This window comes from Polypterus senegalus, chromosome 3 (assembly GCF_016835505.1).
Source record: "Polypterus senegalus isolate Bchr_013 chromosome 3, ASM1683550v1, whole genome shotgun sequence".
Classification (NCBI taxonomy): Eukaryota; Metazoa; Chordata; class Cladistia; order Polypteriformes; family Polypteridae; genus Polypterus; species Polypterus senegalus.
Window position 1 is genome coordinate 263623881 of NC_053156.1, and position 288358 is coordinate 263912238.

General features: G+C 38.1%; 2 protein-coding genes and 2 long non-coding RNA genes across 5 annotated transcripts; 2 read left to right on the forward strand and 2 right to left on the reverse strand.

The window, feature by feature from the left end:
* Nucleotides 1–58878: 58878 nt before the first annotated feature.
* LOC120526117 (sorting nexin-9-like) lies at nucleotides 58879–196000 on the reverse strand. 2 transcript variants are annotated; one of them, XM_039749051.1, is made up of 19 exons: nucleotides 195747–196000; nucleotides 141875–141961; nucleotides 131071–131145; nucleotides 126689–126790; nucleotides 122867–122941; nucleotides 118698–118863; nucleotides 102015–102147; nucleotides 100214–100298; nucleotides 98725–98850; nucleotides 92342–92459; nucleotides 91137–91267; nucleotides 87851–87954; nucleotides 86333–86436; nucleotides 85139–85216; nucleotides 82123–82199; nucleotides 77140–77229; nucleotides 72157–72271; nucleotides 64571–64662; nucleotides 58879–62581 (listed from the first exon to the last, which is right to left on the reverse strand). In XM_039749051.1, the coding sequence occupies exons 1-19, from the start codon at nucleotides 195756–195758 to the stop codon at nucleotides 62534–62536; spliced, it is 1818 nt and encodes a 605-aa protein (XP_039604985.1). In that variant the 5' UTR covers nucleotides 195759–196000; the 3' UTR covers nucleotides 58879–62533. The 2 variants fall into 2 exon arrangements, with proteins under 2 accessions (XP_039604985.1, XP_039604986.1); XM_039749052.1 differs by lacking the exon at nucleotides 122867–122941 and having other exon boundaries at nucleotides 195747–195996.
* Nucleotides 160545–161280, forward strand: LOC120526119. The gene is made up of 3 exons (XR_005633078.1): nucleotides 160545–160605; nucleotides 160958–161023; nucleotides 161114–161280. It is a non-coding gene; the product is annotated as an uncharacterized LOC120526119 (long non-coding RNA).
* Nucleotides 196001–196031: 31 nt separating the features above from the next.
* Nucleotides 196032–227478, forward strand: LOC120526120. Its single transcript, XR_005633079.1, has 4 exons — nucleotides 196032–196101; nucleotides 205228–205322; nucleotides 221867–221964; nucleotides 227401–227478. It is a non-coding gene; the product is annotated as an uncharacterized LOC120526120 (long non-coding RNA).
* LOC120526118 (cystatin-like) lies at nucleotides 226821–241534 on the reverse strand. The gene is made up of 3 exons (XM_039749053.1): nucleotides 241321–241534; nucleotides 230791–230907; nucleotides 226821–227462 (listed from the first exon to the last, which is right to left on the reverse strand). The coding sequence occupies exons 1-3, from the start codon at nucleotides 241519–241521 to the stop codon at nucleotides 227379–227381; spliced, it is 402 nt and encodes a 133-aa protein (XP_039604987.1). The 5' UTR covers nucleotides 241522–241534; the 3' UTR covers nucleotides 226821–227378.
* Between the last annotated feature and the right edge of the window lie 46824 nt (nucleotides 241535–288358).

Genomic DNA, 288358 nt, shown 5'->3' on the forward strand with positions numbered 1-288358 from the left:
AGGTTTTTTTTAAATAACTGTTGTTATCCTCTTTATCATCGTTTTTTTTAACTTGGGAATATTTTAATTGTAACAATACAGTAATGATTTCAATCCTCAAGAACTGTCCTTTACTAATAAAGGTTTATTTTTGTATTTATGATGTATTGTTTTTGAAGTAGAAAAAATATAACAATCAATTTTGGTAGAAAATCATCCATTGAAATGAAATGTCCTCAGCCGTACTGAAGACTTGTGTTCTGCTTTTCTGCACCAGTCTGTCGTCTTGAAGGCATTAATGAGGTCAGTAGTGCTTGTTTTCTGGTTCCCTTTAAAGAGGTGGCCTAGAGGAGCCGGACAGTCGCTCGTGTTGCCTGTCGCTGCTTGTCATTGTTCACCTGGATTCTCTCTGTGCGCAGTTTGTGTATTCTCTTTGTGTTCACTTGGGTGTCTCCTGTATTCCCTAATAATAAAGATGTTCACGTTATCGTGATTGATGTGATTATGCAGTGGTCACCAGTGCTGCCATTGCTGCCAGGACGGTCTCTGTAACCTAACAACCCAAGTGTAACAGGGTTCAGAAACAGAATGATTTCTGTCCATCCATCCATTAGCCAACACAGGGTCACGGGGGTCTGCTGAAGCCAATCCCAGCCAACACAGGGTGCAAGGCAGGAAACAAACCCCGGGCAGAGCGCCAGCCCACCGCAGGGCACACACACACCCACTGGGGACAATTTAGGATTGCCAATGCACCTAACCTGCATGTCTTTGGACTGTGGGAGGAAACCCACGCAGACACGGGGAGAACATGCAAACTCCATGCAGGGTGGACCCAGGAAGCGAACCACCATGACGTCCATGATTACTATAGAAGTTTCCAAAAACAAATGCCTTCACATGAAGTAAAGGAGAATTATTTCTAGTATTTTACAGTTTTGTTTATGTTCTGGTATTCTGCTTACTGAAAATCAAATCAATACAATTTCTCACATGCAATTATAGACACAGTACAATGTGTAGTGAAATGCTTAGTTACTAAAGTCTCGGGCTGTGCATTAAAGAAAAATCATTATATTAAATGACAGCAATAGTATGCATTACATTAAAAAATGTAATAAATATATAAACATTGACTATATATTGAAACACTCAGGTCTGTGCCTGGTCCCTCACAGCAATCTGATTGGTCAGTTTGGCTTTGTTGACGCAATTGAAATAGGAAGTACTAGAGTGAGTAGTAAATGTGAAGGAGGCACGCTGAGAGTCGTCTTCAAAGACAGCAGGTGCAAAAATGGACAGGAGGCCAGCAAGGTGCCACCACACGATAGAGTCTGAGCAGCAGGCTTTATGAGAAGGTGCTCGCGAGTGCTGGACAAGAGAGGGTCAGACACATGAGAATACAGAGGAAAGCTGCTGAATGTACATGTAGGGCAAGGGATATGAAATATTATTTAATATATTCTGTTACTAACAGGTAACGTGACTAGTAAATAAATAACTTGATGGTTTAAATAACTTAATATAAGAATATTAACAATAGTGAATCGAGAAGCCCTAGGTGCTGTCCTCCTTTATGACACAAATGGACTGTGGACTGAAGCTCCTCCTCAGTCTCTCTGAACTGGTCTTCTGCCAGTGCATTTCCCTGACCACAGCACAGAAAGAAGCCATTTTTGGGATGGCTGGTACCTCTCACCCCAGGTTTGACATCACTTGGAATAGATGTCATGATAGTTAGGGAGTGCAATAGATAATAAACCTAGTGATACATTCAGCTGACCGCAGCCCTCTCTGAGGAGCCTTGTGGTCCTGCTACATGATGTTTCTAAACCAGGCAGGAATATTTCCTATCAAGATCCTTTTGATAATGGAATTGTAGAACTTCTTTAGTACCTGGGAGGGCAGCTTAAAATCCTTGTGGCATCTGATGTGGTAAAGACGGGTCACTGTTCCTTCAACAAAGGGGTCAATGTGCTTAGACCAGGTCAGGTCCTCTACGATTTGGACACTGGGGTGTCTGAAACTGTCCACCCTCTCCACTTGAGTACTGTTAATTCTGAGGGGCCTGTAGTGCCTCTGCTGTTTTCTCCTAAAGTCCACAATCAATTCTTAACCATTCTACAAATAAATTAAATGACCAGAAAATTGACTCATGATCCCGATAGATGACATGCAAAGCTCTTTAGGCTTCTTTCCTGGTCTTTTCCCTTTATCTGGTATGACATTCTATATTACAAGGCATTAAACCTTCACAATTAAGCCAAACATCCTGATTATGATGCTGCAAACTGCACTAACGCCATCAGTTATCAAATAATGTAGCAGAAATATTTAAACAGCTAAAATTATAACATGTGGACCTGGTGCTGTCATAAATGTTGTAATCTTAATTTGATATACTGAAAGATTTCAGATGTCTTCTGCATTTTTAAATTTGCAAATTACTGTTTTTACATGCAAACCCATTGTTGTTGACAGACTGTTAGTGCTTTACTCTGCATTAAGAAAAATATCCAGACAAGTTTTAAGATCTTTGTTGTCACAAGTGTTTTTTTTTTCTTTTCTACTATCAAACAGACTATCTAGTGTACTCTGACAGATCCAGAAGAGCCCCCCAAATGGAAATGTGAATATAATGCTTACCTTTCTGGATAAAGAATGCCACCTCTGCTTCCGTGACCAACTAATCTGCAATTACAATCAAAAAAACATTTTGGGAAGTGCCAAACTACAAAAATCAGCTCGCTTGTTCTTACTCACCATGTGCAGTGCAATGAGGGTTTATCTTCTCAAAGCCTTAGTTTCACTTTTTGTATGGAACTGCCATCTTACATGTGGAAATGACACAGACTCACAGGTGAACAGCCTGCGCATCAACAGTGGGCTCATCCAGTGTGGAGAGTACAGCAACCAGGTGCTTCCCAATGGGAAATGTCGCATCGTGGCCACTTTGCCACAACTTGATGAACAGCGGTGTCCAGATATGTTCCGATGTACAGATGAAGTTTCCTACTGGCTACATGAAAACGAAGAAAGAAAACAGCAGATACTAGACCTGAAAGAAACGATATCTGAGCTGCAAGAAGAACTTCGAAATCACCGACATAGGATCAAAGTCCTTGAACTTCAGGTAGGTTCTCTGCACTCTATTATAGCGACATTTTCAGATATAATATGGTCTTATCCTTATCCATTGTATTTTGGACATCTATATCTGTACCCAGGCTGCACTTCGCCTTTTGAAGTTGTTTTCCTCATGCTAAATAAATGGAGCTGATTGACTACCATATCCTCAGGTTTCTGTTAAGTTTATTACACCTTTTAGACTTCTGTAATGTAACTCTTGAACTGTTAGTATTTTGCAAGACTTATCAGCACTTCCTAAATTAGTTTAAGCATTTTCTTTAGGAGATGACGACAGCCTTTATCAAAAACAAAGCTTGTTAGCACTGCTTCAACAGTTCAGTCGTTCTCATTACACATCTCGGATAACTCCAAAGCCATACTCCAGCCATCTTACTATTAATGAAGAGACTTAATGCTACCATCTTTAAGAAACTCCTCACGGTGTGTGACTGTCCTGCACCCACTGCAGCCTTAACAATGTCACAGTCTCACAGCCTCTTCTGAGCTGAGCCCCCTAAGTAGTGCCCACCTCACACATAAGTATTTATGTTGAAGAGACGTGAGCATTTTATCAGCCCCACATTAATTATCGCTCTGATTGAAGTTCTCTCTCTTTTAACCTTTAATGTCCCTTTTTTTCTCTAAGTGGCTAACCTTCCATCCATCCATCCATCAATTTTCTTTCACTTATCTGGGTCTAGGTCATAGATATTACTTTCATTGCTTTCATTCGCCACTGTCCTGCCAAGTCACAATAGGTGGGGGTTCAAGTAGGTGACATGTTTTAATCCATTGTTCTTCATTATTAAAATGTGTCAGAATTTTATGTGGGTGTATTAAAATAATAATTGCAATAAGATTATATTGATGCATAAAATGTTGCATTTGTTTGATTTTTACAAAAGATGTACATTCTATCCACGTTCCCTTGTGGCAGCCATGAGCAGTGATTACTGAATCTGTGAACGTTTCTCAGCACACTGAGCCAACTTTGTTTTATATACTGTATTAGGGGGCCTCACCCCAGCTCGCTTCGCTCATCAAGCACCTGCACTACACACTGTTGTCAAGGGGGGGGCCTGAATGCACCCCAACAACACGCAGTCGCTCCTCCGAAACCACTCTTAAATGGTGATACGATGGGAATCAAATACAGTTTTTTTTACCTCCTCTTTGCTCGATCAGCTGCTGGCTTGCTGCTGCTGCCATGCCACATGATCTGCATCTCGTGTGGCGCTTCAAATGTTTAAAAGTATGTACGGCAGCTGTCCTTTTGTCTCACTGCCTTGTCTCTCTTCTCCCCTAGACATTCTCAAACACTATTCCATCTCTTTTCTCTGTTCCGTTATTTCACCGAGTAATAAATTCCGTTTGCTTGCACTAATGTGATCTTTACTCTCATTTTTTTGAGACTTTCAAATTTTAGTACCTTCATTATTTCTAACCTGCTCTGCATGTGTATTGCACCCACATTTTTTAATTCTTTATGACGTTCTACTTTGTCATCTACTCTTTTTCTTTTTCCGGCCCCGGGAGTGGTTAAATCTCTTGGCACAAAGTCTCGTCTCGCAGTCCATGAAAGTGTCTTTCTGAGAAGGTCACATCTTGTCTCTCTGAACAAGTCTCGTCTCATCCCAAGTTTTTTTATATAATAGAGAGATGTATTGCGCATTATGTTTACAGAACTGGAATTACAAAATCAGTGAATAATTCACTTCAATTAAAAATTAATTAAATTGCACATTCTTAACACAGAACTGATTGACAGGAATACACAAACAAACTTTATTGTGCCTTACATATACAGTTTCAATTACTAGAAGGAATGGTTACATACAAACTTATAACACATACAGCATGTTGCTCCTCAGTAGTGATTTGAACGAATCCTGCTGAATTTGCTTCACCATTGCATTTTATTGAGGTTAACCTTCTGCCTGCTTCTTTTGTTGCTTGAGGCCCGATGGTGCACAGCTCATGTCACATTTTTGGCCACAATAACTGGTCCAGAATAGCTGGCAGATGCTTCCCTAGCCTTTAGGTACAATTAACAGACCATTACAGTCCTCTCAAAACTAGTTCGGTTCCTGTTTTCTGTTGACTTCGGTGCATTTCACAGAGTTTGGTGAAGTTCCCAAATATCTTCCGTGATCTATCGGGACTCTGCTGGATTCTCGTTTCACTAATCATTCATTTCTACATTGTCACCAGTCAAACATTTGCATTGCGTATAAAAGGCTCTGTTGGGAAACCCAGCGAAGGTATTTTTTTCCTTTAAGCTATGGCCCCTCTTGCTTCATTCTGGGTGCGTCGGGATGTGAGCTACATCTCCAGTCTCACTAATTCTTTTAATCTTATGTAACTGTAGTTTCTGTTACACTGCCAAGTGAAAGGGGGCTGGGATGAAAATCATTGTCACCAAATCTGACTGAATACAACATTGTGCTACTGTCAGGGTTTTTTTTTTAACCTGGCTTGTATTTATATTCTGTTTTCTTGTTGTTTGTGTTATTTTTTAATTATTATTATTCTTTTTTATGTAATTTCTGTGATGTCTCCTTATTACTAAATATGTACTGTGGTGTATGGCCGGTCATTTATCCCGGCCAATACCCCCAAGTCACCAGGTGGAGCCCTCTCTGCAGTATGGAGGTTCCCCGAAGACCAGCAGGGCATTATTGACATTGCAGTTTTTATACACAGCCCTGCTGGATGCCATGGGAGCCACTAGGAGACACTGCAGGGAGGAACGATGGTTATTTGCCTTACGTCCCGGAAGTACGTCCGAGTCACATGGACAAGGAGAATGACGTGCTTCCGGGGTGAAGAAAAGGACTTTTGATCTGACCCGGAAGTGATAGAAGATCACATGGACTGGGGATTGGAACACTTGCAGGTCAGGGACTATAAAAGGATTGTGAGAGCTCCCAGATGGTGAGCTGAGCTGGGTGGTAGGAGGGCAACACGTCTGGGAGTGGTGGATTGTATTTGTATCGGAGAATTGTTTATGAGTATAGTGGAGGAGAGGGTGCTTTGTACACTGTGGCTTATGAATAAAGTCATATTTTGGACTTTTATCCAGTGTCTGGCGTATGGTACAAGGGTTCAAGGGAGTGATATTGCCCCCTATCTGTCACAGTACGTACTCTGTCTTTAAATATTCATCCATTCTCTGTACTTTGTAGAGGCACAGCCACCCTGACGTTAGTCTTGCAGGGCCAGACATGATTTTCAAACAAGAACACACACCAGGGGACCCGTTCACGAGGGTGTAGTGAAAAGCAGAGAAATCCTGCGCTGCAAAGACTACACCTACACGACTTCTTTCTGAATCACCTACCCTCCATTTCACCAGTCTGTGCTTTTTAAACTGCCATCAAGGATGTTTCAGGGAGAGAGCAAAAGATACTGAACAAAAGATTTGACACGGAGAGAAAATAAAAAGCTAAAATTCCTGTTATCTGTTCAGGAGGTCAGTAGCACAAGGTAACTAAAGCTTAATGATGAACTTCCACGTTGTAATGAGCGCTGCAACTATAGAGGCAGACACAGACATGTAGACCACCACACCTAATGGGCGCCACACGCTTGAGATGAGCCTCTGTCCGCTGCAATATACAGTATTTCTGTCATTTCAACTATTGCATTGTAGCGGTCAGAAGCCGCTAAGATTCACACCGTCGTGCGTGACGGTGATTTATTTTATTTTAATCGAGGATTACCAGGGACAACCCCAGCCTTGGCACGATACACACACACTACAGAGACAACAAAGAAAACACGCTGGGAACTTAAACAATAAAAAAAGTATAATGAAATTAAATTAACTAATTGAAACAACAATACCTCCCCTGATCCCTTCGGCGATAATACATTTAACAAATAAACACGACAAACACGCAGTAAAGTCCGTGTATGAAATAATCAGCGGTGAAGTTATGTCCAGTGATTTGAATGAAGCGAGGGAAATGGAAAAACACAGTCCTACCGGTAGTTGCTGAAGTAAGTTGACAGATGAATGGTTCAGGAGCGCTCCTTCTTCCGTGAAAGCCAATGAATCCAGACAACGTCCTCAGTAACAGTAAACAGGTAGACAAATGATTCCAGACCCCAACAACAATACAATCCAGGACACGAAGATGTATAGCAGAAAAATGGCAGGCAGTTCAACTGATATTACAAACACCAAACAAACAAGAACAAACTTTTTTCTTCTCTTCGACCCCAGCCCTCCTTTTAAACCCCTCTGGCCACCTTTGACCCCAACAGCCCCTGCAAGGACTGCTGGGAGATGCATTTCTAACTAATGGTAGCACTGCTACAGCATTACTTACTCTCTTCTAACATAATACACTACTGTGGCTGTCCGTTTGTCTGTCTAGGATTTTAAATCACCTGTAGCTCACAAACGGTTTGACCTATTGACCTGAAATTTGGTACACATATACTACGTGATGTCTACTGTCTGCTTTCAGGGTGATGATTTTTATTACGCTTTTTATTTTTATTTTATTTTATTGTAGAATCAACTCTCGGCAGTAGGGCGACCGTGCGGTGCATGCATACGGGCGCCATTCTCATTGCTATCAGCTTCACCGTCACTTCCCCTACCTCTTCATATTTTAAATCATTCTTGAGGCAGATTGAATACTTAAGTGCCAGCTTAAGTGAAAAATTAAGAAAAACGTACTAAGTAATTGCAACACAAAAACTGACTTAATCAGTTTTAATGTGAAAAGATGGCGATGGAAGAAAAGAAGAAGCGGGCCGCTAGGGTGGGGAAAAGAAGAGCAGCTCACGAAACAGCAAGCGCATCAACTTTTGAACAAATGAATGGTAAACGTACAGAGAAAGAGTATGAAAACTATGAATGCTCAAGTCAAGTGTATTCAGTGCATGTTACTGGTATGACTGGTATAAGAACATCAAACAGGGTTTAGATACGCATTGTGGTCTGTGGACATGCAACACGTTAAGGCGCAGCAGCTATTTTGTCATAGAACATTTACATTTCCAATTAAGACGGTAATGTTAAATTTCTTCAGTTATTCATTTAGATGTGCAGTCAGAAGGTAGATGCTATACAACCTTCTCCTTGATTTTACTGGTGTTGTTAGGCAGATTTGTTGATTTGTCGGGTGTTTTGAGGGCTGAAATTTACATCTCCTTTAGCTCTTTGTTATCAGCCCTCTTAATGGCAGTTTTTTTGACAGAGTGTAATACACCATTTACTTAAAATGTATATTTTGCAGTTCATATTTTCATGAAGGTAGCTGCCAATTCTTTCAAACTTGCATAGACTCCAACACTATCGTTGAACTGCTGAAGATCAGAGAGTGTGCACACAGCAACGGTGTCAACATATTGTTCATGTCTATGATTTGTCCATTGATGCCGTTAAATGCCAATGTATAATCTCATGATAATCTCTTCAGAAATGTTTTTCCCTTGCATCAGGTTATGTTTATTTTTAAAATGTGTAATGCCTTCTCTGCACATGCAACACACATTGATATATCTAATAAGGTATTTTAGGAGACTTTTCAACTGCAAATGGTTCATCATAAACAGAAGCTTGCTGTCTGTCAGACAAAGTTAATGAGAGCAACTCTAATTCTTGTACTGTACTTCAAAATCACTGCCCCTACTTTGAGCGCTGCCTTTGTACAGTAAGGGCATTTGATTGGTTTAGAAATGTGACACTCAGTGAGCCATCAAATTGTTCCCACCCAGTTTTAAGCAAAATTCACTCATGGTTGTTTCCAAACATACATATTGTACGTTGTCACAAAAACAACCAAGAGACATCAAAAAGGTCTGGGGCAGCCACCCGTATAATATGCCCTGGCTGCAAAATGGGTAAAATATTGTGAGATGTTCACAGGTTAGAGTCCGAAAAAGAACTGATGGTATGGAAGCAAGATGGCAGCTTTAAAGGCCAGTACAGCAAGTGACATCATTGGGACCTGAACTGGAAGTGATGTTATCTTGATCAGAAGTGATGTCATCAATAGGACCGGACCCGGAAGTGCCATCTTTGGGGCCAGAAATGACATCTCCAATGGCACCAGTACCAGAAGTGATGTTATTAATGGCACCGGTACCAGAAGTGATGTCATCGATGGCGCCGGAACCTATTGAGAGAGAGAATTAGTGCAGCTCGTCACCCCTGCTCTGGTGTGGTACTACTGTTATTCAGGCCCTCTAGCTGCCTCCTAATCGCACGTGTGTGGCAACATCTGGATTTGGTGATTCCTACCTCTGGCTTTATATTGAAATCAGGGAGAGGATTCTGAGTTTGTATTGTTCTTTGTTTTATTTACTGGTTTTTACAGCCTTTTGATCCATTGATTGGATTTCTGACATTGGGTTGTGTATTGGGTCATGCCTGCTTTGAACTGCCATTTTTAGGCAAATGATTTTTGCCCTTTTGTGCCTTTTTTCTTATTTTTTTGATTTTTGTTAATAAATCCATAAATAATAAAGATTCTTGTTTTGGATTGCCTCTAAATGCCAGAGTTTTATAGTTTTCTCTCCCTTTGATAACATTTTTGATATAGTTTTGAACATTTGAAGTAGGAATGAAACAAATACTGCCAATATGAAAGGTGGCATTGCATCTTATATTGTATAGTATTGTGACATAACTGAAATAAAACAATGTTGTAATATTGAAAATGTAATTCATTGAAGGTACACAATTCAAAAATTGGATAGAAAAACAAGAACTAAGGTATAACTTGCCAAACTGAAAATGCAGATTAGATATTGAAAGACACGGTTTACAAAAGAATCTACTTTCCCCATGGACTAAGAAAATGTATGCATTACGCAGTTAAATCACGTGTAATCTATGAACCAGACAGATCTGCAAAATCTGCATCTCTGGTTTGGTAAACTCATAATGATTCCTGAAGTGAATGAAGTCAGGCAGCAGATGTAAATAGTACTGTCCCTTTCTAGTGGGAACTAAATATGTAAGACTGTCACTATTAATAACGGGGCACTTTTTTCTTTTGCTGTGTAGGCCGCTAAAAACTTTGGGGGCTAAATTTACAGTATACCCACTTCTCCAGACACCACTACACCACTGCGTGTATATCATGTAACTTAAATGTGTGATCAGTAGAACTTCTAAAACACAAACCTCTGCAACAAGACCCTTCTCCCAGATTTCCTTGAAAGCACCAAATACCACAGAGTGTCAGGACTGGCTGGCCTCTTCAACACACTTTTGTGAGCCTAAACCTCACTGCTCTCTAGCAGCTTAGGGAACATTTACAATATTAATAGAACCCATTAGCATTCATAGTTCTAATCAAGAAAATTCACCAACGTGTTTTTCACAGTGAATATGCTCTATTCGCCAGTGACCTTATTCAATGAATATATTTTTCTGGAATTCAGCCAGCTTAGATGAACATGTTTTTCCTAGCACCCATGATGCTTTGTGAGGTCAGTGTGACCAGAGAGCTGTAGAAGCCATGACTTTTGTTGATCTGCTTAAGGCATGTGTGATGTCATTAGCTGACCATAATGAGAATATTGTGAGTACAGATAAATAATAGTAATCCCCGTAGGCAGTGCCACATGGCTAATTGCTTACTGTCTTTGAATGCTGGGGCGCCAAACCAGTCATCCCCATTTAATATGCTGCAGTCACAAAAATGAAACAAAAGGGGCAACTATGGGCACCAGTATAAGTAATAGAACAAAATGGCGAGGCAAAGTACACTGTTTCTCTGGTAAACTTTGCTTTGAGGAGCTCCACTCTGTGGTGGAGTTGGTTCAGAACTGACCACCTGTTTCTGGCAGTTGCGGGGTTTAAAAGTGGAAGCCTGGCAGGGGTGGAGTCAATTGACCTCACTGGGTGTCTTCTCAATGATGCGGAAGAAAAAGAAGAGAAGGTCAGTGTGAGGACCCCCTCTCTACCCAGGGTGGTAGTTGTTTCCTTAGGAGGCATTAGCTCTCTGGAAATGTGTTCTTTTGAAATTGCGGCATGTTAAGTAACTGAAAAATATAGAAATATGACTGACTCTGTCAAGGTGTGGGAGTCTTGATCTACGCAGTCTGCCATCTTTCGTCACCACACTGAAAGGATTTTCTGGACAGATGACATAATCTTCCGCCCGACAGCTTCAAAGCGTTTGATTGCTTGTTCCACGTACTTATACTGTCTTCTCCACATGCAGGGCCCTCTCTGGTCTCCAAACAAGGAAAGTAAAGAATTCAGTTTCATCTCAGGAATAGTACAATGCTTACACTGCTGTTTGTCCCAATCTCCAAACTGCTAGGCTAATGGTTTCTAAATACAGCCTAGCCCCTGTGTACCATACTTGGTCTCCCTGTATGAATGAATCCATAACAGTGTGCATAGAGACAGTGACATTAAACTTAATATTATAACAAACTGGTGATTATAACAGTAGTACCTGCTTCAGATGGGCCCAGAGGGTGATCCACAGATGTGCATGTGCGACAATGTATAATTAGCTATGTGCTGCACCTACCACCCAAAACAAACCTCTACAAGGCTATCTTTTTTCCCTTTTTCTCAAGTCAGAATGAGACCCAGTGAAATAATAGCAATAATTCTTCATGGAAGGAAAAGTACAATGTATATGCACAGATATCCATCCATCCATTATCCAACCCGCTACATCTTAACGACAGGGTCACGGGGGTCTGCTGGACCCAATCCCAGCCAACACAGGGCGCAAGGCAGGAAACAAACCCCGGGCAGGGTGCCAGCCTACCGCATATGCACAGATATATCAGAAATAAAAAAGGCATTGCAGCTGTGCCTGGAGCTGCGACTTTAAACAATGGCAGAGCCAGTCCCACACTGCTATCCTCTACCTAAACATTCAGTTTTAGAGAAGAGTACTCAGCTCTAATGTATGTTCTGAGATTTTAAATTAGATTAGATAAACATTTTTAATCCCAAATCAAATTTCACATGCTTAGAGCAACATCATCATAAAAACAAGGATGCAGACTCACAGGACAAATAATATAGAGAATCAATCAATCATTATGTAAAAATAAATAAATGTACATTGTTCAGATATTTCAAAATAAACTTACTGAGAGCATTGGGAGGAAGCATTGAATTGCCTGATAGCAGGGGGAAGAAAAGACCCCGAGGGGCACTTCTTAGCACACCGTGGTGGAATGAGCCTGTGGCTAAAAGTGCTCCAAAAGAACACCTCCTGGAGGGGATTTTTCTTGATGGCATTACATTTTGCCACACTTTCTTTTCCACAACAGCTTGCACTGTGTCTTAGGTTTGCCTCGTAACGTAGCAGGCTTTCCTGGTATTCAGGCATTGTGCTGCTTTTGTGCTCAGGTTGCTTCCCAGGAGACCACACTGGCTACCATGGACTAATAGAACATTTCCAGCAGCTTTGCTGCACACACAAAAAGACTAGACTGAGTACAGTCTGCTCTAGCCTTTTATGTGATGTCACACCAGTCCTGTTTGTTGTTTATATGGACTCTAGGTGACTGTGGTGACTGGTCTCAGATGCTTTTTGGCAAATCGGGAGTCTACCAACAGCTCTTTTGTCTTGCTGATGTTGAGTTGCAGGTTGTTGTTCCTGCAGCACAAGACAAAGTCCTCCACAACCTTTCTGCATTCTGACTCATCTCCAATATTAATGCAGCCTGTAATGGATGAGTCATCTGAAAAATTTGTGGATGACAAGTGCTGGAAGTACAGTAGTATTGTACTGGAAGTCTGTTGTGTAGACGGTGAACAGGAAGGGAGACAGGGAACTTCCCTGAGGTGCTCCAGTATTACACACCACCATACTGTATATGACACACAGTCCATCACATCAGCCTTACAAACTGCTGTCTGTTGGTCAGGTAGTCCATGATCCAGGAAATTGTGGGGGCATCAAGATGCCAAGCTTTTCTCCCTGTCAATGAGGAAGAATGGTGTTAAAAGCACTGGAAAAGTCAAAGAACATGATCCTCACTGTGAGGAGAGGCTCAGTGGAGCATACAGATGAGAGCTTCATCCACACCTAGCTATGTCTGATAAGCAAACTGGAAAGGATCCAGGTGTTCTGAAACCAGGGGCCATAGCTGTTTTAGGACCAGCCTCTCAAAGTTCTTCATGAAGTCCTTGGGATCACTGGATAGCCCTTTCTTTGACTCTGGGGCCACACAAGATGTTTTCCACAGCTAGAGAACCTTCTGCAAATGCAGGGAAAGGGAGAACAGGTGTTGTAAGACCCCACAGAGCTGGCAAGCACAGGTTTTCAGTCCGATTCTGTCCAGCCCTGAAGCCTTATTTATGTAGAGTTTTACTAACTCTGTCCTCACTTCATCAGCAGAGACACAAAGTACAGAGAGTGCACCGTACATATATATGTATGATTACTGTACCAATAACTTTCTTTATACAGAATAGGCTGGAAAATCACGGGTGTAAGACCAAACTACAAAACTATCAATAATGAAAACGCAGAAGATCACCTCAGACTCTTGGCACATTCTGAACACTGCATTTTAACACTTCCATCAGGCCAGCATTTCTGGGTTCATCTGAGTAGATTAAAAAAATATTGCCATACTTACATATTGATTTCCATAAAGACCTATAATAGTGGGAAAAAGACATTCATGGCCTGTTGGGTTTAATTCAGCATTTCTCTACCTTTAAGTATTTGCGACCCGAGTTTTCATAACAGTTTTAATTGTGCCCCCTTAACATTTTTTTTAAACCCTAATAAAATGTATTCCTATATTTTTTGCTACAGATACACCTCTACATGTTTTAGTAAACCTACTTAACTTTCATCGACATTCTAACTCTATATTTATTTTCTAGTATCAGAATGTAGTTTAAGTTAATTTGTTTTGGTTTCAATAGATGTATTTTTCATATTTTCGATTCTTGTTTTCTTTTTTTCACATCTTCGCGCCCCCTTTTTTGTTACTTCACACCTCACATGTTGAGAAACGCCAGTTTAATTATAAGCTGGATACTGGTGCTCATGGAATTTATATGTTGTTGTGTTTTTAATTATAGTTCTGTTATATTTAAGATAGATAGATAGATAGATAGATAGATAGATAATTGTCTGTTTAGCCTTGTATCTCAAATTAATGCACATACATGTCATATTCATTCTGGAATATTTATTTTATGATGGCCTCCACTGTATACATTCAGAGTTTTTACATTTATCTGTTATATAAAGGTTTGATTGGTGACAACCTAGAAATGAAAGATTAGTGATGAGCAAAGCCTGCAGAGTTTGCTTTGATGCGAGTTTGCCAGGCGTAGCTCTGTAGGAATGAAGGAGCCCCAGTAGTGCTTCTCGTCACACTTCTTTGAATAATTGACAATTGATAAAACTGTTACCTGATCATATCTAGCATTAAATATCTATAGTAAACAGAATTGTGCTACTTGGACATAACTTGCTATTGTCAAAATATTTTCTCGTACTGTGGTGAACTGGATTGTGTGCTTAGTCTTGATGTATTTTTGATCAGTCGCTTTATTTTTTATCATTACAGATTGAAGAGAAGAATGGGCAGAACTCATCTCTGGAGCACAGGTTTCATGAGCTGGAGCAGCGTTACAATGAAGCCAACACTCTCCTGCACATTCACGGCTCTCTGATTTATGACGTGCAAGCACAAATGCACAATTTATCAGTCCTAGTTGAAAAAGTGCGTCGGAACCCTGGGTGTATGATCAATATTGTCAGAAGTGCCCGTCTCAACATCCAAGAAGCGCTGCACCCAGGTAAACCCTGTTTCTTTTTCATTGTAATATTCTTGATTTATTTTTATTTCTGAAGGCAAATTTATACGATTTTTGAATGTTCTGGCAAGTTTTAACATCTCAGTGTTGTTAATCTGTATTGTCAGTATTTAGTCACATTACCTGATCAGCCAACTCTGACCACAGCATTTGCTAAAGTATTTCTGTAATGGCTGATTATGTAGGCACACAGAAAGGCAACCTTATGGGACGTCCTGTTGTGTTACATGGGCTTTCCTTATTTCTTGGACTTTTGCATTCTGATGCTTCCCTCTTTGCCATGTTTGGCTGTGGTTGGTAATGAAAATTGTTTTGACTTTTCTGCTGCTTTTTTGGGTTGTGAGTTCATAATACGCTGGGAGCAGAACAGCTGTGCTGCTCAGAAAAGGCTGCATGGAAAATTAAAATCCAAACACCTCAGGTTTCCACAACTTGTCTTCACACTTCTTTTGTTAACAACCACAAAATGAAATATTTCTGGTTTACTTGCATGTGTTTTAATAAGTCATATTCTAATTTTATACCTACATGTTTAATTGATCTGATTTCCTTAACTACATCTGAGTTATGGTTCCATGACTGTCATTGATATTTACTCAGGGGGCTTAAAGATAGCTTCTGATATTATAATGCTGGGACTGCAAAGACATACAATTTCATGTCATTTAATAACTAACAATTCAGCTTGCCTTAGAAATTGAAATAATGACAAGTGGCTTTCTTCCAACCTCAACAGTACCAACAGTAAAACCTTGATTACTGATCAGAGGATGGGGCCTAGGCCGTGACAGATAAGAGAAAAGATGGATAACAGAACAGCTACTTTAAAAATGACATACTGTAGATTAGCAAATGGTCATATTTATTTACAAAACAAAATATAATATAGTATTAACAAAATTAATTCATACAATATTGTAATGACCTGCGTAATAAGCAAATACAACTCAGAGGTACTTGAGTTTTCTACGTTTTTACTTGGAGTAGAAGCTGGAGTAACAAATGGTGCCCTGTCTTATACTCCATCGTCTGAGTTACAGAGCACACCTCCAAAACAATAAAATAAAGCTTTCTCTACCAATCAGTTTATCTCCTGTTCCTTTTTTCTCTATATTGTAAACACTCTGGTGCCTTCAACCAAAACACAATGGTGTGTAAACAAGAAGCCGTAAAGCCAGTTTTACAACAAACTGAAGCTGAACCCTTGGTTAAATCAAGCGATAGTGATGACAATGTAAATTGGCCATCAGATGCATACATGGATAGTAAAACTGATGAGAATGAAAGTAGCGCCAGACATGGAAGGGCGGGGCTTAATGATGGCAGGAGTGGAAGCAACGTCAGAAGTCTTCCAGACTATTCTCCTCCATTCTAAAGGGAACAAAAATTGTGTTAGTGGCGATGTTTCGCCAAAACCCTTCCCCATATTACTAATCAAAACCACACCCGTGAGACACTCCTGATGCTCATGTCTGAGACACCACTTATACACCATACGATATGAGAAAATAAGGAGAATGAACGCCGTTATCAGTTACCGACAAGTAATCTTAAAATACAACATTTTGATAAACTTACAATTTTTAAAAGCAGTATATAGATTAGCCACTTAATATGTATGAAACTCTTTTGATTCATACTTAACTCTCATTTTTTGTGTTATTATTTTATAATTTTAAAAAAACAACTCTTGTGTGAAAATACTGCCCTAACAAAAATGCCTCACCCCAATTGCCAGCCTTACGTATGATTGGGCCATATTGGACTGGTGCCACATCTAGGGTCAGTCATTGGCTTGTTCTCAGTCCTGTCAGACTTGAATCAGATTAAGTGGATTCAAAAATGGGTTAATAATTGAATGCTAGACATGTGTAAACGTTTTATTCATTAAGTAGGGTCGGCTCATTCATCATTGTGTGGATTAACTGGTTAGAACATTGAACAGTTCCTCATTTAATTTTTTTTCATCAAATAATCAATTTATACATTTAACAGTAAAATTAAGCTTCATAACATTTTTGGATATTTCAGAGTTGCTAGGTGATTAGCAGTGTAGCTTTACTTGGGTTTCTGTCTCAGCCAGCATGGCATTTGGACATTGTATCTTTGCTCGTATGGGTTTACCTCTCATATTTGTCAGATGCATATATTAAATTGATTGGTGGCTCTGAATTGTTCTGGTATGAGTGAGTGTGAGAATGGGTTTCCACCTTGCACCAAATTCTGAAAGGATATGCATTGGCATCCCACAATGTTCAGCAGACCTAGAATAATCTTCTTTAAAGTAAACCAGGTATGCCATTTTACAACTGGACAAACTGTGACATTGAGTGGATGATGGACACCTGACACACTCCATGCAGTTGTTCATAGATTAGGAGAGATCGGCAGATGTCAGACAGAGAGCCTCCTGCCAAAGATAAAGACGACTGATCTTATCCGATTTTAATCTGGTTAAATACAGTATGTCTTAAAGGGAACAAACCACCATCTACAAGTGAGCTGATTAGCCAGGGCGGATCTGCAAGTCCCTCTTTGCTCTTGGTCAGAGAATTCAGAAAGATTTCTATTAGTAGAAATTCCAACCTGAAAGCTTACACTTCTTGGTCTATTTTCTATGCTGGGACCATTAGATAAACTGAATTATGAGATTTATTTCAGTAAGAAAGACAGAATGGTAAATAAGCATATAGAATAGCCATCTCGCAATTCGTTGACCTGACTTGTTTCTTTGGCAAATTTGCCTGCTGTATGATGGGCTTGTATTATCATAATATTTCCCTCCCCTTATCCTTTACCTAGGGGTAAGTGTACTCGTCAAGTTTGTTAACGGGTTGGTCTACTGTTGCACTTTAAAATTAACACACGCATACATAGATATACGCATACACATAGAAACTCAACAGTGTCCTGTGAATGACACACACACAGCTGGTTAACCTTTAACACTTTAAACCACACAAGTGTCTTGAATAACACAACCTGTCACACTCTCAGCACTTCAAAAGACTTACTTATTATCGGCACAAACAACATGCAATGTTTTAAATATATCTCAGACCTAAATATTACTTTTGGTGCCCAAGAAAAACATACAAAGGTTCAGCATCCTTGACTATAGACCATTTATCAGCCAAGAATGCCTTACTTTATGTACTGTTCCCTACTATTGGGTGGAGCTTTCAACCGCAGCCTTAATAAACCTCGCAGCACAGAGGTAATGGCAAACCTCCGGCTGAACCAGGTGCACAAAGAAATCTACTTTATTACTAATCACTCTAGACATTAAGACCAAGCATAGAAAGTTAAAAGCAGCATGGGGCACAGCAAGGGGTAGGACTCCCTCTTTCAGGCAGTGTCTGTTTGATCCGGACGTGCTTCCTTCAGACTATGCCCTGGAACCAGAAGTACTCCCGGGTCCGACATAAAAGCGAGCCATCCAGTCAGAGTTGGGAGCCAGGAGGCAAAGCTCACCTGGAGGAAGAAGAGGAGGAGTGTTTATTGAAAGGCTGTGGATTGGTTGGAAAAAGAGCTATTTTGTGAAAATTAAAGCTTTTATTTTACACCTGGGACTGTTTAGAGTAGTCTGTCTGGGGTTTTGGGGTTCAGTGATGCTCCATTGGCTTTTATTGTACATATTATGTTTGATAGAATTTTAGTACATAAGAACTTGTTTAAAATAAAGCACATGCAACAAGCCTACAAATGACACAAAATTCAACTATAAGAAAATCTAAGAATGAGGCCAAACAAATCACACTACTACAGATGACCACTGGAGACGGGACTGCGTCCTTAAATTGTGAGAAGATGAGTCAGTGACATTTACTTTTTCACAAAACAGCTAATGATTTAGTTAATATTTTATCTTTTTTTTTTTGCACTTAAATATTTGTAGCTGCCTTTATTCAAAAAAGAGTTAAAGGGAAATAAAAGGCACATGCATAATAAATGAAAGTGAGTGAGTCTTTATTATTTCATTAAATAATCTTTGTATGAAAATTACAAATTTAAATCTGGTCAGACTCTCGCTTATCTTCGTGTTCTGACGAACGTCATGGAAGCTTATGAAAGTCAGAATAAAATTCAATGATATAACCATTAACGTCATGAATATTCCCTCAGAATAAGAGCAACAAATTTTAATTCATATTTAAGATTCAGCAGAGATTTTGGTTTAAATGTATTAAATCCTGCAAATTTAAAAAATATGCTGAGAAATCAAAATAAAGAAATAATTTAGAAAGAAATCATCAAAGTCTGTAAAAGTTTGTATATAGCTAGGTGAGTTTCCTGCGGTGGGCTGGCGCCCTGCCCGGGGTTTGTTTCCTGCCTTGCACCCTGTGTTGGCTGGGATTGGCTCCAGCAGACCCCTGTGACCCTGTGGTTAGGATATAATGGGTTTGATAATGGATGGATGGATGGATGGATAGGTGAGTTTCCTACCATTGCATAAATACAGTAATTACAAGAAGTTATATTTTACAGTACAACATATACTTGATATTTCCATCTGGTGCAAAGAACCCCAAATTCCATTAAATAACTCTTGTGACAATAATGCCTCACCCAAGGCAGCTCTGCGCCATGGCAAAAAAAGTGAGTGAAATACCTAAATTGAAGAAAAAGTAAAAATACAATGACCAAGAGTCAATGGAACGCTTGCTAACCCCTCGCATTGCCATCATGGCCTGTGCAGTTGCGTTCCTCTGTCATCAGAGCACCTGATCACTTAACCCAAGTCGCCACTGCCATTCCCAGGAAGGACACGGCCTACAGTTAAGTCAAAAAACTTACTTACGGCATGAAGTAGCTGTTTGCTAAAGCTCAAATTTGTGGCTCCAAAAACAAAGCTGTGCGCAAAGAACAAACAAACAAATGGAGATTGTGCGTTATAGATATACAGGCGTTAACTTACCTCGACATTCTCGTCGTAAGCAGCAGAAATCAAGTGGAGGTTGTGTAATTGTCTCATTCTGTGGGTCCATGCTGTCATTGCTGTTTTCCACTTGAATTTTAAACTGTGTCTTGATGGAAAACGACAGATCACAAAGGTTAGAAATATATCCGTGTCCCCAGGGCATTTCAAGCTTTTGAAAGTCGTGTGTTCCTGAAAGAGTCACTCTTGCCAAATTAGTGTAAAACTGAGAGGATCGAAAGTGAACTCTCATTATCAATTAGAGAAGATAATGTGGAATGTGCCTGGCATCTCAGTTTCACCCTCCAGCTAGGATTTACAAATAAAGCTCACAAATTGATAAAAACCCGCTGAGCTCTCCTACTGAATTTAGAAAAAGAAGCTTATAATAGGTAGACAGTGTCACACACATGTGTTTAGGGGGCAGCCAAAGGGCTCAATCGAGCGTGAAAGAGATTAGAGTACTAATACCTTTTCTCTTTCTTCACCAGAAAGACAGAAGAACAACAATGAGGAAATACCTTGATTCTATGACAACACGCCACTTTCAGCCTCCCATAACGACTTCACTTCTACCTCCCTCTGCCTAAGACGTACCTTTCAGTCCCGTATTAATCACCTAACTTCCAGCTCCCAAGGATGACGTCATCGCCATCCCCCGATGAAGACCTCATCTCCGTCCACATCAATTCATATCACTTCCATTTCCTCTGATTGTATTTCCTTTTTATTGTAGATGAAAGCACCCAAGCAACTGGAATATTTTGTCATAAGTCTATTTGATATTTGCTGCATGACCTGGCATCAGTCGTTTACGATTACTCTCGGCTCCAGCATTATAAGGGGAATTTCTCCAGCTCTTAATCCTTGTTCTCTGTATTTTGATTTCTTCACAACAGGTTATTACTTTTCAGTTACAGGGATACCAATAACCAGCTGGCTTTATCCTAACTGCTAAGTTACAATGACTAGTTCTTGGATCCAAAGTATGAGTACTTACGCTTGATTGAAGTGTATAAAATTATGAAGGGAATTAGAACAGTGGATTAAGACTGTTATTTTAAAATGAATTCATCAAGAACACGGGGACACAGCTGGACATTTGTTAAGGGTAAATTTCACACAAACATTAGGAAGTTTTTCTTTCCTAATGAGAGAACCATAGACACATGGAATAAGCTACCAAGTACTGTAGTGTGGTAGACAATAAGATTTTATGGACTTTCAAAACTCGACTTGATGTTTTTTTAGAAGAATTAAGTGGACAGAACTGGTGAGTTTTGTTGGGCTGAATGGCCTGTTTTTGTCAAGATTGTTCTAATGTTCTAACGTACTAATGTAAACTAAATTAGTGTCATTATTTGGGTAAACCACCAGCTTTACTGCATGTCTTTGCTTTATTATAGAAGTTCAGCGTGTCCGAAACTGCCCAATTGACTGTGCATCCATTTATTACAACGGGGTGCGGCGGTCTGGCATCTACACAATCGTACCCTCCATGGGTGGGGTGCCTGTTGAAGTCTACTGCGATATGGACACTGAGAGTAAGGCATTGCATTTTTACAACATTTATAACAACATTTACAGAAACTCAATTTTTAATCAGAATACCATTATGGAGTAATGCCTGTAATTTTATTTTACGTCTTTGTTTTAAAAAATGGGCAAAGCAGGGTACTGCATATGAAGTGGGGTATTTTGATAGTGACTAAAAGAAAATTGCTGTAAGTTGCATAATTTTTTTTTAATGATTCAAAGAATTTTTGGACCCCCTTGTATATAATATTATTAGTTAGATAGACCGATAGCAGAAAAAAGGGTAAAGATACAACATTTCAGCTGTATACCTTCTTTCCTTTTCAGCCTCGAAATAACCTTTTTTCCCCTCTGCAGATGCGGACTGACGCAGCCCTACACTAACTCCAAATATATGTTCAGTTTTAAATTTTATATTTGATACTTTCTTAAGTCTCTGTACACTTGAATTTGCAAAGGTTTATTCTGTGTAAGACATGTTTTAATAATTCAACCTCATAAGGTGAATTTCTTCAAATTGTATCCTTCCTGTGAGTCCTTAAACTTTGATCAATTCAATATAAATGAAGATCAGAGCTGTAATGTAACCACTGACCCTTTTATCTACATGCCAGGTGGAGGCTGGACAGTAATTCAGCGACGGCAGGATGGTTCTGTAAATTTCAACCGCAGCTGGAAAGAATACAAAGAAGGTTTTGGGGATCTAAACACTGAATTCTGGATGGGAAACGAGCACATCCACGACATTTCAACTCAAGGCGACTACACTCTCCGCATTGACCTGGAGGACTGGAGCAGCAAGCACAAACACGCTTCGTACGAAACCTTCAGGTACTCTGATCCGGATTTTACTGCCATAAGAAGACTAATAACAGTATGTGTCATCATATTTGGTGAGTTTGTAGTTTAAATAGATGCAGCATGAGTGAGTGTGGCCTGCCTCGGACTGGTGCCCCAGTCATTCATTTGCTGTTGTTTTATTGGTAGCTCAGAATAGGCTAACACAGTTGAAGGAAACCTCAGTGAGCCTTCATAATTTAAAACAAGTATAACCAGTGAAGCACAAGCCACGGGGGGGTCTGTCTTTACACCAAGTGAGGGTCTACTTAGTCAAGACTCCTGATGAGCTCTTCGTCTATCCTGTGCTTCTATGTCCATTATGCTCCTGGTTGTTCCTTTTATAGTAGGCCAACCTCTCATCATACCAGTATACCAGAAATTTTTTTTTTTCACCATTATTTAGTGCTATTATAAATTCTGTAGGGTATATTAATAATAACTGACATTAATGAATAATAATATACATGGAACATGAATTTCAGTCCTGTGCCCAGTTATTGTCGGTGTGAAATTTGCACGTTCACTTCAGGTTTGTGTGTTTTTTTTCTCTACGGTCCTCTACAGTTTTCCTCACACATTTCCACAGCCGTGCAAGTTAACCTAACTGACAACTTCAAAATGGCTCAAAGTCTGGAAAATTAAACAAGTGGGCCCTGCAATGGTCTAACACCTCATCCAGTGTCGATTTCTGCTTTACATCCAATGCTGTCAGTAAATAGCCTTTAGCTCCCATGATTCTGAATTTGATTACAAAGATTTGAAATTTTGTCTGATATTATTGCACAAATGTATGGTATTAAACATCAACATCATTTCTATTGTCTGTTTTGAAAATCACCCCAAATATTTGTAACTTTTTTTCAAAACTTAGACCTGCTGGCTTATTTTGTCCTATACATTATTGTATTATTGTGGAATTAGTGGAAGTTAAAAGTTCATTATGGGTTGGCCTACTCTTATCACAAACACACAGATACCCTGTCTACTTAAACACGGATTATAAGTGATGCCTGCTCAGCCAGTCTCTCCTCAGGACCCACACAGGGATGCAGTAGCTTTTGAGCAACACATGGATGTCCCCAGATAGAACTAATGGTTACTTTAGTCCCCAGTAAAAACCTAAACTCATAAAGGCTCCGGGATATAACAGAGACTTAAAGGCTGACGCACCTTCATCCCCGAAAATAATCGAGATACATGAAAGCTAATATACCGTAATAATAATTCATTACATTTATATAGCATTTTTCTTAAAGCGCTACCACACAGAGAGGACCTGGGATGCACACCTATGATCTCTTTTCTGTAAGGCATTAGTGCAATCTGCACCTCCTGTGTAATAATAATAATAATAATAATAATAATAATAATAATAATAATAGGTTTTATTTATGTAGCACCTTTCATACACTCAAGGACAATTTACAATTCAATAAACACATTAACAAGACTGTACAAGTAAATGAATAATACTCATTGAAAAGATGTGTTTTTAACAAAAGTTTGAAATTAATTGTGGCAGTAGGGGGCGCTAGTGCTCCCTTGAACCCTCAGGTACAAATCCAGACACCAGGTAAAAGTCCAAGACTCTTTATTTTGGTTCACAGTGCACCAAGCACCTTCCACACTACTCATAAACTCGCTAATTCCCACACAGTACACTAATCACTCCTACACGCCCAGACACTTTGCTCCTCTCCCTCCCAGCTCAGCTCAGTGTCTGGACTGAGGCATCGTCCTTTTGTAGCCCCTGACCCGGAGGTGTTCCTGTCCCATCAGTCCACAGTTCCTTATTCCTTTCGGGTCAGGGCAATCAGTCCTTTTCTTCAACCCGGGAGCACGTCGTTCCTTCCCGTCACATGACCGTGACGTACTCCCGGGTCATATGGCACAAAGAGCCCATAAGCCCCCCCACAGCGACTCCTGGTGGCCCCCAAGGTATCCAGCAGGGCTGTGAATAAACACTGCAAAGTCCATAAGGCCCTGCTGGACCTCGGGGGCACGATCCTGCTGTCGGGAGAGCTCCTCCTGGCGGCCTGGGGGTGAAGACCGGCATGGGAAGCCGGCAGTCCTCCACATAATAATAGATTTTACCTCGCGAAGGCTGAGAGGAAGAGCATTCGAAATTTCAGGGGCTGTCACACTGAAAGCTCTACCACCCATAGTTACTAACCTGTATTTACGTACAGTGAGTAAATTAGCGTCCGATGACCTTAATGCACGGGCAGGAGTGTAAGGAAGCAGCAGCTCAGATAATGAGGGGCTAACCTATGAAGGGTTTTAAAGGTGAGAAGAATAATTTTATATTTGATTCTTGAAGAAACTGGTAGCCAATGCAAATCATAGAGGACAGGAGTGATGTGAGCAGATTGTTTAGTGTGTGTAAGTAAACGAGCAGCAGAATTCTGAACATACTGTAATCTATTGATATATTTATTTGGTAGGCCATAAAACAAAGCATTGAAATAGTCCAGACGAGTAGCGATGAAAGCGTGAATGAGTGTTTCAGTATCTTTCACACTGAGGAAAGAATGCAGATGAGCAATGTTATGGAAATGAAATAAAAACTGTCTGTACTATTGAGCTAATGTGTGGTTGAAAAGTAAGAAGCTAATCAAAGATGACACCCAAATTATAGACTGATGCTGAGGGTTCAACCAGGATACCATCGACATCAAGTTTTAGCCCACGAAGGGTAGAGAGGACAGATTTGGTACCAACTAATAAGATTTCTGTTTTATCAGGATTGTAAAAAATTATCTGTCATCTAAAGATTGATTTCCCGAATGCAGTCAGTCAGCGCAACAGGTGAAGATGTTGCAGTTGCTTCAACACTTACATAAAGTTGTGTGTCATTGGCATAGCAGTGGAAGCTTAAACCATACAGACGAATAATCTCACAACATGGAAGCATATAGATGTTGAAGAGGATTAGACTGAGAACTGACCCTTGAGGGATACCTTGTGTGAGTGAAGTAGTGGCTGATTTGTATTCCCTAATGAAGACGTAATGCTAACGATCGCTGAGGTATGATGTGAACCAAGAAAGAGCAGCACCAGAGATACCAATAGCTGAAAGTCGGGACAGTAAAATGTTATGGTTAACTGTATCAAACACTGCACTTAAGTCAAGGAGAACTAGAACAGCGGCCATCCCAGAATTTGCCGTTATAAGCAAGTCATTGAAGTTGCTAATGTCACTTTCCAACCAACAATGTTTTACTCCCAAATATCTCCCCTCAGCCTGCTAACCCTGTGGGAAAGTAACTGGAAAATAAATGTGATACTCCCATGTCTGGTTTTCCCTATCTAGGATTATAATATGAGTTACACATTTGATCACAGTGAAAGAACAATTTAAAGTAAATGCTACCTAACCTCTCTCTCTACCAAATATTAACAATGTATGTGTAAACCCACTGGAATTATGATAAAGTCAATTAAAAGTGAAATAATATTTACTTACTTTGCTAATCACAAAGTAGATGTCTTAAATGACTTTCCAAATTTATTATAGTTTGTTAGTATAAAATCTGTGGAAGGGTTATAAAGTGAGTCTTAAAGGAATTCACCCTAAGTGTATGCAAACGTCTGACTTTAGATGTAAAACGGCAAAGTGCAGTAAAAGACCTCCCCACATCAGGTGTCCAGAGACTACTTTACTACTTCAGTCACTCAAAATATGCTAGCAAAGAATAGAAATTTAAAAGTAAAGCAGCATTTATTAAAATACAATAGTAACAAATGAATTAAGCTGAAATAAATTATAGGAAACAATGAATAATAGTAAAATCTGGATTTAAAGCCCTTTGTGATATTATGTGTTTTTTATATGTCTATTTTGGTTCCATTAGGGTTTTTTCTTATCAGGATCCTGTTTGTGAAGTTTAATCTCTGTTTTTATTTGGTTTGACAAAGTTTTACTTTTATCCCATCTTGTTTTGCTTTGCTAACACAATGTGTGGTGGATGTGTTACTTGATCGCCATCATTGCTGTAATTACGTCAAGGTAGTGATGGTGTAAATGTGGTGGTGGTTTCAGTATTCACTATCCCTCGGTGGATAAACAGCATTCTTGAAATCTTTAGTATTGTTACCCTTATCACTAAGCAGGCCCTAACACTACGTTTGGTTGTGACTTTGCTTTTGGTTTTGAGTCTCAGTTCTTGTCTCTTTCTTCTGTTCCTGGTTGACAGTTATTATCGATCTCTCTGTTTAGACCTCTGCCTGTTCTTTCTACGTTTTCATCTCCTGGTCACATTGGTTGCTCACGATAATCCTTGGCCACTCTGATGTTCCTTAACACCCTTGCTGTAGAGTCACAAAACCTACTGGTAAGTAGTAGCAAAGAAAACACCATTGTCAGAGGAGAAGCTATTTTGGGAGGCTTTTAGATTCAACAATTGAGTTGAAGCATGGATGGCATCTTAGATGTTTAGATAGATGGATTCTCTGTGTCCCTCTGATGACTCTGTTGTCATTTCTCATTTCTTAGACGGGCTGTTTTGTACCTCGGAGTTCTGTACTTTGTGTTGTTACACACAGATAATTGGTTTGCTACTCTAGTGATGGGCGGCTCTGCCTAAAAGCTTTTATCACAAAAGTATGTGAAGAACACTTTATCACAATTATACCTGCATTTTTATCACTCTTTAATTTAATATTGTTTTTTATCAGTATGCTGCTGCTGGAGTATGTGAATTTCCCCTTGGGATTAATAAAGTATCTATCTATCTATCTGGTTAAGGGTGCTTTATCTGCACTTTCCTTGGAGCTCCCTTCGGTACTCCCAAGTCTGATCTTTTTTATCTAAGACTAGCCCGCAGCTTCACCTGCATATTAGTGAAACAGGACAGTGAGCAGCTCAGGTCCAGCCCAGCTCTCTACTCCTGACGTCACTCTTCCCACTTCCCTTGGCCTCTGTCTCGGATTAGAGTGAATATATCGCTCCTGCAAGCAAACTATGCTTCTTAGCGCAATGAAAGAAGTCACAAAATCAACCGGAATGTTCAAGCAAATTATAGAAAAAAAAAGATCTAAATCTGTTCTCTCGTTTGCTAACTAAGGTTACGCCCCGAGGCAGACTAAATCCGTTAAGCAGTTCTCTTGTGCAAGGCGTACAGAAATACAAATGGGTCTAAAAAACTAAATTTTTAAAACCGTTTCTTAGCGAGCACCTATGGGTCAAAGGTAACCTACAGTCCTCATTGTTCGGGAGATTTTGTGATGAGTGAGTCAGTGGTATTTGGCTTTTATATACAGTAATCCCTCCTCGTAATCCCTCCTCGATCGCGGGGGTTGCGTTCCAGAACCCCCCGCGATAGGTGAAAATCCGCGATGTAGAGACCATATGTTTGTATGGTTATTTTTATATATTTTAAGCCCTTAGAAACTCTCCCACACTGTTTGTAAATATTCTCCGCACAGTTATACAGTAAACCCTCGTTTATAGCGGTCGATCCGCTCCAGACAGATAAATGGATTTCCAAGAAGTAGGATTCTTTATTTATAAATCTAATATTTTCGCAGTTAGAGCATTGAAAACCTGTTTACGACCTTCTAAATAAGTTTTTTAACATTATTAGAGCTCTCTAGACATGAAGTAACACCCTTTAGTCAAAAGTTTAAACTGTGCTCCATGACAAGACAGAGATGACAGTTCTTTCTCACAATTAAAAGAATGCAAACATATCTTCCTCTTCAAGGTTCGCCGTCAGGAGCAGAGAATGTCAGAGAGAGAGAAAAGTAAACAATCAAAAATCAATAGGGCTGTTGCGCTTTTAAGTATGCAAGCACCGAGATAAAGCGGCGCAATGAAGGGATCAATGTGAAGGTAGCCTTTCAGCATTTTTTTACAGGCTTGTCGGTATCTTCTAAGCAAACAGCCCCTCTGCTCACACCCCCTCTGTCAGGAGCAGATAATGGGGCCAATCATATGCCGCCCTGATGGTATTGCATGATGGTAAGTATCTGCCTGTATTTCTCAGAGAGAGTGAGAGACAGAGAAAAGCAAACAATGAAAAATCAATACGGACTGTAAGCGCTTTTAAGCACCGCGCGGGAAGCATATCGTATATCATTGAGGAGCTTTAGTTAATACGTAATACGTGCTCTGATTGGGTAGCTTCTCAGCCATCCGCCAATAGCGTCCCTTGTATGAAATCACCCCGCGATAGGTGAAAATCTGCGATGTAGAGACCATATGTTTGTATGGTTATTTTTATATATTTTAAGTGGAAACTCTCCCACACTGTTTATAAATATTCTCCGCACAGTTATACAGTAAACCCTCGTTTATAGCGGTTGATCCACTCCAGACAGATAAATGGATTTCCAAGAAGTAGGATTCTTTATTTATAAATCTAATATTTTCGCAGTTAGAGCATTGAAAACCTGTTTACAACCTTCTAAATACGTTTTTTAACATCATTAGAGCCCTCTAGACATGAAGTAACACCCTTTAGTCAAAAGTTTAAACTGTGCTCCATGACAAGACAGAGATGACAGTTCTTTCTCACAATTAAAAGAATGCAGACATATCTTCCTCTTCAAGGTTCACCTCTCTGACTTTGTCTCCCATCCTTCAAATTTAGTAAAAACAAAGATGTACTGTTTCTATTTTTAAATAAACCAATTGCTAGTAGTCTACTGATGACAACCCCTGCTTTTTTCACTAACTGACTACATGCCAAGTGGTAATGGAAACTGAACATGGACAAACAGCAAAGAACTGGTCATAAACACAAAAGTACGGTTCTTAGACTAATTTGAGTAATGCAGCAGGGCCGTCTTACCAGCATCATAGAACCCCGGGCAAAGTTGTGATAGCAGAACAGAAACAGAAACATACAAAGGCATCAGAAAAATTGTGGGACCCCAGCCAGTGCCCATCGTGCCCATACGTTAAGACGGCCCTGCTGTACAATCAGTAACAGGGGCAAATGTGTAGTCGATGTAGGGTTTGTGGAGCCAATTAAAAGAATGAAGCAGATGAATTTTAAAACACCGGAAAACGTTTTTCACTAAGGTGTCTATAAAGTGGTTAAAGAGTGCAACATGCTGAACAAATTCAAACGTGGCAAAGAAGGTAAATGACAAGCTACGCTGATCAATGAACTTCATGTTCAACTTCATGTTTTTAGAAAACTGCTGCCTGTTCTCTTCCTTCAGTCAAACTCACAGTGAGAGTGGACAGGTTAAAGTATTTCTTGAAGAGCAATGTCTACATGCCTGTGTGAATTAGTGCCTTCATAAGGTACTGTGAAGGTCTTCATCTGAAGATTAAAGGTTAGCAACCTGCTCTTTGGACAGACACATTTTACTACACTACTTCATTCCACTGGCCTGTTCTGTAACTGCTCATGGCATATTAAATGATTTGTGTTTACTATTTAATACAATGAAGTCCTGTAATGTCATTCAGTCTTGAATATCACAGCACCAGAAAGTATCACAATGTTGCCTGCTGATTAGCCATGCAAATAAAAATTAGTTCACTGTGTACATGTAACAATGCTACTATTAGTTATCATAAATCATAAATTTACTTATAAAGCAAACAACGTATTGTATTAGTAAGAACATAAGAAATTTGACAAATGAGAGGAGAGCATACAGTCCACCAATCTCATTTATTTAGCTAATACAGTAGCTATGCTGCCTCAATATCACTCTCAGATCCTTCTTAAAGGTTGTGAAGGTTTCTGCTTCAACTACATACTACATGTCTTGGTAGTTTGTTTCAGATTCCCACAGCACTTTGTGTAAAGAAGTCCTTCCTGGCTTCAGTCCTAAATTACTCTTAATGTCTACTGGTGTCTTCTTGTAAGTGATTCGCTGTTAACTTGAAAGAATTTTAAATACCTGGATTAGGTCCCCATGCAGCCTTCTCTTCAATTCTTGATGAGTCTGTCAGAGTTGGACATGTCCTTAAGTCCTGGGACGCACTTGGTATTGTTCTTCTCTGCGGAGCTCCAAGTGCTGCTATGTCTTTCTTGTACTGTGAAGAGAACTCACCAGTGCATTATACAGTCTAAGCCAGGGGTCCTCAATCACAGTCCTGGAGGGCCACAGTGACTCTTCCAGGCATCTAATATAACTGTTAACTGAGGGAGCAGACACGACCACCAACGAAATGTTGGGGCACCAGCCAGGTCGCCCCTTTTAATAACTAATAAGTCCCACAAAATAAACAGGAACTCGATGGCGCAAACAGAAATAAAAAGGCAGTATTGGCTGGTAAGGCTCTGTGCACTGGTTGCAACGTCGGGTTGAATCTCCATCTGGTGGTCTACAAACCGGATTCCAAAAAAGTTGGGACACTATACAAATCGTGAATAAAAACTGAATGCAATGATGTGGAGGTGCCAACTTCTAATATTTTATTCAGAATAGAACATAAATCACGGAACAAAAGTTTAAACTGAGAAAATGTATCATTTTAAGGGAAAAATATGTTGATTCAGAATTTCATGGTGTCAACAAATTCCAAAAAAGTTGGGACAAGGCCATTTTCACCACTGTGTGGCATCTCCCCTTCTTCTTACAACACTCAACAGACGTCTGGGGACCAAGGAGACCAGTTTCTCAAGTTTAGAAAAAGGAATGCTCTCCCATTCTTGTCTAATACAGGCCTCTAACTGTTCAATCGTCTTGGGCCTTCTTTGTCGCACCTTCCTCTTTATGATGTGCCAAATGTTCTCTATAGGTGAAAGATCTGGACTGCAGACTGGCCATTTCAGTACCCGGATCCTTCTCCTACGCAGCCATGATGTTGTGATTGATGCAAAATGTGGTCTGGAATTATCTTGTTGAAAAATGCAGGGTCTTCCCTGAAAGAGATGATGTCTGGATGGGAGCATATGTTGTTCTAGAACCTGAATATATTTTTCTGCATTGATGGTGCCTTTCCAGACGCACTCATACAACCCCATACCATCAGAGATGCAGGCTTCTGAACTGAGCATTGATAACAACTTGGGTTGTCCTTGTCCTCTTTGGTCCGGATGACATGGCGTCCCAGATTTCCAAAAAGAACTTAGAATCGTGACTCGTCTGACCACAGAACAGTCTTCCATTTTGCCGCACTCCATTTTAAATGATCCCTGGCCCAGTGACAACGCCTGAGCTTGTGGATCTTGCTTAGAAATGGCTTCTTCTTTGCACTGTAGAGTTTCAGCTGGCAACGGCGGATGGCACGGGGATTGTGTTCACTGACAATGGTTTCTGGAAGTATTCCTGAGCCCATTCTGTGATTTCCTTTACAGTAGCATTCCTGTTTGTGGTGCAGTGTCGTTTAAGGGCCCGGAGATCACGGGCATCCAGTATGGTTTTACGGCCTTGACCCTTACGCACAGAGATTGTTCCAGATTCTCTGAATCTTCGGATGATGTTATGCACAGTTGATGATGATAGATGCAAAGTCTTTGCAATTTTTCGCTGGGTAACACCTTTCTGATATTGCTCCACTATCTTTCTGCGCAACATTGTGGGAATTGGTGATCCTCTACCAATCTTGGCATCTGAGAGACAACGCCACTCTGAGAAGATCTTTTTATACCCAATCAAGTTGCCAATTGACCTAATTAGTGTTAACTGGTCTTCCAGCTCTTCGTTATGCTCAAATTTACTTTTTCCAGCCTCTTATTGCTACTTGTCCCAACTTTTTTGGGATTTGTTGACACCGTGAAATTTTGAATCAACATATTTTTCCTTTAAAATGATACATTTACTTGGATTAAACGTTTGATCTGTCATCTACGTTCTATTACAAATAAAATATTGACATTTGCCATCTCCACATCATTGCATTCAGTTTTTATTCACAATTTGTTTAGTGTCCCAACTTTTTTGGAATCCGGTTTGTACTCTTCCTGGAATGAGACAACCCCTGCCAGGAGCGTCTTGGTTTTAAAGTCTCTGGACTGGAAAGGGTGGAGTCAGTTACCCTTACTGGGTGGTTTCTGTGAGCTGTGGGTGGAAAAAGAGGCCATACCATCAGTGAGAGTGCCCCCCAGTGTCCCGGAATGGTAGTGCTTACCTCTGATGTACCTGGAAGGTGATCCTCTGATGTGCATGTGTGACATTATAAAACTGGATGTGCTGCCTTGGATCAGTAAAGACCATCAGGTGGGATTAGGGAATTGTGAAGTCACAATAATTTTATTAGCTCTATCAGAGAATGAAAACTGAAACCAATATTTAAAGAATGCCACAAAATGAGATGCTAGAAACTTGAGCACATGTCTGAGTAATTTGACTGATGGTCATTTGCTTCCTTTTGAAGTACAAACTACGTGGTGGACAGTTGCTAATAAACAGCAATGTAAGTGAAGCTGAGCTAACATTTCTTGTTGTTTGTTGTATTTGCAGCATTGAAGATGAAGCAAACCAGTATCGGCTCCACGTGACAGGCTTCCGTGGGACTGTAGAAGACTCCTTCAGCTGGTATCACAACAAGCACAGTTTCAGCACACCAGATACTGGAAACATCTGTGCAGAGATATCTCATGGAGGTTGGTGGTTTCATCAGTGCTTCTTCACAAATCTCAATGGAGTTTATTACAAGGTATGGAAAATGCAAACATCTGTAAATGTGTGGGCACAGGCATATTTCATATGCTTATTCTTAAGTTATTATTTAATAGAGACAATGCAGTTTCGTGTAATTACAGTTCAACAGTCAGGGCTTGGAGCTGATGTTCTGTATTTATAGATTATAACTACTGCTAATTTCCAGTGTGTGTTCCTCATTAGGCTTTTTATATACAGTCAGTCAGTCATTGTCCAACCCGCTATATCCTAACACGGGGTCACAGACAACAAAGTTAAAAAACTACAAATGAATATATTTCTGATTTGATTTCTGCTAACAATTACTCTGTAAGTGTATCTCTGAGAGGACTGTGAGAGATACAAATATCTGTCATGGTTTACTTAAAGTAGAATTGATTGTACAACTTCCATGATGTTCCATTTATAAGCAATTTATTTGGGATTTTGTTACTGCTGAATGTAGAAAACCTTAATAGTTTGAAAGCAGACATCCTGACACATTCTTTTCACATCTTAATTATCAAAGGGAGAGTCCAGTTTTCACTTTGTCTGTGAGTTGAATCTGAACTGACAGTTAAAAGTTTAATGGCGGGATTAGAAGACAGGAGAGACCCAAAACTGAAGCCGCGGTCATAACTGAGAATCAAACTGATTAATAAGTGAATCAAAAACTGAAAGTCTTTAGCTAGAAATAAGGTCAAGAGTCATACATTTTATAGATTTTATTGCAATCACAAATGATCTGGAAATGCATGTGCTGTCCCTGATACAGTTGCACAACAGACTGTATACACTGCGCATTCCTGGGTCATTCTGGGATTGATTGTCACGGCAACAAGAGATGCACCAATGCAAATATGGCAGCGCCCATTGGTAAACAAAATGGCATTATGAAATAGACGTTAAAAATATACAACTTTAAAATACACACTCCCAAAAATACACCACTATTAGAATCAGACTCCATGATGTAAAAAACTCCCATATAAATCTTTGAAAAACACCTCTAAAAAGATACAAAAATGTATTTAAAAAACACAAATCATAAAAGTCTGTCACAGGCAGAGTTCTGCCTTCCCCTGTTTGCTATTATATTCCTGTAACCAGAAAGGACAGTCCATGCTTCTCCTCGTTGGCCTTCTTAAAGCCTGTTCATCGCAGGAGCAAGCAAGTACAGAATAAGGATAATATTAAGAAGGACTACCATGATTTGTTTTCGATCTTATGTTTGTAAAAATTGAGTTATCTGTATGGAGTTATGATTATAATAAAATCAATATTAAAAAAAAAACACCATATAAACTGGAGTCCACAAGACAAATATGACTTTGTCAATGATGAAAATGAGCGGGTGACCCCATTCATCCAGAATTCATTCTGAGTGGGACTTTTACGCTTCATTATAATTCTCTACTACAATGTTGGTAATGTCAGTATTAGAATGAACGATTCTATCTTCTGCCATTGATAACAATGCTCATAACACTTTAAAGTTTTTTTTTTCCTTTTTTACTTTTGAAGATTTGAAAAACATTATTATTAATTAAGTTGAGATTTCCTAATTACTTTTTCCCTAACCAGTGTGAGGAAGTACGGAAGCATTTCTCATATGAAACTCCGGCCTGTTTTGCGGTGTCATCAATCAGCCATCTACCAAACAGTAACAAAACTGTCCACCTGCTTACGTAAAACTTCAAACTGTCACACTCCTACACTTGCCTTCCTTATGCCAGTCTCATGTGACTCGCCTAGGTGCTCCCACACTCCGTCTTCTCGTATCTTAAAGACGATAGCCCAACATTCCTCCATTTCCGGTGCCATCTTTCTTTTTTACCGATTGCGCTAGTCTACAGTAAGCCAGTGCTGTTATTCAGGCTCCCCAATCAACTGACATGCCGGTCCCTTTTTCCAGCGTAACCACCCCCTTTCAATAAAAGACAGATCAATATGAAACAGGTAGTACAAAGAATAGAAGAAGATGATCACATCACAGCAAGACAAACTCAACAAAATATATTACTAAAAAAGGAAAAAGAACACGACATTAGGACCTGTGACACTCAGCCAAGGCTAAACATTAAGCTGATGTCATATTCCATGTGTTCATTTTGTTGGATTTGTCAGACTTGCTGACTGCTTTTCATGATTTCATCGCCAAACCATATCAATTTAAATGACTGAAAATTGCTGAGAATGTCTACTGATTGTATGCCAACCTTCCAGCGTAGTCGTGTGTCCCTTTTTCTGACAGCCAGTAGTGTGCTGCCTGACAGAGCTGATGTTGTACGAAGGGTTAACAGGTACCGCGAGTTCAGCTACAATCTTGGCACTATTTTTTTTTTTTACATTCTATCATGTTACATAAAACGCAAGACATCAGACAGATGAGTCTCTCTTCTGTTTGCAAGGTCCAAAACACCTGTGTTCTTCATTCCTCATCACTGCATTCCATGCATTGTAATTCTGGTTCAGCATTCATTGGTTGTCAGCTCCAATGCACACAAAAACCGACCCTACAACTAAAGGAAAGTTTTGATTTTGTTGGGACGAGTCATGGACTGGTTGGAGTGAATTGCTGGGCATGTCACACTTGACGACAGCCTTCACTGGAGTGTGCCGACAACTGACTCCGACTTGTTAAGATTTTGTAAGACTAGCACTGAAAATTGCTCATACATTTGTTGCACTGCTTTTGCAATGGTGTTATTTTATCAGCTTCATGTTTATTTTATTGTTAGTTTTCATCTGAGTTGTGGATGAAGTTGTTTTTTGTACCACTTTATATCTGTTGCAGTGTTGATTATACATTATTTTTAATACAACATAAATTGCTTCCCTGTAACTTTACAAAATGATAATCTACTCTCTATATGTAAAATCCTAAGCCTAAAAGTGTAACGATTTTATGCAACGATTTTATGTGACATTTTTATGTCACACTTTAAATTGGGCTTACTTTAAAACCTACATATATATGTTTGGTATCATTCTTTTCAGAATTTATCAAACTTTAATGTGATGTTATTCGATTTTCAGATTCTTATTCCATTTTTAAATTATAAACTAAAATATCAAGAACTCACGTCCCGCGAGACGAGACTTTGTGCCATGAGATTTAACCACGCCCCGGGCCAGAAATAAAAGACAAAGAGTAGATGACAAATACAGCTGCTCTACAGGCTTTTAAATGTTCAAAGCACCGCACAAGATGCAGATCACGCGGCACGGCAGCAGCAGTTGATCGAGCAAAGAGGAGGCAAAAAAACTGTATTTGTTTCCCATTGTATCACCGTTTAAGAGGGGGTTTAAGAGGAGCGACCGCGTCTCCTAGGTGTGCGTTCAGCCCCCCTCTTCACAACGTGGGCGGCAGAGACGTGAAGTGGCTGGTGCGTAGAGCAGGCCAGGGGGGTTGGCAAGTGAAGCGAGCGGGGGTAAGCCCCCTAGTGTAAACAATAAAATATTTATTTAGGCAGACTGTTCCCATACCCACTATTGACTGCTTCTGTGGTGTTCTCCTTCTACATACAATGTGCATCTGCTATTGTGATGATTTTGCTAGTGGCAGACTACACTTATAAAAGATTTCTACAGGTAAACATTTTGAACACAAGCTTATTGTTTTCTTTACACTTTACAAAACATGATTTTATTTTTCCCAATAATGTGTTATAACTTATGATGCACTAGATAGGTAAAGTGATATTTCTAGAGTGAGTGGTGAGTCTTCCTGGTCTCACAGTTAGGTCTCCTTGACTAGGTTGGTACCCAGGCCCACCACCTTTGCAGTTTCTGTCCTAAGTCCCTTATCTGTCAGTTCTCTAACCCAATTGTTCTAATTAATTAATGTTTCACATTAAAAAGTCTTTTTCTGTTCATCAGATCTAATGTTGTAGAGCAGTGTTTTTCAACCAGTGTGCTGTGGTACAGTGGTGAGCTGTGAGAGCTACCCAGGTGTGCAGTGGAAATAAAAGTGCAGCGCAACCTGAGAGGGACAAGCTCTGCAGGTAGTCGAGACCTGTGTGAGGAGCACAACATCACATGGAGAAGCTTGCATAAAAGAAGCTCTGTGATTGTGATGTTGCAGACGCAGCACTTTGAGCAGGCTGCTAGAGTCCACCTGCCATCGGTGTGCGGTCACCAGCGAGCCTCACAGTGAATAAGACAGGCTTAGCAATGTTTATTTATTTGTAATATGCAGTGTCTATAAAAAGCATTCACCTCTGTTCACATTTTATTGTTTTACAATTTTGTTTCCCAACCTCTTTTCTTTGGTGGCACACTTTTTGCAACCAAAAACATCCCAAGGCACATCACTGTCTTATTAACCACAAAGATGCACAGTATACAGTATATCTCATACACATGCTCAACTGCCTGAGGGGGCAGACTACTGGAATAGCCGGTAAAAAAGCATTCACAGACAAGGCACTTAAGTGAGCAGTTTGGTGGCACCTCCTTGCTGCTTTGTCCCTTTACCCACCACCCTCTCTGCCTCAGAAGCAATCTGTATGCCCACTATCCACTGGTCCTGTGAGACTTGCTGGCGACTGCACACCCAGGGCAGATGGACTCTGGCAGCCTAGAGACATGTCTGATGTGCTCAAAAACGATCACGAGCTGCTTTTATGATAGCTTTTCCAGGTAGTCCTGTCCTCCTCAGACAGGTCTTGACCACCCAAGGAAGTTGTCCCTCTCAAGTTCTGACACAAGTGAGCTACACAATTATTTCCACAGCACATATGGGTAGCTCTCATGGCCTACTATTGTGCCACGGCACACTAGCTGAAAAACATTCAACTAGATGACTACGGCTACTTTTGTGCTGATTGCGTTTTTCAAGAAGATGTTTTAGATCTCGTATCCCGGTCGTTGTTCATAATGCTTTGCTACCAATACTATGAAACAGTAAACAGGGAAAGCAAAAAGAGGCATTACGTATGCCACATCCAGTTAACCAAATTCCATTTGTCATAACAAGAACGGAAAAAACTCTCCGTAAGCTTGTGCTCGATCACTTGCCTCCTGCTGAATTCGTAAAACAAGTTGGTCCAGTCCACATTCTTTTATTTCCTTGTTTCCTTCAAGTGAATGATTTATGAAAGAGTGTTTCAATAAAGAAATAACCAAATTTTCCTTGATTTCTGAAGCTCCGCTTAAAGTCATGCTCGCTCACTTGTACTTACATAAAGTTAAAGGCAGGTTTGGACTATGAACCGTGGTCATGAAAATGAAATAGTACATGGACAACTGTCCAATCACATTAGATTAAAAAAACCTAAAAAGCCAACAATTAAAGGGCAGCCTCTGGTCACCTGCTTCCAAAAAGATCAAGGACTTACATACATCCTCATTTGGCTGGTATCCTTCACTCATGAAATACAGGTATAGGTATTCACATAGAAATGAAACAATTACAAGTTGGTACACCCCAGCATCCCGCGTTACAAACTGCCACTGGCCTACTCTTAATCTTCTTTTGCTTAACTGAAAAGGCTCAGCTCTTTCAATCTTTCCTCATAACTTGTCCCCTGCAGCTGTCCTGGATTCAGTCTAGTTGCTCTTTTCCGGACCTTTTCTAGCACTGCTGTGTACATATTGTAGCCTGCAGACCAAAATTGCACACAGTACTGCAGAGGAGGCCTCACCAGTGCGTAATAAAGCTTAAGCATAATCTTCTTTGTCTTGTACGCCATAGATCGTGCTATATAAAATAACATTCTGTTAGCCTTCTTAATGGCTTCTGAATACTGTCTGCAGTTGACAGTGTTGAGTCCACTATGACTCCTGAGTCATTCTCATAAGGTGTACTTTCGATTTTCAGATCTCCCATTGTGTATTCAAACCTAACAATTTTACCTGCTATCTGTAATACTAGAATAGAAATCTGCCCAAGACTGTATGCTGTCCAAGTCCCTCTAGCTTGGTGTCATCTGCAAACTTAATCAGCTTGTTATTTACAGTATATTCCTATCCATCTTATATGTATATACTAAAAATAGCAGCGGCCCTGGCACTGACCACACAGAGATACCATTCTCAATGTCACCAAATACATTGTCAGCCTGTCCTTCCTTATATAATTCTGCATTCAAAAGTATGGAGCAACACTGTAATGTTAAATATTTGTATTGTTGTTTAGTATTTGTACATTGTATCATTTGATTGAAGTTTCAGGTTTATTGATTCCCAGTTCAGTAAAAGTAAAAAGACAATTTTGACCTTTCAGGGAGGATGGTACTCTTCAAAAAGCAAAAACCACCTAGGACCTGACGGAATTGTCTGGTACAGCTGGAAAGACTCTGATTATTACTCTCTGAAGAAAGTTTCCATGATGATCCGACCTCGTACCTTTCGGCCAAGGTTGTCCCCTTAAAATGGAGTGAATATTTATTTCAGGAACTTTTTCCTCTAGAAGAAAACCTCCTCAGCTGAATTGAAAAAACCAAGCTGCTCTCATTTGATTGGACATGATGCTTGCCAAGTCAACATTTTGCTTTACATAAAATCTGTGATTGTTTATGTGTGTATCTTTAAAAAATATTTGCCTTTAAGCCTTGTTGTACTTGGTTTCACTATGTAGCTTAGCTGAATTCATGAGATCTCGGAGCCAGAGTATGAATCCTGTCATGGACAGTTACTGTGAGGATGTGCATGTCTTCACTATGTCCACATGACTTTTCCTCTGGGAGCTCCCAAAGATGAGTGTGTGTGTGCACTGCAATGGACTCCCTTTCCATTCAGGATGGGTTTTAGCCTTTTCTTTGATACTTTACATGACCCAATAACGGAAAAGGTAGGTTGAAAAATAAGAACATACAATGTTTGTCAAATTAGAGACTTGTCAAATGATCAAGCTTGTTATTTAATAGCAAAACTGTTCTAACAGATGGACGAAGAGGTTGGCAAGGGGCATCCGGTGACCTTTTGCAGCAACAACTGATTGAATAACAAATGCATTCTTTAACGGCCCTCATGCACCAGAATCAGAGAGCACCATTTCCTTAAGCTGTAGCCATTCATAATATTCTCATAAAGATCAGTCAATTAGTCATGTAAAATGGTGTACAATTATAAACCTTTGAGATAAGGCACAGTTACTTTTTATTAAGAGATTTGGTGCTACTTTATTTAAGAGTTTGTGAGAAAAGTAATATTTAAGGTCTTTGCATTGCATCTTCTGTCTTCACTTGTTTTTTTGCTGTCTTGTACAAGAATTTTGCTCATATTTTACCACGTTTCATTGCTATGTTTTGATTTCAAAATAATAAAAATAATCATACATTTTCTTTACTTGTATTTTTGCAAATGCTAACATAAACATTGTATATACAGTGCATCTGGAAAGTATTCACAGCGCATCACTTTTTCCACATTTTGTTATGTTACAGCCTTATTCCAAAATGGATTAAATTAATTTTTTCCTCATAATGACAAAGTGAAAAATGTTTACTTGAGGTTTTTGCAAATTTATTAAAAATAAAAAAACTGAGAAAGCACATGTACATAAGTATTCACAGCCTTTGCTCAATACTTTGTCGATGCACCTTTGGCAGCAATTACAGCCTCAAGTCTTTTTGAATATGATGCCACAAGCTTGGCACACCTATCCTTGGCCAGTTTCACCCATTCCTCTTTGCAGCACCTCTCAAGCTCCATCAGGTTGGATGGGAAGCGTCGGTGCACAGCCATTTTAAGATCTCTCCAGAGATGTTCAATGGGATTCAAGTCTGGGGTTTGGCTGGGCCACTCAAGGACATTCACAGAGTTGTCCTGAAGCCACTTCTTTGATATCTTGGCTGTGTGTTTAGGGCCGTTGTCCTGCTGAAAGATGAACTGTCGCCCCAGTCTGAGGTCAAGAGCGCTCTGGAGCAGGTTTTCATCCAGGATGTCTCTGTACATTGCTGCAGTCATCTTTCCCTTTATCCTGACTAGTCTCCCAGTTCCTGCCGCTGGAAAACATCCCCACAACATGATGCTGCCACCACCATGCTTCACTGTAGGGATGGTATTGGCCTGGTGATGAGCGGTGCCTGGTTTCCTCCAAACTTGACGCCTGGCCTTCACACCAAAGAGTTCAATCTTTGTCTCATCAGACCAGAGAATTTTGTTTCTCATGGTCTAAGAGTCCTTGAGGTGCCTTCTGGCAAACTCCAAGCGGGCTGCCATGTGCCTTTTACGAAGGAGTGGCTTCTGTCTGGCCACTTTACCATACAGGCCTGATTGGTGGATTGCTGCAGAGAAGGTTGTCCTTCTGGAAGGTTCTCCTCTCTCCACAGAGGACCTCTGACAGAGTGACCTTCGGGTTCTAGGTCACCTCCCTGACTAAGGCCCTTCTCCCCCGATCGCGCCGTTTAGATGGCCGGCCAGCTCTAGGAAGAGTCCTGGGGCCTCATGTATGACGCCGTGCGTAGAACTCCCACTATAACATGGTGTAAGCACAAAAGCCGAAATGTGCTTACGCACAGAAAAATCCAGATGCAGGAATCTCTGCGTACTCCAACTTCCACGTTCTTCCACTACATAAATCCCGGTCAGCGTGAAAAGTAACGCTCGTGCACGCGCTTTTATGTAACGCCCCAACTCCTCCCAGAATTATGTCTCTTTGAATATGCAAATCAATATAAATCGCCCTTAAGCTCAGCCTTCTGTGAAAAGACAATGGGAAAAGCACGAGGGAAAAAAATAAGAATTTCAGCGAATACCAAGTGGAGGCAAAGGAAAAAAATACTATTTGTTGATTTAAACAGTGGTATAATCAACAAAAAGAAGTTGATTGAGTGACATAGCGTGTTGGAGAAACTTGAAAGCTCACGTTCACAAAATTTCCACTTTAATCATGTAGTTTATTTTGTCATTAAAGTAGAACATAAACTTCATCTTAAAATCATTTAATTAACCAGTTTCTCAAATCACATCGTAATTAAAGTAGCATGTTAAATGCGTTGTTTTGTATGTGATCTTCTATGTGCTCTGTGTGTGTGAATCACTACTTGCTTCTTAAACCGGCTCTCTTCCTCCGACAGGACACAGAATCAATTACATTCATGATATTACAACTCTCTGAATAACTAAAATACTGAGATGTATACGTGATATCATTTTCATAATGATAGGAGTTAAAGCACGTTATTAAACATGAGGTTCACGGTAGCGCAGTGATTGTGCGCAACCTTCAATGAAATTATTCATTACAGCAGTACTCAGGGGCGGATCCGTTGCAGACACTGCATAGCCGCCTCGTGCTCATGACACAAGCATTTAACTTTTGCCAAAATTTGTCGCCGCATTCTTAGCTGTGTTGTTATTTTCTCTTTCTGTTTTGTATTCAATATATATTGGCGTAGCCGCCACTGCAGTCCTTGCTTTTCTTTCTCTAAGTAACTGATCGCCACACAATCAGCTCTGTAATAGAAGTTAAGCCATCTGTAAGCTTAGAGCGCCGATTCTTCAAAACGTTTAAGGAACATTGAAATATCTTCGTAGTACATGTTTAATTATTCTATCCTTCACGACAGTCCCAGTAAAGAATATAGATTATTTAAATGAAGTTAAAGTTTTATCTGTATAATATAATAAACATATTTTACTGCATTTCATCTGAAAAATTATATCGTCATCATATGTAAATACGCGCTTTATAAAGTGGCGCAGGTTGTGTAATATTATAACTGTAGTGCAAGTTTACAGTGGGGTGATTGTACTTATAAGTACCAACAGTTCTACAAAAAGCACTTGATTAAGTGCGTTTAAAGTTCTTGGGATGAAACTGTTTCTGAACCGCAAGGTCCGTACAGGAAAGGCTTTGAAACGTTTTGCTGTGGCTGAGGTAGCGTGTGCTTGAAGCTGTATACCGATAATTCTCTTTCCGATCAGCTGCTGAGCTGTGATTCCCTACTCAGATACAGTGATTCTATCTATCAGATATAGATACTCAGAGTGGTGCAATGAGAGGAATATGGAAAAAGATGATCCGCTGTGGCAACTCCTAACGGGAGCAGCTGAAAGAAGAAAAAGGTGCAGTTAGAGTAACAACGCAAAAGCAGTTATGGTATTTGTAATACTATGGCTATTCCCTGGATCATTATATTGTTACAAGTTAATTACAATCAGATGCATTACACTAATAAACAATATGCAGTTAGTTTCAGTGTATTTATAAAGCCGTGTCGGGAAAATAAAGAGTAACCACACAGGAACAGTACCACTGCTTTGACGCTGGGTGCCAGCAATCTGCAAAACCGAGCGGAGAACTTGCGTACGACAAGGTATGAGGTACCGTGGAAAAGTGCGTGGCTTTACGCCAAGTGTAGGTTTTATACATCGCGATTTGAACATGGAAAAGTTCTTACGCAACATTTCTGTGCGTACGCACCGTTTATACATGAGGCCCCTGGTGGTTTCGAACTTCTTCCAATTATGGATGATGGAGGCCACTGTGCTCATTAGGACCTTCAAAGCAGTCGAAATTTTTCTGTAACTTTCCCCAGATTTGTGCCTCGAAACAATCCTGTCTCAGAGGTCTACAGACAATTCCTTTGACTTTATGCTTGGTTTGTGCTCTGACATGAACTGTCAACTCTTGGACCTTATATAGACAGGTGTGTGCCTTTCCAAATCATGTCCAATCAACTGAATTTACCACAGGTGGACTCCAATTAAGCTGCAGAAACATCTCAAGGATGATCAGGGGAAACAGGATGCACCTGAGCTCAATTTTGAGCTTCATGGCAAAGGCTGTGAATACTTAAGTACATGTGCTTTCTCAATTTTTTTATTTTTAATAAATTTGCAAAAATCTCAAGTAAACTTTTTTCACGTTGTCATTATGGGGTGTTGTGTGTAGAATTCTGAGAAAAAAAAGAATTTTAATCCATTTTGGAATAAGGCTGTAACATAACAAAATGTGGAAAAAGTGATGCGCTGTGAATACTTTCCGGATGCACTGTATATATTTGTAGCTAGAGATTTACAAAGGGAGAAAATTAGCCAAATATTTCAAAACAGTTTTTCATTCCTACGCTTCCAACAACCTACCAGGTGTCATCATTAGAGGAAAATTATTAGACATACAGGAATCAAAGGCAATATGTAGCAGGTGAAATGGAGGTTGTAAAGGGGGATTTGATTTGGTGATGGTCACAGTCTTTTTTTATTTGGATGTTCTTCTTTTTAAGCCTGCATATGCTGGGTTCAAGTCCCGGTGTCCGTTAATGGCATATATACAGTGGGTACCGAAAGTATTCAATTTTCAATTTTTCACTCTTTGTTATATTGCAGCCATTTGCTAAAATCATTTAAATTATTTTTTTCCCTCATTAATGTACATACAGTACCCCATATTGAAAGACAAAAAAGAATTTTTGAAATTGTTGCAGATTTATTAAAAAAGAAAAACTGAAATATCACATGGTCCTAAGTATTCAGACCCTTTGCTCAGTATTTAGTAGAAGTACCCTTTTGAGCTAATACAGCCATGAGTCTTCTTGGGAAAGATGTAACAAGTTTTCACACCTGGATTTGGGGATCCTCTGCCATTCCTCCTTGCAGATCCTCTCCAGTTCTGTCAGGTTGGGTGGTAAATGTTGGTGGACAGCCATTTTTAGGTCTCTCCAGAGATGCTCAATTGGGTTTAAGTCAGGGCTCTGGCTGGGCCATTCAAAAACAGTCACAGAGTTGTTGTGAAGCCACTCCTTATTTTAGCTGTGTGCTTAGGGTCATTGTCTTGTTGGAAGGTAAACCTTCAGCCCAGTCTGAGGTCCTTAGCACTCTGGAGAAGGTTTCTGTCCAGGATATCCCTGTACTTGGCCGCATTAATCTTTCCCTTGATTGCAACCAGTCGTCCTGTCCCTGCAGCTGAAAAACACCCCCACAGCATGATGTTGCCACCACCATGCTTCACTGTGGGGACTGTATTGGACAAGTGATGAGCAGTGCCTGGTTGTCTCCACACATACCGCTTAGAATTAAGGCCAAAAAGTTCTATCTTGGTCTCATCAGACCAGAGAATCTTATTTCTCACCATCTCAGAGTCCTTCAGGTGTCTTTTAGCAAACTCCATGCGGGCTGTCATGTGTCTTGCACTGAGGAGAGGCTTCCGACAGGCCACTCTGCCATAAAGCCCTGACTGGTGGAGGGCTGCAGTGATGGTTGACTTTCTACAACTTTCTCCCATCTCCTGACTGCATCTCTGGAGCTCAGCCAAAATGATCTTTGGGTTCTTCTTTACCTCTCTCACCAAAGCTCTTCTCCCCCAGTAGCTCAGCTTGGCTGGACGGCCAGCTCTAGGAAGGGTTCTGGTCGTCCCAAACGTCTTCCATTTAAGGATTATGGAGGCCACTGTGCTCTTGGGAACCTTAAGTGCAGCAGAAATTTTTTGTAACCTTGGCCAGATCTGTGCCTTGCCACAATTCTGTCTTAGCTCTTCAGGCAGTTCCTTTGACCTCATGATTCTCATTTGCTCTGACATGCATTGTGAGCTGTAAGGTCTTATATAGACAGGTGTGTGGCTTTCCTAATCAAGTCCAATCAGTATAATCAAACACAGCTGGACTCAAATGAAGGTGATCTCAAGGATCATCGGAAGAAATGGAAAGCACCCGAGTTAAATATATGAGTGTCACAGCAAAGGGTCTGAATACTTAGGACCATGTGATATTTCAGTTGTTCTTTTTTAATAAATCTGCAACAATTTCAAAAATTATTTTTTTTGTCTGTCAATATGGGGTGCTGTGTGTACATTAATGAGGGAAAAATAATTTAAATGATTTTAGCAAATGGCTGCAATATAACAAAGAGTGAAAAATTGAAGGGGGTCTGAATACTTTCCGTACTCACTGTGTGTATGTATATATATATATATATATATATATATATATATATATATATATATATATATATACACACATATATATATATTTATACTAATAAAAGGCAAAGCCCTCACTGACTGACTGACTGATCACTAATTCTCCAACTTCCCGTGTAGGTAGAAGGCTGAAATTTGGCAGGCTCATTCCTTACAGCTTCCTTACAAAAGTTGGGCAGGTTTCATTTCGAAATTCTACACGTAATGGTCATAACTGGAACCTATTTTTCTCCATATAATGTAATGGAGTTGAGCTCGATGGCCGCGGAGTTTTGTGTGACATCATCACTTCTCCCACGTAATCACGTGAACTTACTGTCAACGCAATACGTAGAAAACAAGGAAGAGCTCCAAAAAGCGCTGAAGAAAACATGCATTATACAATTGAGAAGTCAGCGAAACAATAAGAAGCGACCGAGTCACACATACAACCGTATTCATGAGTACAGCTACTTCAGAAACAAAGCACGGTGTAAACCTAAAGTTTAAATTAAGTTCATAGACAGGCTGCTGCTGGCGTTTGTCATGCCCACGGCTAATGCAGGATACAAGTTTAATGAGAGAACGCAGGATATAAACGAGAGTTTTGATCACTTTGTAACTAAGTTAAAATTACTGGTGAAGGGCTCCGCAGCTAATGCAGTCTTGAGGAACCAACTTTGTGACTCTGCCACCAAATACTCACAGAAAAATCCACAAGTTAATACACACGCTGTCTCTACAGTTTCTCCACACTCTAAATCCTCCAGGCACTACTTACAAAAGGTTACATTGACAATCGTGTTACGTTATATTTAAAATGTTTCCTTTTCTTAGCACAAGCGCAGCTGAGAAGCTTCGGTGCATGTGCTCTGTAAAAAATATCGCATTTAATCACACTTTGCATTCCAAGCAAAGGGGAACTTCTGGCAATGCATGATTTCCTGGTACACCGATTACATTGATGTACACATCAGAGCTACAAAAATGTAACAGTCGGAAGAAAGCTCATTGCTACGACTGACTGTAGGAAAATTTAATTTCAAAAGACTACCCGACGGAAGCCTTGATAAAAGCGTGGTTTTGTGCACATACCTGTATATATATGTGGATGTATATGTGTATATATACTGTATATATGTGTGTATATGTATATATATGTTATGTTATCCATCCATCCATTTTCTAACCCGCTGAATCCGAACACAGGGTCACGGGGGTCTGCTGGAGCCAATCCCAGCCAACACAGGGCACAAGGCAGGAACCAATCCTGGGCAGGGTGCCAACCCACCGCAGGACACACACAAACACACCCACACACCAAGCACACACTAGGGCCAATTTAGAATCGCCAATCCACCTAACCTGCATGTCTTTGATTGTGGGAGGAAACCGAGCGCCGAGGAAACCCACGCAGACACGGGAGAACATGCAAACTCCACGCAGGGAGGACCCGGAAGCGAACACGGTCTCCTAACTCAGGCAGCAGCGCTACCACTGCGCCACCGCGCGCCCTTGTTATGTTATGTTATATATATATATATATATATATATATATATATATATATAAAAATATATGACAGCAACACTCATGACAATGTCAATCATGTTACATTATTATTAAAATGTTTCCTTTTGTTTTTCATTACTTCTTTAACACACTACTTCTCCGTGAAGCATATGGCGTATTGTGAAGCCATAACACGCACAACCTTGAGGCGGATGGGCTACAACAGCAGAAGACCCCACCGGGTAGCACTCATCTCCACTACAAATAGGAAAAAGAGGCTACAATTTGCACGAGCTCACCAAAATTGGACAGTTGAAGACTGGAAAAATGTTGCCTGGTCTGATGAGTCTTGATTTCTGTTGAGACATTCAAATGGTAGAGTCAGAATTTGGCGGAAACAGAATGAGAACATGGATCCATTATGCCTTGTTACCACTGTGCAGGCTGGTGGTGGTGGTGTAATGGTGTGGGGGATGTTTTCTTGGCACACTTTAGGCCCCTTAGTGCCAATTGGGCATCGTTTAAATGCCACGGGCTACCGGAGCATTGTTTCTGACCATGTCCATCCCTTCATGACCACCGTGTACCCATCCTCAGATAGGTACTTCCAGCAGGATAATGCACCATGTCAAAAAGCTCAAATCATTTCAAATTGGTTTCTTGAACATGACAATGAGTTCACTGTACTAAAATGGCCTCCACAGTCACCAGATCTCAACCCAATAGAGCATCTTTGGGATGTGGTGTAAGGGGAGCTTCGTGCCCTGGATGTGCATCTCACAAATTTCCATCAACTGCAAGATGCTATCCTATCAATATGGGCCAACATTTCTAAAGAATGCTTTCAAGCACCTTGTTGAATCAATGCCATGTAGAATTAAGGCAGTTCTGAAGGCGAAAGGGGGTAAAACACCGTATTAGTATGGTGTTCCTAATAATCCTTTAGGTGAGTGTATATATATATATATATATATATATATATATAGTGAACGCTGGCCTGGACACAGACAGACGGACAACATAGTTTCATCCAACACACTGTTTATTTACAATTATTTACGATGTTTTGTGCTCACGTGCACCCCCAGTGCCTCTTGCACCGATTCCCCCAAAGTCAAGGGCTCAGAGTCCTTGTGCCTTTCCTCTGGCCACCTCCTGTCCTCTCTCCAGCTCTGCCAACTACCTCCCGACATCCACCAATGACTGGAGGGAGGCGGCCCCTTTTATGGGAACCCGGATGGGCTCCAGCTGCTTCCCGCACTCCTCCGCAGACACGCCCTTGTGTGGCGGAAGTGCCGGCTGCGCACCCGGAAGCCGTCCGGGTGTCCTCTGTCGTCTTCCCCTCGGCACTTCCTGGTGTGGCGGAAGTGCCGGGCTTCCGGGATAAACCGGCATCGGGGTGCCGCCTGGCGGTGGCCACGGGTCCCTACAGGGCTGGGCTTCCAAACCCCCTACCTGAGGCCCCCAACATACCCAGGAAGGACGCCCCCTCGCGGTCTGGAGGAGGCACAAGCCCTCCTCTCGTCCTCCAGGGCGTCCCGGCTAGGCTCCAGCCCGCCGCCACTATATATATATATATATATATATATATATATATATATATATATATATATATATATATATATATATATATATATACACACACACACACATACACATACATACATACATATATATATATATATCTATACTAATAAAAGGCAAAGCCCTCACTCACTCACTCACTCACTCACTGACTCATCACTAATTCTCCAACTTCCCATCTGGGTGGAAGGCTGAAATTTGGCAGGTTCATTCCTTACAGCTTCCTTACAAAAGTTGGGCAGGTTTTATATCGAAATTCTACGCGTAATGGTCATAACTGGAAGCAGTTTTTCTCCATTTACTGTAATGGACATGAGCTTCAACGCCGTGGGGAGTTTCGTGTGACATCATCACGCCTCCCACGTAATCACGCAGTACATAGAAAACCAGGAAGACCTCAAAAAGCGCCAAGAAAACATGCATTATATAATTGAGAAGGCAGCTAAACAATAAGAAGCGAAGCGAAAGTGACATATACAACCATATTCATGAGTTCTGCTACTGAAACAAAGCACGATGTAAACCTACACTTTAAATTAAGTTCATAGACAGGCTGCGCTGGCGCTTGTAATTTAGTGCCTGCCCATATAAGGCCGTCCGTCAGCTGCAATCCAATAGCAAACTGCCACGGGTAAATATTCACTGGTGAAGGACTGTGCTTATGGAGAGGAAGATGAGATGGTCAGGGTGGTGTTTGGCACAAACTCAGCGAAACTGCGAGAGAAACTTTTAAGTGCCGGGTCTTAGCTGACATTACACGAGATGGCACCAGCACAGCTGGGAACCTTCGATGCAAGAACACCAAGCGGCTCACGTGAACTGACGCAGTGCACAGACAAAAAGCAACAGTTCCAAAGAGTGCTGAACAAAAAACAAATTACACAATTGAGAAGGCAGCAAAAAAATATGAAGCGTCTGATACATAGAATCATATTCATAAGTGCAGCTACTGCGGAAACAAAGCGCACGGTGGAAAAAGTGAATGTCACGCTAAAGGAAGACAGTGTAAAAAAAAAACCTGTGCATGCAGTGTGTCACATCTTAGATAAAGAGGAAGACGAGCTGTTTATTGATGCATTAAGAAACTAATCGATGAATGAAACCTCTTATCTTTAAAACGATTGACAAACACGGAATGTAACTTGAACACAACACATCGTACAAATACGACCCTGATTGAAACAAATAATGATAATCAAATCCTTGATGACAGCAACACTCATAACACTCACAAAACAATTACTGTATATTGACAATCATGTTACGTTATTTTTAAAATGTTCCCTTTTCTTTTTCATAACTTCTACTTCTCCACTGCGATACGCGGGTATATATATAAATGTATATATATACCCCGATCTACAGTACATACTGTCGCATAGATAAGCCACACACTGTGGCTCAATTGTAGAGTCTTCGCCTCTAATGCCGACATTCGAGGTTCGATTCGAGAGGGATGCACTAAGTATGTACGCAGCGCTACCCGATTCATTTTACCTTCGCATCTCCTTGATTTGGGACGTATGAAAAATATTCGGTTAACGCAGAATCATGTTACATTATTTTTAAAATGTTTCCCTTTATTAGCACAAGCACAGCTGAGAAGCTTCGATGCATGTACTCCATAACGCGTTAAAAATAACGATTTAATCACGCTTTCAATTCCAAGCAAGCGGGAACTTTTGTCAATGCATGATTTCCTGGTACATCCATTACACTGATGCACACATCACAGCTACAAAAATGTTAGAGTCGGAATAAAGCGCGTTCCTACGACTGATCATTTCGACTTCCCAAGAGAAGCCTTGATAAAAGCATGGTTTTGTGCACACTGAAAAGCAAGCAAAATTAGATGCATTACAGAAAGCGGACTTTGTGGCTCTTACTGGGGATCATTGGACTTCCGTGACCGTTAGTAATTCTAATTACATCTAAAATGTTCAATGATCACACTGTTTTAGCCTAATGTACAAAATAATTTTGGCTAAGGTTACTCAGAGTTTAAAGATTAAGTTGGTCAAATTACCTTTTATGTTTCTGACTTATTTTTTTAAGAAGAAAAACTGCACTTTATGTTGAAATTTTGGTTATTATTATTTAAAGACAATACTATTCTGAAAATCTACTTAAAGCACTTAAACTACCACTTTATTTTTAAGTCTGCCCAATTTTAACCAGGGATGATATTTTGTTTCTGTTTTGAATTCAAATGCAGTTTAAAGGCTTTTTTCAGAAATTAAAACAGCTTCAGTTTACAATATTCATGTACATGTCTATTATTTGATTCTGTCGCCCACTAAAACACTTTTAAATTAAAAAAAAAAAACATTTGCGATTTGGGGCAAATTTACGTGTGTGATTACATACGATTAATCAAGATTAATTCTTACACAGCCTCTAATTAATTGGATTAATTTTTTTAATCGAGTCCCACCCCTAATATATATAATGTGGATATATATATGTAGATTTGTATATATATATATGTGTATATACAGTATATATGTAGATATGTATATGTGTATATACAGTATGTATATATATGTGTGTGTATATACAGTATGTGTATATATGTATATGTATATATATATGTATGTGTGTATATGTATATATATATATAACTGTGTATATATATGTTGTCACAAAACGAGACAAAGACAGAAAAAGGTTTGGGGCAGCCACCCATGTAATTAGGTATCCTGGCTGCAAAGTCGTTTTCTTTTTCCAAATACCAGCACTGAAGTGCTTACAACAGAGTCCAAAACAAGACTGTCAGAGAAGGGAAAAGGGAAGGCTTTTAAAGGGGGAGGCAGGAAGTGAGGTCATAAGGATTGGGCACGTGTTCATCTTTCATTGGATTAGTCCCGGATGTGACATCAGGGGGGCCGGAGCTGGCAAGGTCTGTCTCCATTGGCTCGGTCCCAGAAGTGACGTCCAGAGAGACAGGTGGAACCTCCCGGGTTAGGTCTACAGGGAAGTGAGAAAGAGAGTTAGTGCACTCTGCCACATCCCGGCATGGCTCAGAACTGCCTTCACTCAAGCCCTTTAGCTGCCTCCCATGCGCGCGTGTGACAAGGCCCCCCTCAGCCCAGACCCGTCGGGTCGGGCGACCTAACCGAGAGGTCGTGAACCCGAGAGAGCATCAGCGTTGGCATGGAGAGCACCCCGACGATGAACGAGCGAAAACTTGTACGGCTGCAGGTCAAGAAACCACCGGGTGACCCGCGGATTCGACTCCTTGTGCAGGGCCATCCACTGTAGAGGTGCATGGTCCGTGACAAGGGTGAACTCACGGCCCAACAGGTAGTACCTCAGCTGAGTGATCGCCCATTTAATCGCCAGAGCCTCCCTCTCCACCGCGCATACCTGGTCTCCCGGTCCAACAGTTTCCGGCTCAGGAACATGACGGGTGTTCACACCATCGACACTTTGGCTCAGCACGGCTCCCAGGCCTGTGTCCGGAGCGTCCGTCTGGAGGATGAAAGGCAAAGAAAAGTTAGGTGCCATCAAAATAGGTGCGGACGTAAGGGCCTTCTTCAAGTCACCAAATGCAGTGTCTGTTTTGCAGTCCATACCACAATGTTCGGGCCCTCTTCTTTGTTAAATCAGTCAAGGCGCGCTTCTCCAAAACCGGGTACAAACCGGCGGTAGTACCCGCTAACCCGAAAGGCTTGGACCTGCCGCTTGGTTCATGGACGGGCCATTTCAGAATGGCATCAATTTTGGAGCACTGTGGCCTTACGGTACCCGACCCACCAGGTAGCCTAAATATTTGGCCTCGCTTAATCCAAAGAAACATTTCTTGGGATTAATCCGAGCCCGCCTCACCAAGTGTCCGTAATACCGCTTGGACATGCTGTAGGTGTTCCTTCCATGTGCTGGAATAGATGACCACGCCATCTAGGTAGGCAGCACTGTATGAGTTATGAGGCGAAGCACTTTGTCCACCAGACGCTGAAAGGTTGCTGGAGCCCCGTGTAACCCAAATGGAAGGACACGATACTGCCAGTGTCCGCTAGGGGTACTAAACGCGTTTTTCCTTCGAGTCCGTTAAAGGAACCTGCCAGTACCCTTTGTCATGTCAAGTGTGGTCAGGTATTGAGCCTGTCCAAGCCTCTCGAGGAGGTCGCCCACGTGGCATTGGATAGGCATCAAATTGGGAGACTTGGTTAAGCGACGGAAGTCATTGCAGAACCTCCAACTCCGCCAGGCTTACCGACGAGCACAATGGGGCTGGACCAGGGACTATAACTTTCCTCAATTACACCTAGTTCCAGCATGCGCTTGATCTCAAGCTCCACTTCAGCCTTTTTTGCCTCGGGAAGACGGTACGGCGTTCTCGGACAACAACCCCGGGCTCTGTCACAATGTTGTGCTCAATCAGAGAGGTCCTTCCGGGTTCTCACTGACTACCTCTCGAACGGTCCGGATAACTGTTTCCAGCTCCTGCCGTTGTCTGGGTCTCAAGTCCGTGCCAAAGTTAAGGTCGTGTGTGTGCGAAGAGTGGCGGGCTGGCGGAGGAGGGATCGGGTCCCTGTCCTTCCACGGTTTCAGCAGGTTCACATGATAAACCGCTCCTTTGGCCGGCATTGGGTTGACTCACCAAATAGTCGACCAGTCCCTTCCTCTCCTTAACTTCGTAGGGGCCCTGCCAGTGGGCAAGCAACTTAGAGTGGGAGGTAGGCACTAGGACCATGACCCGATCTCCCGGGTGGAACTCCCAAAGAGACGTGCCGCGGTTGTAGTAGCGAACCTGTGCTGCTTGAGCCTCCTCCATGTGACTTTTAAGGACAGGCGAATCTTTCCAAATCTATCGCGTAACTCGCGATATACTCCAGTATGTTAGTGGTGGGAAGAGCCTCTTCTTCCCAGCCTTCTTTCAAAATATCCAATATGCCCCGAGGTTGTCCCCATACAGTAGTTCAAAGGGGAGAACCCGTGGAGGCTTGTGGGACTTCCGATAGGCAAAAAGGACGAGGGGGAGGAGCTGATCCCAGTTCCTTCCATCCTCGCTGACCACCTTACGCAGCATTTGCTTGAGAGTTTGATTAAACCTCTCTACTCATCCGGGTTTGAGGATGATACACCGAGGTTTTAAATGCTTTATTTTCAGTAATCTGGCAGTCTCCTTGAACGTCTCCGTGGTGAAGGGGGTCCCCTGGTCTGTCAAGACTTCTTTGGGGATCCCCACGCGAATACCCCTAGTAATTCCCGTGCGATGGCTTTAGAGGTAGCTGAGCGCAACGGAACAGCTTCGGGGTATCGTGTAGCATAATCCACGAGGACTAAAATGTACTTGTGTCCTCGGCTGAGGGCTCTAGAGGTCCCACCAGGTCGACCCCGATTCTGTGGAAGGGAACGTCAATCAATGGAATAGGAACAAGAGGAGCACGGTCCCTCCTAGGAATCTGTCGCAGTTGACACTCCGGGCAGGAAGCGCCAAAGCGGCGAACCTCCTCATTAATTCCTGGCCAGTAAAACCGGGCTTGATCCGCTCCAGAGTTTTTCGGTGCCCAGGTGGCCACCTAGGAGGTGGGCGTGTGCTAGCTCGCAGACCTGCCGCGGAAGGTACGCGGCACTAGCAGCAGCCTCGTCTCCTGCCCGTCATGCATTGCTACACGGTAAAGGAGGTCATTATCTAGCACAAAGTAGGGGCCCTGTGGCATCGACTGACTAGTGCGCTGGCCATTGACAAGGACCACTGCATTTTTTACAAACTTCAGGGAGTCGTCATTCCATTGCTCCCTTTGAAAGAAGCCGGCGCTTTTAAATTGAAACCGCAACACGGAGAGAGGGTCAGCGCCGACCTCAATGGGCGTGGTTTCCTCCCGCTCCGCCGTGGCGTTGGTGGATGACGTGTCAGCCTGCGACGGCCCGGGAGTTGCCACGTCACCCAGGACGGCTGCTTCATCTCTCTGCCGGCTGATTACACGGCGTGGAGGCAGCTTGAGACGGTTCATCTCCGTCCATAACGAGGCCCAACTTAACCCGGAGTGGTATGTGTCTCACGCTTTTAATTTCAGACCAGTCCCGCCCTAGTATCACCGGGTGTGGAGGATCAGGAAGGATTGCCACGGTTACTTTCTGGACTGACCTCCGTAGCTAATGACACAGCGGCGGTCCTGTACCAGCGGGTTTCCCGTGGACACAGGTTATACTGGTCTTGAATTTTAGCCATTGTCGCGGTAGCACAAAGCGGCGGGCAACAATGGAAATGTTGCTGCCGGTCGAGCAGAGCGGAAGTTTTAAACCCGTTAACGATCACCACGCCTGTATGCGGGACCGCCAACGGGTTTGTCAGAGCACACCAAGCCCTCCTCCCCTCCACCTGCATTCCTCCTCGCCTCCAAGCGGTTTTGCGTGCCAGCGCGCGCCGCGACCCGATACAAGCTCCGGGTGTACAGGGAGGGGCTAGGTCTTGGGACATACCCGGCTGAGTTTGACAGAAGGACGGTTCTGCTCTCCCAGAGTGTGAGGCCGCCCTCTGTGTTTCCAGCAGCTCTATGAGCCCTGACATGTTCAGAACTGCACGCCCCAGACCGGCTGGGTGAAGCCCTGGGGAGTGCTTTCAGGAGCAGATAGCACGCTACCTGCTCAATTACCTGGTAGGGCTTGTTTTCCAAGGGCCGTAGCCACTGCCATACCTTTGCCCATAAGGACCAGGCTTGTTTACTGGTCGGCCTCTCAGGGTCCAACCTCCACTTTGTTATTTTACTCACCTGCCAGTCTGGGGCACCCCTAGGTGGTAAATGGGGCTGTGGTTTCACTGGGGGGCAGGCACTCTCCCCCAAGAGAGCATACTGAGTCCCTCTCGTCTCCCCCTCCAGGGCAGCCCAATTCGGTGAGCCCCACCCGCACACTCCCTGGCCTCTCTAGATGGCCTAGTTCTGCGTGCTGGGAGCGGAGCCCGCACCGGTCTCGCCAACCACGGGCACCCTCCCGCCTGAATACTCGGCCCGCACGCGCTCCCACCTGGGTGTTTTGCAGGTCCTGTCCCCTTCTCTTCTGGGACTTCTCCATCCTGCCGGCTACGCCACTGTCACAAAACGAGACAAAGACAGAAAAAGGTTTGGGGCAGCCACCCATGTAATTAGGTATCCTGGCTGCAAAGTCGTTTTCTTTTCAAATACCAGCACTGAAGTGCTTACAACAGAGTCCAAAACAAGACTGTCAGAGAAGGGAAAAGGGAAGGCTTTTAAAGGGGGAGGCAGGAAGTGAGGTCATGAGGATTGGGCACGTGTTCATCTTTCATTGGTTTAGTCCCGGATGTGACATCAGGGGGGCCGGAGCTGGCAAGGTCTGTCTCCATTGGCTCGGTCCCAGAAGTGACGTCCAGAGAGACAGGTGGAACCTCCCGGTTAGGTCTACAGGGAAGTGAGAAAGAGAGTTAGTGCACTCTGCCACATCCCGGCATGGCTCAGAACTGCCTTCACTCAAGCCCTTTAGCTGCCTCCCATGCGCACGTGTGTGACAATGTGTATAGATGTGTGTATATATATATATATATATATATGTTTATATATGTGTCTGTGTGTGTATATATATATACATATATATATGCCAGCAACACTCATGACAATGACAAAACAATTACATTGTCAATCATGTTACGTTATTATTAAAATGTTTCCTTTTCTTTTTACTTCTTAAACTGCCAATCGCAGGTATTTTGCTATATATATATATATATATATATATATATATATATATATATATATATACAGATATATACAAATATATATATATATATATAAATAGATAGATATGACAACAACACTCATATCAATGACAAAACAATTACATTAACAATCATCTTACGTTATTTTTAAAATGTTTGCTTTTCTTTTTCATAACTTATTTAACACACTACTTCTCCGCTGCGAAGCGCGGGTATTTTGCTAGTATATATATATACATATGTAGACTCAAACCAATTATGACAGCAGCAATCCAAGCTGTGAGAAAACAGTAAAAAGGATGTCGTGGTACATTGTACGCTGCCACCAAATACACAAAACAATTACTTTGACAATCATGTTATGTTATTTTTAAAATGATTCCTTTTCTTTTTCATAACTTCTTTAACACACGACTTCACTGCGAAGCGTGGGTATTTTGCTATATATACTGCGACTGTTACGCCTTTGCCTCTTTGCTTCGTGATCACACTGTAATGTGTCCTCTCTTGCAGCAGCAGGTTTAGTTGCGTTTCGTTTCGGCATTGTTCCGTAAGGTCTCCTCCGTACAAGTGCACATGGGTATCTGAAGACGGAAAGGCATAGTGGGCATAGTGAAACACATGAATTGGTGACCAGGGGAACCATCTGACTCAGACGCGGGGCTCGAAATACTCAAGTGCACGTTATTTATAATAAATTTTTTTTTGTTGTTATGAACTTCCCCAAAAGAGTTGATCCCTGTAAATAGTTAATAGTATATCAACAATATAATCTGTTGTAGTACGGGCGTTAATTAGCGTCACACCTCATTACATGCATACACCACGTGTTTGGCTGTAACGCCAGAAGCGCGGTGGATGCAGTAAGGGTAGGTTGTGGTTTCTGTTTCTTTCGTGATTTTTTAATTTCATTTCATTTATTATTTAATTGGCAGAGGGGAGAAGACGTTAATGTGATGCTCTGTCTATTTCTTTACTTCTCTTTTGAAAAGATTTTTGGGAACAGGAAAAATAAAAGCAAAGGGGAAAGAATGGAGGGGGGCAAGCACGAATTCTGAGAAGGGACGGACTGGGGCTTTTCTACGGGGCGGCTATACAGCCAAAAGGAACGCGGACCCGGACATGGACACCGCGCTGGCCTTTTATTATATAGATATATATATATATATATACACTGTAAATTTACATTTTATTCCATTTATTGCATTTCCTAGGAAGTTTGTTTATTATATAAACTATTTATGGCACTGTTGAATGCACTGAATAATGGGTACTAACAACTCAAACATGAATTCTGAGATTCCCATGTTAATGTATAAGGCCTTCTGTCTAGGGCTATTCCTGGTGGTCCTGCATATTAAGTTTTCATCGTTCATATAAAGTCACAGGAATAGCCTGTCCTTCCCATTATCCCAACTGGAGTCCATAAATAACATGTTGCCTGATAATGCATTGGACAACATTTAACCAGTCTAATTATTGTCCCCCATTGCCGAGACATTGAGACACACACACTAGTAATCTCTGGGGTGCTCAACAATCTTCATATGCCTATTGCCCCAACAGTAATTTCAACATAGTTAACTTTTCACTGCTCAAACTTAATTTTACATTGTCAAATCACTGTAAGGTTCTCTGTTTGTCTGGTAGTTCTGTTTTGGTCAAAGTATTGTCCACTATTTGCTTTACTCCTCCATTAGTCACAGCAAATTCTTCAATTAAGCAAATTAACTATATATTCAGTTTTTTTTATATTAAGAAATGCAACAGTTTTTCTTTCCTCTTATGAGTCCTGTCATAATTTCACTCAATGCTCAGGAAAGACAAAGAAAGAAAATTGCAGAAATTAAACTCCAACTGGGGCCATGAATTAATTTAGTCTTTTATAAATCTCACAGTTAACAACAGAGATATTCTGTTGGCATGAAGCACTTTAGCATCAAGAAGCACCAGCTGAGCTGCTGTCTGCACTAGTGTGATACGTCCTGCCAGTTTACCAGGCATGACACAGCAAGCACCTTGTGACTGAGCTTCATAAAATCAAGATCAGAGCACAAGTTGACAGTAATATCTGTATAAACTAAGAAGAGCTATATTTGTTTTGGGGATGCTTTTTGTATTATGACTTCTTACTGGATGGAGCTGTGAATCTTTAACACCTAACCTCTACTCCAGAATCAAAAGGACACTTGGGAGGAATAAGTTGTAATAGTGCTGTATCTGGAGATATGATGTTCTCATGGCCACAGACAAGAGATATTTCTTGTTGATAGGATTAAACATGAAATGGAATTGGCAGACTGAATTATCTGCAATACTTTTTTCCCCAAAAGTGTTAGCTTTTAAAAAGATTTACCAACCCCTTAAATATCTCCAATAATTTAGAAAAAAAACGTGTAGCATATACTTCATTCTTCAAATCATTATTTAAACACTACAGTGGGTTATTACTACTGAAAAATAAAATCTAAAGACATTCAAACAGTGTAACACTAACTATCAAAAACAACAAGTAACAACATTTTAAGCTTAACTTGAATTTATTTAAGAAAACCTAGACCCAAGGCTCCCATGTCTAGATTCAACACCCACACGTTGGTAAGGTTTTTTATTTAGCAGAAGACCACCCAACAAAATACCAATATGCATGTATAATTTATGTATAGTTTTTAACAACATGTATGTACACAATGCTACTTATTAAATTACGACAGTTGTTCTCTCTTTAACATTAAATCATTCTAACTGCATTACTAATTTCTTTTTTCAATTGACAGACACATATCATCATCTTTGAGCACATAATTCTTTTCATAAATAGGTCAGCTATATGAATGTTCTTCCTTCACAATAACACATAAACACCTTAACCAAATTATAACATGTTCTAGGCTTATCAAAATTTGCATACATATGTAAAATATAAATTTACCTAATACTTTGAAATGATCATATATTAATGATAGCATGGTGCATACAGAAAGCCTCCCAAGGTAATTTCCTATGAATCTGAAGTATAAGAACATTTTATTATCTAAAAAAAAAAAAAAGCATAAAAAAAATTAAATATTTTGACCACATCTTTCAAAGTACATGTAAACTACATAGACAGAATGCATATATAGAAAAGAATTGGGCAGATAAATCTTTGGCATAATTTATTACATTTTCCCTAACTTTGCTAAGATTGTGTTAGTAAACAGATACAACAACAAAGAAGTAAGAAATTCAGTTGCTTTATTATTTAAATATGGAAGATAATGAAATATGCTGTAAAATATTATACATTATACAAATACTCAACAAGTGTAAGTTTAAAAATACACTTTTTTCAAAATGCAAGAAATTTTGTTTTTAAGTACTTAACTTCTTGCAGTCTTGCATTACATGTAGCATCAAAGAAATAAGAGGCAAAGGTGATAAGAGATCTGTATTTGTATTTGTTTATCAGTCATATTTTTGAATTGGGTTTCAGCATTCCCCTGAGAGACCCATCAGTATAAAAAAACAAATAGTCCTGAACTGGTTCAATCGTCATTGTAGTGTTCATAAGTATATCCACAGAGACTGTTTACATTGGATCAGAAAAATAAATGAATATAAAACAGGAAGCTTTTTGAATTTAGAATAAAGATGATTTGGCTTCCTTCATTTTTCGCATGACATTATAAATAATAATATAAATATGAATGTCATACTGTATGTGAGATTTGACACATACCTAACATTAGACACACTCTGTATGCAACACTAAAATCCAGCCATTTCCAAATTTCCGACTTTGTGGACAACACAGAAAGAAGAAGAAGATACAGCTCCTTGTCTGAAATAAGCATTATTTAACATGCCATATTGTGCACGGTGTAAATTGTGTTGCCTCTAAAGATATGTTTGTTCAAGAAAATCATTTTGACATTCGGCATTAGTTACAACTGCACTATTAACATGTTTTTTTATATTTAGAATGCAATGCAGACAACAGCATGACACATGCATTAAATAATTAAAAATAACTGAATTCCTTCACTTCATACCTCACTACTAAGCAATGGAATGATAAGCTGGGTCTGATTTTAACTTCCTGAAGAGTAAAATCAGGCTTTTATTTTTCACGTTCCTTTAGGTTAAAGCCACAAATGTAAAAAAAAACGTATCTTTTAAGCAGGACTGACGTCAAAAGCAAATGCCACATTTTTCACTCATACTTCCACAGTTTACTTTCTTGAATGTTCCCGACACCTATTTATTCATTATTTATGAGTACTGTATTTTATACTTCAAGAAGGTAAAATCCTATTGCTTTACTAATGTCAGATCATCTTGCCAGTAAATACGATACACATATTCCCTGCTATAGTATAGTCAAAGAGGTGCAAAAATTTGTTAGCTTATGCTGCTCACAAAAAATTTTTTTGTTACTTTTTTGCATGCAGATGTAACTTATTCAGCTCTAAGTTCTGTAATATGTGAAGATATTGCTCCTTCATGCCCCTGTTAATAAAGACTTGTTTAAAAATCACTTTAACACCAGATATGATTTTCTGTCACCTAATGTCAGTTACAATCATTTTTCAAAGGATAAACTTTTAGCAAGCTGTTTCAATCAAGACAAAAAACATTCTATTAAGCAAACTTGTTTACAAAAAGAGACTGCATAGTCTTTGCTATCAAACTAGAGGCCCCAAGCAAATGGAGGGCAAATCTTATACATCAGATAAAAAATGGGACACTTTGGAACCTTATGCCCATCTCTCATGAGGTGGCAGTGCAACTTGATATGGGCAATTAAAATAAACTTTTCCTTATTGTACTAACTGAACAAATTTTATTGTGGGTAGAGTATTTTAAAAACTCCAAAAAGTACAAAATATTACTTCTGTGTTATGCTAATTACTTTTAATTACTTTAAAAATAGCTACTGCAGCTGAGATGACTGTCCAGAAAATACTTGACACTTTGAATTTTAGAGATTAATAACAAAATGTGTAGCACAGTTACATTTTATTGCTTTTTGTGTGCCATAAATGTTATACATTAAGACATAACAAAATTGTAACTTTGTGGGAGTCCATGCAACACTGATTTTCCAAGAAGAAGTATGGCCTTGGTATACTTTGATTATTTAATAAATAGATCATGTATTGATTACCTTTGTAATACAACAGCAATATGCTAGAAATAAGATTAATGCTTTAATTTTAAAATTAGGAAAGTTTATAGATTTTACATTCAAGTATACCCTCCTGTGAAAGAAAATTGTTTAATAAGGTAGATAATCTGTATAATTTAAAGCTTTTATCATGGTTGAAGTCTCATAAAAATCATAAACAGAAATATTAGATGTAAAGGGAGTGTCACAGGTCAGCTTAAATTATAAAATAATCAGGAAATGGGCAGCAAATGCTTTTAATATACCCTTTCAATAAGCAGTTTTGGTTGACATGGGTGGATAGTTTAAATGTAATTTTTGTTCAGCCTTTGTCATGTAGAAAATTACCTGGATGATACTGAACTTTGTGAATCTGAAACTGCAAATCCTTTAAAATACCACTGAAATGATAAAATATAGTAGCTTTAGCTCCAGGCATTTTTTTCTTTTTCTATTGTACAAAATATTAAGCATTATGCAAATACTGTAAAAATATTAAAAACTCAGGCAGCATTTATATATATCAATAGTGATTCAGAGAATGTGATCTCATCTTTTCCTGATATTATTAAGCATTCAGTGTAATTCTTCTTTCAAATTTAACATCTAAATGATTAGATCAAAAACCAATTGCTTTATATCAGTAAGAAAATTATCACATACAGGAGTTTTTGGATTAAGGCATACCATTACTGACTTGCAATTCACTGTATTAAAAATAGATATAACATTATGATAGAAAAATCCAATGAAAAATATGTTCAAATATCTTCTCTGTTGAAAGTGTTACAGCCTAATGCTAAGTATAATGTACACAGTTTTTTACCAGCATTTATAAGCAAAAGCTTTCCAATGATTGCTAGAAGATGAGGAACCAATCAGAAATTGCCACAATGTCAGTACATCTAACTTATTGATGAATCTTATTTAATCTTAAATCACTGAAGAAACCATTTGTTTGTGCACATGGATGAAATAACAAGCAATAAATCCCTCCAAGGCTCTTTCCTCATTGCAGGATGTTTCTCTACATAGTAGTAAATTGGCCGAGGGCCTGCCTCAGCTTCTCAGCAATCTAGAAAGGAAGAGAAAAACAATAAGCTTCCATGTAATGACAGACTGAACTAAAACTCTTTATCATGTATTCTCTATACTTTCACTGAGTGGCTGTGGGTGTCCAACCAGAGATTCATCAGAGTGATGCTGCCTTGCAATGTGCTGAGGAGCACTAGCCTTCCCTGTCATCTGTTGCAATATTTAATTATAACACTTGCTAAACGTCAATATGTGTATTGCCAAAGATTTTAAAATGGCCCCTGCAGACAATCCAGTTAGGTATTTCTTTAAAATATGAGGATAATACAAAACAAATACTTACAAATCACAATCCATACTGATGCATGCTTACTATAAAGCAAAAAAGGTAAATGGAACACTTTCTAAAATTATACACTCTTTGATAAGAACATATGGAAATAGGGAATTTAGGAGCCTAATCCTTTTCAGTTACAGATGTGGCTGAGAAAATAAAACATGAAGTTAAATATATTAATTAACTAAAATCCCTTAAGTGGTTTATTACTTTTCTGAAAAAAAAACATAAAATAAAATAGAGCAAAATAAATGTGGCTACAGGTTTTGGTTCCAACCCTGTTTCTAAATTAGCAAATAATGCTTGCCAATAACAGATTTTATTAAATTTCATGGCTTGTTCCTGTTTTAACTCTGTCATGTCAGGTGTTTCTTATATTGTAGACATTTTTCTTTTGTAAGGATATCACCCAAATGTTTTGGAGCCTAAACAAGTGAATAATTTTCAGTCCTTCACTTTTTCTTCTTCAGTTCTCTTTTAAGTACCCAAATAGTGCACACACAGAATACATACAAGTGTAAATGGAAACAAGTTAGATGGAAAATTGCTGGTTCCTTTGCCATTTGCATCTTATTGCTAATAAGGAGCCATTAAAAACCGTGAAAGCTGCTTAAAACTAAAATAAGCAATTAAGTGTTCAAAATCTTATCAAGCGAGAAAACTAAAATAAAGCAGAAAAATGGCACTTTAGCAATAAGCGCTTTAGCCATAACTGACATCTCATTAGGCAATTGAGTTGAAACAAAAACTTGCAGGCACTATAGCTGTACCGATATTGCTCAGCACTGCACTATAAAACTGTGGAAAGCAGGATGGATGAAAGGAAAGAACAACCATTGAAAAAGGACAGTAAACATCTTCACACACACACACACACACACACACATACTCACACACATTCAATGAAGCAGCCATAAAAATATGCAAACACAGCAAGAATGTGCAAACCCAACAGACTGTAACTAGGCCAAAATTACTACTCAGGTCCTTAGAGTTTTAGGAAGCAATGTTTTCTGCATTTCTAGTGATTGTGAAGAGTTTGATTTATGAAATATATTAAAGACTCCTGATGTTAAAAACAGTTGGCAAGGAGCAATAGCCTTACAGTAACACACTTGGCTTTCAATAGTAAAGTAGGTGAGTTTAGACCATATAATTTGCAATCACTGTATATAGGGGTTAAACTATGCTGGCCCCTAAACTATCATAACATATTTTAGCAGTGTGAGTAATTACAACACATGTCTATAAAATAGAAACATTACACTCATTCTCACTGCTTTACACTTTCATTTCATTAAAGAAGCCATCTGTATTTAACATCCATTAGCCAAATAAATTATTAATCTATAATAATCCTACCATTAGTCGAATACGTTTTAGCACTTGACCAAAATAAGCACTATTTGAAAATGATTGTAAATCTAAAGTCATGTTTTGTTTCTAACAGTTGCTATATAAAGTATTATTTACATTTTCATCTGCCTGCTGTTTTTTGTTAATTTGTTACAGAAACACAAGAAAATATTAAGTTAAAGTTAAAATTACATACTGAGAAATTAGCAAACACAGAAATTACTAAAACACATAAAACATAAATTTTATTTTTATTGTGTAGTAAAAGGATTGATTAAATATAAATCTTGATTTTAAAATAAAAAAAAACAAGTCTGTAAAATGAAGTATACTCACCATTTCATAAAATTTAACCTGCTGCTCCAAATAGAGCTGCATCACTCTGTTATAGTCATAAATGCGATTACTGTGGAAGTGATTCATCTCCGCTAAAATTGAAACAAGAGGTTAAGATAATGCTTCTTATAATTTTTCATTCTCAAATAAATGTTAATAATAAGCATGCATACTGGAAAATGTCCATCCATCCATTACCCAACCCGCTATATCCTAACTACAGGGTCACGGAGGTCTGCAGGAGCCAATCCCAGCCAACACAGGGCGCAAGGCAGGAAACAAACCCCAGGTAGGGCGTCAGCCCACCGCAGTACTGGAAAATGTTGGTTGATAAAATGGATTACAAAATGTATTAATAAGGAAATACACATTCTTTACAACATAGTATTGAATTTTATTTTAAATATAAATTATGTTTAATTATAAAATATGCTGATAGCAGCATTTTCAGTGAAGGGAAAAAAAAGAATAAATGAACTTGGCTAATATTGATACTTAAAAAGAAACATAATTAAGAAGTAACTTCAGGGATATAATAAATATGATGAATTAATAATAACAGTATTACTCACATTAGACTGGGCAATGAAATTATGTTCTATTTGGCAAGATATTCATTATTGATTAGTTTAACTTTCACATAATTATAACAATGAAAACCAAGAAATAAAAAGTTAGTAAACTCTTATGAATTTAAATTAAACAGCTAAGCTTTTAAAAGTCCACAGATGGAAATGTATGTGTAAAGAATTTAGAAAATGTTATTTTTTAGGTTTTTTTTTGTTAATATCTTTATTGATTTTAATTAGACACAGATAACATTCTATACAGTCAAGTCAAATTTAACAAATCAAAGTAAAATTCAACACCCACCCAAGTGAAATAGAAGGAAGCCAGCAATCAAAGCTACTCTATAAAATGAACAGGAAAAGCAGGGTGTTCTTTTCCCTGAGATGGAGGCTTATTTTAAAATGTTATTGATTAGGTCCTGCCATATTTTAAAAGGTTTTGAACACATCCCCTAAGTGAGTAGTACAGAACATCATGTTACCCATTGACTGTGTGGGGTCGGATTCTTCCAGTTGAGCAAGATAAGTGTACATACTAGTAGTGCAGTAAAGGAAATTACAGTTTTTTTTGTATTTCTCCACTTTAAAGCCGTCTGGGAGTACACCAAATGCAGCTGTTAATGGGTTAGAAGTGATTGTGACACCAAAGCTGTCTGAAAGGCATGCAAAGATTTTTGTCCAAAATGTTGTTAATTTGGTGCATGCCCAGAACATGTGGCCCCAGTGAGGCTGGAGCTAGATTATAATGTTCACAGATTGAACCTTGCCCTGGAAACATTTTGGACAATTTTAAACAAGATAAATATGCTTGATATAGAACTTGAGTGTATTCTGTATATGGCTGCCTTCCACTTCTTTTCTGAAATATTAAGTGACAGATTCTTTCCCCAATGAACTCTAGGGTCTTTGTAAGGAAGAGACTTTAAAATATTTTTATAAATTATAGAGAAGTTATTTGAGTCTTCAAGACTGATCAATAATTCTTCTATAATAGAACAAGGTGGAAGGTGAGGAACATTGGGCTGGTTCTGTTTAGCAAAGTTTCTAGCTTGAAAATAGTGGAGTAATTCATGTGAAATTGCATTTGAAGTGTAATTGTTCGTAGGATGCAAAGACATTATCTATGTACAAGTCTCTAAGTATTTCATTCCTGGACATTTTCCAAACATTGATTGGATGTGTTTGAGAAGATACAAAAAGGTGGTTGTTATGTAGAGGTGCAATAGATAAAAGCTTTTGTCTTAAAGTGCTTCCTACATTGGCTCCATATTCTGAGAGAATGAAGGGTAATTGGATTTTTAGTGTAATGACAGTAGTATGTATTAAATGAAGCACAGAGCAGGGAATATAAAGGAATACTGCAGGATTGTATTTCTACTGCAGACCAGGCTTGTGGATATTCATTAATTTGTGTCAATATCCAGGACTTTATAGCTTGTATATTTGCTGCCCAGTGATAAAATTGAAAGTTAGGTAGTGCCATGACCCCTTCTGCTTTAGGTTGATGTAGAGCTGCCCTTTGGATGTGTGGATGTTTTGAATTCCAAATAAATGAAGTTATGATTGAGTCTAATTTCTTAATAAAAATACAATAGAAAAGCTTGAGGGAGATCCAATTGTCCTTCCTGTCTTGGATTCAAGGACACTACTTCTGCCTTTTCTTACCTCTCCTAAAACCAACAATCAAAACTACAGTGTCTGGCACTACAATTCATGGTTGCTAACAACTGAGCTTTGTCAAACTTATTCTTTTCTATTTCACACTTCACTGTACAAAGGACATGTGATTTCACCTGCATTTTCTTGTCCAGGACATCACCTCAGCTAGAGTTGTCCATTCATCCTAGTGCCATAGTGTCAACGAATGTCAAACAAAACCATTAAAGTATTTAGTTTTTCTGTTGAGATGGATATGGGGAGACTAAGGGTTTGGTTGGTAGTTGACCCCTAAATATTACAGGATACCTATTCACCTAGATGTACCGTCTTGCCAAATACCAGCTTCTGAACTAAACAGGTGTCACACACGTATGCATGGGAGGCAACTAAAGGGTTTGAGTGAAGGCAGTTCTGAGGCATGCCGAGATGTGGCAGAGTGCACTGACTCTTTGTCTCCCTTTCCTGTAGACCATCCCCGGGAGATTCCACCTGGCTCTCTTGACGTCACTTCCTGGACCAAACCAATGGAAGTAGACCTTACCAGCTCCGGCCCCTCTGATGTCACGTCCGGGTGTGATCCAATGATTGAAGACCACGTGCCTGATCCTTATGACATCACTTCCTGTCTTCCCCTTTAAAAGTCTGCCCCTTTTCCCTCAGTTCTGTATTGGACTCGGTTTTGAGCACAACAGTGCTACCATTTAAAAAAGACGAATTGCAGCCAGGATACCACATTATACGGGTGGCTGCCCCAAACCTTGATATGTCTCATTGTGTGATTTGTGACACTGGCGTAGCCGGCAGGATGGAGAAGTCCCAGAGGAGAAGGGGACAGGACCTGCATTATACCCAGGTGGGATCGTACCGGGGCCGAGTTTTCAGGCGGGGAGGGTGTCCCGTGGTTCGGCGAGACCCGGTATGGGCTCCGCTCCCGGCACGCTTAACCAGGCAACCTAGAGAGGCCAGGGAGTGTGCGGGAGGGGCTCACAGAGGTGGGCTGCTTTAGAGGGGGGAGATAAAAGGGGCTTACTATGCTCTCTTAAAGGAGAGTGCCCGCCTTCCTGTGAAACCAGAGCCCCAAGTACCACCTAGGGGTGCCCCAGACTGGCAGGTGGAAAAAGTAAAGAAGTGGAGGTTGGACCCAGAGCGGCCGACCCTCAAACAAGCCTGGTCCTTCTGGGCACTGGTAGGACAATGGCTACAGCCGTTTCAGAACAAGCCCTACCACATAATAGAGCAGGTAACTTGCTATCTGCTCCTGAAAGCGCTTTACCATGGCTTCACCCAGCCGGTCTGGGGCAAGCAGTTTACGAACATGACAGCTTCTGGAGACAAAGAGGGCGGCCTCACACTCTGGGGAAGCAGAACTGTCCCTTTGTCGAACTCGGCTGGAGTACGTCCCAAGGCCCAGCCCCTCCCTGTACAACCCGGAGCCTGTATTCGCGTCCCCGGAGCTGTGGGCACGCGAACCACTTGGAGGCAAGGAGGAATGCAGGCAGAGGGCGAGGAGGGGTTGGTATGCTCTGGCTAATCTGTTGGCGGTCCCACATACTGGCGTGGTGATCGTCAACGGACACAAGACCACAGCCTTATTTGATTATTGTTGCCCGCCGATTTGTGCTACCACAACAATGGTTGAAATTTAAGGCTGGTATAACCTGTGTCCACAGGGAAACCTGCTGGTACAGGACTGCCGCTTGTGTCATCAGCTACGGAGGATCAGTTCAGAAAGTAACCATGGCAATCCTTAATGATCCTCCACACCCGGTGATACTAGGGCGGGACTGGCCTAATATCAAAAGCGGTGAGACACCTACCACTCCCGGGGTTAACTTGGGCCTAGTCATGGACGGAGATGACCTGTCTCAAGCTGTCTCCACGCTGTGTAATCAGCCGGCAGAGAGAGACGAAGCAGCCATCCTTGGTGACGTGGCAACTCCCGGGCCATCACGTGCTGACACGTCATCCACCAGAGCCGCGGTGGAGTGGGAGGAAACTACGCCCATTGAGGTCGGTGCAGACCCTCTCTCCCTTTTGCGGTTCCAATTTAGAGAGACGCCGGCCTCCTTTAAAAGGGAGCAGTGGAGTGACGATTCCCTGAAATTTGCAAAAAATGAAGTGGTCCTTGTCAATGGCCAGTGCACTAATCAGTCGATGCCACAGGGCCCCTACTTTGTATTAGACAACGACCTTCTTTATCGTGTAGCAATGCATGATGGGCAGGAGAGAAAGCTGCTGCTAATTCCGCGTACCTTCCGGCGGCAGGTCTGCGAGCTAGCACATGCCCACCTCCTAGGTGGCCACGTGGGCACAGAGAAAACTCTGGAGCGGATCAAGCTCCGTTTCTACTGGCCGGGAATCAATGAGGAGGTTCGTCACTTTTGCGCTTCCTGCCCGGAGTGTCAACTGCAACAAATTCCTAGAAGGGACTGTGCTCCTCTTGTTCCTATATCCTTAATTGACATTCCCTTCCACAGAATTGGGGACGATTTGGTCGGACCCCTAGAGCCCTCAGCCCGAGGACACAAGTACATTTTAATCCTCGTGGATTATGCTACAAGATACCCCGAAGCTGTTCCGTTGCGCTCATCTACCTCAAAAGCCATCGCACGGGAATTACTAGGGGTCTTTTCGCGCGTGGGTACCCCCAAGGAAGTCTTGACAGACCAGGGGACACCTTTTACCTTGGAGACATTCAAGGAGACTGCCAAGTTACTGAAAATAAAGCATTTAAAGACTGCGGTGTATCATCCTCAAAACGACGGGTTAGTGGAGATTTTTAATCAGACTCTCAAACAAATGCTGCGTAAGGTGGTCAGCGAGGATGGAAGGAACTGGGATCAGCTCCTCCCCCTCGTCCTTTTTGCCTATTGGGAAGAACCACAAGCCTCCACAGGGTTCTCCCCTTTTAAATTACTGTATGGGTGACAACCTCGGGGCATATTAGATATTCTAAGAGAAGGATGGGAGGAAGAGGCTCTTCCCTCTACAAACATATTATAGTATATCGTGCAGTTACGCAATAGATTTGGAAAGATTCGGCTTCTCCTTAAAAGTCACATGGAAGAGGCTCAAGCAGCACAGGCCCGTAACTACAACCGCGGCACGATCTTTTCGGGAGTTCCACCCGGGAGATCGAGTCATGGTCCTAGTGCCTACCTCCCCCATTGGCAAGGCCCCTACGAAGTTAAGGAGAGGAAGGGACTGGTTGACTATTTGGTGAGTCAACCCAATTGTCGGCCGAAGGAGTGGGTTTATCATGTGAACCTGCTGAAACCGTGGAAGGACAGGGACCCTGATCCCTCCTCCGGCTAGCCCTGCTCACTCTTCGCTCACACACACAGCCTTAACTTCGGTGCGGACTTAAGTCCCAGACATCGGCAGGAGCTGGAAACAGTTATCCAGGCCGTTCGGGAGGTAGTCAGTGAAAACCCCGGAAGGACCTCTCTGGTTGAGCACAACATTGTGACAGAGCCCGGGGTTATTGTCTGAGAATGCCCGTATCGTCTTCCCGAGGCAAAAAGGGCTGAAGTGGAGCTTGACATCAAGCGCATACTGGAACTAGGTGTGACTGAGGAAAATTATAGTCCCTGGTCCAGCCCCATTGTGCTCGTCGGTAAGCCTGACGGGAGTTGGAGGTTCTGCAATGACTTCCGTCGGCTTAATCAAGTCTCCAAATTTGATGCCTATCCAATGCCACAAGTGGACGACCTCCTCGAGAGGCTTGGACAGGCTCGATATTTGACCACACTGGACATGACAAAAGGGTACTGGCAGATTCCTTTAACGGACTCCGCGAAGGAGAAAACCGCGTTTAGTACCCCTAGTGGACACTGGCAGTATCGTGTCCTTCCATTTGGGTTACATGGGGCTCCAGCAACCTTCCAGCGTCTGGTGGACAAAGTGCTCTGGCCTCACAACTTATACAGTGCTGGCTACCTGGATGACGTGGTCATCTATTCCAGCACATGCAGGGAACACCTACAGCATGTCCGAGCGGTATTGCGGACATTTGGTGAGGCCGGGCTCCGAATTAATCCCAAGAAATGCTTCTTTGGATTAAAAGAGGCCAAATATTTAGGCTACATGGTGGGTCGGGGTACCGTATGGCCACAGTGCTCCAAAGTTGATGCCATTTTGAAATGGCCTCGTCCGCGAACCAAGCGGCAGGTCCAAGCCTTTCTAGGGTTAGCCGGGTACTACCACCGGTTTGTGCCCCGGTTCTCAGAGAGCGCCGCCCTTGACTGATTTAACAAAGAAGAGGGCCCCGAACATTGTGGTATGGACTGAGAAGACAGGAGCTGCATTTGGTGACTTAAAGCAGGCCCTTACGTCCGCACCTGTTTTGATGGCACCTAACTTTTCTTTGCCTTTCATCCTCCAGACGGACGCTTCGGACACAGGCCTGGGCGCCATGCTGAGCCAAAGTGTCGATGGTGTGGAACACCCCATCATGTTCCTGAGCCGGAAACTGTTGGACCGGGAAACCAGGTATGCAGCGGTGGAGAGGGAGGCTTTGGCGATTACATGGGTGATTACTCAGCTTAGGTGCTACCTGTTGGGCCAAGAATTCACCCTTGTCATGGACCATACACCTCTACAGTGGATGGCCCTGCACAAGAAGTCGAATCCGCGGGTCACCCAGTGGTTTCTTGACCTACGTATTAGTTTTCGCTCGTTCATCGCCGAGGCGCTCTCCATGCCAATGCTGATGCTCTTTCTCGGGTTCACGACCTCTCGGTTAGGGTCGCCCGACCCGATGGGTCTAAGCTAAGGGGGGTTTTACCTTGTCACACACATGCGCATGGGAGGCAGCTAAAGGGCTCGAGTGAAGGCAGTTCTGAGGCATGCCGGGATGTGGCAGAGTGCACTGACTCTTTGTCTCCCTTTCCTGTAGACCATCCCCGGGAGATTCCACCTGACTCTCTTGACGTCACTTCCGGGACCGAACCAATGGAAGTAGACCTTACCAGCTCCGGCACCTCTGATGTCACGTCCGGGTGTGATCCAATGATTTAAGACCACGTGCCTGATCCTTATGACCTCACTTTCTGTCTTCCCCTTTAAAAGCCTGCCCCTTTTCCCTTTTCCCTCAGTTCTGTATTGGACTCGGTTTTGAGCACAACAGTGCTACCATTTAAAAAAGACGATTTGCAGCTAGGATACGGGTTTATACGGGTGGCTGCCCCAAACCTTAATATGTCTCATTGTGTGATTTGTGACACAGGAAATAGTGATTTGTTGATGAGTGAGTGAGTGAAAAAGACAGTCACCTTTGCAATATATATTTATAGCTATATTGCTCTAAATCATTCTTTGCACACAAAAACAAAACACAAGCTCAACTGAAATGAGTACCTTGTAGAGCATAGGACATTGTGCTCAAACGTTTAGCCATGGCCATCTTCTCTTGCTGGGTTATTTTATTTGCAGCAATCAGTTTATCACCTTCTTTTACTTTTTCAATTGCAGCCTGTTGGCAAGATAAATGGATGAATTAAATGTGAGGTAAAATGTACATAAATAGCATTTATGACATTACATAAAATACCTTCAAAATTTAAGATTACATTTCACAGTGCTCTGTAGTGTAAATTACACAAATGCATTCATATAACTGTATAGCTACTTTGACAACACACAGGATATGGGGCTTCATAGCAATAAAAGTACCCGCACTTACTAACCCTATGAAACGCAAGTCAACATTTCAACATTAGAGGGTACAATCATTTAATAAAATTACTTGAAATCACTTCAAGTAAAATAAATTGTTGTGTACAGAAAACGGTGAAATTCTTACTTATGGCCTGGCCAACATGCAACATGTCACCAGAACTATTTGTTCTCAGTGTCCGGTCATGGTACTAAAATCCCTGAAAACTTTATCCTTGAGCCTTGGAATAGAGTCTCTTTGTAGATGGTACTGCTTCAAAATGCACCCTGCACGTAAGTATATTAGAAGGCCCAAAGAGGGTCTGGAAGATCTGTGACATGCATTTATTAATACTTATTAGCCCTAATGGGTTATTTCCTCTATAATCTGTATACTCTGGAATTTTGCTTTCCTTTCCTCCATTCATAGTTTGCCTTAGCTTAGTAAATGTATTCTGAAGTAGAATGGGTAATTTCAGTTGCTTTAAACTTGGGGGCACCATACCATGCTGTGTATTTCATGTATGTTAGTGTCACTGCTGAAATTAAGAACAGGCCCCCAATTAAGAAAAAAAAACAGTCAAAGGTTTTCCTGTGATTGGAAATCGACTGTTGGTCAAGTGGAGGAGGGAAAACGAAAGGATGACACAATGACATTCACTCAAGAATATAATGAAGAAAGCTGTTAGGAAACAATGACAAGATTGGAATTTTTGAGGACAGTGAGCATTAACCACTAGATTTACTTCGAAACTAAATCACTTTCACCTCCAGCTACTGGTCCCTGAATGATCCTGCAGGTTCTGTGGCTGGAGAAGACAGAGAGGTCTGCAACTGAAAGACTATAGTCAGAGCCTTCTTAAATAATCTGAAATGTTAATAGCTAATCATCCGCATGAGGTACTGAACAAGACTGGATCATATCTCTCGAGTGATCTGGAGAACAAAGTTTTAATGCTTTAGGAGACAGTAGACCCTTTGAAATTTTAATCTTTCCTGTTATTTACCACTTATTTCTGCTTATAAAATACTTCCTGAATGGAAGCGACAGTGAACAAGCAAAAAGCTGCTTAAAGAAGGTGTACTTTTATTGCTGTGTAAAAGCCCAGAAGAAAAAGGAGGAGGGCTGAGGCGTGGGACCAGCAATCCCACCCTCGTAAAACATATAACTGTTACAGAAACAGCAAGAGTTATCCAGGAAACAAACACAGAGCATAGGCACGAAGATGCTGGCACATCTTCATTCATGATGGTCATATATGAAAGCCAAAAGGAAGTTCCAGGCCTGATGAGCGCGGCCAATGATACTAAAATTACGACGGAATGTTTGCACATTCAATCAAACAAGGAAACTGACGCAACTATTGTGTGAGTGAGATAAATATCACATCAATGTGCTTGAAGTCAGTGAAATGGGTTGGCTGGGCAGCAACAAATTGGTCAGTGAAAATAAAACTGTTTTATACTCAGGTCATGAGGAGAAATGCATCCAAGGAGTAGGAATGGTGTTAAGAGCAGCTGTGGCCAAATCACTGGTCGGCTGAAACCCTATCAGCAGTTGTATCATCACTGCCAGATTCCGTTCCAGACATGCCAAGACCATATGCACCAACTGAGGATGTGGCAGAAAAAGACAAGAACGCTTTCTACGACCAATTACAAGAAGTGTTCAACAAAATACCTATCCACAATGTCAAACTACTTATTGGCAATATGAATGCACAAACTGATACCTGTAGAACAGGTGTCGAGCATGTGATAGGCCCACATGGGTCCGCCAAATGCATAACCGACAAATGGTGAACGGCTGTTGTTTTTTTGCAACATAAATAACCTATGTGTTAGCAACACATACTTTGCGCATAAGACAATATGGTGCTCGCCAGATGGTAACGTGAATAATGAAATTGACTATATTTGTATCAAAAGGCAATGGAGATATGGAGAGCAGATATATACTCAGATCACCAGCTACTTGTGAGCCAACTTTGCCTCAGATTCCGGCAAAAATGCAACCGGTAACCAAAAAGGCCATTCGCTGAACAGAAGCTAAAGGACAGATCCATTGCCGCCAATTTTCAAATAGAGTTTTTAAACTGTTTCCAGGCACTGCAACATGATGAGTCATGCGGCGTTGAACAACAATGGACAGCGTTCAGAGCAGTAGTTACTGAGATCGCCGAGATGACTCTGGGTCGTGAGAGAGACACTTGGGCACTGATAGACAAGCGGAAAATGTTAAAACACAGACGGAACAAAGCAAAAATCAACTCCGTTAAAACGTCAGCAAATGCCGAGAACACTGACTTAGACCAGCAAGTTAAGCGCAGTTGTGGCATGGACAACAGAGCATGGATTGAGAAAAAAGCCTTGAAGCACAGGATGCAGCTGACAAAAATGACACAAGAACGTTGTATCGTATTGTTCGAGAACTGAAAGGTGCATCAAAAGTAAAACAGGAGAAGTCCTAACCAGCCAAGCCAAACAAGATGCCAGATGGATGGAACACTTCAAAGAAGTCTTGAACCAACTGAACCCATCTGCAACCTATACTTTTCCTGCAGACAAGGATGTAGCTGAACTTGATGTCAACCTTGGCAAAAATGAAATAACTAAAGTTGAAAAGGCACTCAAAGCACTAAAGAATAATAAAGCCCCTCGAATTGATTCTATCAATGCCAAACTTCTGAAATATGGGGGCAACTGTATGACGAAGCAATTGACGGCCTTACTAAATAAGTGTTGGCAGAACAAGGGTGTTCTATACAACTGGAGGAATGGGGTCAATGTCAAACAATTGGTGAGGCATCACACTGTTATCAGTGCCTGGAAAGGTGTTTACCATCGTGCTACTGCGCCGCCTGCAGGGCATGGTAGACCAGACCTTGAGAGAAGAAAAGGCAGGATTCAGACACGGCTGCTCAGGTTGTGATCAAATTTTTATTCTTCGCAATGTCACTGAGCAGTGCTTTGAATTTCAGTATCCATTCGGCATAAATTTAGTTGATTTTAAGAAGGTGTTCGACAGCGTACGCCGACAATCATTACGGGACAGTTCATACAGCGTACCCAATCAATGTACTGACATCTTCAAAAACCTTTACCTAAATTCTCAATGCTGTGTGAGAACAGATACCAGCATTACAGACTTCTTTGACATTGCAACAGGAGTAAGACAAGGATGCATTCTATCACCTTTCTTGTTCCTGTTGGCCATTGATTATGTCATGCAACAAGCAATGGATGGCATCGAGGCTGGCATCCCATAAACACCCTGCGGCATCTAACAGACCTCGACTTTGCCAATGACATTGCTTTGCTGGCATCATCACAACATCCACAGGACATGACATCAAACCTATATACGGAGGCCGCAAAGGTGGGTCTGGTTATCAACAGAGACAAAACAAAAGTGATGGCAATCAACAACACAGTGGACAGTATGCAGGTTCTGCTGGACCATCAACCAGTTGAATAGGTGGAGACGTTTCTCTAGGCAGTGTCTTTTGTAGGGATGGTGCTGTAGATGCGGATGTCGATCACAGAATTGGGAATCAAGGGCCATCACGTTGAACACTAAAGTATGACTGTACCAAGCTATCACTATCCCAATGGCAATCTACACCAGTGAAACCTGGAAAGTTACAAATCAAATCACCAGGAAGCTAAATGTCTTCCATCATAAATGCCTACGGCGAATTCTGGGTATCACCTATCGTGATTTCATCATAAATGAGAAAGTACAAAGAAGAAGCGGGGTTGCTGCTTTAAGCAATATTGTGACAAATTGTTGAATGCAGCTTGCAGGCCACGTATTCCGGTTGCCAGAAGACACACACGCCAGCATTTCTATGAAATGGATACCACCAGGTGGAAAACGGAAGAGAGGCCGGCCTCATATGACTTGATGTCGAACCCTTCAAGAGATTCTTGTTAAACTTGATGTCAGTCTTGAAGAGGCCAAAATAATTGCCAACGATAGAGACAACCGGAGATCACTTTCAGCCCAATGCGCCGTAGGGTGCAGGAGGACCTAAGTCTAAGTAAGTAGGCAGTCTTGCCTTTCTACTGAAATGCTTCTTCCATCTTCTTGATATTGTGTGGCTGGGATTGAACCTTGCCTCCTATTAGGAGTTTCATGACTAATGTAACCTTCCCCCTATTAGCTATGGGCCTGATATATACACAATTAAAAGCTGAAACTGTATTCTTTGACAGCAGTTAAAACTTTTAATAGTGTGTTACATTTTCACTTTTGTCCAAAGAAAAAAATACCAATTTTCAAATGATTTCAGTTAACACTTAACCAGAAGAAATTCTTGGGCACACAGTTCTTATGTGTGTTATTATTCTTACATTTAGCATTATTTTGAAGCAAATGAGACTGAAAAATTCAACGAATGGGGGTGTTATATTTTGTGTCTGTCAGATACATTTAGCAGAATAGCTTTTCTAACCAGTTATATCATTTAGGAGCCTAGCTAAAATAATGCATCTTTTAAGCAGTACTATTTGTAAATATGTCTGTGTCTAACATCAATGTTTTGCCTCTATAAAAAAGGGGAAAGGGAGACTACTATTCAAAGAATTTCAAGAGAAAAAGTAAAAACTATAGACATAATAGCTCCAGATACTGTTTTTTTTAGGAATGTAAAAATACTTTTGAATGCCAAAATACATAAATACCTTGTGGACTCCAATTGTATCAGGAAAGCAGCCCAAGAGTCCTTTATACTCATTGTTGGTTTCCATTAAAAAGTGCAGATCTTTTTTGGGCTGTAAAGCAGATAAATAAATGGTAAATACATATTGAAAAATATTCTGCCAATTCTGAAAGAAAGTAGCATATAGTGTTGTTTATATTAAACAAAACTGAAAACCTTTCCTAAATTCACAGATTATGTCCACTTCAGTTCTTCAAAATAAAAAAAAAAATCAACATGTTTAGAATTAACTGCAATAAAGTCATGATACAACCCATAAAAAGCAAAAAACATGTTTATTCCAATAATTATTTATTTTGTAATTATTATCACTAGTGTGGATTCTGAATGAAAAATACTGTGATTCTGTAACAAAAATTTGCGGGAGTTATATTTCTAGAGTACCTGCAAACTGTGAAAAAGCGCAACTCTTGGATGTTTAAAAAATGCCTTTTAAATGCCTATTTTTATAGTTTAAACCCTAAATACAGTATGCCCCCAAAACACTTTAATTTTGTTGCAAACTCAGCTTACATTAATACATTACCTAAAAAATTACCTTAATACGTTACCTGAAAACAGAATGTAAAGGTAAACCCGTATACTATACAGTAGTGTACTGCTATGTCTCCCGCGATGCTAGAATGTGAAATACCGATGTTACCGCTATAAGTACTGTAATTCATGCAAGCGCGTTTTCTTTGCTATAAGTAGAGTAAATACATAATAATTTAATTTAATTAAGATACAGAAAAATGTACAGGTACTCACCAATAATGAATGATATTGATGATGATGATGAAGTAGCTGTGCAGTATGATGCAGAGGATTTAAAACTCCTCGGGCACTTCAGGAGGAGTCGTATCGTTGGATGGGTCATCTTCTGGTGGGGTTTCATGATGGCTTTCTTTATAGGTTTCAGGAACATTGTGATGGGAAGTTGCTACATTGTCTCCTGTAGCGAACTGCTGGTACAATTTCTGTGCTTTCTCACGAATGATGTTACCATCCAAGGGGATGTTGAAGTCGGTGATCCACAATGCCAAGGCAGATTCCATCCTAACGATATTTTTATTCCTTGCAGTCATTACCTTTTTGGCACTATCACAGAAACTTACAGATACGGTACTCCAGATCGCTGCTTCGTTCTTGTTTATGTAGCATACGGTGCTTTCATTAATGCCATAGTGGCATGCTACTGCAGCATAACTTTTTAGTTCCGGGAGCAAATCCAGTAGTTCATCCTTCTCCTGGTGTGTTTTAAACTTCTTCTGGTGCTTAGGCTCAGTGCCAGAAGCCTTAGAAGGTGCAGGGCATTTCGGAGACATCTTGTGCATTTAAGAATAACAAAATGAATACAATAACAAGATGAAAAACACGAGGACACTCAGCTGGAGATGCGTCACAGGGCAGCAGTCAATCAGCAGCAAGGACAAATGAATAACGCTCTCAGATTGGCTACCTTCACCATCCCAAACCATGTTTCCCTCAGCGGAGGTAAACTCACTCACCTTGAGACGCGTCACAGGGCAGCAATCAATCAGCAGCAAGGAGAAATGAATAACGCTCTCGGATTGTTACTTTCACCATCCCAAACCGCGTTTCCTTTAGCAGTGGTAAACCCACTCAGCTGGAGACGCGTCACAGGGCAGCAGTCAATCAGCAGCCAGGAGAAATGAATAATGGTCTCGGATTGGCTACTTTCACCATCCCAAACTGCGTTTGCCTCACTGGTTGCTTCCTGTTCTCTCTACAGCAAAGTATTGTTACAAAAAAAGCCATAAAAAATTGCGGAGGATATTTGCGTTTTCCGCTAATTAGTTAGGTTCTAAGGAAAAATCCTTGAACGACTGTGTCCGCGACTTCGTAGTAGCATATACTGGTCCTGTCAGTGTGCAAGACAGGGTACAGCACATAGCATTTACAGATAAATACTCAAATTCAAAGCTAAAGTTACAAGTAAAAGAAAACCTTTTGCTATTCAACTCTCCACATACAAATCTGACGATTGTTTTGATCTAAATTATAACAGTACGGCAATCTATTTCCAGATAACAGAAGGAAAAATGAAAACCATTATCAAATTATGTAATAGCTACCTACCACCTACACACTATCCTATCTCAAATAATGCATACAGGCTTGACTGTTTTATACTTTATATTTTTATTGTAAAATTGTGGTAATTCATGTGTTCATTCTCATTAGCAATCATTAGCTTTGGAAATTCATCCATTAATAACAAACAAACTGAATGCACAAATGTTTGTCATTTTCTTTAAGTCAGTTTATTGTAAAACTAAGGCAATGCTTTAAGCAAATGAACAAAAACTAAAAGTTAAATCATAAAATAATTTTTAACTAAAATATCTTAAGGAGCTATGGTCACCAAAAACACACACGCAAGTTATAATGTTTTCATGAAGACAAAGCATTACAAGAGAAATTTACATTGTAAAGATTCAACAACTTGGCTATCTTCTATTCTCATATCAACTACTCCAATGTGTGTGCAAGTCTTTTTCATGTTCATTGAGAAACTATAGTAATCACTATTAGCAGTGAAGGAGACATGACCCTCTTCAGAAAAATAAGCAGAAGGCGATTTTTGCATGTCAGTTTGGCTTATTGTATTTTTCAAATTTAAATTTTTCTGTTAAAAATGTGTCAGAGCAATGTGGAAAAAATGCAAATGCACTGGCATTGCCTAAATGAAACGGTGTAAATCTCTGTAAAAAATTATTATGAACGTTAAGCAATCTGAATGTAAGATAGCACCCAGCAGGCCAAAGATGACTTGCTCATACCAACAAGGTCAACCAGAACAGGTAGTGAATACAGAGCTGTCTTCTGGAAACTACAACCCCAATTCCAAAAACAGTAGGGATGTTGTGTAAAATGTAAATAAAAACAGAATGCAATGATGTGCAAATCTCACAAACCCATATTTTATCCACAATGGAGCACAGAAAACATTAAATGTTGAAAGTGAGAAAATGTACCATTTTAAGAAAAGAATAAGCTCATTTTAAATTTGATAGCAGCAAAACATCCCAAAAAAGTAGGGACAGGTCCATGTTTGCTACTCTGTAGCATGCCCTCTTCTTTTAACAACAGTCCGTAAATGAATGGGAACTGAGACCAGTTGCTGGAGTTTTGGGAGAGCAATAATGTCCCATTCTTGTCTCATATAGGATTCTAGCTGCTCAACAGTCCTTGTTCTTCATCATATTTTTGTTTCTTGATGCACCAAATGTTTTCAGTTAGTGAAAGATCTGGACTTCAGGCAGGCCTGTTCAGTACCCCCATGCTCTTGTAATAGATACAGTATGCGGTTTAGCATTGTCTTGCTGAAATATGCAAGGCCTTCCCTGAAAAAAATGTTGTCTGGATGGGAGCATATGTTAAAAATGTCTATCTATACCTTTCAGCATTGATGGTGCCTTTTCAGATGTGCAAGCTGCCAATTCCATAGGCACTAATGCACCCCCATACCACCAGAGATGCAGCCTTTTAAACTGAGCTCTGATAACAAGCTGGCTGATCCCTCTCCTCTTTACTGTCCATGTTTTCCAAAAAGAATTTCAAATTTCGATTCGTTTGACCCCAGAAAGGTTTTCTACTTTGCCTCAGTTTATGTCAAATAAGCTTTGGCCCAGAGAACTTGGCAGCGTTTCTGGATTGTGTTCACATATAGCTTCTTCTATGCATGATAGAGCTTTAACCTGCATTTGTGGATGGCAGGTTGAACTCTATTCACAGACAATGATTTCTGGAAGTGTTCCTGAGTCAAGAAGTGAATTCCATAACAGAATCAGGCCTGTTTATAATGCAGTGTCACCTGACGGCCTGAGGAATTATGGGCATCCAATATTGATTTTTGGCCTTGTTTGTTGCATACAGAGATTTCTCTAGATTTTCGTAATCTTTTGATGATATTATGTAACGCAGATGATAAGATTTTCAAAGTCTTTTTTATGTGAAGGAACATTATTACATATTTTACGTTATATTACAATATATTACAAATTTACGTTGTGGAACATTATTCTGAAATTGTTCCACGATTTGTAGACACAATTTTTGCAGATTGGTAAACCTCTGCCCATCTTTAGTTCTGAAAGACTCCGTCTATCTAAAATGCTCTTTTTATACCCAATCATGTCACTGCCCTGTTACCAACTAACCGAATTAGTTGCCAAATGTTCCTTCTGCTATTTCTTTTTATTACAACTTACTTTTACAGACTTTTGTTGCCCCAGTCCCAACTTTTTTTATGTGTGTTGCTGCCATCAAATTCAAAATGAGCTAATATTTTTCATGAAATAGTAAAATGTCTCATTCAACATTTGATATATTTTTATGTTCTATTGTGAATAAAATATGGGTTTATGAGATTTGCAAATCGTTGCATTGTTTTTATTTAAATTTTACACAGTGTAACACCATTTTTGGAATGGGGTTATATAAGTGAATATTGTACATGTGCACAGCTGTGTAGCATGTGCATAAAAGTACAGAACTGTCCAGAAAAGTACAAAAATCAGTCAAACACAAAATAAATATAGCCGCTTTTATATTCTCAAATTAGAAGACATTAGGCTTGCTTCATTTTTAAAGGTCATACAGGAAGTATTCTGATCAGCAAAATTATGGTAAAAATGAAAAACCCAAAAAGTGCTCCATATCAACAGATCTGTATACAGCTGAATTTTCACAAATCCCAATTTTATAAATTACACATAACGTGCTTTTAAGAACATGTGGTTCCAAATATGTGTAGAGAAAGTGACATACTTTTTAAAACCGATCTTAGCATTTTTACCTTTAATACTAGTTCAACGTATGCATTTTTATTAGGTTTATTTATGATTTTACTGTAATTTACACAAAATCCCTACATTGACTGATAAGAAATGTAGAACTCAAAAGAAATATTTGCTTTTAACAAGCATAAAACACTTACCTGTTCAGCAACTAAACCTGCTATTTCCTCATATGTTTTCCCAGCATATGTTAAGGCATCTGTTAATGTGGCTTCGCCTTCAAAAGAAATCATTAAAACAAATTAAAAAGTCACATATTTATTTAAGAAGTTCTAATAAAATCAAATATTAGATATCATAATTAATTTTTCAGTATGTTGCTCATTTTATATTTATGCAAGGATATTTTATAAACACTTCTGTAACATTTAATACATATTTACGATTGTACAGAAATGGATAGCATCTATAACTTAACTTACCTGGCGATGACAAAAACTGACTTATAACTTAATTAATTTAGTGATGACAAAAAATTTTGTTAAAGTATCATGATATAGCCCACATTAAAAGTGTGACCAGAGCCCAGACAGATATTTGGCTGAGTTAAAGATCCATGAGGAATAAGAAAAAGATCTTCTTATTAAGATATGTAAGATAGTCATAACGGGATTCTGAGGCATGTGTCATTATGCACATTTGATTGGCTATCTTGCCCTTATAATGAATGACTTTGATCAGAGTGTTTGATTTTTTAAGTACCTCCATATTTCTTCCATTCTCAAGCTACAAACTAACTCTGTAACTATTAGTCCTGTTGTGTCCCTCCATTTCCAGGTTATATATGAATTGAAACAGGTTCTGTGGTATACACTTGCCTGTAATTATAATGTCCTGTAAATTCAGTTCACCCTGATTTGTTTGAGGAACATAATTAAACACTTAATATAGCAGTCTACAGTTTGAAAAACTAAAGATTTTCCACTCCAGGATAGGGACTGGAGACTGAATTGAATGGAACGCCACCACCCTGGTATGTGTGTGAGACTGCAGAATTGCTGAAGGATGACAGACTTGAAAGATTAGCATATATATCAGATGGCTAGTCTAGACTATATTGCAACAAACATGTAAATCTTAATATTAAAACTGGTGATAACAAATACACAAATGGGTAGCATAGTGTTACTAATTCATGATCAGCGAGGAGTTTAACTTCTCACATGAACAGAGTAAGAACCGATACCAAGTCTGCAGCAGGTCCAGACAAATCCAGAGTAAGGGTGTCTGCATAGACCCTTGCCAATGAAGAAAATGTTTCCAATGATAGGCTTCATAGTTTGGGGAGTTACAGCATATGCCAGTATATCCCATCACAATAAACTGAATATCCATGGAGTATTCTTGCTTGTTATTGCCCTCAAATTCCTAAACCAAAATAATCATTTTCCACAATGACAATGCATGGCTACACACTGTTACTAGACAACCTATGTGAAACATTGCTGCTACTAAGGGATTTTGCCAGGTACCATACAAATATAGGACACTGGTGTAAGACACCTTGATTTTACCTCTGGCTTAGCCAAAAGGAGGGCTGCCACAAACAATTATTTTGTAAACAATTAATCAATCAACTATTCTATTGATTAACTGCTTAGTCTAACAACTAATTTTGACCAAATAATTCAAGTAGGCATATGAACGTATGCTGTATTTTATACAGAGACGTTTAAAACATCAAGATAATAATGTTTGCAAAGTATAAATCACACAAACTGAAATGGTATTGATGGAGAATGGCAACCTGAATCTCTTGAAGAGAAGACCGAGTTAAAACCAATAGAAGACAGAGTTAAAACCAATATGCTAGACTTTTTCAGTCGCAAAGCATTAAATAATTATATGTTAAAATTTTGAGAAGCAGTTACATTTTGGACTGTGAACTTTGGCAATACAATTTACTGTATGTTTGGTTACAATGTTTTTTGATTCAATTAGCCTCACATGTTGTTATTAAATGTCGTCAGTAGCTATACATCACCACCTGCTGTAGCCACCTTCAGTTTGTATTACTCATCAGATAAAAAGTAAGCCTGTAAATACCTGCTGATGAATAAACTGAACTGGCAACACAACTGATTTTTCTCCCACTGTGTTTATGTGCTTCAAAAAAGTAAATTGTAGTTGTGGTAATGTTGCAGTATTCACAAGGTCCACCTTTAGCACATTAAATTAAATACTTCATTTTTGTTGCTGTCCTATTTACAAGTAATACTTTACACAGAGTGAACAGGGAAAAGATAGAGTATTTTCAAATGGTAATTTAATTTACTCTAATGGCTGAGTTATACTGTATTTGCATGTATTTACTTAGTAGATGTTTTTATTTAATGGCTATTTTATGAGTTTACCTCTTTACTCTCCACAGTTTTGGGCATCCTCTGGGGTGTGAGAAACATTCTTATGTAAAAAGTTAATTTATTTTTAAATGTAATTCAATTAAAACAATTACACAAAAGAATAGGTTCTACTTTTTTCAAATTACGTCCACTATGCGTCATACAGATTATGTGATCAAAGTAAAATCACAGACAAAGTACCCATCTCTCCATCACCCTTCTATTCTTTACAGGGTTGTGGAGACCCTGTGCGTATCTTGCAAGACTGAGCTCAAGGCAAACATCAGTCTTTGCACAGGATGTCAATAAAGGTAATTCAAGTCATTAAGTCTGGAAGTACATAAAACATTATTGAGTCAACAACACGGTTAAAAACACAACTCCACATTAGAGTTATCAAGACTGGTCTACTGAGCAATGACGTCTGAAGGATATAGTATTCTAACTCGCTGTCTTTCCTTTTCTTTAATTTTTTTTCTTTTGATGTACTTTATTAATTCCATGACTTTTGCAGGGCAGAGTGCAGGATCAACCATTGAACAGTGCCTCTAGAGCAATTTTCAGATTAAGGGCCTTGCTCAATGGCCCAACAGAGAAGGAGCCCTTCAGGCAGTAACTGGATTTGAAGCAGAAAAATTCAGCCTTGAAAGGATTAGTCACTGTAAAATTCCACTTCATAAAATTGCTTCATGGGAGTCTAAACCTTTGCCTTCTGTCTACAATGCATACACATGCTGCTGGACAGTTACTACCAATTTTATACTCATTATTGAAATGTGAATAATAATAAACAAGACAATTTTAATTATTTTACCCTGGTAACCGCTGGTTGAAAAGACTGTTGAAAGATTCTGTAGTGCTTTTCCAATCTTCTGATATTCTTTAGGAAGGGCTGCAAAATAAATAAATAGAATACTATATGCTGTTGTAAACCTTTTAGAAAGCAGTAGTGATACAAGGAAAATGTCATCCCCTAAACCATATCACATTGGTAAATTAATGACAGAGGATGAAATGCTTAATTTAGAATTATCAATTCACATCAGACTTGTTTAATTCAGTTCAAAGTGGAAGAGATGAGAGACTATCCTGGCACTTTTAGACACAAAGCAGGACCAGGATGATTTGCAAGCCCCTCACAGGGCACACTTATGTGCACTACCCATAGGGGATAGATTTAGAGATGCCAAGCAATTGGACATGCCCATGTTTGGCATGTGCAGGGAAAAACAGAGTATCTTGAGCAAATGCTTATCAGGACATTTTTGTAGTACTAATATTGTCTTATGTACAGAGTATAGTAAATTCTTTATTACACAAGAAAGATTGAAAGATTACTCCCATCTCCTTGGTATCTTAGTTGCATCTCTGATTAATTCCTTCCTTGCCCGGAGGCCTATTGGATGGCCTTCTCTTGTCATGTTTGTAGTGGTGCCATAGTCTTTCCATTTTCTTATGATGGACATATTGGTGCTCCATGGAATATTCAAAGCTGAGATATGTTTTTATAAAACAACCTTGAACTATACTTCTCCACAATTTGTCTCTGACATGTTTGGACTCATACTTGGCCTTTAGTCTTACCCATTTTTCTTATCAAATACACACAAAAATGATCTCTTTGTATAATTTAAATAATCTTGTTTGCACAAAAAGTCTGACAATTTTACCAGTATAGCAGTAAATTAACCAGATCATTTTAAGTTTGTAATCATAGATAGTATTCTGAAAAGCCAAGGAATATCCAATTCAATATAATTCTTGCAAAGAACAATAAATCTGAAGAGTCAAGTATTTTACATATTAAATACAACTACAATTGGGAAATTAACATAAAATAATACACGTGAAACAAATTCTAAAACACCAACAAATATACAACACATACATGCATATATGCAGTTTTTTTATTCCTATATTTTTTCTTTTTTCCTTCTATTAATACTAGATTCGATCATTAAAACAGTAATGAAAAAATGCCTCAAATGGCAGCAGTTAAACAGCTTACCACTAGTACATCTCTTCCAGTGTTCTTGGCCCACATTAAGTAGATCTTTCACTCCATCATCCATTGATTTTGTAAATCGACTGAATAATTCACATTTCTGTTCCCTAGAATATAAACAATCCCTCTTAAGTACTTATATAATTACATATCACATTTTCAAGTTAAACAACATGTTGAAAATTCAAGATGGTGAAAGATGGTCTACTTAATCAAAACTGTATATTCCTCTTATCCACAGTTATCATGACTTACTCTAATAAATCAACCTAACCTAACATGTATTTAGCATGTAGGAGTACCCAGAAATATGTGGAGAATGCCCAATCTGAGACAACAATGTGTGAACTCCATACAAAATGTGTCATGTTGTGTTTGATAGGTAAACATTCATAACAAAATTTAGAAATGATTACCATTTAATACATGCTAACATCTAAAATAGACTAATAAATTGAAAACTGTATTCCGGCTGTAAAGGGAATTGTAAGTTGACTGAAGAGAAGTGTGTAGTGGTAGAAACTATAAAGGTCTGGACATTTGGGGGGGATGTACAGAGTTTCACTGAAAGAATAAAAGTACAGATTTGAAAGAAAGTATGGTTATGGGGTGAGGTGCTTTATGAATATGAAAGGCAAACGATTAATATTAAATTTTTATTGTATAGAAATTTGTTTGTATTTTTTCTACTGTTAGTATTTTCACAAATATTTACTGCTCAGAAACATTTCTTGGGTGGCTTAAGACCTTTTTATAGTACTGTACATAATGAACATATCAATAATAGTATGTGGAAGAGAATGAGAGAAAGTGTGAGACTATATATAAGATGCAGAAAACTGGTGGAATAGGTGAAAGAGTCCAATCCTTAAGAATGTCTTAAGACCATGGAAAGCTGACAAAAAAAATTTGGTAATGCAACCTGGCACTTCAAATACACTTGGTGAAATATAATTAAATCTGCTTTTATGTTTGTTTACATAAGAATTCCTAAACAATATTATTACTGTAGCAAACCTTAGATGGTGTTTGTGAATCTGATCATTGACTTTGTGGAGTTTGCAAGTTCTTCTCGGTACTATATCTGCGGGTAAGCCTAAAGCTGTACAGGTTAGACAAACTAGAGACTGTAAACTGGCCCAATATGTGAGTGTGTCTGTAAATTTAGCCTTCAATGGCTTAGTGTCCTTTGTTCCTTCATTTGACCCAGCGCTACCTGGGATACATTTTGCCTTCCTGAAATGTTAAAAATTGAATGAAGAGGGATGTAAAGGGACAGATGTAAGGATATTTGGAAACAAAACTTATTATTTTAGTAATTAATGCTCAGGTATAATGGATTGTCAGAAAGTAACATGGCATAGTGGACTGGCGACATTACCTGCTCAAGCATTAAAAATTAATACCATTTAGGATATTTTCCTGACCTTAGGGAAAAGTTTAATTATTTGAGGTAAAATAATTATATAAAGCACATTATTTTAAACAATATTTTTGAAAAGCAGGAAAAAATATACATACACTTCAATTGGATCCAGGTCTACAGCTTCAGGTTCGATTGTAGAAAATATCATAACTCCAACAGTTTCATCTTTTTCTGCTTTTCTTTTCCCCGTTTTCCAGTCCTTTATGAAAATAAACATTCAGATATATGCTTAATATGCGAAGACAGTCTTTGGCTTGATCTGAGTAATAAGACTTGCAAGTCTATCAATAAATATTGTGGCAGTATAATAATAATAATAATAATAATAATAATAATAATAATTTCTGCAAAAGCTCAACCCTACATTCATGTAGACCCGACCAAGCAAGTATAGCAGTTCAGCTCTGCTTGCGGCTCTCAGGCTCTGACAAATAATTAAAACAAAGGTGAGCAAAACAACAAAAACATCACACCACATGGTATTTTATGAAACATCATTTGAAGAAAACTAACGAAAACTACAAATGAAGAATGATTAATATAACAAAAATCTTAGCAAATAAATCAATTATAATATATGTAGAAAATTACATTAGGAATAGGAAACTTAATATCTACTACAGAAAAAAAAAAACATTTAGTACACCCCAGCATCATCTTAGGTTGTTCTTAATCAGGGAAAATAGACTACATCAGCAGGCATAACAAGGCAGCTATGTACCTGAACTAGAAAATCTACATAGGTAATAATAAACAATAAATAATACTTACAATTTTGTATTTTTACAAAAACAGCTTTAAAGAGTTTGTGTAAACTGAAATAGCTTGAATTATCTTGGTATTCACAAATTATTGTGGCAATGATATAATTATGTTTTCACTTTTGCTTTTTGTTTAGATTTAAAGCAGCATTGATTTTTTAGTTATGGGACCAAAAAAATGTTAGCACACGTACACGGATAATGAATCAAGCAGCCCATAATTATCATATATGCTTTATAAATAATAAACTATGTCAGGATTATTGCAGCCAACATTAATAATTACAAAAAAATATATCCTCCTAAGGACAGCACTCATCAGAACATGTGTGCAATCCACGAAGTGACACCTTCATCTCTGGCACCTCAAGATAAAAATTTTGTTTAGCGTTATGGGATGAAAAATAAGGTAATGTATTTTAAGAGAGTAATAATAATAATAATTATAACATTTCTCCATAGTGGTGCAAACATGTACTTCCCTTTAATATAAAAATAAATCCCTAAATTTCCATTCATTTTTTAAATCTGCTTATTCCATTTAAGTGTTACAGGAAACATTGAATATATATAGAGTTAGACAGAAAGCAACCCTGGATAGGTCACCAGTCTGTTGCAAAGCATACTCATGCATAAATCAACACACTCTCTTACTGGGTTGCAAATCAATCAAATATACATGTCTGCTAAATGTTGGATGAAATCAAAACCAGTAATTGAAATGAGGTCTTTGAAGGAGTAATCAATGTGCTTTACGGTTTTGGTTAGAAATGTAGAGTACTGTATAAACAATCGCTAAAGAAATTTCTGACAAGATAGGCTGTGTCACTTACTGTTTACTAAATATTTTTACATTAAGCTACACTGTTAAATAAATGTTATTTCTTTATGACTTCTTTTCAAAGGTATATCAGTAAGTTACATACTTCTGGCAGAGTGGGAAAAAGAGCACAATATGTACAACAGCTGCAGCAAATTGATGACTATGCATTCTTTGACTATTCTCACATTAAAATGCCCACTGTGATTATTGGTTTATGCTAAAAAAAAGGCTGTTAAGCATAAATACAGTATGATACATGATGGTACTACATTTAAAACAATAGATGAAAGGCATGAACATCATATCCAGTTTGGATATTTGACTGTTATGAGGTGACAGTCTAAGCACAGACTTTGATGAATTATTATTTGTGACTTTTGTACTTCTCTCTGCTCTTTGCTGCCAGGTAACAACTGTTCATGCTTAGTAGTTTTCAAATATTTAAAAAGGTTAATGACTATTTTGGGTCTTTTTCCTTAAGTCAACTTTTTGTGTTTTATTCTAGCCTCACTTTACCTGTGTTAATCTTTTCATATACTCTGTTATTGTATCTTTACCTCACTTTAAAAAACAGCCAAAAGCATCTGTCTTATTTTATTGGGCCAGATGAGCCCAACTTTGTAGCATGCTGATAGCATAACTATTGAGCAAAGATAGGAATTCTAGTTACAAAGTTGGAGGCGTAAGACTGCACAAGCTGACAGTATTCTTTTACTTTGGAAGAAGGAGCTGTAAATGAAGGAAGGGTGGAACCAGATTAATACTTTAGAGTGACTTGAGTTCACAGATGAAATAGGTACAAGAAGAGGGGCCAAAGAGCGGTTGTAGACAGTTAGAACTTTAACATTAATACATCAAATTGCTGCATGCCAAGCAATGGCCAAAATTAATTATGAACACTGAGAATTTAGTTTTGATTCAGATTGTGAGAAATGTTCGCAACATTTTTCATAAATGTTGGTTGTACTGATTCTCCTGACAATAAAGATTTAATGGGGTGTTACATTTTTTTAAAGATTTGTTTAGCCCTGTGTTAGAGCTTAAGTCTAATTGCTCCTAGCACACATGTACCTTTTGGCCCTGTGGAGCTCCCAAAGGGCAAGGTCCCCAAACAGTACTAGCTTCTTCTTCTTTTGGGTAACAACAAACATCATCCCACCTTACCCTAGAAAGGTATTTCTGATGCAACCTGCATTTTCTGTGGAATTGTTGGCTTACTTAAACCCCTAGGGTTTGTCTGTCTCCCTCTCTTACTTGCAGTCTGTTAGTGTTCCAGCTTGATACACTCCTTTTTAAAAAATCTCTTCAACTTCTTCCCAGGCAGCTAAAACTTCTTTCACATTTTGGCAGCCATAAAAGGGATACCATTATAACAGAGAGGTCCATTAAACTTTAGCAGTTCTTATTTTACCAAACTCGCATGTTGTGGTGCTCTGTAATGAATAATGTGTCTCTCCTCCTTCTTTAGCTTTCTGACTGATCCTATTTGTGCTGCTTCTTGCCCTTTGCCACTTTGCCTTTTGCCACTATTGAATTTATTAAAAGCATGTAATGTTCCATACAATCAAGTAAAACTTAACAAAACTACAAAACTGTACAGGTTATTTTGATGCAAAGATTATAATAAACATTTTTACTGTTAAGTGTTTTTTATATTTCCTGAGATTAGTTACTTATTTCTTTCTCTGCCATCTGCTTAATTATAATTTTAAACTTTAAAATCTTGAATACAATATTTAACAAAAACAAAAAAATTGATCATACAAGGCAATAATGTTATGCATCTTACTTTCCTACCTTCTCATCACGGTAACTGAGAAACAGCTGAAAAACCTCACTGTTAGAAATAACAGGATGTCTGCACATCCTAGTCATCCAGCCTTGTAGCCTCTCCATACGCATCTTAATAAATTCTTCTTCAAAACGTCCTGTAGAGCAACAGGATATTCATACGTAAGTCTTAGTTATCTGCAGTGATGTGCCCATGGTTCACGCCACAAAGTTGGCAAATTTTAAATACCTGGTTTAAGCACTATTTTATGACTAAAGGATACAGGAAGCAAACCTAAAACCTAATAAAAACAGTGTTACTTTTTAACTGCCATGTATCAATAGAATACTGTGTATTCAGAAAGTATTCAGACCCTTAAACTCTTTTGTAAATTGTGTTGTGTTGCCTAATGATAAAGTAGTTTAAAGTCATTTTTTGAACATCAAGCAACACTCAATTTCTGAAAATGTGGTTAAGGTGCATCCCTTTCTATTGATTATTGTTGAGATGTTTCTATACATTGTTTGGAGTCTGCTTGAGGTAAATTCATTTGATTGCACATGGAAGGGCATAAACCAGTCTCAAAGCAAGGTACTTATGTTAGTTTGCTAATACTATGCATCATAACTTGATTATGAATCACTTGTAAATTACGAGTATTGGACTTGAGATGACAATGCAGGGGCTTTCTTAGTGTGCGTTTTTTGTATTGCACACTGTTCTTTTCTATTTTCTTATGATTCTTGTATAAGATTATGTATGTAGAACTAGCTCTTTAACCTTCTCAGATAGGGTGTTGTTAAATAATGCAATTGGCACCATCAATGTAAATGCCAGGGTGAGGAAAACGTATTCTGATCAAAAAAAAAGAGATTGAAAAATGATCGATAAGGCCAATATATTATTCTTGTTTAAATAATTACTGAAACATTGAAGCTTTTGAATAAAATTCTCTATGTACTATAATCTCTCATAAACAATGAGACAAATTGATTACCAATAAATATTTCAATAAGTGAGGTTAGAACCTATTAAATTATATACAGCATTTAAAATAAACTTCATTGTGCTTATAATAAAAATACTTGATGGATCTTTCCCATTATTACTTGTCCAACAGCTTATATGGAAAAAGTTCATGTGCAAATTAAAATGGGCAATGAAGAGTACATATACTAGCATTTAAATAGACATTTTTAAAACAAATGGCAATTTTATTTTATGACCTCACCTGTGACTTGCTTGTCTGGCAATGACGGAATAGGAACTGCTGACCCATATTTGTCCAGTAGCCGCTCATATAACCAATCAAAGTGCTTATATCGATGATTAACCGGCCTATTGGTTGTCTGTAAAAGAAATTATTCACGTACTACAACTATTCACAGCCTTTCAAATATATTAATATAAAAAGAAAAATTGCATGCTGCTTTTCTTACTTGTATTACAGTTCTACCATTTTAAATAAATGTAGTAATTTATTAAAAAACATAAAACACCTAAAGTATCATGCACTAATTAGAAATTAATTTCATTGAGGAAATACTGTCAGCAACATTGACGATCACATTAATATATATTTGCACAATCCCTTAACTTTTTATTGGGAATAGAGTCACATGATCATTTAACACTCTTACATGGCCTGGCTTTATAATGCTTAACAAATGTGAAGCAAGTATTAATCCTCACAGAAGCATATAAATCATGCAATATAATAAGTCACTCAACTTAAAATTTAACTATAAAATACAATGGTATTTAAAAAAACACTCACTAATACTACACTAATCTAGTTGCTAAAAACATCTTTTCACTTAACAATTCTACAAAACAGAAGTAAAATGTCATCTAAGCATGTGATTATGTGTAAATGAAAAAGGGAGAAAGAAAAACATTTGAACACTTCAAGAATTACATGCAACTTTATCACTATGTCACCTATGATCTGATGAAGTGATTGTATTTAATACCAGCCATATGTCTAAAACTAACAATTGTATTTAAACATGCCATTTATACTTTAAAATGTTTTCAGTTTGTGGTATAATAACATGGAAAGAAGCTTTAACATATCAAAAAAATTAAATGGGCAAAAATACTTTTCTCTGGAATACTTACTAACACAGTATATTGCATTTGTCATATTTGGAATTAACTCTGCATTATAATGAATGACATTTATCAAAATTAAAAAATTCTGCATTAACTTTACAGTATCTAATTAATATTCTTGAGTGTATTCTTTTTAATAAGTCCTAGCTGATTGCATTTTATTAACTTTTTTTATAAATAATATTATAAAATATAAACTCTACTTTCTGAGGAAAAGACATACAAATACCACTATATAGTGGAATATCAATCTTCACTGGGCAGTTTGTATAAAGGGTAACTGACATTTTACCCTGAGTAGAACTATAGGCTTATATTCCAATGCAAGGCTGGAATTGGAGCTGGCAATAAAATGACTGTTTAACATTTATTTACTCACCATCACATTTAAAATTTTTATTTTATTTATTTTCTCCAGCCTTTGGAGTTTTTTTTTTTTGATTTTTCTGTCCACCCTGGCCATCGGACCTTACTTATTCTATGTTAATTAATGTTGACTTATGTTTATTTTTTATTGTGTCTTCTATTTTTCTATTCATTTTGTAAAGCACTTTGAGCTGCATTTTTTTGTATGAATATGTGCTATATAAATTGTCACGCTTGGGTCACAGATTTGCACAGAGACACAGAAGGTCGTAGAAAAAAAGAAGGATTTTTATTCAGACACCGCAAACACATGAGCTTAAACGTGCTCCATGACAAGTCAGATATAACAGTTCCGCTAGGAGCAGAGAGAGATAAAAGCAAACAATCAATTCCCAAACTGACAGGCGCTGCGCAAGGCTTATAAGTTGGCAGAGTACCGCGCGAGGCTTGTATTACGCGTTATAGTGCAAGGATAAGGAGCAATGTGTAGTCAGTGTTTCAGGGTTTGTGGTTTTCCCAGGGACGTCTGTCTCTATTTGGGGTGCGATCAGCCCTCCAGCTCACACCCTCCCCCTCAGCTTTATTCACATTCCTGTGAATCAAGCGACTCTCTGTACTAGGTTCATTTAGTCGTGATAACACGTCTGCGTTGACGTGTTCAGAACCTGGTCGGTGCTTTACTGTGAAACTGTAAGGTTGTAAACCCAGAAACCATCTCATTAGACGAGTTTGTATCTTTCTGTCGGTACAACCACTGGAGTGGAGCATGATCAGTTACCAAAGTGAAGTTTCGTCCCCACAAGTAATAGCGAAGTGCTTCCACAGCCCACTTAATTGCCAAGCATTCTTTCTCAATTGTAGAATAATTGCGTTCCCTAGGAAGTAATTTCCTACTCAAATATGTGATTGGATGTTCTTCTCCATCAAAATTTGTGACAGGACTGCCCACACCAAATGCACTTGCGTCTGTTTGCAAGATAAAATCTTTTGTGAAATCCGGGTTCCTTAGAACCGGGTAAGAAGACAATGCTTTTTTTAAATCGTTGAAAGAACGTTTGCAATTTTCTGTCCACAGGACAGGTCGGTTTTTCTGCCTCTAGTAAGTTCTGTAAGAGGAGCAGCTCTATGTGCAAAATTTGGAATGAATTTTCTGTAGTAACCAGCGAGTCCCAGAAAGGCGCGTACTTGTTTCTGTGTCTCAGGTCTCGGGTAAACAAGCATTTCTTCTATTTTCCTTAATTGTGGCCTAAGTAAACCCTTGCCCATAGAATAGCCTAAGTAATGAGTCTCGGACATGCCTAGTTTACATTTCTTAGGGTTAGCAGTAAGGCCAGCCTGTCTCAAGCTTTCAAGAACGGCTTGAAGCCGCTCTAAGTGTGTTTTCCAATCATTGCTAAAAATCACGACATCGTCAAGGTATGCCCCAGCATATTCAGAGTGAGGACGTAGGATCTGATCCATCATACGCTGAAAAGTTAGAGGTGCCCGTGAAGACCAAACGGGAGTCTTGTAAATTCATAGAGTCCGTCAGGAGTCGCAAATGCCGTTTTCTCACAACTGCTAGCCTCTAAAGGCACCTGCCAATAGCCTTTCGTGAGATCTAGCGTGGAGATATAGCTCGCCTGACCCAGTTTTTCCAACAGTTCATCGACACGGGGCATGGGATAAGCATCAATTTAGAGACCTTATTCAAGCGTCTGAAATCGATACAGAACCGAACCGAACCGTCTTGCTTTGGGACTAATACGACTGGGCTGCACCAGTCACTTTTACTTTCACGAATTACACCCAGTGTCAGCATCTTTTTTACCTCTTCAAGACAATATTTCGCTTCCGTATCCGAACGGCCGCATCTGTCTGCGAACATCAGGTGCAGTGGTAATTTTATGTTTTGTAATGTTAGTCTTGCCTGGTAAATCTGAAAAGACATCAGTGTTCCGTTCTATCAAAGATAACAGTTCTGTCTTTTGCGTGTCAGTAAGATCGTTACCAATGGTAACATCGGACTGAGAAACAGCAGCCAAGGAAGTGTTAACCTCTTGTCGGTCGTGCCATTCCTTCAAGAGGTTAATGTGTAAAATCTGGAATGGTTTTGCCGCCGGTATTCTAACCTTGTAATTTACGGACTCATACGCTCCTCAATAATGGCGGGCCCTGCCATTTAGCTAAGAATTTGTGTGGATCCGAGGGAACCAGTACCAAAACACGATCGCCAGGTTTGAACTCACGGAGCTTGCTGCCTATCGTAAAGACGCTTCTGAGTTTCCTGTTCTCGTTGTTGGTGTTCCACAGCAATAGAGGAAAGCATAGAAATTCTGTCTTGCAACGAAATTAGTCGATCTGCAAAGCTTGGACCCTTAGCTGCTCTCTCGTTTCCTATCCATTCCTCACGCACCACATCCAGGATGCCTCGCGGCCCCTGCCGAATAACAACTCGAAGGGACTCAAGCCAGTGGACGCCTGTGGTGATTCTCGCACGCGCACAAAACAAACGGTAGGACAGTGTTCCATGTTGTGGGATCATTATGAGCAACTCGCCTGATCATCTGTTTCAATGTTTTGTTAAATCGCCGGTTAAACCATTCGTTTGAGGATGGTAAACAGTAGTACTCAATTTCTTAATAGCAAAGCTGTCACACAATTGTTTCATCACGAGAAGTGAAAGGTGTGCCCTGATCAGTTAAGATTTCTCTAGGGATACCAATACGAGTAAAAGTTTCACATAGTGCTTTGGCTACAGCCGAAGAGTTGGCCTTTTCAGCGATCATTTCTGGATATCGTGTCGCATAATCAACCAACACCAGCAAATATTGGTACCCATCCTTAGTCTTAGGTAATGGTCCCACAATATCTAATCCCACACGCTGAAAGGGAACTTCCAATATGGGCATAGGACAAAGGGGAGCCCGAGGAGGCTTATAAGCAGAGACGATCTGGCAGTCTGGACATGAAGTACAAAATCGTTCAACATCTTTTCCCATATTAAGCCAATAAAATCGTTTTGATAACCGGTCTCTAGTTTTGTCGGCACCGAGGTGCCCCCCCAAGATGTGTGAATGTGCCAGATGCAAAACAGTTTCCCTATGTGCTTCAGGTACCACCAGTTGTTCAATAAATTCCCTCCAAATGATCTGAGATCACTCTGAAAAGGCAACCGTCCTTTTCTATAAAGTGTGGGTTTTCACACCCCGAATTACGCTCTTGGTAATAAGAGTCATTAGCAGGGCGAGCCTGTTTAAATGCATATTCTAATGAGCTATCAGTATGCTGCAAACGCACAAAATCTGATTGTTCGTTAACACTCGGTTTGTGTTCGAGGCGTTTGCAATCTGGGAAGATGTAGAAGGAGCAGCCCATTCTGGAAGATTGTCGGGGGTGACCTCCTCCGTCTCGCTGGAGAGATCGGGTTCAATATCTAAGTTGGGCTCTAGATTTTCCCCGGCCGCTACCAGTTCTTCGTCTTGGATCTTCTCCCCCCCCACCAAGTTCATTAGTGGACTGGACTACTGGTCCCTTACATTTATTAATCAGTTTCGGAAAAAGGGCATTTCTCCGTCCTATGAGTAATGGCCAAGGGCACGAGTCAAACGGCAGACCAAACCTTAAAGTGGCCCCTATAAGTTAAAGGAAGAAGTAAAGTCTGATAATCTTTAACATCACCATGTACACAGCGTATTTTTACAGTCTCACAGTCTCTAAGGCATTGTTCATTAAGACAGTCTCGTCTCACAATACAAAGGTCACTTCCGAATCTAACAATGCTGAGATTTCTCTGTCCCCAATTTCACCGGGATCAACAAGCCATCTTTTCCATCCGGATATGTAATAGTTGAGCAACAAATCTCGGCCAGTCCAATCTCCATTGAATGAGCTGGAGACAAGCGACAATCTCTTGCCAAATGGCCGAGCTGATCACATCGGAAACATCTACGGTCGGCTCCGTTTCCGAAATATCCTCTGACGTCCACGTCGACGTGCTCTGTAGCCTCCACGGTCTGTCGACCGCTGTTGCCGCTGTCTCCCCAGAAACAGGCGTCCCATCTACGACTGGATTTCCCGGGGTCCTACCTGACCCCATTAGATTTTCAGGTCCTGCAGCTTGTCGATCGAAGCGACGAGAATGTCCTGGACATTCGTTCACAGGTTGCGAAGCAGCACGAAATCCACCGCTCTTTCTCCAAGTGGACTGTGAACCCTCTAATCGTCTGGACATAATCGTTAATGATTTAATATCATGGCGTAGAAATTCATCTCGAAGAACTTCAGGTATGCCGGCCAGTAATATATTCACGACAACTGTTTCCATCACGTCTCCTTCAAACCAACAGTGCACTTTATGTATCAAGTCTTGAATTTGCTCACGGATTGGGTCATCCATGTTTAGTTTCCAGTCTTTAAGTGCAAATGTTTTAGACTTCTGAAATAAGTCTTCGGCGGCATCCATCTGTGCAACCACTCCTGGTACCACTTGTCACGCTTGGGTCACAGATTTGCACAGAGACACAGAAGGTCGTAGAAAAAAAGAAGGATTTTTATTCAGACACCGCAAACACATGAGCTTAAACGTGCTCCATGACAAGTCAGATATAACAGTTCCGCTAGGAGCAGAGAGAGATAAAAGCAAACAATCAATTCCCAAACTGACAGGCGCTGCGCAAGGCTTATAAGTCGGCGGAGTACCGCGAGGCTTGTATTACGCGTTATAGTGCAAGGATAAGGAGCAATGTGTAGTCAGTGTTTCAGGGTTTGTGGTTTTCCCAGGGGCGTCTGTCTCTATTTGGGGTGCGATCAGCCCTCCAGCTCACAAAATAAATGTTGATTGATTGATTGATTTAAAAATTAAAATCATATCTCCTTAATGTTTTTGTTTAAACTAACATAAGGTATCTTCTGCATTTAGAGTCTTAAAGGTAATACATTAATCATAGTAAAATGAGAATAAACATGCTCTGAGAACTGTTTGCCAAGTTGGATCTGAATTAACAGTTAAACAGAAGAAAATCTGTCTCATAGACAGTAACAAGCATAGCATAAAACACGATACATGAGCTCCATTTTATTTCTGTACTAGTGTAATAGTCATTTTTTAATAAAATTAAATGTTCTTGATGAAGATATATAATATATACTTACACTTGGAGTCACTTGATATTCAATGTAGCTTTTAAGACCATACATTTTAGAACCCTTTTTAGGGTCTGCTACAATACAGTCCAGCTGAGATTCAGGATAAGACCACAATGGACCAACTTCTCCAACCTGCAATTAAATATTTTGTTCAATGTGATATAAATCTTTACACACATATACAGTATGCACAGTATATACTACTTGCATGCTGATACTACTTGAATAGGGAGAAGATTTTTTTATTTTTATTGAGCAATAAAAATGTGACATTAGCAATATGGCATCATAAAATACCAGCAGATGCTCTAACAGAAACATATATTTCGAAAAAATATATGACCAATACAAGCAACATGTTTAACACCGATGTGTAGTTTTTCTTTAAGTGTGTATGGTATAAAAGCTCAGACATTACTACCAAGTCTAAAAAAATATGAATGTTTCTTTTTTAATCATAAAAATATATAAAGGAGGAAGAGACTCTAAATTTTTCACTCTGATTCACCTTCTAAGCTAGCTTTAGTTTGCATCTAAAAAAATACCAAATTTATAAAAAATACCAGTGCTGGAGGACAGTAAATTGTATACTATTGTTTTCTTTCTATTGAATCCTCTAAGTAACTCTCCAATTAATAAATTATGATATTGTATTAAATCATTTAGTTTAATTTAATAAGAAAAACACATAATAGATTAATAATGGTTCTTATAGATAAAGCTCACTTGTGCTTTAGAGGCTATATTGTTCAATAGTGGGGTAAAACCTTTCACTTCTTAAGAACATCTAACTGTTGAGTGTGGTTTACATTATCCACCAACACTTTTTCATGTCTATATGTTCCAAATAACAGGTTATTCACACATCATCATGATGCAAATGATAACAAGTTATATGCCTGTTTTGTTTTTTTATAATAATTTAATTGCTTGATAATTCACTTTGTGATTGTACTAGAAGAACTGCAAATGTCTGTGCATATTTCTAAGTTCTTCTTCTAAAATACAGAATTTAGGAATGAATAATCTTTTTATTAGTCATATAATAACACTATATGTATCAACTGTAGTTACAATCTATAGAATATTTTAAGCAATTGTCTATAGAGATGTAGCTGTTACCATTGTGTGATAAGATTTATAGTCATTCATCATCTTTTTTAACTATTATTCTTGCTTTTAATCTGTATTTTAGCACAAGATACAAATAATAATAATAAGCTAGGAAAACAGAAACTCTAATTGATCATTCAATTCTTCATGGCTGGACATCTATTCTCTCACATTGATTACCTGGCGAATATACGTTTTCCAGAGAACTGAATAGTTTTTAAATAGTTGATGTTTGGTTAAAAAAGTCTACAAAGGATTCAAAAGGAATATGAAACTAGTTCTTTTCATACTGTTACGAATGTTAAAAAGCAAGATGCAATCAACTAAATTATAACATAAAAAGTAGTTAGTGTGGTAAATAAAATTAATAACATTGTCTTACATAGATCGTTATTTTTTCTTTTGGTTTTGTTAACTGTTTTGCCAGAAGATATAGTTCAGGTCCAGATTTTGAAAATCCAGGAAGTCTGTAAAAATGCATAATTAAAGCAAAGCCAATGAATACAAAAATTAAATAAAAATAGGAATTGATGTTCAAGTACTCATATTACGATTGATAATGAACATATATAGTTAATGTATTACAATTCTAAATAGCTTTCCGGAATGCATGACTTTTCATATACTTTTCTCACCCTGAAAGCTCAATGCAACTTTTGTTTTTAGTTCTGTACTACTTTATGGAATGTAAGGTCACAAATAAGGAATGTAAAACTTATAAACCAAAACAGCACATTAAAACAAAAAAGTAATCTAGCAAAGCATCAACCCATAAAATATGACACTCAGTCAGACAGTATAAATCTTAACTTCCTTATACAACTAAACCTTAGCTTACATTTCATCCAGCACACAACTCTCAGACCACTTTGAACACAACTTAGAACATCTGTTGTTCTTTGGCTCAGAAGTACTAAGCAGGCTAAACCGATACAATTTACAGGCCTTATTTCTGAATTTATGGTGAGAAAACTAAATTTGAAGCATGGACTATATCAACCTATTTTGTAAAGCCAATAAAGAGGCTGAAAATCCTGATACGTTTTTGTGATAGCTTACTGTTTGGAATGTAACAGTGAATCCTTGCATTTGGTCCATGGACAGCTAAGTTACATGCTACCCAAGATGATAATGGTGGAGGAAAAATAAAGATAGTAGGTATGAATAAAATGGAATGAACAATGGAAAAATATAAATGACAAAAGTGTGGTTAAGCAGGTGAGCTAAGTAATAATTTAATTACTTTCCTTCTACAAGTGAGCCTTCTTCAGGTATAATGGGTTACAGTAAATCAAACAAAAACTATTTTACAGGAGGAACCCACTCAATAAAATCATTTATAGGGCTTTTTCAAGTTTCAGAATTACAGGAGCTGTTAAAAGCAACTGAAATGTTACTGGCTCCCAGTAAGTACACAGTGTTAAGAACCATTCAAAGGAGACAGGTGTGACTTTTATATGAATACTTTTAAAACAAATATTAATGAAGTACAGTACGTGGATCATATGTGGTTGTCTATCTCATCTGTTGAAGAAGTGCACATATTTTCAAGTAAAGACAACATTTTAAGTATGACATTTTACTCCCTCGTGTGGCTATAAAGTATATTGTCATACAATTTGAAGCAAAACAATAATGAGCCAACTTTTTGTCTTGTGTATTCTCTAAATGAACCTAATGTATATTATACCAATGAACCTAGTGATTTTCCTTTAAAACATCCTTTTACTTCACCAATACTTTTTCAGAATTATTACTCACCTCTGGAATAATAGTTAGTTGCTGCAGGGAGCTATATATACAATGATGACACAAATCACCCTTCATACTCTTATTTTCTACCACTAATCAAAGATATGGTATTTTCTAAGCTGGAAACAGTACTAAATTCTCCAATATTACAAATACACAATGATTACTTTGTGGCATGTGTATCTTTAATAAATCAAAAAAGCAGTGTATTGTTTTCCTACAAGACAGAAGCATCTATTAAAAAGATTATAAACAAATGATACACACGTAAATAGTTGTGGAACTAAATACTGTATAAAATGCTTTTGCATATGTTTTGAAGATGTTTTAAAATTGAATTCCTTTATAACTCCAAAACTAAGGAGATTTTTAAAGAGATGAAATTCTGTGCATATACACTTTGTGACAAATGTCACATCTGTATGGCTTACTTGTTGAGAGCCATTTTCATTGAGGATGCTCCCCGATTAATACCACCAGCATCTCCTGACTCAGGGTCAACACTTGCTCCAGAAGGCTTACTGTCATACCAGTCATCATCCCATTCATCATCATCAGCAGCCCCTAAAAGGATCACAATATAAGGTATTCTTTCAAAACTTGAAGATTAAATACACAATAACAACCAAAGCATTTTTTCAATGAAAAAAAAAATTAAAACATTTCCTTTTTCCTATATTAAAAATGTATAATTACTATCATGAAAAGATTAAATATACAGTCATATGAAAAGGTTTGGGAACCCCTCTTAATTCTTTGGATTTTTGTTTTCATTGGCTGAGCTTTCAAAGTACCAACTTCCTTTTAATATATGACATGCCTTAAGGAAACAGTAGAATTTCAGCAGTGACATTAAGTTTATTGTATTAATAGAAAATATGCAAATGCATCATAACAAAATTAGATAGGCGCATAAATTCGGGCACCCCAACAGAGATAATGCATCAATACTTAGTTGAGCCTCCTTTTGCAAATATAACAGCCTCTAGACGCCTCCTATAGCCTTTGATGAGTGTCTGGATTCTGGATGGAGGTATTTTTGACCATTCTTCCATGCAAAATCTGTCCAGTTCAGTTAAATTTGATGGCTGCCGAGCATGGACAGCCTGCTTCAAATCATCCCCACAGTCAGGGGACTGTGACGGCCATTCCAGAACATTGTACTTCTCCCTCTGCATGAATGCCTTTGTACAGTTATGCTTGAAAGTTAGTGAACCCTTTAGAATTTTCTATATTTCTGCATAAATATGACCTAAAACATCATCATATTTTTATCATCAGATTTTCATTCAAGTCCTAAAAGTAAATAAAGAGAAACCAGTTAAACAAATGAGACAAAAATATTATACTTGGTCATTTATTTATTAAGGAAAATGATTGAATATTACATATTTGTGAGTGGCAAAAGTATGTGAACCTTTTCTTTCAGTATCTGGTGTGAGCCCTCAAACCCCCAAACCCCCCAATTTGCAGCAATAACTGCAATTAAACATTTTCCGGTAACTTTTGATCATTCCTGCACGCCGGCTTGGAGGAATTTTAGCCCATTCCTCCATACAGAACAGCTTCAACTCTGGGATGTTGGTGGGTTTCCTCACATTAACTGCTCGCTTCAGGTCCTTCCACAACATTTCAATTAGATTAAGGTCAGGACTTTGACTTGGCCATTCCAAAATATTAACTTTATTCTTTAACCATTCTTTGGTAGAACGACTTGTGTGCTTGGGGTTGTTGTCTTGCTGCATGACCCACCTTCTCTTGAGATTCAGTTCATGGACAGATGTCCTGATATTTTCCTTTAGAATTCTCTGATATAATACAGCATTCATTGTTCCATCAATGAAGGCAAGCCATCCTGGCCCAGATGCAGCAAAACAGGCCCAAACCATGATACTACCACCACCATGTTTCACAGATGGGATAAGGTTCTTATGCTGGAATGCAGTGTTTTCCTTTCTCCAAACATAACGCTTTTCATTTAAACCAAAAAGTTCTATTTTGGTCTCATTCGTCCACAAAACATTCTTCAAATAGCCTTCTGGTTTGTCCATGTGATCTTTAGCAAACTGCAGACGAGCAGCAATGTTTTTTTTTGGAGAGCAGTGGCTTTCTCCTTGCAACCCTGGCATGCACACCATTGTTGTTCAGTGTTCTCCTGATGGTGGACTCATGAACATGAACATTAGCCAATGTGACAGAGGCCTTTAGTTGCTTAGAAGTTACCCTGGGGTCCTTTGTGACCTCGCCGACTACTACACACCTTGCTCTTGGAGTGATCTTTGTTGGTCGACCACTCCTGGGGAGGGTAATAATGGTCTTGAATTTCCTTCATTTGTACACAATCTGTCTGACTGTGGATTGGTCGAATCCAAACTCTTTAGAGATGGTTTTGTAACCTTTTCCAGCCTGATGAGCATCAACAACTCTTTTTCTGAGGTCCTTAGAAATCTGTTTTGTTTGTGCCATGATACTCTTCCACAAACATGTGTTGTGAATAGCAGACTTTCATAGATCCCTGTTCTTTAAATAACACAGGGTGCCCACTCACACCTGATTGTAATCCCATTAATTGAAAACACCTGACTCTAATTTCACCTTCAAACTAACTGCTTATCCTAGAGGTTCACATGCTTTTGCCACTCACAAATATGTAATATTCGATTGCTTTTCTCAATAAATAAATGACCAAGTATAATATTTTTGTCTCATTTGTTTAACTGGTTTCTTTTTATTTACTTTTAGGACTTAATTGAAAATCTGATGATGTTTTATGTCATATTTATGCAGAAATATAGAAAATTCTAAAGGGTTCACAAACTTTCAAGCACAACTGTAGATTTTGCATTGTGTTTTGGGTCATTGTCTTGTTGGAATATCCAACCCTTGTATAACTTCAACTTTGTGACTGATGCTTGAACATTATATTGAAGAATTTGTTGATACTGAGTTGAATTCATCTGACCATTGACTTTAACAAGGGCCCCAGTCCCTGAACTAGCAACACAGCCCCACAGCATGATGGAACCTCCACCAAATTTGACAGGCGGTAGCAGGTGTTTTTCTTGGAATTCTTCCGCCATGCAAAACACTTTTTGTTATGACTAAATAACTCAATTTTTGTCTCATCAGTCCAAAGCCCTTTGTTCCAAAATGAATCTGGCTTGTGTAAATAAGTGTTTGCATACAACAAGTGACTCTGTTTGTGGCATGAGTGCAGAAAGGGCTTCTTACTCATCAACCTGCCATACAGATGTTCTTTGTACAAATTGAGCTGAATTGTAGAACGATGTACAGATACACCATCTGCAGCAAGATGTTCTTGCAGTTCTTTGGAGGTTATCTGTGGATTGTCTGTAACCATTCTCACAATCCTGCACATATGCCGCTCCTGTATTTTTCTTGGCCTGCCAGACCTGGGTTTAAAAGCAACTGTGCCTGTGGCCTTCCATTTTCTGATTAGATTCCTTAAAGTTGAAACTGACAGTTTAAACCTCTGAGGTAGCTTTTTGTAGCCCCCTAAACCAAAATACTGAACAATCTTTGTTTTCAGATCTTTTGAGAGTTGCTTTGAGGATCCCATGCTATCACTCTTCAGAGGAGAGTCAAAGGTAAGCACAACTTGCAATTGACCACCTTAAATACCTTTTCTCATGATTGGACATACCTGTCTATGAAATTCAAGGCTTAACGAGCTGATTCAACCAATTTGGTGTTGCAAGCAATCAGTATTGAGCAGTTTCATGCATTCAAATCAGCAACATTAAAAGGGGACCCACAGCCAGCTTTTCACATTTGATTTAATTTCATACAACTAAATACTGCTTCACAACGGCATGGTGGTAGCGCTGCTGCCTCGCAGTTAGGAGACCTGGGTTCTCCCTGCGTGGAGTTTGCATGTTCTTCCCGTGGCTGTGTGGGTTTCATCCAGGTGCTCCAGTTTCCTCCCACAGTCCAAAGACATGCAGGTTAGGTGCATTGGTGATCCTAAATTTTCCCTATTGTGTGCTTGGTGTGTGTGTGTGTGTGCCCTGCGGTGGGCTGGCGCCTTGCCCAGGGATTTGTTCCTGCCTTGCGCCCTGTGTTGGCTGGGATTGGCTCCAGCAGACCCCTGTGACCCTGTGTTAGGATATAGCGGGCTGGATAATGGATGGATAAATACTGTTTCACTAAAAATCTTTGTTCGGAAAACACCACAGTACTCAGATGTTCCTAGGAAATGAAAGACATACCACTGTTATCTTTTTTCTTGAAAGTAGAGTCAATTATTATGCAGGCTGAGAGGGGTTCCCAAACCTTTTCATATGACTGTAAATGACAGACTTGTGCTCATGCATACTAATTGTTACTTTAAAAAGTAATACCATAAAAAATCATTTCATTCATCAATCAAATAGTACTGAACCTCCTACACAGAAAACAAAAGTAACTATAGCTGGTCAATAAAAAAATGTAAAAAAATATAAAGTTTTGGAAAACAATTGAAAAAAGTAATAATATATTTAAATTTAATCAGATTATTATTTTACCATGCAAGGTTTCTTTAATATGTCTTTTTATTTTACTGATTATTAAATGGCATATAAAAAACAGAGGATTCAGCCAAACAACCTCCCAATCAAGAAATGATAACTGTAGTACTTAAAAAACTAAAGAAAATAAGTAATAGATAAACATTTGCTTGCTTTGTTAAAAAGCACAAATACAGTGAATTCACATCACTTCATTTTCAGCCACTTTACTGCATTGTATATTTAATTTTAAATAAATAAATCTGCCATTTCTGAACATCAATCTGCACTCAATAACTCATAATGAAAATAGTTCTCATTCATATATATAAGTAATCAGACCTTTAATTCAGTACTATGAAGAAGCCTCTTTGGTAGCACTTACAGCTTATAGAGTTCTTGGATAAGTTTCTACAAGTTTTGCATACGTGTATTTGGGAAGTTTCTCATTCTTCCTGGTAGATTCTCTCAGGTCTTATTAGATTGGGGGTGGGTTGGGGTGTGGGGACATCTGTAAACTGTCATCTTCAAAGATCTCCACTATGGAGTTTAAGTCTGGGCTTTAGCTGGACCACAAAAGGACAGTCATAGACTTATCCCAAAGTCACTCCATATATAAGCACTATATACTTCTGGTCACTGATGTACTGACAGGTGGTCATATGCACCCTAGCTCTGGTTTTTATCAACGATCACTCTGTATTGGGCTGAAATCACCTTTCCCTTAATTCTGACCAGTCTCCCTGTCCCTGCTGCTGAAAAAAATCCCCAATAGCATGATGCTGCCACCATCAAGGAAAGGTATCAGGCAGGTGATAAGTTGTACATAAACTCCCCCAGAAACAATGCTTGGACTTCTGCACAGAGGATCTTTTAGAGTGATCATAGGATTCACCTCCCTTTCCAAGGCCCTTCTTGCCTGGATACAGAGTTGGGCTGAAATGGCAAGATATGCAGTGTGAATCAAGGGACTTTGCATACACAGGTGTGTGCCTTTCTAAACTATAGCCAATAAATTCATTTTGCCACAGGTGGACTTTAAAATCAAACTGTAAATAGATCTCAAGGATAAAGCAAACAGGATGCATCTGACCACAGCAAAACGAGAGATTTCAGTTTCGATTTTCAAACATTTGCAACCTTTCTGAAAACAAAACTGTTTTCACTTTGTCATGATGGGTTAATAAGTGTAAACTGATGGGTGAAAATAGCAAATTTATCTTAATATTTTTAAGAATAAATAATATGTTTATTTTGATTTAAAGTGTGCAGAAGGTAAAGGGGTCTGAATACTTTCGGAATCCACAGTAGATTTGAGGTGGCTAAAATAGTATTCATAGAAAATAGATTAGAACTGAAATGATGTCAAATTTTTTATTTTTTGTATTATTCTTAGCTATTGCTTGTGGAGGGTCTATGATTAATTGTACTTAATATTACTTAAATGTTAAATTTCTGAAAGAATAACCGGATATAGAATTGAAATTTGTGTTGAAGTGTAAAATGAAAGCTGTTGACTGCAATGGATAGCAGGTCAGTAGCCTCCTTAGCGTTATGTTTACCCCTGTAAAACTGTGCCAAAAAATATATTTCTTCAAAGCATGCAAATACCAAAACGTCAACATAAATACAGTAGGAAAGGTATGTCTAATGTCCTACTGGTATAGATTTAGCACTCGCCTTTCGTGTGATCATTTCTGAAGCAGTCGCCAATGGAAAGCCCAACATAGCAACTGGGACATTAGGAGCAGGTTTGTTTGCACACTTTACATATAATATTTTTTTGTTGCTTGCACATGAGTGGGTAAAATGTCAGTGCCTGGTTCACATGAGCAAAAGGCCCCTGTGTTGTTGTGGACTACTATTGTGTAAGGCTTGATAACTTCCAGATTACACAGATATTGACAGTTGCTGCATTGTAAACCTTGCTTAGGGAGCTAACGTTTTTCTGGTTCTTCATAATCATTTTACTTTTTGTCATGTACCACAGTAAACCTTCAGGCGAACAAATTCACTGGGCATATCACAGCAGTTCGGCCATATTGTTCCATATGCATCAGTTTCACTATTCATGTCAAAGTTTGATAACTAATTTACATTGTCATCACCACTGCTTGTTTCATCTAAAGGTTCAGTTTTAGTTTGCTCTAAAACTGACTTTACAGCTTCTTGTTTACATGTCATTATGTTTGAAGGCTCTGGCCCACTCATGTATATTGATGAGTTGCCAGAGGGTTGCAAAATGCATAGAAATTCTCATTTTTTTGTTGAATAATGTTATTTCACCAACAAGATGGCAGCAGAAAACTGTTCAGACTGTTATTCAGGCTTAAAACTTCATATCTCATCAAAACAAATTAAATTAAATAGGATTTGGGATTAATTTATATAGAATTACGAACCTGACAGACAATTGTGGGTTAAAGGCAAAAAGGTTAAAGCAGTTTACCAATATATTGTTGTGTCAGAAAAATATTGAATTATTATAATAAGTAAATAACGCACCTGTGAGGTTGGTTTAGGGTTTGTAAGAAGTACATGTTTATTCCTTGAACACATAACAACTTAAATAGCTCCTGTTTTCTTTGAGTCATTTATAGAGAGAATGATAGTTTACTTTTTTCCTAGTATTTTTTACAAAGTTTATTTAAGTAACCATATATGACTGCAAGCAGCAGGAAACGTTAGTTGGTGTTATATAAGTTTGAGCAAACAGCTGACATTATTTTGATTTCCTGTCCGTACACTTGACTCTGTTGAAGTTTTAATATCTTATAATGGGGATCTGTTTTTCTGACAGGAGCAAAGACTTTCTGCAGAAACAGAAGACCAGGAGTGGAGTTGGATGAGGTCTTATTTCAGCTACTAGAGTTACTGGTCAAATATATGAGGTGAAAGACATTCATATTTACATTTACTATGTCATATGTAAAACAAAGTTTTGCATTTTCAAGTAGTCAAATGGAGAACCAAAAACGAGCAATATTAGAGGTATGTTCAGGGTTACGCCTTGACTCCATCCCCTGCAATTAGATATGGGAGTAGTCTGATTGGATCGAATTCTAGCTCCTAGATTTTGTGGTGCTGCATTGAAGGAAACTTCTGAGGAGCAGATATCATAGGAGTAATAAAGGAAAATATAAAAAATGTAAAATGTACAAGTTGAAATACCCCCTCTTAAAGTAAATTTAAAACAGTAATGCAGAATTAAAAGTCACTCACAATGTAACTATTATTAAACAGACAATTTCAACTAAATTGCTCTGTTTAGAGCTAATTATTTTATGCAGACACACACATAGACAGACTGACATGCCCAATGATGACAGCAGTTGCTTTCTGCATTATAAACAAATGCACCTAAAAGGCTTTAAACATACAGCATGTAGTAAGTGTGAAAAACCAAAAGAGATTGAGGCACTACAGAAATATATTTGCTCGGGCACAAATCTCAATGATTTAATAGCTTCATTCATGTAGTTGAGATAATTTTGATAAAAAGGTTATAAAAAGACTACTACCGATAACAGTTTAATGAAAATTTTCTAAAACTTGCTTGCTTTATTGCTGATGTTTTGTTGAAGAAAAGCTACAGACAATAATAATATATCTAGGTCCATTAACAAAGGACCTCATGTGATCACGGTTCCAAAAAATATGATAAAGCTTGTATTTAATAAAGCTTGTTTTTAATATTTTACTTGCTCAATTATTAATGGAATACATTATGGAAATACAACAGGTTTTATTTTTTGATCAGTAATGCACAGTTTATAGTAACATAGTGGCAAAGTGGTAGGCACTGTAGCCTCACAAATCCAGCATCTTGGGTTTGAAACACATGCCTGATTGCTGTATGTGTGGATTCTGCACAGTCTTTATATATCTGTTTGGGGTTTTCTTTTGGCACTTATTTTGTTCTCTCCAATTCCCAAATATATGTGTGCTAGCCTATTTGGTAGGGATTTTTCCTGTCTTGCACCTGGTGCTGCTGGGATAGGAACAAACATGCCATAACCCCTAGCAGGTCTGAGAATATCATATTTGGTAATAGAAGAATATACAATGGAATCTCAGGTCACAAACGTCTCGGACCACGTACAAATCGGGTTACAACCAAAAAGTTCGCCAAACTTTTGCATCTGTTCACGACCACACACTCGGGTAAAGGAAAGGCCAGTTTCCCTTCCGGTTTGTACCCGCCGATGATTTCCGCACGTGTTCAGTCTCTCCCTGTGCATTCGCTGTGAACTCTTTGTGCATGCCGGTGATTTACGCACATGTACAGTCTCTCCCTGTACAGCACATTGTTCTCGGTCAGACATGCATCGTGCAGAGGGACTTTGTGGTATAGTGGGTCCACAGCTCACGTCAAGAGGCCAGTTTTAAATAAATAATCGCCAATTACATCTGCCACGTCTTCTTCATAAACAGAAGCGCGAGGCGGCTAAAGGGAGGAAAAAGAAAAGAAAGACGGAGGTTGCAGAGTGAGGAAGTAAGCAGGAAGCAGTGTGGAAAGAACCGGTGCGAGCGAGCGCGTGCTCACAGGCAGGCAGCTGGACAGTGCGCCCCAGTAGGGGTGTCTGACTGACACTCGGTGGGGAAGAAGGGAGCGGTCGCTCCAGCTGAGAGATCAAGGAGCTGGAGTGACCAGAAGAAGGACGGCTGGCTGCGTAAGGCCAAGAAGGCAGCAGGGGTCACCAGTTAAAGAATGCACTGGGCTTGTTTTTAGAGACTGCTTCTAGCATTGTTTTAACCACGTTGTATTTAATGTTTAAAGAGACTGCTTCCAGCATTGTTTTAACCTCGTTGTATTTAATGAAGACTTTTTTCTATTGGGTTTTAACCTCCACTTCACTTCTGTTTTTATGGGATTATTTATTTATTGAAGAATTCTTAAAGCACTGCACTTTATTTCATTTGGACTTTGTTTTTTATTGTTTTGTTGATTTTAATAAAAGCACTTGGCACTTTTTGCACCATCCCCTTGATCCATTGTACAGTAGTGCCTCACTGTCATGCTCATCGGTAACATTACCGACGGTGACGGGTTTAAGGGCTCCCGGAAGTGAGATGGGAGCATGCAGCGAACCCGCATTGTCACAGACTTTACCTCAAAACTGTAATCTCCTCTCCACCCAGTTCCTCCTCACTTCCTTCATGCCAGAACTCGACTCATACAAGGTTAGTTTTCTTGGTTGTTTATGGTTAGTTTTTGTATAAATTAAGGATTTTTCCCTGTGCTTAAAAAAATGTTTACAGCGATCGGTTCGTAAGGCTATGCGTGAACTCCTGCAAGGTTAGTTTTCTTGGTTGTTTATGGTTAGTTTTTGTATAAATTACGGATTTTTCAAATGTTAATGTCTTCCCTGTGCTTAAAACTCATGAAAAAAGTGTTTACAGCGAGCGGTTCGTAAGGCTATAGTGTGAACTCTTGCAATGTTAGCTTTCTCTGTTCAAGGTTTTGTCAGTGTTATTCAATGTTTTTACATTTAGTTTATTATTACACTGTGCATTCTATGGTATAATTAACTATTTATGTGTTTAAAAATCTTTAAAACAAATATATTTACATACAGTTCATACGGTCCGGAACGGATTCATTGTATTTACATAAATCCTATGGGGGAAATTACTTTGGGTCAGAACCAAATCGGGTTGCGACCAGAGTTTTGGAATGATTTACGGTCATGACCCGAGGTTCCACTGTATGTTCTTATTGTTGAAACCAAAGAAGAAAAAAAAAACAGTATACAAGGACTGTTAAATGTTAGTAAAAAAAAAAAGCTGCTGCCAACTTTTATAAGGATCGGTGTACAATCATCATAAATCACACTGAAGAACTGTAAAATAACTGTAAGATAACAGATAATTATTCAATGGCTTCTCTTCAGCTGTAATTATATCATATATTGTATTACAAACTGTGCTTGTATACATTATACTGTATATATACACTGATTAGTCACAGCATTTAAACTAAAACCACTGACAGGTGAAGTTAATAACATTGATTATCCCATTACAGTGGCACCTGTGAAAAGGTGGGATATACTAGGCAGCAAGTCAATAGTCAGTTCTTGAAGGTGATATGTTGGAAGCAGGAAAAAAAGGCAAGCATTAAGATCTGAGCGACTCCTACAAGGACTAAGTTGTGATAGCTAGAGGACATGGTCAGAGCATATCCAAAACGGTAGGTCTTGTGGGGTGTTCCCAAAATGCATTTGTTACTATCTACCAAAACTAAAAAAACCAAAGATGGACAACCAGTGAGCAAGCAAAGGGTCATGGGTGCCCAAGGCTCATTAATGTGCATGAGAAGCAGAGGCTACTCAGTCTGGTCTGATCCCACTGAAGAGCTACTGTAGCACACACTGCTTTAAAATATTTTGCCTGACATGTGAGAAAGGTGTCAGAACATACAGTACATTGCAGCTTGCCACAGACTGGTCAGAGTGCTGACCCCTGTCCACTGCTAAAAGCACCTATAATGGGCACATGAGCATCAGAACTGGACCATAGTGTAGCTGCAGAAGGTGGCCTGGTCTGATGAATCACGTTTTCTTTAATATCATGTGGATGACTGGGTATGTGTGCATCATTTTGCCTATGTTAGAGATGGGAATAAGACGCACCATAGGAAGAAGGCAAGCAAGCGGAGGAAGTGTGATGCTCTGGGCAATGTTCTGCTGGGAAATCTTTGGTCCTGGCATTCATGTAGATGTTACTTTGACACATACAACTTACCTAAAAATTCTTGCAGATGACTTACACCCCCCTTCAAGGCAATAGTATTCACTGATGGCAGTGCCCTTTTTCAGCAGGATAATGCACCTTGCAACACTGCACAAATAGTTCAGGAATAGATTGAGGAATATGACAAAGAATTCAAGGTGATGACTTGGTCTCCAAATTCTCCAGATCTCAATCCAATTGAGCATCTGTGGGATGTGTTTTAAAAACAAGTCTGATCTATTTAACACCCTCGTAACTTACCTGACTTGAAGGATCTGCTCCTAACGTCTTGGTGCCAGATACCACAGGGCACCTTCAGAGGTGTTGTGGAGCCTATGCTTCCTTGGGTCATAGATGTTTTTGCAGCAAAAGGTGAACTTACACAGTATTAGGCAGGTGGTTTTAATGTTGATAGTCATCGGCAAAGCAAGTTAAATATATCCTTTCTTTTGTACCCAGCTGCATTGTAGCCTTTCTTAAAACACAGAATGAGTGATTTAGGTAATTTGTTCCAGATTTCCACAACTCTCTATATAAAGACATACTCTCTGAATGCACTTCCCTTTACACTACAGAACATTTTGACAATAACTGTATTTACTGAGGAACAGTGCATGAAGTGACACGCTTACATAAGTATATGTTACTTCCATGATGTCTTCGGTGAGACAATCGTGGTCATGTTATGTCTCCAAATGCCATTGCATAAACAAGAAAGCACAACGTAAGCAAAAATCCATTTTGTCCAATTAAACAAAAATATAAAATAAACAAGGGCAGCACAGTTAGTGCTGCTCCCTTGCAGTAAGGAAACCAGAGTTTATGTCTTAGGGTCACCCTGTGTGGAGTTTGCATGTTCTCCCATTGTCTCTGTGTGTTTCCTCCCATGGTCCAAAGACATGCAGGTTGATCAGCATCAATAATTTGGTCCTAGTGTGTATGTGGTGTATGAGTGAGTGTGTTCACTCTCCAATAAACTGGTATAATGTCCTGGGATTGTTCCTGCATTGTGCTCTATGTTTTCTAGAATAAGTTCCAGCTCCCAGAGTCCCTGCTAAGGATTTCATGGTGTTAGAAAATGGTATGGCATAAAATAAATCACAGAAACGGAACTGGCATTTGAAAATAACATAAAATGCACAAAAACATGCATATAATAATATGTTAATATAACAATATATTCCTTTCATAGTATTTATGCACAATAACCAATGTTTTCTAGGTCTTATAGAATAATTCTATATCATTCTTATAGAACAATTCTGGAAATAAATTATTATACAGTCTAACCTTTTCAACTCAGGTGGTTTTATTGTCATACAAACCATACACAGTACTGCAGCACAGAGCATTACAAAATCAAGTTTCCCAGGATCACGATGCAACATATATATGTAAGCACAGGACAAGTACAAGACGAGTAAAGTATATTATAGTATATATAAATAAATAAATTATAGTAATACATTGAAATAGGTACTGATAAATAAATAAATAATAACAACTAATAAGAAAAATAAGAATAGTAATAAATGTACTGCATATAAATAAACTATGAGAAGCAGATCTATGGTGAGGCGGGCAGCACAAAAGTTCACATTATGGACAGCGAAGGGGTAGAGTCTGTTTAAGAACACTGTCAGAACTTTTTTGGATGCTATAAAATCTTCTGCCAGGTGGGAAGTGGGACAAAGAAACAGTGGGAGGGGTGGGAGCACTTGTTCACAATGCTGCAGGGTTTGTGGATGCAATGCTTGATAATGATGTCCTCAATGAAGGTTTAAGAGATCCCAATGCTGTGTGCACTATCCATTTTAGGAACTTGCGGTCAGAGACACTACAGTTCTCAAACCATACAGTGATGCAGCTGATCATAACACTCTTGGTGGTGTCCCTGTAGAATGTGGAGAGAACGGAGACGGTAGGCTTGCCTTCCTCAGCTGCTGAAGAAAGTGGGGACGCTGTTGCACAGTCTTGGCTATGGAGGTGGTGTTAATTCACCAGGTAAGGTCAGCTGCCAGCTGCACACCAAGGAATTTGGTGCACTGGCCAATTCCACCACAAAGCATTTCATGTGCAGTGCGGTATGGACAGCATAAGCCTTTCTAAAGTCAACAAACATCTTTGTCTTGTCCACAATAAGAGACAGCTTGTTGCACTTGCAGCAGTCCACCAATCATCATACATCCATCCTGTAAGCTGACTCATCCCCATTTCTAATGTGTTGTCAGCAAACTTAATAATGGTGTTAGAACTATATGCAGCTGTAAAGTCGTGAGTCAGGAAAGTCAACAGAAGGGGGTTCAATGTAATGATGCTGGAGATGGTAATTCTGATGCAAAAAATCTCTCTGTCAGGAAGTCCAGGATGCAGTAATCTGAGTAATGAGGACGTCGGATGTGGAACTGAAGTCTATGAACAGCGTTCTAGCATAGTTGTTTCTTTTATCCAGATAGAACAGAGCCAGATGAAGAGTAGATGGTATGACAACCTCTGTGGAATAGTTCAGGCAGGAGGGAAACTGGAAGAGTGTCATGTGATGTCGATAGTTAGGCTTTCAGGTGGTCCAAAACTAGCCTCTTGAAGCACTTCATTATGACTGGTGCTATAGGGTGATAGTCATTGAAGCAAGAGACGGAGGACATCTTCAGCATGAATGTCGTGGGGGTAGTTTTGAAGCACTTGGGGACAAATACCTGAATTTGGGAAATTTTTAAGATATCTGTAATGTCAATCAGCTCATTTGCACCTGGCACTCGGCCATGTATGTTGCTGGTCCAGCAGCTTTGAGTTGATTTATATTCAACAAATTTCTTCTCACATAAGCTGTGGACAAACACAGCACTTGTTCCTACTGAGAAGGGATGAACCGGTTGTTTTGTAGAAACAGAACACATCTGTTGCTGCTGACTTATTTTATTTAGACTCATCCCTTATCTTCATATATTTTATTTATCAATATTAAAATTATTAGTGCTACTGCCTCATAGATACAATGTCCTAGGTTCAAATCCATATAGAGTCTGCATATTCTACCCATGTAGAACTTCCTTGTATGTCTACCAAAGACATGAATACAGGTAAAATTCCATTATAACGAATATCTTTACAATGAAATTTTCATTACAACGAAGTATTTTTATGGTCCTGACAGCTTCCCTATATGACACGAGTCTATAGAAATCTCGTTACTACGAAGTACATTCAGCAGATATTTTCATTACAACGAAGCGCACAAAAGACCTTGAAATGCCTGAATGAATCATCCACAGAGCAGTTAGTTCTGTGGCCTCGGCTCAGTTGTGCACCACGATCCCCAAACAGACACACTGTAATTTTTTTCTCTCTTCGAACTTTCCTCGTACTGTTTTTTTTTTTTTTTGCCTTTTTTGTTTCCTGCAGTTTTCTGTGATACTTTTTACTTATTGCTTGTCAACATTTGTAAAACATCCATTGGAATTTAACCCATTGTCACCCTCCTATGGAAACGGCAGACATGGAAAAACGATAAGAGTTCATATTAGAAGAAAAAAAAAAAAACTACATTTTTGCAGCACTCAATTGCTGCAAAAAGAAAAAAGACGTTGCCAGTGAATTCGGAATTTCGCCATCGACACTTTCAACTTTCTTGAAAGATAGAGCAAAAAACGTAGAAAAATCTCTGGTTGCAAATGTATGTAAAGATGTCCAAAAAGCCATTTTTATGTGGTTCATTGATGCTTGTTCAAGAAACATTCCTATTAATGCGGCACTCATTCAAGAAAATGTGAGGTTTGTAAACTCTCTTGGGACCTGCCCCAACTAGTCAGCAAGCTGAAGAGCATCCCGAAGTGTGATCTCCGCGTCTGTACGGGGCAATAGCAGGCTCACAGATATGCTGCATCTCTCCGCCAAAGTAAACAGAAAAGATCTCGACGGGTGATGCAAGGTTACGAGCATGTAAATTGTAAATGCAGATAACAGGATTACTTGATCACTGACATGGCCACGATCCTGCCTGACTGCTATGTCTGTGCATAGCAGAATGGCAGATCACGCTACAATAAATAACTGTGCCGTTCCTGTTTCAAGTTGAATAAAGCTGGTTTTGCTTAAGTACTGAGACTAAGCCTCGTGTTTTGGGATGCAAGACGGGGACTTATAGCGCGACCCCAGTCTTTTATGATTTGCTTCTGTGGTGCTTCACTGCAGCGATGTGAGCCTCCTATTGCCCTGCCCCAGCAACGGACAAACAATCTTCCACAGATGCTGCAATCGTGCTTCAGGACGCACTTCAGCATGTTGTTCCCATTGGGTGGGGAGTGGGGGGTCTCAAAAGAGTTCAAAACCTCACATTATGAAGAAGAAATAATGATTCGGCTCCTGACTGATAACTGTGCTGCCCACAACATGCTTCCACATCCAGATAATGTTCACTTTGAGTGCCTCCCAACCACCTGCATGGCAGCGCTTCAGCCAATGGATTTGGGCATCATTCACACCCTGAAAGTGTATTATCGCAAGGAAATGCTGAGAAAAATTCTCGTCAGCATAACTTGTTGGCAGGAGGAGAGTAAAAATAACGCAGAAGAAGCTATTGAAATTATTGCAAACGCCTGGGTACAAGTTAAAGAAAGCACTATAGTAACAAATACAGAATCTCATTACAACAAAATATTCGTTACAACGTAATATTTTTTAGGTCGCTGGCACTTTGTTATAATGGAATTTTACCTGTATTAGGTTAGTTGTCCATTCCAAAACTGGATATGTGTGGGGGTGAGCATCAGTGTGAACATGTGTGGCCACTGCAGTGCACTGAAGCACTATGTGGTGATGTTTCCGGTCTTGCACCCCCATACTACTGAGAAAGTTCCAACTGCCTAATACCCTAAATTGTATTAAGAGTGCTAGGCTGTTGGAGATGGGGTGTCCCCTAACTTGTGTTCACATACCCACTTTCACATACAGAACATTATAATGATACACAGTCAGGTAACACTATCACTTTAAGAAAACACTGTCAAAGACGTTTCTCTCTAACCACCATAAAACAATCCATTATTTACACTAATTACAGATTCATTTTGAATACCCTTTTGCAACTTGTACAGTTTCCTAAGTACATGACATTTCCAATTTTAAATTACACCCTATCACGATGCTGCCCAACCATTTAATAATGATGGTTAAACATGTTAATGTTCATCTGATTTCCATAATGAAAGATTTAAAAAATATGAGATTGTTCTTAAAATTATGACACATTGGTTAGTGTAAATATATAGAAAAGAACTAGTAACAACATGAAAATCCCACAATAATCCATGCAAAACCAGGCTACATGCAAAAATTCACATAAAATCTTAATTTTTAGTATTTCAAAAAGCACATTGTTATTAAACTGCATTGCATACAAATAAAGTACCTGAGAACTCAGATAGATAAGGATATGGATAAATATCTTTAAAAAGAGAAAAACAAATTTGTCTAAACATCAGGATATAGAATTTTATAATGCAATTCTTCAAGAATATATATATATGCAATTTTTCATTCAACAGAAACATTTTATTTAATTTATACATGCAACAGAAAATTACTTATGGATTCTTCATAAGGAGTTATTGTAAACCAATATATTCTGTAACACAATTTAAGGTTTTGAGAATAATACTGAGAATATATGGCAAATTGTGATGTATTATGATGACAAAAGCAAATTAAGCTTGGGTAATGAGGACATGTTGCTACTTGGATGCCATAATTATCTGATCATTGACAAAACAAATGCTATAAAATTACCTGTGAAAAACAACATTTTATCACTAATTTTAAACATTTCAAAAATATTTTTAAATTATTTAGAAGTAACACATTAACAGCATCTACCTGGGCCCTGGTATGCTTGTGGATGTCCATATTCAGTTGTTTTCCAGTTATTTGCTGGATTGACTTTTGGTGGTTCTGGTTTTTCTGGCTTTAGTCCCCAGCTATCAGCAGACTGCCCAGAAGCATCTGCATTCCAGGTTGTCCAAGGATCATTGGTAGAGTTTCCCTATATAACAGGTAAAACAGGCCATTAAAATGTTAATATGAATTACAGTAATCCCTCCTCGATCGCGGGGGTTGCGTTCCAGAACCCCCGCGATAAGACGAAAAATCAGCAAGTAGAAACCATATGTTTGTGTAGTTATTTTTATATATTTTAAGCCCTTATAAACTCTCCCACACTGTTAACATTATTACAGCCCTCTACACATGAAATAACACCCTTTTGTCAAAAGTTTAAACTGTGCTTCATTACAAGACAGAGATGATAGTTCTTTCTCACAATTAAAAGAATGCAAATAGATCTTCTTCTCTTCAGGAGCAGAGAATTTCAGAGGGAGAGAGTGCTTTCAAAGAAAAGCAAACAATCAAAAAATCAATACGTGTGCTTTTAAGTTGGCCGGCATTTTTTAGAGGAGCGTCAGTATCTTCTAAGCAAACAGCCCCTCTGCCCGTCAGGCGCAGAGAACATCAGAGAGAGAGAGCGAGATTAAAGCAACAATCAAAAAATCAATATGTGTGCTTTTAAATATGCCGAGTACCGCAATAAAGCGGCATTTTGTTAGAGGAGCGTCAGTATCTTTTAAGCAAACTGCCTCTGTGCAAACAGCCCCTCCGTCAGGCGCAGAGAATGTCAAAGAGGGTGAGAGAGAGGCAGAGACAAGCAAACAATCAAGCTCCGCGAGCGATGCATATCTTATAGCATTGAGGAGTTTTAGTTAATATGTAATACATGCTCTGATTGGGTAGCTTCTAAGCCATCCGCCAATAGCGTCCCTTGTATGAAATCAACAGGGCAAACAAACTGAGGAAGCGTGTAGCATAAATTAAAAGACCCACTGTCTGCAGAAATCTGCGAACCAGCGAAAAATCTGTGATATATATTTAGATGTGCTTACATTTAAAATCCGCGATAGAGTGAAACCGCGAAAGTCAAAGCGCGATATAGCGAGGGATTACTGTACACCAATAAGATTTGTGTTTATGACATTTTAACACTGATGTCATGTACATCTGCATCCAAGCATGCAGAGAAGAAGCATTTCAGAAACATTGTTAACAAAGCTATTTGAATATGCTCTGAAGCTTTCTGCTACTGAGAAGAAATACATAAATGTATATATATAAGTTCACTATCTAAAATTATATCATATGGATGAAATGCTCCATTTAAAATGTTAGTGTATTTGAGAATTATTCTTGTGTTTGTATGTACTCTACCCTGCAAAGGACCTGTATCATAACAAGTAGCAGTTTCAACCTTATATTTTTCCTGCCTGGATAAACAAAAGATTTATTTTTTAGAAAAGAACCAAACCTTTAAAAAACAGCTGGATATGACCATAAAAGACATTTCAATAAAAAAATGAAAATGTATTAAAAGGAGGAATCAAGATTGGTTATGGAGATCTTGATGTTTAAGCTAAAACTATGGGGCTCCTGGGTAGTCCCAATTATAGTGCAGAGGAAAATGTATTACTTCAATAAAGGACTTGAAATAATTGGAAGTTTGTATGAGAACACTACGTGAGAATGGTAGAAGCCTATAAAATGTAAGGTAATTACATAATTATTACATGAGTTATATAATCTTCGTAAAGGATAAACAATAATTTTAAGTAAGGTTAGAGTTCGCAGGAAACCAATATAACATCTCAAAAGTAAAAACAGACAGCAATGGCAACAGATGTAAAATGAAAAATTAATATCTGATTGTGAAAGTAAATCATTCAACTTACATTTCCAAAATATTGTTTATAACACGTTAATCAATCATTTGTACATACAAGACAAAACATTTACTGTCACTATACATATATGGTTAAAAAGACCCTGTCTTCCTGGATAATCTATTCAGCTTCCAACAAGTTTATGATACCCTGTACAAACAACTGGTAGCAGTTCACAATCTTAAACACCAATGCTTCCCCAGAGACTTGTGTGGGAAAACTCTGGTAAACACTAAAGGGAGTTTAAGAAGACTGCCTAATTACCTTATATGTCTAACATAAAAATAAACTGTAGGCTAGATAGTTACTAGAGTTGTTTACAAAGATGTCTAGAAATTATCAGAAATGTGCTAGATCTTCAAAAGGAAGTACACTAAGGAAAATGATTGGCTCTCCAATAAAAGAAACAAAACTTAGGGGGTTTTCATACCTAGTTCATTTCATGATTTTTTTTTTTGACTGTGGTATAATTTCCACAAAAGTTTGGTTTGTGTAAGTAGATGTCAATTTACCAACTACACTCTGGTGCAGCCCAAAACAGCCAGACCGAGACCCTTAAAAACGGATGGTATTGGTGCCATAGTTAGCAAACCCAGCAGTGATTCCTATAACTGTGTGCTCTAGTGGTCACACTATGCATTTGATGTCAGTAATAAGGGAATCTTATTCACAGCATAATGAGTTGAGGGTTAACATGAAGCATTAAAAACAAACAAAAAAAAAACAAAAACAAAAAAGAAAAGAAAGAAAAGTAAATATACACATAGGTACAAATGTAAGACTACTTGCATAAAACAACTCAAACAACTACTTGGACAATTACAGCAACCCTAGCAGTTGATTCTGGCTCACAGCCCCTTGCGCACACAATCGGACAGCAACTCACCATGTTACTTTTTTTTTTTAAAAAAGAAAGGGGTAAATTCTCTTGTAATTGAATTGATTGAAAGACATACTGAGGTGGTGAGAAACAAATAGCAATGCCTAGTTAGACTGATGTTCAAACTTTCTAACCTTGCAACATGAAAGTGATGCATGCAAGTGGAGCATCCTCTCTGTGCTCACACTACCTTTAATCATACTTGGTAAATGCTACTACAGTATTCTAAAATTAACATTATTACCAAATATTTACAAGAATTAAGTCAGTAGGCATATCAGTTGACATAAACAAATCTGAGGTTAAGTTTATATGGTGGGTACTAGAGAGTAAATATGCAACATCATACAGTCAGTCAGTCAGTCATTATCCAACCCGCTATATCCTAACACAGGGTCACAGTGGGTCTGCTGGAGCCAATCCCAGCCAGCACAGGCCACACAGCAGGAACATCATACAGTTAAATGAAATTCATCTATTGTAACAAAACTGAATACATTAATGTATATACTTCGCAGAACTTGCCCTCTGTTGTACACTCGCCCATTTCAAATGTGTCCTTTTCGTACCATGCATTGTACCTGCAGAATTTTAAAGCAGTCTTCTAGTTGTTCAATAATAGATGTTTTGCTCACAGAGTAGTGCTTGGTAAATAAAGCAAATAATTATGGATGATGTACTAGTGTGCAAATGCATCCATTTTTGACCCTCCATGATTTTTTTTTCCCCCGGGAAAAAAATGTTTCTGCCCAATTAAAGAAAAGATATGTTTGGTTCACTTTAAAGTCTGCAGTTTGAAATACTACTAAACTAACTAGAAATTGAAACAAAGTAACAACTTATACCTTGATTTGGAACAAAGAAAATGGACTGTGAAAATGCCTTTAAGGCAAGCCATCATCATAAGCAGCATGGAAAAGGCCCTATTAAGATTTTAGCAAAACAAACACATATACAGGAAGCTTGGAATTTGATGACAGAGATTACCAATACAATTGTAATTATAATTAGGAAGCACAAACACAGAAATAACACATTTAATGACTGCTGTAAGTTCTTATATCGCTCACAGTGTGAAGAATGTGAGACTCAATCCCAGAACTTTTTTTTTTTTTTTTAATACAAATACCTCAGCATGATAATCACTCTGCAGAAGAGACTGATAAACCTCTGAAGCTCACTGAAATTGTGGGGAGGGAAAGCATTTCAGTTCCTGACATCTTTCAATATATAGAACTCTATATCGGATTTAAATGGTCAACCAATTACAATGATTAAAAAAAAATATTTTTTATATTAGTGTAAGATCCAAAAAACAAATAAACATTACATTAGTTCAAGCAGTTCTGAATGTGAATAACCAGCATGCTTGTAATGAGTCATGCTGGTATTGGTTTTACCTGATCAGGGGCTGCTACCGGAGGAATCAGATTTTCTGGAGCACCTGAATGTGCTACAGAGACAACAATATCCACCTTAAGGAAGGAAAAATGTGAGGGTAATCTCTAAAGATTAACACAACATTGTAACTAAATAACTTTGAGAAATATGATTTCAAGTATGTTTATTACTATAATGTTTAATAGTAAGTATATATTACACAGACTTTTTAAAATTAATTGTCTTATGCTACATACATAGCCATATCATAGCAATAAGAGAACAAATTGCTTTATTTGAAACTAAAAGAACTAAAATATTTTTTTTTCCTTTCTTTATTAATTTTATTGCAATCCATACAAATCAATCAAGTTTTTACAAAAAGAAAAATTGAGTTAAGGACAAATTCCTTAATTCCAAATTCCTAAAATATTTTTTTTATAAATTTTCAACACATCAGCAATACATGACATATCATTAGAGACAGGTGAAGCTGGACCATATGTATTGAATTTACTTCATTCCTTTAAGGATTGTGCTGGTTTACTGTTTAGAAAACATATGTGTATTAATTCATTTATTCAAGTCTTCCTATCTGTCAACAGCAAATCTATCAGCGCTGCTGATATCAATAAATAATAAAAAGTAAAATTAGAAAAGCTGTAATTACCATATCTCTACCTCTCTTTCACCAGCTAACCACACTGAAGAACACAAAACCTTATGAGATTTTATGACCAACTTTTGATACAAGTGCAGGTAAATAAGAAAAAGAAAACTACAGATCCACACTGTGATCTAATCTACTACAGCCACACATTATGAAAAACCACTAAACAGAAATTCAGGGAGTTCTATCCTGTGGTAAGTAAGAGATTAAACCAGCTGCTGCATTACATCTCAATAAAAATGGGTTCCAGTTGTGATGGAGACCACTATATAAGTGTTTTTTGCACATTCTTTTTCTATGTGGGGTCGACTCTCTCATCCCAAAGATGTACTTGTTAAATTTTTGTTGATTCTAACAAGTGGCACCCTGACCAGTGTATGCTCCTCATCTGCTATTTATTACCTGTTCTCCACTTTTGGCTCACCTATGTACTTTTTCTTCTATGGAAGCTGTGAACCTGTATCCCAAAAAGACAACTTAAGCTTACTTGGCACAAAGAACTGCCTTATTTAAGAAATGAGAGGTGCTCAAATCAAAGCCACCTAATGCAAAAGCAATGCACTCTAGTGCTGAAACTAAGGGTTAACTGATTAATAACCCTCAACTGAATGTTATGAAAGCAAGGCAGGATCCCTGAGTGAGACATTAAAACACTCACATTATAGAAGATACCATAGATAAAGAATGAGATAAGCACCATTACTACTTTATTATTATATTTCTAAAGCTAATACAGCATATCACCTAATGGTTACGATAAAAATAAAACAAAATTTATTACACGTTGTTTCTGGTAACTGGTGTTATTCAGAAAGCCACTAAAATACATGTGCCCCAGTTGTCTGTGTGACATCATAAATATAATTTTTTTTATTTTAAAGAGTGTCTGAGCTGTGAGATTAGGGTGTCCTTGATAATGTAAAACCTTAGTAAGGATAGGGAGATACAAAGGGAGAAGGTATGTATTTGGTTTAGTAGAATGGTAGAAAGTGGATCAGGCTTCACAACCCAAATCGAGAGGGTGACATCAGGAAGGTCTAGAGAGAGATAAGCATTTTGGTTTTTTTTTTACGTTCCCATCTTCTGTTCATTCTATGGCTATGTATGCTTTATTAGTTAATACAGTTATATGAAAAAGTTTGGGAACCCCTCTTAATTCTTTGGATTTTTGTTTATCATTGGCTGAGCTTTCAAAGTACCAACTTCCTATTTAATATATGACATGCCTTATGGAAACAGTAGTATTTCAGCAGTGACATTAAGTTTATTGGATTAACAGAAAATATACAATATGCATCCTTACAAAATTAGACAGGTACACACCAACAGAGATATTATGAGTCTCCTTTTGCAAATATAACAGCCTCTAGACGCCTCCTATAGCCTTTGATGAGTACCTGGATTCTGGGTGGAGGTATCTTTGACCATTCTTCCAAACAAAATCACTCCAGTTCAGTTAAATTTAATGGCTGCCAAACAAGGACAGCCTGCTTCAAATCATCCCATAGATTTTCGATGATATTCAAGTCGGGGGACTGTGATGGCCATTCCAGAACACTGCACTTCTCCCTCTGCATGAATGCTTTTGTAGATTTCGAACTGTTTTTTGGGTCATTGTCTTGTTCGAATATCCAATCCCTGCATAACTTCAACTATGTGACTGATGCTTAAACATTATCCTGAAGAATTTGTAGATACTGGGTTGAATTCATCCGACTCTCGACTTTAACAAGAGCCCCAGTCCCTGAACTAGCCACACAGCCCCACAGCATGATGGAACCTCCATCAAATTTGACAGAAGGTAGCAAGTGTTTTTCTTGGAATGCGGTGTTCTTCTTCCGCCACGCAAAGTGCTTTTTGTTATGAGCAAATAACTCAATTTTTGTCTCATCAGTCCAAAGCACTTTGTTCCAAAATAAATCTGGCTTGTCTAAATGAGTATTTGCATACAACAAGCGACTCTGTTTGTGGCATGAGTGCAGAAAGGGCTTCTTTCTCACCACCCTGCCATTCAGAAGTTCTTTGTGCAATTTGAGCTGAATTGTAGAACGATGTACAGATACACCATCTGCAGCAAGATGTTCTTGCAGTTCTTTGGAGGTTATCTGTGGATTGTCTGTAACCATTCTCACAATCCTGCACATATGCCGCTCCTGTATTTTTCTTGGCCTGCCAGACCTGGGTTTAAAAGCAACTGAGCCTGTGGCCTTCCATTTTCTGATTAGATTCCTTACAGTTGAAACTGACAGTTTAAACCTCTGAGATAGCTTTTTGTAGCCTTCCTCTAAACCATGATACTGAACAATCTTTGTTTTCAGATCTTTTGAGAGTTGCTTTAAGGATCCCATGCTGTCACTCTTCAGAGGAGAGTCAAAGGGAAGCACAACTTGCAATTGACCACCTTAAATACCTTTTCTCATGATTGGACACCTGTCTATGAAGTTCAAGGCTTAATGAGCTGATCCAACCAATTTGGTGTTGCAAGTAATCAGTATTGATCAGTTACATGCATTCAAATCAGCAACATTACTTGAGGACCTACATTTTTGCACATCCGATTTTTCACATTTGATTTCATTTCATACAACTAAATACTGCTTCACTAAAAATCTTTGTTCGGAAAACACCCTTAGTACTCAGATCTTCCTAGGAAATAAAAGACATACCACTGTTATCATTTTTGTTGAAAGTGAGTAAATTATTAAGCAGGCTGAGAGGGGTTCCCAAACTTTTTCATATGACTGTAAATGCACTCTTTTTTGCAATATTAGCCTCTTGACAATATTCTGGGTTAGCTAATGATATGACATTACCTTTCACATCAGTTTAAAAGCTTTTGATTGAAAATTTGATTGCATGAAAACTGTAGGCACAATGGCCTTCTAGGACCAATATTGAGCACTTCTCCCCTCAAGTCTTAAGATAAAATGAAGGGAAAGTTCACTGGGCCAAGCAAGAAAAAACAAAAGGTGTTTCAAAAGATCAGAATGCATATAAAAGGATCTGTATAGGTATGAATGGTAGAGAGCTTATAATTCATGTACTTAATTTTTTTCCCCTAAAATACATGAAAAAAACCTTTAATATACAGGTGTATCAGTAATTTTACGCAGAAGAGATCAAGACATTTTGCTATTATTAAATTCTTTGCACAAAATTAAGTACACAGTACCTGATTTGAAGGAAATGCATTGCTTTCACTTGGTGTGGAAAATGCATCAAATCCTAATAAATCTACTGAAGCACTTCCAGTAGGGGCTGGACTCACAATAATCTATAAAGGAAAGACATGGAAACAGCTGTGATGAAAAACAGATATTATCAAGTATACTTGGGGTATGTCGCTGTTACTCAGCTGAAAACAACTTTACTCAAAATGAGTAGGTTTTAATGCTCTACTTACCCATTTCTAGTACAACTGACTTGTGTTTCTTGTGTGTCACATTAAGAAATACAATTTATGTAGAAAGAATGTGAATTGATTTTATTGCTTTAGTGATCAGCACCACTTAAAGAAAACATTTCTAGAGTATACTGCCATTATCCAGTTGGCTTAGGTTGGCGTTACTCAAAATGAATTGATCTTAAAAAATATATATGGAAAAATATATCAATATGCAACTACTTTAAGTTGATTCATTACAAAATGAGCATGTTTGCAGGCTTTATGCATATAGTACAACTGACATAATCTGTTTAGACATTATAATAACTAGGTTATTTATTTAAAAAGCTTTAAAAACCAAATGAACTTCTTTGATATAGAATTGCCAATCATGCTGCCACATAGCAATGTTATGGACTTGACAGCGTGCCTTTATTGAAAAACGGTATAAGGAAATGAAAAAAGAAATATAAAATATAGCTTAAACAAGAACTGGCTGCACACTGTTTTGCATGAAATTCCACATTGTATTTTACTTCCCATTCTCTCAGCTGATAAACTAATATTAACTACTGATAGAACATAGATATTGCATATATTTAATTTTGTCATAAAATATTTAGCAAAATTGCATCATTATACAGCACACATTTGAAAATAATTAGAGGAAATATTAGTCACTAACAGAAGTATTTTATACTTTGCTGGTTTGTCTTTTAGCATTGCATAGAATGCCTAGGAAATGTTTGAAATTTTAATTGTTTAATTTTTTTTTTTAACCGTTTCATATTTTGACATCCATTTGCGGCATTCTATAGATTTTCTAGGCATTCTACACAATGTTTTTAGCTTGAGTCAGTTTTGACCCACTGCATTAAGGGTAGTATTTCTGTTCACAATCTAAAAAAACATCCTAAATGTCATCTTTATGTGCAGAAATGTGAAAGCTTGTAGAAAATCCTAATATCACATTTTTGTACTACTGCTACACATTTTGAACCCTTCAATGTTTCTTGGGTGAGTTTTGATCCACTATAGACCTTACTGGGTTTTACTCTAAATTTACAGTAGTTTGTTTGCCACCTACGTACAAAACATCCTGCAAGTAGTATTTTCAGGTCAAAAATTATAAGGATTTCAGTATGGCCACCAAACTTTGCAAAAAGCAAAAAAAAAAAAAAACAAATGTCACACTTCTGTATACCTGCTACACATTTTGAACACTGCCATGTCTTTTTTGTCAATTGTGACCCAGCATTACTGACTTTTTATAGCTAGTATTGATCGCCGAAATTCCCAAAGTGTTTTTTGATGGAGGAAAAAAGTGCAAAGCATCTACACAGATAAATAGGAAACAAAAAATACATTCTCGCTGCACCCAGAGCTGCAACATCAGAGAATGTAACAAGCCAGCCCTGTGTTGCCACTTCATGGCACAGCCAATGTGTGCCCCAAGACTGAAACTCTAACAGCACAATGACCTACATTGTATTTACTTACTGCTAGTTTGTGGTCATTTGTTGTACTGTATTTTATTTTTGGTAATCATTCCATTTGTGTCATTTGTTGTTTTACTGAGGGTGGCACAGTGGCTAGTACTGCTGCCTCACTGCTCAGATCACATTTTTGGCCACAGTAATCAGTCTAGCATAGTTAGAAATCACTTCCCTAGCCCTCAGGGCCACTTAAAAGACCATTGCACCATTATACTCCACTCCTAACTAGTTCAGTTTTTTCTTCCCCATTAACAACAATGCCTTTTCTGAAGTTCAGCGAAGTTCCTGAACATTTCCATATTATTACTGAACTCACAGCAAATCTACCTCTATAAGGTTCTCTCATCATTTTTCACAGCCCATAAAAATATTTTAAATATCATCTAGTGATGTATCACTAATACTATAGGTTAAAATGCACAAACAATAAATTACTTTTAGAGTCAAAAATAACCCTTAAGGTACAGCAAAATTAAATTAAATTCCTCCCATCGAATATTCAATTCAGTTTATTATTATTTAGAATTCTTCACTGATAACAGGTTCATAGGCATTGCTCAGATTTATAAACACAAAACAGTAAAACTAGCATACCAAACCCATTCAACATTAATACTGTATAAATAATTAAATATAACTATTTCAATTTACATAAATAATGTCACACATGTGCACTTGGGAGTCAACTTCAGGGCTTATTTAATGACAATTCCACCCTAAGTCAAGGATTGGCATTGTTGCATAATGACTCTCCTCTCCTTTCTCCTGCAGGCCTGACAACTGGTGATGGAAAGACAAATGACATCACTTCTGGTTCCGGTCCCCTTAGTCTGCCTCTTCCGCTCTGCATGCCTCTTAACTGTCTCCACCACCATCTTCCTTTCAGTCTAGTTGTAGACTCGTGTCTGTGAAGGCACTTCTCAAATTACATGTTAACTTTGTGTTTGTTATTTTGTTTCAGTTATATGGGGTTTACCCAAGGGTGCCCCAAATCTTTATCTTTGTCTTTTTATTCACAATAGAAATATGTAAACTTTGTCATTTCTAACAGAGGAGAAAAACAAAAACACCAATAACCAGCTTTCTTGGTAATATTAATATTTGGGGGAGTCTTCAGCTCTTCGGTTTATCTAAGTGAAATACTGGAAAGCTTAGCCTAACTGGTTCTTTTTCGCTCTTTCAGGGATCTTTCAATCTAGTATAAAACATAGCACGATCCATGTGGTAACTGTGATATAACAACTATTTGATGGTCTGGTGTGGTACTAGACATCATTATTTCTAAAGGTTTTCAAAAACATTGATGGAATATGCAAACAACTGTACTTTGTACATATGATTTTTGAAAATGTTAGAATATTAAAAATGCTTCATGCTGCTTGCTAATAAAGGTATTATATAAAATAAAGTCCTCATGGCAGTGCAGCAGGTAGCATGGTCATGTCACAGTGCTTGAACAATGATTTAGTTCCTAGCTGGGTCTTCAGAGTAGATTTGAATCTTCTACTATTTGTGTCAGTTAAGGTCCAGCACCCAAAAATATACTCTAAGGTTGATTAGTAATTGTAAAGTAAATTTCAAATAGAAAAAATATATATAAAACAAAAAAATGACAAAGGAAATACTAATTCATTCAGCTCCACAAAAACCCTGCTGATCTGCCCCTATTAATGACAGTATATGACATATAATAACAGTAAAAAAACTGTGTAAATGTATAACAAAATCCATTATAAGCTAGAAGAAGAAATAGGCAAAAGGTTCTCAAAGTTAATTAAGGAGACAGTCAGACAGTAACAAGAAACACCTAAAATTATTTTTTCTGCAGCTGACAATTGCATTTCTGTCTTTTGTTGAATAAATGACTGCATTAAATAATTTTCACTGTGTGGCGGATGCCCGGATTATGGATGGACCGGAGGAGACAGTATTTTCAAGACCCTTTATCTACTGGATTGACAGAGGGCAGCCCCCTTGGTTTTCAGCAGGGCTACAGGTCCTGAGCATAGAGGTTCAACCCTGTGTATAGACATTTGCAGGGCCCTATTTGGCAGTACTTCCATCACAGTGCTGCCGGAAGCAGCTCACTGGGCACCAGGAGTCCTTCTGAGTGCCCTATATAAAGGGGCCTGTCACCAGGAGTCAACGACCAGAGTCGGAAGGAAGAGGACAAAGCCTGCGGAAGAGTGGAGGCGAAGGACTCGTGGAAAAAGGGATTGTGTTGTGTTCTGTGTCTTGTGTGCTGTGGGAAGCAACACTGTGTAAACAAACCGTATGCTTTGTGGCAATTGGTGTCCTGCCTGTTTGTGTTGGGGTTAGGGTAGCTGTGCGTGCCCTGGGCTTCACAACAGTTATTTGTTAAATTAAATGAAGGTCAGATATCCATTTTTTATATATATATTCTTAGTTTTCACAGCACTACCACTTCCACCAAGTTTCTCCATTCTGAACTTCCAGGTGCACAGTAAAATTTACATACTGTACAAGCAAACTATTGGTGAGTATGTAACATAGCTTCTCCTTGTACACCTGGAATATAAGCACACTGAAAGTAACTGAATAATTTCAGACACAATATATGCTGTTATAACAAAATACAAATTTAAATATAGCTTAAAATATACACTCATGATGGTATGAATTAATTATATATAAATAATATTAACTATTTACCTCCACATAGTCTTCAGGAACCAGCCCAACCTCACCCTTGTTGCTTTTAGCTTCCAACCATCCACCACCAATTTCCTAAAAGTTAAAAGAAAATTTGATTAATCTAACTTTCAGATCTGTATAATTAATATAAACATCTAAATTAAATTAAGCAATTTGATAATGTCATGTTATTGGAGTAATCCTTTCAGTTTTCTTCATAATGCTAGAAGTTACTTTGATGCAGTAGTTCCCACCCAGTGTTACACATACCCCTAAGCCATTTCACATTCTTGTTCAGTTACACTACAAACATAAATACTTATTCTTAATTAGACAAATCTGGTGCTAATGGCGGAATTGAGAAAAAGTTAAAAGGTTAAGATTACTGAATTATTTTATGCTACTATGACCTCTCTTCATTTATTGCTTTTACCCAGATAAGTGGTTTAGTGTGAAATATGACAGAATAAACATCCACCTAGTTCCAAACAAATTGTGATCTGCATGTACTATTACAGGATTATGAGGGCTAAAGTAAATGTGAAAAATAAACCCTGAATGACAAATATGTCCCACCCAGGACATACTCACACACATCCATATTCCTTCATACCATAATCACTTCATTACTTAAAAAGCCTAAGTTTATAATAAGACAGAAAAATGAAGTATAATCAAGAAAACTTGTGTCAAATGTAGCAACACTATGCAAACTTCACACACTGACAGTGGCACAGCTGGGAATCAGACCCAGATAAACAATATGCCACAGCATAGTCCCTTCAGGAAAAATGATATAGCAAAGTCAGCAAGAACACATCGACCCAAGCACTACAGTAATATTTATTTACAATGATCATGCAGTTATATTGAAATTCTCATCAGGGACAAGAGAACATAACAGAACTCTTAAAAAGTTCATGTTTTGTCCATATCCAAATTACTTCTCAAACAGAATGTTTGACATGTTCAGTGTACAGACATTAACATTCTATTTTGTCATAGTGGAGCAAGCAGTGGGTAGTGCTATCTCACAGCTCCAGGTTACTGGATAGTACTCCCAGCATTGCATGGAGTTTTTCTCCCACTTCCAAAAGACATAAAATGAGCAGTTCAAACTGGATGGATAGATGGATGAAAAAGTTCATGTATTCAGGTACAGAAAATAAAAAACCGTAGCAAAAACTACTTACAAGAATGATAAATTTAGCAATTACATGTAACAATGAAAAATATATACATACTGTACACACGGCTGAAATGATAATCATCTTAGAATCAATTTGGTCAAGTTCAAATTAAAGCACGAGTAATGACATAACTACACGGCACAATATGAAAAACAATGCTTAAAAGTATATGTAAAAATCGTACATGCATAGAAAATTTAACTTCTGGGAGAATATGTGCTGTTCTTTTTATTAAGTTTTTAAATATATGAGCAAAAAACAGCTTTTTAAAGGAAATCTCAGCATTGTTTTGAGTTTTGAGATAACAAAGCATTACAATACCTGTATTATATAATAAACAGAGTTGAGGTTTTCCTTGATAAATGCTATACTAACAAAATGAAAGTAGTCTGTTTACTCTTTTGTGACCTAAGTGGTATGAAATTGACTTTTGTGCACAAGGTGACTGCTTGCAATGGCTCATTCTGTGACTATTAGTAGTTGCTTTCCTCGTTTGTGTTTGGCTGGTTTTAAATTAAAATAAAAATGTTTACTGATAAAACTGACAAACTTGAAAGCTTAAAGTAAAGAAGTGAACGTGATTAAAATACAATCTTCAATAGCACAGCTTTGGATTGCAAAAAAATAAACTCTAGTTGTAATATATTTACTATATAAAAGTTCAAAGTAAAAATAAATTGAACATAGTCACATAAATTTAGTTTACTGTGTAAGCATGCCCTGTGATGTACTGGCATCCCATCCAGTTTCATTTCATTGTTTTGTGCCGGATGTTGCCAGGATAAGCTCCAGCTCACTTTGATGTGAAAATTGGGTTAACTGAGTTCAGAAAATGAATTGATGGGATCTGAGTACAGTTAGAAAGCAAAGTTAAAAATAAAGTTTTGGAAAGCTATCAGAAACTGAATCGTGTTAATACTATTAGTACTAATAAGTAGAACTTCAAGATACAATATATAATAAAAGAGAGACAAAACTACATCTCCCACAGCAAAATTGCAATTGATTTACTTTCCCTTATTCATTCTGTTTATCAACAACACTGCTGCTTCAGGCTATAATAAATTTTGTATAAATGAATATCAGAAGAATATTTTGGGAAAAATACAGGGACATTTGAAAGCCCAAAAATCAGACTTTGCTTCTTATTATTAGGTCTGGCTATCATGCTAAGTAGGATGATTTACACTGATTTTATATTGTAATGTCATTGCATGATAATCCAAGGAGGTATATATCTGTGCAGCTCTTTAAAATGTTTTTCCTATAATTCAGCTATATATTTTCATTTGAAACATTGTACAAACAATCATTCATTGATCTCAAGATACCTTTCCACATAGCCCGTGAAGCTGACAGCTTCAGCTGGACACACAGGAGCTTCTATAACATTTTTTCTATTCCATTTTAAGACAGCATATTGTTACAAATCAAAAGGTAGCAGGCAGAAGCATCAAAACACATCAACACACATTAATCAGTGAGATTAAAACACAAACTTTCATACATATCAAATAAGTCACTTCACTTTATACATTTAAAGTTGGTGAAAAAATGAATAATTAAACAGATGAATGTTGTTTCCTTCTTCCCCAAACCAAATGCAAACACAGCTGCTCTCAATTTTTTCCGATTGTTAATGTGTTGACTATTCTTTCTTTATAAGCCCCAGGAAATGAGTCAGACCTGCTTTTTGAATTCTCATAACTTCTGAACTAAAGTAGCCAGTAACACTGCAACCTTTTAACGCAGTTTTAAAAACATATGAACATTTTGTGGAAACTGGATAACATATGAAACTTCATTGAAATTTATTATTATGATCTATGCTTAGATTGCACATCTACAGTAAATAGTCCCCTCCAAAAGTAACTGGAACAGAAAGGCCAATTAATTTATTTTTGCTGTGCACCACATGAGATCAAAAGATGAATATGAGAAGATAGTTTAGAGTTTCAGCGTTTATTATCTGGCATTTACATCTAGATATGTTAAACAAAATAGAACATTGCACATTTTGCATCAAACCCCCCAGTTTTTCAAGTGAAAAAAGTACTGGAACATAATGTTTTCAACTATATTAAAGTAAAAAATACCTAATATTTGGTTGCATATCCCTTGCTTGTAATAACTGCATCAAGCCTATGACCCATAGACTCCCAACAGATTTCTTGTTTCTTCACTGGTTATGCCTTTTCCAGCTTTTACCACAGTATCTTTTAGTTGTCTGTTTTGCTGAGTTTCCTCCTTCAGTCTTCAGGAGGTAAAATGAATGTACGGTTGGGTTAAGATCTGGTGATTGACTTAGCCAGTCCAAAACCTTCCATTTTTCACTCAGATGATGTCCTTTCTTGAGGTGAAAGTGTGTTTTGGATCTTTATTTTGCTGTATACAAAAGTTCCTCCTGATTAGTTTGGATGCATTTTTCTGTAAAATGGCAGACAACATGCTTCTGTAGACATCTGAGTTCATTCTGCTACTAACATCATGAGCCACATCATCAATAAAAATGATTGAATCTGTTCCTGAAGCAGCCATGCAAAGCCCAAGCCATGGCACAACTTCCACCATGCTTCACAGATGAGCTTGTATGGTTAGGATCCGGAACAGACCCCTTCTTTCTCCATGCGTTGGCATTACTTTCGTAGAGGTGAATATTTGTCTTATCAGTCCATAAAACGTTGTTCCAGAACTGTTGTGGTTCATCTCTGTACTTTTTACAAATTCTAATCTAGCTTTCCACTTTTTACTGATTGAGTGGTTTGCATCTTGAAGTATAGCCTTGATATATTGTCGTTCTCCACAACAACATTTATTTATATAGCACATTTTAATACAAATTGTGTAACTCAAAGTTCTTTACAAGATGAAGAAAGAAAAAACTTGATCAGGTGGTGGTGGTGCAGATTGCCACCACAGAAAAAACGGTAAAAGCAGAAGAGAAAATTAGGGATTAGTATGGATTGTGGTGCCATGATAATTCAATGCATACATAGTTTATCAGGGTTACACTAAAATGTAGCTATGAGAAAGCCATGTAAAAATAATGGGTTTTTAACAGTTTTTTAAAATGCTCCACTGTATTAGCCTGGCGAATTTTTACCAGTTAACTATTCCAGATTTTAGGTGCAAAAAAGCAGAAGGCTGCCTCACCACTTGTTTGTTTCCCACTTGTTTGAAGTTTAGCTCTTGGAATTATAAGCAAGCACTCATTCAAAAATCTAAGATTCTGATTTGGAGTGTAAGGTGACAGGCATTCCAAAATATAGGACAGTGCAAGATTATTTAAGGCTTTGTAAACCATTAAGCGGTATTTTAAAGTCAATTCCAAATGGCACTGGTAACCAGTGTAATGACATCAACACTGGAGAGATGTGCTCAGATTTTCTTTTCCTAGTTAAGATTCTAAAAGTTGCTTTCTGTACTACTTGCGACCGATTGATGTCTTTTTTAGGTAGTCCAGAAAGGAGTGCATTATAGTAATCTAGTTGACTAAAAAAAAAAAGTGTGAACTAATTTTTCAGTATCTGGCAAGGTTATAAGGTATCCAATTTTTGCTATATTCCTTATGTGAAAAAATGCTGTCTTGGTAATCTGATTAATATGTAATTTAAAACTTTGGTCAGAGTCAATAATTACCCCTAAATTCTTTACCCCTGTCTTGACTTTTAAGCCCAAAGGATCAAGTTTATTTCTAATACTCCTTTCATCTTATTTAGTTCAAGAAGATTACTACTCATCCATTCAGAAACACAAGTGTATCCAGCAGAGGGCACTCTTTATCCCCTGGGATGTGTTTCTTGATGCAGAAAGGACTAGAAGAGAGATACTGTATATGGTACAAAAAGAGATATATAATATATTTAAGTTACTTTGAAGAGATATATAATATATTTAAGTTGCTTTAAAAGATAACATTCATTCCTAGAATGCATAATCCTGCATACAGTACATAGTCACGGCAGACAGAAGCAAAGGGACATCACAGCCAATTGAGAAAATGCTGACACACAGATGTCCCATCCAGCAGCAAGGAATTTCGTTAGCATAGTGAGACGCTTCTGATGTCGTGCTGGATCCTTGTCATTACAAACAATTGCATAACTACATACAGTGCATCCGGAAAGTATTCACAGCGCATCACTTTTTCCACATTTTGTTATGTTACAGCCGTATTCCAAAATAGATTAAATTCATTTTTTCCTCAGAATTCTACACACAACACCCCATAATGACAACATGAAAAAGTTTACTTGAGGTTTTTGCAAATTTATTAAAAATAAAAAAACTGAGAAAGCACATGTACATAAGTATTCACAGCCTTTGCTCAATACTTTGTCGATGCACCTTTGGCAGCAATTACAGCCTCAAGTCTTTTTGAATATAATGCCACAAGCTTGGCACACCTATCCTTGGCCAGTTTCGCCCATTCCTCTTTGCAGCACCTCTCAAGCTCCACAGGTTGGATGGGAAGCATCGGTGCACAGCCATTTTAAGATCTCTCCAGAGATGTTCAATTGGATTCAAGTCTGGGCTCTGGCTGGGCCACTCAAGGACATTCACTGAGTTGTCCTGAAGCCACTCCTTTGATATCTTGGCGGTGTGCTTAGGGTCGTTGTCCTGCTGAAAGATGAACCGTCGCCCCAGTCTGAGGTCAAGAGCGCTCTGGAGCAGGTTTTCATCCAGGATGTCTCTGTACATTGCTGCAGTCATCTTTCCCTTTATCCTGACTAGTCTCCCAGTTCCTGCTGCTGAAAAACATTCCCACAGAATGATGCTGCCACCACCATGCTTCACTGTAGGGATGGTATTGGCCTGGTGATGAGCGGTGCCTGGTTTCCTCCAAACGTGACGCCTGGCATTCACACCAAAACGTTCAATCTTTGTCTCGCCAGACCAGAAAATTTTGTTTCTCATGGTCTGAGAGTCCTTCAGGTGCCTTTTGGAAAACTCCAGGCGGACTGCCACGTGCCTTTTACTAAGGAGTGGCTCCCGTCTGGCCACTCAACCATACAGACCTGATTGGTGGATTGCTGCAGAGATGGTTGTCCTTCTGGAAGGTTCTCCTCTCTCCGCAGAGGACCTCTGGAGCTCTGACAGAGTACCCATCGGGTACTTGGTCACCTCCCTGACTAAGGCCCTTCTCCCCCGATTGCTCAGTTTAGATGGCCGGCCAGCTCTAGGAAGAGTCCTGGTGGTTTCGAACTTCTTCCACTTACGGATGATGGAGGCCACTGTGCTCATTGGGACCTTTAAAGCAGCAGAAATTTTTCTGTAACTTTCCCCAGATTTGTGCCTCGAGACAATCCTGTCTCAGAGGTCTACAGACAATTCCTTTGACTTCATGCTTGGTTTGTGCTCTGACATGAACTGTCAACTCTGGGACCTTATATAGACAGGTGTGTGCCTTTCCAAATCATGTCCAATCAACTGAATTTACCACAGTGGACACCAATTAAGCTGCAGAAACATCTCAAGGATGATCAGGGGAAACAGGATGCACCTGAGCTCAATTTTGAGCTTCATGGCAAAGGCTGTGAATACTTATGTACATGTGCTTTCTCAGTTTATTTATTTTTAATAAATTTGCAAAAACCTCAAGTAAACTTTTTTCACGTTGTCATTATGGGGTGTTGTGTGTAGAATTCTGAGGAAAAAATGAATTTAATCTATTTTGGAATAAGGCTGTAACATAACAAAATGTGGAAAAAGTGATGCGCTCTGAGTACTTTCCGGATGCACTGTATATAATTCATGTCAGATACCAGAAGAACTGGCTAGTTATTAATACCTTCGCATTGGTCAAGCAGACATCAGCATCTTTTAAAATAACCTGCTTGTGTTCTTCATATGTTATCTGCCTAGTCTTTCTCTCAGCTGAATTGCATGGCTTTGTGAAATAGACTTCACAAATTACATTTGGCACAAATAATCTTCTTGCTACAACAAGTAAGACATTGGGTCAGTGAACCAAGAGAGTTGCAGTCATCAGGTTATATTGATATATAGTTGTGTGTCATCAGCATAGCTGTAGTAGTTCACGTTATGCCTTGAGATAATCTGACCTAATGGAAGCCTGTAGATCCAAAAGAGCAGTGGACCCAGGATAGATCCTTGTGGAACACCATATAGAGTATCAGGTGTCTTCGAAGTATATTTACCACAACTAACAAGGAAATTCCTACCTGTTAAGTAAGCCTGTAACCAATTTAAGATAGTGCCAGAGAGGCCCATCCAGTAACTAAAGAGATTCATAAGAATATTGTGATCAATAGTATCAAATTCTGCACTCAGATCTTAGAGGATGAGAACAGATAAACAGCCTCTGTCCACATTAACGTGCAAGTCATTTAGTATTTTAACCAGTGCAGTTTTGTTGATTTGTTCTAAAACCTGACTGAAACTTGTCAAGAATAGCAAGTTTATTCATGTGATCATTTAGCTGTGTAATGACTGCCTTTTCTAGAATTTTACTTAAGAAAGGCAGGTTAGAAATAGGCCTAAAACTGTCAAAAACAGGAGTGGAGAATATTTTTCTTGAGCAGGGGTTTAACAGCAGCAATCTTAAGAACAGTCTGGAAGACCCCTGTATTTAATGATGACTTTACTATGTCAAGCGCACTATTAATTGGCACACCAGATACTTCTTTGAAAAAGCTTGTTGGTATTGGGCCAAGGACACAGGTGCAGGGTTTCAGTTGAGAAATTATTCTACATAAATCAGGTAAATCTATCTTGCTGAAAGTATTTAATTTGCTTGAAATGGAATACCGGTATTTAATAGGATCAGCTTTGTGGGAAATGTACTATATTATTTCTAATACCATTAATTTTGTGATTAAAAAATATAGCAAAAGCCACACAAGTCTCACTGGAAGTTTTTTGGAGGCATTCCATTGAGTGACCTGGGTTTAGCAATTTACATAGATAAGTAATGAGAGAAAGCAAAAAAAGAGTAATGCCAATTTTTCAATTAGGGTAAATGGGACACTGTCCTGGGCAGCACGGAGGCACAGTGGTAGCACTGCTGTCTCACAATAAGAAGACCAGAATTCTCATTCTGTAGACCTCTGCATAGAGTCTGCATTTTTTGTCTGTGTGGGTTTTCTCCAGGTGTTCCAGTTTCTCCCATAGTCAGAGGACACAAAGGTAAGGTAAATTAGCCTTATTGTCTGCGTGTGTGTGTGTTCAAACTGCGATGGACTGCTGGCCTGTCTAAGTGTTGCTCCTGCTTTGTGCCCAATGATTGCTGGGATTGTCTCTATCCTCCCCACAACCCTGCCCTGGATAAGAGAGTTATGAACATAGAAAGGATGGATGAAACACTACCCCCATTTCACAGCAGATGGTGCTCTTGTGCAAAAATTAAATAAGTAGTAAACTTGCCTTAATAACTTAAATATTTTAAAAATTTACACAGCAAGCACAGACATAATTACATTTTCCAATTTTGCATTATATGTTCAATGCAATTTCTATTCTAGAAAAATATTTTTGGAGTATGTGAAATTTTCTTGGTTCTTGGCACTGTTAGTTTGTTTCTGGTTTGCTTGTACAGCAATGCCTGCAGCATTCTTGGCATAAATCATATGGCCAAAAGTATGTGGACAGCCCTCCAAATTACGGAGTTCAGGTATTTTAGCCACACCCACTGATAACAGGTGCAAAAAATCAAGCACACAAATGTGTAATTTCTATGAATGGGTCATACTTAAGAACTCAGTGACTTTAAACATGGCACTGTCATAACTTGAAACTTCAGTGCTGCTAGATCTTTTTCAGTCAACTGTAAATGCTACTATTAGGAAGTGAAAGTATATAGGAGCAACAACAGCTTAGCCATTGGTAGACCATGCAAATTGACACTGTTAAATGTTGAAGCGCATAGCCATTACAAATCGTCTATACTCTGTTACATTACTCACAACAGAGTTCCAAACTACTTCTTGAAACAACATAACATAATAAATGTGCATTGGGAACTTCATTAAGATTCCATGGCTGAACTACTGCATACATGCCCAAGATCACTTTGCACAATGCCAAGCATTGTCTGGATGGTGTAAAGCACATCACCATTGGACTCTGGAGCAGTAAAAACATTTTTCCTAGTGTCATGAATCACACTTTGCTATCTGGAAGTCTGATGGACGAATCTGGATCTGGTGGATGCCAGGAGAATGCTAACTTCCTGACTGCACAGAGTAAAGTTTGGTGGAGGAGAGAAAATGGTGTGGGGCTGGTTTATGGGGTTTAGGCCAGGTCCCTTGGTCCCAGTAGAGAGTACTGTTAATGCTTCAGAATACAATGACATCTGAGGTAATTGTGCACTATCAAACAGTTTGGGGAAGGCTCATTTCTGTTCCACCATTGCTGTAACTCTGTGCACAAAGTCAGGTCCATAACGACAAGTTTGGTGTAGAGGAACTGAAGTGGCCTGCACAGAACCCTGAACTCAACCCTACTGAAAATCTTTGAGATGAACTGGAACTGTGATTGTGAGCCAGGTCTTTTCTTCTGATATAAGTACATGATCTGACAGATGCTCTTTTGGCTGAATGGGCACAAATTCCCATGGACACACTCTAAAGTCTTGTGGAAAGCCTTTTCAGAAGAGTAGTGGCTGTTATAGTTGCAATGGAGGGGGCAACTTCATATTAATGGCCATGGCTTTGAAAAGGGATATCCAACAAGCTCATATAGGTGTGATCTCCACAAACATTGGTCCATATAATGCACCTTTGCTCCCGTGTGCACATGAGCAGCCTGAACTTTACAGTCTACATTGGGTCCTGAAGAATAAGGCCCTTTAAAGTCACTGACTGGTTGACTTTTTTGTGATGCATGTACACCTTACTATTTTAGAGTATTGTCATCCCTATCAAAAATAACTTTAGTTATGTACAGTTCAATTTAGCATTCTTCTCACTCAACAAAAATTGCAAGTTTAGAAATATTCATTTGCATATCTATTTTCAGTATTGAGTATATGATGCTGATGTTTTGTATTAATACTATAATTTATAGGGTGTACTGTACGACAAAATAATATGCCAACAGATCTTCATTTTCTGTGTTTTTGTTTATGCCATTATTCAGCTGATATTTTATCATCACAATGACTGGTACCATAATATATTGTGAAATGCTATATATCTCACTCATTTCCAATGTGACCAATGTCCCACAGCTTATACAGTAAAACTCCAATGATCTTTTCTCTGCAAACATTTACGCTGCCACCTCTGCTTTAGACTGCTCAGTTGGGGTCAGTAGCAACATCATCTGCCCGGTCTTCTTTCCACCTCTGTGAGATGAGGCAACCACAGCCAGGATCCTGCGTGTGACTAGCAGAGACCACATACCAATGTCAATGGATTTAAGCAGAGGTGTGTGTCTTGTAAGTTCTTTTAAGTGCCCAAATCTCTCTCTTTCCCTCTTGTGTATGCATAAGCACAACCGCACTATGCGGCTCCATCCCTTCTGACGGCATCTCTCTCTCTCACCAGATCCCTGTAGCCCCACCAGAATTTTCATTCCATTAATGCAACTGTCAAAGAGGAAAGAGAGCTCAACACTGCATTATTTGCTCCCCACCAATTACATTTGTTTAAATCATGTCAACTTCTTACCTGATTAGTGATTGTGACAGTCTCTCCTTCCTTTACTGTCAGTTCATTGTTTCCAGGTTCTGCTGTAAAGTCATATAAAACTCGAGCCTGCAGAAATACAAAAAGCAAAGTAATACCAGATTATTTTCAATAAACAAAAAATAAATCTAGAGAAATGCATGTCTACAGTAATTGTAATACTAGACGGTTAGTCATGTAATCACAATGCTATCTATGCAGTGTTCAGCATTCCAACAAAGGTTTCTTATAAATAAAGTAATGCAATTGCATTAATTATTAGTTATGTTCATTGTATCAACTCATAATTGATTTAATAATGATCTCTTAATTAATGATCAATGTATTAATTAATATTTACACACTTTTTTATACTTCACTCTGCATGCTTGTGAACTATTTCAACAATACACCATACTCCTTTTTACGTATCAGTTTCAACTTCAGCTGCATTTACCATATGTGATCAGAATAGTGTAATATTTTTGAGCTTGGTTTCTAAGTGACAAAAATACAGATGGGCAAAAAATAAATACACACTGAAATTTTATTAAACACCCAAAAACAATTAGCACGATAATATCTCAGTTATTTCACTATGAATTAAGTGCATTTCATCAGAGGATTTTAAAAGTTACTTTAATTTCACTCTACACATATTTCAATTACACACCATTTTCCTGGAACATAACCGTAACATACAAGATGTTGTGGGTGTACTGAAAAATAATAACATACAGCAAAGGAAAAAATGTGCAATGATACAAGAAGAATGATGTCTGTTGAAGAATATATATCAAACAATTTGACAGCTTTAAGAATTTATAAAGTGTTGTCCTTTTGGTTAAAAACAGTTTTTAAACCTGTTGGTCTAAGCTTTAACAATTCATTAATTCATTAGCTGTTAGAATAATTTCTGCCTTTTGTGTTTAGAATCCTGTATTATGATATGGTGTGGGACTTTAGAATCGCCTTTTAGTACTGAATACAACCCACCCAATAACCCAACAACCATAATGAATGAAATGAAGAATGCACTTGTAGAAATGATTTATGTCAGTATAGAATGATGAGCACTATGAGGGACAATTAGCACTGTACATACACTGAATTTATGGGCAGGACAAGAGGTGGGGTATTCAGAAAAATGAAAGAGACAGGTTACCTGGAAGAAAATAGGCAATACTCCACTACAATCCTAGACTTTCTGCAAAGAAGGGGAGGACTAAGGATGACTAACTATCTTTATAATGAAAGAGAATGAGGCCATTGTGGGCTTGGGAGAAGGGTACAGTTACATTTTTTTTTATATATTTCTGTTTGTGTTTTCTCGATTTGCTCATGCTTCACTCTGAATAAAATATACAATTTTTGTTTAGCATACTAAAAAAAGATGAATTGACATGATGAAAACGATGATGATAATGAGGCTTAGCCTTCAAGGCAGTATTCTGGGTAAGACAATCGTTACAATATCCACTTTTGTTACACATGAATAGACAGACTTCACATCTTAAATGAGGTCTGGGTACGGTAATATTTGGCAAACCACATATGATGGGTGAGCAATTTAGCCCAGGCCAGATCAGCTTATAGCTGCTGCATGGAGTTACCAAGTGGGCACTCAATACCTACAAGGCAAATAAATGGTAGAAGTTAGTTGCTATGTAAGTATAATGCATGGATATGCAGGGTATTATCTATTCAGATTAGGCCATGCCAATAGAAACTGGTTCCTAAGACACCAAATATTATGTCACTAACAAAGAATGAACTCAAAAATCCTGGCTGGATCCTGTTCATAAGTTTAAACTAAAAATGAACAAGAGCATCAGTTTTTTTCAGTAATCACAACATTGGCATGCTACTCAATTGTACAAATAATAATAACATAACAAATATAACCATTTATTTTTAACCTAACACAGAGAAAGCAAATGAAAAATTGAAGTACAAAGGAAAACAAACAAAACAAGATTTAACCCCCATCCAAGAGAAAGAAAACAAAAAGAACAGAATAATATAAAAAATACTAGCCTAAGAGAGTTAATCACAGTCCCAGCAAGCTTACTCTAAAATAATATTAATGAATTCCTTGCCATGTTTTAAAAATGTTTTGGACAGGAGAATTACATTTTTTCTACTTTGAGATAGAAAGTCAGGTACTCATTGAGTTATGGAAGGTGAGATGGCATTCTTCCAGTTAAGCAAAATAAGTCTGCATGCAATTAGTGTGGTACTGTTTATCCCTACGTAATTTAATGCTTTCTGGGAGTACACCAAATACTGCCTTTAATGGATAAGAAGCGATTATGACTTTAAATATGTGTGAGAAGTATGTAAAGATATTTGTCCAAAATGATATTTAGTTATTGCATTCCCAAAACAAATGATCTAGTGATGCTGGAGCAGGATGGCAACCCTAGTGGGTTGGACCTTGCCCTGGTACATTTTAGAAAATTTTAAACAAAATAAATGTGATCAATGAAATACCTTAAATGGAATTATGGAATGCTTGGCACATAATAGACACCTAGAGTGTATTCTTTGTATGGCTGATTTCCACTCCGTTTCTGAAATTCTAATTGACAGGTCCCATTACCTAGGAAAGAGAATCTTGTTAACGCTTCCTTTTAGATATAGTCGGGTGGACCGTCCTAGAAGATACTTCAGTTTAAGCTGGGTTTGTCTTTCATCTCTAAAAAATTCATCAAAGAGGAGTAGAGGAAAAAGTCTTAATCACTTTTCTGCAGACTCTAGATATTTTAACAAAAGTTAAAGATATTTCTCAAAGGATAAAAAGGAAGTTAAATTCACAGCTCTCACCAACAGTGAGAATGATATCAAGAAGTAAAAGATAATTTTCAGGAACAGGAAAACCTAGTGTGAATGTGCTTCTCTTAAGAGGCATTTCATGATGGGAGTTGAGTCCAGCTCTATGAATAGAGAAGACTAGGGCAGGGGTCCTCAATCCCAGTCCTGGAGAGCCGCCGTGGCTGCAGGTTTTTGTTCTGACCTGGTTGTTTAATTAGAAAGCAATTCTTGCCAATAAAGCACTAACAAGCTATGAAATTAAATTAACTCTGCTATGTCAGGTCATTCTCATATCCTAGATTTTCTTTCCCTTTCTATCATGCAAATGATTTGAAGGCTAAAATGGACAAGTAATTCTCAGTCCTTCACTTTTTTCTCTTCATTTTTCTTCCAAGTATTTAATTAAACCCAATAGTGCAGATAAATACACACAGGTGTAAATGTAAATAAGCTAAATGGAGAAATGCTGCTCTCTCCTGTCATTTGCATGTTATTGATAATAAGGAGCAATTAAAATAGCTGTTTAAGACAAAATTAAGCAATAAGGGCTCAAAATCACTAAAGTGAAGCAGAAGTGTTACTTTAGCAATGAGTGCTTTTTATTAAGCAACTGGGTTGGAGCAAAATCCTGCAGCCACTGCAGCTCTCCAGGACCGTGATTGAGGACCCCTGGACTAGGGCTATGAGGTTGTGTGTAACGATTAGACCTGGCAATAATTATGGAAAGCACTGGACATAGTTGAGATGTAATTGTCAATGTGCCTGTTGAATGTTTTGTGTAAAATGGGTATCAATAACGAGCATTGTGGATTTTGTTTTAGTTGTAGAAAATCTGACCTATTCTACATAACAGCAAGAACACTGGAGCATCTTGTCAACAGTGGTTTGTCAATCTGCAGGAAGTTTCTAACTGTGTACCCCCAGGTATCTCATAAGACCTTATGCAACAGTATGGATTCAAGGGATGCTATTGGGTGCCATTTGTTTCCTGCAAAACTTCGACCTCTAAAACGTGTGTATATTGCTCCACCAATGGTGTCTTCTCGCCTGTTCACAATATTCAGATACAGACTAACACACAGCTTATCAGTAGATTATACTCTTTGGTGCGTAGATATTTGTAAGAGTTTTGTGGATGGAATTGATCTGCCTGACAGAATGGAACCATTCACAGTAAGGTGTAAAGCAGTAAGATCAAAACTTTCCTGTGGAAACTCCATGAGTGTTGTATTGGAGAGCAGTCAAGAAGCAAAACAGTTTAATTCTCAGGTTAACTCCTTTAACCTCAAGTTACCATTTTCTATTATGGTCATGAAAAGTGGCAAGTACCAAAAAAAAAAAATTGTTATAACCATTCAGCTTGAGTGGACATCTTAATGGCTGCATCCTAACTCACTTAATTGGGAGCTAATCGAAAAGGTGTGCAGGCTTTATGTATTATTAAAATGAGCTTATCTATTTCTGAAATAAAGTGAGTTTTTATAATACAAACACATCATTACAATTAATTTAAATGGAAAACATTTTTAAGTGTTACCTGCCCTCAAAAATTACCCACATTTATTTTCAAATAATACCAAACTATGTGGAAACTGACAAATTACATTATAATTATTTGTCATTAAAACAAACCCCAATAAGGTACTGCCCTGAATAAAATATTTAATAAACAGCTGTACCTAAACTTTATAACTCATAGTTTTGCACTTAAAGGAATGCAATTTTTTGGGCTTTTCCAACTAGTTCACAATCTATTTTGGATCCATGATGTCCAGAATAATGTGAGAAGACATGTGATCAACACGTATGACTAGGTGAACCACAGAACATAAACACACTGGCCTTATTGTAGCCTGCAGATCAGTCCCACCCCCTTCGGCAGACTACAGTCATGACAGTATCTGAACGAAGTGGCATCAACTGTGTTAATAATGAAGACTGTGATGGCACATCACCAACAAACCCGCTACTAAATCTGAAACAATATATGCTTGTGCTGCGGTGAGGTATACTGCGGAGAAGATCAGGTGTAAGCACTAGAGAGGTACATTTGAAAATCGTCTCAGATTCTTTTTATAAATAAATTTTCATAAAGTAGTTGCTCCTTAAATGGGGGAAACCTGTATTTAAATAATTGAGAAAAACATATCCCATTTGTTTTCTGGTTAAATATTGTAGTAAATAATGTTTCTAGCAAAATTTATTGGAGTAAAAGCAGCCATTTGTAAAAATATATCCATCCATCCATTGTCTAACCCGCTGAATCCGAACACAGGGTCACGGGGGTCTGCTGGAGCCAATCCCAGCCAACACAGGGCACAAGGCAGGAACCAATCCCAGGCAGGGTGCCAACCCACCACAGGACACACACAAACACACCCACACACCAAGCACACACTAGGGCCAATTTAGAATCGCCAGTCCACCTAACCTGCATGTCTTTGGATTGTAGGAGGAAACCGAGCCGGAGGAAACCCACGCAGACACGGGAGAACATGCAAACTTCACGCAGGGAGGACCCAGGAAGCGAACCCGGGTCTCCTAACTGCGAGGCAGCAGCGCTACCACTGCGCCACTGTGCCGCCTTGTAAAAATATAGTGAAATAAAAGTGAAAGTAGACAGATAATTTTATACTTGATTAAAGTAGAAGAAGTGAGGAAGGCAGGCTCTATTATAGGCATGGAGCTGGACAGTTTGACATTCGTGGCAGAGCGACGGGTGCTGAGCAGGCTCCTGTCAATCATGGAGAATCCACTTCATTACTACAGAACACCCATAATTAATAAAGTCAGAATGGCTATATATGTGGAATTTCAGATAATTACATACATTTTCTGTGTATTATTTAATAGGTAATTATATTTTTAGAATTATACTGGAGAATTAATTAAATTATCAGACAACAATATGAGCTAAGACAGTTGATTCAACTAACTACCAAAATATAAACACATCCACTGGCACACTACAAGATCCCAATAAATGTGAAATGTAGAATTCTTACAAGTTCCAAATTTGAAGATGAACTTTAAGGTTAGGCAATGTAGTCGATAGAAAATGTTATATGTGTGAACATAGCAATAATAAATAAATAACATTAATGGCAGGGTGAACAATATATGACACAATTAGAATATTATATACTGCAGTAAATCCACCTTAATAAAAGGGTACGTGTCTGTGTGTCTATCTGGTTGCTATATGTCTGTAATTGCAAAAGACGGCACATCACAAACATGTTTAGTAATACAATGCATTGCATTTTTCATTCCAAAAGATGGAGCATCATAATCATTAACGCCTGTTTTACAAATCCCATACTAAATGGCATATAACAGAGACATATGTATTGCATGGGGCACTGCAAACACTAATGTTGAGGTCTGTTGATTACTTGGATTTCAACCAGTCATTGATGGGTAGCACAGCTAGTCTGATAAATATTCATACAGTTATTTCAGCCCTATTCAAACTAGGATCACACGTTTAACTCCATTCGAGAGCTGTGGTTGAAAACGAATGTATACTAAATCTAGAATTCAGAAAATGGAGTAATCAAGGAAAATTTGAAAACAGTGTTTGCAAATATCAATGAATGCTTTATGTGCACCCCCCCCCAGACAGTGTATATCCACAACAGCTAAAAAAAACTGTAAGAGTCAATTCTTTTAAGTTATATAATAGTAAACTTACTTTAGTTTTCCTTAATTTGAATAGATTGTAGCTTTCATGTAGGTAATGAAAGATTTTGTTTACCCCTAAATTAGTTAACAATTTAATGGAATGTTCTTAATGCTCTGCTATATTTATGTATTTAGACAATAGAGTAATCTTAGATTAAAGTTAGACAGCTAGAAAGAACTTGTACTGCTAGGCAGAAATGCATTAAAGGCATTTAGTTTTCTGACCGTGGTGTACGTATGCATGTATGTCAAATGTAGGTCCTAGTGTATATAATAACAGACAGAAAAGTTAAGAAATGTAACCTAGTCACTTAAGCCTTAAATGGAACATTGCAGACAAGAATTTAGAGTGTGTGTGTGTATTATCAACTTTGTTCTTTATTTTTTGTGTTAACTGTTTGCATTGAATTTCACTAAAACGTTTAAAGCGTGCACACTTGGACTGTGGTGTTTTTTTTCTGTACAATGAATGTTATTAACTGCTGGAAATCCTTTTTAGAAGTTGTATTTTATACTATTGAAAACCCCCGATAAGTGTAACTACACAATGCATTACAATCAAAACAAAAGAAGGCTAATGTAGTTAAACTTATAAATGGGCATATGAAGCATCACCAAATATTTTTGTTTACTTAACAAGTTTACAGCATTTTGCTTGGGCACAAAAGCTTAATAATTAACAGCAAAAATAATATATTATTGCTCTACATATACTGTATGAAAATGTATACTTTATTGTATTACAGCAATATTTTAAATATTAATATTTTAAATATCTCAATTACTGGTTGACAGCCATAATCAAAACATAAGTGCTCATCTCACAAGAACACATCCAGTGTTACATTTAGATGATAGGTGCATGTGTATGATACGTAGCATAATTAAGTACTCCCAGACTTACTGTGGAGATTGATAAGATACCTGACATGCGTTTTCATGATTAAAAAAAATTAAGCTAGATGTTTTTCTTAATAGGTTTAATACATTTCACATTGTTGCCTATAGGGATATAATTTATATAACTTTATCTTCATTCAAATAAAAATTGAAAATGCATCACAATATAGTGCATAATTGAACTGCACTATTTAATATTATTTAATTTGGCCTCCTTGGCAATTCACATACCTAGTAATCACCTCTGAAAGCCCATGAAATGGAACTGCATCAACCTAACCTCATACTCAATCTGGAAAAACAAACAGCAGTGGTGTTTCTCTTTAAATTCATGCTGCCATTTGATCAGGCATCATAATAATGCTCTTCTCTCTTAAGCTGTATTAGTAAGGTCTGGCCAACATATTCTCAGTGTTGCTGTGGGGTCCCTTGTCTTGACTCAAAGTAACCATTTATCTTTCAGCTTTGGACGTTTGTAAAAGAATTTTGCTGCAAACATTGGTCAGTATTGAATGTGTTTAACAAACCTTCTTTGCAGTAGTGTTCAAATATTGCATCAGGTAGTCTGTATCTTGGTCTTTTCTGGAGCCAATTCTGAGTGATAGAGTCAGTGACTATGTGTCTACATACATCAAAATATCCTCCTCAAAACTTAAGTATCCATTTTTATTTGCAGTTCAAAGTTTGTGCCCTAAACAGGAAAAACTGCAAATTTCAAAAGTCTCATATTCAGTGCCTGGATTTTTAGAAGCCTCTAACCCAGGGGTTTAACACCCTGGAGAGGGACAAATAAACAGACTGCCATAGATTACAGCCCACCTAAAACGCATGACTTTGGACTGCTGAAGGAAACCAGAGCATTCAAAGAAAATCCAGATTATCTCAAATGTCTAATAGGTATATATGGTGTAAGCAAAGAAAGTAATAGTTTTGATAGTAATTCAATATTTGACAGGAAGCCAGTGTATTTTTTAAACAGAAGAATTACAGAAAAACTCAAAGTGAAACTGAAAATTAACATCATTTATTTAAAGTAAAGCAAGAATGTTTGATTCCATTCATCCAAACACCAGAAAGACAGCAGGCACATGCACACTTCTCAAAGTAACAGGTGCCATATCATTTCATAAGTGATGAACCCTGTATTTTGCACATTTAAATATGCAAAAGTATTTGTTAACGTGGTCTCAGTAATTAACATTAATAATTCTGTAATTAACATTAATCATTTCATCACTCATTTTATTTAGCATTTAGCCCATGAGCATTTTTCATTTTATTACAACTAGGTGGCCAGTTTATTAGAAATACTACTTGGTGCATCTGGATATACTTCTTTCAAAAGAGCAACACAGCACCACATATCAACAAGCTATAGACTCATGTTTTGCTTTTGGATTAAGTATTTTTGGCTAAAACATCAGCACAGCTGCATCCTCCTCTCTCCACCAGAATGAATAAGGAAAACATGTACATCTTCAGCCAATCTCCCTTTTTTTTAAAACACAGACAAGTAAAGACAGCTCAGCTCATACACATAATTTTAGTATTACTAGTTTTTCAGATATAACTAATTTCCATTCATTAGATCAAGATAATATATGCATCACCAATCAATAACCTTATGCATTGCTATGGAGTTTGTATTTTACATGCTTTTAATCATAGTTTGTTTTCCAAATTTCTGTTTTAAAAGGGGCTTGGGCTTGAGTAAATTTTTTACTGCTGAGGCCACCTTTAACCGATACTGAATGGAGGAAACAGCTAATTTTAGCTTTACTCTTTATGTAAGAGTGCATATCAGATTTGCTAATCTGTACTAAAAATACCAAGGCAATCTGTTGCCCCATGACCCTGAAATGATAAAATTGTACCAAAAATATGTAAAACATATGAACACACATCATAAAAAATATGTCAGGAAAAACTCTGAATGGAATGGAATGCCAGAACAACACAGACCACATTCAAGTGTTCCCATATTCACACAAAGTGTTTCACTTAAGAGCTGGTAAATAATTTAACAATCAATGGTTTGAAACCTCCCAAAGACTAATAATCAAAAAAAGGTGCATGTACTTCCACATACAGTCACATTACTGTCCAAATGCTGTGAAAACTCCAGATCACCAGTGTGTCACCATGTTATGCATTATTCCTTAGAATAAAAGTGTTTGCTGTTAGATACATAAATCGTTACCCTTTTAGAATTTAAGCTTCAAGTTGGTGGCACTAATATGGAAATGAACTGATATGTGTAATTCTAAATAAAACTTAAAAAAAAAAAATAGGACCAATAGCATTGTAAATTTTTCTCTAAACTGATGCATGTGTGTTTAAGATTTCAGTGTAGTTATCATCCATTTTAATAATAAACTATTAAAACTGTCAGTAAAACTGAAAATATTTAAATCATGAAGACACTTTAAAAACAAAGAAAGGGAAATCCCATGTGCAAACATTTCCGAAATGAAATGAATACTGCCTCAGTTTACAGGCTCTGTCTCATAAACACAGCTTCACTTTGTTTCAATGAAAGAAGCTACTTATTCAGTTTTGGAACTGGTTTTATAAAGAAGGAATACATCTGAAAAAAATTACATGACAAAAAGTTTTTGTGGTCTTAAAAAATAATTTGTTGTTTTTTTCTTCATTAAACACCATAAACTGCATAAAGATGAAATGATAAACATCTGCTGTGCCATAAAAAGCTAAAGAAATAAAAGGAAAAGCATTTTAAAAGAAAAATCATTTAATGTAACAAAATACTCCAAAGTATTTACAGTATATACGATGGCAAGAGCTGTATCATCATTAAGAGTTTCACTATATTCTGTACCCATGACAATACATTTCAGTTTAAGCCACATTTACTGCATAGTGGTGTTATATTTATTGTCTCTGTTTATTTGGTTTTCAAAAATTAGTATTGTAGTACTGTCACTTGTCTGCAGAGAACAGGCAAGCATATTTTCATTATACTATGAATGTGAATATATTACAATAAATTTGAACTTGAACTAACATTGCAGCTTCATTGCAAAGTATCAGCTATAACTGGTACTGGGTATACAAATAATTGTCCACAGTGTAAAATGTGTGTTCTACTATACTACCACCTGTTCTGCTCCCTTCATTACAACAGGAGTAAACATATTTATATCAGTAAGAATACCAACAAACAGTTTTTATTTCACTATAAGGTATAGTGGCAAGAACATGAGCAGAAAATGCTAACCACAGAATCAAGTCTGGTTAACAAAGACCATTTAAAATAGAACTCAGGGTGACTGGCACAAAAACCCACTGGTCCAATGGGTTGAAGTAATGCTTCTCCATAAAGATGCACATTAAGGCATAATAAAAATTGCCTTCCATGTCTTTAGTACAGTATATAGGTAGTAGTTTACTAGTATAGTTAATTAATTTGTTTGATTACATACCCATATGGTTTTTGTGCGTGGATTGTATCACTTTAAAGGTGTAGTAGAGGCTGAGCATGTGAATCTGAAGGCCTTAAACTAAACTAAACTCATGTGTGAAATGTTCATAGTGTGAATCAATCAGGTTGTGAGATTCCAGTCAGTGCATTTATTTGGTGACTTTCTTTGTGAGCATAATGATTTAAAAGTAATCTCTAAAGGAAAGAAAGACAGACACTAATTGGCAAAATAAGCTTAATGAAAGCATGAGGTGCCTCACTAAACATTGTGTATTATTGTAAACAACATAACAATGGAAACAAAACTAAATAAAGTATAACTTTTACCATTTTTATATACTGAACAAAAGAGCAAATTTCGCAGAGGAAGTTCTTTGGACTTAAAAATAAAAAATAAATAGAAGTGAATGGGTGCGGCCATGTCCTATATATTATTACCATTATAATGTCACCGCATAGCAACATGAGAATGTTGCTTGTGTTTTATGGTGGCAATGCAATGCATTTGGAAATAAATCAGATGTCATAAAAAACTGAATAAACAAGATAAGGGGAAAAATTCAAAAAACATAAACATAATAACAAAATCATGACATTTGGAAAAAAGAAAAAAACAGACAACAATAAACACAAATAAAATGTTTCATATATTCACATATATTTTATGTTAACAATCATATTACTTAGGAAACTAAACATTTTTATGATTGAAAGCTTTACCTTAAGTGCCAAATCTTTTTTTTTTTATACTTTCTTTGGTATGCTACAGAAGACAATCCAAATCATGTTAATATAAGTGATGTTCAACCAACATTGTCAGTCATCAGTCATCATCCAACCCGCTATATTCTAACACAGGGTCACGGGGGGTCTGCTGGAGCCAATCCCAGCCAACACAAGGCGCAAGGCAGGAACAAACCCGCCGCAGGGCACACACACACACACATCCACACACCAAGCAAACACTAGGGACAATTTAGGATCGCCAATGCACCTAACCTGTATGTCTTTGGACTGTGGGAAATGCACACAGACACGGGGAGAACATGCAAACTCCAAGCAGGGAGGAGCCGGGAAGCGAACCCAGGTCTCCTTACTGCGAGGCAGCAGCGCTACCACTGCGCCACCGTGCCGCCCACCAACATTGTTCAAATTAAAAATTTCAGGAAATCATGACTTTTTCATCCATCCATCCATTTTCAAAACCAGCTTATCCTGAGCAGGGTCACAGGGAAGCTGAAACCTGTCCCAGGTGCAAGGCAGGAACAATTTGTGCACAGGGTGCCAGTCCACAGTAATATCTAATTACTTTAGTACACAAACACAAACAACATACTTTGTAAATATTATTAAGATTTTTAAATATTAAAACTAATACAACAATCACATGATAAATACGGGAATGATAACAAACTCAGCGTTAAAAGAAAAAAAAAGTACATACTAGTGTATAAGAGAATTCTAGAAAAATATATCTTCTATCTTCAGAACCAAGTTTATAAAGCCTAATTTTGGACATTTATTTCAGATATTATAAGTTATTTAAAACTATGTGATGCACTTTTTAAAATAAAATATAAGAATGACTGAGATATTTGTAAAAGAGGTCTTAGTAATTTAAGTGTGTGTATAAACTAATAATTGGAAACAATTAGGTTAAACACTAACTGATTAAAAAAATGATGTCCGTGACATGGGGAATTTAACCATGTATGAATGAATATTGGAGTATGAATGACAGATTAATGCACTGTAATGGCATGACATCTTACAGTGTATCTTGAGCTGCTTCACATGCAAGTGTAACAAGTGACAGGTTGATAAACTATAATAATGTTCTAAAATAATCATTAGAGGGAAACTCTTTTAAAGACAAGTACAATTTAAATTACTCTTAATTTTTTAACATTCAGAAATAATCAAGAGCAAAGGGAAGATGTAACTTCCAAAGAGAGCAGGCACTTTTCTCAGTCTTCTTTTTATAGCTGTGTTGTTCATCCACTTTTGGAGAATTATCTTAGTAATTTAAGATTTTCAATAAGGGAAAAAGTCTGTCTGGTAATATTTGTCAGTGTATAAAACCTTCTGAATATAATGCAACTTTTCTTATTTACACTCAATTTTCAGAAAAATTCTAGAGCAGATTGTTTTATTATACTTGCATGTAGGTATACTTCTCTAGAACTAACAAAATGACTGAAATGTAAAGATGCCGAATGAAACATCATTAATATAAAAATAATATTTTCCTCTGAATTTTTGTACTAAACTAATACTGCATATTCATCAGCAACACATGGTATGTTTACAATTCTTTATATTCAAAAATGTGTTTATTTAGAATACTTAAGATTTACGTAAGATTTGAGGTTGCCTTTATACTGAGTATCATAAAGTACTATTTATGAACAAACTAGCAAAATACCCGCGCTTCGAAGCGGCGAAGTACTGCCTTAAAATTTTTATTAAGAAGAAGAGTAAACCTTTGTAAACTGAGGGAAAATATACCAATAATTATTTGTTAAGGATCTCTTTGTATACCACATTGTCATTTCGGCCCTCCGGTTGTAATATGACCAAGCTGTACGCTGAGCTTACTCTTGAGCATGTAACGTACAGTTGGCCATGTGAACAGTAATCTTGTTTCAAATCTCACAGCTTGGATTGCTGCTGTCATAATTGGTTTGAGTTTCATAGTTTGTTTCAATTACGACAGTATTTGCAGGATTTGTTGTATTGAAGTGACATTTGGCATCTGTCAAGCGTTGTAAGTACACAACCGGTTTCATCGATAACTTCACATCCAACTTTTGAGAGTTTAAACATTCATAAACATCAAAGTGTCCACTACTGAAATCGTCACCTGTGAATCTAAGATGTTTAAGAGGCATTGGCGGTTTCGAAAGGTGTAAAATATTTGGCCATTTCGGTACACTTGAAAGCGACAACCGAACAATTCAGCGGCAGCCATCAACTCACATGAAGAACCATAGGTGAAGGGCTTAAGCATTTCACTCTTCTAGTGCTCCTGTGTAGTATAATTATCTCCTGTACCGTCATCAGTCCACACCTTGAACCTGTCCCAGTCATTCAATACATAAGACAGAATGTTCCTCCGGATATCAAGAGTGAGCCTGATATGGCCGTGCAATATGTAACAAAGAGAATGGAAAAGGTAGGTGCCATCTCCGGACATGGAATCCACTTGGTAAGTGACAGTTCTTTGCTCGATAGTGATCATCTCGATAGACATGGTAATGGGGTTTGAATGATAAAGGAAATGGGTACTCGAGCAATGTAAAGTAAGTCTAAAATACCTACACAATAACTATAATTGTAATAAACAAACAATAAAACAGCTGAGAAGCCGTGGATTAAACAAAAAGGCTGTAGTTATCAGTAGGGAGACGTGAATCCCATGGCGAAGCAAGGAAGGGAATGTAGAGACCGGAGCGACGGACGGTCTTATATAGGCAGGACCCAATGCCACCTCACATGGTGACCGAGGTGCAGGCTATGGACGTATATATGTACATAAGTAGGATTCAGTTAGCGTTGGGAACCCGTGTACCAAATTTCTTGAAGATGGGCCCATAAGTAACAAAGACTGTTGAAAAGTTCAATATGGCGGCCGACAGTGGCATCATACCACCAAAATAAGTACATACATTGGTTTCGGTTAGTGTAGGGAGGCCGCCTACCAAATTTCGAGAAGATGGGGCCATAAATAAGAAAGTTCAACATGGCGGACGTTGTTGACCGTTATGATCGTTACGCGTAGAATTTCGAAATGAAACCTGCTTAACTGTTGTAAGTAAGCTGTAAGGAATGAGCCTGCCAAATTTCAGCTTTCTACCTATACGGGAAGTTGGAGAATTAGTGACGTTGGAAAGTTCAATATGGCGGCCGACAGTGGTGTCATACCAACAAAATAAGTACGGACATTGGTTTCCGTTAAAAGTTCAATATGGCGGCCGACAGTGGCGTCATACCATCGAAATAAGTAAGTACATCGGTTTCGGTTAGCGCAGGGAAGCCGCCTACCAAATTTCGTGAAGATGGGGCCATAAATAAGAAAGTTCAACATGGCGGACATTGTCGACCGTTATGACCGTTACATGTAGAATTTCGAAATGAAACCTGCTTAACTTTTGTAAGTATGCTGTAAGGAATAAGCCTGCCAAATTTCAGCTTTCTACCTACATGGGAAGTTGGAGAATTAGTGATGACTCAGTCAGTCAGTCAGTCAGTGAGGGCTTTGCCTTTTATTATTATAGATGAATGGACCAAGCATTACATGCATTCATATGATGAAAGATGGTTAATCTTGCTGATGACGATTTATGAATGGGGTAATTTATGTAGGTAGGCTGCCTACTGTTAGCTAAAACACTATACCTGCAATCCCAGTGAGAAACTCATATGAGTGGTTCACAGTGTGGTTTGTGTGGTCCACAAGCATGATTCAGGTGCAAGCTAACAGTGATCATATCAGAGTAAAGGGACTTTTAAAATTGCAATGAAGCATACCTTCCAACTTTCTTGCAGATAGTCAGTAACTGTAGTGTTTTAATCTTTTCCACATGCCTATACATGGCAAAAATATTCACAATGAGCCAACAGGACTAATGAAAATGAAAAAAGCCTTTAAGTAAACAGTACACTGTTAAAATACTAGTAGTATAAATTCATACCATGCCATACACTACGAGTAACAGCAGTCTACATACGCATGCATGCATGCACGTATGGTGAGCAATTTACTATACCAGGGGTCCTCAAGCTCAGTAACAGAGGCTCACAGTACCTGCAGATTTTTGTTTCAACACAATTAGTGCTTCTGAAGCAATCATGCACCATTATTGTGTTTCATTCTAGCTACCTTGCTTTTAACATTCCTGACTCGTAATTACTTCTTTCAGTCTTATACAGCTGCTTTCGTTGTGCTTAATTGATTCTTGTCTTCCAGCTTCCAATTAACAATGAGAAGCAAATGACAAAGGAACAAATGGTCGTCTTTCTAACACATTGTTTCTCAAGTTCATTCCTGGTTGTCTACTGCAGCTGCAGGTTTTTCCATAATTAATTTCTGCCCCTAATTAGACTCTGACCTTAATTATGTGAGCAGTTATATCCAAGTTTCTATGTTTGGGTATCAATTCACAAATAACAAAATTGCTACATTTTAAGTGGAATTTAGAAAGTATTTATGTGGTTTGCTTCGGAATTATCAGTGCTTATTATTTTGTTTTTTAGATATTCATCATTATCATCACCACAATTTTCATTCTGATTTACCTGGTGTTTTTTTCTCTGAGGTTCTACTTTTTATTGCGCACGCTAGCTTCTTGTCATTGTTATTTTACAATTAAAGGTGCAAACTTTACAGTGTATAAAAATATGGGAAAAAATACAAAGATTTCTAAATTTCCTATAAATGTTCATCTTGCACTTTGGACTTTCTGAATACAGAATAATAGAAGGATAAAGGACCCTAAAATGAAACGATTAGCTCACTTAGAGGTAAAACAAGTCACTAATAGTAAAAATAGTTGAAACAAAAACCTGCAGGCACAGTGGTTCCTCAGGATTGACTAACGAAAATCTGGTCTACCTTTGCCCCACTTAAAATTCTGTGTGCTCATTGTAAAGTATTTGGATTAAAAAAATATTTGGAAGGGAATGGAAGAGGAAAAACACTGAAGGGTTAAACACTACTAGGCTGCCTGATATTAAAATGTACTATCATCGTGGCCAAGTGGGCTTTCAAACACCTTCCTTTTTATCAATACATATCAGTTTAAATACATAGGGGTAAACATCACAAGTAAACATAAAGCTATTTTTCAACAACATTTTGCTGTCTGCATGGAAAAACCTTATCAAGACAGCTGGTCTACCCTCCATCTCACTTTAGCAGGTAGAATTAACACTGTCAAGATGAATATCCTTCCTAAACTTCTTTTGCTATTTCAAAGCATCGCCATATACATTAACAAATCATTTTTAAGAAATTAGATTTAATCATAACCTCATTTATTTGGAACTCAAAACAACCACATTTCCAAAGGGCGACCCTACAATGACCTAAGGCAGAAGGTGGCATGGCTCTACCTAACTTTCAATTTCATTGCTGGGTGGCAAATACTGTATAAAAGCTATAAAAACCTGGACATTGACACAAATAGATGAACATACACAGGCTTGTTCTACAACAGAAATTAAATCTTGCAGTATTTCTTTGTATTCCTTGCTTTGTGCCCCAGCATATAGAAGTTATCATCAATATACTAACAAACCAATTGTCCTTCACTCATTCAGAATCTGGAACCCACGTAGGAAGTACTTCAATACAGAGATGCTTTTATCTGTGGCATTTCTACACGATAACCACCTTTTTCCACCTTCTCAAATATACACAATTTTTAACGTTTGGAAAACCAACGGCATTAAATCACTTAGAGATTTGTACATATATAATGCCTTTGCATGCTATAAACAAATACACTCCAAATTTAGCTTCCAATCAACACAATTTTTCCACTATTTCCAAATTAGAAACTTTGCTAAACAAAATCTGCCCAATTTTCCTCCCCTTCCACCTATTTTTTTCCAGAAGAAATATTGATCAGTCTTGACGACTCAGGTAGCATTTCTATAATATACAAAAACATTTTAAGGTCCGTTCCTTTTAAAAATCCTAGAGTACAGTGGGAAATGGATCTGTTACTCAACATTTCAGAAAAGGAGTGTAAGGCAGCCATGTACAAAATTCATTTTAGCTCCATATGTGCAAAGCATACAATTATTCAACTTAAAATCTTTTATTGATCACATCTATCTCGTTTAAAATTGTCCGAAATGTTTCAAAGGCAAAACCTGCAAATGTTACAATCAAGCTCATTGGGCCATATGTTTTAGCCATGCACCAAATTAACATAATTCTGGGCCAAAATCTATAAATTCCTATAAGACAGCTTTGGTGTCATAATCACTCCTAATCCATTCACAGCTGTGTTTGGTGTACTCCCAGATAGGCTTAAAGGGGAGAAGGACAACCAAACTGTAATTGCCTTTACTTCACAAATAGCTCTGGAAGAATCCTAGCCCACCTCTTTTAAGTCAGTAGGTAACTGATGTTATATACTATTTGAAACTGGAAAAATCTAATTTTCACTTAGAGGATCTGTTTAAAACTGTTTAAAAACCTTGCATATACAATATAAAAGCTTTTAAATTGGGGAAAAGGATTCTCTGCCTTCTTTTCTACTCTGGCTGTTGGCCGTCCTCTCTTTCTCATGGGTGGGGGTTGAATTGAATTTACTTTTGTTAAGTTTGACTAGTTTGTATGGCATGTTAATTGCTTTTAATAAATTAAAAAAAAAAGTTAACCAAGTAACTGCCGTGACATGTCCCATAATGATAAACATAACGATTAACTGACAATATTTTGGTGCATTCACACAAAGTAAGAAAACTACCTACTGTCATCACCTCATTTATCTCTCTGGATGAAACAAGTCTGCACTTAATAGACTGATTTAGTTGAAACTCTTTCTCTTCAATACAGTTCAACTTTCATTGAGATATCTTGATGTGAGTATACTGTATGCATTTTTGAAAAATGAAATACTTTCATGTAAATGCATTGTTGAGTTTACAAAAACACCTGTCTTAAAATTGAGAAATAGACACACACACAGAATGGACTCTGAAATTGGCAGGACTTCCTTCTGGAACAATGCCTACATGCAGTGGAACATTGCATCAGCGTCCCTGATTGGTCAGGAAAACTGTCCCAACATATAAAATTAACAGAAGTCCAGGAGGGGTCTTCTTTTGACTGGCTGCCATGTGGAGTAAGGTTAACAGAATGAGCTTGGTGTTATCCTTAGTAAGCATTTCTTGTATTTATTTATATACAGAGTTTCCACTTATTTTTATTTAATTGTGCCTGTGATATTTTTTCACTTTTTTCTTTTAATAAGAATTTGAATTCTTTTATCTGTCCTCTTGATTTTTTGTTTTGTAAAGAAGGATAAGAAAGAAGAGCTGTCTGTTCTTTTATGCTTTTAACACATTTTGACTTGAGTCACTATCCGTATTATTAATAATTAACTATCACTAAGTTTTGTTTATCGTTGTAAATATAGCTTGTGTCATTCATTGCAGAAGGACTGTGTTTGATTGGTTTTTGAACATTTCTTCTAAAGTCTGTGCCATTATTCCTCCACTGGTCTTTTCAGATGTTACAGATTCCTGGAGTTTCAATGTGTGTAAAGATGTCAGTACACAGAGAAAAACAAACACAGGTAAGTAACTGCTAGTACATGAATACTGTAACAGCTTTAAGAATGACTGACACTGCATTTGCCTTACCCTACCCCTGTCCAATTTTGCAGGCTGTGGCAAAGTGTAATTGAAATACTAAGAAGATGATCAAGTGTCCCAGAGATGTTCTTAAAAACCATGAAAAGTAATAAGCTCAAATTTTGATAAAGCAGTTATTCATAATTTGTGAAATGTCTGTGCTTATTTTGCTTGAAAAATAAATTCTTTTAAAAATTAACATGTTTCTAGACTTTTACCCTCCAGATGTCCAACAGTGCATCCATCACTCAGTGAATTAAATATATCTAAAATGTATTTGTGTGTATATATATATATATATATATACTGTAATAATATCACAATTATTGTCTAAGCATGCAATATTCATAATTAATAATAACCCAACTATTATTAATACTAAAATCCAAAGGAAAACATATTGTGATATAAAGTGTAGCATTCATGTTTTTTGTATACCCATCCATCCATCCATCCATTTTCTAACCCGCCCATTCATAGTAAATATTTTTGTCATTAAGATATTTTTGGACTGTCATTTTGAATGGTGTCTTTATCACACACAGTAATAAAATATGCCAACCTAGATGCACATTATTTTATAATTTGTCAAACCTAACAATAAGCAAGGTTTATACAGCAGTAAATAGAAGACTACAAACCCCATCACAAGGTAACTTGTGGCCTAATGTAGTATTTGTTAAGCCAAAAAAGCAAAATAACAAACAATGCAATAAAAAAACTAACATGATTATTGAAAAAATATCAAAATACTGAATATTCTTAAGTTCTTAAGCACAAGATATCTGGAGAAGCAGCTTTTCGACACAATACAACAAAAGTACAGAATTGCACTCCTAAAAATATTTGTGAAGCAGGGTCTTTGATATTTTTAAACAACAGCTCCAAACATATTTGCTTACTTTTGCTTTTACTTGACTTTCTTGTTTAAATACTGTTTTCTTGTGCTTTGCATTGTTTTTTTCTAATATCTTTTTATTTTACTTTCTGTTTAAGTTTGTTTAGAATTTTCAATTTTAATTGTTAAATTATAATTTTTTATGAGCTGTGGTATTGTATGAGAAATGCGGGAGTGGCAGAGAAGTATGTTAGAGTTGTACAGGATATGTATGAGGAAAGTGTGACAGTGGTGAGGTCTGCGGTAGGAGCGATGGATGCATTCAACGTGGAGGTGGGATTACATCAGGGATCAGCTCTGAGCCCTTTCTTATTTGCAATTGTGATGGACAGGTTGACAGATGAGATTAGACAGGAGTTCCCGTGGACTATGATATTTGCTGATGACATTGTGATCTGTAGCGATAGTAGGGAGCAGGTTGAGGAATGCTCTAGAGAGGAGAGGAATGAAGGTCAGTAGGAACAAGACAGAATACGTAAATGAGAGGGAGGTCTGTGGAATGGTGAGGATGCAGGGAGTAGAGTTGGTGAAGATGGATGAGTTTAAATACTTGGGATCAACAGTACAGAGTAATGGGGATTGTGGAAGAGAGGTGAAGAAGAGAGTGCTGGCAGGGTGGACTGGGTGGAGAAGAGTGTCAGGAGTAATTTGTGACAGACAGGTATCAGCATGAGTGAAATGGAAGGTCTACAGGACGGTAGTGAGACCAGCTATGTTATATGGGTTGGAGACGGAGGCACTGACCAGAAAGCAGGAGACAGAGCTGGAGGTAGCAGAGTTAAGCTTTGCACTGGGTGTGACGAGGATGGATAGGATTAGAAATGAGTACATTAGAGGGTCAGCTCAAGTTGGAAGGTTGGGAGACAAAGTCAGAGAGGCGAGATTGCACTGGTTTGGACATGTGCAGAGGAGAGATGCTAGGTATATTGGGAGAAGGATGCTAAGGATAGAGCTGCCAGGGAAGAGGAAAAGAGGAAGGCCTAAGCGAAGGTTTATGGATGTGGTGAGAGAGGACATGCAGGTGATGGGTGTAACAGAACAAAATGCAGAGGACAAAAAGATATGGAAGAAGATGATCCGCTGTGGCAACCCCTAAAAGGAGCAGCCGAAAAAGAAGAAGATTAAGCACACTCAGCAGCAAGCTATATGAAAGGTGCTAAATAAAAACATTTTTTATTTATTGTAACTATACTGTAAAAAGTCTCCAGTATACCAGTTGTCACACCGGCACACAATGTGTACTAAGACACAAAACACCTTGTTTGCACACCAGGCACACGTATCAATGTCCTCATTCCCAAAGGCAGTACTTAATAAGTAGTTTATAAATATCACTGAAATAATCTCCAATCCACAATTGTTATTTTAGAGTAAAAGACGGAAACAGTCTTCCTACATGTCAAAGTTTTTACTCTGAAATCAACAATGCCACCTTTCTAAGAAGTACAGGGTGGGCCATTTATATGGATACACCTTAATAAAATGGGAATGGTTGGTGATATTAACTTCCTCTTTGTGGCACATTAGTATATGTGAGGGGGGAAACTTTTTAAGATGGGTGGTGACCATGGTGGCCATTTGGAAGTCGGCCATTTTGGATCCAACTTTTGTTTTTTCAATAGGAAGAGGGTTATGTGACACATCAAACTTATTGGGAATTTCACAAGAAAAACAATGGTGTGCTTGATTTTAACGTAACTTTATTCTTTCATGAGTTATTTACAAGTTTCTCTTTGTTTACAGCCATTGACATGTCACAGAGGCTAACACTTGAGGAGCGGATAGAAATTGTGTTGATGTCTGGTGAACGCAGTAACCGGGTCATTGCAGCAGATTTCAATGCAAGACACCTGAGACCACCCATCTCCCATGTTACAGTTAGCAAACCGCTTGCTAAGTTTCGTGAAACTGGTTCAGTGTTGGATTTGCCAAAATGTGGACGCATGAAAACTGTCACTAATGAAGAAACATCAGTGGCTGTCCTAGCTTCATTTAGCAAGAGCCCACAGCGTAGCATTCGCCACATGTCACTGGAGAGTGGCATTAGTCGAACATCCCTTCGGCGGATATTAGCTACTCACAAATAGCACCCTTTCAAACTCCAGCTACTGCAGCATCTCAACGAGGATGACCCAGATCGGCGCACTGAATTTGCAGAATGGGCAAAAAAAAAATTGGAACAGGACCCTCAGTTTACGCAGAAGATTTTGTTCAGTGATGAGGCAAACTTTTATGTGAATGGTGAAGTTAACAAACAAAACCACCGCTATTGGTCTGACACTAACCCACATTGGATAGATCCTCCAAGACTGTTGGAACAAAAAAAATGATGGTATGGTGTGGTATATGGGGTACAAAGAGAGTGGGGCCATTCTTCATCAATGGAAACCTCAAGGCCACTGGATATGCAAAATTGCTACATGATGATGTGTTTCCCTCTTTATGCACTGAAGCCGGCACGTTCCCTGAGTTTTTCCAGCAAGATGGTGCACCACCACATTATGGGTGTCAGGTCCGAGCATTCCTAGATAAACAGTTTCCTGGAAAGTGGATTGGTCATCGTGGGCCAGTTGAATGGCCCCCAAGGTCTCCCGATCTGACCCCCTTAGACTTTTATCTTTGGGGTCATCTGAAGGTAATTGTCTATGCTGTGAAGATACGAGATGTGCAGCACCTGAAACTACGGATACTGAAAGCCTGTGCTAGCATTTCTCCTGCAGTGTTGCTATCAGTGTGTGAAGAGTGGGAGAAGAGGGTTACATTGACAATCCAACACAATGGGCAGCACATTGAACACATTTTATAAGTGGTCAGAAACTTGTAAATAACTCATGAAAGTTAAACGTTAAAACCAAGCACACCATTGTTTTTCTTGTGAAATTCCCAATAAGTTTGATGTGTCACTTGATCCTCTTCCTATTGAAAAAACAAAAGTTGGATCCAAAATTGCCGACTTCCAAATGGCCACCATGGTCACCACCCATCTTGAAAAGTTTCCCCCCTCACATATACTAATGTGCCACAAACAGGAAGTTAATATCACCAACCATTTACATTTTATTAAGGTGTATCCATAACAATGGCCCACCCTGTACATGAACAGAAAATATATGGCAACTGTGTTTTAACTGCATCTTTCTGGCCAAAAATGTCACACATATCTTTACCCTTTCTTCTTAAACTAGTGCTAGAACCCACACTTTTTATAGCACAAATTCTTCTTTTTTATTTATTGAAACAGCATTCCTCTGAACTGCTACTTTCACATCTATACATTTTTACAGTGTTTAAAATTGTCCTGTTCATTTTAAGGAGGACAGTTAATGGAGTTCATTGGACTCTACAGAAGATAGCCTGCTACATTTCAGACTTTTCCCTAGCTTGACCCAACCATTAAACCATGAAAGACAATTTTAACGTTTACACTTTTATCAATATCTGCAAGTAAAAGTTCTCATCTTTCCAATTGCACTGACTTGCCAGGTCCGGAGATATAACACTAGAATTACCAGAGCCTACGAAAAAACTTGTAAATCCGTCCCACCTTAAATCGCTTCTTAAAATCGTTCACAGCTCTCCACCACTATCTTTTGTCATCTAAATGTGCTGATAAAATCAGGCTGCAAGCAGCCGGCTATTCCATCCCCCCACCGACTTAGAACGTGCACAAACTTCTCCCATCTCATGCCTTGATTGATTTTCTGGGAGTGAAGTGGAGTTTTAGAGTGGAAATAATAGATCCTTATTTGGAACATACGCATTTCATGTCTATTCCGTTTCTACAGTAATCTGTGTAAACACATTTTTAAAACAGAAACGTTTTTCATATTTTAGTAGTAAATGACAAAATGTAGACAAACTATATAATGTATGAACCCTAAAGTCCAAATATCAAAGAAATACTTTCACAAAATATAGAAGGGAGATGAGTTTACCTCGGTTATAGCGCGTCTATGTGAAAACAGCAGTATCAGATGCGGGGGTGGGGTGTGTTTGGGCTCGTGAACACGGCTGAGATAATAAAACTGACTAAAAGAAAAAAAAAAAAACCAAAGCTAACCTTTACAAGTATCATAAATTACACCGGCTGTTACAGACTGAAATCAAATGTATGTTTTTATTCTAAAATAGTAAGACTAAGAGCATTTTACTTCTCAAAAAGGAGTGATGCAGGATCGAACTCGCAACCTTTTATTTCTCAGTCAGCAGTTGATTCTATTGCGTCACGGAGGCAGTCATAATAAACGGGTGTCAATGTCGCATGTTAAGGCGGCATTTTGTATCTGCAGTTATATTTTTGAATAAAAGCTCAATTGTTATGTCAGATTTGTACCTTTTGTGAAAGTATTATACACATTATATAGTTTATGTCTACATTTTGTCATTTACTACTAGAATATGAAAAACGTTTCTGTTTTAAAAATGTGTTTACACAGATTACTGTAGAAACGGAACAGACATGAAATGCATGTGTTCCAAACAACGATCTATTATTTCCACTCTAAAACTCCACTTCACTCCCAGAAAATCAATCAAGGCATGAGCTGGGAAAAGTTTGTGTACGTTCTAAGTCGGTGGGGGGATGGAATAGCCAGCTGCTTGCAGCCTGATTTTATAAGCACATTTAGATGACAAAGACGCTGGTGGAGAGCTGTGAACAATTTTAAGACGCGATTTAAGGTGGGACGGATTTACAAGTTTTTTCGTAGGCTCTGGTAATTCTAGTGTTAACAAGTATTATTGCGAAGAGTACCACAAAATTAAAGATGAGAGATCCAATTAAAAAAGGAAACTCTTATGCAAATGGTGCAAGTTTGATTTAAACCTTTGATTTTAAAAACACATGTATCAATTTAGAATAACTGGGTTAGAGTATGTTATAAAGCTATGTTATACCTGGACTAATCAATGCTGAATAGTTTGAATGGATACTAATCAGGAAATGAATAAAGCACAGATTAATTCTTGGTCTACTCAATTTCATATCCATGTGTACCTAGATCTACATATATTTTTTAGTGATTAGTTTATTGCTTTACCTTCTTTCTACCCAAAAACTAATAGTTAGCAAGCAGAGTAGTGCAAAGTTATAACAACACTTTCACTCACCCAGTGAACCAACAGACAGCGTGCCACTTTTGTCACACGCATATTCATACAAATACATGTACACATTTTCAACCAGAGTAGAGTTATAATGTAACCTATGGGCAATGTCTTTGGAATCACAAAATAATTTATTTATAGAGCACATTTAAAACAACATCAGTAATGCTGCAGCCAAAGTGCTTTACATTAAAACAAACAAAGAACATAAATAAAATTATATTAGAAAATGCTTTTCATTATGTCTGTCTTATTCAGCTTTGACCACTCCCCTCCACAGTGAAATTCTACACGTAATGGTCATAACTGGAAGCAGTTTTTCTCCATTTACTGTAATGGAGATGAGCTTCAACGCCGTGGGGGCGGAGTTTCGTGTGACATCATCACGCCTCCCACGTAATCACGCAGTACATAGAAAACCAGGAAGACCTCAAAAAGCGCTGAAGAAAACATGCATTATAAAATTGAGAAGGCAGCGAAACAATAAGAAGCGAGCGAGTGACATATACAACCATATTCATGAGTTCTGCTACTTCGGAAACAAAGCACGATGTAAACCTACACTTTAAGTTCATAGACAGGCTGCCGCTGGCGTTTGTAATTTAGTGCCTGCCCATATAAGGCCGTCCGTCAGCGGCAATCCAATAGCAAACTGCCACGGGTAAATATTCACGGGTGAAGGACTGTGCTTATGGAGAGGAAGATGAGATGGTCAGGGTGGTGTTTGACACAAACTCAGCAAAACTGCGAGAGAAAGTTTTAAGTGCCAGGACTAAGGTAACATTAAATACAGCCACGGACATAGCACGAGATGGCACCAGCACAGCTGGGAACCTTCGATGCATGTACACCGAGCGGCTCACGTGAACTGACGCAGTGCACAGATAAAAGGCAACAGTTCCAAAGAGCTGAACAAAAACCGAATTACACAATTGAAAAGGCAGCAAAAAATATGAAGCGTCTGATAAGCATATTCATAAATGCAGCTACTGCGGAAACAAAGCACACGGTGGAAAAGTCAATGTCCCGCTAAAGGAAGACAGTGTAAAAACCCGTGCATGCAGTGTGTCAGGTCTCAGATAAAGAAGAAGACGAGCTGTTTATTGATGCAGTAAGAAACGAATCGATGAATGAAACCTGTCATCTTTACAACGATTGACAAACACGGAATGTAACTTGAACACAACACATCCTACAAATACGAACCTGATTGAAAGAAATAATGATAATCAAATCCTTGATGACAGCAACACTCAGTAACACTCACAAAACAAATACTGTATATTGACAGTCATGTTACGTTATTTTTAAAATGTTCCCTTTTCTTTTCTACCTTTTTAACACACTACTTCTCCATGCGATACGCTGGTATATATATATATATATATATATATATATATCCCGCTCTACATACTCGAATAATGGATACTTTATTCGCCATCAATGATTGTTTTGGTAAAGCCATACTCAGTGTATTCATTAGATGAACGGTAAAAAAGTAAGAGCGAGGGGAGGATGACTCATTGAGGCATGCAGGCTGTAGTGCGGGTCAACTCTATCTGAATTGCGCGATCACATTTGAAAAACATATCTTTTCAAGTTCTATTTAGTCCATATGTGTCAAACTCAAGGGCGCGGGCCACATCCGCCCGGCGTAATTATATCCGCCCGAGATCATTTTATATACTGTATTATTGTTATTAAAGCCCGGGTATATGAAGCGCTGGTAACACAATAAACTACAGATCCCATAATGCAGCGCTTCAGCTGCCTTGCATCAGGGTAACCTGAATGCAATTCAGAAGATACAGAAAACAGCATAATTAAATAAGAATCTGACACTTCAGCGGACGGTTTAACCCGCACAATCACAAAGTGATTTCAAGTGAAGCTGCTTTTATGGGAGACACAAATGCACCAGTTCACCTTGCCCCACTTTCCCTGTTGCCAAGTACTGTTAAACCAAGTCGCCACTACGGTGTTCCCAAATCGCACTTTGCTGATAAACTGAGCGCACTGCACACTGAGTTTGCACGGCGCTTTGGTGACTTTGATGAACAAAAAAAGTCTGTCTACATGCGGCTCGAACCTTGTGCATGTTTGGTAGCACATATCTGTGTGAGAAGCTCTTCTCAGTGATAAAGACTAACAACACAGCACACAGGAGTCACCTCACTGATGAGCACCTTCAATCCATCCTGAGAATCTCCACAACACAGAACCTCACAGCAAACAGAAACGAACCTGTGGCCAAAAAAAGATGCCAGGCGCCCAGCTCTAAAATGACATATGAGCAAAGACAACTGAATGATTTGATTTGTTATTGCACGTAAGAGCGGGAGTCAACCGTTTTAACAAACAGCGTATTGCACTGATACGAAATAGCTGTGTGTGTATATATGTAGATATGTATGTATATGTATATATATGTTTATATATGTGTGTGTGTATATATGTATATATATATATATGTATTTGTGTGTATATATGTGTGTGTATGTATGTATATGTGTGTGTATATATGTAGATATATATGTATGTATATATGTGTATATGTATAGATATGTATATATATATATATGTTTATGTGTGTGTATGTAAATATATATATATATGACAACAACACTCATCACTCACAACAGTGACAAAACAATTACATTGACAATCAGGTTACGTTATTTTCAAAATGTTTCCTTTTCTTTTCATTGCTTCTTTAACACACTACTTCTCCGCTGCGAAGCGCGGGTATTTTGCTAGTATATATATATAATAAAAGGCAAAGCCCTCACTGACTGACTGACTCATCACTAATTCTCCAACTTCCCATGTAGGTAGAAAGATAAAATTTGGCAGGCTTATTCCTTACAGCTTACTTACAAAAGTTAAGCAGGTTTCATTTAGAAATTCTACACGTAACGGTCATAGCGGTCAACAATGTCTGCCATGTTGAACTTTCTTATTTATGGCCCCATCTTCACGAAATTTGGTAGGCGGCTTCCCTGCGCTAACCGAAACCGATGAACTTACTTATTTCGATGGTATGACGCCACTGTTAGCTGCCATATTGAATTTTCCAACATCACTAATTATCCAACGTCCCGTATAGGTAGAAGGCTGAAATTTGGCAGGCTCATTCCTTACAGCTTACTTACAAAAGTAAAGCAGGTTTCATTTCGAAATTCTACGTGTAATGATCATAACGGTCAACAACGTCCGCCATGTCAAACTTTCTTATTTATGGCCCCATCTTCTCGAAATTTGGTAGGCGGCTTCCCTGCACTAACTGAAACCAATGTTCGTACTTATTTCGGTGGTATGATGCCCCTGTCGGCCGCCATATTGAACTTTTCAACAGTCTTTGTTACTTATGGGCTCATCTTCAAGAAATTTGGTACACGGGTTCCCAACGCTAACTGAATCCTACTTACGTACATATATGCGTCCATAGCCTGCAGCTCGGTCACCGTGTGAGGCAGCATTGGGTCCCCCATCCCAACGCCTCCCACGTTGTTGGCTGCCTGCCTATATAAGGCTGTCTGTCGCTCCAGTCTCTACATTCCCTTCCTTGCTTCGCCACGGGATTCACGTCTCCCTGTTGATAACTACAGCCTTTTGTTTAATCCACGGCTTCTCCACTGTTTTATTGTTTGTTTATTACAATTATAGTTATTGTATAGGTATTTTACACTTACTTTACATTGCTCAGGTACCCATTTCCTTTATCATTCCAACCCCCATTACCATGTCTATCGAGATGATCACTATCGATCAAAGAACTATCACTTACCGAGTGGTTTCCATGCCCGGAGATACCACCTACCTTTTCCATTCTCTTTGTTACATATTGCACGGCCATATAAGGCTCACTCTTGATATCCGGAGGAACATTGTTTCTTATGTATTGAATGACTGGGACAGGTTCAAGGTGTGGACTGATGACGGTACAGGAGATAATTATACTACACAGGAGCACTATAAGAGTGAAATGCTTAAGCCCTTCACCTATGGTTCTGCATGTGAGTTGATGGCTGCCGCTGAATTGTTCGGTTGTCGCTTTCAAGTGTACCAAAATGGCCAAATATTTTACACCTTTCGACAACCGCCAATGCCTCTTAAACATCTTAGATTCACAGGTGACGATTTCAGTAGTGGACACTTTGATGTTTATGAATGTTTAAACTCTCAAAAGCTGGATGTGATTTTATCGCTGAAACTGGTTGTGTGCTTACAACGATTGACAGATGCTAAATGTCACTTCAGTACAACAAATCCTGCAAATACTGTCATAATTGAAACAAACCATGAAACTCAAACCGATTATGACAGCAGCAATCCAAGCTGTGAGATTTGAGACAAGATTACTGTTCACATGGCCAACCGTAAGTTGCATGCTCAAGAGTAAGCTCAGCGCACAGCTTGGTCATGTTACAACCGGAGGGCCGAACTGACAACATGGTATACAAAGAGATCCTTAACAAATAATTATTGGCATATTTTCCTCAGTTTAAAAAGGTTACATTTTCTTCTTAATAAAAATTTCAATGTAGTATTTCACCGCTGTGAAGTGCTGGTATTTTGCTAGTATATATATATATAGCAACATACCCGCGTTTGGCAGCGGAGAAGTAAAAAGAAAAGGAAACATTTTAATAATAACGTAACATGATTGACAATGTAATTGTTTTGTCATTGTCATGAGTGTTGCTGGCATATATATATATATATATATATATATATATATATATATATATATATATATATATATATATATATATATATATACACACATATATATATATATATATATATACTAGTAAAATACCCGCGCTTCGCATCGGAGAAGTAGTGTGTTAAAGAAATAATGAAAAAGAAAAGCAATAACAAATCAAATCATTCAGTTGTCTTTGCTCTTATGTCATTTTATCAGAGCTGGACGCCTGGCATCTTTTTTTGGCAAAAAGCTCGTTTATGTTTGGTGTGAGGTTCTGTGTTGTGGAGATTCTCAGGATGGACTGCAGGTGCTCATCAGTGAGGTGACTCCTGTGTGCTGTTTTGTTAGTCTTTATCACTGAGAAGAGCTTCTCACACAGATATTTGGTACCAAACATGCACAAGGTTCGAGCCGCATGTAGACGGAGCTGGAGTATTTCATGGAATGGAGTGAATAAACTGTGCGGGCCCTGCAGTATCGTACTTTGCCTTCAGTGTGCCATTACACTGCAGCTCAATCACCTCCATCTGAATCTGCACAGGTGCAGTTTCCACATCGACGGCAAATGGGTCGCGAAACAACTCAAAATTCTTTTTTTGTTCTTCTAAGTCACCAAAGCACCGTGCGAACTCAGTGCGCAGCGTGCTCAGTTTATCAGCAAAGTGCGTATTTGGGAACACCAAGCAGCCGACTTGGTTCAACATTACTTGGCAACAGGGAAAGTGGGGCAAGTTGCACTGGTGCATTTGTGTCTCCCATAAAAGCAGCTTCACTTGAAATCACTTTGTGATTTTGCACGGGTAAAAACATCTGCTGAAGTGTCAGATTCTTCTTTAACTCTACTGCTTTCTGTATCTTCTGCATTGCATTGAGGTCTTTCAGGTTATCCTGATGTTTTATCTCATAGTGCCGTCTTAGATTAAATTCTGTAATTACAGCCACATTAGCTCCACAAATGAGACACACGGGTTTACTGGCAATGTCAGTAAACATATACTCAGCCTCCCATCGGTTTTTAAAGGCTCTATTTTCAGAATCACCTTTTCTCTCGCATCGTGGGCTAGCTTCGCAATAACTTGCAGCATCATAAGCTAGACTTGATTAACGCGGTAAGTGTTCAGTAAGACAGCTGAAGCGCTGCATTATGGGATTTGTAGTTTATTGTGTTACCAGCGCTTCATATCCCCGGGCCATTAATAACAATAATACAGTATATAAAATGATCTCGGGCGGATATAATTACACGCCGGGCCAGATGTGGCCCGCGGGCCTTGAGTTTGACACATATGGACTAAATAGAACTTGAAAAGATATATTTTTTCGAATGTGATTGCGCAATTCAGTTCGAGTTGACACGCACTACAGTACATCGAACCCGCGTGCTATTGTGGTTTTGCCTGTGTGCTTCAATAAGTCACCCTCCCCTCACTCTTACTTTTTTTTACCGTTCATCTAATGAATACACTGAGTATGTCTTTACCAAAACAATCATCGATGGCGAATAAAGTATCCATTATTCATAAAGCTTCAATTGGTGATCTGTCTTTCTGTGTATTTTTTCACACGTCTCAAACCAAGGGGATGCGAAGGTAAAATGAACCGGGAAGCATGCGTACATACTCAGTGAACCCCCTCTCGTGAATCGAACCTCGGACGTCAGCGCATTGCGCCACGGCATGTAGTTTATCTATTTGAGCGTATGTAGATCGGGGTATATATATATACATATATCTATACTAATAAAAGGCAAAACCCTCACTCACTCACTCACTCACTCATTCACTCATCACTAATTCTCCAACTTCCTGTGTAGGTAGAAGGCTGAAATTTGGCAGGCTTATTCCTTACAGCTTACTTACAAAAGTTGGGCAGGTTTCATTTCAAATTCTACGCATAAGGGTCATAACTGGAAGCTATTTTTCCCATATAATGTAATGGAGTCTTGAGTTGAGATGGCGCGGGGCGGAGTTTCGTGTGACATCATCACGCCTCCTACGTAAGTACGTAGAGCACAAGGAAGAACTCCAAACAGCGATCAGCACAAAACGCCATTTCACAATTGAGAAGGCAGAAAAACATTATGAAGCAAATGATGCATACAAGCATATTCATAAGTACAGCTACTGCGGAAACAAAGCACGGCGTGAACCGTAAGTTTATATTAAATTAAGTTCATAGGCTACCACTAGCGTTTGTAATTTAGTGCCTGCCCATATAAGGCCGCCCATCAGCGGCAATCCAATACAAACACTGCCGGTAAATATTCACGGTGAAGGACTGTGCTTATGCAGAGGAAGATGAGATGGTCAGGGTGGTGTTTGGCACAAACTCATTGAAACTGCGAGAGAAAGTTTTAAGTGCTGGGTCTTAGCTGACATTACACGAGATGGCACCAGTACAGCTGGGAACCTTCGATGCAAGAACACCAAGCTGCTCACGTGAACTGACGCAGTGCACAGACAAAAGCAACAGTTCCAAAGAGTGCTGAACAAAACCAATTACATAATTGAGAAGGCAGCAAAAAAATATGAAGCGTCTTATACATAGAATCATATTCATAAGTGCAGCTACTGCGGAAACAAAGCACACGGTGGAAAAAGTGAATGTCCTGCTAAAGGAAGACAGTGTAAAAAAAACCCGTGCATGCAGTTTGTCACATCACAGATAAAAGGAAGACGAGCTGTTTATTGATGCAGTAAGGAACTAATCGATGAATGAAACCTCTTATCTTTACAACGATTGACAAACACGGAATGTAACTTGAACACATCCTACAAATACGAGCCTGATTGAAAGAAATAATGATAATCAAATCCTTGATGACAGCAACATTCAATAACACTCACAAAACAATTACTGTATATTGACAATCATGTTACGCTATTTTTAAAATGTTCCCTTTTCTTTTCATAACTTCTACTTCTCCACTGCGACACGGGTATATATATAAATGTATATATATACCCGATCTACAATACATACTTTAGCATAGACAAGCCACACGCTGTGGCTAATTGTAGAGTCTTCGCCTCTAACGCCGACATTCGAGGTTCGATTCCCGAGAGGGGATGTACTGACTATGTACGCTACCCGATTCATTTTACCTTCGATCTCCTTGGTTTGGGACGTATGAAAAATATTAGGTTAACGCAGAATCATGTTACGCTATTTTTAAAATTTTCCCTTTCTTAGCACAAGCACAGCTGAGAAGCTTCGATGCATGTACTCCATAACGCGCTAAAAATAACGATTTAATCACACTTTCAATTCCAAGCAAACGGAACTTTTGTCAATGCATGATTTCCTGGTACATCCATTACACTGATGCACACATCACAGCTACAAAAATGTTAGAGTCGGAATAAAGCGCGTTCCTACGACTGATCATTTCATTTCACTACCCGAGCGAAGCCTTGATAAAAGCATGGTTTTGTGCACACTGAAAAGCAAGCAAAATTAGATGCATTACAGAAAGCGGACTTTGTGGCTCTTACTGGGGATCATTGGACTTCCGTGACCGTTAGTAATTCTAAATACATCTAATTACAAAATGTTCAATGATCACACTGTTTTAGCCTAATGTACAAAATAATTTTGGCTAATGTTACTCAGAGTTTAAAGAGTAAGCTGGTCAAATTACCTTTTATGTTTCTGACTTATTTTTTAAGAAGAAAACTGCACTTTATGGTGAAATTTTGGTTATTATTATTTAAAGACAATACTATTCTGAAAATGTACTTAAAGTACTTAAACTACCACTTTATTTTTAAGTCTGCCCAATTTTAACAGGGATGATATTTTTGTTTCTGTTTTGAATTCAAATGCAGTTTAAAGGCTTTTTTTCAGAAATTAAAACAGCTTCAGTTTACAATATTCATGTCCATGTCTATTATTTGATTCTGTCGCCCACTAAAACCGCTTTTAAATAAAAAAAAAACATTTGCGATTTGGGGCAAATTTACGTGCGATTACATACGATTAATCAAGATTAATTCTTACACAGCCTCTAATTAATTGGATTAATTTTTTAATCGAGTCCCACCTACCTATATATATATATATATATGTAGATTTGTATATATGTGTATATACAGTATATATGTATATGTTGTATATACAGTATGTATATATATGTGTGTGTATATATACTGTATGTGTATATATGTATATATGTATGTGTGTATATGTGTATATATATATATATATATATATATATATATATATATATATATATATATATATATATATATATGCCAGCAACACTCATATCAATGACAAAACAATTACATTAACAATCATCTTACGTTATTTTTAAAATGTTTGCTTTTTTTTCATAACTTCTTTAACACATTAGCCGCGCGCTGGTATATATACCGCGCTTCGCAGCGGAGAAGTAGTATGTTAAAGAAGTTATGAAAAAGAAAAGGGAACATTTTAAAAATAACTTAACATGAGTGTCAATAGTTAATATACAGTAATTGTTTTGTGAGTGTTAGGAGTGTTGCTGTCATCAAGGATTTGATTATCATTATTTCTTTCAATCAGGTTCGTATTTGTAGGATGTGTTCAAATTACATTCCGTGTTTGTCAGTCGTAAAGATAACCGGTTTCATTCATCGATTAGTTTCTTACTGCATCAATAAAGAGCTCGTCTTCCTCTTTATCTGAGACGTGACACACTGCATGCACAAGTTTATTTTTTACACTGTGTTCCTTTAGCGGGACACTGACTTTTTCCACCGTGTGCTTTGTTTCCGCAGTAGCTACACTTATGAATATGCTTGTATGTATCACACGCTTCATATTTTTTGCTGCCTTTTCAATTGTGTAATTTGGTTTTTGTTAAGCACTCTTTGGAACTGTTGCTTTTTGTCTGTGCACTGCATCATTTCACGTGAGCCGTTCAATGTACATGGATCGAAGGTTTCCAGCTGTGCTGGTGCCATCTCGAGTTACGCCTCCCACGGGCATCGAGCAGAAGTCTATTATAGTATATGGACGAAAAAATAGGTTCCAGTTATGACCATTACATGTAGAATTTTGAAATGAAACCTGCCCAACTTTTGTTAGTAAGCTGTAAGGAATGAGCCTGCCAAATTTCAGCCTTCTACCTACACGGGAAGTTGGAGAATTAGTGATGAGTCAGTGAGTCACTCAGTAAATGAGTGAGTGAGTCAGTGAGGGCTTTGCCTTTTATTAGTATAGATATACATATTATATATAGATATACATATATATATATATATACATATATATATATATATATATATATATATATATATATATATATATATATATATATATATATATATATATATATATATATATATATATATATATATATATATATATATATATATATATATATATATATATATATATATATATATATATATATATATATATATATATATATATATATATATATATATATATATATATATATATATATATATATATATATATATATATATATATATATATATATATGGACTGTGCCCGGCAGTTTATCCCGGCCAAGTCCCCCAAGCCGCCAGACAGAGCCCTCCCTGCAGTATGGAGGTGCCCCTAAGACCACCAGGGAGTCATGGACTATGTAGTTTTTATCCTCAGCCCTGCTGGATACCACAGGGGCCGCAAGAGGGAGCTGCAGGGAGGACCAAAGACTTATTTGTGCACTATGACCCAGAAGTTCGTCATAGGAAGAGTGACGGGCTTCCGGGATGAAGAAAAGTACTTTTTACCTGACCCGGAAGTGATACAAGATCACATGGACTGGGGATTGGGAACACTTCCGGGTCAGGGAATATAGACGGAGAGCTGAGCTGGGTGGTAGGAGGGCAACGCGTCTGGGAGTGGAGGATTGTGATTATTGATTGGTTATTGTGTATTGATTTATGAATAGTGTGGAGTGGAGGGTGGTTAGTGCACGTAATTATTATAATAAAAATAATTATTGTGGCACTTTTACCAGGTGTTTGGCGTGGTACCTGAGGGTTCAAGGGAGCACTACTGCCCCCTACTGCGACAATATATATATATTATATATATATATATACATATCCACATATATATATATACAGTGGGTATGGAAAGTATTCAGACTTCAATTTTTCACTCTTTGTTATATTGCAGCCATTTGCTAAAATCATTTAAATTTATTTTTTTCCTCATTAATGTACACACAGCACCCCATATTGACAGACAAAAAAAGAATTTTTGAAATTGTTGCAGATTTATTAAAAAAGAAAAACTGAAATATCACATGGTCCTAAGTATTCAGACCCTTTGCTGTGACACTCATATATTTAACTCAGGTGCTTTCCATTTCTTCTGATCATCCTGGAGATCACCTTCATTTGAGTCCAGCTGTGTTTGATTATACTGATTGGACTTGATTAGGAAAGCCACACACCTGTCTATATAAAGACCTTACAGCTCACAATTCATGTCAGAGCAAATGAGAATCATGAGATCAAAGGAACTGCCTAAAGAGCTCAGAGACAGAATTGTGGCAAGGCACAGATCTGGCCAAGGTTACAAAAAAATTTCTGCTGCACTTAAGGTTCCCAAGAGCACAGTGGCCTCCATAATCCTTAAATGGAAGACGTTTGGGACGACCAGAACACTTCCTAGAGCTGGCCAAGCTGAGATCACTTTGGCTGAGCTACAGAGATGCAGTCAGGAGATGGGAGAAAGTTGTAGAAAGTCAACCATCACTGCAGCCCTCCACCAGTCAGGGCTTTATGACAGAGTGGCCTGTCGGAAGCCTCTCCTCAGTGCAAGACACATGACAGCCCGCATGGAGTTTGCTAAAAGACACCTGAAGGACTCTGAGATGGTGAGAAATAAGATTCTCTGGTCTGATGAGACCAAGATAGAACTTTTTGGCCTTAATTCTAAGCGGCATGTGTGGAGACAACCAGGCACTGCTCATCACTTGTCCAATACAGTCCCCACAGTTAAGCATGGAGGTGGCAGCATGACGCTGTGGGGGTGTTTTTCAGCTGCAGGGACAGGACGACTGGTTGCAATCGAGGGAAAGATGAATGTGACCAAGTACAGGGATATCCTGGACAAAAACCTTCTCTAGAGTGCTAAGGACCTCAGACTGGGCTGAAGATTTACCTTCCAACAAGACAATGACCCTAAGCACACAGATAAAATAACGAAGGAGTGGCTTCACAACAACTCTGTGACTGTTCTTGAATGGCCCAGCCAGAGCCCCGACTTAAACCCAATTGAGCATCTCTGGAGAGACCTAAAAATGGCTGTCCACCAATGTTTACCATTCAACCTGACAGAACTGGAGAGGATCTGCAAGGAGGGGATCTGCAAGGAGGAATGGCAGAGGATCCCCAAATCCAGGTGTGAAAAACTTGTTGCATCTTTCCCAAGATGACTCATGGCTGTATTAGCTCAAAAGGGTGCTTCTACTAAATACTGAGCAAAGGGTCTGAATACTTAGGACCATGTGATATTTCAGTTTTTCTTTTTTAATAAATCTGCAACAATTTCAAAAATTCTTTTGTTTGTCTGTCAATATGGGGTGCTGTGTGTACATTAATGAGGGAAAAAATTAATTAAAATGATTTTAGCAAATGGCTCCAATATAACAAAGAGTAAAAAGTTGAAGGGGGTCTGAATACTTTCCGTACCCACTGTACATACACATACATATACATATCTACACACATATATATATATATATAATATATATATATATATATATATACACACAGTATATATATATATATATATATATATATCTATATATATATATATATATCTATATATATATATATATATCTATATATATATATATATATCTATCTATATATATATATATAGATAGATAGATAGATAGATAGATAGATAGATAGATACTTTATATATATACTGTATATAGCAAAATCCCTGCTTCACAGCGACGAAGAACTGCATTTAAATTTTTATTAAGAAGAAAAGAAAACCTTTTTAAACTGAGGGAAAATATACCAATAACTATCTGTTAAGGATTTCTTTGTATGCCACGTTGTCAGTTCAGCAGTCCGGTTGTAATATGACCAAGCTGTGCACTGAGATTACTTTCGAGAATGCAACGTATAGTTTTGTCCAGGAGGAAAGCAATGTTGCCTCAAATCAATGGCAACCTTTTGTAGGGTGTGTCCCTGAGACTTATTAATTGTCATCGCAAAGCAGAGCCTTACTGGAAATTTGAGGCATTTCAATTGAAATGGGAGATCAGAGGGTATAACGGTGATGCCAGGAATACATTCAGAGTGTGGCGCTCTGCTGTTTTTTTGTGTAGCTGCCTTCACACAGCTTCTCCGCTGCTTTATAAACGAACGCCATATAAGGCCATCGTTTCTCCTTGCTTCGCGGTTCTGTACTATTTTATTGTTCGTTTATTACGATTCTTATAGTTATTGTGTAGCTATTCGAGACTTACTTTACTGTTCAGGTACCCATTTCCTTTATTTAACCCGCGGCTTGTACGTTATTTTTTGTTCGCTTATTACGATTATAGATATTTATTGATTCCTTCTTTAGCTGACTGCCTGCTCATATAAGACGCTCCGCTGGTTTTTTGTGAAACAGCCTTTACACAGCTTCTCCGCTGTTTTATAAATGAATGACATATAAAGCCATCACCTTGTCAATTGTGTAATGAGTTTTTTGAACAGGTTTGATGCATGGAAGTGATCACTCGTACTGCGTTCAGTCAGTTCACGTGAGCTTCTCTCTTGTGTGTGTCCACGGCTTTATTTAATGTTAGCTAAGACCCGGAACTTAAAAGTTTCTCGCTATAGCAATTTTAACTCCGTTACAAAGTGATCCAAAGTCTCGTTTATACCTCGTGTCTTCTCATTAAACTTGTATCTCGTGAATAAAGTATTCTGCATTTTTCTTCAGCGCTCTTTGGGAGCTCTTCCTTCTTTTCTATGTACTGCGGTCACAGTCTGTTTACATAATTACGTGGGAGGCGTGATGATGTTACACAAAACTCCGCCCCCCACGGCCATCGAGCTAACATCCATTACAGTATACGGAGAAAAGTAGGTTCCAGTTATGACCATTATGCTTAGAATTTCGAAATGAAACCTGCCCACCTTTTGTAAGGAAGCTGTAAGGAATGAGCCTGCCAAATTTCAGTCTTCTACCTACACGGGAAGTTGAAGAATTAATGATGAGTCAGTGAGTCAGTGAGGGGTTTGCCTTTTATTAGTATATATACCCTTTAGGGTGCGAACAGCTGTTGCTGGGCGTGCCAGAATCCATCGATGAAGAAAAATGAAAAACATTATTTGTACAAAATCTTAATTTATCTATCCATTCCTAAATAATTAAATGGGCAGGCTATTTCGTATCAGTGCAATGCGCTGCTTGTTAAAACGGATGACTCCCACTCTTACGTGCACGTAGTGCTGCGTGGGCATTATGAACTATCGTATCTGTTCAAGTTCTATTTAAATTTTAAAAAAAAGTAATTTTTATTTAGTCGACAGAAATACTTTTGGTAGGAATAGAAGTTAAATTTAGTCATCATTGCATAAATTTTTCTTCACCATAGAAATGTAAAGACTAAATTCAACTTACATTCCTACCAAAGATATTTCTGTCGACTAAATAGAACCTACTTATATCCAAATAGAACTTGAAAAGATATATTTTTTCGAATCTGAGAGCGTATTTTAGATCGACTTAACGCACACTACATAGAGCCCCGTGCTATTGTGCTCTCGCCTGCCTGCCTCAATATGTCACCGTCGCTTCGCTTTTACTTTTTTACCGTTCATTTAATCATGGGCCTCTCTACAGCTTTGTTTACTTTCGGGTTGTAATGTTCATTAAATTTACGTATCATCTGGTCCATTGGCGGACCGTGCATCTCACACCTAGGCCTTCAGTACTGCTCCGTCTGAATCAACCCGTCCCTCAAAAACGAATTTATGGTTATAAAAACCATCTTAATATGCAGAAATACAGAGTGAGTGAGTGAATGAGTGAGTAAGTGAGTCAGTCAGGGCTTTGCCTTTTATTAGTATAGATATAAACTGCCTTGTAATGATTCTAAACATGAAGCTTGACTGTACAGCTATAGCTTCATATCAGTTTTTGTTACTGATATCATAATTTTCCATAGCATTCTCAGACCAGGTTTATCCAATTAAGGGTTGTGGGGAAACCATAGCCTATCCTTGTAGTGCTAAGTAACAAGGCCATAAAAGAGTTCTTTCCATTGCAAGGCTCAAACTGTTTTGTACAATATTTAAATCAACTATTTCATACACTATCTCAAGAATGACACACGCATAGCACTAGGAATGCCCCTGTTTGGTTTTGGGCATTAATCATAAAGTAGCCCAGTTTGAGGGATTTATTGCACCTAGATTGGGGCTGCAATGTGGCACCTTTCTTCGATTTAAAAACAAAATTAAAAATCTGTGGCTCCACAACAGTGGTGGAAAATGGTAATAGATGAGGCCTTGGTACATCTTTTACACTCACGTTATACTTAAAAAAAATACATTAACCAATAGAGCCATGTTGGTGGGAGCATATGTCACCCTAATCAAAAAAGTAATTCTTCACAAAACAATAGACGTGATCACTCAGAATCTTTGTACTTAATAGCAACCTGATCTCAGAGTGAATCAAGTGTATCTACATATGTCAAGAAATGCCACATTATAACATAATCTGCTTCTGCATTAGACAGTATTTAATGATGGTAAAGTATCATAGTATGGATTATTTTGATGAGCAGAAATGGATCAGATTCAAAAAGTGGGGAAAAACTGTAATGGGATACCAACTGCTTAATTTCTCACTGGCCTTTCCTGAGTAGAAAATCTACTTTCAAAATGCGTAATCTTTGATTTAGCCATTTTTCCTTTGCATAGCAGTGATCTCAAAAATCTGTAAAGTACATTGTATTAGTCATTCTCTTCTTCACATTTTACTAGGTTAAAATATAGAATCTTAATGTATTTCATTGGGATTTTTGTCATTGACCAACAAGACTGAATAGCAAAGTGGAAACAAAGCCCCAAAGATTTGTTATGGTTCTGAACCTACTTAGTCGGTTTCCGAGTTATAAGAAACTAAAAGCTCATTCCATACAGAAACTACCCCTGTATATGATGCCAATTCACACTGCACAATATATTTAAACACAATCACCTACATTGTGTCTATTCAGAATCAGCAAAAGATGTAATAACCACAATTCTGGAATGTCAGGCAAAACAAGGGTAACCAGTAAAAAACCATGAAAACACAGAGACAAGATAAACAATTCCTTTGAGTGCCCAGTCTAAAGATTAGAACACATGTCTTTTGAGCTGTGAGGCAATAACACCATCCACTGTGCCACCATGCTGACATTAGGAAGAACCACCTAAAATAATCCATCTATTTTCAGAACCATTTACTGCTGATGGTTTTCAAAAAGCATAGTTCATCTCAGCAAAATCAGACACAAGACTATAACCAACAATAGTCTGGGTGCAAGTTCATAACACAGCACACACACACACACACACCTACACTTGCATTAGACAGTGGTGGTACCACCTGCCAACAGGTGGTAAGTAAGCTAACAAGACATTGTAGTAGTCGAGGATATCAAAGTATCAACAAAAAACTCACCCAACCTAAACAGACTGTGTAAACTCCATATAGAAAATGACGAGGCTAGCAACTGCACCATAGTTCCTATATTTGTGTGACAGCAATGTTACTCTCAATTCTTCTTATAAGAAAGAAAAGTACTTAAAAAGGAATTCATAGAATGTAATAATAACCAGATTCTCAAGCAAGGAAAGTTTGGAGTGTGTTTAGGTGATTAACAAAGCTCAATACTGATTCTGTATATCTGTGAAGTTTATAAATAGCTAGTAGAAACCCTGACTAATGATATATGCAGTGCTTTCCTGCAGCACATACCAGATATTCATTAAACGTGCAAAGAAAAGATTTGCATTAATTAGTTACCAGAATTCATCAATCTGCCAAGTATATAGTGGAATTCTACTGCTGACACTGCAATATGACTTCTGCAAACAATCTCATTACAAATTACACTTTAAATGATTCTCAGGTCATCCCAGGCTCAATTTTGTACTCACACATGCTCAAAACATTTTGCATCTCACTTAAAAACCACTTCTCCATTCTATATTTATGTTGTTCATAATTATTTTTTGATACACAAGCTTTGACAGAAAATGCACATTATAAAGTATGTAAAACTTGGTTAAGGACTTTATGTTAAACTGACTCTATTATTCTATTCACATTTTCGTAATGTATCCAAGTAACAATGAATACTATCAACCCAATAAATGCACTTTAGTTTACCTTCAGTACAGTACCATATTCTTCAAAAAATATAAAATTGTTTAAAAACAGTGCATACAGACACAGTCTCACTGCTTCTTCTACAATCTGGAGCTCTGGATGAACGCACAAGCTGAGACCACAATGTCACATAAGCCTTGATGAAGATATTGCTGTCATCATTAATTCTATATAGGAAAGAAGGAATGCAGGCATGCAGGTAGGCAGGCAGATAGACAGATAGATATCATTTGCTTTTCTCAAAGGGCCTCTTAATCTGTGATATTACTACCAATGTTCTTCCACTATCAGGTCATTCATTGATTTTATTCTTTCTTGAGTTGCCAAGAGAATCTTTAAAGGCTCAGCCTGTAACCTATGAATATCAGACTATATTACATCAGATACTATCAATTATACTGATAATAGTTTAAGTGATGCCCCTTTATTATCCATCCTGGCTCTATCACCCTACTCATTGGAAAATGAACAGTTTGTAACTAAAATTGAATTGAACCTGCACTAAAATTTTAGATACATATGCTACAGTTAGGGTCATATGGCAAGCTTTAAAGCATGTATGTGTTTACATTATGAGATTTAGTCTCTCAGAAGATGCTGTAGGAAAGGAAAATGGTTGTGGAAGAAGAATAGACTTCAGATGTCATGAGATATTTAAATAGCTGCATTTCAAAAATCCACCAACTTTGCCAGATCACAGTATTATGCTGCCATTATTACTAAAAACTCACATAGTCTAACAGCTTTGGTTAACAAATCAGCATCTGAGTCTACTAATGTTCATTTTTTGTTGTGAAAAATATTTGACATCTCTGTAGATAATGTTACTGAGATTTGCCTTGTCTTGACTTTTCCATTTATCCAGTCTTTGAGGAATTGAAATGTACATCTTCTTTGGATAGTTTTGCTCTAGTGACACAGTGGTGTATCAGCAACTACAATATTTATGTTGATAATAACATGTTGTAGGATACATTTCATTTGAATTTTAGGGCACATTACAGCATAGATTCTTCTATTGTAAAGGTGATCATTGATTTACTCCCTTATTACAGACTAGAAAATTAGGTTTTTTAGTTCTTCTTGACCTGCGCTTGACTTTTGATACAGTTAACTATACTATTTTGCTGAGACGTCTAAAGCCTATGGCTAACATCCAGGTGACAGTCCTGAAGTGGTTTATGTCATCTCTCAGGGAGTAAATGAATAAAGTAACCCAAAAATGAAATAGACAATCATGATTAAATTAACCAAATATTTAAATTACCCCTCTATTAGAGATGCTTCAATCGATTGGCTAGCAATCTAAATCGCCTGATTTTTACTAAAAAAAGACTTGATTGTTGATTGGTTAATTGGCCGATTACAAAAGCCGATCTTTGCAGTGATTGTCCCAAGCTTTACTGTAATTTATTTGCAATGCTCCTTTATGCAATGTTAAGTCAGTTGAGTCAGTGTATGTCTTTTAATATTTTTTTTTGTGTAGCAAACTTCCTGCAGTGTAAACAAAGACCAGCAGTGGCGGTTTGTTTTATCAGACAGCTTAGCCTTTACGTTAAAGAAAGTGGAGTAATAAACTGAGAAAAAGGAATCAGAGAATTCATGCTGTGCTATTTGGCAAACAAAAAGAAAAGCTACTTGAATTAAGCCTTTTTTATTTTGTTCTTTAATAAAATGGACAGTTTGGACAGTGAGCTTGTTCTAAGTTCAGCAGCTTACATTTTTAGTTGGAAAAAGATAAAGACAAATTTGAAATTGCTGCTTAGTAAACAATTGTCTTGTTAGTTTAACCGCAAAATGTATCTTTTACTTATAAACTTGTTAAGCATATTAGTCTTGTTTCTTCTTGATAAACAACTCATGAACAGTTGATATATTTAAAGCTTTTTAAAGGTTTATACTGTGTTTATTATATGTTGCTGTGTATCATACAGCATACGTTTTGGTAAGAAACAAGTACTACATAATTAAACTTGTAATCCATATTTATAATTGCACCTCAAGAATTACGAATGTGTAGCTGATAAACTGAAGAAAAAAAAAAACACACCTTTATAAATAAAGTAAATGTACTCCCTCTGACCACTTTATTAGGTACACCTGTTCAACTGCTCGTTAACTCAAATATGTAATCATCATCACATGGCAGGAACTTAATGTATTTAGGCATGCACACATTGTCAAGTCAACCTGCTGAAGTTCAAACTGAGCATCAGAATGGGGAAGAAAGGTGATTTAAGTGACTTTGAATATAGCATAATAGTTGGTGCCAGAAAGGTTGGTTTGAGTATTTCAGAAACTGCTGATCTACTAGGATTTTCAAACACACCCATTACTAAGGTTTACAGAGAATGGTATGAAAAGGTAAAATATTCAGTGAGCGGTTCTCTGGACAAAAATGCCTTGTAGTTGACTACAGGTTAGACGAGAATAGCCAAAATGGTTTGAGCTCATAGAAAGGCAACTGTAACTCAAATAACCACTTGTGCAACTGAGGTATGGAGAAGAGGATTTCTTAACGCACAACACGTTGAACCTTGAAGCAGATGAGCTATAGCAGCAGGAGACCACACCAGGTGCCACACCTATCAGCTAAGACAGGCAACTGAGTCAACAGTTTGCATCACCAAAATTGGACAATAGAAGATTGAAAAAGCATTGCCTGGTTTGATGATTTTCGATTTCTGGTAAAAGCACGTATAAAAAAGAAGAATTTTAAAATATAAGTGGTCAGGCAAGTATCTGAGCATCAAACGGAAGCATATTAGGGCCACTGAGAAGAAAAAGAATAGCAACACAGTTAACAAAAAAAGGTCTATGTCTATGTCAAGATTAAAGTTGAAATGTCGACTTTAATCTAAAAATTTCCACTTTAATCTCGTAGTTTATTTTGTCATTAAGAATGTCTTTAAACATTCTCTTAAAATCGATGTTTAATTAACTAGTTTCTCAGATCCCATCGTAGCTAAAGTAGCATGTTAAATGTTTTGTTTTCTATGTGTTCCCCAACCCAGTCGTTAATCGCTACATACTTTTTTAATGGGCTTTCTTTTACAGTGACAGGAGCGTATAGGCAGTGATCACCATACAGAATACATTACATTCATGATATTACACCTCTCTGAAAATTTTAGAATAATGAGATGTATACTTGATATCATTTCCATGAAGAAATACATTAAAGTATGTATTAAACATGTGTGGGCACAGTGCAGCAGTAGCGATGAACTGGTGCCCCGTCCAGGGATTGTTCCTGGCTCCCACAAGTTGCTTGCTGGGACCACCAGCCCCATTTGTCTTCATGATTAAAGCACTAGCTTGTACAGTGTCATTGTCCTGCTTGCAGCATTCATTTGCATGAACTACATGCCATTTCCTCTGTACGATCACAGCTGAAGCAAAAACGTACACGCTGCCAAAGAATAACCCACTTGCTAAAGTAAAGCTATATTGCAAATAAATATCAAGAAAAAAAGATGCTTTGGTTAATTTTGTTTTTTGTATAGCATCATCAAATTTCAATTAAATCTGCCATGGCATTTTTGAGAATTTGGGGTACTCCCATTTTATCAGGGGTTTCTTCTAAATATTGATATATCAAAATGTTCTTTCTTAGCAGATAACCACAGCCTTAGATGTACCATCCTGCCAAATTTCAGATTTTTAACCAAATGGGAAACAGTATTTTTGAGTAAAAGCATGAGTCAGCAGACAAGTTGGTCAGTTTTGCATTATAAATTATATATGTACATAAAAAAAAGTCTTAGTGAAAATAGCTCTCTACCATTTGCCAGAATAGAGGAGTAAGAAAAGTGGCTGGGAAGGATAGCCAAGGTATTTAATTATGCTGTTTGCCTTATTAATAAGCCGTGCGTATGTTCTGAATAGAAGGTAAGCTGGGGGCTGGAAATGTTCTGTGATGCCTTCACCACCCTCTGCAGGGCTTTACAATCTAGAACTGAATTAGTGTCATACCAGGATGTGATACAACCAATGAGGATGGACTCCACTGTGTACCTGTAGAAGTTCATGAGGCAGATGGAGGAATGTGAGCTTCTCTCAGACATCAGAAAAGCACATGCACTGTTAACCTTTTTTGACAATCGACTTCATCAGTCATAGTCACAAGAAATGGATAGCTGCTCACCATTTCAAAGGCATCCCCATATTGTAGATGTCAGTATGGTCTGCCTTCTTAAGTCAGTAACCAGCTCCTTAATTTTCCTGACATTAAAAATGAGACTATTGCCCTGGAACCATTAATTCAACAGATTTCTAATCATTGTTGGTGATCAAGCATATGATAGTGATGTTATTAGCAAATTTAATAATGGAGCTAGAGCCATGTCGAGACACATAGTCAGAGGAGAGAACAGAAGTACAGAATTGAGCTTAGTACACTTACCTGCTGGAGTGTCTGCAGTGAAGTTCAGTGTGAAAGTTTTAATGCTGCCAAACCACACATGCTTTGGTCTGTTGCTTAGGGAGTCCAAAATCCAGTTGTAGATAGTGCCAAAGAGTCTTAAACTGAGGTGCTTGGTGGTTAGTTTACTGGTATAACAATGGTAAATGCTGAGCTGTAATCTGTAAACTGGACTCTGGCCTAACAGTTTTAATTACATGTAAAATTCTGTTAAAACAAACTCCCAGGGACCTAAAAAATATTTTGTTGTAATGAACATTTCGTTGTAATGAGATTCTGTATTTGTCACAATAGTGCTTTCTTTAACTTGCATCCAGGCATTTGCAATCATTTCAATAGCTTCTTTTGGGTTACTTTTAATCTCCTCCTGCCTACAAGTTAGTGATGCTGACGAGAATTTTTCTCAGCATTTCCTTGTCATAATACACTTTCAGGGTGTGAATGATGCCCAAATCCAGTGGCTGAAGCACTGCCGTGCAATTGGGTGGGAACGCGAACATTATCTAAATGTGGAAGCATGTTGTGTGCAGCACGGTTATCAATCATCATCCTTTTCTTCTTCTTCATATTGTGAGGTTACTGAACACTTTTGGGAACCCTCCCCCAACGGGAATGACACGCTGAAGTGTGTCTCAAAGCGCAATTGCAGCATCTGTGGAAGATTGTTTGTCTGTTGCTGGAGCAGGGAAATAGCAGTCTCACAGCGGTGCAGTGAAGCACCACAGAAGCAAATCATAAAAGATCTGGGTTGCACTATAAGTCCCTGTCTTGCACCCCAAAACACAAGGCTTAGTCTCAGTACTTTAGCAAAACCACCTTTATTCAGCTTGAAACAGGAACTGCACAGTTATTTATTGTAGCGGGGTCTGCCACTCTGCTATACACAGACACAGCAGTCAGGCAGGGCCGCGGCCAGGTCAGTAACCAAGTAATCCTGTTATCTACATTTACAATGTACCTTGCACCACCCATCGAGATCTTTTCTGTTTGCTTTGCTGGAGAGACGCAGCATAGCTATGAGCCTGCTGTTTGCCCCAGCAACTGATAAACTGTCTTCCACAGACACGGAGATAGCACTTCAGGATGCTCTTTGGCGTGTTGTCTAGTTGGGGGAGGTCACAAGAGAGTTTACAAACCTCAAATTTTCTTGAATGTGTGCCGCATTAAGAGGACTGTTTCTTGAACGAGCATCACTGAACCACATAAAAACGGCTTTTTCAATGTCTTCAATGGCAGCAGTTCACATATGTTTCCAACCTGAGATTTTTCTTCTTTTTTTGCTCGGTCTTTCAAGAAAGTTGACAATGTCGATGGCGAAATTCCGAATTCACTGGCAACGTCTTTTTTCTTTTTGCTGCAATCGAGAGTTTTTTTTTTCCAAATATGAACTGTTATCGTTTTTTCGTGTCTACCATTTCTATAGGAGGGTGACAATGAGTTAAATTCTAATAGATGTATTTCAAATGTTAACGAACAATAAGCAAAAAGTATCACTGAAAACTGCAGGAAACAAAAAAGGCAAAACAAAAAAAAAAGTAAGAGGAAAATTCGAAGAAAGAAAAAAAATTACAGTGTTTGTTTGGGGATCGTTGTGCACAAGTGAGCTGCAGCCACAAAACTAACTGCTCTGTGGATAATTCATTCAGGTATTTCAAGGTCTTTTGTGCATTTTGTTGTAATGAAAGTATCTGCTGAATGTACTTCGTAGTAACAAGATTTCTATAGACTTGTGTCATATGGGGAATCTGTCGGGACAATGAAAATACCTTGTTGTAATGAAAATTATGTTGTAAAATATTCGTTGTAATAGAATTTTACCTGTATCTTCCTGTGCCAGGATGGTAAGAAGTACAAGAAATATGGAATCTTCTGTGGACTGGTTGTGATGATATGCAAACTGGAGGTGATCATAACCATCTGGAGCACTCTTTTTAATGTCTTCCAGGACCTGTTGCTCAAAGTACTTCATCATGTCATATTCTTGTCACTTGGAGAGACTACCTAGCGTATAAGAACTGTTCTTGTAGAAAATTCAATACAGACCCCTAATATGTGCAGATGACAAATACTTTATCTGGAGGTTTAATTTAAACCAAAGGCCATAATAAATTTACTGATTTAAACTGACACTGTATCACTAAAGTGAAAATAAATCTGCAGCTATTGCAAACATGTAAGGTTTAAATAAGTTTGTAAGCAGTAAGCCTTAATAAGAAAAAACTATTTTTTTAGTTTGAAAAAAAATGGTGTTAACAGGATCTGTATAGTAACCTTGCTTTGCTTCCAGGTATCCAGGTCCTAGTTGAATTACTTATAATCTAGTTTGCATCAAAAATAAATAGTCATTTTACATGGTTGAACCTATACTCTCTCAGATGAAACTTCCTTCTAAACTTTTACCTTAGTATTAATGCACTGGAAGGGAACACTGGACCTACTGTACTTTCCTAAAACTTGTAAAAATCAATAAAACTTCAAGTATGGTTTCTGATTACGCAAGCAAAATAAATATATCTTGGTGAATTCTCTCTCTCACTCAACATCTACCTTCGACTCATATGAAAGGCTAAAATACTCAGACTGGTTCCACAAAATGAATAAAATGTCCTTTATTCATTAAATTTTTGAAGGCTTCAGAAAACTGGGCAAACAACTTGAGGATCACAATGCACATGTGCATAGCAGCAGAAATTCAGTTTTTGTTATGAACTGTAAGTTGTTTTGAGATTTTTGTACATATATAAAATTTCCCCTTTTTATTTATTTTATTACAGCGTAGGCATGGATGAGAATTGGCTTGTACTGGTGATATACAAAAATAACACTGTAGGTGTTCTCGAATGAGCAGGGTACTATTAACAAATAAGGTATTTTTAAACACACAAACTATGAAGGGTTAATTAAGCCAGATAATGTTATAGTTTTGTAAGAATATGTTCTATAAAGACGTTCCAGTTCCTCTATTTCTTAACTTAGCCTTGTCGTGACTTGACTCACTCTGCTGTCATAAAACTTTTTTTAATCTTCACATTGCCTTGCTTAACTTGGTATTATAAATTTGGGCACACTCCCACCAGTTCATATTCTCAAACAATAAAACTGACATACACAGAAATACCCAGAAATAGGTGACATTTTTGTAATTATGCCACATAATGATTCTTTCTTCTCTAAAGCCAATGAGAATTCAAGCAAATGAACACATTCTCTAAAGGCAAAAAAATAAATGATAAAACATACAAGATATGAATCAACACTGGTGCCATATCATAACAAAGCACAAACACACATAAAACCACATTAATTCAAACCAGGCCATTCATGAGAGATCATTCATCCTAACCTGCACTTCTTTAGAATATCAGAAGAAACTAGAGTACCTGGACTAAACCTGAATGAACACTCAGCCTCCATTAACACTAGAATTACCAGAGCCTACGAAAAAACTCGTAAATCCGTCCCACCTTAAATCACTTCTTAAAATCATTCACAGCTCTCCACCAGCGTCTTTGTCATCTAAATGTGCTGATAAAAATCAGGCTTAGAACGTGCAGAGGGCATGCTCAAAAAATACATGTGTAATGCCACGAAAAGTGCCTGCTGACACTTTAGTATGCAAGCAATGGTATGTGCTTTCCTGCTCCGATGTAGAAGGGAGCCGAGTTTACCTCTATTACAGCGCGTCTATGTGAAAACATCAGTGTCAGATGTGGGGGTGTGGTGTGTTTGGGCTCCAAAACCACAGCTAACCTTTACAAGTATCATAAATTACACCAGCTGTTACAGGCTGAAATCAAATGTATGTTTTTATTCTAAAATAGTAAAGACTAAGAGCAGTTTACTTCTCAAAACTGAGTGGTGCGGGATCGAACTTGCGACCCTTTGATTCCCAGTCAGCAGCTGATTCTATTGTGCCACAGAGGCAGTCATAATAAATGGGTGTCAATGTCGCATGTTAAGGCAGCTTTTTGTTTCTGCAGTTATATTTTTGAATAAAAGTGCAATTGTTGTGTTAGATTTGTACCTTTTGTGAAAGTATTTCTTGGATACTTCAGGCTTCATGCATTATATAGTTTATGCCTACATTTTGTCATCTACTACTAGAATATAAAAAAGTTTCTGTTTTAACAATGTGTTTACACAGATTACTGTAGAAACGGAACAGACATGAAATGCGTGTGTTCCAAACAACGATCTATTATTTCCACTCTAAAACTCCACTTCACTACCAGAAAATCAATCAAGGCATGAGCTGGGAGAAGTTTGTGCACGTTCTAAGTTGGTGGGGGGATGGAATAGCCGGCTGCTTGCAGCCTGATTTTTATCAGCACATTTAGATGACAAAAGACACTGCTGGAGAGCTGTGAACGATTTTAAGAAGCGATTTAAGGTGGGATGGATTTACGAGTTTTTTCGTAGGCTCTGGTAATTCTAGTGTTAACTGACCAGAATTGAATCTCAAGATGCTGGAGCTGAAAGGCAGCAGCATGAACCAGTGGGTCAAAATGCCATTCAGTACAGATTTTTATATAAACAGTATATAACAGATTCACATAATACACATATACATGCACACACAGAGACAGGAACACAACTATTTAAGTATAGAGTAGTTCTGTGACATAGTTATTTGTAACTAACAAATCACGTCGGGCTTAAAAAGAAAACTTTACAGAAACTAAGTAGGTAAACATTCTCCCATGAAAGGTGTCTGGACCAAGTAGCAATGGTTAAAAAATACCAAAAAAAACTATTATGGAAGTGAAATTCTGAATTACTGTATATGCAGTAATGTTTTCATGGTTTTTCTAAGAAGGACAACAAAAGAGATACGCGAGTGTATGATGGGAAAAAATAAGGAGCATGTGCATCCAGTAAACCTCAAGCTTACTCAATACCCGTTACATGATAAGTGCAGAAAAACATGCTTTCAGTACTTTACTGGAGCATCAGTAATAACATCACTAATTTAAGAAAGCACTATTTTATACAAGTTACACAGTGAACTACTGTAGATTGCTTAGAAGAATATTATTGTACATACTACTGTCAGTTACAGAGCTGTGAATTTTGAACCAAAAATGTCTTTGTCACATTTTCCAGAGCTTAGTGTTAACATTATATTCTTTTATAGCACACAGGAACCACATGCCGAGAAACAGCACACTCGAAGTCTATTTATTTATAGATTTAATAAATTTAAAACAGACCAAAATGAACAATAAAATAAAAATTTTACAAAGTTAAACCACAAATCTAGATGGATCAGAACAAACACAAATTAAATGCTAAATAAAAGCAAGCATGGAAGTGTTAATACCATCATGTTCAGACAAATATATTTAACATTAGAGCATAGACTAGTGAAGGTTATTAGGCAATACATAAAACAATACCTGAAGTAGTGTGAATGAACAAAATTAGACATACAGAAATGAGGAAAGGAGGGTGGAATATCTTTTTCCTTTCAACACAATATTCTAAGCATTATTTCCCAAGAAATCACCCCTTCACAAACTTCACTGAGAGCCATTAATTTAACAACTCTTAAACACTCTCACAACCTCTTGGATGTTAAATTGGAACCTTTACAGTGTCTATGGTCTTAAATCTCAAAGTCAAACTGTAGAATGGCTTTCTATCTTCTATATCCAATTTTATTTTTATCATTAACATATGGTATTCAAAATGCTGGCCCTAGTGTATCTGTCCTTGTCTGTGACATTTTACTTTGCTATTTGCTTTAACATACAGTTAATAAATTACTTGTGGCTATAAATTTTGCATTTACTGTTTAGGTTTTGACAACACAATAAAAAGGAAGCTAAATAAAACTGATGAAGTAAGCTGTTATAGTAAATGGAATATTCATGTTATAATAGGAAGATATAAAAAAAACCCACTTAAGCTGCATATGAAAATGTGGAAACACCCTGACCAAGCTGCACCGAATTATTAACACTGTTTTGCAAAAATGGACAGAGTTTGGAGAGTTCCAAGATTTTTACGGTAAGAACTGGAGACCATCATCGGATCTTGATGGAAATTGAAGAAATTTTTGGCCTTATCACCTGGGTTGTGAATATCACTAGGAACGTCTGAGATGTTATTGTTGAAAATAAAACAGACCTGAAAACATAAACGATTAACATACATGAAACCCTAAAGGAAGTAATTTTCGGATATATATATATATATATATATATATATATATATATATATATATATATATGTGTGTGTGTGTGTGTGTGTGTGTGTGTGTAAGCCGTATACTGCGGAACACACTCGTTTAAAATAAAGATTTTATGCTTTCAAGGAAATAAAAATTCTTAGACTCATACTACGTGATATTTCGAAAACTCAATGACTTCCGTAATAATATTGGATCAATGGAGGTTTCTGAAACTTACAGAGTGATTACTGAGCACCATGACGTCTGTCGATTTGAAAATCTACCTTTTGTAATTATACGGCGTCGCGCAACTTTTGGAAATGACTTTCCAAGCCAAGTTTGCAAATGGTTGTACGTATGTCCACAAACACTACTCGAAGTAAACTCACATGACCGTAAAGTACTGGCTACGACAAGTGACAGAGGTTTTCTTAAAAGTTTAAATTGACTGGGATATCTAGTGGGGTGTATAATCAGAAAAATCTAAATGACAGACACAGCGAAAGACGCAAGAAATGCATAATAGACTCTAGTCGTCTTCACCCTTTATGCTAAACTTTGTAAAACCAGACTTGAAATTGTGTATCTTCTTCAGCTGATTCGACTATAAACCATATGAGAAGTGCCTGCTGTCAAAGGACTCACAGTAAAACAAAAATGAAAAACTACAAGTCCCATGAGCCTCTATGCCATAACCCTCAACAAGAGGGGGTCATAAAATTAAGTCACAAGACCATGGTAGATCAAAACATTAAAATAATGCAGTACAAACACACCAGTAGCTTTATATCGATGTTTTTTTCTTAACGGGATCAATAAATAGCCAAACAGAATGTGCGTAGGACCCCACCTACACGCCCAACCAAGTCGCGCTGACACTCCTCGCTTTACTCGTTGCATTTTCCATATTTTCCCCTGACTTTTGCTATCTAAATAGGTTTATCCTGGTTAAGGCAAAAAACTTAGAAGTGCTAACGGTCAACACTTACCGTACTAGCCATGCTGTGGCATTTAAATCCAGTTTGTGGAAGTTTAATGCGCTTCAGCCCACATTCCCCTTTCAAGACTCTCGTGGGATGGAAAAAAAACAGCGCAGAGTTCCCTTAGACGAACTAATTTGAATAGATCAGTAAATCCAAAACGCCCTTTGACCCGAACTGCGGCGCAGCACACTTTAGGGAGCGTGGTGTGCCTCGCGGGCGGACGGAGTGACAATCCGGGGCTGTCGCTACTGGCAGCCGCCTGGTGCTCAAGTTGGCAAGGCTGAGCAAAACCGGAAAGGTCCTGGAGTCTCGCCAGTAGGCAGCCTGCACACCGACTAAAGCAGACAGAGTCACTCCAGCTGTAAGTCACACGCTATTAGCGACTTCGACTTGTGCTGCTGTTTTTTGCACAGTTTTGTGTCAGGAATTTCGTGTCACATAACTACTGATAAAATGAATGCTTACCTTTCACAGTTTCATTTTTAAGAGGCAGTTTTTTGAAATTTTATTACATCAAAATTGACCATTTTTAGGATACTGAGTATTCTGAACTAAAGGCAATACGTGAGTAGTTATTCCAAGTTAACATTTCTCAACACAGTTTGCATAGCGTTCCATAGTAAACCTCGTCCAATCTTAACATTTTCAAACTTAGTAATTCAGTTAAGGATAGATACACAAGCGACAATAATTCTTGAGATCCAGGCCATTGCAAAGCATACCCACATCCACAGCAGTCACTCGTACTAGTCTAATTTATAATATGCAACCTAACCAGCCTAACGTTTCGTTGTTAGAAACAAAACTGAAGAGAGTGTGCAGAATACACATAGGTGGTGACTTGATCCAGGATCTGTGGTGTTTAGAGGCAATGGATAAGTTCCTCCCCATGGCAATAATAATAGTAATACTGATGATGCAAACCGTCGCAACCTGTTGCTAGATTTAATTTCAACTCCCCACAACCCTGTAATTAAATAAACAAGTTTATTATTATAGAATAGTTACAGTATATGCCATTGGTATTTTTTTGGTGGTATGGTGGCAGAGTGGTTAATACTGCTCCAAACAAAAAAAAAAACAACCTTTATATAGCACCTTTTAGATGGTGACCACCATCCCAAGGTACTTTACAGGTATGTGTGGTATCCATAGTACTGTACAACTGTTTATTTTACAGTTTTTATCTTTATAATTGGGATACAGGCAGATTAAAGGAATACTTCACCTGAAAAAGGAATATTTTTTATATGCTATGTAGTTTGTATACTGATGGCAGAGAATAAAAAAATAATGTCATGTTTTAATGCAGAATGGAGAGAAAAACTTATATGATAGAGCATATAATGATAAATGCTGTACAGTTGCAAACATTGTGAAAATTGTCAATGGAATAAGAAAACGCATCTCACATTACTTGTTGCCTAGTCCAGATAACCGTCATCCAATAATACACCCAAAACATGAAAAACATATACAATTTTTGCCAAAATATTGTTAAATAGATACATACATACAGTACACGTCATAAACTGGAAACTTAAGCCTAATGGGATTGCCCTTTTGAATTGAAGACTGAACTCTTAACCAATGAATGAGGGGGAAAGGCAGATGTTCAATTCAAAAGCGCAGTATTATGGGAACTCATTTTCCTGTTTATGATATGTGCTGATAATTCCAGGAGTATCCATTTAACAATGTTTTATTAAAGAATGCATGTATTTTGTATGTTTTGGGCATATGACTGGATATCTGGCGTGTAGATTAGGTGACATAAGTAACTCGAGATTGGATGTTTTTCAGATTGCGTGCTGCTATATAGCATTGGACACCACTGAGTTTTTTTCTCTCCTTTCTGTGTGAAAAGATGAGCATAAAAAATTTTCTACACCATTGCTATAACCAAATGGGGTAAGTAAGATATTAAAAAAAATCATTTTTGCGTGGAGTTTTCCTTTAAGTAATTTACTTAGGGTCACATATTGAGCTGGAGACAAGAAATACCACTATTCTACACATCCTGAAATTCTATTAAACTCTCACTCCCGGCTGAATCATGTGTTAGTAAGTGTTTGTTTAAGTTCTGTATAGCTCCGAAGATAGAGATGACAGGTTTTTAAATTGAAAGCAATCAGAAGATGAGAGTCAAAATAAATAGGCAAGGGTTACAACAGTAAACTCAAAACGGCCGTAAAGGCTAAGTACAAATATAAATCATAGTTTAAAAAGCAAAGCTTTGAAGAAAAAAAAAATCAGAAAAACATAGCATAGAAATAAGAAAATATGAAAATGTTGTGACAATTTGTGCTTTTTTGCAACGTTTCATCTCAGATATTGTCAGCTCAAAATTAATCCTGTCCGTTAGTGTGTGAGTGAACCTTGCATTGGACTAGTTGGTGTATCCAGAATAGGTGCCTTCCTTTTGCCCCATGCTGCTGAGTATCAGACTACTCTATCTTTGAAATAAGTGGACTCTGAAAATGTATGGATTTTTGTTTAGTATCCATGTGTAAAATTCATCTTATAAAGTGCACTAGGGCATAAGTGAGCATCTTAATATAATTGCAAATTTCTCAAAACATGTTTTCACTTTGTCATTGTGAGTTATTGAGTGTAGATTGATGGACAAAAATGGCAGATGCTTCCATTTAAAATTAAATCTGCAACCCACTAAAGTGTACAGAAAATTAAGGGTGTGAATACTTTATGAATTCACTGTGTACGGTTAGGTTATTCTAATATTTGAATGTATATAATATATACATAGTAAGTATCCAGACAGCAAGTAACTATATAACATCATTATAATAAGCACAAATTCACACTAATAGAATAAAAGTAACATGAATTACTTTTTGTTAAACAGAACAGCATTTAGTGTAACCAACTTTAAAATGCAAAACTAGATTTGTTATAGAATTGTATGTACAATTTTGTTTCAAGTAGTCCTATTGTACATTCTTCCAAAAGTCTTTCAATAATTGTAATAGTTCTGTTTTGTGTAATAAACAATGCACATCCCAATGGGCATGAAAATAATAAGAGTAGCAAAGACCAAGAGTTTTACTGGGGAAAACAGAGGCACTGTAATGTCAAAGCATGGGAGTTAATTTTTTAGCAATGTGATAGCAACATTTCAAGTGATAAACTGAAATCAAAGTTGAGGACGAAACTCGATAGAAACTAGAAGCCCTTGCTAAATATTTGTTTGTTTCATAAACAGCTGATGTCACAGTCTCTTTTTGGGCTTTTCCTTGTTGGTCAAAGTTAATATATTTTACAGTGCACATCATTCTCTTTTAAAGTGCATTCATGGAAGTATCAATATATTCTCAAATATATAATATAAATATTCTCAAGTGCATGATAAACAACAAGAAATAAAAATTAATAATATATCCATTTGGTTCCCTTCCATTCCATTTTCCAAACCTGCTTATCTAGAGAAGAGTCATGGGGAACATGGAGCCTATCCCTGCAAGCATTGGGCGCAAAGCAGGAACAATACCTGGAAAAGATGCTAGTCCGTCACAGAGTATAACACATCCAAACAAAGCAAAATTAACAAAAATCAAATACTGACAGACTGTTCTCTTTAATTGACTGTAGGCTGCTTTTTGTTCTTTTCTTGTCCAAGTCATACCACACAGCGTCAGTCTAATGCTGTTAGTGTTGAATCTGTGATCCTCCACTACAGATTGGTGTTAAATGTGTTCTTTTCCCATATTCATGTTTTAAATGAAAGTATCTTGTACAAATATTTAATTTTTATTATTTGTTATTGTGCAAGTTTTTCTTGTATTAAGTACAGTATATAATTTTGTTTATTTATTTTGTCACCTAAAGTGATCCCTTTATATATTTACATGTGAGCTTATTTATTTTTTTCTGTTTTTTTATATATTTATTTTCACTTGTCATTTTGAAGTTATCATTATAAATATAATATACAAATTTGTTTTAGTTTTTTCCTTCAGTACTATGTATTTTTTCTTTAACCGTATGTACTGTACATTTTGATTTTGGAATTGTTTGATTCCTGTCTGATATTTTATATTCATTATTTGACTTTTCTTATTATTTTTCTTATTGCTTTTTCTGTTCTTGTTATATATTCTCAATGTATAATTAGTAAAATTTTCTTTAACTTCCTGTTTATTTCCATTCCTGTTTTTGATGAATAAAAATTTATATTACCACTTTTGATTTTGTTTTCTTGGTTAAAATATCTTTGTTTATTATGTATTTCATTTTAAAAGTATTGTACGCTTAATCAGTTACTTCTGATTTGGCCCTATTTAGCATTGTATATTTTTGCAGATTTTTTGTAAGTTCATTCTCCAGCTTGTCCATTTTTTAACAATATTAATGTAAGCAGGTTTATCATTTTTTCACTGGTAGTTCACTTATTATACTTTTAACTTTTTCATAAAAGACATACAAACTGATAGATAAATCTCAAACTTTTGACTTCTGGTTTTGCACCTCAGTAGCCCACGTTTTAGTGACATTATATGTGTATAGTATCTCATACTATAGCTATAAAAATTATCAACCCTGGACAACCCTGAATGTCGCTACATAATTGCCTCCTGACAACATCTAAGTAATGAAAATGTAGTGTACTTATTGCTTATAAAGCATTTTGAATTGGTGGTGAACATACAAATGTTCATCTATCCATTACCAGGTTTTCTAAATTTAGTTCCAGGTCACAAGAACAATAGAAGGCTGCTGTACAAAGTAATGTTTGCTTATTCTCTTTTGCTATCCTTTCTTACATTTATTAATCTTCTAAAGAAGCAGTGCTACGGCTTGGTCATTTATAAACTTTTAGCTCTTCAGTAGCTATGTTTGTAATCTATTTTTCTGTAGAATTCCATAAAATAATTCTGCAAACTGCCTTTTGATTTTGGAGATGAGGCATGATTACACAGAGCTACATTCTAGTACAGTTTTCAGCTGGGATTTCATCTTTCTATAAGTTATATATTCTCTGTGTTCCCACATAGGTTTCGTCCAGAAAGTTTGCTTTCTTCCTGCAGTCCAATGATATGCTGTTAGTCTGACTATTGTACAGCATCTCCATCATTATACACACTGCAGTGGGCTGGCATTCTGTTCAGAACCAAATGAGGTTTTGCCTGTGATGCCACCAGATTATGCTGTGGCACCAGTTGCTCTGTGCTGAATAAAGCAGGCTCAGTAAGTACATAGATCTTTTGAAGGCCAGACGTTCCAAATGACCTTGGATATCCAGTTATTTTTCTTTCACTTTCTGTACTGTGCCTCCAATGTTTATTATAAATGAATAAATGTATATGATCTTATTGCCTTTTTGGAATAATTTCAGACTATAGTGACCTCTATCCCACTTCTAATAAAAATTAAAAATATATTTTAGTAAAATAGGATGCAATACATAAAAATAAAAAAAAAATTATAAATAACATTATTAAGAATAAATACTAGTTATTTTCATCAGAGCATTTCAGGCCAAACCCACTTCCAAATTAATGTATTGTAAAGTACAAAATAATATTTTGAGATGTGCTAGTAGATAGAGAACATATAAGTAAAGCAGCATGCAAAGTCAAGAGAAAAATTTGAATGATTTCCAGTTGCACTTCTTAGCCAAAGGTCAGTGTACCCAGCCTAAAGCATTACTTACAGTACATTTCTTCACTGTATCTGCCTGTGAGATCCATCCTATAAAGTGGTTAATTTTGCAGGTTTGTTCAAGACCACTTAATGATTTATTTGCATAGGATAGCTGTAAAACTGCAGTAAAGTACTAAATGCAAAATAATGCAAAATGAAGTAAAATCCAACCATGAACTCGTTTTTAATTTTCATTACTGACAAAAAGTCAGCACTTCAGTTTTATGTCTCATCTAAAAGAAGGCACCGTATTGACAGCACAGTGTCTCTGTCACTGCAGTGGGACATTGAGATCCATACACAGACCACGGAGTAAACGTACCTTCTTAGTCTTTCCAGCACCTCTTCCAACAACAATGCAAGCTATTCCTAGATTGTCTCCCATCCAAGCACTGGCTGGGCCTAAACATGCTTAGCTTCAGCTGGATTATCTTTTCTGAAGTGCATATGGTGTAATCTGAAAGCAACATGTAACATTAATACTGCCAGTGCTTCCACTGCCAGCTAAAATATCAGTTTTCTCTTCAACTTTATTATTCAGTTTTCAAACTTATAATAGGGAGCTTTTTGCTGATAAAGGCAGCTCAAATACAAGTCCTTGCTATATTCAGTAACACTGAAAGGGCCATTAAATAGATTTGACATGGGGTCCATTTCTCACAGAATAAATACTGTTTGGGACAGTTTGGACGGAATTGGGACAGGCACCCTAACCCCAGCTCCACTGTCATGCAGTCACCCATTCATTCACACCACACACACAGACCCATTTGAAACTTGGCAGTTTTATATCTACGCAAAATAAGGAATCATCAAGTATTTGTTGCACTGAATTAGTTCATGTTACAGGAAGTAACATTCACAATTCACATTGTATATTAACTATCACAATAAATTAGCTACCCAGAATGACTTAAGAGAAAAACTGATACCAATAATCATCATTTCATTGGTGAAGGAATTGAAAAAGTATGTTTTTAACATGATGACATTCCAACATATCAGTCAACATGCCTGAACTGTAGTGGAATGGTCCTTATAAATATGAGGCACCACTATTATCAGAAGCATGGTACTTTAAATGAATGTTATCCACCAAAGTCTACTGTCTAAGGATAACAAAGTCTTCCCTGATGCAGCTGTATTAAACAAGTGCGTTATAGGCATTTTGTAAGAGGCTCCTACCAATTATTAATAGATAAAGTTATTGGATCTGTGAGACAGGTGACTCTGTCATCTGCAAATGCACATCCTGTTCATGCTTTGATAGAAAATATCTAAAGTCGGGGTGATGGATGGTGGCAAGCTATCTCTAGCCACCGATCAATTATCAGACAATGCAGATGTGGTGCTACTGTGCATTTATGTTGATATTTCAATGGTGCTAAATTTACAGAGGAACAGGTGCCATATGCTGGGAGCACCAGCACCATTTTTTGCTCTAAATGCCACTTTTGAATTGCTTATGTCCCTTAATTGTGTAGGGGAGCCCTCTCACTCCTTCATATCTTTCTAGGTGTTGACTTTAAAAACAAAGTAGCAAACATGGAGTGATTCTTTAGTTATCTCACTGTGAATAATAGGGCACAGACTCCAAAATGTAAGTGGGAAAAGTGGAGTGAATTAATTAATTTGGTTATAAATTCTTTTCTGTGCATTGCATGCATTATTAATATGATATTAGCCCAATTTCAAACTCTGTGTGTGATTTTATGCATGCCTTACATTTATAGATTTCACATAATTTTAATGTAATTAAAAAAAAATGTGCTTAAGGATGGCTTGGAACAGGGAAAAAAGCTGTAAGGTGCATCTAAAATTCTGAAGGGATGGCACTATTTAGGTTGAACCGGAACTGTTGCAACTACCAAAGTGAAACTTTAATTTTACTTTCAGTCTCAATAAACATTTAAGTAACAATGAATACCCTGTATTAAAATCTTGAATTATAAAATGAATTGGTATTTCATTATGCTGTAATGCTATTAATAACCTCTGCTTAAACAAAATATAATATGGTTTCCATCTTCCTCTAACATGTACCTTCCTTAATGGGTTAAATGTATTGAAACATTCTGAGGCGTAGTAGAGGAAGAACTGAGACACAGATGCAAGCAACCATTTGTTATCTCTTTTCTGATGAGGACACAGGCTAACTCCTGCTGTTGGCCTCAGGAGATGTTTGGCAAAGTACTTAAACTCCTTAGGAGGATTTCCATCTTCTTCCAGTTTAACCTATCCAGCTGACCAGCAAAGCTTCTTTTACACATACATGGCTCTGTACCTCCAGCAGTTTCTCTTCTGCATATTTCCTTACTGGTCAGATATGTATCAATATTTTTAAATGCCAATGCAAGATGAATGCACTATAGGTGGAATAGCCACAAGTATTTTCAAGTTTAAGCTTAATTCATTTACAAAACACATAATGCAGACTCAAAGTGAAAATAAAATCACCAGTAAGCTTTTATATATGAATATTGAGAAATTATTAAAAAAAATTGTTCCAAAACCACTAAACCAGTTGTTTTTACTCCTTTCATACAAGATGAAGCTAGTGTAAATTGAATGACTGTTTATGCTCCACTGAATTTTTGTACAATTGAATTAAGTAAGTGAATGTTTTCAAAAACTAACAGAAAATTGCCCTTCCTTTGTCCACACTTCCCAATTGGCCACCAATTGACGATCCCAGGTCTATTGTATATAGTTTTCAGGCTGAATTTTATTCTAATTACATGAAGGAGATCAGTGTACATTGTAGGTTTTTTTCCCTGCATTTTCATAGATTGTTGTTTTTATCCACACTTAATTTAGTGTAGTAAATAGGCCAATTCCTGCCTCCAGCTAACTTTAACACCCTGAGCAAGTCACTTATCCTGCCTATGTATCATCTAAAAAGACACTTGTAAACCTTAACCTAAAACAGTATACAGTATATCCAAAGATGTAAAGTGCCTTAACATAGTGCTTACTATAGAAAGGTGCTATTTAAAATTAAGATTGTTTGCCGAGAGTCACCCACATAAGTTGAAAGTGAATATTGTTACATCAAAATTGGCTTAGGTTGAGTCTGAATTTGGGCATCATGTTCAGGTGTGTTGGCTGCCAAATGTTTCTTATCCCTGTCTATGTAAAGTGCTTTCAATGTCTAAAAATTCACTATATAATTAATAGGTAATGGGAGCAATAGGTTCAAACCATGTATGGTTTAAAGTACAGTAACAAACAAATTATTAAATCACTTGTTGATGCCTATTGAATTCTCTAGACAATCAATGTATCAGCATTATGTTCCAGCGGCACTTTGTTGAGACTAAACACACAATGTAAATATCCCAGGATCATGTTAGGGATACATAGAAATGCTAAAGTAGTGAGTTACGTATTCAATTTCTGCTGACAAAAATGATGATTTTTAAAAGCTTAGAATTAGTTTTAAATACTCCAGTTGTCATTACCTGATTATGGGAATTTTACTTACTATTTTGTAAGAGAACTGATGTTTTTGTGGGTTTTAGTTTGAACAATCAGGTTTCCACCCATATTCCAAAAAAAATCTTATTAGGTTAATTGGTGACTCAACATTGTACTGGTATTGTAAGTATGGGTATGTTTAGGCTTATACCCTATGACAGAGTAATGTTCTTGTAGGGTTTGTTTCTGCCTTGTTCTCTGTCTTGCTTTGTCATGTTTCCTCAGTCACATCCTAAAAATATACTTTTTAGTTGAATTGGCAATTCTAAATTTGCCCATTATGATTAATTGTACATATGCATTAGTGTTCTCATCAGTAAACTGATTGTTGTCTTGATTCTGCTACCAGGAATGAGCTCCAGCTTTCTGACAATACTGTACAGCAATAGAGGAAAAAAGAACTGAATTGATGTATAGCTCTCCAGGAACATAAAAGTCAAAGAGGTAGGCACTGATGTTTGAGTGAAAAATAATCTTAAAAAGTCCAAACATTCACCTGTTTTATATTCTGTACCTGCTTTACTCTCAACAAGGTTATGGATTCTGTAAAATGATGTCTCAAATATACTATAGCAGAGTGACATTGGCTACGTTTCCCAGAGGTTTATTAAAAGCATGATGCTTAATTGTAATTGTGACATTTTGTTTAAAAGTATGTTTTATGACCAAAACTCTCAGGATTATTAGAGGAACACAGTTATAAAAATAGGCAAAATGAACCAAAAACAGCTGCTTAAATTGCCCTGTGTAAAAAGGTTATGTGCCCCTATATTCAAAAGCATTCCTTAGGTTGGGGTATTCTCTAAGATGCCATGCCCACTAGCTCAAATTAGCAACTAACAACTCATGGCCACAGATTACCCAAGAGTCCAAGGCAGTTTCTGGGCTATGTTTTCTTTAAGTTTAGAATTTTCTATTTGCCAATGTGAGGTTTTCACTTTATGCATGTATAGCCTCTTTTGAGATTGTTCAATCTCCTGCACTATCTTAATGCTACCTATAACCTTAGCAATCCCATGCCAGACCAAATGACAAATTGAGGAAAAACTGGATTTGTGCATTTCATCAGAATTTGTAGCTTTCTCAAGCAAATACTATAAGTATCATATGTCAAAGATGCAAATTCTAAAGTTGTTTACCTCCATTTCAGTTCTGCATAGAAATTTCACAGTTTTTCAGTGTTTGTAAGTTGTGTCAACCTTCAAAAAGAATGAATTCATTTCATGAGGCAGGATGTGCATGAGATCTTATAGATGTGGCAAAGCAAGCTTCAGTGTACTGGCGGAGTGGAGATTGACTTTAAGATAATGGTGAAAAAGCGACCTTAGTATTATTTAAATACATATCTTCAGAAAGACATTTATTTCACTTTTGTTTGATTTTTCTAATTCGATACTATGAGATAGTAAATATTATATAAAAGCTATTTTTTCATTTGTAAAAATTGGATATACAGTAATTGTTTTTAATGAGAATGTGTCTGTTAAAAAAAATGTTAGAAATGCCCAAAGGCAATTACTGCCAATTGATATCTTGCTGAAGTTTCTGAACAAATATTAAGGAAAGTAGCTGGTAAACACAATTGAGAAGCACAAGTATTAGAAGCTGGAATAGAAAGGGCATTTCCATAAACAATCAAAATGTGTAAAGATGAGAGGATTGTGTTTCACTAATATACTATTTTTTTATGAAGGCAGTGAAGACTTTCATAATTGGAAACTGTTTGACTTTGGTGCGCAGCTATTGTTTTAGATAAATTTCCCACTGAGAGGGTTGTGGTTCAGATGATAAGAAACAAAGTCAAAGTGCTGTCTTGGATAGAAGCTGTAGTAGAGACTAACAATTTAGGTTGTCTAGGTTGCACTAAATAATTTTAAGCAGATACATGGGCATTTTTCTAGCACTTTGGAGTATTGGTGAGCATTGATGTTCATGACAATTTATTTGATTCCCAGCTTCCCTAGTTTGAATGAATGTGGTTGTGTGATCAATAGGCACTTGATCCAGAGTTGTTTTCTTGTTTATACAGGGTGAGGCAGAAAGGATAGACGTTTTTTACAAAATTATTAATTTTTTCTTACAAAGAAATTTTTTCTAAATGCAAAATACGCCTTACTGAACGATTACTGAGGCCAAGTTCAGAAGAATGCTTCCGAGCAGATCAGCTTGGACTGCGCAGCATGGCTAGTCGTACGCTTTCCACATTTTTAGGGGTACGTGCCATTCGTGTAGCCCCCGACGGTCTTTTGTTCATTAGTGTACCTTGTGTACGAAGTGCTTTAACCCAACGTAGGATAGTGTTACGAGCGGGAACAGCTTTATACTTGTGGATATTGAAATGGCACTCACGCTGAACTGCTGTAATAGATTGGTTGTTCTTGACAAAACAGTCGTACGCAAAAACGCGGTGTTCTATTGTCCACGGCTCCATGGCTTCAACTAAAAAGAAAATAAAAAAATGCTAAGACTTCGCGAACCTAACGCCACCTACCGCACATCTGTCACTTCACCTAGTGGTGAGTTCTAGCCATTTCAAAGACGTCTGTCCTTTCTGCCTCACCCTGTACCAGTAAGGCCTAAGAATGGATGCAGAAACTCAGTAATTGAAAATCAGATTTATACAGTATTTGGATAGATTTCTTTAGAAATATCTGGATTCAGACTTCTCACATCTTGACTTTCAAAGACTTTTATTAGCTGTGTGCCCCTGAGAGGAAACTTAGTTTAAACCTATTTGTATTTAACGGCTGGCACTGGCAATAGTTGTCAGTTCCTTACAGTATTTAGTGAATTATACACTGCTCCACTGACAGACTGAGGAGATTGTTTCTCCCCCACACTATGTGACTCTTCAGTTCCACCCGGGAGTAAACATTAACATTATACAAAGTTATTGTCTGTTATACCTGCATTTTTATCACTCTTTAATATTGTTCTTTATGTATGCTGCTGCTGGAGTATGTGAATTTCCCCTTGAGATTAATAAAGTATCTATCTGTCAGTTTAGATCCTACCTCTCTGGCTGCACTCAGTTCATACAGCTTAAAACCTTCACTTCCCAACCCACCGCTGTTACTTTAGGTGTGGGTTCTTTTTATTATTTACTTCTTCCCCTTGGCAATATTTTCCGTAAATATAACATTAATTTTCACTGTTATTCTGATGACACCCAGCTCTACCTTGCTAGTAAACCCACCTCCTCTTTTCCACCACCTTCGCTTATTGACTGCATTGCTGAAATTAAATCCTGGTTCTCTTCGAATTTTCTTAAATTAAACAGTGACAAAACTGAGGTTCTCCTCATTGGTTCAAAATCATCATTATCCAAAACCAATAATCTTTCTCTTATTATTGATAACTCTGTTGTTTTCCCATCACCTCAGGTCAAGAGTCTGAGTGTCATCCTCAACAGTACTCTATCTTTCCAATCTCACATTAATAACATCACCCGGTCTGCTTACTTCCACCTACATAATATTAATCGCATTTGCCCCTCCCTCACTCCTCATACCACTGCCATTCTTGTTCACAGTCTTGTTACTTCTTGGCTGGACTACTGCAATTCACTCCTCTTTGGTCTCCCTAATAAATCTCTTCATAAGCTTCAGTTTGTCCAGAATTCTGCAGCATGCATCATTACTCAACTCTCATCTATTCACCATATTACTCCGGTCTTGCAGCAGCTCCATTGGCTCCCGATTAAGTTTCAAACTGATTTTAAGATTCTGCTCAGACTGCTATTAACATTTAAGGCCATTCATAACCTCGCCCCTCCATATCTGTCTGACCTCCTTCATGTTGCCATTCCCTCCCGTAACTTTAGATCCTCTTCCTCCATCCATCTGACTGTCCCTCTCGCCCGTCTAACCACCATGGGGAGCAGAGCATTCAGCCGTTTTGCTCCCAAGCACTGCAATTCATTACCTGCCGAGCTTAGAAATATCAAATCATATTCATCCTTCAAGTGTAAACCTAAAAGCATCTGTTTAAAATGGCTTTTTCTTTATGATTACAGTGGTTATGTTTGGTTTTAATTTTTATATTTTCTGATGTTTTAGTTGTTTATAATTGTGTCTTTTATTTATTTATTTATTGTTTGTTTGGTGTCCTTGAGTTTTCATAAAGGCGCCTTGTATAAATAAAATGTATTATCTATCTATCTATCTATCTATCTATCTATCTATCTATCTATCTATCTATCTATCTATCTATCTATCTATTTAAAGTACTAAAGAAATGGTATTTATTCAGGACTTCTGAAACAGGTATGTATAGTAATAAATCAATACAATACAGTAGTGTTCTTCTATAATTCTTCTCTTCTTCTGTATCTTCAGTTTCCTTCCTTTAATATTAATTTCTGAGAACATATACTGTGAAGTTTGGCAGCCCACTGTGAAAAACAAGTAAAGGGGGATGGGGTGTCAACTGCAGCAGAAAGTAACAACCTTCTTGATGTAGCAGGTTTCCTTTGGCTAGATGCCCACTAACGACAAGGCCCTGTTAAGAGAATTTAAGTGTTATTAGTTTTTAATGTGCAACCTCTGTCTTTACGAGAAGCATTGTGACGAGTGAGATCAGATCTATAGGGAGAGAAAATATCATGGAGCAACTTAGCATTTAAGAGAAAACAGAAAAGTTTGCATGAGCAGAGCACAGGTCTAACAGAAAATGGTTTGAATAACTTCAGTGCATTCTGCAGCTTTCATATTTTGGTGGCATCTTGTGTAAACACAATAAAAGGAGCCATAGTGAATGCAACAGGAAAGTGAAGAGCATGTTAAGCGCCCTGGGGCCTATCTGCCAGTCCAGTGTGTAACATACTTCCTACTTTGGCTGGCACAATACAAGTCTGTTGTTAATTTCTTATCTCTCAAATCCTGAATTTTTGTAAAATGATAACCAAAAGGACCGTTAAAAGTATGATGTGAATATGGAAAACTACAGCCCTCTTGTGGTAATTTATGACTATTACACATGTAGGATATCGGTGTGTTATTGGTATTAATTAAAATACAGTATGTCAATTTACTACATTTTGTTGGTTTTTATGCTGTCTCTTTAAAGAATGGAATTTTAAAAATTTCTGTAAATTGTAAATATCACCCATTATGATTTGAGTTTTCAGAATTCTGAAGTACTGATAAAATATGTCTTAAATTTAAAGTAAAAAATATTTTAATATACTGTTGATCATGTACAACAACAGACTCTATGGGCACATGTTAGACAGCATATATAAACTCTGCATTAGTTGGAGTAATTAAATATTTAGGGTTGTTAATGTAAAACTTTGCATCTTTAATGTCATTGGGTGCAAAAAGTATATCATAACTGTAACCTAGAGGTAGGGTTTTAGTTACAAGATGAAAAAATTAATTCCTTTTTTGAAATGACAGCTTTTTTCACATAATAGTTATAATATAAAATTATGTCAGACTTTTTAATTTTAGTAAGATTGTGTGACCAACAATAATGAAGTAAAAAACATTTAACTCATTATTAAAACAACATTTTTTTAAAAAGTGCCTCAGTTGCTTAAGGTGCATATTTTGTAATAGAGGTTTTATTTTTTCAAATTTAACTAAACATAATTTAAATCATGTACAAATGTAATTTGGCTTCACCTATCAACAGGAGTCATTGTGAATGGTATAAAAAGGAATCAGCTGTTTTTGTGGAATTTCCTTTAGTGTTTCTGGTTGAATCGCATAGATAAAATATTTGCTAATAAGAAACTAAAAAAACTGTCTGTGGAATCTTTTTGGGAAAAGGTTCAGATAAACAAAAGGACATTAAATAGGTAGGTATTACCAGCATTGAATATTTTAGAACATCTTTCAAAATTGATAGCCAGTCAAGAAGAAATGAGGAAAAGTTACTAAGTGACCGAGAGTAGGTAGAAAGAAGCTGTGGGAACTGATGATAGCCATTGGACACCCTCTGCATTTTACAACCCTTTTTATTTTTCACAAGTCTGATCTATGTTATAATGTGGCAAGAAAAAATATATTTCTCCTGCAAAGAAAACATATCTAGATGTACAAAGGCTATAAATGACATAGACATCCCCACCCACAATTACAGCAGCCCATGTGAGCAGAGAGCTGAAAAGACTTCGTGCCAGCAAAGCAGCGGGTCCAGATGGTGTATCACCACGAGTGCTGAAGGCCTGTGCGTTGGAACTGGGGAGTCCTCTACAGCGCATCTTCAACCTGAGCCTGGAACAGGGGAGAGTCCCAAGGCTTTGGAAAACATCTTGTATCACCCCTGTCCCAAAGGTATCACGTCCTAGTGAGCTGAATGACTTCCCATGTTGCTCTGACGTCACATCTGATGAAGACCATGGAGCGGCTGCTGCTTCACCACCTGAGGCCACAGGTCCGCCACCCCCTCGACCCTTTGCAGTTCACATACCAGGAGAAGGTGGGAGCGGAGGATGCCATCATCTATATGCTACACCGATCCCTCTCCCACCTGGACAGAGGCAGTGGTGCTGTAAGAATTTTGTTTTTGGACTTCTCTAGCGCCTTCAACACCATCCAACCTCTGCTCCTTAGAGACAAGCTGACTGAGATGGGAGTAGACTCACACCTGGTGGCATGCATTGTGGACTATCTTACAGACAGACCTCAATATGTGCGTCTTAGGAACTGCAGGTCTGACATTGTGTTCAGCAATACAGGGGCGCGCAGGGGACTGTACTTTCTCCGGTCCTGTTCAATCTATATACATCAGACTTCCAATATGACTCGGAGTCCCACACGTGCAAAAGTTCGCTGATGACACTGCTATTGTGGGCTGCATCAGGTGTGGGCAGGAGGAGGAGTACAGAAAGTTAATCAAAGACTTTGTTAAATGGTGCGACTCAAACCACTTACACCTTAACACCAGCAAGACCAAGGAGCTGGTGGTGGATTTTAGGAGGCCTAGGCCCCTCATGGACCCTGTGATCATCAGAGGTGACTGTGTGCAGAGGGTGCAGACCTATAAATATCTGGGAGTGCAGCTGGATGACAAATTGGACTGGACTGCCAATACTGATGCTCTATGTAAGAAAGGTCAGAGCAGACTATATTTTCTGAGAAGGTTGGCATCCTTCAACATCTGCAGTAAGATGCTGCAGATGTTCTACCAGACAGTTGTGGCAAGTGCCCTCTTCTACGCGGTGGTGTGCTGGGGTGGCAGCATAAAGATGAAAGACGCCTCACACCTGGACAAACTTGTTAAGAAGGCAGGCTGTATTGTAGGAGTAAAGTTGGACAGTTTAACATCTGTGGCAGAGCGACGGGCATTAAGCAAACTCCTGTCAATCATGAAGAATCCACTGCATCCACTGAACAGGATCATCTCCAGGCAGAGGAGTAGCTTCAGTGACAGACTTTTGTCACTGTCTTGCTCCACTGACAGACTGAGGAGATCGTTCCTCCCCCACACTATGCGACTCTTCAATTCCACCGGGGGGAGTAAATGCTAACATTAATTTTATTTTTATTTTTTCATTTTTTCATTTTTATTACTATTTAATTTAATATTGTTTCTTTGTATCAGTATACTGCTGCTGGATTATGTGAATTTCCCCTTGGGATTAATAAAGTATCTATCTATCTATCTATCTAATGTTATAAAATTTGAAAAAAGTTTAAAACAAGACATATGCATTCTCCTAATACTATCTGGAAAATATCTTACTGTCTAATGTGACTAGGGTAAGACTTAAAAATATGATTAACCCATCACTTATGGTCAAGCATGGTGCCTTGGGACTGCATCTCCTCTGAGATAACAGGGGATTTGGTTGGGATAGAGTTGCTGTCTTGTGTTTTGTGGTGGAAAGCTGATGTTAAAGAAGAACTTCACCTTTCAACAAGATAATACATTAATAGAAACGTTATGCTGTTTAAGTTGCAGAACAGTGTCACAGTCACAATTACTGTAGCATCACAGCTGTAGGGACCAGGACTTGAATCCAAGCCTGGTCCCAAGGTGAAATTTGCCTATTCTTTAAAGTCAATCACTTAAAAGCCTGTACAGCAGCTGTCCTTTTGCCACTTCGCGTCTCTGCTGCTCATTTTGTGAAGAGGGGAAGTTGAACGTACGCTAATCAGAAGTGGATGGGTCAGCTATTGGCTTTGTGCTGCTTCTTCCAAGTTGCCTGTTCTGCTTGTCGCTCTGCGAGTTCTGAAGGAGGAGGAGGAGTGAGTGTGCGTGTGTGTGTGTATTGGGGGGTGAGGACTGAACGCACGCTAAGGAGAAGTGCTCGGATCATCTGCTGGCTTTCTGCACCTGCTGCTGGAAAGCTGCGTTTTCTGCTTGTTCTTGTTTTAAGAGCACCTGAACTTTGTCTGCCAAAAGCATTCCAACAACTGCTAGGTTAGATGTCAGTGAACTTGTTTTAAATTGTTTGTAAGTAGGGCGTGATGTCCAAAAGTCACCATCTCACGGGTTTTGCTTCCTAAGGTTATAATGTCTAGTCTTGCGAGAGATGATCTGGTCTCGATCGCTTTGCTCAACCCATTCCACGGAGGCGTGCTATGCTCCTGCCATTTATCATTGTGAAGGGGGGAGCTGAATGCACACTTAAGGAGAAGTGGCTTTGCTAGCTTTGTGCTGCTTCTGCCAAGATGCTTGTTCTGCTTATCGCTCTGCGCGTCAATCATTTAAAAGCCTGTACAGCAGCTGTTCTTTTGTCTAACTGCCTTGTCTTGCGTGACATTAAAATGTTTTATAATAGAGAGATGCTACTCATATCTTTAGCCCGACATCCACATATCATATGTGTTTACAAAGTGTGTTTTAATAAGTTTACATGTGTTTAAAGCGTGTGGGATGGGTACTTTAAGGCTTAAATTATTACAAAAGTTTATTCATATGGTCTTTCTATATTGGATTTTCACCTGTCGCTGATGGGTCTGAAACGTAACTTCCGCGATAGGCAGGGGATTACTGTGATCTGTTCAAATTTACTACTCATCTCCTAAAAGATGCCATTATTTGTGAACCTTGGTAAAAAAGAAAAAAACAGAGCCTGGGGACTGTGGGAAATTGAGACTTAACTGTTCATAATAAAGGATATACTATATTGGTGGAAGTTTTGTTTGAAGCAAATATGAAGTATAAACTTCCCATAATGAAGGATATACATTGGGAATTCACCAAATAGGAAGAATTAAAATCAAAGGGAGCACATAATCACATCCAGTTTGGTTCAGAAAGCAAACCAGAGGCTACTGTTTAGGAATCTGTTAAAGAAGTTTAGAAAGTCACAGAGAGAAAAAATTGTTTTGCAGGACTGACTTTTGTCACTTGCAGTGGGCTGGCGCCCTGCTCAGCGTTTGTTTCCTGCCTTGCGCCCTGTGTTGCCTAGGATTGGCTCCAGCGGACCCCTGTGACCCTGTTGTTAGGATATAGCGGGTTGGATAATGGATGGATGAATGGACTTTTGTCACTGTGTAGTATGGGAGTGTCAATGCAAAGAACCAGTAGGAGACTGATATATGATGTGTGCTTCTACTAAAATCTTTGGCTTACTTGGATTTATAGACTTATTGTAATCTTTCATACTGAAATGTAAAACTTTCGAGAACTTAACCAACCCATCGCAGTCTGTTATGCCCTGTTCACTCTCCTTCAATCAGATTTCATGTAACTGTTATTCTTAGTACAATATTATAATGTCAAGTCAAATCATTTATAGGTGATAAAAATCAATTCTGTGTTTCAAAATGATACCAGGTGTTGCATTTTACCTTTTCATTTAATTTCTTGTAGTCATCTCTTTGACATCTTGTAAATCATTTTTGTAAAGCTGCATTCTATGTGTGAAGATTTGCTGCACAAGTAAATGTTGTTAATAATTTTTTGTTTTCTGCTAAAACCACTCATTCATAACAGACTCCCCTAAATTGAGCAGGTTAAATGTCTCCTCAGAAATTAACTTTAGTCCTCCACAGGAAACATTGGTCTATATTTTCCAAACCAACTGTAGTAAAGTTACAGGAATGCATCATACAGAAGGCATCCTTGCACTACTGAAAAATGTGTGATTTAGAATTTAAAATTTATGATTTGGAATATTTATGTAAATGCATTTCATGAGACAGTGAATCATGCTGGATGTTCTTCCCTGTTCCAAGACATTTTTAACAAAATTGCATCAACAAAGAAAAGTGTGTTGTTTATAAAGTTTAGTGAATTACCTTATTTGGCAATGTGAGGGGAAATGTTTCAGATTAGGGGTTAGGGTTAGGTGTGAAATTAATTACACTTTAAAAGTTTGAGAAGGTAAACATTCCATATTCCTTAAATCTACTGAAAAATTAGGACAATATATTAATTCAATGACTAACCCACTGGGCATTTAGAGTATAAAGTGGTGGCTAAGACATTATACAAAACCTTAGGGCAGGGGTGTCCAAACTACGGCCCGTGGGCCAACTGCAGCCTGTGGTCCATTTTTAATTGGCCCGCAGCAAATTCTAAAAATATAATGAAATATGGCCCACACACAAAACTTGTTCTTAGCTGTATTGTACTTCTTAGGTTTAACACAAGGCAAAGCTACTGTCTTGATGAAGGCAGCATCTTCACAAACAAGCGCAACCAAAGAACAATTTTGCTATGGGTGACCAAAAATGGCAGAACCAAAGAAACACACAATAGCAAGTGAATGCAAAATATTTCTTCCTAGAAGTCAAGGGCAAGTGTGTCTGTTTGATTTGCAATAAAACTATTGTAGTGATGAAAGAGTATAATGTGCGTCTACACTACAAAACCAAACATCCGAACTGGGGCCGAGCGAAAACAGAAAGTTAGGCAAATGGCAGCTAGTCTGCTAGCTCAACAACAGTATTTTTTCCATGCTAACAAAACACAAGAAAATGCCACATTAGCCAGTTACAAGGTAGCACAACTCACTGCCCAACACGGGAAACCTTTCTCAGATGTTGACTTCATAAAACAGTGCCTCAGTTAAGTCGCAGGAATAATGTGCCTGGAGAAAGTGCAGGAATTCAACAACGTTCATTTGTCCAGAAACGCAGTTGAGTGGCAAATTGGTGAGATTTGTCAGCTAACTTAAAACATCAAGTGTCAGATAAAGCTGGTACTTTTGATTTTTACTCGATTGCATGTGATAAGAGCACAGATGCCACAGACACCACACAGCTGTTGATTTTTTTGCGGGGAGTTGATGATAACTTTTACATTACAGAGGAACTACTTGATCTTTGGAGTCTAAAGAGAACAACAACGGATAAGGACATTTTTGAAACTGGGATTTGTGGTCAGGAGGGGCAGGTGAGGCTCTCATGAAAACTAAAAAAAAAAAAACTAATAATGATAACATAAAATAAATGTGTCCACTTATTTGTACTATAAATTTGTTTTCGGTATGATTCTGATGATTTTGATCATTTTTATTATCAAAATCGCTAAATTGCCGCATTTCCTGTTCAAATACAGGAGAGAAACAAAAGGTGCGGCAGCAACAAGCCTCACCTCACCTCGGACTGTGCTATCCCTCACACACTGGGTTGATGCACGCAATTGGTGCCTGCCTGTTGCCATTTCTTTTTATGTCGCCAATGTAAGGTTTGTAGACACGTTTACTATATACCCTGACTGTCCACAATCTCACTAATATCTTTAATGAAAGTGTATGACATATTTAGTCTTGCTGATCGGACATAAAACCGCAGTGAAAAGGCACAAGGTGAAGCAGACAGTACCGTGCTGCACTGAAGGGGGTGGATGTGAACCCAGTAGTTGCTTGTTACTGCTGTTCTTCTACTCGGAGGCTCTTGGCGCCAATAAGTTAGCAAAATCAGAAAGTCAAGTGCACTGCAGCAGTCTGTTTATAGTTGTGCTTGAAAGTTTTTTGAACCCTTTAGAATTTTCTGTATTTCTGCATAAATATGACCTAAAACATCATCAGATTTTCACTCAAGTCCTAAAAATAGATAAAGAGAAACCAGTTAAACAAATGAGACAAAAATATTATACTTGGTCATTTATTTATTGAGGAAAATGATTGAATATTACATATAGTATTGTGAGCCTTTGCTTTCAGTATCTGGTGTGAGAACCCCGCCAAACCCCCCATTGCAGCAATAACTGCAACTAAACGTTTCCAGTGACTTTGGATCATTCCTGCACACCGGCTTGGAGGAATTTTAGCCCATTCCTCCATACAGTACAGCTTCAACTCTGGGATGTTGGTGGGTTTCCTCACATTAACTGCTCACTTTAGGTCGTTCCACAACATTTCAATTTGGATTAAGGTCAGGAATTTGACTTGGCCATTCCAAAATATTAACTTCATTCTTCCTTAACCATTCTTTGGTAAAAACGACTTGTGTGCTTAGGGTTGTTGTCTTGCTGCATGACCCACCTTCTCTTGAGATTCAGTTCATGGACAGATGTCCTGACATTTTCCTTTAGAATTCTCTGATATAATTCAGAATTCATTGTTCCATCAATGAAGGCAAGCCGTCCTGGCCCAGATGCAGCAAAACAGGCCCAAACCATGATACTACCACCACCATGTTTCACAGATGGGATAAGGTTCTTATGCTGGAATGCAGTGTTTTCCTTCCTCCAAACATAACGGTTTTCATTTAAACCAAAAAGTTCTATTTTGGTCTCATCTGTCCACAAAACATTCTTCCAACAGCCTTCTGGTTTGTCCATGTGGTCTTTAGCAAACTGCAATGACGAGCAGCAATGTTTTTTTTGGAGAGCAGTGGCTTTCTCCTTGCAACCCTGCCATGCACACCATTGTTGTTCAGTGTTCTCCTGATGGTGGACTCATGAACATGAACATTAGCCAATGTGAGAGAGGCCTTCAGTTGCTTAGAAGTTACCCTGGGGTCCTTTGTGACCTAGCTGACTATTACACGCCTTGCTCTTGGAGTGATCTTTGTTGGTCGACCACTGCTGGGGAGGGTAACAATGGTCTTGAATTTCCTCCATTTGTACACAATCTGTCTGACTGTGGATTAGAGGAGTCCAAACTCTTTAGAGATGGTTTTGTAACCTTTTCATCATCAACTCATTTTCTGAGGTCCTTAGAAATCTCCTTTGTTCGGGCCATGATACACTTCCAAAAACATGTGTTGTGAAGAGCAGACTTTGATAGATCCCTGTTCTTTAAATAACACAGGGTGCCCACTGACCCCTGATTGTCATCCCATTGATTGAAAACACCTGACTCTAATTTCACCTTCAAACTAAGTGCTATTCCTAGAGGTTCACATACTTTTGCCACTCACAAGTATGTAATATTCGATCATTTTCCTCAATAAATAAATGACCAAGTATAATATTTTTGTCTCATTTGTTTAACTGGTTTCTCTTTATCTACTCTTTATCTACCCTATATTAGGGTTCACAAACTTTCAGTCACAACTGTATTTTTATTTTTTCTTCCAACTGACTACCAAAATGGAAGATTATATATCTAAGCTTAAAAATTTCTCAAAATTGGACTTTCAGGCTAATCAGGAAGTGATAAATAATGGAAGACCAATGCCGGAGCTAAAAGGTTTGCTTCAAACTAAGGGACAACTAAATTTTGACCTTAAATAAAATATTCTTTTGCTTTTCTTGTTATCCTTTTGTTGAACAGTCTTCGTTAAATTTGATTAAAGCCCCAGAATTAAAAGCTTTTAAAAACAACTAAATATTTAAATTAAGATCTAAATTGAAATCAGTTTTTATACACCACTCCATACTTTCATTTGTATTAAATGAGTATGAATTGTGGAATTGCAACTGTGAATTTAGAACACATTTAGGTGATGAGACGCCACGCAAAAAGAAAGATCAGTCTTTTCGGCTTAACATACATATGTGAGCAAACGTTTTCTCTGTTAAATCTGAACAGCAGATTGATAACCAAAATGACTGACAGCCATCTCTGTGATGTCCTTCGCATTTCAACCACCCAACTTACCTTTTTGTAATACAATAAATGAAAACTCATTAATGGAGAGTTGTTATGCTGTTTTTTCTTTAAGTATACAGTATTTAAGTATTAAGTATAATTTACCTATATTTGATAGATTTTGCTAGATTAATACACTTGAGGTGAGGAAATATACCTCACCTTAGTGAGTGGCCAAGCCCTTCATATATTTCTCTGTATGTGGCCCCCAGTGAAAAAAGTCCGGACACCCCTGCCTTAGAGGAATACCATGTTTTATGGTTTAAATATGCCAACATTGAAGCAGTCTTAGCATAAGTTGAACTTTTAAAACTTATCAGGATGGACCACTTTTATCCATGGGCCATTGTTGCATAACTCCATCTACTTCAATTCAGTTCTTTCTGCGAGTCTTTTCTTCACGTATTCAAGTTTTCTCTGAAAGTCCAAAGTCATATTACATTATCTAAAGAGATTGGTAGTGTATGTTAGGTGTCTGTCTGATATCCGATGATGGCTTGGTTCCTGCCTTGCTTTTTAGAATAGGCTCTGGGTCTTCTTATAATGGAAATATCATAAACTGATATTTTAACAGTTCTCCTGTCTTGATCTTGGTGGATCATTTGTATGGAAATTGTATGTTCTCAGTTTTACAAAAATCTTTTCCCATTCTATAAATGTGGTGCATAGGTGAATACCAGTTGTACAGTATGTTTACACTCTATACTTTGTGTTAGGGTAGTGGTCTAGATGATACTGAAATGGAATAACAGGAACATCTCAGAACATTAATCTGTATTGCTTAAAATGATCTGGTAAGTAAGATCTCTGGAAGCCATCTTGTCTCTATTTTAAAACTGCTCTGCAATATTCAAGGGTTGGTCTGGTTTCCTTTGCACTGTTTCTGAAAATAGGACCAGTGAATGAAACTCCAAAATGTAAAATGACCACAATCAAGTGAGCCTTTAAATAAAAAAAAAAATGAAAAATCTTCTGATGTCGACGTGCACTCCTGCAAACTTACCTCTATCCTTAGAAATCTCTTCAGCAGCAGCAATATCCCTCAGCCTGAACTGTTTTTGAAAAACTTAACATTTGAGTTTGAAAAATGAACAAATACATGAATGAGGGAGGCTAAACTCAAACATTCTCCTGTTTCATCAGTAGCAGGTTTTGATATACATAGAGAAGGATGGACACAATGACTATGAAGCTTCATCTTCTCACTGAATTTGTAATATTTTGTTAAATAAATGGATTCGACTCAGTGGCTATCATTGCTTCTCCCTGTCTGTGTTTTACGTAATTCCCTGTGTAGGTTTTCCTTTCCTTTATAGTCTGTTTTGTTTTTTTTTTCTCCCGCATCTCAGTGATACTTGGAATAAGTGAACAAATATCTATGTATACAGTTAGTTAGTCCTGTATAACATGGGCACTTCATCCAGGGCTTGCTTCTGCTGGCAAATAATGATGATAATATAAACATCAGAAAACCCTAAAACAGTTTTAAATTGGTTTAAAAAATTGATGGATGTTTTTATACAGGCATTAACTTTCTAATGAGCAGACTTCATTATGAATTAAGTGTGAATCAGTAGCACACTTTTTCTGTATTTTATAAATAAGCTACTTTTTAGAAAAAAGTGGACATTATTTCACACCATTGTTGCAGTGTATCATAAAGACATGGAGCTTTACTAATTCATTAAAATTTATACCAATTACATACAGTGGAACCACGGTTCACGAACGTCTCAGAACACGTACAAATCGGGTTACGACCAAAAAATGTTCGCCAGACTTTTGCATCTGTTCACGACCACACACTCGGTATAAGAACAAGCCAGTTTCCCTTTCAGTTTGTGCGCGCTGATGATTTCTGCACGTGTTCAGTCTCTCCCTGTACTGTACATTGTTCTCGGTGCATCATGCAGAGGGACTCTCCCTCAAAACTGTAACCTCCTCTCAACCCAACTTCCTCCTGTGGTATAGCGGGTCCACAGCTTCCGTCAAAAAGCCAGTTGTAATAAATAACTAAATAAATAAAGCCAGTGCAGGAGAGAGAGAGAGCGCAGGCTCGCGTGCTGCTGAGAGAGAAGAGAGAGAGAACAGGGAGCCTGGGTGTTTGTCTCAGTGTTATTCAATATTTTTACATTAGTTTTACATTAGTTTACCATTACACTATGCATTCTATGGTATAATTAACTATTTTTGTGCTTAAAAATCTTTAAAGAAAATATATTTACATACAGTTTGTATGGTCTGGAACGGATTAATTGTATTTACATAAAGTCCTATGGGGGAAATTACTTCGGGTCACGACCAAATCGGGTTAAGACCAGAGTTTTGGAACGAATTATGATCGTGAACCGAGGTTCCACTGTAATGGTGTTATTAGACAAGAAGAGTATCATAGGACACGTACTAACCTCTGATTCTGAAATTGTATAGGGGTAGCATTCATCATTAAAAGTGTGGCTACAACCTGACTTACAGTAAAAGCCTCAAAATACTGGTGGCATAATATTAATTGATCTTTCTGAAGACAAAAAAAAATGTAAAGGCTTTGTCAGGTTAAATTCAGAAGCTTTAAGAACATTTAAAAAGAAAGAGACATTTCTATCCATCTATTTTTTGAAGGAGTTTCTCCCAGTACAGGTTTGCCAGTCATCCCATCATGGGAGTAAAACAGAATTCAATTAGGGAGAAAACTTGGATGAACACAAAGAAATCCCACAAACTCCATACATAGTGAACTCAACCAAGGAACAGAACTGTCTTTGTGTCACTGGAAGTGAGCAGTGTTACCCTCTTGTGCTACCACTGAAGAACTTTTATCTTTATATAACTGAAATCAATTTTTGTCTAAATATTCATTCATAGCTTCATCAAAGCTGTTAGCTATAGGTCATAGTGTTGGAGTTACTAAATAATAATTGTATAGTGAAAGATAAACTTTAAAATGGAAGAAAATTAAACACTTTTGAAAAACTGACCTTTCACTGTTGATGTCAATGATCTCTGTCCTATACAATGCATGAATCACTTTCTGTTTGCAAAACAGGAAAAACATCTCAGACTGTCTGGAAATAGCTGGACAAGAGTTGATTAAGAAAGCCCCCAGGAGTTGAAGGAACTGTTTAAAGTGCAGCAGCAATACAGGTACAGCTAATTTACAGCAAATTCAAATTCAGCCCTAGATGTGGATTTCATTGTTCCTTTAATACTGTTTTTTAAAAGATACGAGCACAAATACAGCATTGGTAAATTTTATGATATCATATAAGGAATACACTTTTAACAAACACCTTGTTTTGTTTTATTAAGAGTTCAAAATTATCATTAACAATACTTTGCAATAGAGACTAGCTATAGTATAACTAGACCTTAATAAATGCTTTTTTGTATTACATAGCAGTAAGTGACTAATGGGTGTAATATAATATGCCCCTAAACACCTGTTCTAATATGTTACCAAAACTGTCTAGGTTTATCATGGTGGCACAATAATTAACAGTACAGTCTTTAATCGTTAACGACTTTCTCACTTTTTGTATGGAATTTGAATGCTTATGATTTTCTCTGATGCCTTGGCCAACACCTTTGACAATGATATTTATTTCCTTTTGATTTAGTATAGGCACAAAAGGTGTGATTGTTTCTGATCTTGCCATGCTTAAATGTTGTTCCTCAATTCCATTTAAAACACTCTGTACCAAACATTTTAATAAACACTAGTAATGTGTGCACTGGTTCACATACTGAATTTTTTTCATTCTGTTTACAGTAAACATATGGCTAAATACTTGAGATAAACGGTATGCTTCTTAGACCAACTTTCAAGCTTAAATTTGTCTATCCTGTTGGTTCAGTAATGGACCCATTTATTCTATTTCAGGACTAATTCTGATGACACTGGATGAAAGTCTGAAATAAACCTTAAAATAAGCATCAGTTCATCATAGAGCATGCTCACATATACAGTATACCCCATTTCACTTATTAAAGGACAAAGGCAATGTAAATACAGCATTACTAATACGGCTTTTGGATGCAGAGTTTTCGTGTAGCTCTGTGAGAAATCGGGGTTCAAACTCCAACCCAGGCACCATATGTGTGAATATCAAATCAAGTCAAACAGTGATTAATGTATTAGCACAGATATTTTTAGAAACACAAAACACTACTAGATTATGTTGGATGCAGAGAAAGTTAGGCAATGAGGAGAATTACACCATTGGCAGAGAAGTGAAAAAATGGTCTCTACTGAAACAAAGAATGTACAACTCTACAAACAGCATCTCAAAATAATGAACACAAACCCACTACTGCCTTGCACCCTAAGTGCAACTGAGTCATCATTCTACTTGTCAAATGAACTGCCAGCAGCATCAGCAAGTATACAAAATAAGTTAGGGAAATGAAACCAGGTGCCCACCAATGTAGTTTCAAATGATACCCAGTGCACATTCAAAGCTCAGTCGTTTAATATTTTGAACACAGCGAGTGACGGGAAACTGGCACTGTGAGGCACAATGACATGTTCTTATGAAAATGTTTTCTTATTCACAATGTTGCTATTCATATTTCGTCAGTATTTAAATGCACTACCAATGCAATTTAGTTTCACAATGACTTTACAAACAATGTAAAAGTTACATGTTATTTAACTTATCCTCCTCCAAAGTCTGTAAATTGTTTAAACACCAACATGAGCAAATACATACTTGTACAAGAAAAAATGTATTCCTTTGAAACACTTTGAGGTTAGATGATTAATATTTTCTGCTGCATTAAGAAGATACAGTACATTTCCATTAATGTGTTTATGTTGACTCCAGATTTAGTAAAACTAGATAGCAGAAAAAATGATAGCAGAATCATTGCTGTAACTCAGATCCCAGCACACAGTACATTTAATAAAGTTTTAGACAGATAACCCTGCTCCCTTCCTGTCCCCTAAAAGAAGGAAATAAGAAAACAAAAAGGAACTAAGGTATCAGCTGTAGTAATACACAGTCACACTGCAGAGTGGCAGAATGTTGGGCTGCCCTGACAACTTAGGCATTGCATAAGGACAAACCATGGCAGGTGCACTAGTTCAATAATTCACTGAAGGATGCACTCACTTTGGTGATACTAACTCTGTTGTCCACTTTTTTGGGATTTGGGAGGAAACCAGAGTACACAAAGAAAATGATGAGACATGATCGACATGGGATGGATGTGCAAACTCCCTACATCTGGGAGGCAATAATGCAAACAACTCTGCCATCATCTGGGCGTGGTATTTTTTTTTATATAAAAGAAAGTGTAATTTTACAAAATCAAAGGGAATGCTAGGTGTTTAAAAGAATGCATCTGGGCATAAACTGTATTTGGTGCAACCAGAGTAGGGGTATACTCAATAAATTATAAGCTGCACCTTTTTCAAGGAACACTTTAAAATATTTGACTTGTATGTTTCATTCCAATCACAGTTATAATTTAAAGTAAAAAGTTAACTTGAAATTTTGCCTATTCAAGTATGTAGACTGCTCTATGATATTAGCTAATGATAATAATATCTATATATATAAAAGTCAATGTGTGTATGTATGTATGTTCCAGCATCACTTCCGAATGGCTGGAGCGATTTTCATGAAACTTGGTACACATGTTTCTCATTGGTCTACTAAAAATACTGTAGGGTGAAGTCAACCCTAACGTCACCCCCTTCTGGGTAGGGTGGGGGGGATCTTGCCATCTTGCATGCATGTGATCATCCAGATGACACTTGGAACGACCACCAGAGGGCGAACTGGAGGCGACTGCCAGCATTCTTTATGTTTGAGCGCCACCGCACACCTGTTGCTTTTGAAATTAAATAGAGTTGGCCGGTTCCGAGCGTCATCTTGACGATAGCATACATGCAAGACCGCAAGACAAGTACATTAATGAGTCTTAATTGTTTGTTAATTTATTTTTATTTTTAAAGTTGTGTTTTATTTTAATTATATTTTTCTCAAACAATTAAAAAAAACACTTTATTTTTTTTCCTGGGCAATGCTGGGTGTTTCAGCTAGTTGGAAATAAAGGAAATAAATAACTGTTTCTGAAAGTAATCTTTTTTATTGTAATATTATGAAATCTAACCTCTTCACAAATGCTGACATCAACTAAGATGTCAGCTTGCTTCTCTTAGTTTATATGAGTTTGTAATGTCCAGTTTGGAATCTACAGTATAATATAGGTTGTTGGAACATTTAAATTCATTAGTCCTGACTGCTGTTGTTCAAAATCAGGTGTGAGTAACATTTGGTCCTGGAGGGCCACAGTGGCTCCAGGTTTTTGTTGCTTAATTGGAAAACATTTCTTGACAATAACAAATCACATTAAAATTTTTGGCTTGTTACTGTTTTAATTCTGCCATGTCAGGTTTTTCTTATACCACAGATTTGTTTTTCCTTTTTAAGGATATCATCCAAATGATTTGAAGCCTAAACTAAGTCAGTAATTTTTTTCTTTAGTTCCCTTCTTTTTTTTTCTTTAGTATTTTATGAAACCAAATAGTGCACAAAGAATACACACAGGAATAAATAGAAACATTTTAGATGAAAAACTGCTGGTTCATTTGCCATTTGCATCTTATTACTAATAAGGAGCCATTAAAAGCAATGACTGCAAGCAACGTCAAGCAATAAAACTAAAATAAGGCAGAAAAATGTCACTTGAGCAACAAGTGCTGTATCAGCAACAATTATCTTCTCATTAAGCAATTGGTTTGGAACAAAAAAACCTGCAGCCACTGCAACCCTCCTAGACCGATGTTGTTCACCACTGTTCAAAATGATATCAGTAAAATAATCTCCCACAAAAATAAAACACAAATATCTCTATCTTTCTGCAGATATGTAGAATTCAAATTATTCAGCTCATTAAATCCACCCCACAAATAGAAATATTTCTTTCTCCTGCACTGCACAGCTTGGGGACATGGTGGACTCATGGACCTGTGAGGGAGCAGCTATATCCACTACACCAACATGCTGTCCAGGAATTGTTTTATCAAAACAACATATAAGAAGATCAGATAACCTTAAATACTGTGAGATCTGTGAAAATAATATTATTATGTCTTAAAAATTTGATTTTTTTTGCTCCATTGTTTTTTAGTTCTATACCAACATTCTAGGATGTACTGTAATAAAAATAAAGTGCTAATGTTTTATTAAGCTACATAACCCACATTCAAAGCTCAGTCGTGTAATATTTTGAACACAGCGAGTGACGGGAAACACCAATTAAATATTTCTGGTTTGCTCTTGTTAATTCACATTATTTGATGTACTTAATACCAGCCATGTTTTTCATCACAGGAAACCAACCTTATAAATTTGCAAAAATAACTTGGCCTACTGGCAGACAACATTTCAATCGAATGATGATGTAGAAAGGATTTTCCAGCCAAATAACTTTGTGTAGTAAAACTGATTTTGAAATGTTCACCTTCTATTACATAATTGTTTGGATTAACTATATGAATTTTGCTTGAAATCAAATCTCTGTTAAATGTATAGTCCAAGTTGAAGTAATGAGGATAGTTTAAAATGAAAGACACACTTCAATTTAAGATGGCTAATATCAGGGTAACGTTCTATTTTTTAACACCAGAGGTCAGGGTTGTACAGCTGAAATATCAACAATTTGAGTAACAGAACTTAGAAAGACATATAAGTAGGGAAAATGCATATAACTACATTTCCAGAGCTATATTTTTTTCCATAATGGAATCATTCCTGGCATATCTGCATCCTGTAGCTTTCATCTATTAAAATAACAAAACATTCAGCGATTTATGTGAAAAGGGAGTGAGTTAAGAAGGTTGTACTAGTAGTATCCAATGTGCTAAAGCAGAATTAACCCATACTTTTTTCCATCTATCATATTCACAGGAGTGGAAGTCCATCCTAACAGCATCAAATACACAGGACCCATCTTTGTATTGAATGTCAGTTCATTGTCAGATACACCCACCCAAACTTATATAGGGCCACTTTAAATCTGTCGATCAACCTAATGCAACATATTTGGTGTGTGGAAGAAAACCTGGAGTGCAGGTAGAATTTGCAAACTCCAAAAAGAGAGTAGGCAGGGATTCAAAAACCAGGATTCTGGAGCTGTGAGACCGCAGCTTTGACCACTGTGTCCCTATTTTTACCCAGAAACTCCTTCATTATTGTTAGTGTTACCAGGTTTTGGTTTTTAAAACTTTCTAAGAGCATTTTTTTACTCTCTGTACTCTTATGAGAAGCATAAAATATAACAGTAAACCAAAATTCTAAATACATGTGTATTGACTTTTACTCAAAGTCTTGTAATGGATGCATAAATTAGAAAGCAGGCCAGACAGGAGACAATATGGTGATCGTACAGCTTGGGCTGATAGTTATATCCATCACAAATGTTGAAAACATTTTAAAGAGTCCCTTTATTTAAAAATCATTTTATATGTCTTCATTTTCCTAATATAATGTACAGTACTATTTTCTTTCCTTGCACTTAGATATACTTAAAAACACACTCTTTTCTTTTCATCATGTGCCCTTATTTTTGCAGACGGACTGAAGAAGGATGCTTCTGCTCTGCCAGTTTAGGACTACAAAATGACAAGACAGGACCTGTAAAAGAAGGAAGGAATCAAGTAAAGTTATTTATTTCAAATTACTTTAAATTATTTATTTCACATTACCTTACAACAGATTCAGCTTATGAGTTGACTGCTCTTTAGTCATTTATGTTACTATTTATTGTTTAGGTATACTGTATACGTGTAAGACACAGAAATAACCAGAGATAAATACACTATATTTCACTTGTAATCTTCATTTACTTTTCATAATTCTGGTAAACTCCAGAAATGTGTTTTTTAATGCTTCCCCTCATTTAGTTGTTCTTGTTATTTGGTTCTGCAAAATTGGTACCATATTGACAAACAAAAAGAGGTCCTTATTTGTGTTTTGTGGACATGGACACATAATGCATGAGATGTGGATGCACTAGCAGTGGGAGCATGTGTCACTCCAAGGATATGCTGTGCTTAGGATTACTTTATATATAGTATTAAAAATGTACTGTTGAAGCTGGAGGATAATTCAGTCAGGAAGATTCTCACATTTCCTCCTTGATAGATTTAATGATGAGCACTTTAGTTTAATTATGGGTTGGACTGCTCCAAAGCAAAAAGAGAGTTTCATATTTTTGAGGCTGAAAAGAATTTGTTCATGTCTGTAATGGTCTATTAGAGAGGAACTATCCTCGCTGGTAAAGGCAAGACCTGCACAAAAGAACCTGCATAGCCAAGGCTTAGAAGGTAGTCTTAAGTAATACAAGAGTTGATGCTGATTAATTTATTTTTCAAATCCATCTGTTCCAATGTAAGGTCACGGATACCTGCAGCCTGTGCAAATAGCAATGAGCTAAAGGTAGAATTTAAACTTTGACAAGTGCCAGTTCATCACAGGGAACACTCACCAAGCCAGATTAAAATCAGCAATTACTATACTGTACCTAATGTCAGGTCTTTGAGAATAAAACTGGAGTAATAAATAAAATAATAATAAAACTGAGGAAAAGCAAATTCAGACATGTAAAGAAGGTGCTAACTCCTTATGCCCATGAACCCAGAATGAATTCCTTCCACCAGTCAACCCCTTGTCCATGTTTCTCCTCAAGGCCAAGTTTAGCAGCTCTTCAATGCCATAATCTATGACCACTTACATGTTCACTTCCAATTCCTTTGGAAGCATTTCCAGGTCAGGAGCTGTCTTTATTGAGTACCAGACTAGATCTCTCTCTATTGACTTCAGGTATCCCTACAGCCCTTGCCATTATATCAGTCTTAAATGTTCAGGACACCATATTGTCCTCCTATTATTGATGTAGAGCCATTGGTACCTCTTAGTGCTTCACTCTCATCCTACACCAAAAGAACTAAATTATAGTCCTGGGGCCTCATGCATAACGCCGTGCGTAGAACTCACACTAAAACATGACGCATAGCCAAAGGTGGAAATGTCCGTACGCACAAAAAAATTCAGATGCACAAAACCATGTGTAAGCCAGCTTACACACACTTCAGCTCCATAAATCCTGGTCAGCATGAAAAGTAACGTCACATGCACATGCCTGCCGGCCCACCCCAACTTCTCCCAGAATTTTGCATATTTTAATATGCAAATCAATAAAAATATCACCATCCCTGTTCAGTGTTTGGTTAAAAGACAATGGCAAAAGCATGTGAAAAACAGAATTTCAGCAAATGCAAAGTGGAGGCAAGGAAAAACATACTATTTGTTGGCTTAAGCAGTTGTATAAACAATAAAAGGAAGCTAATCGAGTGATACAGAGTGGCGGAGACATTCAAAAGTTCAAGTTCAGAAAGTTGCACAGTGCTTGAAATAAAAAAGAAGTGGTCAGATATCAAAGTCACCGTGAAAAGACGAGTCGTACTCCAACATTTGATTGTCATACGGAAGCATATTATAGTACAGAGAAAAGAAAAAAAAAAGGGGCACAGTGAAAAAAGGTTAAAATGCCCACTTTAAACTCACAGTTTATTTTCTCATTAAAGTAGAACTTTGTAAACTGTAATCAATATTAAATTTACTAAATTCAACCAATTGCCACACAATAAACTTTTTAATCAATGTAAAACCATCTCTAAGTTCTTCAAAACTTTTAAGGAACATCGAAATGTCTTTGTAGTACATGTTTAATTATTCCATCCATCTATCCATCCAGAGAAGCTCCAGTCCCAGCAAGCATACAGCACGAGGTAGGAACAATCCCTGGATGAGGCGCCATTTCATCGCTACTGCTGCACCACCGTGCCAACACATTTAATTATTAACAGTGTACATTATTTACATGTAGTTAAAAATTTATCTGTGTAATGTAATATACATACTTTAAAGCATTCCATCTTAAAAATGATATCAACAGCTCCAAGAAGATAGCTCTTGGAAATCTAAATCGACTTAGAAGCCAGCCATCGTCATCTGTAAATTCGAGGCTGTCTTCTATTGAATTGAATTCCTTTATTGGTACAATGAGATTCGATATGTAGATCCTCCATAAACTTATTTTCCTACAAAATGCTAAAATAACAATAATAATAATAATGTGATAAAAACTATGAAAAATATACAATATGAAAGCATAAGTACAATATACATGTACATATAGTGCAGATTGTGCAAATGCTTCATAAAGTGACTCAGGTTGTTCAGTATTACAGTTGTAGTGCAAGTTTACAATGAGGTAATTGTAATTATAAGTACAAACAGTTCTACCGGGAGCACTTGATGGACTGATTGAGTGTGTTTATAGCTCTTGGGATGAAACTGTTTCTGAACCTCGAGGTTCATGCAAGAAAGATTCTGAAGTGTTTGCCAAATTAGAGAAGTTCAAATATTCTGTGCACATGGCTGAGGCAGCAAGTGGTGCACTTAGAGTAACAACGCTATGGTATATGGAATAGTTTGGCCATTCCATGAACCATTATATTGTTACAGGATGATTACAATCGTGCCCTAAATTTATAAATGATATACGGTTAATTACAGTATATTTGATAAAGCCGTGTCAGGGCTGTGAATCTAAAAAAGAATGGGGAACCACACAGGAACAGTAGCACTGCTTTGATGCTGGGTGCTGCCAGTTTGTAAAACCGAGTTGAAACTTGCATATGCACAGGTTAAGGCTGGTGTAAGAATGTGAGTGGCTTTACGCCAAGTTTAGTTTTTATACATCTCAAAGTAAGCGTGGAAACAATCATAATCAATATTTTTGTACATATGCAATGTTTATACATGAGGCCCCTTGTCCTTATAATTTTAAATTTTTTTTGGTAAAATAACATCATAACAAATTATGTACATAAACAAAGCTTAGAAAACACAGACAATAATATTATTTTATTGGTAAATAAAAATGTATTTACAATACCTGCATTTGTCCTGGTAGCTCGATTAAAGTACAGTCTGCAATGTCTATATTATCAGTCTTCTTGCACTGGGTTCTTCCTACTTCAGCATTAAAAATATATTCTATGCCATTCATAATCTGAAACATTTATTTGACAGTAGATATGAAGTTATTGTCCCATATGTTTTTCTTTTACTTTTCCCCTAACAACCATCTTATAATAGCAATATTTTACAATAGTAAAAGTAGTAATATTGTGCTTTTTTTGTAATATACACATTTAAAGTACATTTGTTATATATTTTGGCATTACTATATCCAACAAGCATAATCCAACTTTGGATCTCTGTGGTTCTAAGTATAGGGTATATTTTTTAATTTTACAATTGCAATAATTTCCTTGATATGCAGATAATTGTATATTTTTTAAAATACAAAAATGTTTTCCATGTGTTCCATTGCAGAAGAATGTCTGTAACGTAGTATAAATATTTAATGCTTTGTGTTATGAAGTTTTTTTAATCTATCCTTCCTTCCATGCATCAGTGTTCTAAACCCAGCAGGACCGGGCATAAGGCTGAAACCATCTTTGCACAGGACACCACTTTATCACAGTGCAGAATGGTACACACAATAAGCTAAATAACAGTAACCAAATAACCTAACAGACATACAGTATATTTAGGATGTATCTTCTTAGAATCCAGAGACTTCCTGCAAAAATCCATACAGGTACTGATCCTTAAATTAACCTTTGTTTCTGTTTATTATGGCACCAAGGAGTAGTAACCTGTTATACATTGGCTAAATATGCAAGGAAGAATTTTACTGTATTCTGTACACTCTACTGCTGCTATACTGTAATCCCATAAAAATATTTCATTTTTTGCCTTATTTCCAAACAATGAAACCGTTTTAGTATCTCACCCCCTAGTAGATGGCACTGTTGTGCAAAAAATATTTTTGAAACTGTCTCTGTGCTTGGTACTGCTAGCCTATTTCTGGGTTTCTGGGGTGGGCACTTGGAGCTTGGAGTGTTGTAGACCTACCTTTGTTTATATGTGCATGAGTATCTGAACTTCTTTGTAATCAACTGATTGCTTTTCTGAATACCATTTTTTGAATTAACCTGGGGTTATTATGATTATTATTTCACTGTAATGCCTTTATATGGAATATGCTAGATGCAATTGGCCATGAGTGTTGGTCAATTTTTGCTTTGGCTGATTGTCATTGCAAAACACAGTGTTACAGTAAACTGTATTCATATGAACTGAAACAAACAATTAGTAAGAATAATGGAAACTTTGGGTACAAATATAATTTCACATTGTAGTACATCTTGTAAAAATGGTAGCTTCAGTCAGATCTGAAAATAACGCATTGATCTATAATCCTGTACCATTACAAAATCTTGGAGGGTTCAGATCAAAAACACTATAAACTGAATCTTGGTTTATTTTAACTTAATTTATTTGGTGCATACAATGAATTGAAAATTTTAATAGGAGTACATAACCCAGGCACAGGGGATGCACCAGCCAGTGTTTCTTCATGCCGGTCCCAAGCCCGGATAAATGGGGAGGTTTGCGTGAGTAAGGGCATCCGGTATAAAATTTTGCCAAATCAATGTCAGCTCAAGTTGGAAGGTTGGGAGACAAAGTCAGAGAGGCGAGATTGCGTTGGTTTGGACATGTGCAGAGGAGAGATGCTGGGTATATTGTAACAGAACATGATGATGAGGACAGAATGATATGGAAGAAGATGATCCGCTGTGGCAACCCCTAATGGGAGCAGCCAAAAGAAGAAGAAGAATAGGGGTGCATGATTATGACAAAATGAATAACTGACAATTATTTACTTTGTTATTATAATTGTGATTATTAATTTCAATTAACAATACGATTCAAATGCACCTTCTTTTGCCAGCTGCATATCTTTACTCACAGTACAGTACAAACATCATTGTGCAGAGAACCGCTTAAAAATGATTATGAAATTGTTAAATGGTGGAGTAGTTGAAAACAAAAATGTAATGTTTGACCATGTTTCTTTTTTATTTGTTACAACAGAGATACATCTTACTTAAAAATATGTTAATCACTGTAAATTACTGATAAACAAAACTTTACAAAATAAAATTTAACTATAGCACAAACAATCCTCCTTATTTCTGAAATTTAATGTTTCTTCTGAAAAACCAGATATCACTACCACTTACAATTCAAAAATGTAAAATGTGGGAAAATGTTAAACATGGGAATGCTAATATGGGACTCTAATGTATTAATGTGTATATAAAATGTGTCTATATTGAATGTGTATATAAAAATTAAAGTACATGATAAAGTCTAAGTAACAGTAACATAGGATTAAGAAGTTTATGTAGACAATCTGATAGTTTTGGTTAACCAATATACAAAAGCATTAATTGTAACAATATAAATATGTAAAGCTTATCAAGTATTTAGATAGTAACACACTATTACATGCTGCTACCAGACTCAGTCCTTGAGCAGTGGCTTCCATGATCTTGAGGAAAGTATTATAATGAAAGACACATTCATTTAAAGAAGCAGCTTTGCAAGCATCTTTTTTTCATTGCATATTCCTCATCAGTGTAATGAACCATTATATTCAAGCATGAATCCATAGTTCTGCTCAGTCACAAATTGGTTGTGGTTGCATAAAGTCGAAATGACCTTTCTTAGCAGATATTTAGTGCCCTAGATGTACCATGCTTCCAAAATATCTTTTTAACTAAACAGAAAAACAGTGTTTTTGTTGATGAATGATATACGTACTTGTAAATACAGACATGAAAGACAAACATTTTGTGTGGAACACAGAAGACTATCAGCAAGCCTTAGTTTAAATATAAAATTCAATTAAAGCTATGAGTGCTGTATACAACAGGGTGTATATAGTGGGATCCCTGAATTTTTCAAACATCATAATAAAAATAAAAAGCATCTGCAGGAGACATAATGTAGAAACATTGGATATCTGTTCTTTTTATGCATTCATATTTAGTTTACATTATATACTAGTGAAATATTATAGTCCTGTGCTACACAAATGAGAGCATGACATGTCTGCTGGTGAATATGACTAATGTACTTGCATTGTGTTGGGCTACATTCACATGTATTAACACAGGAGTCTCTTTAAAAGTGATCAGACATGCTTTAATCATTGAGTACAAATTAAACATCATAGTCTGATGTGTGGCAAATTTGGCACATATGCCCCCACCCATTCACATATAAAGCACTAAAATAATGATAGATAGATAGATAGATAGATAGATAGATAGATAGATAGATAGATTACATGGTCTGAACACGCACTGGAATGAGTAAAAAGAAAGAAAATGAAAAAAAAAAATAAAACTTCTGACTTGGCAGTTATAGTCACAGTGAGGCACCTTTCATTCTCTCCTTCGCTACTACCTCCTGAGGGTCCCATGACTGAACCTGCTCATTAATTAGTTAGTTGAGTCGGTGGGCCTGTCTTGAAGTGATGTTGCCAGCCCAGCTCTCCACAATGTAGAAAATCACATTGGCCATCACAACATTATCGAATATGTGAAGGATCTCTTACCCACAGTTAAGGAACACAGTCTCCTAAGAAAAAAGAACATGCTCTGCCTTTTCTTATATATTTGTACTTCCCCTGCAGTACAAGACCAGTCCAACCTGTCTTTGATGTAGTCCACCAGGTACAGTACGTGTAGGAGTGCACCACCTCTACTGTACATTCATTTCCCGAACAGTGACTTGCTTAGAGGCTGTTTGGTGCAACGAAAATCAATAACCAGTTCCTTGGTTTCACTAATGTTAAGTTGGAGACAATTTTTTCTATATCCACCTGACTTCTATACATATATATCTCATCCCTTTTATGGATACACCCCATAAGTACAGAATCATCTGTGAATTCTGCAAGTGGTGAAACCTGATATTATAGTTATATGTGCTGTTCACACCCACATCACTTACTCATCTACCTGCATATCTCTAAGCATACCCCTTAACAGGGATGGCTGGATGGTACTGAAGGCACTGGAGAAATACAAAAAAACATAATCCTCATAGTGCTGTCAGCTTTGTCAAGGGGAGAATATTCCTTGTGGAGCAGATACATAAATTGTCCTCCTCTCCAAGCTTTGTCTAATCGGCAAACTGCAGTGGGTCCAGGTGGTCTACTCACTCCAGGACCAGCCTCTAAAAGGTCTTCATGATGTGAGAAGTAAGTGCCACTGGACTGGAATCATTAGGTAATTTGGCTCCTGCCTTCTTTGGAAAGAGGACAAATGCAAGATGTTTTCCACAGCAGCAGCACTTTATGGAACTTTAGGGAGAAACTGAAAAGGTGACAGAGGGTACCACAAAGTTGGCCATCACTGTCCTTAAGAACTCAAGGACTTACTCTATATGGCCTGTGGCTTTTTCTGTGTATAGCTTCCTCAGTTGTAGCCTCACTTGGTCTTCAGTTATGGATAGCCCATACTGATGGGTGGATTTGTCACTGCCCATTCCAGTTGAAGTGGAAGGAGTTGTTTATGTAGTATGGATGGTTTAGGGGTACTGGGCATTGGAGGAATGTGGCAGTATGAAGAAATATCTATTAAAATATTGGCTGAGGACTTTAGGTTTGTCCACATCCCATTCTAGTACCTGAGCCTGGATTGCCAAGCCCCGTCCTTTCCAGACATCTTTCATGCTATTCTGATTGAGTTTTCTATTTCAACCTTGTAAACTTCCTTTCCTTCATACAGCTTTTTCTTTAGTATTTGCTGCACATTCTCTACAGGCTATTTGTAACCAGATTCGAAAACTTTCTTTTTCTCATTCCGGAGACTTTTTAGGTGCTTAGTAATCCAGGGATTTTTGTTTGGAAAGAAACACACTGTCTTTGAGGGTACCACAGTGTTGTTGCAAAAGGCAATATAGTCTGTGATGCAGTGACTGAGTCCTTCAATATCATCCCCTTGTGACTTATACATCATTTCTTAGTCTGTCATTTGGAAGCAGTTATTCAGAGCCGTTTCTGCTTTCAGGCACCACTTCTTTACTATCTTGGTGGTAACATGATGCCATCTAATAACAGAATTGTAGCTGGGAACAGCATGACTCAGATTATGGTCAAATCTGCCCAAAGGTACCAGAAGTTTACACTTGAAGGCATCTTTAACATTTAAATAGAGTGGGTCTAGCTGGTTAGTTCCTCGAGTGGAAGAGACACAAACTGGCAGAAGTTTTTCATTGTTCCTTCCACAGACACATGTTTGAAGTCACCACATACAGCATTATAAATGCAAAGTCAGAATGACTTGTCATTAAAGTGTTGGTGAGAGAGTGAATCATTTCCTTTGCTTTTGTCCCCATTTGCAGAGGGAGGAGTCTAAACATTAATAGGGATGATGTAACTTATCTCCCTGGGCAAGTAACATTGGAGAATTCTGGCAGCCATAATGTCACTGTCTGAATTACAAACTGCGATATGCTCCCTTTTACACCATTCCTTATTCAAGCAGATGTCCCAGTCTCCCTCCTGTTTATTCCCACAACACATTGAGTCTCTGTCTGCTCAAATAAGATGAAATCCATCTGATTTAAAATAGTGTCAGGTATGTCAGGTTTAAGCTAGCTCTCTGAAAAAACAAAATGCCACTGTACTTGTGTGCACCATGCCCCTCTAAGCAGACATTTCATCCATCTTATTTGACTGCGATCGACAATTGCCTAATGGATGGCAGACCAGTTCTGTATCCTTTTCATCTTTTTTTTAATATCCGTGCCAGCTTATCAATCTCTCTGTCTTCGGACAAACAGTTCATGTCGTATAGTTATATTGAGCTGCTTAGGCACTCACAATCAAAACACCGGTAACTTATTATGGGAGTTTTTAATACACCCCACTTTTATTTTCTCCAGGTGTTGCAAACATAAGGTAGCCTTTGAATCTTGTTTGTAGCCTTTCCCAAGTCTTGTCCGAAAGGCAGTTGAGAGAAGCAGGTACCTTGGGTTTGCACCGAGTGCAGATCATTATCCGTTTAAAACCCATTTATCCGATTTCAAGTGGCGTAGTGAGAGGCATAACATACTTAATAAAGCAGTGAACATTGTTCAATTAATCTATGCAGAACAACAAGGTATTTTCACAGTGTTCTCATGGTCAGCAAATGTATGAGTTTTTGTTTTCTATTTTTAATGCATGTGGAGTGCAAATCTGGCTGGAGTAGTGACTTCATTGATGTGTGAAGCAGATCAGGTAGCAACCTAAATGTGAGATGGAATATGTGCACAGTACACATGCATGAAAGTTCTGCGTAATGCTGCCTTACAGATCTGTAATGAAATGCTCGCCTTGCAAAGCATAATGGGGCAGTGGGGTAAAAAATATTCATCTTTGCCAGCCACATGGCAAATTTCCAGGGAAATATTCAACAAGCAAGATCACTGAAAAACACAGTATACTTGCTGCAAAAAACGCTATAGCAGAGGTACTACCTCAGTACCATACTGGAACAGTGTGAGGTTTTTTTTTTTTTTTTTTTTTATAACAGTGGCTGGAGTGCCAGTCCTGCCACCAACCCCCAAGTTTTCCCTGTAAGTTGAAGGACCCACTTGCAGGGCTGGATGCAGGTTAAGAACCTTGCTCAAGGGCCTGATGGAGTAGAGTCACTTCTGGCATTTATGGGGTTTGGACCAGCAACCTTCGGAATTACAGAAAGAAGAAGGCCCTGTGTTTGTCTTCAGAGAAGATTTGTAAATATTCAAACAGAATTTTTTTACAGCTGTTTACATATATATATATATATATATATATATATATATATATATATATATATATATATATACACACAGGGTAGTCCAGATCTAATTATGCAGATCCAGATGCAGATCGTTGATTTATGCAGGGATGTTTCCAGTTCAGTGCGAAGACGATTCTTCATGTCGTCAGTTTGCGCACTCCTCGATGGTCTGGGATTTTTCAGGTGATTTTCCATGTAATAAACTTAATAAGTTATAGCGTAATGAACATTGCATAATTAGATCTGGACCACCTTATATATATATATATATATATATATATATATATATATATATATATATATATATATATATATATATAAATATATATATATATATAGTGGCGAGCGGGTGGGGGCAGTACCCAGCCGGGATGCCTGGAAGAACCGGCAGAGGGATGGAGGCGGTGAAGAAAGGCTGGACAGTAGAGAGGCCCGGACTGAGGGTGTGTGGTGCAGGGGCACTGGGTTGTGCATGGGACTTGTAAATAGTGTACATAATGAATAAAGTGTGTTTGGCATTTGAACCATCGATGTCTGCCTGTCTGTATCGAGGCTGGCTCCCACTATATATATATATTATTTTTCTGATAGTCCTTACATTGGAATGTTAAGGAACAACTGGTATATCTTAATGAGTTTGTCTGATAATAAAAAATATTTAGAGAAACAATTCTCAACTTAAAAATAACTATAAAACAAGGTATGACAGGTATTACTCAAAATGGTCAAGAAATAACACTGAATAGCACACTGCATTTCAAATATAGTATGTATGTTGATGTATTTTTAAACTGTTTCCTGTAAACTGTAGATGAATAAAAAATACTTGAAATTTGACCCAAGATTAAAAAGAAAGCATGAAAGACACTTTCAGTAGTTTATCCTTCTTCCCCTTTAAAATATTTGTACTTTTACCCTAGATATGAGGGAAAATGGAATGTGTTATGCTGGTATTCTTTTGTTGGCAACATTTTGATACTTAATAGCATGGTGAGCTCTGTTGTAATATAAATAGTTATAACACTGATTTTGAATAAAATTCTTCCAGCCATTAATCTAAAAATATTTAAATTATCACTGGATTATGATATAAGCAACAATTTGTTATGAGATATTTGAAATCACCTGAAAACATAATAGCTCTTCATGTTACACACATGTATTAACATTTTTAGAATACCTGACTTTTAGCCCAACATACATGTTGTAAGACGCAGCAGCCCACACATCGTACTATGTATTTTTGAGTTTTTTGTCTGCTTTTTCCGTTATGGGTTTTCTGGGAGGCAAACCATATCATTGCAGCACTGGACAATCAATGAGCACCAGCCTCACGGGCATATTTACAGTATGTACTCAAGGTGGGCCAAAGTAGAATTAACAGTTATACTAAAATGATTATTTTTGTAATTTAACACAAATCTAGAGTAGCTTGGACAATCACACACATTTGCATGTAGACTTCACACAACATCGTAATGTGAAATAAATATAATGAATAATAAGTATTTCATTGAGATTAGTGCTTTAATAGACTATGTTTGTGTTTAGCTACACATAGAGAGGTATTTTAGCTTTTACTGGGAATGTTAGCTGCTATGTGATTTGTAAGACAAGGCCATTTTCAAAACTAAGCCTCCAGTAAAATAATACAGGTATAATACGAGACAGAGTTGAAGGGCATGTACAACATGTTTTATATAACCAAGAATTTGTCAGTGTACTTTGGTTACAAAGAAGATAAAGACAAAGGAAAATATGGGACAAGTATATTATTTTTAACTTTTATAAACAATATTTTAATAAGATGATAATACGAGCATCCACCATACGCTGTTGCTTGTTGGAAGTGTTATAATGTAAGACTACAATTTAAAAAATTACACCCAGCATCTAGGTATACTTTCTTTGAACCAAGCCACTTGTTATAACTGAAGAGCCAATAATTTGTCAATAGACAAAAAATGTGCCACATTCCTGTAGTACCAGAATCTCTTGTACTAATGATGATGTTATATATGTTATGTCTGTGGATGCTTGTATGTGCAAAGACCAACATTAAACATCAGGTCAAGTGCTGTTTTTCCCTAACATCTGTGTGTGTATTTTGTTCCTTACCACTTATTTTGAGGAGTGTGTGTGTTTGTGTGCTTATAACTGGGAACAAAGAGAGGACATACCTTCAGGAAAAAATACAAAAATACGGGTATCTCTTTAGATACGAGATTGAATTTGAATCCATATGTTAAAGGACAGAAACATTTACATTTGTTGAAGTGTACACAGTGTAACTAAGGCGCGATATAGGCGCCTGACCCGACACAGAGGCACGTATAAAAAGTACAAATACTTTTATTTGTCTTCGGCTGTGGGACACGTCTTCCCCATGCCACATAGCCCAAACACAGTCCCCAAAACACAAGCACAAAACAGTTCTCTTCCTTCCTTTACCACCACTCCTCCTCAAGCTTCGTCACCTTCCTCCCAACTCTGGCTCCTCGAATGGTGATGGCTGGGCCCTTTTATAGACCACCCGGAAGCGTTCCAGGTGATTAACTATCTGGTCCTAAGTGCACCTCCTGGGTGGGGCTGAAGACTCGTCCAGCCGGGCTGTGGGAAAGCAGACAGCCCCCCCTAGCGGCTACCCCAGGCCCCAACCAAGCTGTGGAGGACTCCATCTCCCATGGAGCCCTGCAGGTGGTTGGGGAATCACCGTCGGCCAGGGAGGCTGCCACCAAGCGTCCCGGGGGAGGTATTGAACTGCCCATGGTGGCTCCCCCGGGAACATAAGCAGCATGGGACCCGGCTGTCCTTCACAACAGTTATTTCATTAAATTAAAATGCTGAACATTATGAATTAGTGAATTTCAGAATATTTGTGGTTATTTTTTAGATTTATCATAAATGAATAATCATTAGTAGGAGGCAGAATAACAGGAGTAATCCTAAAAATGTGTTTGTGTGTGTGGGGGGGGATGGATGTGTGGCGTTTGTGTGTATATGTAGGTGAACCCTGTAATAGAATAACATTGTTTTCATGACAGGGTCAACTTAGTCCTGCCTGTTGCTACCAGCATATCTTCCAGCAACCCATATTCAACTTACCTATCTTGAAATTGAATAAACAGATTCATAAAACATTTAGTTAGCTAGTGATTAATAACTAGGAGAAGAAATATAGACTGGATGTTGAGTTGCCTAAACCGGCTTACCTCACCACACAGCATGGAAAGTAATCAAGTAGATACTGTAGTTGTGATGAGAAAGAGAAGTATTAATATTTAATGAAAATTATTCAATGAACATTTCTCTAACAAAATTCATTCTACCACTGCAAATCTTATTGTGAAAAATATTTAAAGAATGTGGAAGATTAAATAGCCACAGTAGTTATTTTTAAGAGCCTAAAAAAGAACAAACACAATTTAGAAGTCATTTGCAATGTTTTGTTGTTTTACATTCCACCTAACTTTATGCACTATCATTTAATGCAGGTGTTATTAAGTGCACCTTCTGTACATTCATTTGGGGTCTCCCTTGGGTTTTTTTTATATTTTCATATAACATCATAGATGACTAAAAACATCTGTGTAGTTACAGAATATTCATTTGGATGTTACTGAATAGTTAATCAACCAGCTTTGTGACAAATTAATAGCTACAGTAAATTTCTCCAGGTGACCAGCTGAGCTTTTATGCTGTACCTGCATGATAAACAATTTGGTATTTACCTGTATCATCTGTGACTGGTACGAAAGAACCTTGAAAAGATAGTCTTCCTTGTTCATAAAATTAAAGGATTCCAATGCATAGTTGAGAGAATTAACAATCTCATTGCTGCTCTGAGTATCCCGTTTTTGAAAGTTGATAGGTCCAGAAGACACAGTCACTATCACAAAACAGAGAAGATAAAAGGACCTACAGAAGGCCATTGCCAGGCTTCTACCGCATTAAATTAGTTGTGTGTGAAGAAAGAGCAATATGGTGCCATTTATATAGTCATTAATCACTGCTGCCTATCAGTTATGTATATTTACATTGCTGATTTCCTTTCTTTGAAAAATTGACAAAGGTCCAGTGCTTGCAACATGAAACTTTATTTTCTTCTTGTTTCTGCATTATAAATCTGAATAGACTTAGCCTTTTAGGTGGTATCTACAACCAGTCTAAGCAAACAATTTTATATGTACACTTTAAATATTTGCTTTTCATTTGGTACTTTCTATGATGATTGTGCATGTTATTTTCAAATATTGATAACAAACGTTGCAAGGGACAAAAAAGTGAAATGGCAATTCATGTATAGTGGATTACCAACAGCACTTTGTGAAACTGAGTCTGTGTATTCTACTACAAAGCAATGTAATCTGATTTGACTTCTTTGTAAAAATGGAACTCCTGGCCATTTTTGTACATATTTATTTAAAGGTCTGCTTGACAATAACCATAATTACTGGTTTAGCCATGCATTTCTTGTACAGAAGAAACAAAATAGGACCTAACCCTGACCCATGGAACACCACACTAGACTTCACCCCAGGATAAAGCTACCTTAACAACAAATATTTATTATTTTTTAATTTATTGTCAGATACAACAAAGTGCTGTACAATACCTTTTATACAAGATTGTTCTGGTTAAGCTGACAGAGAGAGTTTTAGTTCTCTTCATGAATGTCTCTATGTACTGGATGTCAATCTGCTGTGTAATTCAGTCCTGATGAGTATCTCCATTATTACCCCAGAAGTAATAAGACCAGTTTTTGCTCTCTTTTTAACATTTACATTGTAGATGTTTAGAGTAAAAATGTGCTAACATTAACATTGTAGATGGCTAGACTAAAAATGTGCTTGGAAGAAAAGGAAATATCAATCTCTCTGTACTCAATTTATTTAAGGGTGGTAGTGAGTGAAGCAGCATACAGTATCTGCAGAATGATACAGAGGGTTGAATCGGTGTCTCATGACTACTCAAAAATTATTTTTGCCAATTTTAACTACTGTCTCTAAAAAAATAAACACAGCGTCATTTTTACTGGTATGTCACTAATCTAACTTGTCAGTGTTACAGCAACATTAAAGGCACTTAGGAATCTGGAGCCAATCCCTCACTGAGTTCATCAGATGAACTCTGTCTACCTAGTTATAAAATACTTTTTAAAGGGCTAATACCAGTAGTAAAACATACATGCTGACATTGATGAGCTGTCAGACATTGTAAGCATTATATTACATTCTGCAAGGACGTCATAATTCCAGTTATAAACTATATTCTAACACCAAGCTATGGATTGCCAAAGATTTAAAAGAACTACTAAACAGAAGAAATGAGGTATTTCAGCATGGAACTATAGCTAAACAAAGATCTACACAAGGAGTTGAAACATGAAATAAAGTTAGCAGTGTTTAAGAATAAAGACAGGGTTGTCAGTGAACTACAGAGTGATAGCCAGAGTTCATCGTGGCAAGAATGGCATAGTAAAAACAATATTCATGTATAATTGTAACGGGTTAAAGCTGACTGTGAGTTGGCTCAGAAATTCAGTTAATTACATTTAATGTTAGAGACACAGGAGTTTGATTCAGAAATTATTCACCTAAAGACCAGACTCGGGATTTGAGACAGCCATTCTTTGACCAATTTTTTTATAAAAGGAGATCCTTTAACAAATGAATATAAAAAAGCTCTGTCCCAGACAGAATAAATGGACATCTGCTTCACTCCTGGGCAAGTCTGTTCAAATTTCTAAAAATCCATGCAGACATGGTATGAATATGCAACCACTACATGTTTTGGCCTGTTCAACTACTGCCTCATACTGTAGGAAACCAAATGCAGCTCTGATCTGGACAAGCTAAATAATAAATCTTGACTGAAGGAAAATCATTCCTTTAAAATTCTATAAATGTCTGGTTTCATCAAAGCACACATTTTCTTTTGTGGTGAATGGCAGTTGTTTAGTGCTTTGAAACTCTACAATTTGTTTGCTTTAATTTATGATTACTGCAATGTCTGGATTGAAATAGTACTACAAGGATTAGAAAACTGGCCCAAAGTCATAATTACCTTCCTCTTAAAACATGTGGGAAAAGAGACATGTGGTCTTTGTAAAAACTATTCTTCAAACAAATCTTTGTTTGTTAATTATAAGTTACTCATTCTTTCTTTTTTCTTATCTCTCTTATTCCAGTGCAGGGCTGTGTGGAGCCACAGCATATCCCAGAAGCACTGGGTTCAATGCAAACACTAATCCAGGACGGAGTGCCAGTCCATCACCTGGGTGGTGGCCCACACCAACACTCACCCTATAGAGTCAATATGGAATTGCCAGTTAACCCATCACTCACATCTTTGAAAATCAGAGATCCAAGAGAATATTCAGGTTAGTTCAGGTAGAGCACTCAAACTCCAAAATATCAGTGATCAGACTGGTATTTGAAGTTAGTAAAATAAAGCCGTGAGAGAGAATTGCTAACCACTGTACCATCTTTGTTACTAAACCCCTCCTGTTACAAATGGAAAAACTGTAACTACCGTTCAAGAATTTGGAGGACAGGGTTAGTAGAATGTTCAGGCTTCAGCCAATGTTAAGTTTATGTTGCCGTCACACTCAACATCATAGGCCGCAGCATCCCTGAAATGGATTTGGTGCATTTTAATATTTATATTTGTAGACTAACCATAATTAATGGGGATTTACCAGTATTTAGACCCAAAGCTGTCAAAAGTGCATAGTTTTGAGTGAAGTGAAGAGAGCCTTCTAATGTACAGTGTCACACACATGCGAATAGAGGCAGCTAAAGGGCTTGAGTAATTGTAATTCTACATCAGACCATGGAGCGGCAGAGTGTGCTGACTTTCTCTCTCAGTTCATTGCAAACCATTCCCAGGAAGTCCCGCTGAAGTACTGGCACCTCTGATGACATCACTTCTGGTTCCGAAGGGGGGGGTGTGTGTCTGGGGTTTTGGGGCCTGATGATGTCACTTACGGTCTCAGCATAAATGATTTTACTTCTTCCACCAGCCTTTAAAGCTACCATCTACATATTCAGTTCTGTTTTGGACTCAGTCTTGTAAGCAACTTGCTTCAATTCAACCTTTTGCAGCCAGGGCATATTATACGGGTGGCTGCCCCGAACCTTTGCAATAGTCTTGAGTCGTTCTTGTGACAACAGGTACTCAATGTATTACTGCTGCTTTCTCATCTTGTGACTAGCTTAGCTAAATTTTATTGAATGTATGCAGTACATGGAAATAATGTTTCATAAAATACTGTTTTTCAGAATTCTTTACTTTAAAACTACAGCACCTATGAATTCATGGATATATAGTATATACTCAAGGCACACAACTATTTTAGCCAGGTGAAAGGGTTAATGAGCCTCTCTCCACCAAAAGTAATGATCCTTTCATCCACCATACATATTCATTAATAAATGGTAAAAAGAACATGACGATTGCACAATGCAGACAAAACAGTTGAACACTTTTAGCATTGCACAACTATTGTTATGACATTCTAAGAGTAACATTGGCTTTAGGCAAATACAAGCAACCTATGGGTCTCACAGTCTGGGAAATGCTGTGTGGTGAAGGTTGATTAACCACAGCTTGTAACCCTGAACACAGTTACATTTGCCTGCAGAAAACAGAGAAAACACTCTCTTGAGAGTGAATTTCTATAATGATATCAATCTAATAAATTTGCCCTGTGTGTGTGTGTGTGTCTGTAGGGTGTGTATATTCACCCTTATGCCATATGCTTGTTGGGACAGGCTGCAGCCCCCCACGGCCCTGCTCAGGATTAAGTGTGTTTAGAAAATGTTATAGTATGATATCCCTCTATTATAAAAAAAAACAAATCTTGGATGGCTTGGAAGGAGACGATATGTGATTTTCTCTGAGACACTTTAATGTCCCGCGAGAGACACTTTAATGTCCCGCGAGAGACACTTTAACATCCTGCGAGACAAGGCAGCGAGACAAAAGCACAGCTGCTGCACAGTGTTTTAAATAGTCGACACGCAGTGCGACAAGCAGAACATTCAGCTCGGCAGCAGCACCAAGACAGCAGCTGATCCGACCACATCTCCTTAGCGTGTACTCAGCCCCCCTTCACAATGCGAGTGGCAAAGATGTGAAGTGGCTGGCGTGCAGCGTGCCCCAGGCAGGGGGCACAGCCCGCTAGTTTTCATTAATTTAAAAGGTCTATTTTTGAGGACTAGAGATATCTTTTACTCTGGTAATACATTGAACTGAGCTCATGGTCAGTTTAAAGGCTAACATTCATAAGTATTCTCTCTCTCTCACCTGCTTCAGGTGGAGGAAACTTTTCTGTGTCCTCTAGCCTGGACTTAGAGTAGACATACTCACTAGGCTTCCAGTCAGAGTTTCCAATCCTTTATGTGCCACTCTAATATAAAACTGTTCAATTTGGATCTACAGTCGACCCTTGATATACGACTGGCCTGATAGGCGAACAACTTGATTTACGACCAAAGTTTTTGTTTTGATTTACGACCAACATCTTGTGTTACGACCCGAATGCGGTCACGTGTATCCGCTTGTGCGATTGTAAACAAACAGCCGAGAGCGTTCGTAAGCGTCAGTCGGAGCCCAGATACATGTGTTTGTGGATGTAATTTTGGTCAGTGCAGTGATTTATCTATATATATAAATCACTAAGACCATGGCAAGCAAGACACATAATTGCTAAGGAAGGAAGAAAAGGTAACAAAGGTAAAGAAAGCGATTGTTAAGGGATGTTAGCTAGCAGGCAGGCGCGGAACATGATGATGTCATCAGGTTGAGTCAGCACCGGCTTGCTTTGGAGTGTATTATTACAGCAGTTCACAACACGACCAGCTTTGAACTGAGTGCTCGACTACTGTCATTATTAACTTAAGAAACAGCGATCACAATCGAAACAAAGAAGGAAATTGTGGAAATATGAGAGTGGTGTTCATGTGACCGATCTCACTAATATGTACAGCATGTCGAAATCCACCATCTCGACAATTTTACAAAGAAAAGATTTGCATAAGGAGGCTCCTTCTAAACAATAACCACCTTCCGTTTCATTCTCCTCCTCCTCCTCCTCCTCCCTTCCTGCAGCCCAAAGATGTCAAATAAAATGGTGAGTACAGTATAAAATTGTTGTTTATGGTATTTTAGGCACTTTTTATAACTTTTTGGTTAGTACATTAGAAAAATTTTTGGTGTTTTGGTAAATTCTGCACATTATACAACCCTTTTCAGGTTCAGAGCGCATTATGGGTATTTCCATTATTTCTTATGGAAAAAATAGTCTTGACTTACAACCAACTTGAGTTGCAACCAGCCCTCATGAACGAATTGAGTTCGTAAGTCAAGGGTCCACTGTATATGATCAGATACACAGGTTTACTGTATATTCCTGTCTGCAACTCTGCAATAAATCAACTGCACAACTGTGTTTCTGAACTAAGATCCTGGATGGCTAATAATTTTCTTGATCTGAATCAAAATAAAAGGGAGGTGCTTCTCTGCTCTTTCTCTGTCTTTTGCAAACCTAAAGTCCACAATCTGGGTGTTATCTTTGACAGTAACCTCTGTTTTGAGAAACAAGCAAATTCTGTAGTCAAGAGTTGCTTTTTCCAGCTTCGTCTATTAGGTAGGATCAAGCCTTTTTTATCTTCTAGGGATTTTGAGAAAGCCACTCATGCTTTTATTTTTTCTTGCCTTGATTACTGCAACTTGCTATATTCTGGGATTAGCAAATGTCTGATACACAGGTTACAGTTGGTCCAGAATGCTGCCGTTCGCTTTCTGGTTGGGGCACAAAAGTATGACTCTGTTTCTCCAATTTTAGCTTCTTTACACTGGTTGCCTGTCAGTTTTCAAATTGATTTTAAAATCTTGTTAGTTTTCAAATCTTTACATGGGCTTGCTTCTGCCTGTTTATCGGAATTGTGTGTTTTACACCAGCCATCCAGAGTGCTTAGATCTTCTGGTCAGTTGTCTTTGTTGTCCCTCGTACCAAGTGTAAAACCAAGGGGGACAGGGCTTTTGCAGCTGCTGCCCCTCGCCTGTGGAACTCTTTACCTCATCATATAAAGGAGTCGTCTATAATTGAACTGTTCATAACAAGATTAAAGACTCATTTCTATTCACTTGCATTCCGTGACCTTCAGTAATACTGATGGTTTCCTCATTGAGATTATATAACATTACTTCTATTTATTATTTATTTTATTTATGTTCATATATTTTATTTCTATTTATGTTATTTATTTGTTTTCTTTTAGTCTATTATTGTAAAGCACTTTGACCACAGCATTCCTATGTTATTTTAAATGTGCTATATAAATAAATTGATATTGACATTGACATTATGTTTCAACTTATTAACAATTTTTTTTTAGAGAAGAACCTTCACAAGGAAGACTGAGGGCAGGGCAGAGAAGCAGGTTAATGATGGCAACATTAATTACTTAGATGTGCCCTTTTACATATGAATTACTCTTTTCGTTGAACTTCAGCTGAGTATTCATAACAGATACCATATTAAATTCAAATTCAAGTTTATTGTTACGTGTACATAGTACAATAAAATTCTTCCTTACAGGTATCCTCAGAACACTGACATCTATTGCTGTTCTGAATATCTAGATAAGATATACAAAATGTTAGTTATGGTCTCAAACTTTTATGTAATTTTGTTTTCTTCTTATCCTAACATTGTATCTGATTATGACAAAACCCTGTGTAATTTGTTTAAACTATAGAAACTACAGAGACTGTGTGGGCTGCAGAAAGAAAATCAGTTCATAAGTCAAGAATGCGACTCTGATTTGATGGTTGTCAAGCTTGTAGTCATTTACTAGCTGGAAGGCTGCATTTAGTTTTGCAGACATTACCTAATGAAGGCTACTGAGCTGAAAGGTTGAGTTTCTAATCCTTTTGTTTCATTAGCATTAAATAACCATTTTCTGTTTTTAAAAACATTAAATCATTACTTGAAAATGATGAGTATTTAAAAAAGAGTTTAATTTGTGGTACATGATGCATTGATTTTATGAGGGTTTGAACAATATTCAGCATTTTGTGGATCATGTGCTTTGTCCTAAAGCTAGGCGTACTTATTAAGATTTTGGACCATCTGAGGAAATTTTTCTTCTTTCATTAAAAAAGGGAAATCAAATATCTTAGAAAGGGAACAGTGTCTTCGGTACAGAAAGGACACAATAGTTTGTCATATGGTCACTCTTACAATTCCTGTGTATGAGGGTACCCACAAGGACAAATAGGAAATTACCATATACTGTATGTGGCACACATACTGTATAAAAAAGGGAGGTTCGGAAGTGTGGATTCGAATGCAGCAATGGCAATGTTAAGCTGTTGCTACTTATAAAGGTAAACGTCTATTAGTTGTTAAAAGAGGCAGTTGAATTGGCCCACAATGCTGGTAAGAATAAGAAAAGAATCAAAGGTTTTATGTTAAAATGTCCAAAAATAGTCACAACAGAAGAAATAAAACATATTTACAGAGAAATTAGAATGTCAGGAGTTTCAGCATGTATTTTCACACTTTCTTGTGCATTATATTGTTTGTTTTAAATGTTTTTAATATTGTTTTGTGTGACTCATAACCTTAATTTCCAAGAAGAGCACACCTTTATGGCATCACAGGGGTATTGTCATAGGACATAAGCCGTATGGCCTTATCAGTTATTAACTGAGTGATGTGAAGGCAGACATTTTTAAGCACGTTTCAAACATGGTTAAAACAAAGCTAAAATTATCAGTCTTCATATTTTATGGAATCACATGACATTTTTTTAACTCTAGGTGATTGAATTTTGAATTGAGTTTTTTTTTATGTATATTGCTTACTAAATTTCCTTTGCAGTTTTTCAGCACACATTTTTTTGCATTCCTGTTTGTTTTTTGTTCAAGTTTCCTTTTTTTCTTCTTTAGGAATTAATTAATGATAAACAGACATTTGAATCTGAGTGATGCATAATAATTAAATTAGATGTTGAGTCATCTATGAAAATGTCAAGTTTCAGTTCAACTTAATGTGAATTTTACTCCAGTGTAATACAGTTCTCTACATGAGAATGGATGTTTGCATGTTGATTTCTACAGAGCATTGATGCAGTGCCTGGTGAAAAGCCATACTTTTAATACCTTTGCCCTAATTTGATCCTTCATTTTTGCTTCACTGCACTTCTTTTTATCATTACAAATGAAGGTGCAACACGGTTATCTAAGAAAAAACATATATTTATTCTTGCATGTCACTCTCTAAAATTTGTCAAAAATCATAAAACTGTTAAGAGAGTTTCGATTTGTTAGTTTCTGTAATTTTGAGCATGATCAAAAATTGTGTTTAGGATTAGAGCAGCATGTTCATCACACATTTTGGTGTCCACTCCTACTGAACAACTGGTGATATCTTCTTATGCAATTAAATTCCTTGACTAAAGTGAGTCAGCAAGAGTACAATATACCTAAATAATATAGGACTCCATTAAAGAATTAGAGAATTTTGACAGGAATCCAGCTGAATACTAGTTAAGACTTGGTCTTGAAGAGGGCTTCTTTTCTGTCTCAGTCTTGAATCAGTCTCAAGTAATTTGGACTTGGTTTTCATTTAATCTCTGTCACTCTTAGACTTAGCCTTGACTAGATATTGACAAGATGAAGTTTTGGGTGTATTTTCAACTCAGCAAAGGTGGAGGTGCTGTTTGTAGCACTTCCTTATAGTATAACGTTCAACACATTAGCCACTAAGCATTGATATATTCAGCCACTTCTTAGTTTATAAACTGATTAATTCTTTTCTTGAGAGATAAAGGATAATTTTTTTGACTATGACCCCCAAGTGCAAATAAGTGGTTTGCTGCTCCTCACAAAAGTACAATGTATTTTCAACATGTAACATACTGGAGTATTTTGAACACTAAGAAAGAAAACACTGTTTTCATTAGTTGGCTTTTGCATTTCTAATTTATTATATTGGGTACAAGGCAGTAACCTTGAGTAGTCATTGCATAAAACTATGACAGTGAGACAAATCCATTTATTGATCTTTGTATGACAGCAAACATTCTCTACCTATGCCGACACTGGATAGCAGCTCCATACTCTGGTGTGTTCTATACTCTGTAAGAATATTGATTATGGTCAGCTTGTAATCGTGGTTTTTTCTTTTCCCATCATGATAATGTTTTACCAAAATACATGTGGATAAGATCTAAACAAGAATTATGTCAGATGTATATGAATTAGCATGTCATGTCATTTTCTAACCTGCTTAATCCAGACCAGGGTCACGTGGAGCACTGGATCCTATCCCAGTTAGCATACACCACAAGGCAGAAACAAATCATGGACATGGAGCTAGTCCATCGCAGGGCAAACACAGACCCAAATTCCAAAAACATACCAAGGCCATTTAGCAATTTCTCAGTCACCTAACATGCATGCCTAACAAACAGGCACAGGCAGAACCTGCAAACTCCACACAGACAGGACCCGAAATGTATACACAGGTCTCCTTACTGTGAGGCAGCTGCATTACAACTGTGCCACCATGTATTAGGATGTATAAATAAATATATATCAAAAATAAGAATTGTTTTATTGAAAATATATCAGAATTATTATTACAAGTTAAATGCATTAGTCCTCAACTGACAGACACCTTTGATTTTTCATCAATAAAATGTCAACACGTTAATCATCATATTATTTTAACATTAGTAAGCTCTTTAATTTAAAGAGCCTGGGTTTCAGCTATGACTGATGACCAGAGTACTAAGCACATCCAGGTATATAAAAAGCACAGTTGTTTTAAATAAAACTTCAAAAAATTCATCCCTCCCCTCATCTTGGCAGAATCAACAAGAATCAAAAATGAATGTGGCACTAGCCTTCAAACAAAATCAAAATAAAAAAAAAACATACAATCTCAAGGGAATTATTGTAAAATTGTAATTAATATGTATGTAGAAATGGAGTGTTTTGTCTTGATAGAGTCCTAGGTGACCCTATTTTCCCCTTTTATACTTATTACTAACAAAATACCCGCGCTTCGCAGCGGAGAAGTAGTGTGTTAAAGAAGTTATGAAAAAGAAAAGGAAACATTTTAAAAATAATGTAACATGATTGTCAATGTAATTGTTTTGTGACTGTTATGAGTGTTGCTGTCATCAAGGATTTGATTATCATTATTTCTTTCAATCAGGTTCGTATTTGGAGGATGTGTTGTGTTCAAGTTATATTCAGTGTTTGTCAACCGTTGTAAAGATAACAGGTTTCATTCATCGAAGTGTTCACTACCCAAATCGGTACTCGTGAATCTAAGATGTTTAACAGGCATTCCCGGTATTAAGTTGTGGATTTGCCTGTGAATATTTAGCGGTAGTGTGTCTATGAACTTAATTTAAACTTAAGCTTTACACCTTGCTTTCCTATTGATATGTCTACAAAGGCTTGTTCAGATTCAGAGGGTTGTTCCTTTCTTACTGCATCAATAAACAGCTCGTCTTCCTCTTTATCTGAGACATCACACACTGCATGCACGGGTTTACCTTTCCCAGTCCTGCAAACTTTAGCGAAGTGGTTCAATTTACCACATTTTTTACACTGTCTTCCTTTAGCTGGACATTGACTTTTTCCACCGTGTGCTTTGTTTCCGCAGTAGCTGCACTTATGAATATGCTTGTATGCGTCACTCGCTTCATATTCTTTTGCTGCCTTCTCAATTGTGTAATGCGTTTTTTGTTCAGGGCTCTTTGGAGCTCTTGCTTGTTGTCTGCGTACTAAGTTCACAGTCAGTTCACGTTAGCCGCCAGAGTACATGCATCAAAGGTTCTCAGCTGTGCTTGTGCTATCTCGTGCGATCTTGCGATGTCCATGGCTTTATTTAATGTTAGCTCAGACCCGGCACTTAAAAGTTTCTGTCGCACTTTCGCTGAGTTTGTGCCAAACACTATTCTATCCCTGACCATCTCATCTTCATTTGCATAAGCACAGTCCTTCACCAGCAATTTTAACTCCGTTACAAAGTGATCAAAAGTCTTGTTTATACCCTGCATCTTCTCACTAAACTTGTATCTCGCAAAAATCGTATTCGTCTTATGCCTCAAAACGGTCATAATAAGTTTTCAGTACCTTGGCTTCCTCCTGGGTGAGAGTCAGTGTGTTAAAAATGTCTCTTCCTTTTTCCCCAGTCCACAGGAGCAGGTAGCTGCATTTCTAACTCTTGTCTTTGCCTTTTAGCGGGCCATAAAACATCAGCTCCACGTGCTGTTGGAACTTTTTCCATTCTCCCGGCAGGTTAAGAGAATACCAGTCAATTCGTGGCAAGGGAACTCCAACAAAATCCATGACTGTCCTCTATTCTGACACCATGTCTTGTTTTCACAAATTGTGAAAAATGAAATGATGGCGAGACTTTCTTTTAAAGTATGCAGGGGAACTTTATTTATTACAGCTCTTACATTCACGGCATCCGTGCTCTAAATTAACTTCCATAATAGTAACCTTGAGGTCCCTTTTTCTGGTGCCTTCCTGATGACATAGGTGCCTAAACCATGCCTGATAATAATACATTTCAATGACATATAAATATTACAGTGATCACCTCGATAGACATCTCACCACCCAAATCGCTACTCATGAATGTAAGATGTTTAACAGGCATTCCTGGTATTAACGATTTGATTTGCCTGTGAATATTTATCGGCAGCGTGTCTATTGGATTGCTGCTGATGGACGGCCTTATATGGGCAGGCACTCAATTACGTGGGAGGCGTGGGTATGGGGGACGCAATATAGGCAGGCAGCCAACTACATGGGAGGCGTGATGATGGGGGACGCAACTCCACCTCACACGGCGACCAAGCTGCAGGCTATAGCCGTATATATGTACGTAAGTAGAATTCAGTTATGACCGTTACGCGTAGAATTTTGAAATGAAACCTGCTTAACTTTTGTAAGTAAGCTGTAAGGAATGAGCCTGCCACATTTCAGCCTTCTACCTACACGGGAAGTTGGAGAATTAGTGATGAATGAGTGAGTGAGTGAGTCAGTCAGTCAGTCAGTCATTCAGTCAGTGAGGGCTTTGCCTTTTATTAGTATAGATTATGTAGATTTTACCAGAAAGTCTTTAATCCCAAACACTCACTACACCATATGGTACTGTAGTTCAGCCCCTCCCCCTGCACTTTTATATCTGTAACCACAGGCAATTTATTAGTGTAAAAGAACAGGCAGTTGTTAAGTTACATACTAATTTATGTATTATAGATAATATACCTAAAAATTATAATAAGCAGAGTTAAAGTGAGTGATAGCAAAATAATAATAGGACTTGTGTAATAATCAGTTCATCTCGCTTAGACTCCCAGGTGACTCACTGTTTGATTTGTTTTTGATCCAGTCTTGCCTGGCGTGACCTTTGATCCAGTGTGGCCGTTGAATGGCGTCAGGGATGATTTGGTCTCCTTCATGAATGGGGAATAGTAGAGAGTGACTGCATGTCTTTATAAGCCTGCACTTACTCTGACTCTGTAGTCCCTGACTCACCAGTGACACAGCTCAGACACAACCCCCTCCAAAGTTCAACTGCTTTTCATTGTCGGGGTGCAGCATTCTCCAATGAAACAACTCAGGCAGCCTCAACCCATGTTTCAATATTTTATCTACTTACAAGCAAACATGAAACAAAGACTGCAATTAAGTCATAAAACTGTCCATCTCTGGTCAATTTTTATCAATGAAAATCTGGGGGAAGCAAAAACTTAATTGCACTTTACAGTTAGATAAGTAGACAATTTTTAAACATTTACAGTATATTGTGTAATGGACGACGGCGTCCCATGCCCGGCCGGGACGCCCCTACTGCATATGTTCTGGGGAAGCAGCCATGGGCTTCTGAGTACCTTCCCTGGGACGCTTGGTGGCAGCCTCCCTGGGTGACATGGGGTGCCTCAGTTTCCCACAGGTCTCCATGGGAGATGGAGTTCTCCACAACCCTGTGGGGATCTGGGGTGGCCGCCAGGGGCTGCTGCCTGGATCCCGGAGCCTGTATGGACACCTCTACAGCCCCGGATGGGCTATTAAAAGGGCCAGCATCCACCACTTAGGAGCCAGAATCGGGAGGAAGAGGACAAGGTTACCTGGGAGGAGTGGTGTTGCCAAGGTGGAGAGAAAAAGTGTTTGTGAGTGGGCTAAGTGCTTTTGGGACTGTGTTGGGCCTCTGGGACACGGGGAAGGCATGTCCCACAGCTGAAGAGAAAAATAAAAAGTGTGTTGATTTTACATGTGCCTCTGTGACAGTCTGTGCCGGGTCAGGCGCTATATAGTGCCTTATTACAATTGTTAGACATTAATAATAAAAAATATTATCAAGTTATATGCTGTATATTGAGGTGGGCAAAAGTAGGTTTACAGTTGTGAGTATGGGAGGCCGGCAATTTGAGCACTTACAAATTTGTATCTACAGTATGTGCACTGTGTCATTGTGACATTCTTTTGAGTTAAGCTATTGTAATAATCATAACCTGTGGCACTTGGTGCCATGGCCCACCTGCCAAGTTGTTTTGCCTGCCTAAGGTAAAGTCATCCCTAATGGAGGATCGCTGGAACCGTGGAAAAGAGGGGTCCTTTCATCGGATTGTCTGACCCAGCACTGTTTCAGCTGTGCAATGGCCAAATTGGGGAGACAGCTTGATGGTTGAGGTCTCCAGGACTCTAAATAAATCCAAATCTTATTATGTGATATCATCTACTGTTAAATTCTGCTACGTACTTCTAAAATTTTTATTTGTATACTGTATTGAGGATATGTTCTGTTCTGTGTATTGTATTGTATTGACCACCTTCTTTTTGACACCCACTACATGCCCAACATACCTGGGAAGGGGTCTCTCTTTGAATTGCCTTTCCCAAGGTTTCTTCCATTTTTCCCTACTGGGGTTTTTTTGGGAGTTTTTCCTTGTCTTCTTAGAGAGTCAAGTCTGGGGGGCTGTCAAAACGCAGGGCCTGTTAAAGCCCATTGCGGCACTCCTTGTGTGATTTTGGGCTCTACAAAAAATAAACTGCATTGTATTGTATAACCTGCATGTCTTTTTTCAACAACTGTAAACATACTTTGGCCCAGTATTATTCTATCTGTTACAAGAGCCTTATAAATAGCATTGATCGTTCAACTATGCACTTGATGTGAGGCAGAAAGAAATTCTTCATTAGAAGTAAGTCCGATACAGATACCTCCACACACATTCAAAATCTAACCAGTTTAGAATTGGCAGATACAGTATGTGGGGGGATGGGGGATAACAGAATGCTAATCACTGGGCTACATCAAATGCCATTTTTAATAAAAATGCAAAAGTAACTTTTTTTAAGTATGTATAGAAATAACAGTATCACTTTTAATATGTGGTTCCCAAATTCATTACATTTAAGAAGTTCAACTTCATGTGCAAATTTTATTATGACATGTGCATATTACAATGAAATTTTTCTTTCATTGTCTCTTACAGACTCTTGACAGCCAATCAGAACATCCTTGGTAGGAATGAAATTTATCTTGAAAGTGTCTGTAAACATTTGTATTCTTTTGACTCCTTACATTTTCTTGTCGCAGTGAAGGGAATTTATGTTGCCAAGGACAAAGAACCACAGGGACGTTAATACTTTCATCTGTTTATCTTCAATCCAGAAATCTTCTGATATAGTTCTGATATGTAATAACATTTGTGGAAGTGAGTGGTCCAAAGTAGTGCATTTTCATCCAACAGGGGCACCTGTTGCTAATGAATAACCTCTCCAAATACCCTAAACGATCTGTACTATTGGACTGGATAATTGTGGTTCAATGATGATAATAAAGTGAAGAAGTAAAAAAGACATTCTTGTCTTATAGCACAACTTATAGCAAAATAAATGTGTATGTATATAATACACATGAATTAAATCTCCATGATTTGAATGTAACAGTTTGACCTAGGCTATAATGCAAACACAGAGCAACAAATAAGTAGTCCCATTACATTATATTATGTTACTTTTGTGCCCAAACATAATAATACCTCAGGGTGTTCTAGCGTACATATATGCATATTACACTAAATAAAATTCATATATAAAAATAAATAAAGACTTCCTTAAATAAAAAACCTAATTTGATTTTATGAAGTAACAAAAAGTATCCACTTCTTGTTCTTTAGGGAAATCTTTTGTGACATTGTCTCGAGTCTGAATCCCATCCCTAGCTGCCCTCTGTATGGGTCTCTGTTTTATTATCCCACCTCCTAAATACTGTACAGTATATGTGCATTAGATAAATTTGAAGTTTTATCATGGACTCTTTGTGACCACGATTGGCTGTTACCTGGGTTAGCTCCTTCTTTACACCCAATGATGTTGGAAAGGCATTAACCCTAGTGACCCTAATCTGCATTAAGTCGGTTTGACAACATTGACATGTTTATTTAATAGAATTTGGCTTGTGCTTTTACCATCATGCACAGGTATTATATTGCCTTTGGTAATGGTATTGGTTAATCTAATGCAGTTTTGAATAGTTTGTAAGGTGTTCTTAAGGAGGCTATTCTCTCCTAACCCATTAACAGCTGTGTTCGGTGTACTCACAGGCAGCCTTAAGGTGAAGAAGGACAAACAAACTGTAATTTCCTTTACTACACTTCTAGCATGTAGACTTATCTTGGTCAACTGGAAGAATTTCACTACACCGCTGTTAAGTCAGTGAGTAACTGATGTGTTATGGCGCTTTTCCACTGCATAGTACGGCACGACACGGTTCAGTACAGCTCACCTTGGTTCGGCTCAGTTCGGCTCGGTTTGCGTTTCGACTGCAGTTTAGTATCGCTTTAGAGTGGGCGGGATTATTCACGTGTCGTTATAGTTGCGCCGCCTCTACTGCCGTGACACCGTGGAACTTTTACAACAACACGCAGACAACGACAACACTTTAGCTCGACGACGCGCAAGGTTAAGCATCTAAAAAAAGCACATCACTAGCTAACTTTTATCACTGTTGCAAAGCATAAAATGAACTTAACTGCCAGTGTAACATTAAAATGCTGATTCTGTATATTATAGATCTTCCACATTTTGCAAAAAAGTCGCCGCAACAGACCATCTGTTTGGACATTTAACCGTGCTTCAGAGTGGTGGGATGTGATTGTTCCCGGTTTTACAAACACTCAGTGGCTGGAGAACTTTCGAAACTTCCGCGTGTCTGTAACTTTAAAGAAAAGAATAGCCAGTGACGCAGTAATGACGATTTTCTCCGGCCAATCAGTGACCAGCAGAGTTTACACGTCACATTTTGGTAACGGTTCGGCACGCTTGGAACCTCGGCTGAGGTGGTACTAAAAAAAGGACCAGGTACTGTTCCCAGTGGAAAGCCCCGCAAAAGTGAGCTGTACTGAACCGTGTCGTGCCGTACTATGCAGTGGAAAAGCGGCTTTATATACTACAAATTGGAAAAAATCTAATTCTCACTTAGAGGATCTGTTCAAAACTTTTTAAAATATGGCAGGATTAATAACATTTCACAATTACCTTCCATTTTGGGGAAAAAGATACTCTTCTTTTCTTAGTCCTTTTATAGAGTAGCTTTGGTTGCTGGCTCCTCTCTCTTTCTCTTGGGTGGGGGTTAAATTTTGCTTTGATTTTTTAAAATTTGACTTTACTGTATAGAATGTTATCTGCTTCTAATTAAAATCAATAAAAATAAAAAAGCCTACTTTCATGGTAGAATGGGCACAGTTATGCCCAAATAACCTATTTCTTTATTTAGGTGAACAGTTTCTGATCTAGTAGCAATGTAATCTTCAGTAATGGAGACAGTTATTACCCTTTGTTTATTTTGTTCTACTAAAATCATGGATGGTTTCTCAACTTATTTCTGATTTGAAAGGCATGAGTTAAAATAACACTCATTCAGTAGTTTTGGCAGAAAACCTTTTTAATTTTTATTTTGTTCCAAATTTCTGTTTTTGGCGGACAATTTTTGGATTTGTGTTTTATTCCAATTTTCATGGTTCTGTTACCCTGTATAAGCAGTGTAACTGAAAATGTACAGTATGTCAGTTTTTCTAAACCTACATATTTCAACTTAAGTTGACAAAGGTTATCGTGGCAGAATCTTGTGTAAGGTAATTACCAGCCCAGGTCAGTCCATCACAAAGTGCTCTCCCACACTTAGTCACATTGGTCTAGTTTAGAGATGACAATAAACATTTCCTGTATGTCAATTTGAGAGGAAATTAACCTAATTATTAAACTGAAAAAAACATAGGTAATGTTACTTTTCTCTGTGATTGTTAGGAGATTCCTTAATAATGTGTATTGTACACATTTAATGGACTATAGATGCTAGCATCTCAATTTAATTAGTCAGAAGTATCTAATTGTAGGCAATTTCCTTTTACTTCTTACCACCTATTATTTATACATTATCAATTATTTTTGGTAAGATTCTGATTTAGCTGTCCAAAACCAATTCAATATCTTCACACTTATGGCAAAATAAACAGAATGCAGTAGTCTTCTAATCCTACCATGCATAATAGGCAATGCTGTATTAAACACACATGTACTTAAGGCAGCATTGCTCCAGACAGACTGACAGCTGCTAGCCATGATGAAGTGAGTTTCATGTTTGTTTCAGTTCAGATGACTGTCAGTGAATAGAAGTTGTTTGTGCACATTTAGCCTGTGGAATTAATGGAATTCAGGCTCCTGGTCTTCTGCCATACAATCTGGCTTTTCAGAGTTCTCTACATGCCTTATATACTGATATGCTGTCCATTGACAAATGTAAACCTAATTCATGCAGATGAAGCTTTGCAGATTCATTGGGCCAAAATGACAGGTGGTGCCCATCTGCTAAGCAAGCTGCATAGTTGTTTAATGGCTAGTTGGGATATGATAAAAGCTTTCTGGGTATATATATATATATTTTTTTTCCCTCATGCTCATCAATGCAAATCAGCAGGTACCTTCATGAACCTGCCAATGTGCATTCATGTTTATCCTGCTTCTAATTAACTTTCTATATAACCTGCTCCTGAAAAAATAAAACTGAAATTGCACATACTTGAATCCAACATTTGGATTTTTTTTAGTTTAATATGTATTGTGTCCAGTAAACACTGTACTTTCATACATTAAAACTATAGAATGGTTATTATATGCTCTACTGACAACCTGCTGTTGGCGTAATAGCAGATGGAACTTGTGCTTACATCTATTTCCTCCATGCATAGAGCTAAAACCTGTAAGGTTTGGACCCATTTTTAATTGTAATATTTTCATATTGTTGATTTTTCCTCCTTTTGCATTTTACTCAGTAATTCTGCCCATGAGAGGCACCACCGGAGCTTTCACTTACCGTATGTGAATTAATACTTTTGAGAACTGGTCAACAAAGTCCATTAGGTTGCAGTATGTGAAAGTTAATATGTTATTATGTTAAGTATGAGTTGTACACATTTGGTACAAGATGAGTTACAGTTGGAATGTTCTTGTTGATACTGAAGCCATGCTTTTGAATGTTTATAATGAAACCTTATAATGTGTGGAGCATGTTATGAAACAATTTGTAAAATGCTGATTGAGGTGACTTTCTTGCTGTGGCATCATAGATGACCGTGACAGTCTAATAATTGATGCACCTGCATAACACTTTTGTGACTGAGTCTCACTTCCATTAATTAATTTTTTATGGTAGTCAATACAATGTTATGAAAAATAAAGATTTCGGGTTAATGTACCATTCTACAGGAAGAACTGGAAAAATAAAAATAAAATATTAGTGAGGCAAGAACACTGCTGGTGTTGCCTTGCTTAACTGTAGTGGAGTGAGCAGCCATCTTGTGGCAGAGATAAGTGTGGACTGCTATGGAGAGTCTTCTAGAGGAAACTATCATCAACAACGACATTTATTTATATAGCACATTTTCATACAAAAAGTAGTTCAAAGTGCTTTACATACTGAAGAAAAGAAAAATAAAAGACAAAATAAGAAATTAAAATAAGACAACAGACAGCTGGAGAAAAAAAATAAAATCTGCAGGGGTTCCAGGCCACGGGACTGCCCAGTCCCCTCTGGGCATTCTACCTAACATAAATGAAATAGTCCTCATTGTAGTTAGGGTTCTCACGGTGTCACTTGATGTTGATGGTCATACAGACTTCTGGCTTTTAATCCATCCATCATTGTTGGAACATCACGGTGCTTTCCACCAAAAGGATTCCAGAAAAGGAAACAGAAAAGAGAGTAGGGGTTAGTACAGATTTTAGAGCCACCATGAATAGTTATTATAATGAGTTGGATATGCAGAGTATCACGATTTTGATTACAGTGAAATTATGAGAAAGCCATGTTAAAGTAATGTGTTTTCAGCAGTGTTTTAAACTGCTCTACTGTATTTGCCTGGCAAATTCCTATTGGCAGGCTATTCCAGATTTTAGGTGCATAGCAGCAGAAGGCCGCCTCACCACTTCTTTTAAGTTTAGTTCTTGAAATTATAAGCAGACACTCATTTGAGGATCTGAGGTTACCATTTGGAATATAAGGTGTCAGACATTCCGATATATATGATGGAGCGAGATTATTTAAGGCTTTATAAACCATAAGCAGAATTTTAAAGTCAATCCTGAATGACACAGGTAACCAGTGTAGTGACATCAAAACTGGAGAGATGTGCTCAGATTTTCTTTTCCTAGTTAGGATTCCAGCAGCTGCATTCTGCACTCGTTGCAAGTGATTTATGTCTTTTTTTGCTTAGTCCTGAGAGGAGTGTGTTACAGTAATTTAGTCGACTGAAAACAAATGCGTGAACTAATTCGAGTTTGTCGAGTGCCTGGAGTTCTTCAACTACGACTGCAACGCGATTCACCTTACTGTCGGCCATTGACTGCTTTTGCTTCCGCTTCGTGCCCTAGGGAGAATGAGAGAGAGAGAGAGAATGAGAATGCTGGAAGGGGCAATTTACAGAGTAGGGTTGGCAATTTAAAAAATATATTTTGCCCAGTTTTTGCATGTGTTATTAAGGTTCCCCCCACCAGTTTGTCTCCGATGTCCCAAAGATGCATGTGTGAGATTAACAGGCAACCTTAAAATGGCCCCAATAAATAAACATGAGTGTTTCCTAAAATACAAATCCTGTAATCCTGTCCTGGGTTTTAATCCTGTTTTAGGGAAGAGCCTGTAGTTCCCTGTGGTGCTAAATTATGTAATTGGACACTATATATAGTCATCCCTGATGGAGGATCACAGGAATCATGGGAAAGAGGGGTACTTTCATCGGAGCAACGTTTCAGCCGTGGAATGGCCAAATGGGGAGGCAGCTTGATGGATGAGGTCTCCAGGACTCTAAAAATATCCAAATCTTATTATGTGATATCATCTACTGTTAAATTCTGCTCCGTACTTCTAAAAATTTTATTATTATGCTGTATTAAGGATTTGTTCTGTTCTGTGTATTGCATTGTATTGACCCCCTTCTTTTGACACCCACTGCACGCCCAACCTACCTGGAAAGGGGTCTCTCTTTGAACTGCCTTTCCCAAGGTTTCTTCCATTTTCCCTACAAGTTTTTCCTTGTCTTCTCAGAGAGTCAAGGCTGGGGGGCTGTCAAGAGGCAGGGCCTGTTAAAGCCCATTGCGGCACTTCCTGTGTGATTTTGGGCTATGCAAAAATAAACTGTATTGTATTGTATTGTATTGTATATAGCTCAGAATATATAGCTTTCATGTTATGTTAATTGCTCGCCCAAGACTGGCTGGTGTGATTGACTGTCCTTGTGAATTTGCAGTTTAAAAGTAAGTTAAGAAAAATGGTATATACTGTAGATGAAGTGAAGAAGAACCTTTAAAGGCTGTCTGGAGGTTGGTCCTAGTCACTCTGCATAGTGCCTTGGAATGTCTACAGCTCATATCAAAAACTCACCAAGTATCACCTGTGACAGCAGAAAGCAGTGGTGGTTATGTAACTGGCTGATAGCTCATCTAAATTCCTTTAACTGTCATTGAATACTCACTTCAGGTTCACTTGTCTTCAATGAAAATCAAATCAAAGAACCAGACTGATGTTCAAAAAAAAATCAGAATAAACTGTAATGGTATAATTTGACAAAGGGGGACAACAGGCTGACAAAGGCAACAAAAGAGATCAAGCTGTCAGGAGTTTTTGTTACTTAAATCCTTGTTCAAACTTCCTTTTTTCTTAATCCTTGAGGTTTTTGACTAATTCGTTTTTTGAGGGCAGCATGTGTGATACAAGGTCTGTGGCAAAGTGCAGTCTTAAATAAGTAATCAAGTTCCAGAGTGCGCAGGCTCCGAACCGGTGCGAGTGTACGCTTGACAGCACTACTCAGAGGCTGATTAGGGCACTTGGCTTTTCATACATTAACGTGCAAATGTGAGCGGGTCACTCATTCATACCTCGGCGTAGACAGAGTACCACACCTGCACCCAATCAGCCACTATAAAGCCAGCATGCACAGCAGAGAAGGGGGGTGAGGGAAAAAGGAGGGAAAAGAATGATGGCGGTGAAAGGAACGAAGGACAGAGCCTGGTAGAGATACCTCAGAAGGAGCATGTGGCCGATCATTTCAGCTGAGAAGTTCAAGGGAGCTGGAGTGAGGAGGGTCAGGAGGCCTTTAGTGTAAGGCCAAAGAATGGCAGTGGGAGTCAGAGGAGCAAGGCTTGTGTGGTGCCCTGCTGGGAGCCTGTGATTGCAGCAGGGTCCTGAACCAGTTAAAAGGTTGGCTGTATCTATCAGAAGGACATTTCCTCTGGCTGCTGGATCTCATTCAGGGTAAGCAGAGAAAACGTTTGAGAAGGATGCATCTGGGATTTAGAGATTTTAGAACTGTTCCCTATCATGTGTTTTAACCTTGTTTTTATGTATATATTTATTGGTTTTAATGGATTATTTATTGAAGACCATTTTTGCAATGCACTGTTTGGACACTATTTAGTTTTAATTAAAGTACTGAACACTTAAACCAACCCCTTGCTGAATGTATGTGTCATCATTTGCCTGGCACATGACTGTCGATAGTTGCGAGTTTAAAAGGCTTCGAGCAGTGACCTGGGAGTGTGTAGCCCAGACATGTCAAACTCGTTACTATTGGTGGGCTGCTTCGACTGCCATACGTGCATTAGTTGGCCACACTGTAACAAATACTATTATACTGTTATACAAAGTTACTGTAGCTTTCTTTCCAATACTGAAAACTTTAAAAAAGCTCCATAAAACAATGTACAATTAGAGTCTTAGTCTCTTAGCTAGGTCCTTATATTATTATGTTATATTCATTATATTATATAGGAGTCTTACAGTGTGAGATCTATTTATTTTGTCAAGAAAACTTGGCATCTCTTGTTAGTGACCAGTTTGTCAATATCAGGCTTGAAATCTTGTGCAGCTGCAACTTTTATGAGGGATGAAAGATGCTCGACAGGAAGCTTTCATTAACGAAAACAATTTCTCACAAAGGTAAGTGCTTTCGAACATAGACAGTACTCTCAATGCCAACTTACGGATCTGCACATACGAGGGTAGCAGGTAAGCATACAAGCCTGGCACACCAATTTTGTTGTATTTTGCCTTCAGAATAGAATCTGACTGCAGTTCAGTCAATTCCATTTGGATATTCTCAGGTGCATTCTCAACGTTGTAAGAGAACAGCGCAAAGTCCTGTTTGTGTGAACTGAAATCACGAAAACGCTCACTGAATTCATTGTTCAGTAATTCAAGTTGGAAAATAAATCCTCCCAAAATCAAATTTTACTTTACTAAGTTTAGTTCAAAGTTTATATTGTAAAATAAGCTGATATGCAAAAAGCCACCTGACCTACACTAATTTTACAAACTCAAAATCACAAAAATATGTTAATAAACAACTCATCAACTTCTCACGTCCACTTCAGATCTTCAGCTGTAGTCTGCACTGTTTATTACAATACTAGCACAAAATTACATAAAACTAGAGCAAAAAATGCAAAAATATGCAGGCTATTACTACTTGTGATGGTCAGTTCTGCCCAGTGGCCAGTCTCAGCAGCCCAGCCAGTAGTGTAGCCTGTGCAGGGGCAGCCCTGGGCAAAGAAAGAATCGGTGGCCCCTTCGCCCGCCAATGTCAGTATGGTATCTTATGCACGGCGGATTGCCACGTCAGTTGTAGACACTGCATAGCCGCCTCCTGCTCACGACACGCTTCTATATGCGCGTGTCCGTAACTTGAAAACCAAGTGGCGGCCCATGATATTCTCATTACGGCAGAACGTTATAATACTACATATAGCTTACTGCTCCGACTCGAGCGATATTAGTAAATACAGCGTACTAATTAACAAGAAACACAATGTTTTTCGGCCACATTGCCGTCAGCTGTGTTGTTATTTTCTCTTTCTGTTTTATATTCAATATATATTGGCGTGGCGTCCCCTGGGAGTTGGCATCCCTGTGCAGGTGCACAGTTTGCACATGCCTAAGGCCGCCCCTGCTGCAGCCTAGCAATTCAGTTGTGACGTCGCGGCTCATTAACTTTGGTCAAGGCTCGTGGCTACACTAGCAGATGACGTTTCCGGTACTGTAATGCCATGGGAAAATGTGCCTTTGTTATAAGGCAGAAGTAAGAAAAGTCAATAAGTAACGCCAAAGATGCAGAATGATTCAATCACAAACGACAGTAATCATTTTGTACAAGTTCAGTGCTAACTAGGATCTGTCAGGCGGGCCGCATGCGGCCCGGGGGCTGCGTGTTTGACATGCCTGGTGTAGCCAACTCAAATTTCACATAATGGTGGTGAGGTAGTTAGAGAAGCTCTAAGCACCTAGGATCCATCCATCCATTTTCTAATTTTTCCATTTTCCATTTTTTCTAACCCGCTGAATCTGAATACAGGGTCACGGGGGTCTGCTGGAGCCAATCCCAGCCAGCACAGGGCACAAGGCAGGAACCAATCCTGGGCAGGATGACAACCCACCGCAAGGACACACACAAACACACCAAGCACACACTAGGGCCAATTTAGAATCGCCAATCCACCTAACCTGCATGTCTTTGGATTGTGGGAGGAAACCGGAGCGCCCGGAGGAAACCCATGCAGACACGGGAGAACATGCAAAGTCCATGCAGGAGGACGGGAAGCGAACCCGGGTCTCCTAACTGCGAGGCAGCAGCGCTACTACTGCGCCACCGTGCCGCCCCAGCACCTAGGATCAATTTTCCTAATTCACTTCTTCTACAGAGTACTGGGAAGCCATACACATGGCTATAAAGGGAGATATTGTGCAATTAAATAATTCTGAATTTTCGTGACACCCATGAAATAACTCTCCACAATTAGCTGGATAGTGTTTGATTAATCAACAGGGAAATATAGTTAGAGATCAAAAAAACCTCAAAAGTTGTAAACCCCAAGGCAATAGAGGCATTTTTTAAGGTAAAAAATTGTACTATCTGGAATGTTTAAAAGCAGACTTAAAGTTGTGGGGAAAAGAGCCTGGAACAAAAACTGTGGGCCAGCCTCAAGACAACTCTGAACTATGACTATATATTGATGCCAGTTTGTCCTTGGTAAAGCTTCAGCAGAAAGGTAAATGATGTTTTAACCTCAGGGTCTGACATTGAATTTCCCATAGCAATCACCGTCTGCATGTTATGGACAGGGTGAAAAAGCCCTGGCTTATTGTGAGAAGAAATGACCAGGAGATGAAGGGACGTAACTGGCTAAATTTGAAGTCGGGCACAGGTATGGATCAAGCCCAAGATAATCACAGAGGAAATATGGATTATCAAAATTTTAGAAAGGAAAAGCGAAATTCATAGTCAAAGTGCAAAAGAACGGAGAAACACCAAAAGAATCTGACACTAACTAGAAGTTTCTCTTTTCTTTAGTAAGGAACTTTTACTCACATCCTGTATGTTTGATTCACCGTGGGAGGCTGAATGAACTGGGTGTAAGCAGTTTTTTGTGGGAAAACTGATGATATCAAAGGGCTGTGCTGAATCTGGTCTTGTGAAGGCAATGGGACACACTTCCTAAAACAGCCTGCAGAAACATCAAAGGTATCAAAACAAGGAGTTAAGTCATTTTAATATTAGTAATATGAATCATAAATACAAACATTTCATAACATAATTAAAGTAAATACAGTTCACAAAACTAAAGAATTAGTATAGCACAAAACAGTGAAAGTTTACCTCTTTATTGTTTGAGTTGTGTAAAAGAAATATTTGAAATGCAGGGCTTGTTATATACATACACCATAAAAAAATGTATTTATATTATGGAACAACCTGAGTTACCTAGAAGTCTATCTACACAAGAGTTGTGATGGACGGCTGGGGATCGTGCCCTGTTGGGAAGCCTGGAAGAGCAGCGGACCAAGAAAAGGACAAGCCATTCCCTGGGACAGGAAAAGACAGTCACCCTGGGTTACACTGGGGCCACGAGTATCGAGCTGTAATGCTCAAGCCGGTTGGGTTACGTGGCCACCACCAGGGGCTGCTGGGATAATTCCGGAACCATGGTCTGTAGAACTTCCACAGAAGAGGAGCTGGATTTAAAGTGCAGCACTTCTACCACACCCGGGAGTGCTGCCGGGACTTAATTGAGGAACACCTGGAGTACTTCCGGGTGTGGTATAAAAGAGGTCGACTCACGCCACTCGGGGAACTGGAGTTGGGTGGAAGAGGACGGAGCTTGCAGGAGACGAGTGGAGGCGGTAAAGAAAAGGAAAAAAGGATAAAAGATAAGGACTGAGTTATTGAGAGTAATTGTGGTTGCATTGTGTGTTGCAGGAAAGTAAAATAAAAAGTGTGTATTTGGGGACATTCTGAGTCCATCTGCCTGTGTCCGGGGATCAAACTCCACAGGGTGCAAATTAAACGGTACTAGATTTTGACAGTTACAGACATTCTATCTCTTACTGAATGCCAGTGGACACAATGTTATTCAAGTCCTTATTGGTTGCCCAGAATTTAATGAATAAATACAAGTGTTATCATATTTAAGCAACCTTTCTTTTTGTTATCAACTATTGAAAAGAAAATCAAAAGATCAAGAGAGTGTGGGTAAAGAACAAGTATTGCAATGTTACTAAACATTAGTGTGTCCACTCAGCCAGGACAGAGCTGATAGTCAACCATAGTCATTATCATTAATACTGCAAGTCTTACAAAATGTGACTTTTCTGTAAGGAGCCCAGAGCCACTGCTTCTTTTCTTAAGCAGATCCTTTGTTAAAGAATAAGTTTCGTAATTTTATAGTTTAAGTTGTTCTTCACATGTGTATATATTAATTTTTCATATAAAATTGTGTTTTAAAGTGAACTTTAAAAATACCTTGCCTGTTCTTGCAGTTTACAATGGGGAAAGAGTGACATATGGGTTGCCTCTGACCCTGTGTGACTCGGAGTGAGATGGACGCAGGTGACGTGCATGAATGACCAAAAGGATGAAGCAGCTGGGAGCACATGTCACCACCGAAAATCTGGGTGGAGTCATGAGTGTGGCTACTGAAGAAATCAGCAAGGCCTTCTTAATCACCAACAATCAGCGTAAAGTGACTAATTCAATTCCTCCACCTCATTAAAATATTCTCCCTCACTGAAACACATGCATGGTTTATCAATCCAGTGGCAGCAGGAAATCTTTTTGCGAAATAATCAAATAAGTTTTCCTATAGTGGAAGAATGTAAGTGATTGTTAATATGACTTTTTCAGTTATTAGCGCCTAGTTGTAGAACAGAGACAGCAATTCACATGTGAGTATAAACACTTGGGGTCTGGATCGTTGCTGGTTCAAATCCTGTTACTGCCAGAAGGGATCCTACTCCATTGGGACCTTATCCTGAAAATTGCTCCAGAGGTGCTGTACAGTGGTAGACCATGTCATGTGAAAAAAAAGACAAGTTTCTCCTCAGGGAATAATAAAGTATATAAAAATACTCAGGGACAATAACAGAGCTGGGGATTGACTTTCTGAGGTGAATCCATGTGCCCAGCCATTAAAGATGTCATGGAGAAAGATGAGCGCAGAGTAAAATGTACAGCTAGTCTCCTTTTAAATGACTGAATGCCACAAATATACTTTGCTTTGTGTTTTTTTTTTTCCTTCTACATTATTTTGCAATATGTATGTAATCTCAAAATGAGGAGCAATGCTATATGCATTTCAGCTTAAAAAAATCAATGTACTGTATTCTGTAAAACTTTAAGGCTTTTTGTAATAATGGGACCTTTCACCTTCATCATAAAAAACAAAAGCAGGCTAGCTATTTCTTTAAATTCATAAAATATGCTTCACTTGTCATGTGTCAAATTAATATACACCTTGATTATAAAGAAACAACTTTGACTTGAAAAATACTGAACTGCCCTTTAAGTAAAGCTTCATGAAAAGCAATGCTTGTGTGAAAACAGACATTCCTGTGATGGGACTGTAGCTGAGGCACTGAACTGCTAGAAATACAATATGTTTCCCTGTTCATGCCAAGGCCTTGGTTACTGTGTGGTGATTGCTCAACGGATAATCTCTAAGCAGCTGCAAAGTAAACACACATGTATGGGAGCTCAGATAAAATGTACCGTTTTGTTGAAAGCACTTTCTTATCAGACATTGTGCTTATTAAAAGTAGTGAAGAGTAGAAATTGGGTTCATGTTTGTGTCTAATTATATTCTATGCCATCTTATCATATGCAAGACAAAATAAACACTACCATTCTGAAACCTGATTAATCTAAATCAGGGTCATCAGAGGCCAGAGCCTATCCCAGCAGCTTTGGGAGCAGAGAGTACACAAACTTGGGATGGGCTGCTAGTCGAACAAGGTTAGAAGGGACTGAATTTTTAATATTTTTGCCATCCACTGGACCTCATGTCTGTAAGGCCTTGTTCACACGGGCGTTAAAATCGAGCGTTTTTTTTGCGTTCGTAGCGTCCGAGTGTTTTCTACACGTAGGAGTCAATGAGAGTGTTCACACGGGCTTTGGTGACGTGCGTTTGTCCGGCAGCGCGTTTATACGGCATCAAAAAAACGTTGCATGCAGCTTTTTCTTGGCGTTCAAAACCCAACGAACGCAAGGAAACCGCTTCTAGTTCGTTTTCTGCGCGTTTATTTTACGCTTCGGAGGACCGGATATATATAAGTTTACATGTTGTATATGAAAAAATATTAATATTTTTATGTTTTCATATACAACATATATATATTCATATTGCTTATTTTATTTTCTCATGTAATTTGTAAACCATGAACCTATTAATTTATGTTCTAATATAATATTTGATAACGATTATGTAGGGGGTCAATCCATGGCGGGGGGGCATTTCAGTGCATAACACCGGTGTAAGCGCACACTCGACTACTGTTTCCTTACCTCAAAGTGACAAGTAGTCTCTCTTCGGGGCTAACACCAAGTCGCATATTGGTTGATCGGCGTGCAATGTGGCATTGCACCAGCTGCAGCAGACAATCAAAAGTGGAAACCGACATCCGACAGTAGTTAAAAAACTTGCGCGGAAATTTTCGCATTTCTTCATAAAGCACAAAAAAACTTCCTTTAACCCAGTGTTTCTCAAATAGTGGGGCGCGCCCCCGTGGCTCCGTCAAGGGGGTCGCGTTTGACCTCGGGGAACATGCTTTTTTATTTTTCTTTTAAATTTTTTTTGAATTTAGAATGCACTTTAAATCTTTTCTGTTACATTTAATAAAGCTATTCTTTGTTGTAAATTGGTCCATATTTCTTTCTTTTTTTATTCTCTTATACGTTAATAAGGATACAGTGTTATGCAGAGGTGTACTTATAACAATTTTATAGACAAATGATACTATTTATAGTCGCGCGGGGGGCGCAAGATGTTTTCTTCTTCCTAGGGGGGGCATGACAGAAAATAATTGAGAAGCACTGCTTTAACCCGACGTTGTGCAGTCAGAGGATGAACCCAGTAGCGGCGGCGATTTTTTCTCTCCTACGTCGCCGTATTACGAGTATTTTTAAAACAAGAAGATTAATATCTAACATAGCAAAATGGTCCATATTGAAAGGAGGCACCTCAACTAAAACGACAAGGGCTTTCATATCCAGTTCCCGACACTGCCTCCACAGGTTAACACACAAACTACAATTTGGGCTGCAGGCTGGCGTTAGACAGAGACAAACGAACGCCGGTGTAGAAGTCAATCGATCGCCACCACAAAATGCAACATAAACGTCTAGGACGTTCAGAGCAAGTTCGTTTATCCAAAAACTTAACGCCCGTGTGAACAAGGCCTAAGTGTCAGTAAAGTGGTGCAGGAATATAATAATACTTTTGCCTGAGAACGTGTCATATGGATGACTATCCTGAAAAATAAAATTTTCTATTTTTTGGGTGCCTAGTTTCTAGGTTACTTGTTACTTTTATGCCTATTGTAAACTACATCTTAGTGTGTCCTTTAACAATGGTGTTGAGTGGTAGCTTTGAACTATAGTACCTAACGTAAGCTTAAAGTCCATTAGAACTTTAAAATAGATATAACAGCAGGAACAAAACAAATAATTTCCTTTCTCGTTAATGTTGTATGAAACAAGCAGCCATTAGCCAGAATTAGCTCAAGTCCTGGCACATATTGCTTAAACTAAGGGTTCCCAAGTACAGTATTGGAGGGCCACAGGTTTTGGTTTCTTCCCAGATTATTTAATTATGAGACAGTTATTATGGTTTAAGTAATTATGGCTCAAACAACAACTTTAATGCATCATTTTAAGTAACTTGTTAAGATTCTCAGACAGTCTCTGATTTTAGTTGTTTCTTGTATTCTTTAACCAGCTGCCAATTAGCAATGAGATACAAATGACCAAGAAAGGGAGCAGTTCACCATATGCCTTGGCCTCATTTATACCTGTGTATATTACTCATGAAGAATCTATTCAAATAAAACATTTAAATTGTCCTTAGTGTGTGCTTGGTGTGTGTGTGTGTGTGCCCTGCCCGGGGTTTGTTTCTTGCCTTGCGCCCTGTGCTGGCTGGGATTGGTTCCAGAAGACCCCCGTGACCCTGTGTTAGGATATAGCAGGTTGGATAATGGATGGATGGAAGAGATAAAAGTTAAAGAAGCAGATTGGAAATCATCCTTCTATATAAAAGCGGTCGGTTGTCCTTCCGTCCCGTGAGTGCTACGCAGGCGCGGAGTTTGACACACGCCCTGAACATTTTGCAATGCACGATGGGATTTGTAGTTTCGTTTTTCCAGGTAAAAGATGATTTTCTACTCCAGACTATGCGATATCTTCTTCTTCTTTCTTACTATATAAAAGCAGTCGGGATTGTCCTTCCGTCCCGTGAGTGGAAAGCGTAGCGTTATTCCGCTTATCACAGACTTACTACTTGCAGCTTGTGGTTGCGGATGTGAGCAGAGTTCTGGTGCTCCCATCGTTCCCTTGCTTTTGTGCGCAATGCGCTGGAAAAATTAGACAAAATTATGTCTCTGGAAATAATTAATGTTGATGGAGTACAAATGTCTCACCGCGTAGTAAATATCAGGGGGGGTTCAAAAGGGTGACCTCAATATAGAAAAAAAGTTTAAATTTCATCACAAAAATAACAGAAACTACAAGTATTAAAGTAATACCACGCAAATCCAATATAACCAAATTAATGAGTTTGTATAAAATATCAAATTGATCTGCATATTGAATTGCCTCAACTTAAAAGTCGGTCGCCTTAAAAGGCGGGTCAGCCTAGTTTGGATAATATTCTCAGAAAGGGAAAATATACAATATAAGAATGACCTTATGTGGGAGAATATAAACACTAAAAAGCCATTACATTAGGTAGTACGTTCTGTTATCAGCAAGGGTGAACTTTTAATTAAGTAATTGGGTTTGAACAAAAGGCTTCAGCAACGTTGATTCTCAGAATTGAGCTTGGGAACCTCTGCTTTATACCAATAGGCAGCTTTAAAGCAATGATTCAGATTTGTGCAGCAAAGGAAATATTTTTGAATATACAAGTCACTTTAGTTCAACGTCATATTGTTGGACTGCTTACTCCCAACCAAATGACTAACATTAATATCCCACTTCATAAAAGATGAGGTCATGTCCAGCAGAAAAGCAGGTCTTTGCACTTGACAAATTAAACCATGCAAACACTCATACTGACAAATGTAGAACTGCCTGTTAACCACAAATATTATTGGGATGTCGAAGAAAAAACAAATAACTAATGCGGACGCATAACTTCATAACTGTGATGAGATTTAAAGCTGGTATCTCCCCTATTGTGAAAATGATGCCTAGTATTTGTTTAAACAAAACATAAGCCCTTTACCTAAAGGCCATGCCTCTGTTCTAGTTCTGCTGTTATTTTATCCCTGACTCTTTTATATTTGGATTTTGGACTTTTTACTTTACAGAACACAAAGACTAAAGTGTTAATGGTTGTTGTTCTCAAGGCTGGTGTCTCCTCTTCCATTTACTTGTACATAAATGACGGCAGGAGTTCACACAAGGACAGACATTCAAGTATACTGAAATTTACAGATGACTGTCACTGTGAGTCCTCTATAAGATAAGGAGGACAGCCATGGACTTATTGTTGTCGAGCTTGTTCAATTGTAATGGTTAGTTTTTACAGCTAAATATCTCTAAGACAAAGGATATGGTTGTAGATTGAAGGTGCTTCCCTCCTCTCCCTCTATCTGTAATAATAAAAAGGGGAACAGTGGACATGTTAGAGCACTACAAATATCTAGGGATTATCACTAATCTTCTTTCTTCTTCTTTCGGCTGCTCCCATTATGGGTTGCCACAGCGGATCATCTTCTTCCATATCTTTCTGTCCTCTGAATCTTGCTCTGTTACACCCATCACCTGCATGTCCTCTCTCATCACATCGCTTAGGCCTTCCTCTTTTCCTCTTCCCTGGCAGCTCTATCCTTAGCATCCTTCTCCCAATATACCCAGCATCTCTCCTCTGCACATGTCCAAACCAACACAATCTCGCCTCTCTGACTTTGTCTCCCAACCGTCCAACTTGAGCTGACCCTCTAATGTCCTCATTTCTAATCCTGTCCATCCTCGTCACACCCAGTGCAAATCTTAGCATCTTTAACTCTGCTACCTCTAGCTCTGTCTCCTGCTTTCTGGTCAGTGCCTCCGTCTCCAACCCATATAACATAGCTGGTCTCACTACCGTCCTGTAGACCTTCCCTTTCACTCTTGCTGATAAACGTCTGTCACAAATTACTCCTGACACTCTTCTCCACCCATTCCACCCTGCCTGCACTCTCTTTTTTCACCTCTCTTCCACAATCCCCATTACTCTGTACTGTTGAAGTATTTAAACTCATCCACCTTCACCAACTCTACTCCCTGCATCCTCACCATTCCACTGACCTCCCTCTCATTCACACACATGTATTCTGTCTTGTTCCTACAGACCTTCATTCCTCTACTCTCTAGAGCATATCTCCACCTCTCCAGGGTCTCCTTAACCCGCTCCCTACTCTCACTACAGATCACAATGTCATCAGCAAACATCATAGTCCACGGGGACTCCTGTCTAATCTCGTCTGTCAGCCTGTCCATCACCATTGCAAATAAGAAAGGGCTCAGAGCCGATCCCTGATGTAATCCCACCTCTAACTTGAATGCATCCGTCGCTCCTACCACAGACCTCACTACTGTCACACTTCCCTCGTACATATTCTGTCAGACCTTTGTCACTGAATTGTATCACAAACAGGTTAGAAAAAATGCCAACTCAATTCTGTCAGACAGTAGCCCTCCTCATTTTTGCAAATTTCAGCTTTGCCATCAGGCAGCATATTAAGGTTCCCTTGGGTAAAGAGCAACAGATTTTATTAGTGGAGCTAAAAGCCTTTTGAATTCTGTTACTTATAGGGATTCTACAGATTTTTTGAAGCATTATGTTCTTTACTGGGTTGATGCAGTGGTAGTGCTGTTGCCTTGCAGTAAGGAGACCAGCGTTCACGTCCTGGGTGGACTTTGCATGTCCAAAGACATGCAGAATAGGTGGATTGGTGACTTTAAATTGACCCTGGTGTGGGGTGTGTGTTTGCCTTGAGGTGGACTGGCACCCTCTCCAGGGTTTGTTCCTGCCTTGTGCCCTTTGCTAGCTTAGATCGGCTCCAGCACCCCCAGAAAACCCTGTTCAGGTTAGAAAATGACTGAAAAAAAAAGCTTCTGTACTGATAAAAGTAATTATTCTTATTTGTACTAATCTTTAATGTATGTACTTATGATAACACTAGTTGATGTGTCTTGGCTCACATTCTTGTGTCTGTGAAACAGTGCTTTATGCTTTTTACTTTCTTGCTTTAAACAAATTTCCTTCTTGGATAAACCTAACCTTACATATCTGGTTTCTCAGCATTTTAAAACACTTTTATAACTCTAAGTCAAGGAATGTTCAGACTCATAGTCCATTTGTTTTGTTCCAAGTCAGGGAATGATTTTATTTTGCATTCGGGTGTGTTTAAAATAATTATTTGCTTTATTTACCAGACACACTTCTAAGGGCAAAATGCTATTAAATAACTTGAAACTTACTTGGAAAAATAAGTACTACTACACATGGTATAAATAAGGACACATTACCAACAACTGAGTGTAATGAGGGCATACACTGGTGTGCTTCAGTTTTATTGTAGTAGACATATCAGGTGAGTTTCATTATACTCTCCTATATAAACATAATCTCAAAATAGCATATCCCAAATCACATCTATTATCATAACTCTGATACCTATTTGTTAATAATGTTCAGAATGTTTAAGAAATGTTTACCGTATACTGTATATTAAAGTTAGTGTATCCACATCTCTCCCAGAAATACGCAAATTGAGAGAACACCACACTAGCAGGCATCGTTTTCATGGTGTAAGGTCAGGAGGTTTGATCATCTGTCTGACAGGGCATTGCTGTTTGATTCTTACCTCCTCTATATGAGCTTTGATCAGCCCAACTACATGTAAATTTTCTCTTTTGTGACAGACAGCCAGGGCCCTTGCCTGGCCAGGAGGCTGTCATAGTGAAAAGGCAGAAGGAGCAGATGTACACAGGGCACTACCTGGAGCACTAGATGGCAGCCCCCCTGACCTTGGATTCCCGCAGGACTCCATGGGAGTTGGAGTTTAGAACAGTCCTGTTGGGTTTCATGGCAGCCACCAGGGGGAGCTGCAGAACCCTACTTGGGCTTTCACCACACCTGAGAGTGATTCCAGTCCTCACTAACATGCCACCTGGAGTACTCCTAAGTGCAGTATAAAAGGAGCCGCCTGCCTTCACATGAAGATTTGGGAAGAAGAAGAAGAAGAAGAAGAGACGACGAAGAAGACGAAGAAGAAGAAGAAGCTGTTGCTTGTTGGATGAGGAGTGGTGCCGGAAGGACTGGAAAAAAGAGAAAGAGGAAAAGAAAGTACTGTATATCGTGATGTGCACTGTGCTGCTGTGGGGAATGAGGGAAATGTATCAGAGGGCATGTATCCGATGCCTGGGTTGACCATTGTCTGAATTTGTTTATGCAAATTGTGTCACTTTTGTTACTATGTACAGATATATATATATATATATTTTTTTTATTAATTTTATTACAATCCATACAAAGCAATCAAGTTTTTACAAAAAGATAAATTGAGTTAAGATATATGTATATATTTTTACCTTATTAATCCTTCATTTTAACCCTCAACTCATTATTCAGTGAATGAGTTTAGCTGTTTACCAACAGCAGATGCTTAGCATGTCTACTACAGTATCCACAATTTCACCCAAAATACACAGTGTTTCCTGTAGTCAGATCACATTCACACTTTATATGAACCTGTCTTAGGTTCATTTGGTTTGACAGAGACCACCTTTTCAAAAGGGTCTCGACCCAGTTGTTTTGGTTTGCCTCAGGGTGCGACTGGCACGTATCTACAACCCCAATTCCAATGAAGTTGGGACGTTGTGTCAAACGTAAATAAAAACAGAATACAATGATTTGCAAATCCTTTTCAACCTATATTCAATTGAATACACTACAAAGACAAGATATCGAATGTTCAAACTGATAAACTTTATTGTTGTTTTGCAAATCTTCACTCGTTTTGAATTTGATGCCTGCAACACGTTCTAAAAAAGCTGGGACAGGGCATGTTTACCACTGTGTTATATCACCTTTCCTTTTAACAACACTCAATAAGCGTTTGGGAACTGAAGACACTAATTGTTGAAGCTGTGTAGGTGGAATTCTTTCCCATTCTTGCTTGATGTAAAACTTCAGTTGTTCAACAGTCCGGGGTCTCCGTTGTTGTATTTTGCGCTTCATAATGCGCCACACATTTCCAATGGGAGACAGGTGTGGACTGCAGGCAGGCCAGTCTAGTACCCGCACTCTTTTACTATGAAGCCACGCTGTTGTAACACATGCAGAATGTGGCTTCGCATTGTCCTGCTGAAATAAGCAGGGACGGCCCTGAAAAAGACGTTGCTTGGATGGCAGCATATGTTGCTCCAAAACTTGTATGTACCTTTCAGCATTAATGGTGCCTTCTCAGATGTGCAAGTTACCCATGCCATGGGCACTAACACACCCCCATACCATCACAGATACTAGCTTTTGAACTTTGCGCTGATAACAATCCGGATGGTCCTTTTCCTCTTTGGCCCGGAGGACATGACTTCCATGATTTCCAAAAACAATTTGAAATGTGGACTCGTCCGACCACAGCACACTTTTCCACTTTGCATCAATCACATCTCAGATGAGCTCAGACCCAGAGAAGCCGGCAGCGTTTCTGGGTGTTGTTGATATATGGCTTTCGCTTTGCATGGTAGGTTTTTAACTTGCACTTGTAGATGTAGCGACGAATTGTGTTAACTAACAATGGTTTTCTGAAGTATTCATGAGCCCATGTGGTAATATCCTTTACAGAATGATATCGGTTTTTAATGCAGTGCCACCTGAGGTCACGGGCATCCAGTGTTGATATTCGGCCTTGCACTTATGTGCAGAGATTTCTCCAGATTCTCTAAATCTTTTGATGATATTATGGACAGTAGATGATGAAATCCCTAGATCCCTTTCAATTGTACGTTGAGAAACGTTGTTCTTAAACTGCTGGACTATTTGCCCACGCGGTTGTTCACAAAGTGGTGAACCTCGCCCCATCCTTGCTTGTGAACGACTGAGCCTTTTGGGGATGCTCCTTTTATACTCAATCATGACAAACACTTGTTTCCAATTAACCTGTTCACCTGTGGAATGTTCAAAACAGGTGTATTTTGAACATTCCTCAACTTTCCCAGTCTTTTGCTTCCCTGTCCCAGCTTTTTTGGAACGTATTGCAGGCATCAAATTCAAAACGAGTGAAGATTTGCAAAACAACAATAAAGTTTATCAGTTTGAACATTCGATATCTTGTCTTCATGGTGTATTCAATTGAATATCGGTTGAAAAGGATTTGCAAATCATTGTATTCTGTTTTTATTTCCGTTTGACACAACATCCCAACTTCATTGGAATTGGGGTTGTACATCTACTTAAACAAACCACCTTTCAGGGAACTAGATGTGAAAACAAATTTAAGGCGTTCACACTTGTGGTGTGGGACATTCTGAGACTTCTCAGGATCCCCCCCAAACTTGCCACCCTGTACACTGGTATTGTGAATGCTGTGCAGAGTGGAAGCAGAACCTCTGCGTTTTTTTCCCAGTTGATCCTGGGGTTTGTCAGGGGTGTGTTTTTGCTCCTGCTCTGTTCAATGCTTGCATGGACTGGGTGTTGAGTAGAGTCATGGAGTCCAGCAGCTGTGGAGTATCTGTTGATGAAGAAAGATTCACTCATACTGACTTTGCTGATGATGCTGTGATCTTCGTGGAGTCAATGGAGGCTCTGATCGGGGCTTGAGAGGGATTGAACGAGGAGTCTGACTGTCTGGCCTAGTGCATGACCTGGATAAAAAACAAGATTCAGACAATTAAAGACCTCTTGGACGCAGCGATCAGCAGCGTGTCAGGCTGTGGAGAGAATGTCAACCATCTCAAGAGCTTTACATTCTCGACAGCAACATTCATGTCTTTGATGACTCTTTCTATGATGTCAGTAGACGGATTGGGAGAGAATGGGGGGGTCATGAAGTCGCTGGAAAGGGGTGTGTGGCGCTCCTGATATCTCTGCAAAAGGACAACGGTCCAAGTCTTTAGAGTCCTGGTGCATTCTGTTTTGACTATATTGTTGTGAGACATGAACGCTGTCCAGTGACCTGAGATGAAGACTGGACTCCTTCTGAAATGTGTCTCTTCTGAAAATCCTTGGGTACCACTGGTTTGACTTTGTGTTGAATGAACAGTTGCTCACGGAGTACTGAATGAGGCACATTACTTGCATTGTGAGGGAGCGTCAGTTATAGCCCTCCAGCCTTGTGGCACAATTCCCTGATGGTGATCTGGCACATGGGATCCTCATTGTTGCGAACCCGAGTGGCTAAGCCAGGCCAAGTGTCTCCCACATGACACAGATAGGTGGTAATTTCTGGATGGTGGAACTAGAGTGCGTTCCTTGCTTTGCAGTTCCCAACTCTGATCCCGAGCTGTTTCATCCTGCGGTGGGTGCGGCAACACGCTCTACCAGTACATGATCCCCAAACCAACACTTGTTGTCCTTTTGCGTTGTTCCTAAGCAGGGGACATTTCATTACATTATTTCAATTTCCAGGTATTTCGGTTACATTTCACACTGCAAACTATCAATAAACATTCTGTGGGCATGTCATGGACATCTGGCGTTGTGTAGAAACATATCATGGCGGGTAATTGTGCACCATAATTATTAACTGGAAGACTACTGGAAAATGCACTACTAACTTTATGTGCTGAAGAACATGTTTCAAATAGCCGAGTGTAAGACAATCATTGCTGATGGCATGCACTGATGTGCTTCAGTTTTAGGTTAATCATGTAATTTTGACTGTATGATGTGGATTTATTTTCCAGTAGCCATAATATGAACTTAACGTCAGTTTAGTTTATGTCAAATCACGTAACAACTGTCTTCACACTTGTAGTGGTGTTTTTATTAATATTTATTTTGCAATGCTTGATTAACATTGACTAACATGTTAATAATGTGTGTTTATTGAGAGGACACCCCACCTGAACTCATGGTGTATTCAGTGTAAAATTTACTTTTCAGCTGCTGACTGAGTAATTGTGTGTTGTTTCATGTGTACTGTGTTATATTTGTACTTGTGTGCATATTTATTTATTTTACATTTTTATTATTTTTAATGCTCCGTGTTAATTCTCGACTCATTATGCCATGAATGAGATTGTACAATTACCGAGAGCAGCATGCCTGCCACAGCACACAGAATGTCACACATAATGTACAGTATTTTGTGTAGTTAAACTGGATCACATTCTGATCTCATTTGAACCTTTCAAAGGTCTGCTTAGTACCGCACCGAAACCATCCTTTCCAAAGGGTCTTGCTTTGGTCCACAGCAGAATGAGACTGGCATTTTCACATTTACCTAAATGAGCTGGAATTTCAGGGAACTCCTGCCAGAGTTTGAATAAAATGCACCCAACAAACTAGGTGTGAAAACACCTTTAATCAAGAAAAAAATCCTCTTGAATTAATCATGTGAGCCTTTATTTTGGTTTCAGCTTTGATGATTGCATGCTATGTTACAATTATGTCTTGTATAAATAAAGGCAGAGAAGATTATCTGTAAAGATTGTTCTAGGTGTAGCTAAAAATCACTTCTTGCAGCCTACTTGGTCAATACATCTCACACCTGCTGATTTTATTATTTTATAGTCAGAGGGTCAATAAAAAAACAGATAAAGAACTGGATGGTGTAGAACATTGATGAGCTGAAATAGATATACACTGTGTGCACAATTATTAGGCAAGTTGTATTTTTGAGGATTAATTTTAATATGGAACAAACACAGTGCTATCAGTCAATCCAAAATGTTAATAAACCTGAAACCTGAATGTTTCACAACGGAAATGTGAGTGTGAACATCATCAGGGGAATACATATGTGCGCACAATTATTAGGCAACTATTAGTGTGCAGATTTATTATGCAACTAAAGGAAAAATGAAAATATTCCCATCTCACTTGTTTATTTTCATCTGTTATAGTGAGAACAATAAACAAACACCTCAAAATTTACAAATAAACATCTCTGACATTTCAAAAAAAATAAATCAATCAATCAATGACCAATATAGCCACCCTTCTTTCCAATAACAGTCATAAGCCTTTCCATTCATGGAGTCTGTCAGTTTCTTGATCTGTTGACGATCAGCTTTTTGTGGAGCAGTGACTACAGCCTCCCAGACACTCTTCAGAGAGGTGTATTGTTTTTCTCCCCCGTAAATCTAGCGTTTAAGAAGTGCCCACAAGTTCTCGATAGGGTTTAGGTCAGATGAGGAAGGGAGGCCATGTCATTATTCCTTCATCTTTAAGGCCTTTACTGGCTGGCCACGCAGTGGAGAACTTCGATGCAAGTGATGGAGCATTGGCCTGCATAAAAATCATGGTCTTTTCCTGTATCACTGTTTGAAGAAAGTGTCTTGAAAAACTGGCAGTAGGTTTGGGAGTTGATTTTGAGTTCATCTTCAATGCAAAAGGTCCAACTAGCTCATCTTTAAAATACCAGGTCATACCAGTACCCCACCTCCACATTGGAGTGGAGCTCTGTGCCCATTACTGATCCACAGGTCCATCCATCTGGTCCATCAAGAGTCACTCTCATCTCATCGGTCCATAAAACCTTTGAAAAAATCTGTCTTCAGATATTTCTTGGCCCAGTTTTGACGTTTCAACTTATGTTTCTTGTTCAGTGGTGGTTGGGTTTCAGCCCTCCTTACCTTGGCCATGTCTTTGAGCACTGAACACCTTGTACTTCTGGGCACTCCAGGTAGGTTGCAGCTCTGGAATATGAAAGTACTGGAGGATAATGGGTTCCTGGTAGCTTCACGTTTGATTCTTCTCAAATCTTTGGAAGCTAATTTGCGTCTTTTGTTCTCAACACGTTTCTTGCGACCCTGTTGACTATTTGCAACAAAATGTTTGATGGTTCTGTGATCACACACCAATATCTTAGCAATTCCAAAAGTGCTGCATCCCTCTGAAAGACTTTTTACAATTTTTGACTTTTCAGATTCAGTTAAATCTCTTTTTTGGCCCATTTTGCCTGAGGAAAACTAGCTGCCTAATAATTCTGCACACCTTGATATAGGGTGTTGATCTCCTTAGGCCACACCCTCCCTCATTACACAAATACACATCACCTGACGTGCTTAAATCCAATAAGCATTCGAGTTAATACTGCTTGGAGTTGGAATATACGCATTAAAAATGATGATATGGTGCCTAATAATTGTGCACACAGTGTATTTGTGTAATATATAGGTGTGTGTGTGCACTGAATGCAATTAGGATGGAGTGAAAAGATGGTCACAATTATTTAATTACCTTGAAATCCACACGTTTTCTGAACCTGCTTTATCCTGAGCAGGGTCACTGGAGCAGGAGCAGGAGCAGGACGTCAGAATATCACAGGGCAGACACACACACACACACCACATGCACACACTAGGGGCAATTTAGCATCACTAATCCATCTAATCTGTATGTTGTTGGACCATGTGAGGAAACTGGAGCACCTGGAAGAAGCCCACATAAACACTGGGAGAACGTGCCAATTCCACACAGTCAGGAGCCGGGACATGAACAGCGGCCTCCTTACTGCAAGGAAGCTGAGTTGCCACTGTGACTCCATACTGCCTAAAAATAATAAAACATACATAATATACAACCTTTTTTCAAATGGTGAATGATATAAACAAGCATCTTACACAAAGAAGATGGATGTTTTGTGTGATCTGTATTATTTAAAATATACTTTTGTAGTGCAAAAAAAGATAAAGAATGTCAGGTCATTTTATTGATATTCTATATGTCATATCACGTGTAATATAGAGACTGCTTTGTACCATAAATGAGCAGATAAATCCAAATATTTTAAAATAATGCATTTTATTATAGAAATGAACCACTGCCATACTTGGGCAGTAAGATGTTGTCTTATTTATTATTCTTGTTTAGTACCACTGCTTTGTTAAATTGTGTCTGCTGTATTGTTGAACTTTATACCGTATTGTCACCTTACATTTCTGCACCAGTGTATTACATTTCTTTATTCCAATTTATCTATCTATCTATCAATTAAAGGTTTGGTGACAAAATATTTGAATTGTATTACTAAGTTACTGGAGTAACTAACTCGTCCGACCAGCACCGAAACACAAAGCACCAGACACCTACTCTATCACACATCTTATTATGTAAATAAACGTTTAAGTGTACGTACAGCATGTGGACGAGTACACAAGAGGCCTCAGGGTTAGGGTTAGCCTTGCGAGGCTTTGCAATTATAAACATTTGAATGTTTGAAAACACCATTTGCTCATTTTAATAAATACTTAAAGCCCTGTTTTAACAAAACGTGTCAGAACATTTCCCTTTTTTTTAATTTAAAGCAGCTGTGAAGTCTGGTGTTTTGGGAAAATTCAAGGAAGAGGGATGTAAAGGCTGTTGGCCTCACTGACCAAATTTGAATTGATTAATCTTTTGACTTGTTATGGCTGTCACTTGAGGGTTTACCTTGCCACCTATCAGGAGCATAGCCTGGAGAGTTGCTAAAATAAATGTTGAGAAACAGTGACATCTAGTAGAGGAAACCTGTAAGAGCGTTCCAGCATGTATGATTTAGACACTTTTTATTTTCCCTAATTTATACTTGACTTTTAGTTAGCTGGATGTTTTTTGCAACTTGACTACAGTTGCTCATTAATGCAAGAATAATGGCCATATAAATCTATCATTCACTAAAACTTGCATTTATTTAACCAAACAGGCACAACAAAGAAAAAGAGATGTGGTAGCATGTGACTGAACTCAAAATGACACTTCAACAAGAAGTTACTGCACTTCAGTTACCTGATACATCATTTGATGCATATACTTGGACACATCATTAATGATAGAACCTGCCGTCCCTGGGTGTTTCAGGTCTTTCAAACTATCACACACCCTCTTCCAGGCGACCCGACAGGTTGATCACACCTCAGCCTGTGTGCAAGTGGCTTACTACAGCCCCACAGTCCCCCTCTCTTCAGCCAGAGCCATCGGGAGGTTTATCTCTACAGCCTCCTCCATGCTGTTCCTGAGGCTCTTGCCCTGTGAAATCTCTGTAGCCCACCTCTACAGGCAAGCACCTTGTTCTTCACCTTTGTCTCCACCCTTGCTGATGACAGCCCTCAACCAGCACCTGGTTTATTTTTTGCCTTCTTCCTCTCTCAGGCCACCTCAATCCTCTCCTCACATGGAGCCATAAACTCAACCAGGATGAGCAGTTTTGTGGCCTGAACCTGATAAGGATGTCAAGCCTCAGTGTGGTCTTGATGATGTGAGATGGTATTCTTTTTTTTTTTTTATTATTATTAATTTTATTACAATCCATACAAAGCAATCAAGATTTTACAAAAATAAAAATTGAGTTAAGAACAGATCGATCCCCACCCCTGAGAGAGAGAGCAAGCCAAATGGTGTAAAATTTAAGGCTTGTAAAAATACCTAAATTAATAAATTCTCTGTGCTTTATGAGCTTATTTTAAAATATTATTGATTAGATCCTGCCATGTTTTTTAAAAAGTCTGTACGGATCCTCTGAGTATTTGATTTTTTCCAATTTCAAATAATATAACACATCGGTTTCCCACTGACTTAAAAGAGGAGAGTTTGGGTTCTTCCAGTATATCAGAATGAGTCTGCGTGCCAAGAGTGTAGTGAATGCAATCACAATTTGTTTGTCTTTCTCCACTTTAAGCCCCTCTGGAAGAACCCCAAACACAGCTGTTAATGGGTTAGGAGGGATTGTGAGTCCAAGGCTGTCTGAAAGGTAATTAAAAATTTTGGTCCAGAATAATGTTAATTTGGTGCAGGCCCAGAACATGTGACCCAGTGAGGCTGGGACTTGGTTGCAGCGTTCGCAGGTTGGATCATGCCCTGGAAACATTTTGGAGAGTTTTAGTCGAGACAGATGTGCTCGATATATAATTTTGAGTTGTATAATTGTATGCTTTGCGCATATGGAGCTCGAGTGAATTCTCTGCATTGCTACTTTCCACTCCTTTTCTGATATATTAATTGAGAGATCTTTTTCCCAGTGTCCTCTTGGATCTTTGAAAGGAAGGGATTGTAAAATGATTTTATATATTGTAGAGATGGTGTCTAAGTGAGATGGTATTCTATGTTGCTTTTCTAACTCAAATGACATCACCCAATCCTATGCTGTATGTATCAGAACAGTCTCACTGTGCTTTAGTGACTGCTCTCCCTGCTTGATAAATGTCACCCCTTTGGTGGACATGCAGACACTTCTGCTGGCATCTGTCCCCTAAGCACTTGATCATGTTGCCACCGGTATCAGTCCTCTCCCAGAGCCATAGGGCAGCATCTTAATATATGCTCCCAACATTCCCATCCCTGGACACAGGTAACAGGCAAGTGAATCTATCTTACCCCACGAGGAAAGGGTTAGATGGGCTTGGTAGGACATCATATACTTCCTGAATCAGGAGCTTAATCTTATATGGGTCTCCCTTCCAGATGTCCTCCCAGGTGATCTTCCACTCTAAAAACTGTTCCCACCTTATCTATGCTCCTTGCTGCTTCACGGCTTCTGTTCTGTCATTCCTTTCCTCCTCGATGGCTGCAAGGTCCCCTAGCATGAACTCCCTTCTCTTTTTTTCCGTGGGCACTGTCATACCTTCCTGTCACAACCCTCCCAAACCCAGCTCTGCCCTGGGCTACTCTCCTCACTAGGACTTTTTTGCTGAAGTTGGGCCTCTGCTTGTCTCACAGCTTTGGCTGTCTTACACTTCTCTCTCTTCACTGCGGCCCCTGCACTGTACACCTTTGGGTCACCTGAATCAGTATATTGCAGGTGCTCTTTCGCCCTAGTGGCCATAAACTCCTTCTTCACTGAGCTAAAATGGAGTGTTAGGTTGTTGCTGCTGCAGTACAATGCAATGCTGCTCAAGCTCTGCGGCAGCCCTAACCACCTCCAAAGATGGCTGCTGCCCAATTGCTCAAAGACTTCCTGTGTCATAACGGGTTCTTTGTAGATCAACCAGGGCCAAAAAATCCTTGGGTAGAATCCCATGCTGGTAGATTCAGGCCTTAAATTTTCTGGGAAGCCCAGACCTATCCCCTGCCTTCAACCATCGCTTCAGCTTGTTGTTTGTATCTTTGATGGCTTCCGTAACTTTCAGGCTACAGTTAAATGCCTTGCCAAAAGTGCTTTAGATTAAAACATACAATGAACATAAATAGAAATAAATTACAATAAAACAAAATACAGCCAGCAGTGAGTTAAAAAAGACAGAAGATGACTAAGAGCAGGGGAACCATCAGTATCAGTTAAGGTCACTGAAAGGTAGAGACCAGAAATGAGTCTTCAATCTCATTTTAAACAGTTCAATTGAAGGTGACTCCTTAATGTAATGAGGTAAAGAGTTCCACAGACAACATTTATTTATATAGCATATTTTCATACAAATAATGTAGCTCAAAGTATGTTACATGATGAAAAGAAAAAAAGACAAAGTAAGACGAGGTGCATGTGACACTTGGTGCCACTTGCTCTACTGCCATTTTGTTTGCTTGCCTATGGATCTCTGATAAAGGAGTACTGGAATCACTGGGTAGAAGGGTTCTTTCATCAGATTTGCCAGCCCAGCACTGAGTCAACTGAGAATGGCCAGTAGGAGAAGAGGGAGTCAGGTGGTTGGCCAAGGTCTCTGAATCCTCATATGTGATATCATCTACTCTTGCATTTTGCTTTGTAGCTTGTACTATTACTGCTGTACTAATGTAATGTATTCCTGAGGTGGCAAGGATAGATTGGACATCTAGATCGGTGAAGAGAATTACTTGTATTCTGCCTTGTGTATTTTGTGGTACTTACCCCATTTTATGACACCCATTGCACACTTTTAAACTTCCTACCTGGAAATGGGTCTCGGAATTGCCTTTTCCAGGATTTTTTCCCACAACAAAGGTATCTTCTTATCAAAAATCAGGCCTATTAAAGCCTATTGCGACACTCCTTGTGTGATTTTTGGGCTAGACAAAGAAATAAACCATTGTTGAAGATACAGACAGAGGAAGAGAGGGAAACAAAAACTCAAAAACAAAAACAGAGAAAATAAACCTCTGGTGAGTCCATGGCAGCTTCTAAACGACACATTATTGGGCTGGCGAGACAGCAGCCGACTGACAGCTCAGGTTGAACAGGAAGGCAGCTGTCTCTGAGCACATCACACTCTAGTTGGGGTACATGCTTGAGTGGCAACAGCCTGTCCAGCAGAAAAATGGGCAGTACTTTGACAAGCATTGACAGGACTCATGAAAGTGGGAAGACACTCACAGGAATAAACAAACAAGTGTTAGTACTTGAGTAGGCACATGAGCAAAATCTAAAATAATAATACATAATTGGGTCCTTACTCCTCATCATCCATTCTTTTCAGTGCGATGGTGCCTAAAATTCCTCTTGCAACATAGCCCCACAGTTTTCCAAGTGGATGACTGGTTACCACCATTGCTGCTGAGGAATAGTTCACCTCATTAAGAGAGTGTGAGTGTGCTTGCTGAGCAGTCTTGTTTTTTAATCGTCTCTCACTCCACCAGTTTCATCAGCTGCACCGTCATCAATGGGACCTCTTCTTTTGTGTCAGGTTTCTAGTAACCAGGCTGTAGTGCCGGTTTTACCCAAGAATGTCTTTGTTGATTTGATAGGATGTAGTGTGCCACAAGAAGGTAGTCTTGTCCTAAAAAAATCACCCTGTCCATCTTTCATAAGAGAGGAGAGACTGATGTTTGGATGGATGTCCTGGTGTTTTTATACCTCCCTTCCTTTTGTCTGGGTAATATGAAGTGAAGCAGAACTCTGCAGGTTTGCCACTATTGACTTTATTTGATACCCAAGCATTAGATTGCCAGCCCTTGCACCATTAGATTAGTCAACCTCTGTTTCGCTTATCCCTGGTAGAAAAGAACCATTTTGCCTCGGATATTCTGGAGAATCTCTGTTTCGCAACCACTCAGAGGAGTCCAAATAAATGTAGGAAATGGTGTATGGGCGCGAGAAAAAGAACTGATTGATATTAATTTATCTATCAGTTCTGATTTTGGCATTGCTAGTACTGTAATTAAAAAAATTGGGAAGGGCCCACTTTATTTTCCCTATCTTTCCCTGCAGGAGGGGTTTCCAGGCATTAGACTAATATTAAGGTAACTGAAGCACACTTGTTTTCATAAACAGAATACAATAATTTATTAATAAACACAAGGATTATAGGAATATGATAACTGTATGTATATTGACATAGTAGACAGAATGCAAGACAGATGAGACAAACAAACATGTGACATAGAAGAGGCTGGTCAATCACTAGCTAAAATTTTTATTTACCTTGCCACAGATAAAATAGTTTTACGATAACAAGTGTTTGAGGATCAAGTCCGATGCTGTGTGCAGTGTTGTTGTTCACAGTTCAAGTGGATGACTCTCCTTGCATTGGATTGCACTCTTTTTATCCATGACATGGTGCGTTGTCGCTGTTGCATTTCTAAGCT

Excerpts from the sequence above, each read along its gene's own strand:
- LOC120526118 (XM_039749053.1), bottom strand. The coding sequence starts at position 241,521 with ATGGCCTTCTGTAGGTCCTTTTATCTTCTCTGTTTTGTGATAGTGACT. Across the intron at positions 230,908-241,320 it reads ACCAGTCACAGATGATACAG|ATTATGAATGGCATAGAATA; the intron begins GTAAATACCAAA and ends TAAATGTTTCAG. Across the intron at positions 227,463-230,790 it reads AGCTACCAGGACAAATGCAG|GTCCTGTCTTGTCATTTTGT; the intron begins GTATTGTAAATA and ends CTTCTTTTACAG.
- LOC120526117 (XM_039749051.1), bottom strand. Across the intron at positions 87,955-91,136 it reads TCAGTTACCGTGATGAGAAG|GACTGGAAAACGGGGAAAAG; the intron begins GTAGGAAAGTAA and ends ATTTTCATAAAG. Across the intron at positions 86,437-87,850 it reads GACCTGGATCCAATTGAAGT|GGAACAGAAATGTGAATTAT; the intron begins GTATGTATATTT and ends TTTATATTCTAG.